We start from the raw sequence: 264,366 nt of genomic DNA, 5'->3' as shown, positions 1-264,366 counted from the left end.
ATAGGATATGAATATGTTTTGGATTGAGGGTGGACCGCCAAAAAACCTGTTTCCACAAAGGTTTCTGCATGGAGGTAGTTTACTGGAATAATAACCAGAGGTTTCATAGGGATTTTCTGTTAAATAAAACCTTTTTATAATGTCCAGAACTGAATAGTTCTGGGTCTATATGAGTCCTGAGAGCGAATAAATTGTTGATTAATGTTTTACCGAAATCTGATTATGATGAACAGCTGGAAAACAGATGTTGTTCATTTAAAAGGGTTTAACCCTCTTAATTGGGAGAAAAGGAAACTCAAGCTTTGTTTAAGAATTCCTTTCAACACTAAATGAGGCTATATACAATAGGCCGTTATCAATACAACATCACAATACACAATACAGAGCGCTCAACATGTCTGCTGTGGGGCAAGGAGACTCCAAGCTCCTCTAAAACCATTGACAACTGCGTGCCATTTTCAAGGGATTGTTAAATAAATGTTAACTATTTGGTTGTAATATCATCAGCATAGACAGAACTACACATTTCTGATTATTCCATGCAAAACAATTGCGCACATTTAGCTCTATCATCAGAGTTATACAGCAAGTAACTGCATGCTTTTCATGATCAGTAAACAACAATTGATCATGTACTTTCAGATAAGTGAGGGTAGCCTCAAGATATCTCTCAATATTGGCCACCATTAATTGTATATTTGAGTGATATAAAATAAAAGTGAACTATACCTGACAAGTATGAGTGGTTTAGGTTAACAGGCTCTGCCTGTTAAGCAGCAGAAGGGTGCATTTGCCGATGTACTGTTAGCTGATTTACTTTGCAAGCTACCGGTAAAAACGTTGTATAGTTGGCTAAACATATAGCGGTAAGTATACCTCATTAAAAAAATATATCCAACCAATGTAGGCCTACCTAGTGAAGTTAGCTAACATTATCCCCTTTTCAACATTGTTTTTGAGAGTGATTAATCACAATTGTCGCTGACAGACATGATAGGCTACATTGATTGATGGACCAGTTCAAATTGGCTTGCTAGCTAACAACAGATCACTTCAATATAGCTAGTTAACAAGCTAACTTTCAGGGGATAATCTAGATGACTATATCCACATATTGTTTGATTTGTTTGCCATCTATAGTGGTGATTACATTAGTCTGACTGACAACTTTACCAGGACGAGGATTTGCCGATGTCAAGCTCTTTCCAAGACCCTAATCTCTGATGAAACAAACTAAATGACACGTGTTGTTTGCTTAGCTAGCTACATGCCAAATGGATAGGCTACCCTCACATATCTGAAATTGCATGATCAATTCATGTTTACTTTTCATGAAAAGCATGCAGTTACTTGCTGTATAACTCTGATGATAGAGCTAAATGTGGAATAATCGGAAATGTGTAGTTCTGACAATGCTCTTCATGAGATGATGATATTAAAACCAAATAGTTCACATTTATTTAACAATCCCTTGAAAACTTCACATAGTTGTCAATGGTTTTAGCGGAGCTGGGGTTCTCCTTGCCCCCCAGAAACCAAATTGAATGCTCTGCACCGTATTGTGACGATTCATTGATAACGACCTACAGTGAGGGAAAAAAGTATTTGATCCCCTGCTGATTTTGTACGTTTGCCCACTGACAAAGAAATGATCAGTCTATAATTTTAATGTTAGGTTTATTTGAACAGTGAGAGACAGCTGGGCTCCCTGCCTGTGCCATTAAACCCCTACAACTCATCCAGAACGCCGCAGCCCGTCTGGTGTTCAACCTCCTCTCACGTAATCCCGCTCCTCCGCACACTCCACTGGCTTCCAGTTGAAGCTCGCATCTGCTACAAGACCATGGTGCTTGCCTACGGAGCTGTGAGGGGAACGGCACCTCCGTACCTTCAGGCTCTGATCAGACCCTACACCCAAACGAGGGCACTACGTTCATCCACCTCTGGCCTGCTGGCCCCCCTACCTCTGCGGAAGCACAGTTCCCGCTCAGCCCAGTCAAAACTGTTCGCTGCTCTGGCACCCCAATGGTGGAACAAGCTCCCTCACGACGCCAGGACAGCGGAGTCACTCACCACCTTCCAGAGACACTTGAAACCCCACCTCTTTAAGGAATACCTGGGATAGGATAAAGTAATCCTTCTACCCCCACCCCCCCCAAAAAATTAAATAATAATAATAATAATATTGTAAAGTGGTTGTCCCACTGGCTATCATAAGATGAATGCACCAATTTGTAAGTCGCTCTGGATAAGAGCGTCTGCTAAATGACGAAAATGTAAATGTAAATGTAGAATAACAACAAAAAAATCCAGAAAAACGCATGTCAAAAATGTTATAAATTGATTTGCATTTTAATGAGGGAAATAAGTATTTGACCCCTCTGCAAAACATGACTTAGTACTTGGTGGCAAAACCCTTGTTGGCAATCACAGAGGTCAGACGTTTCTTGTAGTTGGCCACCAGGTTTGCACACATCTCAGAAGGGATTTTGTCCCACTCCTCTTTGCTGATCTTATCCAAGTCATTAAGTTTTCGAGGCTGACGTTTGGCAACTCGAACCTTCAGCTCCCTCCACATATTTTCTATGGGATTAAGGTCTGGAGACTGGCTAGGCCACTCCAGGACCTTAATGTGCTTCTTCTTGAGCCACTCCTTTGTTGCCTTGGCCGTGTGTTTTGGGTCATTGTCATGCGGGAATACCCATCCACGACCCATTTTCTATGCCCTGGCTGAGGGAAGGAGGTTCTCACCCAAGATTTGATGGTACATAGCCCCATCCATCGTCCCTTTGATGCGGTGAAGTTGTCCTGTCCCCTTAGCAGAAAAACACCCCCAAAGCATAATGTTTCCACCTCCATGTTTGACGGTGGGGATGGTGTTCTTGGGGTCATAGGCAGCATTCCTCCTCCTTCAAACACGGCGAGTTGAGTTGATGCCAAAGAGCTCGATTTTGGTCTCATCTGACCACAACACTTTCACCCAGTTCTCCTCGGAATCATTCAGATGTTCATTGGCAAACTTCAGACGGGCCTGTATATGTGCTTTCTTGAGCAGGGGGACCTTGCGGGCGCTGCAGGATTTCAGTCCTTCACGGCGTAGTGTGTTACCAATTGTTTTCTTGGTGACTATGGTCCAAGCTGCCTTGAGATCATTGACAAGATCCTCCCGTGTAGTTCTGGGCTGATTCCTCACTGTTCTCATGATCATTGCAACTCCACGAGGTGAGATCTTGCATGGAGCCCCAGGCAGAGGGAGATTGACAGTTATTTTGTGTTTCTTCCATTTGTGAATAATCGCACCAACTGTTGTCACCTTCTCACCAAGCTGCTTGGCGATGGTCTTGTAGCCCATTCCAGCCTTGTGTAGGTCTATAATCTTGTCCCTGACATCCTTGGAGAGCTCTTTGGTCTTGGCCATGGTGGAGTGTTTGGAATCTGATTGATTGATTGCTTCTGTGGACAGGTGTCTTTTATACAGGTAACAAACTGAGATTAGGAGCACTCCCTTTAAGATTGTGCTCCTAATCTCAGCTCGTTACCTGTATAAAAGACACGTGGGAGCCAGAAATCTTTCTGATTGCGAGGGGGTCAAATACTTATTTCCCGCATTAAAATGCAAATCAATTATAAAAATTTTGACATGCGTTTTTCTGGATTTTTTGTTTGTTATTCTGTCTCTCACTGTTCAAATAAACCTACCATAAAAAAATAGACTGAAAATTTCTTTGTCAGTGGGCAAACGTACAAAATCAGCAGGGGATCAAATACTTTTTTCCCTCACTGTATACAAACAATATACAGTAACAGCATATCTGGGCTTAAGCACCTTTGAGAGACTTTGATGTAATCACTGATACATTTCACAGACCCCCTCTGTGACCCTCAGGGGCCAACTAACTGATATAGATCAAATGTACTGCAACTGGTCAACCTACCCTTATTCACGTCATGGAGCTCTCACGTGATCATTTATCAGCACAACCAATCTATTTTCATTTCAAAGGAGGTCCTTTTTCATTTTAATTCATGGGGCCCACATAATATGAGCACGATCCTTTTTAATACAACACACGTTATGTGGAACGGTTGTACCCTTGAGCAATGTACTTTACCTGCCGACATTCCTCTGGTGCAGAGCTCAGCTCAGAAAATGGTTTCCAGAATTTGTGAGTCACTTGGGATGAAAGTCAGAGCCAAACCAAATTAATAATAATACTAATATTTTCATAAGGGTCTGGACCCTTCTTCTCTCTCCTCTCCACCTCTTCCCTCTCTCTCCCTGCTTGGTAGAAGGCCCAATTTACAGAAAGGAAAACAGCATTGACTGGGCAGGGGAGCAGTAAGCCATCCCTTTATTTGCTGCTGCTTTTAGCGCTGATGCAAGGAGCTGCGCGGAGCAGTATACACCGGTACCTCAGCCTCAGCAGTGTGAAATGTAATTAAGTCAGTGAAGTAAGTGGGGTGTCTCCGGGTGGAAATACACACAGCCTGGCAGAGCCTTGCCTGGGTGTGACGAGGGCTGGGGAGTTCCTCTGGGTCACTACCCCTAATCACAGCCTGGATCCTACCAAGGATGTAGCCGCCACGTAGAGGAAGAAGCACAGGAAATGAAGATGGGGAGAGAGTGGAGGGAGTTCACTCCAAGTGTTGTTACTAGGCGAAAAGGAATCCGGTCGGGAAGAGGATGAAAAATGCAATCAGGAAATACTGGAAGGAAAGCAGTAGCAAAAACGAGTGGCTGGCTAATAATAGGGCAGTGATAAGAGAGAGAGACAATAACAATGATGGCTGTGACGCCAAAGCAATTTGCAGTCCAACTTTTCAGAGCCAATGCCTGGCAATATGTCAGCGGTTTACAGGGCTTATGTTGGAAATTCAATGAGGACAAGCTATTTTGCAGGCAGTATTGATGGTGAAACAATTCTTTTTTTTTAAGCACCTCTTCTCTCAGTGGCATAGACTACTATAATACATAAAACATAACAGCATTCAAAATGTATCAAATCGTTTTGTCAGAAGCATAAATTTGGCAGTACCAGTGAATTATCAGAATATTAATATGATTATAATAATATGCCATTTAGCAGACTCTTTTATCCAAAGTGACTTACAGTCATGTGTGCATACATTTTTACATATTGGTGGTCCCGGGGATCGAACCCACTACCCTGGCATTACAAGTGCCATGCTCTACCAATTGAGCTACAGAGGAACACATCCTTTATTGAGTTTCCCCAGTTGAGTAGAATACATTTTCAGATTGATTTTTCCATTATAATATGAGAATAGGAAATATAATCTTGGCCCTAAATCTTGAGGTGTTTTCAACATGGAACAACGGATTTGGTCAGAATCCCCATCTTGACTTTGATCCTTTTGACCCTGTAACAATCTGCTCTGAAAGTCCCAATCTGTCCCCCCCCCCCCCCCCCCCCCCCCCCCCCCCTCCTTTTCCACAGGGAGATGTCAAGAGACCAAATGGAAGCCTAAATGATGCGTACACGCCTCCTCTTTGAATCTAAACAACCTTTACCTCATTCTCCAAAACACAATCTGTTTGTCTGCCCTCTTCACCTAAGAAGTCCCAAACAACAGATGCTCATCTTGGGCTCCGACAACAGGGGATCGGTGACTCAGAGGAAAAAACCACCCCTCCAGATGTGTAAAAATTAAACAAGGCCAGTGTTTTCAGTGTCAGGAGGATTTCCTGACAAACCTTCACCTTTTTAAATCTCAACCCAACCTGCTTCCTATTCACCACTTGGCTCGAAGCAGGAAACAACACGACTCAGGAGTGGCGTGTATTTTCTAAACCTCTGAGGTTATGACAGGTATCTTCAAAGAGAATCGAAGGGAGGACAGTTGGAGCCAATAGTAGATTGTTGATCCGGCACAGTTTTTTAAAACAACCATGTGTTTTGCCAATCATGAACTGTTTTTAGTCAAGCGGCAGGAGGTTAGTGAAATGGAAAGGATCCTCTGACCCTTGAGACAGCTGAGGTAAACTTGCCAATCTTTAACTTGGCCTTTCTTTGCCAGTCTCTTGCACACAGAGGGGACCTTTGTGGTTTGCTCCCCCCACGGTTGGCAGCTGTGGGCTTAGCAGCCAGTCATCCATAGAGGGGCACATTTTGCAGTTTTGGGAGAGGTGGAGAAAGCAGCAGTGTTTTTATCTCTTCTCTTTTTCCCATCAAGCACTGTCCGTCTCTGGGTTCTCGCAAATCTGGCGTGTCACCTGTTGACGGTTGTCCATGCTGCCAAGGGGGGGTTGTTGATTGGCCGGAGTGTGTGTTTGCATCACTCTCCTGTCGCCCAAACAGACTGCTCTGTCTTTCCCAGAAGAAAAGCAAATGAATAGGGGCCAAAAGAGAGGAGAGAGGCAACACAGCAGTAAGACAGGAAAAGCAATGGAAGCTATAGCGAACAGTTTTAATATGTGTTTTTGTTTGCTTATAGTTTGTTCTATTTCAATATCGAGACCAACAAAATTACATATTGTTTACTAACCACAAGTATTCATATACCTGCTCCAAAGTACAATCTGTTGCACATGTGAGCAAATATAATAATGATTGTGGATAAGTAAAACAACGTCGCTGTCCGATGAAAACCTTGTAATTAAATGTTTGACAATTTTCATCTTTTTTTTTACATGTATTCAAAGCAGTAACTCCCCTCAATGTACTCTGAACATTGCATGACTCTAGGACCAAGAAAATGTATTCAATATAGCTTCTGATGATTCAAAATTGTATGTTCGTTAATGGTCAAATATAGCCGGGGGTTTTATTCTTTCTGAAAAGTTTCTATTTTGGAGATGAGAGGTTTTCACCCGACAGCGACAGGTATGTTAGTGCTACAAGTGGAGTGAAGTATTATTGAGATTATGAAGCATATGGGTATTAGCTTTCAGGCTCTTCAGATGTCAAATATAAGCAGAGAATATGTGTACGCCATGTTTACATTGACTATATGCATCAGTCCCGCATTAGGCAGGGGGTTAGTATATTGAATCCTTAAGCCTTTCCCAATGTTATAATCAAAATCATCCCCATCTCTGTTGGTAGTAATGTCAGTCCCCTTTGGGGAGTAAATATAAATATTCCCTTTAACGGCTAGTGTTGTTTTGCAGGGCATTTGGAGGGATCAGCACTCACTCTGTGTTCCACAGTCTCCTTCCTGCCTCTCCCTACAGGCTCCAGGCTCTCCCAGCCTTGTGCAAACCTGCTGTGAAGTCCACCTTTTGCAGCTAAGATGGCTTGACAAATAAGTGATGACCGCTCACATTTCTTATTTAGGAGACTGATGAAAAATTAACCGTGGCAACGCAAGACCTTGATTTAAAACAACCCCTCTCTAACTCCACCCCCCCACCCCCCTCCACAACAAATTGTTATTCTGCCTCTCACATAAATATGTGTGCCTTGCAGGGAGAGGGGTTGTTCAGGGAGAGGGGTTGTTCAGGGAGAGGGGTTGTTCCCTAAACTCTGAGAGGCCGGGCGGGCGGCACAGAAGCCGCTCCGACCGGAACCTCTCTCCTCCCCTCGTTCGTTCGGGGTCCACCTCTATTATATTTCTTCATCTTCCCCTGCTCAGCATAATACCTCCTGAAAGGTAGCTAACTATTAATAGAGTTCGCACAGCACTGCAGTCATACAGATTGCCCCGCAGCACTGTGACTAAGTAGAACTGATGTCTCTAGTGACAAGTGCTCGTGTCGCTGTCACCCAGGACGTGTAGACACTCTGCATACATTACAAACTGCTGGCTTCCTCTCCTCTCCGTCCGTCCCGTTCCCCCTCCATTCTGGATGGCGCCACAGCTGCCCCAAAGTGAATTCCAAATGAGGGGAACTGTCAGGGTTTGTTTGCTGCAGGCCAGAGCAGAGAGCTACTAGTGGAAGCCGCCTCTCTCGCCTCAGGTCTGGCATGGTGGTCCTGAAACCCTTTAACACAGATAATGGTATGGCAGGAACAGGAATACAAGACGCTTTCATTTTTTTCTTTAGCTCTACGCCCTGAAAACAGCCTGTGTGTTAGAGGTTCAGAAGCCAAGCCAACCCGACAAAGCTCTCTCTCTCTCTCACTCTCTCTCATATCCCTGTACACATAGCCAGCTGTTCTTCATACATTTTTCTCAAGCGCAGCTGCATATGTAAATAATCCATGATGTCTCCTGGTAGATGGGTGGATCCTCCCGACCAGGGCATCTTGTGTTGTCTGTGTAAGCACTAAGCACTCTCTCCTCTGGTGCCCTCAGCTCAGTGCAGGACCAGGCTACTGTCACGTTCGTTCAATGACGGGTCAGACCAAGGCGCAGCGTGATATGCGTACATGTTTATTGAACTATAAACACACGACAAAACAACAAAGGAAACGAAACGTGAAGTCCTAAGGTAGACACACAACTAACCTTACCAGGAACAAGATCCCACAACACACTAGTGCCAATAGGCTGCCTAAGTATGATCCCCAATCAGAGACAACGAGCGACAGCTGCCTCTGATTGGGAACCACACCGGCCAACATAGATATACACATACTAGAATAACACCACATAGAATATACGCAACAAAGAATATACACACCCTGACTCAACATATACGAGTCCCCTGAGTCAGGGCGTGACAGCTACTTTAAAGTAATGTTGCTGTTCATCTGGGCCATGGGCGACAGTAAGACAGGAAGACTGTCTCCAGCTGATAGGGTCAACCTCTTCTCTGAGTCAGAGTGACCGGCAGGCAGCGCTTCAGCCTCAGCCCAGCTTACCTAACACAAGTATGAAAATGACATCTTATCTCAAAGTGCTAAGATATTTGTTCCAGGTCAAGGAGTGTTTTCTGCTGTTGTTTTTATTCCATCAGAGTCTGTACGTGAGAGTGTCCCAAATAGCACCATCCCTTTTTCCTTCCCTCTGTGGAAAACCATCAACTCTGCTGACCCTGAGAAAGACTGACAGCCGACCGGCCACAGAGGTGTACTGGCACATCAACCAGAACAAAAACAAAACTGGAGTCAGAAGGAGAAATGTGGGGGAAGGAGGGAGGGAAAGGGGGAAAAGGGGGAGAAATGGGAGAGGGGAGCCCCTAATAATGGCTGTGGCTTGACATGCTATGGAAAGTGACAGTGGACAAGTCATCCATTATTTATAGCAACGCAGCAGAGCTGGATTATTTATGTTTTCAGCAGCGTGAGCAGCGAGGGATCATGGCACAAAACAAGCAGCCAGTCACGGCCCATTCCAGTGATTGTCAGCAGGGCAGCAGGGCCCGCCGGTGCAGTGCAGTGTGGTGTGGTGGAGGTACCTAGCTGCATGGTGCTGGATGGGCTGTACACCGTACCGTAGAGACATACGGCTGGGCCAAGCTGTCTCTGAGTATCTCTCTATCTAGTCAGGTGGATGATATGCTCTGTCAGTCTCTATAGGCTCCTCTCAAAACATAGAAGATATTAGTCAAATATAGCATCAATAGCTACAGTATCATATCCTGTAGACAAAGGTGATCTAACAGGTATTCCTGCAGTGTGGAAATATATTTCCAGACACTCCGTTAGCAGTGTATATACGGTATGTCGTTGCTAGAGGGAAGCATGGGTGAAATAAGCACTATAATGATCATAAAGTGGTGATAGAGCCAACAATCAATTGACACATTCATCAAGGAGTGTCAGAATTACTGATCTGAAAGTGAGATACCCAGACAGTAATCTATTCTTATGGATCACCAGGCTGTGTTCAATAGGATCAGTCATTGACTCCCATATTTATCTGAAGTGAGAGAGAGAGAGAGAGAGAGAGAGAGAGAGAGAGAGAGAGAGAGAGAGAGAGAGAGAGAGAGAGAGAGAGAGAGAGAGAGAGAGAGAGAGAGATAGAGAGAGAGAGAGGCAACAACACAGTTAGACCCAACCAAATCATGAGAAAACAAAAAGAGAATTACTTGACACATTGGAAAGAATTAACAAAAATACTGAGCAAACTAGAATGCTATTTGGCCCTAGAGAGTACACAGTGGCTGTCACGTTCGTTGAATGACGGGTCAGACCAAGGCGCAGCGTGATATGCGTACATGTTTATTAACGTAATAAACAACACAACAAAACAACAACGGAAACGAAACGTGAAGTCCAAGGTAGTACAGAACAACAAACCTTACACGGAACAAGATCCCACAACTAGACAGTGCCAATAGGCTGCCTAAGTATGGTCCCCAATCAGAGACAACGAGCGACAGCTGCCTCTGATTGGGAACCACACCGGCCAACATAGTTCCACACATACTAGATCGACAACATAGACAAAGCACAACAAGGAAATATACACACCCTGACTCAACATATAAGCGTCCCCTGAGTCAGGGCGTGACAGTACCCCCCCCCCCCAAAGGTGCGGACTCCGACCGCACAACATAAACATAACAGGGTAGGGGCCGGGTGGGCATTCCGCCTCGGAGGCGGATCCGGCTCGGGGCGTGACGACCTCTCACTCTCCGCCTCCCTGTTGCGCCCCTGGTCTGGTCTAGACCTCGGCGCGTTGCTTCCCGAACCTGGAGAGGGGCTGACGTCATGGTCTGGACTGGAGCCGCTGACCGGAGCTGGACTGGGCACCGGTGGAGCGGACTACTCTGGATCCGGAGTGGAGCCGCTGACCGGAGCTGGATCAGGCACCGGTGGAGCGGACTGCTCTGGCTCCGGAGTGGAGCCGCTGACCGGAGCTGGACTGGACCCCGGTGGAGCGGACTGCTCTGGCTCCGGAGTGGCGCAGCTGACCGGAGCTGGATCAGGCACCGGTGGAGCGGACTGCTCTGGCTCCGGAGTGGAGCAGCTGACCGGAGCTGGATCAGGCACCGGTGGAGCGGACTGCTCTGGCTCCGGAGTGGAGCAGCTGACCGGAGCTGGATCAGGCACCGGTGGAGCGGACTGCTCTGGCTCCGGAGTTGAACAGCTGACCGGAACTGGATCAGGCACCGGTGGAGCGGACTGCTCTGGCTCCGGAGTGGAGCAGCTGACCGGTGTCGGACCAGGCACCGGTGGAACGGGCACGGGCCGTGCCGGACTGGACAAACGCACCACTGGTCTGGTGCGAGGAGCCGGAACAGGCCGGGCCGGACTGGCGACGCGCACCACTGTCTTGGTGCGAGGAGCGGACTGGCGACGCGCACCACTGGCTTGGTGCGAGGAACAGGAACAGGCCGGGCTGGCGACGCGCACCACTGGCTTGGTGCGAGGAGCAGGAACAGGCCGGGCCGGGCTGGCGACGCGCACCACTGGCTTGGTGCGAGGGGCAGGAACAGGCCGGGCCGGGCTGGCGACGCGCACCACTGGCTTGGTGCGAGGAGCAGGAACAGGCCGGGCCGGGCTGGCGACGCGCACCACTGGCTTGGTGCGAGGAGCAGGAACAGGCCGGGCCGGGCTGGCGACGCGCACCACTGGCTTGGTGCGAGGAGCAGGAACAGGCCGGGCCGGGCTGGCGACGCGCACCACTGGCTTGGTGCGAGGAGCAGGAACAGGCCGGGCCGGACTGGCGACGCGCACCACTGGCTTGGTGCGAGGAGCAGGAACAGGCCGGGCCGGACTGGCGACGCGCACCACTGGCTTGGTGCGAGGAGCAGGAACAGGCCGGGCCGGACTGGCGACGCGCAACACTGGCTTGGTGCGAGGAGCAGGAACAGGCCGGGCCGAGCAGGAACAGGCCGGGCCGGACTGGCGACACGCAACACTGGCTTGGTGCGAGGAGCAGGAACAGGCCGGGCCGGACTGGCGACGTGCACCACTGGCTTGGTGCGAGGAGCAGGAACAGGCCGGGCCGGACTGGCGACGCGCACCACAGGCTTGGTGCGAGAGGCAGGAACGGGCCGGGCCGTACTGGGAACACACACCACTGGCTTGGTGCGGGGAGCAGGAACGGGCCGGACCGGACTGGCGACACGCACCACTTGCTTGGTGCGAGGAGCAGGACTGGGTTCCTTTATTAACCCCCGCTCCTTCTGCTGCCTAACCAGCTCCTCTTGCCGTGCCTCTACTCTTTCCTTCTCCATTTTAGCCTCCTGTAGCGCCTCCCTCTGACCGAATAACTCCTGCTCCGTCTGAACCAATAGCCCCCGTAGCATGGTGGCCTCCTCTCCTAACCTGCAGATCCGCCCTTTAACGGCCTCCTGCTGCCTCGTCGTCCACACCGTGTGCCCCCCCAAAAAAATTTCTTGGGGTTGCCTCTCGGGTCTCCGTCGTCGGCACTGATGGCAACGTTTCTCCTCTCCTACCTGGGCATCCTCCTTCATTGCCTTCCGATAACGGACGGCCTCCTCCTCCGTAATTCTCCCCCAACCGAGGAGGACATCTACTAATGTAACCTCCTGTTGAGTCCCAGGCGTTTGCTCCTTTTCGGCACGCTGCTTGGTCCTCATTTGGTGGGATCATCTGTCACGTTCGTTGAATGATGGGTCAGACCAAGGTGCAGTGTGATATGCGTACATGTTTATTAACGTAATAAACAACACAACAAAACAACAACGGAAACGAAACGTGAAGTCCAAGGTAGTACAGAACAACAAACCTTACACGGAACAAGATCCCACAACTAGACAGTGCCAATAGGCTGCCTAAGTATGGTCCCCAATCAGAGACAACGAGCGACAGCTGCCTCTGATTGGGAACCACACCGGCCAACATAGATCCACACATACTAGATCGACAACATAGACAAAGCACAACAAGGAAATATACACACCCTGACTCAACATATAAGCGTCCCCTGAGTCAGGGCGTAACAGTGGCAGAATACCTGACCACCGTGAATGACCCAAACTTAAGGAAAGCTTTGACTATGTACAGACTCAGTGAGCATAGCCTTGCTATTGAGAAAGGCCGCCGTAGGCAGACCTGGCTCTCAAGAGGAGACAGGCTATGTGCACACTGCCCACAAAATGAGGTGGAAACTGAGCTGCACTTCCTAACCTCCTGCCAAATGTATGACCATATTAGAGACAAATATTTCCCTCAGATTACACAGCTCCACAAAGAATTTGAAAACAAACACAATTTTGATCAACTCCCTTATCTATAGGGTGAAATACCATAGTGTGCCATCCCAGCAGCAAGATTTGTGACCTGTTGCCACAAGAAAAGGGCAACCAGTGAAGAACAAACACCATTGTAAATTCAACCTATATTTATGTTTCTTTATTTTCCCATTCGTACTTTAACTATTTGCACATTGTTACAACACTGTATATAATCAAAATATGACATTTGAAATGTCTTTATTCTTTTGGAACTTCTGAGTGTAATGTTTACCAATTTGTATTGTTTATTTCACTTTTGTTTACTATCTACTTCACTTGCTTTGGCAATGTTAACATACGTTCCCATGCCAATAAAGCCCTTAAATTGAAATTGAGAGAGAGAGAGAGAGAGAGAGAGAGAGAGAGAGAGCGCTAGAGAGAGCAAGTGCAAGAGAGAGAAAGGGAGAGAGCAAGAGAGAGAGAGAGAGGAAACAGAGAAACAAATGTGTACCTGGCTGGCCAGAGCGTAGCACTGCAGATTGGACATGGCAGAAAACAGGGGCATGACTTGACACTGTGGAATGCAAGTCACCATTACCAGATGTTGCTAAGGGTGTGGACCACCTGAGTCAAAATACCCTTGCATTAATAATAATTCTGTCAATTTTCTCCAGTGTTCTTATCAAGAGGGACTTACTGTACAGCCAGTGATGTAGCCTACAGTGATCCGACCATCAACTTTGGGGATGTTACTGTAGCTAGATCTCTATGCTCCTCTACATGAAGACCTAATAGTCGCTGTAACAGTATAAGCAAATCAGGATGACCGGATCTAAGAACACATGGAATCAAAGTCTGTAATCATTCTGGATGTCTGTGGACTGAAGCTTTAGTCCATCATGGTCACGTTTCTGTAATACTGTCACGATCGTCGGGAAGAGAGGAGGACCAAGGCGCAGCGTGGAAGGTGAACATACTTATTTATTTAATGATTACACGAACAAAACAACAAATCGATACGTGACGTCCAAAGGTGCAAAACACAAACCTACACAGGAACAAGATCCCACAAACACTGTGGGAAACTGGCTGCCTAAGTATGGTTCCCAATCAGAGACAACAAGCAACAGCTGATACACGTTGCCTCTGATTGAGAACCACACTGGCCAACATAGAAACGAAAGAGCTAGATCCAAAACTAGAATAAACAAAGAAAACTCACACCCTGGCTCAACATACAAGCGTCCCCAGAACCAGGGCGTGACAAATACACATGCTCTCCCAGGTGTGGTTTGAACCAGCAGCCTCAACCTTTCCTTGAACCCTGAAGAACAGAATCCCTGCACCACATCCTCTGAGAGACCAGCATAGCCCTATGTTGATATTAAGACGGAGGACAGAGTTGACATGAAATCCAGAAATAGTCGTAACTCGTAGGCTATAGACTGCCAACTGCGGTGCTCAGGGTTGGGGTTGTCGCTTTAACAGCCTCTGCAATTGCGCTCGTCAATCAAACATAAAAAAATATGCTTAATCGTGGATTTGAGCCCAGACTGACGTCATGTCGTTGGAATTTGAGTGTGGAGGCAGGTTTTCAATTGCATGCATGCCTGGTGGATGGATACCATGGCATTAGCTATGCTGCGCTGCCTGGAAAAGGTATAAGTCGTGATGAGTTATGAGCATGTAGCTGTATTCAGAGTTATGGTTGACACAGATCAGCACTGCGCTCAATATCACAATTACAGTAAGAGCTGTTGTAATGTTGCTCATATGGTTAGGATAGGGACACCTGATGCTGGACCCCTGCGAACCCAAACACAGCTACTCCTAGAGACTGCTACTCCCTGAGATATCAGATGAGTTATCATTGCATATAAAGAATAACACCTGTCCCATTCTTACTTCCATGCTCTGTCGTAGCCGGCCGCGACTGGGAGACCCATGGGGCGGCGCACAATTGGCCCAGCGTCGTCCAGGGTAGGGGAGGGAATGGCTGGCAGGGATGTAGCTCAGTTGGTAGAGCATGGCGTTTGCAACGCCAGGGTTGTGGGTTCGTTTCCCACGGGGGGTATGAAAAATAAAATAAAAAATGTATGCACTCACTAACTGGATAAGAGCGTCTGCTAAATGACTAAAATGTAAAATGTAAAAATGTTGTTATTACATGGATTCCTCTTGGACTCATTTGGGTATTCAGGAGTAGCCTACAATGCGATCTTGACATTACAAGACATTTGTACGTGGTTGTGTCTGAAAATGTGTGAACTTGCTATTTACATGGATTGCTCTTGGACTCATTTGAGTATTCAGGAACACTAATGTGATCTTGACATTACAAAACATATGTAGGTGGTTTTGTCTGAAAATGTGTGACTTTTTGTCTGAAAATATTTGAACTTTGACCTGACAGCTTTTAACGCTTTAAGATGTCCAACAATGTCCCTGTACCTAAGCAAGCAAAGGTAACCTACCTAAATGACTATTGCCCTGTAGCACTCACTTCTTTCATCATGAAGTGCGTTGAGAGGCTGTGGTCAAGGACCACATCAGCTCCACCTTACCTGACACCCTGAACCCACTACAATTTGCATACCGACCCAACAGATCCACAGATGATACAATCGTCATTGATGTTCCTCGACTACAGCTCAGCCTTCAACATCATAGTCCCTTCCAAGTTCGTCACTAAGCTCAAGGCCTTGGGTATGAACACCTCCCTCTGCAAATGGATCCTGGACTTCCTGACAGGCAGGTCCCAAGCGGTGAGGGTAGGCAACAACACCTCTGCCACGCTAACCCTCGACACGGGGGCCCCCCAGGGGTGTGTGCTCAGCCCCCTCCTGTGGCCACCCACGACTCCAACATCATCATTAAGTTTGCCGATGGCATGACGGTGGTGGGCCTGATCGCCGATGGCGACGAGACAGCCTACAGGAGGTTAGAGCCCTGGCAGAGTGGTACCAGGAAAACAGCCTCTCCCTCAACTTCAGCAAAACCAAGGAGCTGATTGTGGACTACAGGAAACAGAGGGCAGGGTGCACGCCCCTATTGACATTGGCGTGGCTGCAATGGAGAGGATCAAAAGCTTCAAGTTCCTCAGCGTGTCTTCAGAGGACCTGTGATGTGTGTCTCTTCAACCTCAGGCGAATGAAGACATTTGGCATGGGCCCTCAGAACCTCAAGAAGTTCTACAGCTGCTCAATTGAGAGCATCTTGACTGGCTGCATCACCGCCTGGCACGGCAACTGCACCGCCCTACACCATGAGGCTCTACCGAGGGTGGTGCAGATTGCCCAATACATCACTGGGGCCGAGCTCCCTGCCCTTCAGGACATCTACACCAGGCGGTATTTGAGGAAGGCCTGGAAGATCGTCAAGGACTCCAGTCACCTGGACCACGGACTGTTCACTCTGTTACCATCTGGCAAGCGGTATCGGAGCATCAGGTCTCAGACCAACATGCGCCGAGACAGCTTCTACCACCAGGCCACCAGACTGCTGAACAGCTAACCCTACATGTATATCCCTACACAGACCTGCACCTTAGAGACTATTTGCACCTCAGAGACTATCTGCCCCTTAGAGATAATTTTTATCTGACTCTCCACACATTCAACCCTTACACATAAACACACACACAAACACTCATAAACACTCACACACAAGTACAAACACACACACTCAAACTCACACACACACACAAGCACATACACACACACACGCTTGTAAATACAGTCTATTATTACTATGCATACAACCTCTTCTATTACTTGTTATTTTTTACTTGACTCTTATTGTTATTATCATTATTGACTGATGTACTGCATAGTTGAGGGAGCTAGCACACAAGCATTTCACTGCACCTTTTATACCTGCTGTAAACTGTGTACGTGACAAATAAAATGTGATTGGATTTCAATCTGATTTTTATATTTTGAGAAGAAACTCAATGAGTCACATTCTTTAAGTGTTTTCTTAGTTAGAGATTTCTTTATATTATTGTAGTAGTCGTGCTTTTCTTTCTTTTGTTGATAATGAAGTCTATTTCATACTGTTTAATTTTCATTCAAACAAAACATACGGTTTGTGCCATTGGTATGAATACATTTCTATTCCACTTGAACGTTGGATCAGCTTTCCAACCAGACAGAAGAGAAAGCACCAATTGCAATTGCAAGGCTCCGCTCCGGCATTCACCGACGTTGACGTTTCTTTGTAATTGACCCCAGGTCAAATAGGGACTGAGATAATATTTTGTTAAATTATTCTAAATTCCCCGGGAATCGCATTTCCATATAACTTCTCTTCATGCTTTATTTATAACCCTTCTTGCAATTACCATGCAAACGACATCTTAACTATCACCATTTCTCTCGCTGAACAGTTTAGTAAATATCAAACCCTATTTTTATATATATATAAATAATTCACACCCTGAAAAGCTTGGGGAGTATGGGTGCCCTCCATTTGATACTACAGAGGACAGCTTAATTAAGAGCATTGCTATGAGTGACACTAAAACATGCTGACTGCATCAGAACTGGCTTCTGTTGGAGAGAAGAGTTGTTGTTGATTCACACGTCTCAATCACAACTTGTCACCAGGTGACAGAAGTTACACAATGGATGTTGATGTTTACTGTGACGCTAGCTGGTGTGTTTTAGGCCTCCCATTTAACTCACCCCCCTTTACACACAAACTCTCTCTCACACACACACACACACACACACACACACACAGTCACACATGTATTACACCCACACAGGTTTGCTCAACACAGCTGCTGCGGCCTTTAGGCAAGCTGTTTCTTACATCAACATGTGTTTGCTGGCAGGGGACCCTGACGTTTGCATTACAGCACGGCAATAAACAGTGACTGAGGCCCCAGGGTTTGTTAGGAAACTATTGTTTGGGGAAAACCCTTTGAGCTTTGAGTGTAATTATTGAGTAGTAGAACAACATTACCGTCCAACTCTGACATACAGTATGTTTAGGAAATTACTTAAAATTAGCAGGAAAGGACACATCTGCAAATTGCCTCCCTCTATTCTGACTCATGTTACATTTTTACATTTTTACATTTTTAGTAATTTAGCAGATGCTCTTATCCAGAGCGACTTACAGTTAGTGAGTGCATACATTTTTCATACTGTTGTGACCATCAATCTCTCATATTGTTTAGTGTCAGACCCTCACCCAATCTTTTCTATTGATCATTTCACAGTAATTATCAGTAACCTGAGAAGTGAGAATGTACAGTGCCTTGCAAAAGTATTCATCCCCCTTGGCGTTTTTCCTATTTTGTTGCTTTATAACCTGTAATTTAAATGGATTTTATTTGGGTTTCATGTAATGGACATACACAAAATAGTCCAAATTGGTGAAGTGAAATGAAAAAAATAACTTCTTTCAAAAAATTCAAATGGAAAAGTGGTGCGTGCATATGTATTCACCCCCTTTGCTATGAAGCCCCTTAATAAGATCTGGTGCAACCAATTACCTTCAGAAGTCACATAATTAGTTAAATACATTCCACCTGTGTGCAATCTAAGTGTCACATGATCTCAGTATATATACACCTGTTCTGAAAGGCAACCAGAGTCTGCAACACCACTAAGCAAGGGGAACCACCAAGCATGCGGCACCATGAAGACCAAGGAGCTCTCCAAACAGGTCGGGGACAAAGTTGTGGAGAAATACAGATCAGGGTTGGGTTATAAAAAAAATATCAGAAACGTTGAACATCCCACGGAGCACCATTAAATCCATTATTAAACAATTTAAAGCATATGGCACCACAACAAACCTGCCAAGAGAGGGCCGCTCACCAAAACTCTCAGACCAGGCAAGGAGGGCATTAATCATAGAGGCAACAAAGAGACCAAAGATAACCCTGAAGGAGCTGCAAAGCTCCACAGCGGAGATTGGAGTATCTGTCAATAGGACCACTTTAAGCCGTACACTCCACAGAGCTGGGCTTTACGGAAGAGTGGCCAGAAAAAAGCCATTGCTTAAAGAAAAAAAGAAGCAAACCCGTTTGGTGTTCACCAAAAGGCATGTGGGAGACTCCCCAAACATATGGAAGAAGGTACTCTGGTCAGATGAGACTAAAATTGAGCTTTTTGGCCATCAAGGAAAACGCTATGTCTGGTGCAAATCCAACACCTCTCATCACCCCGAGAACACAATCCCCACAGTGAAGCATGGTGGTGGCAGCATCATGCTGTGGGGATGTTTTTCATCCACAGGGACTGGGAAACTGGTCAGAATTGAAGGAATGATGGATGGCGCTAAATACAGGGAAATTCTTGGAGGGAAAACTGTTTCAGTCTTCCAGAGATTTGAGACTGGGATGGAGGTTCACCTTCCAGCACGACAATGACCCTAATCATACTGCTAAAGCAACACTTCAGTGGTTTAAGGGGAAACATGTAAATGTCATGGAATGGCCTAGTCAAAGCCCAGACCTCAATCCAATTGAGAATCTGTGGTATGACGTAAAGATTGCTGTACACCAGCGGAACCCATCCAACTTGAAGGAGCTGGAGCAGTTTTGCCTTGAAGAATGGGCAAAAATCCCAGTGGCTAGATGTGCCAAGCTTACGGAGACATACCCCAAGAGGCTTGCAGCTGTAATTGCTGCTAAAGGTGGCTCTACAAAGTATTGACTTTCGGGGGGGTGAATAGTTATTCACGCTCAAGTTTTCTGTTTATTTGTAAAAAATAAATTGATTTTTGGATACAAATCAACCATTAGGACTATGTTTGGTAGTCTTTGGAGAAGGATGCTGCCCAATTTTATGTGGTGTCCAGGCATTGAATTGGAGGTTAAAGCATTATAGGTAGAATGGCAGAGTTCAGCATACGCTATGTAGAGCAAGTTCAAGTCTTCCTATCTGGGGTCTGACAGACATAATCCAATACAATGAAGGTTTTCTTCTTCAATTTCAACAATGATGGGATTAGTATTTTTCTTCCTCATGTTTTAAATCAATATTTAGCCTACAACTGGATGTGTGGGGTATAATATTAACCTACCACTTGATACAACTGTCTAAAACAGATGTCATTGTTCTCATTTTTTCATTGTCCACATAAACTCACATTTTGATGATTGATGCGTAAGGCAAAGAAGATTGTATGGCCTATTTCTAATAGATTACATACAGATATAGGATCTTAATTTGATCACCCTGTTGCAGGAGAACTTAAAAACGTGTAATGTATTTGAGGTTTAATAAGTATTTTGAAGTTTGTTTCCTAAAAATGTAGGGTGCCTTGGGGTTAAACCCATGGTTAAAGGCCAGTGATCCCCTCGTCACTAGTTTGCGTTCTTGTCAATGGGAAAGGGGAGTTCTCATCTCCAGCTCACAACAGCCTCCCCTTTGGGGATTTTGATATGCCTAAATTCAGAGGATCCTAAACAGATGATTGTCAGTGTGGATTATCTCCCCTAGCAGACTGCTACGAGAAATAGAGGATAACGAGATAGTAAGAGTGAGAGAGAGATTGTGTGTGTATGCGCTGCTGAAGATACAGAGAGAGAGAGCAGAGCAAGAGAGAGAGGGAGACTCGAGTGGAGGGTGCGAGAATAGCAACTTCATTGAGCTTCATCACTGTAGGCAGAACTGCGCGAGAGGCAGGACGGAGCGCAGCTCAGCATCAGTACCGACCGGAAAAAGAGAGAATAGCCTTCTGGACACTACTGTGGACAAACGGACGGTGAGATGTACTTCATTCAAAAGCAGTCAGTAGCACCAACTTGAGAGGGAAGAGGAATACATCAATCGGACAGAGGATACATATACGCTGTCTTACTGAAAAAAGTTCCTAACTATTGAAAATATTTCCTAAATGACTGTTTGCAAAGTGTTCGGACAATACCAGTGCTTTGAGAAGCATACGATTTCAGAGACAGGGACGTCGCCCAGTAAGTTTGATTTACCCAAGCAGTGATATTGCTTTGCACGGCGGTGGAGGATAACTAGCAAGCCGCAGCCCTCACACCAGTCGCATTGACGGAACAATAGATTCCCGTCCCACACTTTCGGGGAAAACACAGCCGAACCGGCGACAGAAGACAAGAGAAAATGTTTCCGTTTTACCTTGTCCTTTGCCTAATGGGAACAGGTAAGAAAACCGTTATTGTCACTTTTTTTTGCTGGTTGTTTTTCTGCGTTATTGCTATAAACTCATGAGATGCTCCCTCCGCGTTCCGTTCAGGGCGCGCTGCGTCAAACTGTAGTCTAGTGGATGCGCTGTACTGACGGGGATGAGAGAGAGGAGATAATACTGCTGCTCTGCTTTTGCTCTGCGGGACTGTAGTTTTTCTAGGGATGTTGAGACAAAGTTCCGCTGCTGAAAGAGCTGACCCGGGGTACGGGTTGAATGACACTGCGCCGATCCTTACCAAAGCGCACATTGGCGAGGTGATGCGGTTTTTGTTGTTTTATACATTAGGCTATTTAGCTGGTGTAGGCTATGCGGGGTGGTTTTTCGCTGATCGTTTGTTTGGAAACAGTCCATCATGTTAGTGCATGTGTTCATTTGATAGGCAGACCTAAGGCTATAGACGATGCTGACAGACCAAAACTCGTGCAATACGGGCTTGTTGCCACTGAGGTCTGCGGTGACATCAAAAGTCGCCGTTGAAGCAAGTGGTGTGTGTGTGTGTGAGCGAAAGAGAGAGAGCAAGAGACAGATAGCGAGAGAAAGAGAAATAAAGAGATAAAGCAGAGAGATAAAAGAGAGGACGGAGAGAGAAAGAGTTTATAGCCGCTTCTAGATATTCGCACTAGGCTACCAGGCAAAGGATTGTAGCTTATGAGGCTGGCCGCGAGTGTCGCCGATCATAATTTCAAACGAGATGTGAGGGGGAAATATGGTGCTCCTTTCTGCTGAAACGAGCAACATGCAAAGCCTAGTAGAGATAAACTGGGAACACTCCCCTAATGCAGCCAAGCAGACCTTAAAATGCACCAAGGCTCGACCTCTCCACCCCGACACACTCCCTCCCCCTCTTTCGCCCCATACACCCCCTCTCTCACCCTATTTCATTTATTTTGAATGGGCTTCATATTTTAAGCACAGAGTGGAATTCAAATCAAATCAAATCAAATTTTATTGGTCACATGCGCCGAATACAACAGGTGCAGACATTACAGTGAAATGCTTACTTACAGCCCTTAACCAACAGTGCATTTATTTTAAACAAAAAAAGTAAGAATAAAACAACAACAAAAAAGTGTTGAGAAAAAAAAGAGCAGAAGTAAAAAATAAAGTGACAGTAGGGAGGCTATATATACAATAGAATAAAGTGACAGTAGGGAGGCTATATATACAGGGGGGTACCGTTGCATAGTCAATGTGCGGGGGCACCGGCTAGTTGAGGTAATATGTACATGTGGGTAGAGTTAAAGTGACTATGCATAAATACTTAACAGAGTAGCAGCAGCGTAAAAAGGATGGGGTGGGGGGGCAGTGCAAATAGTCCGGGTAGCCATGATTAGCTGTTCAGGAGTCTTATGGCTTGGGGGTAGAAGCTGTTGAGAAGTCTTTTGGACCTAGACTTGGCACTCCGGTACCGCTTGCCGTGCGGTAGCAGAGAGAACAGTCTATGACTAGGGTGACTGGAGTCTTTGACAATTTTGAGGGCCTTCCTCTGACACCGCCTGGTATAGAGGTCCTGGATGGCAGGGAGCTTTGCCCCAGTGATGTACTGGGCCGTACGCACTACCCTCTGTAGTGCCTTGCGGTCAGAGGCCAAGCAGTTGCCATACCAGGCGGTGATGCAACCAGTCAGGATGCTCTCGATGGTGCAGCTGTAGAATTTTTTGAGGATCTGAGGACCCATGCCAAATCTTTTTAGTCTCCTGAGGGGGAATAGGCTTTGTCGTGCCCTCTTCACGACTGTCTTGGTGTGTTTGGACCATGATAGTTCGTTGGTGATGTGGACACCAAGGAACTTGAATTGCATGGGGATTTAAGCGTGTGAGGAAACCACATTATGTTGTAAGACCACCGCAGCAAGCTCTCAATCTCTTTTTTAGCTTACCTTTTCAGAAGTTTGTATGCACTCACTAACTGTAAGTCGCTCTGGATAAGAGCGTCTGCTAAATTACTAAAAAATGTAAAACAAATGTTTAAAAAAAATAAACACATTTTTTTTAATCAAAGGCCACTGTGGGGGGAGGGGGGCATTAGGCTAATAATAATCTCATTCATATTCAAATGTTTACTAGCCTATTATGTAGTCTGTATTTGTCATTTATTAGACAACACTATTGTGTTATTATTCTATATGGAAAGTAACAATGTAGACTAACCTAGCCTACAAAGTTTAATCACCGACCTCACTCAGCCGAAAGTCTAGACCAAATAGCGTTCGATAGGTTTAAGAGGGGGGACAGCCAGGCTACCTGTCGTTGGAAGTGCATAAACAGCCATGGGGTTGGATTTGAGATGCACTTCTGCAATGACTTTTAAACACAAGTCTACAATTAATAATTTCATAGCCAAACGCAGCCAGGTGGAAAAGGCTGCACCACGACTAGGCTACACAGAAAAGGTAAATAATTAAATGATCTAGAAATAAAGCATATGTCTATTAAAGGCAGCCAACAGACCCCGGGCATTGCGCAATGATTTTTCTTTTATCTGTGCAACCGCGCGTTTGTGTTATTTTATCGTGAGGACTTCAGCCACCGGGGGCAATCGTCTGATGGGAGTCAACACTGGCGTGTCAGTCATTTGTGTAGTGGCCTATGCCAATTATACTTTACTATTACTGTCGCTGTACTTACAAGTCAATGCAATGTCTAATTAGTGTGCCTCTTGGGAAAGGAGGTTTCACATACTACAGTTCAAAACAGTGGGTCTTTCTTTTGATAGGCTACTAATCTTGGCTGTGTGTGTGTGTGTGTGTGTGTGTGTGTGTGTGTGCGTGTGTGTGTGTGTGTGTGTTATTATGTGCCAGAAAAGCAGTTGATGTGGTCTTTGAATGGTTAAGCAATATGCCTGATATAACAGAAGTAAATCCCATATAGAGCAAATAAAACCTTTAGGGTACTTTTTCCATAGAGAAATTGCAATTAACCTCAATATTACAGCACAGTAGGCAATATAGGCTATTGCGTTATTCTATAAAATAAGATAGTCCTTTATTAATCCCCCAGAGGGGAAATTTGATTGCACCATCCCAAAACATACATAATTATGCATGGCAGTAAACAGCAAAGGCCCCTATTGAGGTTCTAAGGGCCCTTTGATTGAGTGAGACCACTGTCATAGAACATTTATATTTTCATACCCAACTCCTCGTTGCTCTATTTTTATGCAAGTGTGTTGTTGTTTCCAGTTTCCACGCCTTTAAACAAACATTTCCTTAGTTTTGGTGTATTATTAACGCCTGCTTTGATTCGGCTCTAGATAAAGGCTTCAAATCCCCCGACCCCTCGGATTCAGAGGATCTTACTTCTTCCAATTAACATTGAGCATCCAGGAGTAAAGTAAAGCGCTTTCGGTCAACGCTTCAGTAAATTAATTAAAAACAAAATGTTTATTGGCAGTTAAGCCGTGTTTTCTTCCCACTGTCTTTGATAAACGAGAGTCGGTTATTGACACATGGGGAGGCCGTAATTAAATTTAAATGTTGAATCAGAATACACAACATCGTCACACTGACACCCACTCTCCTCTGGGAGGAGAAGAGAGAGGAGATGGGGATGGAACGCCTGCTGGAACAGGAACACAAGCACAAACAGATTTTTCCCTCCTAAAGAATTGTCAACGAGGGTTGGGAAATACAATATTCCCCTAACTATTGACTGTGAGGGGCACAAACAAACAACAGCAGAGTTCCAGGGTCCTAGTGGATCCATTCCTGATAAACAAACAACACAAATGGCAAACAAACTGCAATGTCTCATTTGTCATGATAGAGTAGTCATAGATACGCATGTTTTTCTCATCAGATCATCAAAGAGAGGGGAGGGGTAGAGGGGTCGGGGTGTAAGATGACACTAGCAGCAGAACAATTCCTTGACAAACAGACAGCAGCTGGATTGGGAGGGGCAGCAGCCAGCATGGTTCACAGGCTCCAACACACACACACAAACAAAAACACACACACACACACAGTCCCAGAAAACTTGGTTGTTCAATGCTTGTTCACCCATCCATATGTATGTCCTCTCTGTGGCCCTCCTCCTCCGCCACAGCAGCAGCAACGGCAGCATCTATCCATAATTTGCTTTCTCAGAATGTCCCTTGGCTTCCCACTGGAATTGGATTCCACCCTGCATCAGTATTCCGAGTAATCTTCAATGAGCTCTTTTTTGGAACCTTTAGCTTTGGTATGCTGAGTCTCATAGGGCCAAGTTCAAAGGCTGGGAGCTGAGATCATACGTTTCCCTCGCTTTTCCTCAAGTCCTGGCTGTCACCACACGTGTCTATACCCAGTGAGGCACCCTGAAAATGCATCACCATCACCATCCTCCTCTGAACTTGCCCAGTGAGGGTAATGTGTGAATGTGGGGCATCAGTAAGTCTAGCAGAACTCATCTACACACAAACAAACACAGCCTTCCACCATGGACATACTGTAAATACACAATGAGGCCTAGACAGGCGCCATCAGAGGAACAGATAGCTTTGCCTTGACCCCTCTACCCTCCTCCTCCCCCTTCCCCATTAGCAGAGATTTGTCCTGGATCTGAGCTGTGCGGCAGAAATATTTCTGAACGATTCAGTGGCAGTGTGGCTAGGGAGGTTTGTTTTAGGGGGACTGTGCATATTTCATGAACCTCCGCTGCTTTGAATTCTTGTGGAGGAGTCAGGCTTGGGCGGAGTGAGTGGGGGGACAGAGGAGTAGGGTTGTAGGGGGAGGGAGGAGGAGAGAGACGGGACTCAGAAGTGTAACTACCAGTGTGATGATCAAGTTGACACGTGGCGGGAAAACGCTGGGGAATACCATGGAGCATCATTACTTCTCTCCATCTTTCTCTCCTTTCCCCCGTATCTCTCTCCCTCATTTTCTATCTGTTGCTGTGGGCAAAAAAGGGATTGAGGAGAAAGTAAAATGAGAGAGAATGAGTTGGAAGGCAGAGAGGGAGAAGAGAAGCCAAGTTGAGGATGAGTGTCAGACCGGGGGTACACTGTCACAATAGCGCTGACACAGCAGAATCCATCTTGTGCAGAAGTCTGTTGCATTATTTAGGAGACGTACCCATGGCAAAGATATGGATGAGTTTGGCCTACTTTGATTCCCACACTAGGAGTGCTCTCTGCAATGGACCCATGGCTCAAACTGGTGGAGATTTGATTTCCAGACAGTCCTCATAGACTATGGAAAGGAATATGATTCAGGGGAGGGGGCACAAATCAAACTTTAAAGGTCATTTTTGTTTATGGCATAAGAGCTCTTAAGATTTGTTTTGGTTTGAGTGAAATTGTAGACACTTAGTCGTGAGTCACTCTGCAAGAGTTATTCCCCCCAGACCAGTACACTCAGAAAAACAACAATTCATATCCATTCCCCACCACATCTTAACCTTTTGTAGAGAGCCCTCCTTTCCCTGCACTTTCACTTTCCCACCAGTAACTCAGAACTAACTCATCTGAAGGTACTAACAGACAAACCGACTGACAGTCATACAGACAGACAGCCATATAGCCATACAGACAGACAAACAGACAGACAGTGATACAGACAGACAGACAACCATACAGCCATACAGACAGACAAACAGACAGACAGTGATACAGCCATACAGACAGACAACCATACAGTCATACAGCCAGCCATACAGACAGTCATACAGACAGCCATACAGATAGACAAACAGACAGACAGTGATACAGCCATACAGACAGACAACCATACAGACAGACAGTCATACAGATATGCAGACAGTCATACTGACAGACAGCCATACAGACAGACAGACAGACAGTCATACAGATATACAGATATACAGACAGACAGTGATACAGACATACAGACAGACAGACAGTCATACAGTCATACAGGGGTGCAGATGGGAGAAGCTATAACAATGGGTTACTATGTCTTCCAGCCCCAAGACATGGTCACGCTCACTGGCATTGTCTTCTTTCTCGGACCTCGCCTCCTTGACAAACAACACAATGGCCCCTGAGGTCTTCCTCACTCATCTTTGGCCCCCAATCCCCCCAACCCCCATCCCCTCAACAACCTTGCTGTGTACAGAGGCAGAAATTGGAGGGAGAAAAGAAACAATGGGGGTTCATAAAACAAGCTCTGTCTCGCTAATCAGCTTTGCCATGCGGGTAAACAGAGATAAAGAACTTGGTATTGTGTCCAGGGGCCTTGTTATCAGCTGTTAGCTACTTCACTGGACGTGGTTGATGGCACGGCTCAACACAACAGGGAGGGCCTTGTGTTGTGTGGGCAGCCAGGCAAGATATGCTGGAGCTGTACTACTAGCTGGGGCACTTGGCCACTTCCATCCCTGTCTTTGTCTCTCTCTCGCTTCCTCTCTCTTCTCTCTATTTTCTCCCCCTCTTTTCATCCTCTCTCTCCCTCTCTCTCTCTCTCTCTCTGCTCTCTCTCTTTCTCTCCCTCTCTCTCTCTGCTCTCTCTGTTCTCTCTCTTTCTCTAACTCTCTCTCTCTGCTCTCTCTCTCTCTTTCTCTAACTCTCACTCTCTCTTTCTCTAACTCTCACTCTCTCTCTCACTGCTCTCTCCCTCCCTTCCTTCTCTCCTTGTCTCTGTCTTTGCACGTCCTTGCATATGTTTCCCTCCAGGGCAGAGGAAGATCCTGGCAGGAAGTGACTCATAAAGACAGGGACAATGGAGGGGCTGTGTCAGCTTCCTCTTCCCACTAACTGATCCATCCACACACACATGCCGCCCGGCCCCTCAGTCTCTCAGCCCAGGGCCCCTACCAGTCCTACAACAGCCACACTACCATCCACTGCCAGCATATTAGTGGGCTCTATTATCACCTACTGATTAGAATACATTAGGGAGAGAGCAGAGGCTGTTTACTCTCTGTATTCTCCTCCTCCAAACAGTGGTAGAGCGAGAGGGAACCCTGGGTTAATTCTTTGCAAATCATTAAAACAGAGCCCAGAGGGAGAGAGTAGAGCAGTAGCACAGCCACTGTGTTTAAACAGTAGCCAGCCAGCTATTTTAGGGAAAATAACAGGATTGCAAGTGTCACATCTTTCTGGAGAGATGTATCACAATTTGGGAAGACCTCCAACCCAAGAAACCCAGAGAGCATAGAGAGAGCTCCGACATACTAGACCAAACATTCGTCTTTATTTTCCAATCAATTCCTGCCCTCCAAGACAATAATTTCCTATCTCCTGCAGAGACACAGAAACGAACAGCAAATTGAAATGTATCTCCCATGTTGCAGCTATATCTGGGTTATGTTATCTTCACTAGCCGTGTTCCTTAACCTTCTATTAAACATTGTCCTGTTGGGGGTGGATTCTGGCAGCTGGAAAGGGACAAAGGGGGAAAAACCCATTTGGTTATGAATCCTGTGAGAAGCTATTTCATTGTCTATCTATATATTTTCGACTTATTTATCAGTTTCTATTCCCAACTTCGATCCATTCTTGAGATGCGGTCTGATTTTCAGTGGCTCCTCTTGAGCAGAGGGACGTTAATATGATGTGGCCATTGTGTGTTATTTTGGAGGGTTGTTGTGTGTGCACATCCATAAGTGACTCATGAGGAGCTTAACAAAGCAACGCCCTAAACTATGTGTTGCTCATAGTACACACACACATACACACACACACTAAGACACAGGGTCAAGGGCATGCACTGGGGCAGAGGATGATGAGCTGAGATGAGTGTTTCCCATCTTTGGGGCTATGTGCCCTTTATGGAGCGGTTAGTCAAAGCCCGACTGTCTAATTAATGACGCTCTATCTCTCAGGATGTCATGTCCCAACTCAACCCAACCAGGGGGAAAGGAATGCACTCAAGGAAACAAGCGATGGCCTGGCTGGGCTGGGTGGACATTATAGAGACCAGAGGGTTGAGTCGTGCAGGGAGGGACAACTCCCATGCTCCCCTGGGCTTCAGGTCCCCTCCTTCCCCGCTCTCTGTGTCCTTCTTTCTCTGTCTTTCTTTCTCCTCCTCAAACAAAGAGCTCCATCTTCCTGCTTCCTGACAGTTTAAACTTACAGGAATGTGAGGGCAAATATTGTGAAAGTGACTCAACCGTTAACCAAAATACTGGGCTCGGCGGTCGGGAAAGGAAACCGCTTCTGAAACTCACTTTCTCCTCCTTCTCTCAGTGAGAAAGGCAGGTCTCTCTGCCTCTCTGGGTTGTTTTGCGAGGCAGACAGCTGGGTGAAGGGTTGGCAGAAAGTGTAGCAACCTTTTTTCTTCTCTCACTTCTCCAGCCGGGAATTTAGAGCAAGGCTTTGAAACTCTCCGTGGAAGGCCGGGAGGAAAGCCAGCCAATTTGCTATCAACTGAGGGGTGTCAGTCAAAGCTCATCGATCAGGGTTTTAACTGCGGCTCCCTCAATGTCCAAACATGGTAATTGTATCGAGCCGTGTTGGAGATGTGAGGCGCGGTGAGGGGTGGGGCGACAGCCGGGGGCGGCGGAAGGTTTGGGGAATAGGGGTCAGTGTCAGTAGGTGGGTAGGTGTGTTTCCAACTTCAGTGGTGAGGAAAAGCAGGAGCTTCACACAGAGAGAGGCATTGGAGATACTCTGGACAGGGGGTTTGGAGGAGATGTTTGTCTGAGCAGAGAGACAGAGAAAGAGAGAGAGCTGTGCCTCAGCCAGTGGAGGAGGGAGGGGAGAGAGAGAGAGACACAGAGAGGGAGAGAGAGAACGAGGGGGGGGGGGGGGTCGGAAGGATTTACTGCCAGCAGCATAGCATTAAAGGTAATGGATATGCTTGTATTGGTGTAAAGCGAACCCTGTGTTTTTTTTCTCCCAGCACAGGGTAGCTAAAAGAATAACAAAGATGTACCTGAAGTGAGAATCCGGGGAGGAAGAATTGAAAGGGTTTATTTCAATGCCTCTAGGCGAAACATTAGAACCTGAGGTATCCCTTTGCCAGTTAGATGGACTTAAGACACAGAATGTTTTTTGAAGAGGGGGTTTTGTGTGTCTGTGTGTGTGTGTGTGTGTGTGTGTGTGTGTGTGTGTGTGTGTGGGTGGGTGAGGTAAGGGCCGATGAGGTGTTGGAGAGGTGAATCCGATCCCCCTTCCAAAACCATCTCAGTTTATGAGGTAGTGCTAAATAATCAATGGGCCGGGGCCTTTCCTGATCCCAACAACATTCCAGTAGAATTCCTAGCAGGGTTAGGGTCTGGAGCGCTAAGTGCTTCCCAAGCTGACAGGGGCGAACCCTATACCTCTCTACACCCCTGCACCCCCGCCAGGAGACAGCAGCAGTCCCTCCTAGGGTTGCACAATTCCGGGAACTTTCAATAAATTCCCTGGTTTTCCCAAAGTCCTGGTTGGAGGATTCCGGATTTGCTGCTTATTTCCTTCTGATTCTGGGAAAACGCCAACCGGGATTTCAGGAAAACCAGTTAATTTATTGAAAGCAACCCTAGTCCCTCCATTGTTCCAGCACATTGCACCCATCCGACGGAGGCATCCCAGCGCTCATCAGATCCCCGGGGAGGGGGGGGGGGGGGGGGGGGGGCGTGGAGCATGACGGAGAGAGGGGGGGAGAAAGAGGAGGAGGAGTGGGAGGAACTGATTGGGACCTCCTGCTACAGGATGATGGCTGTTTGCTTTTGAAAGTCCCAAGCGTTTGCTTGGCAGCCATGGTGCATGGAATGCTCTAGAGGATAGGGGAGGGGGAGGGGGGGGGGGTAGTCAGTAGAGACAACAGCAGGGATAGAGGGAGTAAGGGAGAAGGAGAGATAGAAAGGGAGGAAAGAGAGAAAGGAAAAGAGAGAAAGAGTGTTACAGACACACACACAATAGGGAGGACATTGCCTAATATGATGTCAGTGTGAATACAGTGTCAGACTATGACAGATGATATAGCCTGCTATTGATAGGATAGTTGGGATGGAGGGAGGGAAGGAGAGAGTATAGATACTGCAGGTTTTCAGGGAGTTTCCAAACAGAGACAGATAGAGCAGGAGAGAATATTGGAGGAGAGAGGAGCGGATGGAGGGAGGGAGAGGGGGATGAGACGTAGAGTTCCAGGCTGCATCCATCATGTGGTTTGGTGCAGGAGCCATTTCTACCCATTGTTCTCAATAATTTGTTATCTCAGGGCTCTGCTAGGGGGGGGGGGGGGGGGGGGGGGCAGCCATTTGTTTATGCGCTAATTACATAAGTGAGACAGCATAATTAAACATATAGATAAACAGACAAAGGCAGAGGAGAGAGATAGATGGGCACAGGGAGATAGATACAGAGGTGCAGATGAAATGAGATGCGTAGATGACGGAAATGTCCCTCTCTGTTTTAACGTTCAAGGCTGCAAAGGAGGAGGAGGAGGAGGGGTGCGGTATCTGGATGGGGGTGAGGGGGGTATCGGTATAAAGTAAAGGAATCAGAGAAAGATGGAACGATAAAGGATGAGAGAGAAAAGGAGAGAAAAGCTGTCTTCACAGCCTGCACTGAGGTGCAGCCCGATGCTGCCTGAAAAGTCACCCCATTTGATGCAGAGAGGTGGGGAGAGAGGGAGAGGAGGAGGGAAGGTGATAGAGAGGTAGAGAGAGAGTGGGGGGAGATGAGGAATGAGAGAGAGAGGGAGAGGGATAGATTCCCACTGAGAAGCAGAAGAGAGAGAGGGGAGAGGGAGAGAGAGAGGGGAGAGGGAGAGGGAGAGGGGAGAGAGAGAGGGGAGAGGGAGAGAGGGGAGAGAGAGAGGGAGAGAGGGGAGAGAGGGAAACAGAGAGTGAGAGATCATCTCACCTCCAGATCAAAGGCAGTGTCTGGTCCCTGGAAGTGCCTGTTTGTTTTCAGTTGTTTGGGAGGGTCTCCAACCTCCATGTGTGAGGCCACAGGGCCCTGCTCCTGTCTCTGTCAGACACAGCCCTGACACACACACAACCCTGACATACACACAAACACACTGTTTTATCGCTGTTTCATACACCTCAAACACAGCTACCTCCCAAACCATCACTAAGAAGACACAGCACACACACCTTGGCACTGCTATACACACACCCCAACACCACTTTACACACACCCTGGTTTGTGAGTGTGTGAGGTTGAGGAGTTGGGGAACATGTGGAGCAGTAAGCTGCAGACAGACAACAGAAGAGCGGCCAGTCCTCACTCTGTTCTTCAGCTTACTCAATGGAGAGATATCTGGAGTGAGATGATTACAGGTTACTGTCTGAAACTACAGCCCAAGACAAATCAGTCTGGGGAAGATAATTTGTGATTTGTGAAATACCTGCAGCCCCTGTTATACTTTCAGGTCCGGATAAGAAATCTAATTGGGAGTTGTTGAGAAAAAAAAAATCTATTGGTTCTACAGACAGATTAGTCTTCTCTTTTCAGCAGTAGGCATTTGCTTTCCAAACTGTACATTTTTCCAGTGAAAAACACAAACCGATAGCTGCAACCAACTATAGAAATATAATCAAAAAATGGCAGTTCCCATTCAAGTCAGGACTGGCATCCATTGCTAGTGTCACGATCGTAAAAAGGAGTAGACCAATGCGCAGCGTGGAATGCGAACATACTTTATTATATTCACCACACGAACAAAAACAACAAAACGATACGTGAAGTCCTTGGTAACAAACACAAACCAACACGGAACAAGATCCCACAATACACTGTGCCAAACAGGCTGCCTAAGTATGGTTCCCAATCAGAGACAACAAGCAACAGCTGATTCTCGTTGCCTCTGATTGAGAACCACCCCGGCCAACATAGATACACATGAACTAGATCCTAACATAGAAACACAAACACATAGAATCTACACACCCTGGCTCAACATATAAGAGTCCCAGAGCCAGGGCGTGACAGTACCCCCCCCCAAAGGCGCGGACTGCGACCGCGCCAAACATAAACCGAACAGGGGAGGGCCGGGTGGGCATTCCTCCTCGGAGGCGGATCCGGCTCCGGGCGTGACCACCACCCTCTAATAACCCCCCCGTAGTGCCCCTGGTCTGGTCTGGCCCCGCTGGCTGGAGCTGGACTGGACATCGGTGGAGCGGATTGCTTAGGCTCCGGTGTGGAGCAGCTGACCGGTACCTGACCAGGCACGGGTGAACCGGGCACGGGCTGTGCCGGACTGACGACACGCACCCCAGGCTTGGTGCGTGAAGCAGGAATGGGCCGGACCGGGCTGACGACGCGCACCCCTGGCTTGGTGCGGGGAGCAGGAACGGGCCGGACCGGGTTGACGATGCGCACCACAGGCTTGGTGCGGGGAGCAGGAATGGGCCGGACCGGGCTGACGACGCGCACCCCTGGCTTGGTGCGGGGAGCAGGAACGGGCCGGACCGGGCTGACGATGCGCAGCACAGGCTTGGTGCGGGGAGCAGGAATGGGCCGGACCGCACTGGGAACACACACCACTGCCCTTATACGGGGATCAGGAACGGGCCGGACTGGCAACACACTTCAGTACCTCTCGCCGTGCCTCTACACTTTCCCTCCCTCTAATCACTAATGGCTCCCGTAACCCGGTGGCCTTCTCTCCTCGTCCACAAACTCGCCCCTTATCTGCCTCCAGCAGCCCCGTCGTCCATGCCATGTGCCCCCCCCTAAAAATGCATTGGGGTTGCCTCTCGCCTGTCCGACGACGACACTGTTGGCGCCGTACCTCCTCTCTCGCCAAGGCTTTAACCTTTGCCCATGGTCCTCTGACCTCGAACATGTCCTCCCAGGACCACCATTGGCCCACCTGGGCCATCGCCAACTTCTCCATCTCCTTACCCGGCGTTAGCTCCGAAACACGCTGCTTGGTCCAGTATTGGTGGGATCTTCTGTCACGATCGTCAAAAGGAGTAGACCAATGCGCAGCGTGGAATGCGAACATACTTTATTATATTCACCACACGAACAAAAACGATACGTGAAGTCCTTGGTAACAAACCAACACGGAACAAGATCCCACAATACACTGTGCCAAACAGGCTGCCTAAGTATGGTTCCCAATCAGAGACAACAAGCAACAGCTGATTCTCGTTGCCTCTGATTGAGAACCACCCCGGCCAACATAGATACACATGAACTAGATCCTAACATAGAAACACAAACACATAGAATCTACACACCCTGGCTCAACATATAAGAGTCCCAGAGCCAGGGCGTGACAGCTAGTGTACCCATGAGTTTAACAGTCAAATGGACAGGGTAAGAGGTTACAACACCATTCAATGGATTATACAGTGGGGGAAAAAAGTATTTAGTCAGCCACCAATTGTGCAAGTTCTCCCACTTAAAAAGATGAGAGAGGCCTGTAATTTTCATCATGGGTACACATCAACTATGACAGACAAAATGAGATTTTCTTTCTCCAGAAAATCACATTGTAGGATTTTTAATGAATTTATTTGCAAATTATGGTGGAAAATAAGTATTTGGTCACCTACAAACAAGCAAGATTTCTGTCTCTCACTCTGTCCTCCACTCGTTACCTGTATTAATGGCACCTGTTTGAACTTGTTATCAGTATAAAAGACACCTGTCCACAACCTCAAACAGTCACACTACAAACTCCACTATGGCCAAGACCAAAGAGCTGTCAAAGTCCACCAGGCTGGGAAGACTGAATCTGCAATAGGTAAGCAGCTTGGTTTGAAGAAATCAACTGTGGGAGCAATTATTAGGAAATGGAAGACATACAAGACCACTGATAATCTCCCTCGATCTGGGGCTCCACGCAAGATCTCACCCCGTGGGGTCAAATGATCACAAGAACGGTGAGCAAAAATCCCAGAACCACACGGGGGGGACCTAGTGAATGACCTGCAGAGTGCAGGGACTCAAATCCTGCAGTGCCAGACGTGTCCCCCTGCTTAAGCCAGTACATGTCCAGGCCCGTCTGAAGTTTGCTAGAGTGCATTTGGATGATCCAGAAGAGGATTGGGAGAATGTCATATGGTCAGATGAAACCAAAATATAACTTTTTTGGTAAAAACTCAACTCGTCGTGTTTGGAGGACAAAGAATGCTGAGTTGCATCCAAAGAACACCATACCTACTGTGAAGCATGGGGGTGGAAACATCATGCTTTGGGGCTGTTTTTCTGCAAAGGGACCAGGACGACTGATCCGTGTAAAGGAAAGAAATGAATGGGGCCATGTATCGTGAGATTTTGAGTGAAAACCTCCTTCCATCAGCAAGGGCATTGAAGATGAAACGTGGCTGGGTCTTTCAGCATGACAATGATCCCAAACACACCGCCCGGGCAACGAAGAGTGGCTTCGTAAGAAGCATTTCATGGTCCTGGAGTGGCCTAGCCAGTCTCCAGATCTCAACCCCATAGAAAATCTTTGGAGGGAGTTGAAAGTCTGTGTTGCCCAGCGACAGCCCCAAAACATCACTGCTCTAGAGGAGATCTGCATGGAGGAATGGGCCAAAATACCAGCAACAGTGTGTGAAAACCTTGTGAAGACTTACAGAAAACGTTTGACCTGTGTCATTGCCAACAAAGGGTATGTAACAAAGTATTGAGAAACGTTTGTTATTGACCAAATACTTCTTTTCCACCATAATTTGCAAATAAATTCATTAAAAATCCTACAATGTGATTTTCTGGATTTTTTTCTCATTTTGTCTGCTATAGTTGACGTGTACCTATGATGAAAATTACAGGCCTCTCTCATCTTTTTAAGTGGGAGAACTTGCACAATCGGTGGCTGACTAAATACTTTTTTTCCCCACTATATGTCTATGGCCACAACGCAACAAGCTGTATATTTGACATGCATGCTGCCCAAACTGCAGCCTTCTCGACTGTAGGCATACCAGTAACTGCCAAAATAAAGGAAACACTTGAGTAAATGAGGGATACAAAGTATATGTTATGGTGTGGGGTGCATTTTCCTGGCATAGAGAGGTCCACATATAGAATCTATGCCAAGGCACATTAAATCTGTTCTGGCAGCTCGTGGTGGCCCAACACCCTTTTAAGACACTTTATGTTGGCGTTTCCTTTATTTTGGCAGATACCTGTATGTGCTTGTGATAAAACTTAATCCACAGTTATGTTTTATAAACTATTGATCCTCTGTAGCTAAATTATGCTCTCTGGTGTATTTTGAACATTGAGAGTGGGCTCCTGTGTTTTTTTTTTGGGGGGTATATATTTCCTTTATTATTATTTGTTATAAATTATTTGTTGCCTCTTGGGCCCCCCCACGGGCCTGGGCCCAGGGGCTTCAGCCCCGGTAAACCCCTGCATTAACCGGCCCTGTGTACTTTAAAAGCATGTATGCTGAGCGACAGATGGAGTTATTGAGAGACTGACAGTATTTCTGGTGTTATTTGAGAACTATTGAGTCATTGCACCAAGCCATCACAGTTGTTTATCTTTTAACACAGTGGTAGTGCTGGCAGTTTGGTGTTGCTCATAGTGCACTAGATAGACGTAAAGTGGTAATATCCTTGGGGTTCTGAAAAGCCTGTGTCCAGTCACGACTCCAGTGTGTGTGTGTATGAGAGATGGTTTCTGCATGGGTGTGTTGTGTGTGTGAGTGAGCGCGTGCGCCCGAGCGCATGCTCCGTTCTCCGTTCTCTGCGTGGGTGTGTCCAGGAGTGTCACCCGCTCTTTCAGAGCTCTGGCGCAGGGGAGAAAGATAAATGGGACATTCATGGAACCACTCAATCACAGGCTACTTTAAAAAAAGCTGACCATAGAATGTGGGGCAATCAGTCCTACTCCGAGGTCCATTCAGTCTGCATTCAGCCTGAGCTGGAGGAGGGAACTCTGGGTCCTTCACACTCTGGATTAGCCATTCACTGCTCCATAGACTATGGCCTAACTGCCTTACACTGCCTAACTGACTGAGCACTCCTTTAGAAAGACCATAGGGGCTGGAGAGAGTGAACTCTCTATTAAAAAAGAGTTCTGATTGTTATTGGAGGTCTTTAAAAGCCAGTTAGAGTTGGGCTCCTTTGTCTTGCACATCCGGGAGTTTGAATGGTGACTATGTTGTGTGAAGGTTTTGTTTGGTGTGTGTTTTTGTGTTTTGTTCGGTTTAGTTAACAGAGGATAGGTTTTTGAAGTGGTGCATGGTTTTCTTAGGTGAGAACAGGAATGAATGGTGGGGGGATCTATGGTTCTTCAGTTGTGCCATAGAAGCTTGACGGTTGTTTTAATGGTGTGAAAATGAACGGTGGCCATGTCAATTCCACCTTTACCTCTGGGGTCGAATCAGAACTGTGGCTTCTGATTCATTTCCCGCAGCTTTGATTAGAAAGGCACGGTGGTCTAGAAAAGCCTTTTCACACTTACGGCCGGGGGTACGGAAGAGGAAGCTGCCATTTTGTGTGAAACATGAACTGTGTTGGCCAACACCACAAAGGTACTAACACAACACTTGGGTCAAAATGTTCCCTCTCTCCTCTCCATATAACCAACCACTCTTCTTTTCTCTAATTTCTTCTCTCTCCCTCCCTTTTGGGTAATGTGTTAACGAGCAACAGCTTCTCCGAATACCCATAACATTAGTGTGTGTATTTGTGTGTGTGTACTTATGAGTGTGTGTGTGTTTTCACACCAATTAATGAATCGCTTTGTGAGGCTGCTGAGGTGACGATGGCTTGTCTCTTGTCGGGGCGCGGGCGGGTGTGTTTCTTCTCCTGTTCTCTCTCCTGTGTCAGACCGTGTGTGTGCCTGTGATGGCAGGGTCCTCTCTGACACTTTACATTAATTAGCCCTCTCTGTAATTAGCGCCGGGGGATGAGGGGGGACGAGTGGGAACGTGAGAGACCTGAACACAAGCCTAATCAGAGGGGCCAATGGGTTTGACTCGCCTCAACGTCAGCGAGAAAGTTCACACATATGTAGAATTCCTGGCTAGACTCGGACAGACTGCTTTTTCACACTCAAATTAGAGGGATGAGGATTGGGAACATTTGACTCTTGAGAGGAAAAAATAAGACCTTTAACTTTCTCCTGACTTGTTTTTGAGTTTGGTGACCATTAATATAAAACCAGACTCTCTCTCTCGCTCTCTCTCCTCTCTCTTATTCCTCTCTCTTTCCTGTCCTCCTCCACACTGGCACTGGTAGCCCTTCCTCCTGGGGCACTGCAGAACAATTATTTTGCTCTCCTCCCTCTCTCCCTCCCTCTCACTCCAGATAATTCAATCTGTCCAATATCAAATAATCTTCCCCAATTTTTCAGCCCATTTTAACCTTATCGCTCAAACAGCCGCCTCTAGGGGATGAGTCTCGTTCCACCTTGTTAAAAGAGAAGGGGAGAGAAAGGGGGATGACAAATAGCTCACTGAGGAGTGCTTTGAGAACCTTCTGTTTGCCATTCTCACAGGCAATATGTGAAAGAGCAGGCAAAGAGATTGAGAGAGAGAGAGATGGGGAGAGAACCAGAGAGGAAAAAGAGAGGATAGAGGGAGGAAGGGATGGAGAGAGGGAGGGAGAAAATATTAGAGGAAGGGTGGGGATGAGTGTATGCTAGGTGATGAAAGTAAAGTTGGCCTGGTGTTACCACTCAAAGTGCCTCTATTCTAACTTGTGTCCCACATCACTTTATAACATGCCCCTCTGCAAGCTCTCCCCCAGCTCATAATTAGAATCCAATAAGGTGGCCTCCTGTTGGTCTTTGTTCCCCCATAGTGTTTACCCTGTCCTCCGGCTCTGCTCGCTGCCTAATCTATCGAAGAGCTGAATGTCAATAGGTCAGGGACAAGAGGAGGGGCAGAGCCAAAGAAGAGGGAGGGAGGGAGGGAGGGAGGGAGGGAGGGAGGGAGGGAGGGAGGGAGGGAGGGAGGGAGGTGGAGTGAAGGGTTAATTTTTCCTTCTCTCAATATTTTTCTCCACCATTCCATTCTTTGGGTTGTTTTCCCTCTCTCCGGTTCTCTCACTCTCCCTTCCTCCTCTTTTCTTCTTACTTCTAATCTGTCTGCTTGATTGTTCTAAGCTGCTTTCAGCCGGCCCCTGGGAGAGCTGGGGGTTTGGAGTCTGTTTTAATTCAGATTTAAAAGAAGCCTTCCTCAAGAAGGGAGATGTAAGCGCAGGCCAGGCTGAGGAGAGTGAAGGAGTGGAGGTGGGACAGATTGCATGGCGGTGGTGGAATAGAATGGGAGGCAGAGAGGCGGCTTCAGCAAACACTAGAAGTCACGGAAATAGAAAAATATATGATATGCCACACAATCTCTCTCTGTCCCAATCTCCTCTCTCTACGCACTCGCAGGCATTGGGGTGGTTTAAGCCAAGCGGCACAATCTATATACGGTAGATTGATCTCAACTTCCTGTGATTCATACCATATCCTGTGGCGACGATATGGCCAGCTGAGAGGGTTATCTCCACGCTCTGTCTAATGATCGATAATCTCCCCGAATGGCTTTAAGAGCCTGCAACGCTCCACTAGTTTATCAGGGCCCCAAACCAGGGGCCATAGACAGATGAGCTGTGAACTGCATAAAAAAATAAAAAATAAGTATTTGCAGAGAGAGGAGAGAGATAGCCGTTTAGCATAACTGCGCTAGCTAAAACTTTTTGGCTGCTGTGTGGAGTGGACAGTCATGGTGTGGGTAGATAGTATATCAATTTTCCTGCTTGATGGGGTTATACTTGGGTGGCATTGTGACCGTTGCGGACACCCTGGACGTCCTTGTTAGACACTTCATTTAAAGGCCTTATTGCACTGAGACACAGTGAGATTCTCCCAATATAAGTCTGGACAATAAAGATACTGGCACCGCCGCCAAGACTCTATCCATTACTGTAGCCAGGCAGATAGGCGAGCTGCAGAGTAACGTGTGTGTGAGTGTGTGTGTGTGTGTGTCTCTCTCTCTATTTCTCTTTGTGTGTGTGTTTTCTCTGTTTGCATCTCTGTGTGTTTGAGTGTATCTCTTCCTTTGTGTCTCTTCCTTTGTGTGTGTGTGTGTGTGTTTGAGTGGTGAAACAGTCACACATCTGTCCTTCAACTAACAAACCCCCCAAATAATAAACCCCACTCCAGAAAAATGGAGTGACACAATGAAGTGGTTAAGTTTATCAAGACACCAGCTTTGCTCAGGCAGGCAAGGTGTTAAGGGCCAGCCAGAGGTCAAGGGCCCAGCCCACAGCATTCTTCAGCTAGGCACATCCCAGCACACCACACAGTCAGGGACCATATGTCCAGGTCCCCCAGTCAATGGGCCAGCCCAGCCAGCAGGACAAATAACTATTCACACCCACTGAGCTCTGAGGAAATCTGCAATTCCACGCTGCCGTTAGGCCAGAAAACAGCACCAGTCAGTCAACACCAGGGATACACCGAGTTAGAGATAATAATAATAATAATAATAATAATATGCCATTTAGCAGACGCTTTTATCCAAAGCGACTTACAGTCATGCGTGCATACATTTTTGTGTATGGGTGGTCCCGGGGATCAAACCCACTACCTTGGCATTACAAGCGCCGTGCTCTACCAGCTGAGCTACGAGAGGGGGGAAAGAGGGAGAGAGGGGGAATGAATGAGAGGGAGGGGGAGAAAGAGAGATAAAGGGTAAGAGAGAGAGAGAGAGATAAAGGGTAAGAGAGAGAGAGAGAGAGAGAGAGAGAGAAGGACCTTTACCAGGCATAACAGGCAGGCAGGCTGAGGATGATGGCCTGTGCTGTGGCCCCATCTCTCTGTTCTTCCACAGCAGCCTTCTCTCCAGAGGGCCCTTAGAGACCCCCCCCCCCCCCCCCCCCCCTGCAGCCCCCACGCTCTCTCTCTCTCTCTCTCTCTCTCTCTCTCTCTCTCTCTCTCTCTCTCTCTCTCTCTCTCTCTCTCTCTCTCTCTCTGTGTCTCTCTTTCTCTCTCTCTCTCTCTCTCTCTCTCTCTCAATTCAATTCAAAGGGCTTTATTGGCATGGGAAACATATGTTTACATTGCCGAAGGAAGTGAAATAGATAACAAACAAAAGTGAAATAAACAATAAAAAATGAACAGTAAACATTACACTCACAAAAGTTGAAAAGGAATAGAGACATTCCAAATGTCATATTATGGCTATATACAGTGTTGTAATGATGTGCAAATAGTTAAATTACAAAAGAGAAAACAAATAAACATAAATATGGGTTATATTTACAATGGTGTTTGTTCTTCACTGGTTGCCATTTTCTTGTGGCAACAGGTCACATATCTTGCTGCTGTGATGGCACACTGTGGTATTTCACCCAATAGATACGTGAGTTTATCAAAATTGCCTTCGTTTTTGAATTCTTTGTGGGTCTGTGTAATCTGAGGGAAATATGTGTCTCTAATATGGTCATACATTTGGCAGGAGGTTTCTCTCTCTCTCTCTCTCTCTCTCTCTCTCTGTCTCTCTCTCTCTCCCTCTCTCTCTCTCTCTCTCGCTCTCTCTCTCTCTCTCTCTCTCTCTCTCTCTCTCTCTCTCTCTCTCTCTCTCTCTCTCTCTCTCTCTGCCTCTGTCACTCACAACTCTGTTAATAAGGCCAGCAATAAATGCCAGGTAGGATACCAAGCCGGGATGAAAGCTACTTCTCTTGTGTTCAAGCTTTGAGGATATGTTTTCCTGGAGTAAGAAGGGAGGAGGTTGGGGTGGGAGTAGGGTGGAGAAGGATAGGCTTTATAGAATTATGTTGCATTTTAATGGCCCACAGTAAACCAATCCCATCATAAAATAATATTTTGTGTGTCATATCCTGTTGTGTGTGGGTGCACTATGGGACATTTGCCAGTCCCCCCATCACTGAGTAAAGTGTAGAGGGGAAGAAGGGGGTGAAGGGGGATCCTGAGGGGGGAATAGATCACACATATTTTCTTTCACTCCAGCGATTAATATGGAAGAAAAAGGTCAAACTTGACTGGAAACGCTACAGTAGATCACAATTACAGTCGAGGCCCACATTTCATACAACAAGTCCCCGCTGCGATGTCTCATCAGCCCCTGGTCACACTGGAGAGGCCCACGCCGCACATTATCAAAGATTGATAGGGTGTCCTACTTAAAGACAGGGGGTGGGGTGCTAGGGGGGAGGGGAAACTTTGGGTTATCTGCGGGAGAGGGAAGGGGGGCGTTGGGTGTTGGTCGTGTGGCCACGTGGCAGCAGTAACCGCCCACCAACATCGCCGTGCAGTGCCCGCTGACCGCGGCATAGTAGTTTGAGGTTATGCCAGGCTACACCATTACACAACCACATGACCACAGCCTTGATGTACTGGAGAAGTTGCAACGCCTGACGTTACAAGATCAGCACTTACAAGACAGTACTAGCTGAGTCAGGACTTTACAGAGAAGAAGACACGAGCTGAACAAATGTGAAAGGGTCGGGTTCACTCTTGTCTTCCGTCTCCCTCTCTCCCTCCCTCCCACCTCGGAAAAACTAAACAAACTGAGTGAACAAACAGGCAGACCCTTCCCTCCAAATCCCCCTCTTTCTAATACCACACACCTCAACCCATCCCTCCATCTCTTTTCTTCTCTGCTGGCTACCATCCTCCCCTTCGTCTTGTTCAGAGTGCTTGCTTAATAATTAATTGATTAATTAGTTCTCTCATTAATCATTTATTCATTTATCACGGCCTGCTTTTTCTAGAGGAAGCGGTGGAATCTGAAAAAAAAGCCTGACTTCACATTTCACTCTAATTGTGCGGCTGCGCTAATCAACGCTTAAGAAATTGAGTTTCAGGAAATGTGTTTTTTCCCTCCTTTCCCTCTCTTATTTCCCCAACACAAAGCAGGATTATTATTATATTGAGGTCGGCAGGTAACGTTTTTCCCCCCCTCTCCTCTCTTTATTGTACTCTGAAAGCCCTTAGTCATCACCAATTTTAAAAGAGTGTCTCAAGACAGAGGTAATCTGATGAACGGAATAAAGTTTGGCGCGTAATTAAAACGTTCCTTTTCCCCCACCTTTCCCGGAGAAAGGGGAATAGAATCGGTGGTGGCCGGTGAAACGGCGGACATTGATTAATAAACGGCGGTTTGAAGGCGGTTTGTAAGAGGAGACAGGCGCTGGGGTTGTGGAGGAGAGGTCTATGTTGTTTCTATGGTCTATGGCTCTCCCGGGACGTCGCTGGGTAATTTGTGTAATCGGCAGGAGTTACGTGGCGGGGTGTTTTAGTGTCATGCACACAGAGGTGTGGGGAAGAGTAGCCTAGACAAAATAAAAAATACTTATGTGATGCAACTGTTTAATTACATTAATGTTTATCCCTGTTGGATATACAGTTCACACACCAGTCATTCTCTCCCTCTTAAGCCCTGGGAAGAGAAAAATTAGAGGGAAGCTTCAACGGAATGGATGCGAATTCGACATTAACCTCTAAGCTTTAAAAAGCACACACATTAAGCAGTACTAATGAGACTCTCATTGAACCAGTCTTTCTTTATTTTCAAACACACAAACATAAAAATTGCTTTGACTTCAATGTGCCGCCACCACTGTTACCGACAGTGGTTGCTTCTGCTTTATAGTTCAACAACACCAGCACACAGCACAGCAGCATCAGCAGACAACAATAGTACTGAAATGCATGCATTTACAACATTACCACCCTCATAAAAAAATTCTCATAATAATGGAAGAAAAAAAACGTATTAATTATGAAACGCACTACTTCCTATCACGAAGAGCCAAGGGGGCCTCCACTGGGCTCAATTAGGAAGTGTAGGCCACAAATCCCTGGACTAAATTAATTGACACCCCAGGGCATTGGACCCAGAGTCCCAGTGGTGGAGTCTAAGTGGAGAATTCCTTTGTTTTCATTTCCTCTGCCTTTGAGAGAAAGTGCAAGAGAGAGAAAGGGGAGGAGGCACTTTTTAACATGATCTTTTCATTGTTTTATGGATTTTTAATCTATTCTTTATTTATTTGTTTTTGTTTACTCTTGGTTTTCTGCAGCTGGGGAGCGAAGCGGGGTGAACGTAAGAAGTAGAGTTTATTTATTTATTTGCGTCCCATCTTTGAGCAGCTAGGCTTCCTGTCACATGTTGAGCACTAGTGGCATTTTATCCACCATGTCAGCTGTTGTGTGCACACTAAACCCAGGCTTTTTCAAACGGCACAACAAGTTAATGATTTAAAAGCACAGTAAATTATACTGAAAGCCCTTCCAAGCAGTACTAGAGAGAAGGAGGGAGAGACAGAGGGAGAGACAGAGGAGAGAGAGATAGAGGGGGCGGACTGGGAGTGAGTGTGACACACAGATTCAGCCAGCAGCTATCTTGTACTGAAAACACCAGGGGGCAAGCGCAAACCAAATAACAAGGCTGGCTCAATCAACATCTTGTCAAGACTGTTGGCTGATGTGTACAGACAATTTTATACCGCCAACCCCCTCCTCTGTCCTCTTTTTTTTCATGGTGTTTCATTTCCAGTCCTCTAGCCAGACAGCCAGCCAGTCAGCCAGCCGCCCCCTGTATAGCTTCAGCTCTTAGGCACTGGAGTGGAGCAGTGGATGGGATGGCAACTGTGGTATAATGACACTCAGAGAACTTCTCCTGCTCACTAGAGACACCAGAGAGAGCACAGGAAGTGTCTGTGCCAGTGTCTCTGAGTGTGTATGAGTGTGTATGTGTGAGTGTGTATGGGTGTGTGCTTGTGTAGCAGCATCAGCCACTGCAGTAGCCGAGCAACTGCTGGTGCCCTAGCCTGCACACACACACACCACACACACACACACACACTCCACACACACAGTATTTTTCACTTCAGCACTCCTCTGTCCCCTCCTCCTTTCCTCTCTACCTCTCTATTACTCCATCCACTGTGTCTGTGGTGGCAGGTGCCCAGGGAGACACAGCCTCTGCTTGCCCATGCGATCAGCCCTTCCGTGGTCCGCCTCTCTCGCAGTCCGCCTCGCCCTGATGGGAGCAGCGTGGAAATCAAGCCATGCAGGGTGACAGCACATGTGACGGACTGATTACAGCATTCCATCAATCCCCTCTTACAGCCCCGGCCCTTTACAATTTAGACCTGACAGGAGACTACTTTTATGGTTATTTTTCTTTACAACCGTACAGTACTTCAGGTTTTCACTCTGGTGTGTCTTTTCTTGTTGTTGCTGCCTCTCAATGTCCTGGTTCTTCTAGCACAGTGAGTTGACAAGCTGACACAAACCCTTGCGATTTTCACCAGAGATGGAGAAACAGAGGGAGAAAAAGGGATAAGGAGAGAGAGAATTAGAGAGTGTGTGAATGTGTGTGTGTGTGTGTGTGTGTGTGTGTGTGTGAGAGAGAGAGAGAGAGAGAGAGAGAGAGAGAGAGAGAGAGAGAGAGAGAGAGAGAGAAGGAGAACAGAGAGAGAGAGAGTGAGAGGGACAGGGAGGCTGGGTGACAATGCTGACAGGGGGAGTGTGGAAAGAAGAAGGCGAGCAGTGTCAGAAAGAGCCATGGAGAAGGCACATCAACAATTAGTATATAACTCTGAAAAGGGGCCTGCATTGATTTCAGGGATCATGGCTGACTGACTGTATAGTATGAGAGATACACAGAGGATGGGAAGATGGGGGAAGCTGGCAGAGAGGGTGACGTGTGGAGGGATGGAGGGATGGTAGAAGAGAACGGTGGGTATGGAGGGTGTTGGGTGGTGAGGGGAGGGGGGGCAGGCGGGTGGATGGATGAGCCGATCTTCTCTGTATAAAAGAGGTCCCGGTCTGAGCCAAGAATCTTCACAATGGAAGAAAGGCTGAAAGGGGAGGCTAGGAGGATTAAACTCCAGCAAAACAGCTCTTAAAAAGCTGTTAGACTGCAATTTAGACACAAAAATGCACAAAGGGGAGAAAAGGGGGGTTATGGGTAGGGAGAGAAGAAAAGTGAGTCTGGAATGCGAGGCGGGGAGGAGATAAGGCATGAGAGACAAGGCCAGATAAAGGGAAAGAGACAAACACAGGCATCGTTCAGCCAGGACCAGGTCTGAAGACCAGAGAAGCAGATGCAGGCGGTCACAGATTCAGCCTGTGTCTGTGTCTGGAGACTATAGACTATAGTGGTGTTTGGGTGGTGGGTGGTATCCTCTGCTCACTTTCCTCCCAAGTCCACACAATTCCTGTAGGAGACACAGTAATGAGATTACAGTGAGCCTGGCCCAATCAGACCTGAGACTGGAGGGAGCAGGGACCCCATTGAAACAAATTTAGCTCAGCTGTCGTTCTACACATGCTCACACACACAGCAGGATATTTACACTTTCACACACACATATACACACACAAACACACACATATGCACATACACACACATACAGCAAGAGACAATGAGAGGAAGACAAAAGAGCCTGAGTCAAAACAAAAGGATAACCATTCAGTACAGAGAAATGGAGCTTGCATTTTGCAGCCCGATTTAGAGGCCTTATCTAGACACAGTACAATAGATGGTATTTGGGGAGAGAGCTTGTTTATTCTGAGCGTGACACTTTTTTGCCGATTGTTTTGTGTTCTTTTTTTCCTGCTTGTGTTTCCTCCCCCTCTTATTCTGTATTTTACTGTGGAATATCCACACAAGCACCACTGAGACATATAACACTGCTACTGCCACTGGGAGAGCAGAGTGTACAGGACACCAGTAGATATTTGGTTATATTTTTTTGTCATTTTAAAATTATTACTGCATGGAGCAATTGCCCAGTCAAGTTGAGAGCACTCATGTTTATAGAGCCTGTTAGATTGGGGCGGTGCACTCTAGAGCCGGCCTTCAGTGGATGGGAAGAGGGGACACTCAAGATGATCCTAAAATAGAAACTGTTCCTGCCTCGACTGAGCTCCGAACCTCTTAGCATGAGTCTCCACACAAACACACGCACACACATACACACACACTTTAAGTGTCATTGTATAACCAAGCGGAGCCTGTGTAGCTAAAGTTGGCTGTTGAGTCTCACTTAAGTGTATAAATATACATAAAGTGTGTGCGTGTGCGGGGGGGTACACATGTTGGCATGAAAGATTATGATTAGAGTGATTTGCTGCTTTCAATAGTTAGCCACAGTGCACCCAAAGGTCACATCCACTACTTAACTTGACTGCACTGAGAATAGAACAGGACACACACACACATTGCCACACACAGACACACTTCCCCATAATTCCATCAAGGCCATGTTAGTCCCCAGTGCAGATACCCAGTAGCGGATCATTGGAGACATCTGTCCATCCTGTCCCCACTACCAGCAGTGTGCCTCCCTCCCCATCCGTTCAGATGGCAGAGAGAGAGGAAGGCTGGTGCCAGGGGACTGCAAAGCTCTTTAATATGTTATGCTCCATGTCAGCCCTGCTGTTCTGGACTTAACTCTGACCGTGTGACGGAGAAAGCAAAGTCACTATGTCAAAGTAACTGCTAAATGTGCCCTACAATTCATTACAAGTTGCATGCCCTATTTATACTGCAACAAACATACACACACACACACACTCAGAGGCACACACACACACACACACACACACACTAACCCCCCCCCCTGTGCATCCACTGCCGTGAAAAGATATTCAGTTCGTATAAATCGGGATTAAAATGTATCGGGCCAAATGTGTTTTGACCTTGTTACTGGAGGGATGGACACACACACACACACAAACATACGCACGCACACACACACACACACACACACACACACACACACACACACACACACACACACACACACACACACACACACACACACACACACACACACACACACACACACACACACACACACACAGGTCAGAGATGTTACCTGTTTTTGAAAAGTATCAGCCCATCATTATCTTTCACAGCAGAACTTTCAGTGTAGTTTCAATGGCAGCCGATTGACAAGGGTCCCTCTGTATGTAGGCTGAGGGTGTGTGTGTGTGTGAGAGAGAGACGGTAGACAGCAACACACAAGGACCACTTCACACCCACGGCCCTTCTCCCCTCCTGTCCTCTCCTCTCCTTTTCTCCTCTCCCCTCCTGTCCTCTCCTCCCCTCCTGTCCTCTCCCCTCCTGTCCTCTCCTCTCCTCCCCTCCTGTCCTCTCCCCTCCTTTCCCCCCTCTCCCCTCCTGTCCTCTCCTCTCCTCCCCTCCTGTCCTCTCCCCTCCTGTCCTCTCCTCTCCTCCCCTCCTGTCCTCTCCCCTCCTTTCCCCCCTCTCCTCCCCTCCTGTCCTCTCCCCTCCTGTCCTCTCCTCCCCTCCTGTCCTCTCCCCTCCTTTCCCCCCCTCTCCCCTCCTGTCCTCTCCTCTCATTTTCTCCCTCTTCCCTGTCAGAAATGTATTCATGTAATTAAGCTGCTAATACACCGTCAAGGAATTGGCTAATTCAGCAAGTAGGAATTAAAGGAATATGCAATGACTCATTAGCCAGCGGAGATGTTTTGTTGAGCATTCTCAATAAGGAATATGGAGTGCAATGAATCACTCCATGGTGTGAAGCAATTTGTCAGTCTATATCACACAGGCTATATATAAACATGTACCCATACGTGTGTGTGTGCGTGTGTGTGAGAGAGCGAGCGAGAGAGACAGAGAGACAGAGAGAGAGAAAGAGAGAGAGATGGAGCGAGAGAGAGAGAGAGAGAGAGACAGACAGACAGACAGACAGACAGACAGACAGACAGACAGACAGACAGACAGACAGACAGACAGACAGACAGACAAGAGCAGAGAGAGAGAGAGAGAGAGAGAGAGAGAGAGAGAGAGAGAGAGAGAGAGAGAAACAATTTAACGGATGTAATCTATTTCGAACAACCCACCAGTGCGATAAATTATGGCCCATTGTAAACATTTAGATACTGTGGGCAAGATACTTAATTGCAATCAATGTTTATATTGCAGCAAGCATAAAGAGGAAAATCCCCAACGCACCATCCAGCGGAGCAGCCTATGAAAATGCTCAATATAGCTCATAAAAGCGGAACATTAGGGACAGACAGCCTATAAAAGCAGCGGTTTTGAAGGCATGACTAGAAAATGCCAGCCTTCACCAAATGCTTAATAGCCTAAACACGAAAACATTTCACTACTCATTGACACTCAAATTGGACTCTTTTGATATGTAGTCTATGACACAGACACATACACACAATAATACACCTGCATGCCAATACACACACACAGTTTGATATGCTTGTTTAAACACATTAGCAATATGAAGAGAATTGGGGTTAGTGGACTTTCCTGGTGATATTCACTGCTATTATACATGATTATCTCCATTCTTCTGTCTTTCTCACCCTTAAACGAGAAGAAAGGAGGAGAGTGCTTGGGCAGACATGTGGGAAAGCAGTTGGTGTTAGGAGAGCTGCAAGCTGCAAGGCTTGAGCCATGGAGAACTCACGTTCCTGATGGGCTAACCATTTGGCGGGTCTAATTATGCGTGTGGGAGGGAGGGAGGGAGGTTAGAGAAGAGGGGGAGGAGGAGAAGAACCGGGTTCAGTCAGTGGTCCTGGTCCAGCCCTAGATGAAGTGGATAATTGAGTAGGGAACAAACATCGCCAACCAACCTCGGAAGCCCCCATTTGAAAAGAAAGAAAAGCTAGAGAGAATGATGGAGTGAGAGAGAGAGGGGAGAGGGAGAGAGAAGAGTGAGGACAGGGGTGAGCGGGTTGAGAAGGAGAGAGAAAATCCTAGCTTCCCTTGGGTGGGGAAAATCTGCTATTGAAAAGCTATTAAACTTGCATTTAGCAGGATTGATTGGAAATGAAGAGGCCTATTAAAAGAGAGGGACAAGGGGACAATAGCGCTTCTCTGGCCGCCGTATGTTGCCTTCCTTTCACCGGCTTTTCTTTACCCAGGAGAGCCCCCCAACCCCCCAGCCTGTCTGTTTAAGCACTCCCACCCAGAGAACCATTGGAGAGGGGCTTAGCACTGACTGAATAGACCCCTCTTTATCTTCCCCCTGGCCCCCCATTCTCCTATTGAAAGACAGAGAGAGAGAGAGAGAGAGAGAGAGAGAGAGAGAAAGAGAGAGAGAGAGAGAGAGAAAGAGAGAGAGAGAGAGAGAGAGAGAGAGAAAATAGAAAAAACTAACGTTCTTTCTTTTAAGGGAAAGATAAACCCCCTCTTTCTCTTCTCTATCTAGCCAACCAACTCTGTTCTCTCTCAGCCCTCTCCTCTCTTCATATCTCCCCCAATGGATTAGCTCTACCTCTGGAGGGGAGCCATCATCTTCCCCTGCCAGTTGGGTTTGTAATACTCAATCTCCAGCATCGTGGCACAAACAGTGGGAAACAAGGAGTCGTATGTTGCGACGCAAGTGTGTGTGTTGCGAGTGTGGGTGTGTATTCCAGTGTGTGTGAGTGAAGATGAGCCAACAGCTTTCAGTGTGTATGTGTGTGTGTGTTCGGTGTGTGTGTGTCCCATCCTTAAACACAGCTATGGAACAGACAGAAGCAGGTGTCTTGGTCGACGTTCAGCAGGCTCAGACGGATGCTTCCCCCGGGACACTTAATGGACTTTTGATTGTTTAACATCCATTTTAACAAAAAGCTCCCCCAAAGAGTGGCAGATTTCTCTCCTCCACAGTGTGCTTGTTTCGTGTCACCGCGCGGTCGCTGCCATATGGTCTGGGGAAAGAGTTAAATAAGTCATGAGGCAGCTGACGCTTCCTGCTCAGCTCAGCCGCCATGTTAAAGGGAAAAGACAGATATTCAGCCTCCTCCATCCACCCCATGTAACGACATGACAACACGTAAACAACAGAATGAACAGGCCAGTCCATTATGGGGCCAGGCTAAATATGGCCATGCATTTGGCTCAAGTAACGCTATTAGACTATATCATTACATGTTACTCATCAAACCTCTTCTCCCTCTTCTTCCAACAGCTACCCAAGCAGCCTACTTTTCCCAGCAGCCCCAAGACCAGGTAGTGGTGTCTGGCCAATCGGTGACTCTGCCCTGTGTCATCGTGGGGTACCGGGGAATGGTGCAGTGGACCAAAGACGGCCTGGCGCTGGGCGGAGAGAGAGATCTGCCAGGTACGCATCTGATCTGACGAACATCTCTCAGTGTGTCTCTCTCTCTCTGTCTCCCCCCTCTCTCTCTTTCTCTTTGTCTTTCTCTCACTCACACTCTCACTCCCCTACTTCTCTCTCTCCCCCCTGATCAATTCCTGGTCTCATTAGGAAGCCTTGGCTCTCTGTCTGTCTGTCTACTCAAATGAATGGAGGTGGAGAGAAACAAATATACTGCAGACAGCCTCTCTACCACAAACAGACACAGAGCGTTTCATTTGTTGTTTAGCATTTTGAGGCTTTTGTACCAAGGTGGATAATCAATTGGCTGGTGTCACGCACTGACATTTAGCTGTGTTCTGGACTAGTGGGAAGGTGGAGAGGCTCGGGGCTGACCATAGACACTACATCTTGATTGTGTCTGTGCTTTAAAGGACAGTCAGTCGCCTCACGCCCCAGCCCTCTGTCTCACGTGTTGCTGCTGCCTTCCCCTAGCCAGTCTCTCACTGCTCAGCCAACTGAATGGCTCAGTGCTTAACAGGGGGTGGTGCAGCACCACTTCCATTTATACCTTAAAGGCCCTTGGCGTTTGTTTGTGGTGTGAGTCTGCTCATTTTGCAGTCTTTTCATTCCGGTTTGGGTTTGTTGTTCTGCTGTTGTTTTCTTGTTTTCTTTCCCATTCTCTGACTCACTGTATTCCCTGTGTTGGCTTAATGCAGGGTGGACACGCTACTCCTTAATGGGCGACCCGCTATCAGGCGAGCACAGCTTGCTGATCGATTCGGCAGAGCTGGCGGATGACGCCGTGTACGAGTGTCAGGCTACGCAGGCCGGGCTGCGCTCCCACCGAGCCAAGCTCACTGTTCTAGGTAAGATACACAGCTGCTGCACACACACACCACACACACCACACACACACACACCACACACACCACACACACACACCCTGATCCGCACAGCAGCCCTCCAGCCAAAACCTGCAGGTTGGCTCTACAGAGGGAGATTGTCAGGCTCCCATCTTCATTATGGTTCAGACAGACTTACACACACACACACTCACACACACACACACACACTCACACACACACACACACACACACACACACACACACACACACACACACACACACACACACACACACACACACACACACACACATGTTTAAAATGCTCAAGGTTTCTATGTATCTTTCTTGGGACTGTTTATGAAATCACCTGCTGTTATCAGCTTTCGCAAATAACACCTGGAAAATGTACTTACTGCCGTATATCAGCCCTGTAAATATTTTTCAAACCCAGCAAAACAGTCGACAGACCCAGCAAAAAAAACTGTTTTTTTCCCCCTTCAGTATCGATAATCAAGACTGTGGAAGTCTAGGATAATGTGATTGCTGCAGTCACAAATGACTTGTGTGGACACTTAAAAGTCAAGTTCTGCACAGTTAGCACATTTTACAGTGAGTCACAATATTTGTCAAGTGTGGGGCAGCTTTTACATTAACGCAATGTGAGTGATCTACATATTCACCAGGCATCTAGAGGTTGGGAGTGGAGGGTGGTGGTGGAGAGAGGGACAGCAGAGGGGGGGATGAGAGAGAGAGAGGCCCCTCATGGGACTCCCAGACAGTGAAACACTGCTGGCACCTGGTGGCGAATGGGGGAACAGTCCGCAGCACATTCATTAGTCTTTACTGAGTGTCTCTCTGATGATCTATCAAATACACCCAACAAAGCAGTTACAGAAGAGACTGGAGCCTCAACTCTACGCACCAACAACAAGGCTAGGCTACTGTACTGTCTCCCCACCGCCCTGCTTGTTTTTGTCATTTTATGAGCTTGTTTAAGCAGCGAGACGAGGGAGAGAATAAAAGGCAGCAAATGAAAGGCTGATCATGTGAATTCAAACGACCCATGATGAGGAAAACTGCTCTAATTGTCTTGACTCAGCGTTGGGCCATGCTCCGCTGACTATCCACTGTCTCCACTTCTTCTCCGTTCCTACGACCACACGCCGCTCAAAGGAGCACAGAGCAGCGCGGTCAATTGAGATCACACCCACATACACCCACTCAAACCTTGCTTCACAACGCCCGCACTGCACAGCACAGAGTGGAGGTGGGCGAGGATGAACTGTTTGATTGGTGAGCGTGAGCGTGAGCGTGAGCGTGAGCGTGAGCGTGAGCCACCACCACGGTCACACTGACCTCAGCCATTGTGGACAGAAAAGGCGGCAGATGTTGTTTCCTAATGCCTTGTAGAATGTCCCCACTAAGAGAGGAGCAAATCAAGCAGGGACGGGGACGGGGACGGGGACGGGGATATGCAGATACACAGAGGCTAGGGTCTTGAAATGTGTGAGTGTGGGGAAATCAATGCAGCCAGATGAGACCAAAGCAATCCGGCGCAGTCAAAGGAGTCAACAGCGGGAGAGCAGCCAAGGGAATCGGCATGGAAATTAAAATCACCTAGCACTCGGATTCCATTAGTGTCCGGGCCGCGGTGGCGGAAGAACCTCTGACAATTCAGATACACACACAGAAATTGGTTCAGCGGAGGGAGTAAGAGAGAGAGATAGACCGGGGCTCAGGCCCGCTGCTGTTTACGCCTGCTGTTATTGGCTGGGGAGATAGACGCCTTCATCAGCGGTGGCTCTGCTTGACAGCAGCGAAACCATGCAAATAAATGAACAAATAAGCTATTCAGATGAAACATCACAATAGTGGGAGTAAAAGAGAGGACTAATGCCAGTCTCAATGTTAAGAAGGAAAATGAAATAGGTTTGAAGCTCTTCTCTTTTTTTCTTCTCATGCCCAAATGTTGTCGGTTTCCATTCCAGTCTACAAAGTACAAACACACCTCGTGAACCAGCACGATGATAAAAGGATATTGTTTTCTCTATGTGCAGTGGATGAATTGATGCAGCGTTAACACATCACATTAATCTCATTAGATGTTCCTCCCATTCAGAAGCCTGGTACTGTAAAAGGGGCTGTTAGTTTTGTGGGTTGTTTCTCTCCTCTAACATGAATCCGTTGTGTTTCCTCCTCCTCTCCCTGTAGTTCCCCCCACAGACCCGGTGGTGGAGGGGGGTCCTATCATACGTGTGAAGGCCCACACGCCCTACAACCTCACCTGCCGCGCCTCGGGGGCCAAGCCTGCTGCCGAGATCACCTGGTACAGAGACGGCGAGGTCATGGACACGGCCATATACTCCAAGGTACAGATAGACTACAGCACAATCAGATAACAGGTGAGGCCAGGGCAGGTTAGAGAGAGCAGGGCCATACCCAACCTCACCAGGATCCACTAACACCCACACAACACCAGCACAGCAGAGTACAGCAGAGCCCAGCGAAGCAGGCTACACCAGCGTACAGCAGCTATTCAAAATGCAGCAACTTTCTCTCAGGGCTGAATACAGAAGCCGACTCTTCCTTTTCCGTTTCTCTGCTTTCTCTGTATTTTCTTCATTCTCTTTTCTATTTCTCTCTCTCTCTTTCTCTCTCAGGACTTGTTCTTTCTCTCCCTACCTCCCTCTCTGCAGTCCCCCTCCCCTTTTCACTCACGCCTGAACCCCTCTCCTCTCTCCCCTACTCCCCCTCCCCTCGCACTCTAAAGCACAGACACTACAGCATAACTGGAGCATGCCAAAGCTCAGACAGGCATGAGCGTTTGATAGAGTAGAATTTCTGCAGAGGAGAAATCACCCACAACAATGCCGAAACACAATGGGGGGATGTGCCAGAGCATGAACCAGCCGCAGTCGGGAAAGTGTCACATTTGTCATGCTCTCTGACCACGCTAAACTACGCTAAACGACACATTTAAGGAGGCTAGGGCCCACAGTGGAGAAAAGGAGGGGGGAAGGAGGGAAGAGAGAGAGATAGGGAGAGAGAAAGCAGGAGTAAAGTAATGGTGGGAGATACTGAGATACAGTTAGCTGAAAGAAAGAAAACAGGTGCTTTTAGAGAGAGGGAAAGCTAGAGTAGGGGAGGGAGAGGTAGAGAGGGGGAGAGGTGGCTTGGGGCAGAGTGAGGGGTGGTGACAGGGAGTGATGCGACTCTATCTAGCGTAAAAATGCTTTTTGTGTGTCTGGCTGAGGAAGTGAACAGCCTGGTCCATTGATTCAGCTGTCTGTTTGTCCGTCCGTCCAGGGAATGGGCTCTGCTCTTCTCTGCCCTTGCTCTTTCCCAGAGCTGCCTGTGAGACAACCCTCCCCCGGTCCCCCTCCTCACCGCTACAGCCCAGAAATACAGACACAGCCACCTCTGCCATTGCTCCACACAGTCTGACAGCCCTGTGTGTGTGTGTGTGTGTGTGTGTGTGTGTGTGTGTGTGTGTGTGTGTGTGTGTGTGTGTGTGTGCGTGCGTGCGTGCGTGCGTGCGTGCGTGCGTGCGTGCGTGCGTGTATGAGTGTTTTTGTGTGTGCTTCAAAAGCGACGGGCGATATCTCCAGAATCTACCCCTTTCCTCACTTAGGCATATTGATTCCTGCGAGCAATAAATAGATCTCAAAGACGATGAAAAAAAAGGAGCGCTGACTGGGAGCACTCTCAGAAATGTGGGAACAGCACAATATCCCCAGGCGCATCATAAAATATATGATTTAACCGCCATGCCAATTGACTGGATGGCAATTTGAATGCCTCACACGTCAGAATGATAGGTCCTGCAGTGTCACACAGACACCCAGAGGGGGAAGACTCAGCAGGGCCTTACATGAAGCTATACCTTTTCTATACCTTACTTCCCTATTTAAACCCCTTTGTCGCTTTAGGGACCAAAGTACATTAATTAATGGATCTAACCCAAGAGGTGAAATAAGGACTCATAACTCCCTCTGCATGTCTCTTGTATGTCTTGACCATTGAGATGTACAGTGTCTTATTTCCATGTCTCTGGTCTGTCTCTCCTAGACGCGGATGGAGGACGGGAAGAGGGAGCTGGCTGTCAGTATGCTTCCTGTGGTGCCGGAGGATAAGGACTCTGGCCGTACCTACACCTGCCGCGTCCTCAACCCTGCCGCCCCCGCCGGACTCCAGACCTCCGTCACCATCAACGTCCAGCGTGAGTGTCCTCCGTGGCACTTAGTGTCCCCTACAGTCACTCTGTAGTGTCCTCTTCTCAGTGATGGGGACACACCCTGGGTACAACACTCTGTAGTGTCCTCGTCCAAGTGATGGGGACACACTCGGCTACAACACTGTAGTGTCCTCGTCCCAGTGATGGGGACACACCTCGGGTACAACACTCTGTCAGAGGATGGAGAATACAGAGTCAGATACATTCAAATACCAACTATCACACTTGCATACTACTTAGTATGTACTGATGTATTGTCCATGGACACTAGTATGCTAGTGTGGATATTGGGACACAGTCCTATAGGTAAACTCAGAGAAGGAAAATTTGTTTATAGTGACAAATATACTGCCAATAACGACTAGGAAGTAGCCTATACACATATATAATATATAATATATGTATTTAAATACTTTAGGCATTAGTTGAAGGCTTTGGTTGAAAAAATACATTTCACCCAGCACCACTTTAGAGTTAATGGAAGAGTGGTTAGTTCTGCATGCCTGCACATGCACTCGCTCACCCTTCAATGATTCATACACTAACCTCTCTGTGACAAACACACACCCCTTCATATAGGTCCTAGCTCAGTGACACTTACCTCCAGTGTTCACAGAGCTTCCTTTAGTACTGCTGTCCTGTTCCTTCTCCCTTCACTGACACATATTTAGCCTTCATATACTGTCATATACTGTAGGATCGTCCATAGTGATATATATATGGCATATATTATGTTCACCTCTCAGTAATGTTGTGTGTTCCCCTCCATCCTGCAGACCCCCCATCAGTGACCCTGTCCGTCCAGCCCCAGACTGTCATGGAGGGAGCCAAGGTTCTGTTCATCTGCTCTGCCTCTGCCAACCCTGAGATCACAGGATACAGGTAAAAAACAGCACCTCAACCTACACTTTATTGGGTTAATTTCTTTCATAGAGTCAGTGTGTACTGTGTTATTATGGCACTATTAGCCTTTTAGTTGGGCCAGTTTTGACTTTATCATTATGGCACATGTAACTCAAAATGATCTTGTGACCCAAAGTGACCTGGTAACCCAATATGATCTGGTAAACCAAAGTGATCTTGTAACTCAATGTGATCTGGTAAATTGACCTTGTAACCCAATGTGATCTGGTAAATTGACCTTCTAACCCCATGTGATCTGGTAAATTGAACTTCTAACCCAATGTGATCTGGTAAATTGACCTTCTAACCCAATGTGATCTGGTAAATTGACCTTCTAACCCTATGTGATCTGGTAAATTGACCTTCTAACCCTATGTGATCTGGTAAATTGACCTTCTAACCCTATGTGATGTGGTGATCTGGTGGTCCAGGTGGTCCAAGGGAGGAGTCCCCATCTCGGAGGCGAACGGGGACAGCCTGGAGGTGACGGTAGACCACTCGTACTTCACAGACCCTGTCTCCTGTGAGGTGTCCAACTCAGTGGGCAGCACCAACGTCAGCACCCTGGTGGATGTACAATGTGAGTGGAGCACATCACTGTATCATAGTACTAGTAGCCTGTAGTGTAATCCCAGTAGTGTGTCTGTGAACACGTTCACCCTCGTCATAAGAGTTATAGTGTCTTTGGAGGATGCTGTGTATTGTGCTTTGACAATGCCTTAGGAGATTGATTAAGTCATATTTAATTGAATGGTGAATACGGGCTGTATTAGTTCTGATGGTGTCCTGGGCTCCTCTACAGTTGGTCCCAGGCTGCTGTCGGACCCCAAGCCCATGAAGGTGGACATTGGGATGGATGCTGCCTTCACCTGCACCTGGACAGGCAACCCTCCCCTCACCCTAGCCTGGACTAAACAGGGCTCCAGCGTGGTAAGACAACTAGCTCAATCAATACTTATACTGTGTGTGTGTGTGTGTGTGTGTGTGTGTGTGTGTGTGTGTGTGTGTGTGTGTGTGTGTGTGTGTAATGCGAGAAAGCCCTCAGAAATCAGAGCTAAACCTTCAGAGGCAGTGTGTGTGATGACTGTCAGGTTCGCATACTGCTGACAGCAGGGGAGGTGACACTCTGTCATAACAACGTGACCACTAAATCAATCACGTCAACAGCTGAGACACACTAGTTATGAACCAGCCGACACATTTCACATCCCACTCCGAGAACAGCTTCTCAAACCGCTCCTCAACCCAGACCAAGACTCAACACGAAGAACATCTAGGGAGGAATATGTGAGGTAGCCTACAAATGGCCCAGTTCCATCTTTAGTTTGCATCATCCTGGTTAAAGGTCTCCCACCCCACCCCAGGCAACACTATCAGCGCTAGCTACATCTCCAGGGAGCTTCTCTCCCGGTGCTTAATCAGATTTCAGAGGCAGCTTTTACCAAAAAACGTCACCACTTAAAGAGAAAAGAGCTGCAGGACAGCAAGCGATGCTGTAAAAGCCATGCTGTCATCTCCATCTCCCAGAGTGAACCAAAGCTCTCAGGAAGAAAATAACACAGGCAGTGCTCTCTAATCCACACACACCACGGCCACCACGCCTCACACAGCTACCAGTAATGGATTAATTGGGTTACTCTATAAGTGTGGTTGAATAAAAAGTGGAGAGTGGGAGTGAAAGGAGGGAGGGAGGGAGGGAGGGAGGGAGAGTAAATGGATTAATCACAGCTTGATGGAATGGCGAGATCAATGCGCTAACGAGTGCGCAAGTGTAGGCAAACTGTAGCAGCCTCTAAAGGCTAAAGCCCACTCACACCATGATAACGTTATGCTCTGCCGGCAACATTTAATTAGGACAATCTCCACAGCAGCATGGTCACTCCAGAGGAGCCTGGCTGTAGCTGGAGTTAAGTTAGAGCAGCAGTGGCTGGAGTGCTTAATGTCTGTGATTAAAGCCACAGTGTTGTCACCACGATGAAATTAAACTGAAACTGAGTGTAGGAGCTGGAGAGACTGTCCGTTCGGCCACATCCGTACTGCTGCAACAACTGCCCCAATGAACTGCTGCTAAAGAGTCACTCACTCTCTCTCTCCCCTCCCTCTCCTCTTATCCCTCCTGTCCACCCCTCTCTCTCTCTTTTCCCCTCTCCCTCCCTCCATCCCCTCCTCTCCCTCCCCAGGTGCTCAGCAATGGCAACACCCTGCAGCTGAAGACTGTCACCCAGGAGGATGCTGGGACGTATACCTGCAAGGCCATCGTCCCCCGCATCGGGGTGGCTGAGAGGGACGTCACGCTCACCGTCAACGGTACGTCAAAGTATAATATGAGTCTCAATTGTCTGAAAATTGGGCTAATTTAATGCTACTTTAAACATTAGGTTTTTGGTTGACTTTTAGATGTAGAATATTAAAGATAAAACATATTAAAGGGAGGCACGTTAGGTATTATCAATGTAGAATGTTTACCCAAGCATAAGATGAGTCAACCATCTGACAATGCATCTGTGTTTAATGTGCCAATGTGCCAATGTCTCAAAATCTCTCTCTCTCTCTCTCTCTCTCTCTCTCTCTCTCTCTCTCTCTCTCTCTCTCTCTCTCTCTCTCTCTCTCTCTCTCTCTCTCTCTCTCTCTCTCTCTCTCTCTCTCTCTCTCTCTCTCTCTCTCTCTCTCTCTATCTTCAGGCCCACCTATCATTACAGCGGACGCCACACAGCACGCTGTCAAGCACTCCAAGGGCAAGCTAGAGTGCCTGGTGGGAAACAGCCCCCCGCCTGACAAGATTGTAAGTGAGCCTCTTGTCTTTTCCTGTCTTTCCTGTTTCAATGTTTTGTGTGTGTGTGTGTGTGTGTGTGTGTGTGTGTGTGCATGTGCTCGCGCACACATGCGTGTGCACATTTAATGCACACTGAATCCCCCACCTACACACACACACACACACTTCATCCCTTCACCACTCATTGGGGATGAGAGAGAGGGAGAAGGAGAGACAGAGGGAGAAGGAGAGAGAATAGATAGGTAACTAGACGGGGGGGCCGGAACCTCCTGCAGGCTGCAGCCAAACAGCCCCGGCTCAATTAGCGCTGCATCCATCAGGCTTCGGTGGGCTGACCCCGTCAGGTGACCCTGGGTGCGTGGTCAGCTCTGACAGAGGATAATTAGGGTCTGAGGGGGAGTGAGAGGCAGGCACCCTGTAGACCTTACCTAGCAGCAGGAGAGAGGCTTCAGCACAGTCAGGAGCATTTTACACAATCTCACAGGTCTAGCAGGGCTTAGAGGCTGACAGGGCTTACCTACAGGGCAAGACGTGGGAGGCAGCTTAGACGTACGGCCTTTAGCAATGTCAGCCAGGTGGATGGAGAGGGAGGAAAACAGAGAGAAGGAATGAGAGAGGGAGGGTGGTTGGTTAAAGGGTACCTGTGATTGATCTAAGCATGGGAAGTAGTGGTTGATCTGAGCTCTGACAGCGCTGCTAGAGGGGATAAGGCTTCTCTATTTCTAAAATCCACCCATCTCTCTCCCTAGGTGTGGACGTTTGGAGACCTGACACTCTCCTCAGGCTCCTCCGGTCGCTTCTCGGTCCAGACGGTGACCAGCGACCACGGGGTCCTGTCCTCCCTGGTCCTGTCTGAGACCCTAGCCCAGGACTTCCAGCTCCGCTACAACTGCACCGCTTGGAACCGCTTCGGCACAGGCACCGCGCTGGTCACCCTCAAGGAGCAAGGTACGGGTAGGAATTGGACAGGTGTCCTTATTATCTATCATCTCACCACATCTCACACAGTCAGCATGACCAATCTCACTAAGACGAGCACTGTGGCTAGAGTGCTGGGAAGAGAGAGAGGGGTTAGATGGGGTCAAAGCAGAACTCCAATTGAGTGCTTATCTTAATTATACTATTTTAATCAATATAATTTAATCAGCAGATGGTGGCCTTAATGAATAAGTTGGGTCCATAACATAGATATCGATCGAGGAATCAAGTTAATTAGATCAGGCCACAGGTGTCCCGGGGCCGAGCCGCCGGCGGTCCCTTAGCTCCCTCTCACTCTCTAAATGTGTGAGAGCCACCCTCTTCAAATTTACTTAAACCACAATTTACACACACACACACACACACACTCCGCACACTCTGCACACTGGAGTTGACGGAGGTAAGGAAGGAAGGCCTTTGTTGCAGTAGACACCAAAAATAAGGTCCTCGCCAGCAATTTACATCAAGGCAGCTCAGCCGGGGTCTCGGGAGAGTTGAGCGTTGCGCTGTATCTCTCTCCTGGAATCTCTAATTAGATTACTGTCTATTGCTTCATTGCATGTCAGGCCTTGTTACCCTTCTTCCAGAGAGATTAGACACAATAGCTGGGGACGCAGGGGGCTCTAAGAGTGTGTGTGTGTGTGTTTCTGAGGGACCATGAGGCTTACTGCAGATGAATTTATATAGGAGCAGGCGTTGGCAGAGATTAGTTGGGGGGGAATGAGTAGAGTGGAGTTAGCAGAGGAGAGGAGAGGAGCAACGCTCTGCAGACTGGATCTGTTCCTGCCTCTTTCACTGTCTCTCTCTGATCAGTAGCAAGATCCTGACACTTATCTATTTCCTCTCCTCCTCTCCCCCTCCCCTCTCTCTCTCTCCTCCTCTCCCCCTCCCCTCTCTCTTTCTCCACCTCTCCTCCTCCTCCTCCTCTCTCTCTCTCCTCACAGAGGCCCTGTCCATGCTGATCATCATTGGGGCGGCGGTGGGCGGAGGGTGTGTCCTGCTCATCTGTGTCGTCACCCTGGTCTCTCTCTGCTGCAGGCACACCGGGAAAGGTGAGGTCGAAGGTCAGATATGGGCCATACCGGGGTTGGGCTACATTCCATGTCAATTCACCCTATTCAAGGAAATTCATTGACATTCAGTAAATGACTGTTCACTCAATATTTTTCAATCAATGTGGACTAATTTAATTTAATTTCACTTCCTGAACTGACTGAATTTGAAATAGAACTGAACCCAACCCTTAGCGATGCATGGTTAGTTTCAACTTCATGAAAGGAGCACAATCAAATCCTTTTCTATAAAGGCAACAGGCATGAAAAACAGTTTTAGAATTGTTTCTAAATTACATGTCTCTTTTGAATCCTCACAGGTAAAAAGTGCACACGCCTCTCAAAGAGTGACATCAGAGTTCAGATTGTGCACAGCGACCACAATGCTACCCGTGGCAATGATGATGAGGAGGATGTCAAGGAGCCCATGGTAAATGCCTCTGTTCAATCACTTTCAGTACGTTTTCAAATAACTATTTCAATTTATAGAACAGATATCTATAATGTACATCACTGTGATGATGTGATAACATACAGTACAGTCATTTTGTCTTGCTCATGTTCGTCTGAGTCTAAGATGTTCCACCTTTGTAATTGTAGGGCCTGTTGTTTCCCCCTCAGGCCCCCAACAGCAGTGAGTCTCCTGGGACGTCCCGGACGGAACACAGTGACCTGCTGGAGGAGGACGAGGACGAGCGGTCCGACATCAAGGTAAAAACCGTAAGGAGAAATACTCACTTATACAATGATTCATGCATGGGAAATATTGCAAGCATTTGTTGCATGGGCTGTTTTGCTGGGTGTTTTGAAAAAGTCTGAAATCTCTATAGACATGCTGTATCTTTAAAAGCGGTTGAACAACTTAAAACCCTGTTGTTATTTCCTCTCCCCTCAGGACCCCACAAACGGTTACTACAACGTGCACGCTCACGAGGACCGGGTTATCCGCAGCGGTTTCTCAGATTACGTGCCCAACCCCCGTCCTGTCTACACGCCATCCCAGCTGCCCTCCCCCAGCCCGCTGTACGGCCAGCACACAGTGGTGGCAGCCACACAGCCCCGCATCTACGACTTCTCCCACCGCTACGCCACCACCACAGGGACCCGCTCCACCTACGAGCAGCAGCAGGCAGCAGCCCAGCAGGCAGCAGCATCCCAGCCCGGAGCCATCTACCCCACCGACCCCGTCTACAGCAGCTCTGCCTACCTGCCCACCGCCGCCACATACGGCCGGGCCTTCACCAGCTACGTCAAGCCCGCCTCCTACGAGAAGGTGGACGCCTACGATCAATCGGACCAGGCCAGCAAGGTGTCTAGCTCCTCCCGTTTCTCCTATGCATCATCACAGGTCTCCTCCCAGCAGTCAGACTTCGGACGGCCATCACAACGCATGCAGACTCACGTCTGATTGGACAGCGGAACAGGGGGTGGAGCGCGGAGGGAGAAGGGGGAAGCATTGGTCATCTCTATAGGAGGTGTGGCCAGACTAACATGAGGAGAGAGGACTGGTTGGTTGGTCCTTCTCCTGGACACATTTTGGAAGGAGATTTAGGTGACAGGGATTGCCTTCCTAATTTGTTATTCAGTTGTCATTTTGGGATTGAATGGTCCCAATGGAGTCCCAATGGAGTTCCAATGGAGTCCCAATGGAGTCAAGATTGTGATGTGTCACTAACATTCCCCATCAATAAACAATCCACTACAGTGTCTGGTACTTGACCATCAGAGCTGAGCCTGCAATTCTGTCATGGCACTGGTTTTGTTTTACCAGTGAGGGGATGGGAGGAAGGCAAACTGGAAATCACCAGACAGGAACATTTCATGACTTTGGGTGGCCTAAACTAACTGGATTCTGGAGCCTAGCTAACATTTCTCAAAAGGAACAGAATGCTCAGACAAATAGAACTTATAACAGACTATGAACGAAAAAGAAAAATACAGACGTCTTCATAAAAAATTTAAAAAGAGTCAACACATTGTGGTCATTTGGTGTTTGTCGGCATGCGAAAGGAATTCTAAGCACATTAGTGTCTCTATCCATTAAAAGAAGCCTGAGCTCCACAATGGCAGTCATAAACCACTCTGCAAAACAATAACTTTGGCTTGTGTGTGGGTTACTGGGGAGTGAAAGCAGAGGGAGGAATGGAGATAATGTGTATCCTAGCCTTCACCTAATGGAGAGACAGCCTATGTGTTATCATTCTACCCTGGTGGACATGAAAAGGAAAAGGAAAAACCCAAAGATGGTGAGCTACAGTACATATCAGTGTATTGAAAGAGCTAGGGATAGAGATGAATTCCTCTGGGTACTGTATTACTTCTGTTTGCCAGATTGCTAAATGGAGACTATTTCCAGAACAATCAGAGAATGTGGTTTGTAAAATGGTGGCAATCTTGAACTTGAATAAGCTTGAGGTACTGTCTCAACTTGAACAGGCTAAGATGGGTTCTACTTGTGAAACTGTCCCTCTTCAGACACCATCCACACTCCAGTCTTTACAACACAATCAAGTAGCTTCAATATGTTTACAAAAACACAGTACTACCCTAAAATACTGACTAGATCAACTGTACAAATTGGTGAAGAAGCCCCATTCTTTCTCTGTTGCATGCAGATGATGTGTCTAGTGAAACTCTTCAGCATTTCTTTTCCATGTCCATTATGCTTGTTTGAGAGATTGCTTACTGCACCTGGCTCAGTTGCATTCTGATTCCGGACACTACTGGAACCCTGTACTGCCATTTTGTGTCGAGAGCCGCGCGACCGGTCAGTCGGCACAATTGGAGAACGTCACTAAGTGAACCAACTGATTTTAAAAAAGATCATCGCTCGTCTTTATTTTTATATTTTATATAAGCCTTAATGTACAGCTTGTAAGCTGCTTTACTGTAAAGTACCTTTATATTATATATACATATAAGTCTATATCTTGATTGATTTTATTTGGGTCCACAATTCTTCTCTTTCTTTCCCGTTGTTCATCAATCACTGAATGCAGAAAGATTAACTATGCTTTTTGGGAACATAACCAATTGCCATTTGTTGGTTTGGTTCATATTGTTTGTTTTTTAATAATGTATTAAGGATTTTATTTGCTAAAAATGAGCTATTGTTGCTTGTAACTTTGTACACATATTTATATTTAAATAAAACCATTTCAGATAAAGACCAGCGTGGTTTGAGTACTGTACTGTAAGTTGGCACGGTGAGGAGATGCAATGAGTGTGCTGTGTGTGTCATGGGGGAACAGGTACAAACAAAGCTGCTTATGTACGGAAGTTGATGAATACATAAATTAGCAGCGCTGTCTATGTTGATTGTCCTATTCCCGTGGTGGAGCGTAGCTTTTAACGAAGACAGATGAGATTGTAGATCCCCCACTGTCTGTGTATCCACCTCCCTACACCCACACGCCAGGCTCCCCTGGTAACAGGATATTGCTGTGACAAAGCTAGGTATAATGTGACAATATCAGCTTGTCTTGTCACCTCGGTCTCTTGTTCCATCTCGTCTCCAGGTAGACATGCTAGTCACGGCAGGGAGGAGATGGGAGCTATGAGAGCTCCACATTCATTACAGGCTGCCATGTAAAGGGACATGGCCCGACAACAGACTCAGATAATACTTACTATACAATAACCATTATAGAGACACGAGTCAGTCAATGACAAATGGAGGTAATTGACATGCAGAAGATTCAGATAAAGTATGTTTATTGTGTAGGATTCATAAATCTTTTAAATAAAAATGAGGCATACAAACAAAAATCGAACAGTAGAAAAGGAATGTCCACAATCCAATATAAGACACAGTAAGAGCTCACATTTATGATTTATAAAGTTGCTTTTGGCACCTCAACCCATGTTCTGAAAAATATACCTTTATACACTCCATATTACCCAGTATTGTGCCAATGTTAGGGACCATTGAAAAAATAGCCCAACATTGATTATCTTCAACCTTTAACAATTAAAATCTCTTCAGCACTTCAACACTTACAAACACAATGGAGATCTTTGGGTTATCAAGTCACAGTAACTGTACAAATACAAACGCAAGCCAAAATAGAGAGTGAAAGAAAACCAATGAAGAATCTGAACAGTTAAAAGCAGGACCAGGATTGTCCAATAAGAAGTCCACTGTTTGAGAGGGGTGAGAGTAACTCATTGTGTTGCTCTGGCAAACTGCTAAACCCAATTGATTTGCTTGAGCTGCCGTGCGTAGGGGAGTGAAGACCCGCATCACCATCAGCTCAACTGGCAAATGGAGACCATTTTAGCTAGCCTGTATATTGAGTTCTCTTAGATAATACTAATGTGAGGAAAATGGCCGCAACATCTATAGGAATTGATAGGAACCTCAGAATTGCATTGTGCCCTTTGACCCCCAGACGCGAAGCGAGAGGTTTTACTCCAGTCAAAATCTGTCCACAAAAATAAGCCCACGAAGTGTCGAATATGGTCAGCAAAAAATGTAATTGCTAATTTGCTACGTGACGCTTATTTGATCAAATATACGTTTTGTAATGGTTAGGTTATTACGAATACACTGATATAAGTGGAAGCATGAGGCCTTTCGGCAACTTACCCAAAATTGACTTTATATCAGAGTTGTACCTGTTGTCACAGAGCCTCATCATAGATATAACCGTTTTAGCATGGGCATTGCCATTGAGGGCTTCCACCATTTTAAAGTAGACAACTGGGTGGGTATTCCTGAGTTGGGAGCAATCAGCCAATGAAGAAGAAAATGGACTACTTTAAAATGGAGATAGCTAAGGTTGAGCGGTATACCATATCCAGAGTATTTCGAAATACCCTCGGTATGATTTTCCAATACAGTAGTTTATTTTTATATATAAATTTGAATATTTGTACTTTTTAAATAAATATCTGCATTAAACTTATGCACAAGGTAATAGATAAAGCAGATCGCATTCATCATTTTGCCTGTTACATAATTTTTCATTATGAAGCTTACATGTACTAGTTTCACAAAACAGCTGTTTGAGCCAGTCAAGTGTTTATTTACAAAGAAGCACAACAAGCAAAACAGGAGCTTTGTGAGGTGAGTCACTCCTGCAGTTTGCTCATCGCTCTGCCATTTCCTGGTTGCTAAAACTAACAGTTTGCCTAATTTCAGTTTATGTGACAAAATAAGCTAGTATAGTGTAGATAATCATTGTACCATCTAAACCTCTGAAATATACAGCATTTTCCATAAACAAAAATATTGTTTTAGCAGTTTGAAGCTGTTATACAAAACCGAAAGTAAAAGACGCAAAAACAAAACTTAAGAATGGGAAGCATAAAAATAGCGCACATAGAACAGCTCTACAGTGGGGAGAACAAGTATTTGATACACTGCTGATTTTGCAGGTTTTCCTACTTACAAAGCATGTAGAGGTCTGTAATTTTTATCATAGGTACACTTCAACTGTGAGAGACGGAATCCAGAAAATCACATTGTATGATTTTTAAGTAATTAATTTGCATTTTATTGCATGACATAAGTATTTGATCACCTACCAACCAGTAAGAATTCCGGCTCTCACAGACCTGTTAGTTTTTCTTTAAGAAGCCCTCCTGTTCTCCACTCATTACCTGTATTAACTGCACCTGTTTGAACTCGTTAACTGTATAAAATACACCTGTCCACACACTCAATCAAACAGACTCCAACCTCTCCACAATGGCCAAGACCAGAGAGCTGTGTAAGGACATCAGGGATAAAATTGTAGACCTGCACAATTATTAGAAAATGGAAGAAGTTCAAGATGACGGTCAATCACCCTCGGTCTGGGGCTCCATGCAAGATCTCACCTCGTGGGGCATCAATGATCATGAGGAAGGTGAGGGATCAGCCCAGAACTACACGGCAGGACCTGGTCAATGACCTGAAGAGAGCTGGGACCACAGTATCAAAGAAAACCATTAGTAACACACAACGCCGTCATGGATTAAAATCCTGCAGCGCACGCAAGGTCCCCCTGCTCAAGCCAGCGCATGTCCAGGCCCGTCTGAAGTTTGCCAATGACCATTTGGATGATCCAGAGGAGGAATGGGAGAAGGTCATGTGGTCTGATGAGACAAAAATAGAGCTTTTTGGTCTAAACTCCACTCGCCGTGTTTGGAGGAAGAAGAAGGATGAGTACAACCCCAAGAACACCATCCCAACCGTGAAGCATGGAGGTGGAAACACAATTCTTTGGGGATGCTTTTCTGCAAAGGGGACAGGACGACTGCACAGTATTGAGGGGAGGATGGATGGGGCCATGTATCGCGAGATCTTGGCCAACAACCTCCTTCCCTCAGTAAGAGCATTGAAGATGGGTCGTGGCTGGGTCTTCCAGCATGACAACGACCTGAAACACACAGCCAGGGCAACTAAGGAGTGGCTCCGTAAGAAGCATCTCAAGGTCCTGGAGTGGCCTAGACAGTTTCCAGACCTGAACCCAATAGAACATCTTTGGAGGGAGCTGAAAGTCTGTATTGCCCAACGACAGCCCCAAAACCTGAAGGATCTGGAGAAGGTCTGTATGGAGGAGTGGGCCAAAATCCCTGCTGCAGTGTGTGCAAACCTGGTCAAGACCTACAGGAAACGTATGATCTCTGTAATTGCAAACAAAGGTTTCTGTACCAAATATTAAGTTCTGCTTTTCTGATGTATCAAATACTTATGTCATGCAATAAAATGCAAATTAATTACTTAAAAATCATACAATGTGATTTTCTGGATTTTTGTTTTAGATTCCGTCTCTCACAGTTGAAGTGTACCTATGATAAAAATTACAGACCTCTACATGCTTTGTAAGTAGGAAAACCTGCAAAATCTGCAGTGTATCAAATAATTGTTCTCCCCACTGTATATCTATAACTCACATTTCTATGTGAATTTGGTCAGGTACCAAAACATTTACATATTCCCACTTTAAGTGAGGTGATCAAGTTACATGAAATTCACTAATGTTTGCCAGCTATATATATATATATATATATATATCTTAACTATTAAGTTAACCTGGAAATAATTTATTTTGGCACATCTTTGTTTTGCTAACTTGATAATGTTAGCTAAGTGGCTAACTTTAGCTTGAAAGATCAAGCTTCTTGGTAACAGCAGCAGAGACAATCCCCTCCTGGATTAAGATCCCTGCTGTCTAAAATGTTTTTTTGTGAGTGCTGCAAACTGCACTTTGAGTTACTTGCATAAATGTATGAGCTGGGTTGTCTGTTTTAGTAGTAAATGTTTGCATGCGGTCACTAGCATTTACCTAGCATTCGCTATGGGGGATTCCTTAGTACTTGTTAGCATTTTGTCAGCATTCTGGTAAGTGCCGTTTGTTGGGGATTTTTCCCGTAAATAAATAAATTGCACCCCTTGTGTGCACTGCTGGTAATACCTTATATCCCAGTTTGGCACAGTATGAAGGTATGGAAATCTGGATACCGCCCAACCCAAGAGATCGCATGGGAAGCGCCATTGTAGCATTCAGACACTATAGTGGCACAGATACAAAGACGAGTCATCCATCTATCTCTATGGCCTGTTGTTCACACACACACGTATCTGCCCTCTCATTGGCTAGAATGGTCCCACCTGATCTCGCCTCCTCCCATCTTTGAGGACATATTTCCATTGTTCGAGCGGTCACTCAAATATCTTCTTAGTGCCTTGAGAAAGTATTCATACCCCTTGACATTTTCCACATTTTGTTGTTACATTCTGAATTTAAAATGGATTAAATTGAGATTGTGTCACTGGCCTATGCACAATATCCCATAATGTCAAAGTTGAATTATGTTTTTAGATGTATAGTCAATAAGTATTCAAACCCTTTGTTATGGCAAACCTAAATAAGTTCAGAAATAAAAACCTGCTAAATAAGTCATATAAATTGCATGGATTCACTTGGTGTGCAATAATAGCGTTTTACATGATTTCTGAATGACTACCTCATCTCTGTACCCCACACATACAGATAATCGCAAGGTCCCTCAGTCGAGCAGTGAATTTCAAACACAAATTCAACCACAAAGACCAGGAAGGTTTTCCAATGCCTCGCAAAGAAGGGCACCTATTGGTAGATGGGTAAAATAATAATAATAATAATAATAATAATAATAATAATAAAAAGCAGACATTGACTATACCTTTTGAGCATGGTGAAGTTATTCATTACACTTTGGATGGTGTATCAATACACCCAGTTACTACAAAGATACAGGCGACCTTCCTAACTCAGTTGCCAGAGAGGAAGGAAACAGCTCAGGAATTTTACCATGAGGCCAATGATGACTTTAAAACAGTTACAGAGTTTAATTGCTGTGATAGGAGAACAATGAGGATGGATCAACAACATTGTAGTTACTCCACAATACTAACCTAAATGACAGCGTGAAAAGAAGAAAGCCTGTACAGAATAAAAATATTGGAAAACATGCATCCAGTTTGCAATAAGGCACTAAAAGTAAAACTACAAAAAATGTGGCAAAGAAATTACATTTTTTCCTGAATACAAAGTGTTATGTTTGGGGCAAATCCAACACAACACTGAGTAACACTTCATATTTTCAAGCATGGTGGTGGCTGCATCATGTTATGGGTATGCTTGTCATTGGCTAGGGCTTGGGAGTTTTCTGGTGGGATAAAAGCAAAACTTGACAGAGCTAAGCACAGGCAAAATCCTAGAGGAAAACCTGGTTCAGTCTGCTTTCCAACAGACACTGATAGGCAAATTCACCTTTCATTAACTTAACACACATGGCCATATATACACTGGAGTTGCTTACCAAGACGACATTGAATGTTCCTGAGTGGCTTAGCTACAGTTTTGAATTAAAATCGGCTTGAAAACCTATGGCAAGACTTGAAAACGGCTGTCTAGCAATGATCAACAACCAACTTGACAGAGCTTGAAGAATTTTGAAAAGAATAATGTGCAAGTATTGTACAATCCAGGTGTGGAAAGCTCATAGGGACTTACCATGAAAAACTCGCAGCAGTAATATCTGCCGAAGGTGATGATAACATGCATTTACTCAGGGGTGTGAATACTTATGTAAATTAGATATGTCTGTACAAACATTTCTAAAAATATGTTTTCAATTTGTCATCATGGGGTAATTGTGTATAGATGGGTGAAAAAAAGTATTTAATCCATTTTGAATTCAGGCTGTAACAAAATGTGGAATAAATCAAGGGGTATGAATAGGTTCTGATTGCACTGCAATAGACAATCTTTGTTAGAACTCAAGATTCTATGCATCTCGGCATTACTAACATCACTAGTATCACACTCACTTATAAAATATTCCATGTTCTTGTCAAGGTACTTTAAGTAAGTGAAAATTGGCAGGTAAAATCTTTCTATAATATATCTATTCTACTTCTGTTCTATTTCTATTTCCCTCAGTTCATTTGGCATGTCTGTCTGCACAACAGAACACGTGATCTCACATCATAGCAATGGGGGAGATTTGGCAAATACCACCAAAAACAAAGTGAGTCTTCAAAATATACATCATCCATTATTTACACTGGGAGAATATTCATCAAACCAGTGGAACATGACATGATTGAGCGAGGTGCAGGAGTCTTGCTGCCTCTTGGAGCCTTTGAGAACCAAGGTTGCATCAGTACAACATAAAAACATTGATAAACCTAATCCCAACCCATTTGAAATCATTCATCTGAGCAGTAGCTAGCCCCATGCAGGCCCTCAGTGGGTGTTGGGGGCTGGTTGAGGCTAGCTAGATGGATGGATAGCTGTGGTCGCCATGGGGGGGACACGTCCTCAATCAGTCTCAATGTTCCATATCCCTTATTTTTTGTCTTCTCCCATCAGACCCCCAAACTGTCTACCCGCTGCCCCCCCTCCCTCATGTCCCCTCATCATCAAACCCCTGTGAGTTTGCGGATCCAGTCTCTCAGCTTGGTGACGCGTGAGTAGACGCCGGGCTTGTTCCGACGAGCGCAGCCCTCGCCCCAGCTCACGATGCCTGCCTGGAACCACGACCCACTTTCCTCAAAGCACACCAGGGGACCCCCCGAGTCTCCCTAGTGATGAGAGAAACAGAGGAGAATAGAAGGAGAGAGACATTACATTGGGCACAAAGGAAACGTGTTTAGGAGTGTTTTAAGATGTAGGTGTAAGCCATATGCTTCTGTTTATAATTGCATGTGTTTGTATTGTGTGTGTGTGTGTGTGTGTGTGTGTGTGTGTGTGTGTGTGTGTGTGTGTAGTTGTATATGTGTAGTGTGTGCATGTAGCCTGCCGTGCGTATCCCTCCCACCTGACAGGCGTCGACCCCTCCAGACAGGAAGCCGGAGCAGAGCATCCTGGATGTGACCTGACCCTCGGTGACTACGTTACACACCGTGTCGTTAATGATCTTCACCTCCGCCTTCTGCAGCAGCCGTGCTACGGAACCTGATCGGCCACGAGAAAAAGAGAAGACGCGTGGTTATAACTACCAGGAGATTACCTTCATGTCCACTAGCTACAGCCTACAGCCCAGGTACTAACGGGTTGGCTTTGTGTTGGCTAATGGAGAGTTAAGAGATCCCTCAAGAGAAAGAGAGAGGGAGGAGGTCTGGTATGAAATATGGATATGGAGGAAGGTGTAATGGAAGAGAGAGGGATGATAAGAGAAAGATGTGGGAGAGATGAAAGGGAATGAGAGGGATGACATGAGGAAAATATTATGACGGAAGATGAGGGAGAAGGAATTGGAACGGGCTGACAGAAGAGAGGGACGTCATGAGAGAGGGAGGTCATGAACGGGAGAGATGAGGGTTGATAATGAATGGGGAGGAGGTAAGGGAAGAGGGATGAAGAGAAGAGAAGGATGCCATGGCGATGAAGAGAAAGACGCCATGATGGGAGACAGATGAGGAAAGAGGGATGACATGAGGAGAGAGGGATGGAGAGAGAGCGAGCGAGCGAGGATTGTCAAGATGAGGGAAGAGAAGCATGCCAGGATGAAAGAGAGACGTAGAAGATGTGTATATCATAGAGGAGCTGTATAACACACCTGACTGAGTCAAATACTATGCCAAATGGTTAGTATGTGAGGTGTGCGGATTCAGCATTTTCTTGGACTATTCCACTGTCTCTTGGCACCATTCCTTTCAAACTAAAATCAAGTGCAGCTCAAGCATATGGAAATACTTGACCTAATGCACAGTATTTGGCCCAAGTCTGCAGTATGAGAACAGTAGCATTAGTCTAAATGACCCTTCATACTAAATCAAGCAAAGCTCAACTATCTGAAAGTATTCAACATGTATGACCTAGGGATGGGCATGAATAATCAAATGGACATCAAAAATCTTTAAAATCAGATTTTATTTTATCTAATGGGCACATCTCTCTCCATGCCAATTCATGCTCAAATCACATTGTTTTCATGGTGTGAATTGTTTGTCAAAGTTCATGAATTCCCTGCTATATATCAAAAGTATCACCAGTAGTAATTGTAGGCTACTATTAATCATTGCCATTTCCCCATTAATCTAGAATATTTGGTTACGGTCATTTCTGTTCATTCAATGTATTAATACGGCATACCATTCTCATTCTTGTAGTGGACACGTTGTTTGGAGAGCTCAAACTATGCGGTGATAATGAAGTTGTGGTTTATTTAATTATATATGTTTTATGTCAACATGTCTGGTTTCTCCGTCTTGTCAGTATTGCTCGATTGCGCACAGATGTAGGCTACCTGGCCCGAACGCCAGGATAGGCGGTTGAGTTTAAAACCTTTCACCTGCGTTTTATGTTGAAAGTCAAATGTTTTTTCCCCCCCTTCAATAGAGTGATCAGGGTTGTGCAACTATAGTTCTCCTTCACAGAAAATACATTTGTGCAACACATTTGTCAGGAAATAGCTTAATTTTCATCAGATGACAACCGAAGAGCAGCGCTATTTGGCTAGCAGCCACACATGTAAATGAGCTTCCAATGAGTAAGGTATTTTTTTGCAAAAACGATGCATGGCCATCATATTTCTAGTGTTTATCATAGAAAGGATGTAGCCAGCTACATTTCTTAATCAAATGTTTTGTTTGAAGTTAATCTTGCATTTTACCAGAGAAAAGGAGGCTACACCAAGAAAAGTACAAGAGAAAAGTAGCTACACATCAGTCAGAGCACTGTCTGCGGATAGAACGCCAGTTCGTGAATTCTCATCAGAGTGAAGAAGCGCAACTGAAGCACATAAGTCTGATGCCGAGCAGAAATTACTATAAGAATCATTTTAGATCTGCGTTTAGAAAACACAGTAAGATAGTTCCTTATGCGTTTTATATTTTGCCACTGCTAGGCGAAGCTGTGAGTGACCCGCCAGAGCCAAGCCGGTTATACAGCTCATTATGGTTTCAATTCATGATTTTCAAATGGCACTTGTTTTTTTATTGACTGAATATACTGTAGGCTATATGGGGCAATTTAGCAATTAGAACGTGTTATCTGTAAAGGTTATGATAAATTAGGCATTTTTGCGCGCTGTTGGCATATAGATAAATGCACACATATTTTTCTCTAGTGCAGGCCTTGTGTTCTAAAAATATATATTTTATTTATTTATTTCAATACTTATTTCAATTTATTTCAATACTACAAAACTCTAACACTCAAGAAATGTCAAATGCCCATCCCTAGATTGACCCAGTTCTGTAGCATAAAAGATAAGTAAATGTATGTTAACTTTAACCCAATGCACTAAATCAATTGCAACATTAGCATTTGAAATTATTCAATATATGTATTGTATATGACCCAGGTCTATAAGAACAATAGCGTAACTATACGACCCCTCACCTCCTTCGCGGAGCGTGCCCCAGCCTGTGACCCAACAGGACATGCCAGCAGGGAAGAGGTGGGAGCGTGCAGGTAGGCAGATGGGGTGGATGGTGTTTGTGAACTCCAGCGGCTGGCTCAGCTCCAGCAGGGCGATGTCGTAGTCATAGGTCATCTGGTTGTAGTCTGGGTGGGTGATAATGGTCTTCAGCAAGCGTCTCTGAACATTATCCTGCTTGTACTGGTCCTGCATGCCACTGTATGTCTGCCAGTTGGAGGCCACGTGGTTTCTAGAGGAGGAGGAGATGAGGGGAGAGAGAGAGAGAGAGAGGGCACGGGAGGGTAACATTATTCAGTTATTCTGCTGCCCTCTCTGCCTTTGAAATCTCACTTGAAAGTGTTTTTTACAAAGTACAGGAGCAGATTGAATTGATTGTGTGTATGTTAACCAGCCAATAGGTCCAGGAGCTGACAGTCTTATCTGAAAGGGGCCAATGTGGGGGCAGGCTTTTGCTCCGGCCAAAGCAGCAACACACCTGACTCCAATAATGAACTAATCAGTCATTAATAAAGACTCAATTGATTGAATCAGCCATGTAAGATTGAGTCTAAGACTGCCTACTGCTGCTATAGGATTGAGCTCATCCTATAGAGCCTCCCCACATAATAAGAGAATGCTGTCTGTATACAGAAAGGAAGCAATTTCTCTTCCAAGCTGACTGTGTGATTGTGAGAGTAACCAATGCTAGCAGCAGAGCTCTGTAAATCTCTGTACTGTTCATGAAACCGCCGCAGTGCACAGCTACATCATCCCCTACAGTGGCTGGCTCGCTAAATGGAAAAGACCACATCCATCCCAACACAGCGGTGCTGGATCATATTATAGTGCATGGCTAGTGCTCCACCTACTGTCAGCCCAGATATTTACACTTTATTATATACACTATAAAGCTGCTTTGATGCAAATGTGGCCCCTGAGGCATCTCTTCTAAACAGTATAATCAGGGACTAATTTCTCAGTCCTTGTACTGTGGATCAAAACACTCCTGTGTTGTGTAAAGCACGGTTTACCCATCATACTCGTGTCTCTCTTAGGGACCTATTCAATCCGCATTGCGGAAATTCAGCTTTACAGTGTGATTGAAATGTAAAGGCAATGTTCCCACTTTAGCAGAGAACGCATTCACGGTAAACGCTGCATATGTTTGCTCAATCGGAAATGACCTTTACATTTCTATTGCGGAATCAGCTTTACAGATTGAAGAGCCCTTAGTATTAAATGAATGAACAGGTTCCCTAAAACTAGGTCCTCTGGAATAATGAACAATAATAAAGAGAATGGGACGCCAACAAACAAAGTTAACTCAGTCAAGTAGATGAAAGACAGCAGAGTGGCCATAAACTACCCCCGGGCGTGGGAAAGGAGGAGTAAAAAGGTGTTTGGAAGCAGAGTAGAGGGAGGTGGGAGATATCAAAGGCTTCAGAAGCAGAGATGGGAGGATCCGTCTATGAATCAGAAACAAGAAGAGGTGTGAGGGGTGCCATGTACACATGCAAGGCTGGAGATCTTGAAAGAAGAAGTCAAGGAGAGAAGCTTCAGTATAGTAGAGAACCCATAAACTCCCCACAGGCATGATGGGATAGACAGACCCAAAAAAGAGGCATAGAGAACAAAAGCAAAGTGAAAGGAGGAAATTTGAAAGGCTCCAGAAACAATAGGAAGGGCAATCTGCTGAGAGGCAGGAGGAGCAGGGAAGAAGCAGGGAGGAAGGGAGAGCAGTGGTGTGTATGTGGAACTAACTCAGGGCTGACGGTCTTGAAGCAGTGGGCGGCAGACAGGAGCCAGCGGTTGGAGATGATTGACGCACCACACACATGCCCACGGGTCTGGAAGTGCAGGCTCACCTGCCAGGGCCACTCCCCCAGCTGCGCGTTCTCCCCGCCCACAATACGGTTAAGCTTGTATGGCCGGATGCCACAGTCTGTTGGGAGGTAAGGCGGAATGGAGGAGAGGAAGAGTGAGATGAGAGTTAATGAACAGAGAGAAGAGAAGGAGAAAATAACTTTAACTTGACACTGTGGCCTTGGCGCTGAACCGCGTGGCTCGTTGGAATTATAATAAGGCACCGACACATTAGCTGATAAAAAAAAACACTGCCAGACCCCGAGGCTTGTAGGAAAGGAAAAACATAAAAATATTCACACAGACGTCAATAGTTCTCAAAAGAAGAATCAAATAAATAAAATTGCTGGATGGAGGCCCTCAGGCTTGTTTGGTGCTCTGTAGACAGGCAGCCAGTCATACGTTATCTCAGCCCCACTACTCTGCTGTCCTGTAGCTCACTGTTAGGAGTGACACTGATGAGCTTACAACTGGTTTCATGTGCTAGTTGAGGTTTTTGCATCAAATAGGAGTTCTAAGACTACATGCTAACTCATGGATGTTTTTCCAAAGACAAGAGAAGAGCGAGAGATGCCCAGAGGATGGGAAGCGAGTGAAGACCTAAAGGAGAGGAGGAGAGGAGGAATGAAAGAGCTTGCTGCTGGGTTGTCTTGTCTTACCGCAGCCCTCCTCGTCTGATTCGTCAGTGCAGTCTTTGACCCGGTCACACTCAGCGTTCACCTTGTTCACACACGCCTCGTTCTTACACTTAAAGCTGAAGTCAGAGCAGATACCAGAAGCTGCACACAGAGAGAGAGAGAGAGAGGAGAAAAAATGAATAAAGTGAAAACCCAACCAGACATCATAAGAAACCACATTTCTGATTTTTTAAAAACAATCCCATTTATCATAAACCTATTTCAGTGCTAGGCCAGGTTGGATGAAAAGACACTCCTATCAGTTAGGCATCAGAATGCAGTGCACCATACACAGTGATAGGGCTGTGGTTTACATTGGCTGTATTGATTGAGATAGTCTAACAAATCCACTTTATCCACAAAACTGAGATTAAAAAGGAGTGACAGGGTTTTCATGTGAGGAGAGTTGTGTGTATGTGTGGTGTGTGTAGTAGCATAAACATTGCTAAAATATGTCAAAAGAGAGGCGTGTCATGTCATGTAATGAGTGAGTCTGGTGTGTGTTCTGTGGGTTGACTTACAGATGGTACAGGAAGCCTCGTCACTCCCGTCCACACAGTCCGTCTTGGTGTCACACACCACATCCTGAGGAAAACAGGTCCCATCACCACACCTAAACTCATTCTTAGCACAGCCTGGAACAGGGGGAGGGGGGAGGAGAGAGAGAGAGAGAGACATTTTTACTAATGTGGCCAGACTGGCCGCTTGTTCTCCCTCTATCCCTCCCCCGCTCTGTGCTTTAAAAGGCTGAATGCATTATACATGATTAAGAGTCTAGATGGAGGCTGAGCAAATTGGGCAAGGCTTCCATCAAGCCACATTACTGCTAAAGTAATGACCACACACAGCCGAGCTAGGAGCCAGTGCCCACCGCATTAGCGCCTTTAATGTTAGCACAATTAGCGGGCCATATAGCCCGCAGACTGGCATTACATAGATAGAGAGGGTCTGGCCGGCTACTCACTGCAGTGCTTCTCATCACTCTCGTCACCGCAGTCGTTGACACGGTCGCACACCCAGTACTTGGGCTTGCACATCCCGTTGTCACAGGCAAACTGGTCCTTTTCACATTCTGAAAATAGCAAGAGGAAACGGCCAGTGTGTCAGAGGCTTCTATCACACAGACATGCACACACACAGGAATGTGAGGGGAGTGGGAAGTAGGTGAAGGGAAGGTAAGGGGGAGAGGTAACGTGAGGTGAAGGGGGAGAGAGGGAGGGGAGTGAGGGAGGGGTGAGGGGGAGTGAGGGAGGGGTGAGGGGGAGTTAGGTAGGGGTGAGGTGAGGTCAAGCAAGGACAGTGTCTACTTACTGCAGTTAATTTCATCACTCATGTCCCCACAGTCGTTCCAGCCGTCACAATGCAGCTCCTTCTTGATACAGAATCCAGAGCCACAGGCAAACTGGTTGGGGCAAGCTGCACACAGTAACAGAATAGAGAGAATGAGGTGGGGGGAGGAGGGGATGAGAGAGAGAAAGATGGAGAGAGAGCGAGTGACAGAAGGAGTGTGAGGGAATGACAGTGTATAGTCGGCCCATCCGTCTTGTTGCCTTCTGCTCGTACCCATTGATCAAAGCAATTAGAAATCCATTATGGCCCCAACTCTGAGAGAGCAGCACTACAGAGGGTGGAGGGAACGAGGGGAGTGGAGGGGACTGAGACGGAAACTAGAAGTGCTCCTGACTGACAGCCAGATAAAACAGACCATAAACAAGCTCCCATGGTGATTAGTGGACCTGTGAAATGTCAGAGCTGCAGTCTGTAAACCTCCATCATTGAACCGTCTCTGTCTGAGTGTCAGTCAGTGTGCCACTGGGTTTGGGGCACTAGTTCAGTTGTTATAGTGACGATTACTCAGTCATATAGCGACTTTCACATTAATAGCACTACCACTCCCATATCAGTTGCCATGGAGAGTAAGAGGGGTTTGAAAACAGTACCATAAAATGGTAGCACATTTTATACAATCCAGAGTCATATATAAACACCAGAGAAACTACTCACGGTTGGAAGGATCGTATGCATTGTACTGAGCCAGGAAGCCTTTGTCTGTGAAGGACTCGTCAGAGTGGAACACCACAACCAGAGAGCTGGTGGTACTGGTCAGGGCCAGAGAAGACATCTCCCCACAGTACCTGACAAAGAAACAGTGGAAATACTGACATCGTATGTCAATGGAATGTGATGGTTTAAAGCAGATGACACATTTCCTTTATCCTGTGATAATCAATAAAGTCCAGTAAGTAGAGGGAAAGTCTTACTTGGTGCCCATGACCTCTATGTAGTCTTTGTGACACACCCTGACGTCCACTCTCGGCTCCTTCATACGGAACATGGTGAACTTGACACGTACCTGCTTCCCTGCAGGGACCTGAGAGACAGAGGACGTGGATAGATCATTAACCAGGGTTGTGTTCATGTGAGTCTTAAGAGTTGGAAAATGCTACCACTCCTCCCCTCTGCCCTGCTCCTTGATCATTCCTCCTCATCAATTCAAAATAAATGGTGAAGAAAATACGGTGGGAACTCCCTCGAGCCTGCTTACACCAATCCAATGATTTCAAATCCACAAGGGGAATGGGACCAAGTGGCAGGTGTAGGGAATTGGAACTCAACCTACAGTAACTGTTGGAGAACACCCAGCCCACCTCCTCCCCCCAGACACACAGCCTTAATGGCTGCTGCTGCAATAGGACAGATGAAGATGGAAGAGGTACTGAACAGCCTGGCTGACATCCTGCAGCCTCAGCATTCCCCTCATACAGAGTATTGGATAGTTCAGGAAAGAGGGGACTAGAGAGAGGTACCAGAGAGAGGGTGTAAATATAGAGGTACCAGAGAGAGGGTGTAAATAGAGAGGTACCAGAGAAAGGGGGTAAATCGAGAGGGACCAGAGAGAGAAGGTGTAAATAGAGAGGGACCAGAGAGAGAGAGGGGGTAAATAGAGAGGGACCAGAGAGAGAGAGGGGGTAAATAGAGAGGGACCAGAGAGAGAGGGTAACAGAAGGGGCTATGGTGCAGCATCACCTACCTCAATGGTCCACTTGCAGTCCAGGGCTGGGGGGTAGAAGCTGGGGTAATGGGCGGAGCTGAAGTTCCCCTGAGCATCACTCAGGACTCCTCCACAACTTTTGGCTGAAATGGCAACAGTTGGGTCATTAGAGAGTGTTCATCATGTTAAAGATGGACAGTTTGAGTGGCATTGTCATTGTACCTGTTGTTACAGATAAGGGGATGACTGTGTCATGTTAGCTTACATGTTGTTAGGGGGATGATTGAGTACTCTGCCCTGAAGCCGGGCCTCTGGACATTGCTGTCGGTGATGAGGTTGATGAGCATGATGTTACTGGACGACACCACCTCCAAGGGATTGGTAGGAGGCCTCTGACCACACTTGCTGTAGGAGGAGATTCATACAGGAAATGGAGACGTCAACCAATGACAGGGCTGGGCAACACTGATCAAGGTGTGGGACTTCAATTCATTCACTGACAGAATGTGGTGCAGGCATGAAAGGCATAAACCATCAGTATACCATCTACACTGTGTTGCTAGAGTGACATTTCACACTTTCAATAAAACACATGAATCAGAAACCCAAAATGTCCATTAAATATATTTGAAATGTCTAAATAACTGATGAGCACCCACACATCAAAAACCATTAAATCAACGATTAAAAGGGGGAAAAAATAGCCTGAGTGGAGATCAATAGATCACTCTTGGGCTCTCGCTTCGCTCTTGCCCGCTCAGACACACACACGGCATTTCAAAGTCAAACAGGTATTTTAGCTAAACGTTCCTACAGTGTGGGCCGGCGGCCGGAGCCACAGAGGTGTGAATGACACTGCAAGAGCAGCACTACATCTACCTGCAGCAGGGTAATGCCATTAGAAACTACTGTATTATGGCTCTCATAAACCTGGTGTCACCTTGGATAAAGCTGATGGGCTGAGCAGCAATATAAAAATCTTACGCATCGCCTGGCTACCCACATTTGTTTGGCGAAGGGTTTGGAACTTGAAATTGCCTGCAGTGTAGCCGCCACGGATTTGCACTCAGGTGGCCACAGTGGGAGAGAGAGAGATCCGGCCGCCCACAGAGTCCACAGACAACCAACCGTAATTACACACAGCAGCATGGTGGCCGGGTGGCACCCCTGGTAGATTGGAAAAGAGAGGTCCTTTTGAGCCAACTCAATCTCACTGAAGGTCCCCAATGTTAACAGTGAAAGACGACGTGCTGGGCTAAATGCACCAGGATACCAACAAGTAACTAAAATCACCAATAATGTGATGGGAATGAAGTCCACAGCATTCACTACACTTCAAAACTACAGTTTTCTCCCATGTTTTTCTATTCCCACCAGGCACCTTAGCCAAATATAAAGTTATGTTCCGGTCCCTCTTGGGAATCCTGGAAAACTACATGACACACTTTTACTTTATTTTCTCATTAAGTAAGCATATGTTGGTACTGGTAGTATGTATGTCTTGGTTGGACAATAATTAATAAAGGTTGTAAACAAGTGGGATACACTGAGCGTACAAAACCGTCTAATATTGAGTTGCACCGCCCACTTTTGCCCTCAGAAGTTGTGTCAAGTTCACCTGGTCAGTCTGTCATGGAAAGAGCACGTGTTCCTAATGTTTTGTATACTCAGTGTATGTTTCTTGGTAGGATGAAGAATCTATAATTTATTGCGCTGAAAGAAAGCAACCTTGAAGTTATGACTTTCTGCTTCCTTTTTCCCACTGTTAACATAGCTTTATCGATTGGAAACAAACCCGCATTCTCGCAGCACAACAACCTATCAATTAAACTTAGCCTAGACACCAGGTAACCACCTTCGATCGAACAAAGCCCATATGTCTCACACAAATCTGCAATCTTACAATTGAATTCACTTGTCTGTGCATCACTGCTGATATTAAGCTGGAGTTTGTCACAGATTTCCTTGGGCTGTGGAGAATAGCTGCATTATGACAAACATTGGCCTGATTCAGCCTCTCTCATCACCATCCCTATACAAGAGTATTTGGGTCCATGAAAAGCACTAATAAAAATCAATGCATTATTAATATTATTTATCATCATCACAGTAGTGGTTGTGAGAGCACTCACTGAGTGATGGCCTGGGACTCGTCCGGGCTGAGGGAGTCGTAGATGGACACAAAGTCTTCGGAGCAGTCGTCCTCTATGTGGAAGTGGGAGAATCGGACTGAGATGGCGTTCTGTTCTGGGGCTCTGATCTGCCACTGGCAGCGGGAATGGGCTGGGTACTGATCTGGAAAGCCTGGAGACTGGAAGCTCTGAACTAAAGTGTCAGCCTCCAACCGGAAGAAACACTCGTCATCTGACGGGCAGGAAAGTAACAGCATAACAGATTACATTAGTAGATGTACAGACATCCAGGTACAGTAGCCCAACAAGGCCGTGGGTTTTCCCTGGTCAGCTCACATGCTAAGGAAAAACTCTGGACTCGCTACTCCCAAAAGTGCAAACGTCAAGGCAGATAACATTGTGGGAAACATTTTTTGATCTGTGTTGTGTTGTATGGCATCAATCAAAATGTCATATCATGATGTGGAGAAATGTACACATCTTATACACTGTTCATCATGCAATTTCATCTGTTGATGCAATGTCAACTATCAACTCTCATCTGAAATTAAATGTAACATGCGTGAAATCGTTTGAGGATTACACGTCAACACAGAGGGTAAAAAAATGAGTGAAATAGGCCAACATCCATTTTTATTCAGTAGTCCACTCATGTACTATATAGCCAGGGCTCTCAATCTCTTCATGACTGGAGCAGCAGTAGCAGTAGCAGTAGCATTATGTATCAAGCTGGGCAGGCATTCGTCACAGACTGGCAGCAGCAGGGTGAACATCTAGCGGGCTGGAAAATTACAGCGGCAATTGATTGAAACGGGAGACAGCGGGTTTACTCACCAGCTCTGGGGTTCCTGGCCATCCTGGGGTCTGTGCCTAGAGAGAAGGGGGCGGTGGAAGGAGACAGAGTGGTGGAGTAAGAGGGGGAGGGAGACGAGAGGAAAGGAGAGATAGAGGAGAGGGAAAGGGGAAATGAGAGATAAGGAGGGAGGGTTAAGAGAGTGTTACCAAACTGAGAGGCTGATAGAGTTTGATGCATGGGTATATTATATTTGGGTTGCCGTACACACTGCTGTTAAAAGACAGCTGCCAATGGACTGTTGTTTAACGCCCCCCCCCTCACCTTGCCCCGCGGAGCCCAGCGATACGTCTCAGTCTAACAGCCACATCAAATCATATAAACAGAAATCATTTTAAAGAGAGCAAAACCAATGCAATGTGATGTAGACAGAAGCTAGAAAAATGACAATGGCAAGCGCCAGGCAGGCAGGCAGCTAGAGGGCAGCCCAGAGGCCAGCTACTGTAATGTCATCAGAGGACCCAAACTACATAAAGTGTCCAATCTCTGATACAATACAAACAGAGAGGCGTCCCTTATACCTCCATGTTATCTTATTAGGGCATGTCAGAGACATCTAGCTGGCATAGAACAGCCATTAATGGCAGAAATCAGATCAGATATGCATTCTTATGAAAGATGACAGAGAGGGGGCTTGCTTCAGACAGTACATTGCTCTTCATTAAAAACAACCCTTTAGTTCAGGGGAGGCCAACCCTCCTTCTGGAGAGATACTGGGTGTGCAGGCTTTTGCTCCAACTCTGTTACCCCTCATTCAGCTAATCAAGCTCCTGGTGAGCAGCTAATTAGTAAAATGAGGGGTGTTGGATTTGGGTTGAAGTGGAAGCTTGCAGGACTCAGGTTAACTCTCCAGGAGGAGGGTTGGTCTCTGCTGCCTTAGTTTAAACCCTATGTCTATCGATAGAACCCCCTGCCCCAGAGACTACACCCACTGGTTTGTTCTTGACTGGGTGGTACTAACTACTAACTCACGTGAGGCAGTGACTTTGCTGATGTGGAGGTTCTGGCCGGAGCTTTTGCCCTGCTCCCTGATGCCATTCCACAGCACCTCCAGGACCCGATCCTCAGAGAACTCTGGCAGCATCTCCAGGTCCGCTGCCGGGATGTCAAACTGGGTCCAGTGGTACGCCAGCACCCCCTCACTGGAGAGAGAAGGACTTGAAGGAAGGTGTAGAAGACCAAACTATGCTGACTGAGGCCTTAATGGATCACTCACAATCATGCACTTCAACGTTTCTATAGTGCAGTTTTTACCAAACCCCTCCTCAAGTACAGCTGGTGTTTTGAGTTACTGCAATGGACTTTCCATTGTGCAAATTACACTTATCCTATAAGCATTTTCAAAGATTCATATTATGTAATAAACAAAGTGATCACATGACTAGCTTTATGGCCATCTGTACATTACCAACATGCAGAAACTCCACATCCCAGAATGCTCTCCTACCTGAAGGCGGTCACCACAGACTTGGTGTAGTACTTGGAGAGGAACTCAACTTGTTTGTAGTTGATCTTAAGCTGGAGAAAAAAGCCAAAACATAAAACTGATCATTCACTAGGTTACCTGACGACCCATTTGTTGTTATCATGGCGAAGAGAGGGAGCCATGACCTCAGAGTTCTGCTGAATCCTCCATACAAGGTTTAATTGATCAAGGTTACCATGGTGTTGGGAGTGCGCCAGGTATTGGCCAGTTAGATACCAAGAAAAGTGATGGTGGTGTGTGTTTGTGTTCTGTTGTCACATTAATGCTCAGTGAACAGTCATCTAGAATTATATTCAGACCACCTCGGTATTCACACACACCTTACATTGTCACTCACGCAGATATACATACTAAAGCGTTGCCTCACTGACCGTGGGTTTAGAAATAGCAATTTACCATTGTCATGTTCCCAAGTGGCGATACACACATCTCCATTACTCTAATGAAAGGAAATGTTTTTGGAGTGAATAACAGAGTTAACTAGATGATTTTCTCTCTTCCAGTCCACCCACACAAATGTGCCTTTGGCAATCTCCTTCCACCAGGAGAAAAACATGCTGTGGCGGATAGCTACAACAAATCTTACGAGAGAGAGAAACTGAATCTCAGTCAGTTCTGAACTCCGACACCTGACTTTATACTGTACCTGGCCTAAAGGGTCCTGTGGGTGGAGGTAAGGGTATTGGGCCAGTCATCCAACAAAAGTTCAACTCATTTCAAGCAAAGAAATGGGAAATGTCTGTCGTCTCGTCACTATTGTCTGTCAACATTTGACCACCATCAAAAACAATAAGCTCAATCTGTTTTTTGAACAGAACATCTTGGCATCTGAGCCTAAACTGGGGTCAAACTCACAATCTCTTCCAGGTTGTCTGCCAGCTTGTTGAACTCTGTGCTGGTGGGGTCCTCCAGATTCTGGTTGTAGGGCACGTTGTCCAGCTTCATGTGCCCGCTATACACCCGCTGAGCTGGGACACGCTTCATACTTATGGTGGCCGCCGACTCCCTGTCTTTGACTGGGGGGAAAGAGAGTGGGAGAAAGAGGAAGTAGTTTAGAAAAGTTCTACATGCAACACCAATGCCTCCTCATAAACTTCCAGAGATGGTTAATAGGGATTCTCTGCTGGAGCGACTACAAAGAGAACAACAGTGATTTAGGAGAATTAGGAGTTTGTTTGTTTTGTTTATCTCGCTGTAAAACCTCTGATCAGGCTGGAGAGTGAGCGTGTGTGTGACTGTCTGTCAGGGTGTTCCGTCTACTCTTGACCACGCCCCTTTACTCCCCTGAATTATTAACAACAACCAAATTAAGGCCTGTCAAACAGGTTAACATCAATGTCAAATTAAAACTTCCAAACGTTATACTTATTTCAGATATTTGTATCAAACGTCTAGGCCTTCAAATAAGCAGTGCTCCACTTTTAGTGGAGCCTGTGAATGTGAAATCTCCTGGGTGTGCCCTGTAGATGGCAGGTTTAGATTGGCCAATGGCAGTTGGCTAGGGCTGCCAACTCAAACCTAAGTCCTTCCGGGTAGATTATAAAAAGCTGTTCGACATTGTTTACATTGATCTATCCATTTTATATTCAGACATTAGAAGAAACAAACCAGAATACTCCAAGCCAAACTGAGAGGGTTGGAAATCATCAACATTACTACAGTTGGAGTTATTGAGCCACTTTGGGCCATCCTTTGCATTTTCACTCAGTCAGACTGAGTGATAGTACCTACAGTCTATGATTTTTTACATGCATTAGTCTCAGACTAAATAGTAAAGTTGTACTCACTAGCAAAGAGCCAGATGAGGATTCCTGCCACGGCTGCCAAGACAAGCAGAGTGATGAGGACCCCCACTATCACGCCAGTCTTCTTCTTCGAGGCCATCTTCTCTTTGTTATCCAGAAAGGTGACCAGCTCATGCCGCCCGGTCCGCCCCTAGGTAGACAGAGGCAGAGAGAGACAGACAGAAAAAGAGGGGGAGAAAATAAGATAAGTTCATTTCTTACATACAGTTATATGATGAGATTACTATTACTCAAGATATAGGAGTACAATAACGTATCCAGTGTACTGTGTGTGAGTAATCAAACTTGCAGGAAATCATCAGGACATGGAGATTGTTAGGAGGAGATCAGAGTTTCAGGAAGAGACTGAACACTAAGTACAAGACAGTAGCTATAGCCACCTCCAGACTCACCATACGAGGTGAAAGTAATGACAGTGGGCTTGTAAAAAGCTACAAAGGAAAAGCCTGTGACTTCAACGAAGGCACTAGAAACAAAGTGCCAATTCTACTGTTCCTGGCATCAGACAGTTCCCATCGTCAACATTCGAACAGTAACAAAAAAACAAAACGAAAGCAACAAAAATCAAGAAGAAACAGCATTATCCCAAAGAGGAACTGATCCAACTCACTGTTGTCATCAGGAAGGGTTATGTATCATTAGTATAACCTATGCCATACCTCTCATTACACATTGGAGGCCAAAACCTTACTAATGGACTCAAAGAGATGAGCGGGAGAGCGAGAGAGACAGGCAGAGAGAGAGATGTCCTTGAGGTGTTGCCATGGAAAGTTCAGTGTGTGTCTGTCTATCAGTGCAGTAGTCAGATGTGTGGTGTGTGTAGGTCTGCAGGGGAAAGACAGACAATTGCGTTGTTTGTTAAACTGACCGCCATCTGGATCATCACCCTGTATTAGATTATTGATGGTGAATTGCGAAGACGTCTAACACTGATTCACACCATAACAACAATGTCAGAAATGTATCTGTTTCACATTACTTTATATATGTTTTTGTTTTAATTTGTACCCCACACAAAATAAATAGAGAGAATCACTGACAAGTTGAAACAGGCTCAGAACGAATCCTGCCGTCAAAACAGGCCCAACCAGTTTAGTGACCTGAGAGCACATGCTCTGCATTGCAGAGAAGACCTCCATGGCACTCTGTACATGCTCCACCTTCTCTAAGGAACAGCCAACTGTGAGCAAGTACTTGGTGACATCATCAACAATACTCCCTAGCCACTGCCTCACCATGTCCCTCAACTTCAACAAAATGAAGGAGCTGAACGTGGACTTCAGGAAACAGCAGAGGGAGCACGCCCCTATCTACATCGACAGGACCACAGTGGAGAAGGTGAAAAGCTTCAAGTTCCTTGGCGTACACATCACTGACAATCTGAAATGGTCCACCCACACAGACAGAGTGGTAAAGAAGGCAAAACTGTGCCTCTTCAACCTCAGGAGGCTGAAGAAATTCGGCTTGGCCCCTAAGACCCTCACAAACCTTTACAGATGCACAATTGAGAGAATCCTGTCGGGCTGTATCACCACCTGGTTTGGCAACTGCACCGCTCGCAACCACAGGGCTCTCCAGAGGGTGGAGCAGTCTGCCCAACGCATCACCGGGGGCACACACACACCGCCTGCCCTCCAGGACACCTACAGCACCCGATGTCACAGGAAAGCTCATCAAGGACATCAACCACCTGTGCCACAGCCTGTTCACCCCGCTACCATCCAGAAGGTGAGGTCAGTACAGGTGCATCAAAGCTGTACTGAAAAACAGCTTCTATCTCAAGGCCATCAGACTTTTAAATAGCCATCACTAGCCGGCTACCACCCGGTTACTCAACCCTGCACCTTCGAGGCTGCTGCCCGATATACATAGAATCACTGGTCACTTTAACAATGTTTACATACTGCTTTACTCATTTCATTTGAATATACTGTATTCTATTCTACTGTATTTTAGTCAATGCCCCTCCGACATTGCTCGTCCTAATATTTACAGTTGAAGTCGGAAGTTTACATACACTTAGGTTATTAAAACTTGTTTTTCAACCACTCCACAAATTTCTTGTTAACAAACTATAGTTTTGGCAAGTCGGTTAGGACATCTACTTTGTGCATGACACAGGTCATCTTTCCAAAAATTGTTTACAGACAGGTTATTTGACTTATAATTCAATGTATCACAATTCCAGTGGGTCAGAAGTTTACACACTAAGTTGACTGTGCCTTTAAACAGCTTGGAAAATTCCAGAAAATGATGTCATGGCTTTAGAAGCTTCTGATAGGCTAATTGACATCATTTGAGTCAATTGGAGGTGTACCTGTGGATGTATTTCAAGGCCTACCTTCAAACTCAGTGCCTCTTTGCTTGACATAATGGGAAAATCAAAAGAAATCAGCCTGGAACTCAGAAAAAAAATGGTAGACCTCCACAAGTCTGGTTCATCCTTGGGAGCAATTTCCAAACGCCTGAAGGTACAAAATTAATCTGTACAAACAATAGTACGCAAGTATAAACACCATGGGACCAAGCAGCCGTCATACCACTCAGGAAGGAGACATGTTCTGTCTTCTAGAGATTAACATACTTTGGTGCGAAAAGTGCAAATCAATCCCAGAACAGCAGCAAAGGACCTTGTGAAGATGCTGGAGGAAACAGGTACAAAAGTGTCTATATCCACAGTAAAACGAGTCCTATATCGACATAACCTGAAAGGCCGCTCAGCAAGGAAGAAGCCACTGCTCCAAACCCGCCATACAAAAGCCAGACTACGGTTTGCAACTGCACATGGGGACAAAGATCGTACTTTTTTGAGAAATGTCCTCTGGTCTGATGAAACAAAAATAGAACTGTTTGGCCATAATGACCATCGTTTTTATTTTGGAGGAAAAAGGGGGTGCTTGCAAGACGAAGAACACCATCCCAACCGTGAAGCACGGGGTGGCGGCATCATGCTGTGGGGTGCTTTGTTGCAGGAGGGATTGGTGCACTTCACAAAATAGATCGCATCATGAGGAAGGAAAATTATGTGGATATATTGAAGCAACATCAAGACATCAGTCAGGAAGTTAAAGCTTGGTCGCAAATGGGTCTTCCAAATGGACAATGACACCAAGCATACTTCCAAATTTGTGACAAAATGGCTTAAGGACAACAAAGTCAAGGTATTGGAGTGGCCATCACAAAGCCCTGACCTCAATCCTATAGAAAATCTGTGGGCAGAACTGAAAAAGCGTGTGTGAGCAAGGAGGCCTACAAACCTGACTCAGTTACACCAGCTCTGTCAGGAGGAATGGGCCAAAATTCACCCAACTTATTGTGGGAAGCTTGTGGAAGGCTACCTGAAACGTTTGACCCAAGTTAAACAATATAAAGGCAATGCTACCAAATACTAATTGAGTGTATGTAAACTTCTGACCCACTGGGAATGTGATGAAATAAATAAAAGCTGAAATAAATAATTCTCTCTACTATTATTCTGACATTTCACATTCTTAAAATAAAGTGGTGATCCTAACTGACCTAAAACAGGGAATTGTTACTAGGATTAAATGTCAGGAATTGTGAAAAACTGAGCTTAAATGTATTTGGCTAAGGTGTATGTAAACTTCAGACTTCAACTGTATATATTTCTTAATGCTATTCTTTTACTTTTAGACGTGTGCATTGTTGTGAATTGTTAGATATTCCTGCACTGTTGGAGCTAGGAACACAAGCATTTCGCTACACCTGCAATAACATCTGCTAAATATGTGTATGTGACCAATAAAATTTGATGTCGTATTGACTTCTAGTGACTCTCCATATCAGCCCTCTCTCTCTCTCTCTCTCCCTACAGTGCTTCAGTATGATGGGTATGTTCAGGGCTACCTGAGGCATAGGCTAAGACCTATGTGCCCTGCCATGGGTCCTGGGTGTGTGTCTGAGTCCTCTTGCGCACACAGACGACAGAGAGCGATTACAGAGCAGTTGGTAATCACCGCACACAATTGCCTCTGCGCCTGTGGCCCAGCGTGGAGAGAAGGACCTGATCCACCATTAGGGACGGGAGAATCGCTTCGGTATTAAATCAATTTGTCAGAAGTGCCGCCCCTTAAGATGGGGGCTCAATTACACTGGTCTAGATGATAACTCATCGCAATTAAAGCCATTCTTACCATGCTCCGGCTCTCACACATGCCTCCTAATTGGGATTTGGAATCATGGCCTGGAATTAAGGGAATCATTAGGGATGGGGTCAGTGAGCGCTCGGGGGTCGCTCTCTCCATCAGTCACCCTGATCACAGCCTAATAAAACCATTAAATGCTTTTCGTCATATCCCCTTTCTCTCAATCTCTCTGCTCTCAAACAAAAATACAACTTCCTCCAGTTAGATCCATTTGTGAACTGTGCTGGATGTCTATCCAACTACAGGACTCAGTGGTGTCCTATGATTACACAGGAAATGGTGTTGAATGCAGTAGACACATGTAACCGGTGTGAAATGGCTAGCTAGTTAGCGGTGCGCGCTAGTAGCGTTTCAGTCGGTGACGTCACTCGCTCTGTGACCTTGAAGTAGTTGTTTCCCTTGCTCTGCAAGGGCCGCGGCTTTTGTGGAGCGACAGGTAACGGTGCTTCGAGGGTGACTGTTGTCGATGTGTGCAGAGGGTCCCTGGTTCAAGCCCAGGTAGGGGCGAGGAGAGGGACGGAAGCAACACTGTTACACACACACACACACACAACTTTCACTGACAGTATTAACAGAACAAGAGAAAACAAATCAAAACACTGCAAAAGCCTGTCACAGTATTATGCCTGTAAAAAACACCACAAAAAGGTCATACCCCTTGACTTATTCCACATTTTGTTGTTACAGCCGGAATTCAAAATTGATTTCATTAATTTTTCTCACCCATCTACACACAATACCCCATAATGACTAAATGTTTTTAGAAATGTTAGCACATTTACATAAGTATTCAAACCCCTGAGTCAATACATATTATAATCACATTTGGCAGCAGTTACAACTGTGAGTCTTTCTGGGTAAGTATAAAAAATAAAAATATCTATGCACTCTAACTGTAAATCGCTCTGGATAAGAGCGTCTGCTAAAATGACTAAAATGTAAATGTAAGTCTCTAAGAGCTTTCCACACCTGGATTGTACAGTATTTGCCCATTATTCTTTTCAAAATTCTTCAAGCTCTGTCAAATTGGTTGTTGATCATTGCTAGACAACCATTTAAGTCTTGCCATAGATTTTCAAGCAGATTTAATCCAAAACTGTAACTCGGCCACTCAGGAACATTTACTGTCTTCTTGGTAAGCAACTCCTGTGTAGATTTGGCCTTATGTTTTAGGTTATTGTTGTACTGAAAGGTGAATTAATCTCCCATTGTCTGTTGGAAAGCAGACTGAACCAGGTTTTCCACTAGGGTTTTGTCTGTGCTTAGCTCCATTCCTTTTCTTTTTATCCTGATTAAACTCCTCAGTCCTTAACGATTACAAGCGTACCCATAACATGATGCAGCCGCCACTATGTTTGAAAATCTGGAGAGTGGTCCTCAGTAATGTGTTGTATTTGCCCCAAACATAACTTTGTATTCAATACAAAAAGTTAATTGCTTTGCCACATTTGTTGCAGTATTACTTTAGTGCTTTGTTGCAAACAGGGTGTATGTTCTGGAATAGTTTTATTCTGTACAGTCTTCCTTATTTTCACTGTCATTTAGGTTAGTATTGTGGAGTAACTACAATGTTGAGCCATCCTCAGTTCTCTCATCACAGACATTAAACTCCATAACTCTTTTAAAGTCACCATTGGCCTCATGGTGAAATCCTTGAGCGGTTTCCTCCCTCTCCGGCAACTGAGTTAGGAAGGAAGCCTGGATCTTTGTAGTGACTGGGTGTTTATACACCATTCAAAGTGTAATTAATAACTTTACCATGGTCAAAGGGATATTCTGCTTTTTTTCACCCATGTACCAATAGGTGCCCTTCTTTGCGAGGCATTGGAAAACCTCCCTGGTCATTGTGGTTGAATTTGTGTATCAAATTCACTGCTCGACTGAGGGACCTTACAATTATCTGTATGTGTGGGGTACAAAGATGAGGTAGTCATTCAAAAAACATGTTAACACTATTGCACACAGAGTGAATCCATGCAATTTGTGTGACTTGTTTAGCAAATGTTTATTCCTGAACGTATTTAGGCTTGCCATAACAAAGGGGTTGAATACTTATTGACTCAAGACACTTCAGCGTTTCATTTTTTATTAATTAGTAAACACTTATAAAAACATAATTCTACTTATTGTGCATAGGCCAGTGACAGAAAATGTAAGTGTAATCCATTTTAAATTCAGGCTGTAACAACAAAATGTGGAAAAAGTCAAAGGGTGTGAATACTTTCTGAAGGCACTGTATGTGACCACTACAAGCACGAGGTGACATCTGGAGAGCTAATGGTATTAACTAAACAGCATAGTAGGACTAGCTAGGCCTACAGTAGGGTCGCAGTATATTAGTCAATCCAGTTAGACTGATGGGTAATGAGGTGTTCTGTACTGAGAGGTGTGGTTCAGAGAAATAGCTAACACTGACAAGCACCTTTTCACACACAACCATTTGATGTTTGTAATGTAAACATACATATATACATCCTCTATGGGTTTTTCATATTGTATTGTACATTATATTATATATATTCCCCCTCAGGAGACTGAAAAGATTTGGCATGGGTCCTCAGATCCTCAAAAAATTATACAGCTGCACCATCGAGAGCATCCTGACTGGTTGCATCACCGCCTGGTATGGCAACTGCTTGGCCTCCGACCGCAAGGCACTACAGAGGGTAGTGCGTACGGCCCAGTACATCACTGAGGCCAAGCTTCCTGCCATCAAGGACCTCTATACCAGGCGGTGTCAGAGGAAGGCCCTCAAAATTGTCAAAGACTCCAGCCACCCTAGTCATAGACTGTTCTCTCTGCTACCGCATGGCAAGCGGTACCGGAGTGCCAAGTCTAGGTCCAAAAGACTTCTCAACAGCTTCTACCCCCAAGCCATAAGACTCCTGAACAGCTAATCATGGCTACCCGGACTATTTGCACTGCCCCACCACCCCATCCTTTTACGCTGCTGCTACTCTGTTAATTATTTATGCATAGTCACTTTAACTCTACCCACATGTACATATTACTTCAACTACCTCAACTAGCTGGTGCCCCCGCACATTGACTCTGCACCAGTACCCCCCTGTATATATAGCCTCCCTACTGTTAAAAATAAATGCACTGTTGGTTAAGGGCTGTAAGTAAGCATTTCACTGTAATAATAATAATAATAATAATAATAATAATAATAATAATAATATGCCATTTAGCAGACACTTTTATCCAAAGTGACTTACAGTCATGCGTGCATACATTTTTGTGTATGGGTGGTCCCGGGGATCGAACCCACTACCTTAGCGTTACAAGCGCCGTGCTGCACCTGTTGTATTCGGCGCATGTGGCCAATAAAATTTGATTTGATTTGATATGATGTGGCTTCAGATAGTGGGAATGAAAGTTAAAGTTGTAGTCTGATTCAGCCTGCACAATATAACTGAGCAAAGCAACTGTGCTTTCAATAGACAGGGATTCCATCCGTTTAAACATTAACCAAGAGTCTCAATGGTTGTTATTTAAATCCTCAATCAGTATCTATGTAGCACCTTCCAATATCAGCTCCACCAGAACTTTAGAAACCTGTTGGTTGAAATATCTCAGCCTCGAACTACATGACAACTGCATTGTGAGAAAGAGGAGCGAGAGAGCGTGTGAGACCGAGACCTGAATGGCTTACAAATCACAAATTAAGTGATCTATTTATAAAAGTGTAATGCATTTGTGAAAGCATATTTAATGTATATTTCACATCAAATGTGACTACACTAACCTTCTCTGGCTAGTAACATTAACTTTAATTGAAAATGTACAGTCTTATAATTAAGTCATGATATAGCTATGCTTCGTTAATGACAATGAGCATTCTAATAGTCCCCGTTATTATGTTATGGAACTTTGACCATATAATAACCCATAACATCACATTAGAGACAAGTGGTAGAAAATGGTCATGACAAGTGTCACTACTATGGACATTGTAGAGGTTATTTTGTTATAGTACAATAACATCACATTGTGCTGAGTTAGTGTTCATTCTTTCTCCCTGGACACCATGTAGGACAGAACTGATGACGTTACTAGGTGACTGAGTTAATTTAATAACCAACCTGCTCATGTGTGAGTGACTGCAGTAGGCAGGGTTAACGGGCCGTTCCACAGGACGGTCAGGAGATAAGACCGCAGACTGTCGGAGAGTCCCTGGCTGAATTCCTACCTGGGTGTCCCCTTACTGCTCACCTCCACTCTGACCCACACCGCTCACTCACTACCAGACACAGAGCGAGGGAAAGAGGAGAGAGGACAGAGGGTGCTCTGATCTGACCGAAACAGCCACATTCCTTCGTAATCACACTCCACTGCTGACATCAATCATGTCTGGGAAAGAACAGGGCACTCTGATCTCACCTGACCCTCAGCTCAACCTTGGGATCTCTGGAATTCTAAATTTGGGGATCCACCTTGTTTAAGGATGTAGTGCATATCCTCCTGTATAAATAGATATTCTGTGAACAATTATGCCAGTCGGTAGGGGAATGTGCATTACTGGCCAAAACAGAGCTGGTAGTGGTTATAATACCGGAATCACTTTCATGTTCTCTTGCTTTGTTTCTAGATTGCCTATTTAAATTGCACTTTAAGAAAGGTTATCTGTGGTTCAAACAATAAAAAAGTGGGTACCCTGACAGTTTTGGTAAAAAGCTGAGGTATGAAGCTGGAGAAATGTAACCACTCAAATTCATAGAAAGTTTTGTAGTTTCAAGTTTTAATATCACATGCACAAGTACAGTGAAATGCCTTTCTTGCAAACTCAAAACCCAACAATGCAATAATCAATAAATTACTAGAAAAAAAGAAAAGAAATAAGAAATACACAAAGTAAGTACCTCTTGCTGTGCGGCAGCAGAGAAAATAGTCTATGGCTTGGGTGGTTCGGGTCTTTCTTTTCCCACCGCCTGATAAAGATGTCCTGGATGGCAGGGAGCTCAGCCTCAGTACTGGGCTCTCTGCACAACCCTCTGTAGCGCCATGCAATCGAGGGCGGTGCTATTGCCATATCAAGCAGTGATGCAGCCAGTCAATATGCTCTCAATGGTACAGCTGTAGAACCTTTTCAGGATTTGAGGGCCCAACCTTTTCAACCTCCTGAGAGGGAAGAGGCAATGTCGCAAGGACTGACCATCCATGATATCAAAATTATAGATTTAACCATGTTGAGAATATACAGTGTTTGTTAACGTTTATATTGTTTACAAACATTAGAACTATAACAAGCTTATATTCTAGGTTCTGATGGGGTACAACAGTTGAACTACGCTCATGAGGCATTTATAAGTTATATTCTTCAAGAATCAATGGGTAAATACTGAGTATACCAAACATTAGGAACACCTTCCCAGTTCACCTGGTCAGTCTATGTCATGGAAAGAGCAGGTGTTCTTAATGTTTTGTATACTCAGTGTATATCACTAATGTATCATTTACTTAAGTCCAAAAATGGATGTAGCAAGTGCAATTTAGCTAGCCGGAAATGTTTTAATCTTTCCACAAACTCTGAGAAGGAATTTTTTCCCTATTATAAAAAACTCACCTCACTTATAAGTCCCCTATGCATACCCCACAAGACATGCCACCAGAGGTCTCTTCACAGTCCCCAAGTCCAGAACAAACTATGGGAGGCGCACAGTACTACATAGAGCCATGACTATATGGAACTCTATTCCACATCAAGTAACTTATGCAAGCAGTAAAATCAGATTTTTTTTAAAAATGGATAAAAATGCACCTTATGGAACAACAGGGACTGTGAAGAAACATACACACGATAACATACGCACTATACACACGTACATTTACTATTTTTTTTAACATTTTCGTCATTTAGCTGATGCTCTTATCCAAAGCAACTTACAAATTGGTGCATTCACCTTATGATAGCCAGTGGGACAACCACTTTACTATATATATATATATATATATATATATATATATATATATATATATATATATATATATATATATATATATATATATATATACATACATACATACATACAGACAGTGGGGGAAAAAAGTATTTAGTCAGCCACCAATTGTGCAAGTTCTCCCACTTAAAAAGATGAGAGAGGCCTGTAATGTTCATCATAGGTACACGTCAACTATGACAGACAAATTGAGGAAAAAAAATCCAGAAAATCACATTGTAGGATTGTTAATGAATTTATTTGCAAATTATGGTGGAAAATAAGTATTTGGTCACCTACAAACAAGCAAGATTTCTGGCTCTCACAGACCTGTAACTTCTTCTTTAAGAGGCTCCTCTGTCCTCCACTCGTTACCTGTATTAATGGCACCTGTTTGAACTTGTTATCAGTATAAAAGACACCTGTCCACAACCTCAAACAGTCACACTCCAAACTCCACTATGGCCAAGACCAAAGAGCTGTCAAAGGACACCAGAAACAAAATTGTAGACCTGCACCAGGCTGGGAAGACTGAATCTGCAATAGGTAAGCAGCTTGGTTTGAAGAAATCAACTGTGGGAGCAATTATTAGGAAATGGAAGACATACAAGATCACTGATAATCTCCCTCGATCTGGGGCTCCACGCAAGATCTCACCCTGTGGGGTCAAAATGATCACAAGAAAGGTGAGCAAAAATCCCAGAACCACACGGGGGGACCTAGTGAATGACCTGCAGAGAGCTGGGACCAAAGTAACAAAGCCTACCATCAGTAACACACTACGCCGCCAGGGACTCAAATCCTGCAGTGCCAGACGTGTCCCCCTGCTTAAGCCAGTACATGTCCAGGCCCATCTGAAGTTTGCTAGAGTGCATTTGGATGATCCAGAAGAGGATTGGGAGAATGTCATATGGTCAGATGAAACCAGAATATAACTTTTTGGTAAAAACTCAACTCGTCATGTTTGGAGGACAAAGAATGCTGAGTTGCATCCAAAGAACACCATACCTACTGTGAAGCATGGGGGTGGAAACATCATGCTTTGGGGCTGTTTTTCTGCAAAGGGACCAGGACGACTGATCCGTGTAAAGGAAAGAATGAATGGGGCCATGTATCGTGAGATTTTGAGTGAAAACCTCCTTCCATCAGCAAGGGCATTGAAGATGAAACGTGGCTGGGTCTTTCAGCATGACAATGATCCCAAACACACCGCCCGGGCAACGAAGGAGTGGCTTCGTAAGAAGCATTTCAAGGTCCTGGAGTGGCCTAACCAGTCTCCAGATCTCAACCCCATAGAAAATCTTTGGAGGGAGTTGAAAGTCCGTGTTGCCCAGCGACAGCCCCAAAACATCACTGCTCTAGAGGAGATCTGCATGGAGGAATGGGCCAAAATACCAGCAACAGTGTGTGAAAACCTTGTGAAGACTTACAGAAAACATTTGACATGTGTCATTGCCAACAAAGGGTATATAACAAAGTATTGAGAAACTTTTGTTATTGACCAAATACTTATTTTCCACCATAATTTGCAAATAAAGTCATTAAAAATCCTACAAATGTGATTTTCTGGAATTTTTTTCCTCATTTTGTCTGTCATAGTTGACGTGTACCTATGATGAAAATTACAGGCCTCTCTTATCTTTTTAAGTGGGAGAACTTGCACAATTGGTGGCTGACTAAATATTTTTTTTCCCCACTGTGTGTGTGTGTGTATATATATATATATATATTTATTTATTTTCTTTGGGGTGGGGTAAGGGGGGGGTAGAAGGATTACTGTTCACATGGATTTTGTGTTGTAGATATGTGGTAGTAGAGTAGTGGCCTGAGGGCACACACTTAATGTGTATCCGTTGTGAAATTTTAAGTAATGTTTTTTTAATTGTATAAAACTGCCTTAATTTTGCTGGACCCCAGGATGAGTAACTTCTGCTGCCTTGGCTGCTGCCATAATAAATACAAATACTCAAGGAGATTCACACAGGAAATCCTAAAATGGTAACTGAGGAAATGACAAACATAAATCAGGACTAAATAAAATAAAAATTTATTGGCCACATGCGCCGAATACAACAGGTGCAGACATTACAGTGAAATGCTTACTTACAGCCCTTAACCAACAGTGCATTTATTTTTAATAAAAAAGTAAAATAAAACAACAACAAAAAAGTGTTGAGAAAAAAAGAGCAGAAGTAAAATAAAATAACAGTAGGGAGGCTATATATACAGGGGGGTACCGGTTCAGAGTCAATGTGCGGGGGCACCAGCTAGTTGAGGTAGTTGAAGTAATATGTACATGTGGGTAGAGTTAAAGTGACTATGCATAAATAATTAACAGAGTAGCAGCAGCGTAAAAAGATGGGGTGGGGGGGGGGGGGGCAGTGCAAATAGTCCGGGTAGCCATGATTAGCTGTTCAGGAGTCTTATGGCTTGTGGGTAGAAGCTGTTGAGAGGTCTTTTGGACCTAGACTTGGCACTCCGGTACCGCTTGCCGTGCGGTAGCAGAGAGAACAGTCTATGACTAGGGTGGTTGGAGTCTTTGACAATTTTGAGGGCCTTCCTCTGACTATGACATCATTCCCCGATACTAAGGTGGATAACATACAGCGCATTCAGAAAGTATTCATTCCCCTTCAAAATGGATAAAATGTATTCAAAATCGATTAAATATCCCCTAATTTTACATTTTAGTCATTTAGCAGACGCTCTTATCCAGAGCGACTTACAGGAGCAATTAGGGTTAAGTGCCTTGCTCAAGGGCACATCGACAGATTTTTCACCTAGTCGGCTCGGGGATTAGAACCAGCGACCTTTCGATTACTGGCACAACGCTCTTAACCACTAAGCTACCTGCCGCCCCCTAATGCCAAACGAAAACATGTTTTTGGACATTTTTGCAAATGTATTGAAAATGAAAACAGAAATATCTAAATGTACATAAGTATTCACAACCCTGAGTTAATACATGTTACAATCACCTTTGGCAGCGATTACAGCTGTGAGTCTTTCTGGGTAAATCTCTGATGCTGCGTTTATATGGTACGAGATAGACGGCAAACCGGATGTCATTGTTTTCAATGAGAGCACAACGGTAAATGCAGTTGAGGCTGGCAGTGAATGCCATCAGCGGCCACGGTAGACGCAACTTGCCACCAGAGATCAAATATTTCAACTTTTGCTCTAGCGTTGTTTTCTACCGGATGTTGATTTGAACTGTTTGTTTACTGAAATCACCATAGCAATGCATACCGTTGTGCTGGCTTGCTTTTGCCGTCACCGTCTTTCTTGCTTTCTTGTCCCACTATGCCAACTTGTATGACGTTTTTTGCGTCCCTCGTCTAAATGCTGTATAAGAGCTTTGCACACCCGGATTGTACAATATTTGCACATTATTATTTAAAAAATTATTCAAGCTCTGTCAAGTTGATTGTTGATCATTGCTAGACAGCCATTTTCAAGTCTTGCCATAGATTTTCAAGCCGATTTAAGTCAAAACTGTAACTGGGCCACTCAGGAACATTCAATGTCATCTTGGTAAGCAACTCCAGTGTATATTTGGCCCTGTGTTTTAGGTTATTGTCCTGCTGAAAAGTGAATTTGTATCCCAGTGTCTGTTGGGAAAGCAGACTGAAACAGGTTTTCCTCTAGGATTTTGCCTGTGCTTAGCTCTATTCCATTTAATTTTATCCTAAAAAGACTCCCTAGTCCTTGCCGATGACAAGTATAAACATAACACGATGCAGCCACCACCATGCTTGAAAATATGAAGAGTGGTACTCTGTGATGTGTTGTATTTGCTACAAACATAATGCTTTCTATTTGCCACATTTTTTGCAGTTTTACTTTAGTGCCTTATTGCAAATAGGATGCATGTTTTGGAATAGTTTTATTCTGTACAGGCTTCCTTTTTTTCACTCATTCAGTCATTTAGGTTAGTATTGTTGAGTAACTACAATGTTGTTGATCCATCCTCAGTTCTCTCCTATCACAGCCATTAAGCTCTGTAACTGTTTTAAAGTCACCATTGGCCTCATGGTGAAATCCCTGAGCGGTTTCCTTCCTCTCTGGCAACTGAGTTAGCAAGGACACCTGTATCTTTGTAGTGACTGGGTGTATTGATACACCATCCAAAGTATAATGAATAACTTCACCATGCTCAAAAGGTATAGTTAATGTCTGCTTTTATTATTATTTTTCTTTTTTTACCCATCTACCAATAGGTGCCCTTCTTTGCGAGGCATTGGAAAACCTCCCTGGTCTTTGTGGTTGAATTTATGTTTGAAATTCACTGATCAACTGAGGGACCTTACGATTATCTGTCTGTGTGGGGTACAGAAATGAGGTAGTCATTCAGAAATCATGTTAAACGCTATTATTGCACACAGAGTGAATCCATGCAATTTGTGACTTGTTTAGCAGGTTATTTTTTCTGAACTTATTTAGTTTTGCCATAACAAAGGGTTTGAATACTTATTGACTAGACATTTCAGCTTTTCATTTCTTAATTAATTTGTAAAATACCTAAAAACATAATTCAACTTTGACATTATGGGATATTGTGCATAGGCCAGTGACACAATCTCAATTTAATAAAAAAATGTTTTACCCATCTACCAATAGGTGCCCTTCTTTGCGAGGCATTGGAAAACCTCCCTGGTCTTTGTGGTTGAATCTGGGTTTGAAATGCACTGCTTGACTGAGGGTCCTTACACATATTGTATGTGTGAGGTACAGAGATGAGGAAGTCATTCAAAAATCATGTTAACCACTATTATTGCACAAAGTGTGAGTCCATGCAAATTATTATGCGACTTGTTAAGTGAATTTCTACTCCTGAACTGATTTAGGTTTGTCATAACAAAGGGGTTGAATACTTATTGGACTCATTCTTTTCATTTAATAAATTTGTAAAAATGTCTAAAAACATAATTTCACTTTGACATTAATGGACATTGTGTGTAGGCCAGTGACAGAAAATCTCAATTTAATTCATTTTAAATTCAGGCTGTAAAACAACAAAATGTGGAAAAGGGGTGTGAATACTTTCTGAAGGCACTGTATGTTTGATTCATGGGTTATCTACGGTTGCCATAAATAACCATTCAACAAAGACAACTTAGAGGCTGAGAAAATAGAATATGATAGTGAGGAAACTTTATACAGCTGACAGTAGCACAACACCATGTGGCCACAGACAGTTTCACTATTGTCAATAATTACATTAGAGCGCAGGTGTCTAAGCTTGCACATGATGAGCAACACAAAGTTAAACACCAGGATATGGCCAGGGCAGGGAGCTAAGGTGAAGTACAGAAAAGTAGGACTAGGAATTGCCAGAGACCTCACGATATGATATTATCATGATACTTAGGTAACGATACGATATGGATTGAGATTCTCACAATTCTATATGTATTGCGATTCGATACTGTGACTATTGCGATTCGATGTTCCAAACATATTGCTGACCTTATGTCTGCTGCAGAAGGACAAGAGAGAGCCATGAGAAAACAAGTTTTGATCAGTCATGGAAATAAAAGCGCTGAAAACAAATTGGCTCCCAATTTAAAATGAAGATGGGGAACAAGCTACGAAGGAAAAATACTGGAGTTTTGGTGCAGGTACAGCCAACTAGCGCAAAAATAATGATGCGATATATCGTCAAAAATAATAACCAAATATGTAACTGTATGGATTTATTCCCCCATCACCACAGAAAAGAGGATCTGCTTTCCAGTAATCCTGACCCATACAAATTAGTTCATTTGTTTGCACAAGCATCCATTTCTACTACAACTTTCCACTAGTGACACTTTTCTTGAAAAAAAATATATTTTAAAAGATGCCAAAACATTAGCAGTGGGTAAAATTCGTTTTGAAGAGCTAGAAATTAAAATCACCACAATAGGCCTGCTTATATACACACCATATCCAACCAGTAATGACAGTTGTAATGACTGTAGTTCTACTCATCAGCACAGAATTCATGGTTGTTAATATCATTGATTTAAAGCAATATACTCTTTATTGCGATCAGGGTTGTGAGAAACAACTAATACCATACATAAAGATATACACAAAAGTATGTGGACACCCCTTCAAATTAGTGGATTCGGCTATTTCAGCCACACCTGTTGCTGACCGGTGTATAAAATCAAGACATGCAATCTCCATAGACAAACATTGGCAGTAGAATGGCCTTACTGAAGAGCTGTGACTTTCAACATGGCACCGTCATAGGATGCCACCTTTCCAACAAGTCAGTTCGTCACATTTCTGCCCTGCTAGAGATGCCCCAGTCAACTGTAAGTGCTGGTATTTTGAAGTGGACATTTCTAGGAGCAACAACAGCTCAGCCATGAAGTGGTAGGCCACACAAGCTCACAGAACACGACCACCGGGTGCTGAAGCGCGTAACGCGTAAAAATCATCTGTCCTCGGTTGCAACACTCACTACTGAGTTCCAAACTGCCTCTGGAAGCAACGTCATCACAAGAACTGTTCGTCGAGAGCTTCATGAATTGGGTTTCCATGGCCGAGCATCTGCACACAAGCCTAATATGACCATGTGCAATGCCAAGCGTCGGCTGGAGTGGTGTAAAGCTCGCCGCCATTGGACTGGAGCAGTGGAAACGCATTCTCTGGAGTGATGAATCACGCTTCACCATCTGGCAGTCCGACGGACGAATCTGGGTTAGGCGGATGCCAGGAGAACGCTACCAATGCATAGTGCCAACTGTAAAGTTTGGTGGAGAAGGAATAATGGTCTGGGGCTGTTTTTCATGGTTCGGGCTAGACCCCTTAGTTCCAGTGAAGGGAAATCTTAACACTACAGCATACAATGACATTCTAGATGATTCTGTGCTTCCAACTTGTGGTCCTCTGTAGCTCAGCTGGTAGAGCACGGCGCTTGTAATGCCAGGGTAGTGGGTTCGATCCCCGGGACCACCCATACACAAAAATGTATGCACGCATGACTAAGTCGCTTTGGATAAAAACGTCTGCTAGGTGGCATATTATTATTATTATTGACTTTGTGGCAACAGTTTGGGGAAGGCCCTTTCCTGCTTCAGCATGACAGTGCCCCGTGCACAAAGCGAGGTCCATACAGAAATGGTTTGTCGAGATCAGTGTGGAAGAACTTGACTGGCCTGCACAGAGCCCTGACCTCAACCCCATCGAACACCTTTGGGATGAATTGGAACACAGACTGCAAGCCAGGCCTAATCGCCCAACATCAGTGCCCGACCTCACTAATGCTCTTGGCTGAATGGAAGCAAGTCCCAGCAGCAATGTTTCAACATCTATTGGAAAGCCTTCCCAGTAGAGTGGAGGCTGTTATAGCAGCAAAGGGGGGGCCAACTCCATATCAATGCCCATGATTTTGGAATAAGATGTTCGACGAGCAGGTGTCCACATACTTTCGTCATGTAGTGTACGTGTTCATGAAACAAATTCCCCTAATGACACTTGTGGAAGGAAAGGAGCATTTTCCCTCAGACACAACTAATGAAAAGCTACTGTATGTATTAACTTACTGTGTAACATGGAAACATATCAATCACAGCCAGGCTATCTGTGCGGACATCTCCATGACCCAATTCTACAGACTATACTTAATCCAGCCCTTCTATGTGTAGCTAATGTTTAACTAAAGACCTCTGGTGACAGAGTTTTTACTATAATTTCTGTATTCGTTACGGGAGACCTAGAGACGGTCCAAGAACTATGACAATGCATACAAACCAGGAAAACTAGGAGTACATTCCTGAGCATGAATGAACTGCACAAGGCAGTCAGGGACACTCAGAGAAAACTGACCATATTATTCAGTATACCAGCAAGTATTCCGAATTATTGTTCCTTTTCCTTACAAATATGATATCCCTCATCTTGTCCCTAAAAAGTGCATGTTTTATCAGAGGACTCCTACTTCCTGTTTGCTTTTCTTTTTTGACTGAGCTCAAAACTATGCAGCATTGCACAACCCCACTTTTTAATCAAATGCAGAAGAGGTATACCATAGAGGAAACTACCCGCCCCCCCTCTCTCTAAACTCCTCTGTGCAGCGAATAACTTTCTTCTCTGTTGTCTTCCTCTGTGGGTAAGCAGCAGCGAGGCTGGGGGGGATCGAGTCAGGACAAGTCTGGGATCCATAGGGTGTCAGAATACCTGGAAGTCGGGACAGGGCAGCATTGTCTGGGCTGGGAGTGGGGACTCAATACTACGTACTGTTACCAGGGGGCCAGGGCCTGCCCATAGAAAGCAAAGGTAACTGAACTAAATGACTATCGCCCAATAGCACTCACCTCTGTCATCATGAAGTGCTTTGAGAGACTAGTCAAGGATCATAGCACCTCAACCTTACCCGTCACCCTAGACCCACTTCAATTTGCTTACTGCCCCAATAGAGCCACAGACGATGCGATCACCATAACACTGCCCTATCCCATTTGGACAAGAGGAATACCTATGTAAGAATGCTGTTCATTGACTATAGCTCAGCATTCAACGCCATAGTACCCTCCAAGCTCATCATTAAGCTTGAGGCCCTGGGTCTGAACCCCGCCCTGTGCAACTGGGTCCTGGACTTACTGACGGGCCGCCCCCAGGTGGTGAAGGTAGGAAACAACATCTCCACTTCGCTGATCCTCAACACTGGGGCCCCACATGGGTGCGTGCTCAGCCCCCTCCTGTTTTTTTTTTTATTTCTTTTTTTTTATTTCACCTTTATTTAACCAGGTAAGCCAGTTGAGAACAGGTTCTAATTTACAACTGCGACCTGGCCAAGATAAAGCAAAGCAGTGCAATAAAAACAACACAGAGTTACATATGGGGTAAAAAAACAGTCAAAAATACAACAGAAAATATATATACAGTGTGTGCAAATGTAGCAAGTTATGGAGGTAAGGCAATAAATAGGCTATAGTGCAAAATAATTACAATAGTATTAACACTGGAATGCTAGATGTGCAAGAGATTATGTGCAAATAGAGATACTGGGGTGGAAAATAGCAAAATAAATAACAATATAGGGATGAGGTAGTTGGGTGGGCTAATTTCAGATGGGCTGTGTACAGGTGCAGTGATCGGTAAGGTGCTCTGACAACTGATGCTTAAAGTTAGTGAGGGAGATAAGAGTATCCAGCTTCAGAGATTTTTGCTGTACTCCCTGTTCACCCATGACTGCGTGGCCAAGCACGCCTCCAACTCAATCATCAAGTTTGCAGACAAAACAGTAGTAGGCTTGATTACCAACAATGACGAGACAGCCTACAGGGAGTGTGGTGCCAGGAAAATAACCTCTCACTCAACGTCAACAAAACAGATGATCGTGGACTTCAGGAAACAGCAGAGGGTGCACCCCCCTATCCACATCGACGGGACCACAGTGGAGTAGGTGGAAAGCTTCAAGTTCCTTGGCGTAAAGTCACTGACAATCTGAAATGGTCCACCCACGCAGACAGGAGGCTGAAGAAATTTGGCTTGGCACCTAAAACCCTCACAAACTTTTACAGATGCACAATTGAGAGCATCCTGTCGGGCTGCATCACCGCCTGGTACGGCAACTGCACCACCCGCAATGCTCTCCAGAGGGTGGTGCGGTCTGCCGAACGCATTACCGGGGGCAAATTACCTGCCCTCCAGGACACCTACAGCACCCAATGTCACAGGAAGGCCAAAAAGATCATCAAGGACATCAACCACACGAGCCACTGCCTGTTCACCCTGCTATCATCCAGAAGGCGAGGTCAGTACAGGTGCCACAAAGCTGGGACAGAGAGAATGAAAAACAGCTTCTGTCTCAAGGCCATCAGACTGTTAAATAGCCATCACTAGCACATTAGAGGCTGCTGCTGCCTATTGAAATCACTGGCCACTTTAAGAAATGGAACACAAGTCACTTTAATAATGTTTATATATCTTGCATTACTCATCTCATATGTATATACTGTATTCTATAATATTCTACTGTATCTTAGTCCATGCCGCTCTGTCATTGCATGTCCATATATGTATATATTCTTAAATTCCATTCCTTACTTAGGTTTGTGTGTATATGTTGCAAAATTGTTTGATATTACTGCACTGTCGGAGCTAGAAGCACAAGCATTTCGCTACACCTGCAATAACATCTGCTAAACACCTGTATGTGACAAATAAAATGTGATTTGATTAGTACAGCAGGGGCACGTAATGAGTTTGTGACCACTGAACACTGCAGGTTTATGAAATCAATATGGCCACCCTGACCAGTGAGGGGGCTAGGGTACACAGAGCTGACACGTTAATTAGAGTGGTGTGACTTATACCATGATTGATTGGTTGATACATGTACGTCATTTGCGTGTCATATCAAAGTATTTGCTGTGTCTTTAAATTAACAAGGAGTGGAGAAATATCCAGAGTCATGATAAGGAGAGGGGTCCCTGCTAACTAGGCTACAGGTGTTTCAGTCATATTATCCAGGGCTCATCTGGAAAACAGATGTAAATCTCGATGTGACTTACCTAGTTAAATAAAGGATATTTTAAAATAACAGAAATCCTATACTGTGTTCCTTCCTCCTACATAATTATTTCTGAAGTAATCAAAAAGACATCTAATTATGCCCATCCATCTTCAAATGATATGATAATGAATAATTACCCTACATGAGTTTACTATACAAGTTAAAAATTAACTGGGATAACCTGAAGGCCAGTGAGAAAGCAACGTACTTCCTTGAAGTGTTTACTTCTGGTATGTTGTCACTGAAAATCAATTGGAGTAGGTTTTCCTATATGGGCAGAGTTCGACAGGTGGGCCTTACATTGTGGTGACTGGAATTAAACGTTATGTATTGGTCTGTAAAATTCAATTTAAAATGAAGTCGCGAATAACAATACAGCTGTGAAAATGCAAACGTGAAGCAGCGGCGCATGCGTGACTTGGTTACATCGTTGTTCCTACATTTCTAATGTTTGGTATACACAACATTTTTCTGAAACAAAACTTGAAAAAGAAAAGGATAGCCGCACACTCTAGGAGCTCAGATGCAATAATTTAATAACCAACGGTTCGACAGACAAGCGGTCTTCATCAGCACCTCGCCTAAAAGAGGTGTGCGTTTGTGTTTCTTTCGCCTCCAGATTAACCTAAAACAAATCTTACCTCGTGTTCAAATCGTGCAGAATTCATTTTCTTCAATTACTTCAGAGTTAAATCCAGTTGGTAGACAGTTCAATCAAACAAAACGATCTAGACACGTTAAATACACGGGACTATATTCCTCCCTCCCTGGGGTCCAAGAAGTTTCAAATCGACGCTTGATTAATTCAATGTTAGTAAATTCCTTCTATGACTCAAATCCTGTGGTTAAAAGTTTTGAAACCTTTGTGGTTGTCGTGGCTGAGGTGTTTATTTCAGTCAACAATTGTACACCTTGAAACTAACCCTTTCCATTCACACCCACAACATTTAGCCATGCCCACACCTGGTGCAGCCTTTGTAATTCGCCAGAACGCCAGGTGAGATTTGGGCCTGATGATCAGGAAGTTGCGATTTTACTGAAGATTTAAATGACAAGTAGTTTGTGTAAACATATGCGGTTCTGTTATATCAGCTCTACGGGTAGGTAGGCTACATATCTATTTTCTTGATATCAACGTTTCATAACAAATAGGTCTACATCTCATCTTCACAACGCAGAGAAAAATATTGTGTCAAATTGAAAAATCGCCAATACAGTATTGAAATGATTGAATACACTGATACCCCTCACGCAGAGAACGAGACCATTCTCTTACCTTGCGTGCCCCCTAGTGACCAAATGCAGAATTTGGATTGGCATAGAAATTGTATCGTGCGTATAATGAATGACTGGGTCCATTGCTATATGCTTTAAGGTTACACATCCTACAAAAAAGGTGTTCTTATAGTGCTGGGAACATGAACAAAATCAGAATACAAGCTTTGGGTGGATAGGCAGTTGCATGGCGAGAGGGATAGGGTTGCTTGGGAGGGGGTTTAGCCCCTCTGTGGTTCTTCCTGCTATCCCACCTTGGTGGTCCTCTGTAGCTCAGCTGGTAGAGCATGGCACTGGGTTCAAGGTAGTGGGTTCGATCCCCGGGACCACCCATACACAAAAATGTATGCACGCATGACTAAGTCGCTTTGGATAAAAACGTCTGCTAAATGGCATATTATTACTATTATTATTATTATTATTATTATTATTATTTCTCCCTCAACCAGTGATAGATCTAGGGTTGCTTGAGAGGGTAAGAGATGTTGAGGAAGGAGTAGATTCAGATCATTTATCTGTTTACACAATGGAGTTGCTGGCCATACTATTGGCTGCAGAGTGGGTGGAAGAGGTGAGGCCAGACAGGGTAGTCATCTGTTCTGACTCCTGTGCAGCACTGATGAGCTTACATTCACGTGTGTCTCAGAGCAGACTGGATGTATTGTATGAGGTTTTGCAGTGTTTGTATAGAGTGAAACAGATGGGGGTATTTGTGATGTTCCTCTGGGTACCAGCTCATGTGGGAGTAGAGGGGAATGAGGAAGTGAATATTATTGCAAAGCAGGCTCTTAAACATCCTAATGTTGAGATGGAATTGTCAATTAGTAAAGCAGAAGCTAAGGGATTAATAAGAACAGTGGTTAAAAACTCACTACAGACCCCCTGGTTCAATTCCAGGCTGTATCACAACCGGCCGTGATTGGGAGTCCCATAGGGCGACGCACAATTGGCCCAGCGTCGTCCGGATTTGTCCGGTGTAGGCCGTCATTGTAAATATTAATTATTTCTTAACTGACTTTCCTATTTAAATAAAGGTTTAAAAAAATAAAAATAAAAAGATCCAGGTAAAGGTGGGGGCAGGGAGGTCCTCAGGCCGAGAGAGAAGGGAGGAAAGTGTAGTCACAAGGCTGAGACTGGGACACACAAGGCACTGAAAGTGGTGCGGAAACATCCGACTGGGAGGTATGATCATTGTCAGGAGGAGATGGAGACAGTGGAACATGTTCTATTTCAGTGCCAGAAATATTTGAGAGAAAGGGAATGATTGTTAATAGATTTGTGGAGTAATGGGGTTGAAGAGCCAGGAGAAAGTGAACTGCTGGGGAAATCTTCAGGAGATGTAGTATTTAATTATGTATTTCGTTTCCTTAGGGAGACGAGATTATTGGGTAGGATTTAGACCTTCACTGTCTCTGGGCCACACTCCAGTCCAGTTGGTGGCGGTAATGCACCTTAAAGTTGGTTGCCAACCGCCATATAAAATCCACAGAAGAAGAATAAGTAGTAGTAGTAGTAGTAATAGTAGTAGTAGTAGTAGTAGTAGTAGTAGTAGTAGTAGTAGTAGTAGTAGAGTGGGTTTGTTCGTAAAATAGATGACCTCTTGCCGCGTTCATATACTATTCGGAACTTGGAGACTCGGACATTTCCGATTTGCTGATACGTTAAACGCGGCACGTGTATAACTACAACCATATAGCAAGTCGGACATTCCAAAGTTGCCTATTTCCTACTAGCACGTGAACGCGGCATCTTTCGGCACTGATGTCACTGAATTCGTGACGCATGTTATGAAAATGCTCAGCCAGTTCCATAGATAGACAAGTTTCCATCCACTGCCTGCACTTCCCATTCATGTCCATTGGGTGTCTCCCTCCACCAAATAAAACCTAAATTAATCTGAAAATGTTTTCGCTTTGAGGAAAGTTCATTGTACAATACAAACTCGTAGATGGGCGTTGAGACAGAAAAAACGTGTTTTTTTTTTCTGGCGAGGCTGCAGCCACATAATAGCCCGTGCTGCGATTGGAGCGAGCAGGCAGAGCAAGTGCGCACGGACGCAGACGCAGGAGATATCGGAGGCAGGCACCGACCAGAACAGAGCTCTTCATAGTAGCTGATGTAACTGTATTTGGGAATCAATTCAGATTATAAAGAGAAAACGTGAGAAACGGAAGAAGAAGGAGTGAAAATGGGACATACTGTGTTACCCATATTGATGGCCGTATTGTCCCATTACGTGTGGGGAAATGTCGAGGTAAGCACCAAGAGGAATATCTTTAATCTCTATGATAAACGTCAAATTGTTGGCGTTGCTGTAACATTTGTTGTATAAGTGGTGTTGTAAATGTTCATATCGATATCACTCATGTCATGAATAACAATTCGTATCCCTTTTGCTGACGCGCACCGTTATCTTGCACAGATTTAATTTGCAAATGAATGCGCACACAGACTGTCAGCTGATAAATTACATGTCAACAAGAAGGAACGCTTAGTAGCTTACCTACGCAGACTAAATGCTCTTGTCTAATTAGTAAATGTGTATTATTGAAATGCATGAAATATCAGCAGACATTTAATCATGCCAACCAAGTATTCAAGCCAACACATTTATTTTGTATTAGGCTATTGTATGTCAGCCTCCCCTTGGTTTGAGCGAGAGAGAGACCATCTGGGACCTACCCTTGATAAACAAAGAGATAAATGTACTGAACGTCTTCATAGCCTGGGGTGGGGTCATTATTTTTTGTCAGAAACTCAGTTTTTCTTCTGGTCTAATTGAAAATAATGAAGAATATAACAACAACGCCACCCAGACATCTCATATTTGTTTTTATCATATCAGTAGGCCATAGACTGGTATATGCTATTATAGGCTTGCAAGCCTATAGAAAGAATGCACTATCAAGTGCAGGTTGAACATCACAGAGCCATGAATGTAATGGTGGCCTTATACCATCAGTATCCCAGGTAGAGAGGATGTAGAGAGCTGTAGAGGAGCCCCACTGCCTGCCTGCCTGCTTTGTCATGATGCCGTGCTAGGAATGCTGAATGAGAGAACACAGTAGTAGGCCTTCCGGCTGCCTACAGTGAAAGAGTAGCATCACACCTGCTATTATAATGAAAATCCACAGTCTTCTCCAGGCTATGTCTTGAATCTGGGACTTGCATAAGATTTATCTGCAATGGAGACCTGTGCTTGAATCTTTATTGCACCACTGTGGATCCAGGGGAAAGAGCGAGAGAAATGGTGTATTGATTGTGAAATGTGGTGCTTTTCATCTTACGTCCTTGTTTCTTTTTTGAATGAGAGCAAATTATCTTCCTGTAAGCCTACACCTTAGCCTCCTGCTTTGATATGGGGTCATCTTTGATCGTGATCTTCTTTGATCCGACTACTCTAAAACCATGTTGTAAAGCAGGATGTAGAATGAACTAAGGCCTGAGCTACTACTCAGCTCCATCTTGTCACTGCATTGAATGATATAAAAAATGCAAATGGCTGTTCTCAGGTCAGCTCAGCAGGCTCTATCTCCATCTCATGCTTCATGTGTTGTAGATAAGAGTCTCTGACAGACAGACTGTTCTGGGGCCAGATCAATGTAATGACCAGGCAGCTATCAGTCAGTCAGCCCTCCCACCACACCGCTATCACTGACAGCAGACTAGCTGTTTAATCAATCAATTTTCAATCAATTTTATTTTATATAGCCCTTCTTACATCAGCTAATATCTCGAAGTGCTGTACAGAAACCCAGCCTAAAACCCCAAACAGCTAGTAATGCAGGTGTAGAAGCACGGTGTAATGCAGGTGTAATGAGCTCTACCACAGCATAGCACTGTACTCTCCAGACTGACTCATTCCAATCCCCCATGGATCACTAGAATAGACCAATTATTTTAGTTTCCCAACTCAAAATCGTGACGTTTGAATTGTTAGTACCTTGCAGTGTTACTTGAATGGGGTAATTGCTTTTTTCTCCTACCGTTATACCTTTATAATGACGGCTGGTGTATCTCAAAGTGCTAACACTTAGACATATCATTTAACCTTGTCCACAGAGGATCAAATCACTCCCTAGGCTAATTGGGAAACCATAGCACATGTGCAGAATTTTCTCACATCTGACTATTTTGTATAGAACACCTGTGAAGGTCTAGACTGATATGTGACATCATGGGCTCTTTCAGCCAGTGCCACCCACCACCGAGCTGTGCCAATGCGTCAGAGGTGACTTCCAGGGACCACCAGACCCAGACACCTCCCTCACCCAGCCCCGGATGCCTTCAGCCCCTCAGCTAATGAGGGAGGCCAGGCTCCCTGTGGGGGCTCTGGAGTGGAGGGGCGGTATAAAAGGGCAGGGGGGGTGCTGTGTGGAAGGCAGGGGAGAGTGGGGCGTGAGCAGGGACTCATGGAGTCTCAGCTGGAGTTACAGTGCAGGTCAAGCTCACTTTCCACCTGGAAATAGAAGTATGAGTTGTTCCCTCTCTTTGTTACTGTTGCATTGTAAGGGTGTATGTAGACTAGAGGAGAAGCTCTATGTTCCTCTGTAAGAACTACCTCACATGCATGATCTGTCACTCTTATCTATTTATCTATCTATCTACACATCTATCTTTCTATCTATTTACTGGATCTATCTATCCATATACTGTCTACCAACTGTACATTATGCCCTTGGAAGATATTAGAAATCCCAATCTCCAGTCAGTAGAAAGTATGTAATCATCATAGTGGGGTGTGCAAGGAATCATCCTGAAGATGTTAAGAGGATTAGCATGTGTATTTATTAACCATCGGCACTGGTTGCTCACAGTGTATTTATTAGACATAAACCTGCTCCTTTCACTGTGGAATTATTCCATAGCTGTAAGAGCATTACTGGGATTACTGCTGTATGCTGAGGAACCATGCTTAGCTTTACACAAGGAGACCTGCAGATATGTGAAGGTTTACAGTCCGGATTACACTTTGAAGAGGTCTGGCTTGCTGGTTTAACACCCTGGTATTAGCTGTGTTAAAGATGGTTCTTGAATGTTGTCGCCATATCCGTGGTAAAGGTTGAAATTGGGCAATTTTGCGTTGCTACGGCCTGATCTTTTTCACTTAATGCATTGTTGTTAGATGGCAATACTCTGTATTTTGATAGTCTAATAATGCCTTTGTAAAGGAGATGGAGGCAAACTGTTGTCTGTATCATGTAATGGCTTTAGGGTGCAGTACAAATGGTGTTTGTTGACAGAGAACGAAATGTAAGAGAACAAAGGCATTAGAGTTTCAAAGCATCTGAAACACAACCATTATGCAATGTGACCTTTGCTCTCTGTTCTTGTTCTCCATTTTGATTGTTATTCACATACTGTGTGTGATGTTCTTACTGTGTATTGTATTAAAAGCAGGGACCAGTGCATTGTACTGTTTACTTCACATCACAGTGTACATGAAGCTAACACAGTAGTGTGACACTCCTAGCATGACACTGACAGTTTATCTATACTGTCCTATTTGTCTTAACCTCAGCCACCTTGGATGCAATGACATGTGTCACTTGCAGTGCTGAGAGTATTTAGTTGATTGACATCCTGGCATTGGTCTTGCCTGACGACTCAAACTGAATTCTTTATTCGTTACATACTTCAGTCTGACACTGCAATCATTGAAGTTGTTTGTGGTGGTGTCAAAATGAGGGGTGTTGTACAAAACAAAGCCATCAGTGATTTGATCATCTCTAACCAATCAGAGTATCAAAGCCAATGACACATTTTCAAAACGTCGCTTTACCCATGTGTGTTTTGGCTCTGGCCTAACCCTGGATTGCTGATGCTATGTATTGGCCATTGAGAGGCTTTGAAGCCACTGGTCGGCCATATTGGCACTCCCCAGTAGGAGCAGTCTTCCATAGGAATGAATGGAATTCTACAGTATTATTATTATTTTTTATTCAAGGACAAAATGACATGTATTTTAGCATTTTCTGTTGTAGTGAGGACAGTAACATTAGTAATAACTTTAAAAACAAGTACGTTTAAGGATTTTTTAAATATTTGTTCATTTTAAATGTTTTATGTTTAGCTCACATAATGTAAAAGTATTCATTAGGGTGTCTGCATTAAGGTATCTCTAGACATTAATACATGCATTTCTATAGCTTCCAAAATATTTGTTAAAACGGTGGGGGAGTGCAATGTTGGAGGCATGGTGGCTTCAACACAGCGCCCCCTATCAGACATATAGTGTATATATAAATCCTTGGGCCCAAACCATCGGTTTCTGGGACCAATCAGACGGTCTAGAACATATTTCCATTCTAGAAATCGTAGGGAAGGTACTGAGATCCAGACTCATTGCAGAGAAGAAACTCATGTCTGTGGGCGTGGTGTAGCGTTTGGCCGGAGCAAGGAGTTTTGGTAGCCAGGCAAGCAGAGGTCACCTTCCCTACAATAACACAGTGTGTGTCATGACTCCGACAGAAAATAACTGCTATTAAAAGATGACATTGATGATCATAAACATTGACATATTCTGTTTACAACAGCACTTCAGCCTCATGTTACTTCCACCAGCCTGAAAATGGAAAGATTTCAATGATAAAGATGAGTGCTTCCTCAAAGACATGTTTTGTTTCAAGCTGACGTGTCAGAGTCAAGTGATGTATTAATGATGAGGAATGAGCAGGTGTTGTTATCTGCCAGTGCATATATTTGCCAAAGAATTGCTTTGAATTGTATTATATTGCCTTGAGAACACAACCATAGAGATATACAATAGACAACATAATGGTGTTCGATTTCGTTCTGTGAGTAGGACTGTGTAGAACTGAGAAAGTCATTACAGACAGACATCCACATTTATCACAGGAGGTGGGAGAGAACACAACACTGCCTTGAATCAAAGAGAGAAGACAATGAGAGAGCATCCATTTTCTTTTCATGAAACACCCTTGCTTCAATCATTCCTGAAAAGAGAGAGCGGGAAAAGAGAGGGGAATAGATGATACTTGTAGAAGGAAAGCAGACTCATCCGCCAGCTATAGTACAGTAAACTGCAAGCTTTGGAGGAAATGCACAGCTCTGTGTATATCAAGATAAATGACTGCAGATAAGGCCACTGGAATCCAGGGAGGCTGTAGAAGCTACCGGCCATTGCTAGATCCATGAAACACAGCTCTCTAGGTCTCATATGCACTCCAATGAATGAGAGAGGAAGGGGGAGGAAGGGTGGGGTGTGTTTAGAAGAGGAGGAAGAAGATTAAACGGGTACAGGGAGTTGCTAAATTGCTGCGCATGTTCCCCCCTCAGCATTTACAGGCCTTGTGTTGAAACACAAACACAGAAGCGCACCCCCTCCCCCTGCCTGTGACTGCAGCACTATGGATATGTAGAAACAGATACAGGATACTAGCAGCTCTTTCTCTGTCTGTATTTCTTTCTCGTTTAATTAATTTTCGAGGCAGGAGATAATAGGGTTTCGTTAATGGTTTCCCTTGTGCTTTACTCTGCCGTGTGCATGTGCCAGAGGACATGAAATGTGCCGTTTTATTGGATCCCATCTTTCCTCCTCTCTTTTATTGTGCTCTTTCCAAGCGTTTGAAGTGAAAAGCACATAACAAGGACCTGATCCAAAATCTTGCACAGTCATTGTGAAATTAAACCTGGGCACAATGAAAGGAAAGGCATGAGATAAAATAATTGCTGTAAATGTGCCTCAGCAATCAAGCCATTACCAGAGGTGACAGCTAAATGAAAATACCTTACGTGGGCCATTTTAACGAGCGGTCTGGGTTATTCGTGCCATGACAGACATTCAAGGAAGTGCATGGTATCATGAAGTACGAAAGGCCATCGGGAGTGTCATGCAAATCCAACAGCTAGGGAGAGTTGAGACAGGGCAGTACAAAGGGGAACTAAGATGCCCTAAAACTGTGTGTGTGCAGAAGTTAGAGGAGAGTGTGGAGATCGAGGGAGTGTGAGGCATACAGTACATCCATAGCCACTAATCACGTCTGGCTCCAGTGCCTGCCTGCATGTCAGAACTTCTGGCAAGCTGGAGATATCACTCCAATCCAAGGTCCCCCATCCCAAACGCTAGGCCTGGTAAGCCTAATTGGCTACATTTCTGCTGTAAAAAGTTGAAAGATTAAGCGAAAGGGAGCTGTGGGTCTGGCTGGTCCCTGCCGACGCCATCGGGAGGTTTCAGAAGAGCCGCCCATGAGACATCTGCAGCGTAGTGATAACATTTGTCCTCCGTCTCTGGGAGGAGAGAGAGAGTCCTCCATTAGTCAGAGAGAGCGGTGGAGGAAGGAGAGAGTAGACAGAGAGAGAGGAGACAGAGTTTCCTGAGAGAGAGCGGCGATATAAGCTTGGTGGGTAGGAGGGGAGTAGGGGGTACATTGGTGGTGCTAAGAGAAACTCTAAACGCACAGGCTCTCTGGCCGTGGTGTCTGGAAAGGCAGAGAGCTTTATCTCTGTCATGTACTGGATATGTATTCACAGCTGGCCCAGGGAGAGTGGAGGAAGGACACTGCCTGCAGGCCATAGCACTGAGCCTAGTCATTACCCATTCACACACACGCAGAGAGCCAGTGAAGAGGGGGGCGAGGCGGGACGGGGCTGGACTGCAACAGGACCTTTCCATAATGGCACCGGGATGCATGGATAGTTTTGTGGAAGCTGGCCTGGCTGACAGGGTGTGGTGGGGAGGATTTCAGAGGGTCCAGTGAGGCTGATCAGCAGTGCATTAACATTCCACACACTGTTGGATGGGTGGAGTGGATTGGCATAGAGGGAGATGTCTGGATCAGTGTCAGTGCCCTGCTCTCTGCCATCTCTAGCAGCAGAGGTATGCAGCATGGCACAGCGGTAGCGAGGGCATACACAGCAGCTGGTGGCAGGGAGTCGTGATGTGGTGTGCAGCGGGCGAGCTACCGGCTCATTTCCTCCCTATGCTCACATGAATACAAAAGGGGTAGTGGGTACACATTTGATGGGTACACAATGCACCTCAATGACACACACGCTGACAGACAAACATCCCAGTCACACGCAGGGTACTCCAACACTCACACACCTACACACACACTCACACACTATCCAGGCACACACTCACACTAACTGCTTTAAAAAGATGGCACGCTGCGGCAGCTGCATCAATTATTGACGGCCTTGGAAAGGTCCGGGCTCTTGCTTGTTGGATTGGGCTCTGGAACTCTTGTCACGCACTCACTCCTCCCTAGAACCCACCCCAGCCCCCTCCCTCCCTCCTTCCTCCACTCCCTGCCTCAGAGTGGATCCTGACTGTACACCAGCTCTTCTCCTGGTTTTTTTTCTACACGTACGCTAGGTTTGCTCTTGACATATTCATCCTCCACGCCCACTCTCCGTTCTCGCTCTCTCTCCTCCTGTCCTCACTCTCACTCTCTACCTCTCTCTCTCTTCCTGTCCTCTCTCACTCTCTACCTCTCTCTCCTCCTGTCCTCTCTCACTCTCTACCTCTCTCTCTCCTTCTGTCCTCTCTACCTCTCTCTCTCCTCCTGTCCTCTCTCACTCTCTACCTCTCTCTCTCCTCCTGTCCTCTCTACCTCTCTACCTCTCCTCCTGTCCTCTCTCACTCCTTCTGTCCTCTCTACCTCTCTCTCTCCTCCTGTCCTCTCTCACTCTCTACCTCTCTCTCTCCTCCTGTCCTCTCTCACTCTCTACCTCTCTCTCTCCTCTTTCTCCCTCTCTATGTTCTCTCTCTCTCAACACACAGACTCTGTCTTCCTTGTCATATCTCACTGCTGCTCGTCTGAGTGTACATTTTTCATACCTGCAACGAGACAATATCCTCCACATACAGTATGTTCTCACAGCAGATATCTCTAACTGCACTCAATTGCCATAGTACATATTTTTACACCGAACAAAAGAGTGTGTTGACAGATATCCTCTTACTGTATTGCCACAAAGTAGTGTGTGTGTATGTACCGAGGATACCGTGGTTGTAAACATGTTGTAGTGACCTTAGTACAACACCTTGCAACCTTGTCAAGAGGTTCAGACCTCTTGGTGTAATGGCTAAGGTGACAGACGTAGGGACCTGTGCTCAATTCTCAGTCAGGCTACCCTCCAAATCCACTGCAATATGGAAGGGAACAACTAATGTGACAATAGGACTCCGACAGAGACCGAGATTGAGACGGCTCAATATTTCATTCATCCCCCAGCTCCCCATGGTCAAGGCCAAGCTCTCTCTGCTGCACACACCAGCCAATATTCATGCTAGCTCCGCTGACTAATTTGATATTTTGCATGAGTCCACTTCTGTCTGCAAAAAAAAAGGTTTATAAAGGACAAGAAGCTCAAATGGAGGTTTACAGGCCTGGACAGAGAGGGTTCATTTTACAGATCGTCTGAATGATTAAACCATTCTTCTCCTCCATCTGACAGTCTATTGGGACATGATGGCCTGAGGAAATGAGATAATACTAATGTTTAATCTACTGAGGGACTGGAGCACAGACAGACCAGCAGACTGCACCCTGCAACACATTATCTCACCAGAGTGGAACAGGTTGAAATAACACACACACACAGACAGGACATGCAGTTACACACACAGACAGGGCAGTACAAGACAGGACATGTCATCCTGGCTTTATAACACTATTCCCGGCCTGTTATCCGCAGTGCCTATTTTTCCATCTCACGTCATGACAACATGCCAGCCCTCAACCCATTTCTTTAAATGTGATTTAAAGAGAGGGAATAGCAGGAAAGCAATAACACAATGTGGTGTTCATATAAAGAGGCCCTGAGCTGTGTCTGGGAGTGACAGGCTCAAGACAGATGACAGATTGAGTGGAGAGATTGTGTCAAGCCTCTCACAGTGATAGTTGTAGCCCTACAGCATGTAACATGGTGATATGTAGCCTTATCTGAATTGCATAGCCTACTGTTTGAGGACTAGAGCATGTAGGGTTGTATGTAGCCTTATCTGAATTGTATAGTGTACTAGATTTTGTATTGTTGACCTTTATGTGAAAAAGTGAAAAGACTGATATTATTGTGCTATTATCATGTGGTGAAGTGATACCTCCACTACATGGTGAGTCACCTGCAGTCAGTTCATACATGGTGATAGGGATGGTAGTGTGGATTCCATGATAATGACTGTGTCAAGGAAATGCAAATGTGTGTGTGTGTGTCAGTCATATCACAGCAGCTGTCAGTAGAACAGATTCAGACTTGAAGATCGAGGGCGAGGATGATAAAAAAAATAAGGAAAGAGAGGCACAGTCTGTTCTGAAGCAAGATGCAGTGTCATTCCACAGTGCCCTGAGGCAGGGGGAACCAAAGGGATGTTGACACATGATTAGGGATTGGGTAATCTAATGGTTCATCAGGAGTGGCTCTGACCAGTGGCTCATGTCTGGGAAGAGCATGGTAATTAGACCGGGGAAGAATAAATATCTGATTTGATTTTAGGCTCAGCAAATCAGAATCTTATGGGTTTGTTTGTGTATCAGTAGTGTTGGTAAAACAGGAGCTCTAAACAGATCTATCTCATTAGTCTGGACCTGAGGCCTGAATCATTGATGTGATGCCTGTTAACATGACTCTCAGCCATGCAGAACTCTGATAGGCTGTTAGGATGGGATGGGATTTTTCTGTTTAGAGATTGGTGATACATTTTAGTTAGTCAATTACATTTAATGTGGATTATTATTATTATTTTTAAGATGTGTCAATTGTTTCTAGGAATTTGTAAAGAAGGCGCTCTTGCGATGGAGGTTTCAGAGAGGAGGCAGACAAGTCGTAGCAGGGCAGTGTCCAGGGGGAGGACATTTTATTTAATGTGCAGGAGAGTGGGTGGCAAACTGTACACTGTGTATATTTGTACAACAAACAGGACGATGACTAAGACAGGTACCATAAACTGGGGATAACAAAGTAAATCAAATAATAAGTTAAACTCAAATAACGCAGCCCTCAATCATGCCTGAACCAGCAGTATGCCAGCCTTACCCCTGTCTGCCAGAGACAGAAATGACAAGGCTTACATAATACCTGGGATATCCTCCCACCTGGAACATACCAATATTGACCAATCAAATATCACCGTCATGAAATAAAGACATGAAATTACCAATAAGCATGTGCAGGCATTTACATGGACATTTTATAAATGCACAATCTCCAATAACAGGTTAGCAAGAAACATGTATAAAGCATACCATCGACAGGGGTAAGCAGTCAGAATATCATGCACGGACTGACACCAGCTCCGTGCCAGAATTCTTGAAAACATTTTGTCCGACGTTGTCTTTCCCTCCACGTTGACGGGCAATTGAATGGATGTATACACTGAACAACAACCAGCAGGCAATGCTAAACACGCCTAACCAACCATTCCTCCAGCCATCAGTGACCTACTGAGCCCATATCACAGAGCAAACATGGAGACACAATTATCAGACACAGACAGAGAGAGAGAGAGCGAGAGACCAAGTGGCGTGTTTGAATTTCTGCAGGGAGCCAGTTGCTACGGTAACAGGGAAGGTAGCCAGCTCCGGTGGGAGGTGTTTCCACGGCAACGGGTCTCAGTGGCCAAGTGATCCTGCTGAGAGGGAGAAAGAGAAGAAGGGCGGGAGGGAGGGAGGGAGGGTGGAAAATGTATGCGTAAGTGTGTGATGTGAGTGAGAGAGTGGTAGATGGAGAGCGAGAGGGATGATAGATGAGAGGAATCTGATGAAAAACGTGTGAGTGTGTCATCGGGGTGTGCCATGATGCGTGTTTCATTAATTAGTCCTTTAGCGGAGCCTCCGCTCCTCGTGGAAATTTCCTACCCTCACTTCACAGAGAGAGAGGGTTAAAATAAAGAGGGTGAGAGGGAGTGTGTGAGAGCTGGGATCCCCTGGGGCCTCATTTATAAACCGTGCATACGTACAAAATATACCCCAAAATGTGCATGCGCAAGTTTTCAAGCAAAAGTTGGTATTTATAAAAAATTTACTTGACATGAGAATGTGCTCATCTCCCCGCAATCTTTAGACCAGGGCTCTCCAACCCTGTTCCTGGAGAGCTACCGTCCTGTAGGTTTTCAGTCCAACCTTAATCTAGCGCACTTGATTCTAATAATTAGCTGGTTGATAAACTGAATCAGGTTAGTTATAACGGGTTGGAGTGAACCTAGAGGAGGGTAGCTCTCCAGGAACAGGGTTGGAGAGTCCTGCATCAGACCATGTGTATGCACATCGGCTAGTGGTTGAAATGTTCTACTGAAAGCTGACAAGTATTTTGTGCTAATGGGGGATATGATGAAAAACATATTCATGAAAAAACTAAAAACAGGAAAACATATTAACAAGAATGCAACCATTTGCCATTAGTGAGAAGAGTGAAAATCCGTTTTTTTTAAAGAATCAGAATTAATTATACATAGGAAACTTATAATTAGACATAGGAATTGTATAATTAGACATAGGAATCGTATAATTAGACATAGGAATATTTTTCACCAATTTTATTTTTGAATAAATATACAGTATTCCTCACCTTTTCTGGCTGTGATGGGTTCATATTCCTGAAGGAGCCATACAACAAATGACCACGCACATCTCTCATTTAATTGGGCCTAGTAAATAGATACGCTATATGTATTTAAAGTTTTGCATTATCGTAGGCAGCGCGGTTTATATTACCGGTATACAGTCGATCCTTTACGTTGAAGTAGGCCCATGTATCAAGGTCCAAATTTTTATGGTCACATGCACAAGTACAGTGAAATGCCTTTTCTTGTCTGCTCATTCCCAACAATGCAGTAATGAATATCAGTAGTACTATAAAAATTAAAGTCAAGTAGAACAAAAACACACGAGAAATAGTACTGTAATTTCAGTTTTTGGAGTAGCCTGCCCTACAATGTTTCAGAATTCGCGAGCAGTCCATCATATTTAGGTTGGTTGAATTCAAACGTTCTGCTGACAGGTCCATGACAATTTACCATATTTTTTTCATTCAGAAACTGACAGTCCTTTTCCAGATACAGCGTAAATTACTGCTAAAAATGAAAACATTCTGCCAACACTGTAAATAGACCGGTAGCTTATGTAAAATCGTTGACAGTAGGGTAGGCTACAGTATTGCTGTGCGATTGGAGCGCGACATCATTGGCTATTTAATCTCAGAGCCTATAGGAAGGCAGGACAAAGAAACCCAATAATCTATTGATAAACTAAATATTGAACAACAATTCGTCTTTTCCATGCCGTGGCCTAATGCCAACGGTTCCAAATTATACAGCAAATAAAGGGTGTTATTGTCACCATAAAAGGTGAATGGAGGCGTTTTCCTGGCGTTTTAATGCTTGTTCATGTGCACACTGTTATAGAAGTATTTTCAGAAATGGCGCACGCAGAAAGTTGGTGTGAAATTCACGCAATGGTTATAAATGAGGCCCCTGGCCACCTCAGTGGAGCACAGCAGAGACCCCAGCCTCCCCACAGCTCTCTCCACAGCTCTCTCCGCAGCTCTCTCCCAGGCAGCCCCAGCTGCTCTGCCTCCTGTTCATTAAAAGCACATTAGCAGCTCCTTTATCATGAACAATGTGCCAAACATGCTGGGGTGGCAGGTACATGAGAGACATGGGGAGGGGGGGACATCGTGTGCACCCACTCAGTAGGTGTTTGGGGCCAGACCTCAGGGCTTGGAGTGGCCACTTCCCCCCCCACTGGGGAGTGTGAATGTAATGTGTGAGCGTTCAAATTATACAACACAAAGTCAGAATGGCCAGGACAATAGGTCAAACCTGTGAGGTGTGTGGGCTTCACAGTGTAATTGCAGGTGTCTAGTTTGTGTATTGGCCTTGTGTGTGTCTGTGAGAGCATGTGCACGTGTGTGAATGTGCGTGTGTGCCTTTGTGGAGTGATCTCAGCTTTTATCTTGTGTTGTCAGCCACAATGGTCGAATAATCTCTCATTTTAACCGCCTCTGCCATCCCTCAGCCCCCACCCCCCCCCCACACACACACACACACACACACTGTCTGAAATAACTCATTTCAAAGCCGTATTTCCATATAATGCATCTGCCATACAGGCACTCCGGCGAACTGCAGGGGCATGAATTTGTGTGAGGGGGTGGGGGAGGGAGAGAGGGAGAGAAGTAATGTGAAGGAGAGGGGGATGAGTTCCACAGGTAAAAATGAGTAGTTGTATTCTTCACCGGAATCTCATATGGGATACAATTAATTGGGTGCATGCACCGCTCATGTTACACATCTCTCTCTCGCTCTCTCTCTCTGACACTCCTCCAATCTTAACTACCTGTGGTGTGGGAGTCAGTCTGTGTGTGCAGGGCTGAGAGATCAAGCAGTGGAATATTCCAAATTCACCGCCATCTATTAAATATGCACACGTACCACAGGCCCACGGAACCCCCCGCGCCAAATAGCCCTGCTTAGGAAAACCTCCTGCATTCAGAGTAGGACGTAGAGAACAACTCAAAGCCATTTCCAGAGAAAGTATGCTGGTAGTGAAGGGGAGAAAATTATGCACAGATCCATTTTAAGAGAGGCAGAGCAGAACAGAACAGAAGACGTCTCCTGGGAGAGGGGGAAATAATTCAATAAAGATGGCAGCAGAGAGAGAGAGAGAGAGAGATGTAGGGAACAAGGCCTAGAGCAGGAGACGAGATGAGAGGAGGGGAGAGCTGACAGATCAGAGATGCTGCCTGACAGGATACACACATGAATGAGTGGATCAAAATGTTGATCCGAATGTTCTAAATCTATTATGACATTGTTTTAATACCTCCTCAAATCTGGCCCCTGTACAGTAGTCTACAATGGCTCTGCCACTCATGTACCTCCTTGTATTTTATTTTAAAGAAAGACCGAATGAAAGGAAAGAAAAAAGCTTAGTATCGTCTTTATCCCCCCCAAAATCCAATCTCACGCATTTTCCCTAATCTCCAATAACCTGGTGGATTAACAATTTCACACTGGTAACAAACCCAGTTCAAAGCACCGGCTGTCTGTCAGCCAGTTAAACGTAGGGTGGCTGATTCACCACGCTCAAATCGAGGAGAAAAGGAGATGCAGTCCTGTCTTCTGTCTTGGCTGTGCTGTCCTCTCCTGTTCTGGCTGTGCTGTCCTGTTCTGGCTGTGCTGTCCTGCCCTCTCCAGCTACAGGCCTGGTTAGCCTGCTTAGCTGAAGCCCACACTGTACTGGTTCACTATGTCACTATCTGGGATTGATATTTTTTATGTTTCATTTGAATAGTGAGAGATAAAAATAACGTTAGATTATCTTGGCCCTGGAATAAAACACACATGCAATAAAATGACAGACAAGCTGCTGGGCACACACTGGTTGAATCAACATTGTTTCCACGTCATTTCAATGAAATTATGTTGAATAGACGCTGAATTGACTTCTGTGCCCAGTGGGAAGCATTTTACATGGTATCATATAACAATGGTTTCATGTTAATCTAGCAATTTAAACCATTAAACAATTGACATTGAGTAAACATATCATCTCTGTTGCACACCAGCTCTTTAGAAGCGATTTTACAAAGGATAATATTGTATTTTTGAGGCAAGATATGTAGTTGACAGACTGTGAAACAGGAATAGGCCTTCAAAGATGTTTTAGAGAAAAGGAAATTAGTTGACAGTGTTTAGGCCATGGTGTTTTTATCCAGCCTGTTTTCTTCTCAATATCTCCTTAAATGTGTTTACACAGATAGGTGTTGAGGCTGCTGTCCATACTGCCAGTCTTTATCTGAGGCAATCAGCCAGTCGCTGAGTGAAGTCTCTAGTGCTCAATCTCTGATTGGGTGGCAGTGGAGTTGACAGTTGGCTGTTGCAATCAGAGGGATCTGCAGTGCAGCTCCAACTAGAGCTAAGCCTTTGATTCCTTAAACCCCTGTGGTACAGATGTAGGATCTTAATTTGACCAGGATTATTACAGTGAGGGAAAAAAGTATTTGATCCCCTGCTGATTTTGTACGTTTGCCCACTGACAAAGAAATGATCAGTCTATAATTTTAATGGTAGGTTTATTTGAACAGTGAGAGACAGAATGACAACAAAATAATCCAGAAAAACGCATGTCAAAAATGTTATAAATTGATTAGCATTTTAATGAGGGAAATAAGTATTTGACCCCCTCTCAATCAGAAAGATTTCTGGCTCCCAGGTGTCTTTTATACAGGTAACGAACTGAGATTAGGAGCACACTCTTAAAGGGAGTGCTCCTAATCTCAGCTTGTTAACTGTATAAAAGACACCTGTCCACAGAAACAATCAATCAATCAGATTCCAAACTCTCCACCATGGCCAAGACCAAAGAGCTCTCCAAGGATGTCAGGGACAAGACTGTAGACCTACACAAGGCTGGAATGGGCTACAAGACCATCGCCAAGCAGCTTGGTGAGAAGGTGACAACAGTTGGTGCGATTATTCGCAAATGGAAGAAACACAAAATAACTGTCAATCTCCCTCGGCCTGGGGCTCCATGCAAGATCTCACCTCGTGGAGTTGCAATGATCATGAGAACGGTGAGGAATCAGCCCAGAACTACACGGGAGGATCTTGCCAATGATCTCAAGGCAGCTGGGACCATAGTCACCAAGAAAACAATTGGTAACACACTACGCTGTGAAGGACTGAAATCCTGCAGCGCCCGCAAGGTCCCCCTGCTCAAGAAAGCACATATACAGGGCCATCTGAAGTTTGCTAATGAACATCTGAATGATTCAGAGGAGAACTGGGTGAAAGTGTTGTGGTCAGATGAGACCAAAATGGATCTCTTTGGCATCAACTCAACTCGCCGTGTTTGGAGGAGGAGGAATGCTGCCTATGACCCCAAGAACACCATCCCCACTGTCAAACATGGAGGTGGAAATATTATGCTTTGGGGGTGTTCTTCTGCTAAGGGGACAGGACAACTTCCCCGCTTCAAAGGGACGATGGACGGGGCCATGTACCGTCAAATCTTGGGTGAGAACCTCCTTCCCTCAGCCAGGCCATTGAAAATGGGTCGTGGATGGGTATTCCAGCATGACAATGACCCAAAACACACGGCCAAGGCAACAAAGGAGTGGCTCAAGAAGATGCACATTAAGGTCCTGGAGTGGCCTAGCCAGTCTTCAGACCTTAATCCCATAGAAAATCTGTGGAGGGAGCTGAAGGTTTGAGTTGCCAAACGTCGGCCTCGAAATCTTAATGACTTGGAGAAGATCTGCAAAGAGGAGTGGGACAAAATCCCTCCTGAGATGTGTGCAAACCTGGTGGCCAACTACAAGAAACGTCTGACCTCTGTGATTGCCAACAAGGGTTTTGCCACCAAGTACTAAGTCATGTTTTGCAGAGGGGTCAAATACTTATTTCCCTCATTAAAATGCAAATCAATTTATAACATTTTTGACATGCGTTTTTCTGGATGTTTTTGTTGTTATTCTGTCTCTCACTGTTCAAATAAACCTACCATAAAAATTATAGACTGATCATTTCTTTTTCAGTGGACAATCGTACAAAATCAGCAGGGGATCAAATACTTTTTTCCCTCACTGTATATATGCAGTATGTTATAAAATTCTCAGCAACAAAAGGGTGTTCAAATTAAGATCCTACATCTGTAACAGTTCAGCTGGGAGGCCTTCATCACATCTGGAAGAGTTACACAACACTTGGCATTAACATGATGACGTTACCAGTGTGATGTTCACTGTCATGGACGACCAGTATGTTACATGGAAATTGCATTTCATGGTTTCTGTCGATGGAACAGGTTATCTAATGTTAATTTCAGTGGACATGTTGTTGAGCTTCTGTTGGGTATTGACTGACTGTTGGGCTTTTGAAGTACAGGAACATTTTACAGCCTACAAACGCAAAGTTAGACAAGTTCAGTTTCTCAAAGTCCAAGATCCTCCTTAGTCCGCCAGTGGAGACGTTGGCACAGCATGACATTCTGGGCAGACCTCTTATGTTGTTTGTGTGTTTTGAAGATCAGAACAGTTACTGTACACACGTAGGTTCCCACTTCTAGTGTGACGAAGGTCCATGACTCAGAGAGAGAACGCATCTGTCAAGACGTTGGCGTCAGAGAGGGGGAGAGAGAAGCGAGGTGGGGTGGCCTCTTTTTAACCAAACACTACATTTTCTAAAGAGAAATCCTCCCTACAATAGAACCGTCACTATAACAAGTCTGGGAATGAGTGCCTCAATAGGAATCATTCCAGAGCAGATTAATAATTTTAGTGTCAATGGGAGTTATTGTGTTGATTGAATTGTAAGGGTTTCATTGACTGTTAGGATGACTCTTGCTGTATCTTCAGTCTCTGTTCAATTGTTTAGTAAATGGAGAGAAAGTATTAGGTAAACAAATGGATAACAACAAAAGCGGTGCACTAGTGCTTGTTGCTGTGTAAGTCCATATTTCAAATGACTAAAGCCTTACCTCTAATGGAAGAAAACAGCTAGATAAAACCCTTGGTGTATGAATGGCATAAACAAACCACTGCTAAAGGAGTGGAGAGACAGACTGTGGACAGAAGATGGATACATTGAATGGAATGATTCAAATGTGCTCCTACGCTATAGCATTGATACAAATACTATGTGCGTGTGCGTGCGTGCGTGTGTGTGCTTGTGGTGAGTCATGGCTGCGAACCCGTGTGTGTGCTTGTGGTGAGTCATGGCTGCGAACCCATCTGTGTGAATGTGGGAGTTGTGTGGAGAAGATGCCTACAAGTCTGTTGGGTGATATGCTCCTGGATCTGGACTGGTCCCATGGTCTGTGGGAGACAGAACTCTGCCAGCCAACCACAGCCTCATGACTTCAAGAGGAGTTTGGGACCTTTGCAGAGGAGAGATGACTACTGTAAGTCACGACTTGCTGTGCTGATTATTCTCCAAGCCATAGCCTGATAGGTCTGGATGATAAGTAGACGCTCAGAGAATGGAGCTGTAGGCTAGTAAGGTTTTTTCTACTAAGTATCTGTGATTCTCTATATGTAGAGACCAGTGCAAATATGGCTCTGAAAAATTATGCATATGTTTACTTCTAAGATGTATAGCTACCATAGAAATGGAATCCAAAAAATATGACGATCACAATCATTAACTGGTTTCTCTAACTACTGACCAATCTCTCCATCTCTGGACCACATCTGAAATGAAATTAGATGTTGCTCTGTAGGTTTTGGCTGGTTTCTGGCCGGTGCTGTGGCCCTAAGTGACCTGTGGGGTGGCCAGGGTGATTATAGACCATCTGCTCCCAGTGGGCCCAGCTGGACGGGGCACTGCTGTAATCTGGTTGGATGAAGTCAGGATCACTGAGGGACAATGATGTCACAGCATCACCATAAATAAGACCCTCTACCAGGGTGATCTAAGCCATGTTTTACTTGATTTGATTGTGTAAGGTATCCACTCGTTTCTGGGTTGAAGGAAAGACAACAATCCTCCATTACAGGGAGAGAATGTGTTTGACTAGATGTCCAGTTAATTTTGTTTTGTTTTATATAGTATCAATCAATCAAATGTATTTATTAAGCCCTTTTTATATCACCAGATGTCACAGTGTTTATACAGAAACCCAGCCTCAAACCCCAAACAGCAAGCAATGCAGATGTAGAAGCACGGTGGCTAGGAAAAACTCCCTAGAAAGGCAGGAAGAAACCTAGAGGAACCAGGCTCTGAGGGGTGGCCAGTCCTCTTCTGGCTGTGCCTGGTGGAGATTATAAGAGTACATGGCCATTAAGGCCATATCGTTCGTCAAGATGTTCAAACGTTCATAGATGACCAGCAGGGTCAAATAATAATCACAGTGGTTATAGAGGGTGCAACCGGTCAGCACCTCAGGAGTAAATGTCAGTTGGCTTTTCATAGCTGAGGGAGGGTTGAAACAGCAGGTCCGGGACAAGGTAGCACATCCGGTGAACAGGTCAGGGTTCCATAGCAGGTCAGGGTTCCATAGCCACAGGCAGAACTGCAGAAACTGGATCAGCAGCATGACCAGGTGGACTGGGGACAGCCAGGAGTCGTCAGGCCAGGTAGTCCTGAGGCATGGTCCTTGGGCTCAGGTTCTCCAGAGGGGAGAGAAAGATGGGCGAATTAGAGGGAGCATACTTAAGATCACATGGGACTAGAGCACTAGAGTTCGACCCGTTCCGAAATAGACCTTTCCCAACTGGACCCGATATGCATACATTAATTTGTTTAATTTAGAGACCGGTTCCGAATGGACCCGAGGACAACTAGACCCGTTCCGTATAGACCTGGTCGGATCCGGACCCGATCTGAATGAGGGAAGCAGCAGAAAAGTCATTTTTTAAGCTACTTTATTAACCACAGCTGATAAAACGCAAGAGGGAAAGAGAGGTGCCACTCTAGCAGGTGGGGGAGGGGCCAAACTGTGAGTGAGTGACATGGGGAGGAGAGACGAGAGACAACAACCAACCAAGCCGACACACGCTATAGTAGACTAAAAGCTGCCATAGCTAGGTTATTTATCATCAATATGATTCTGTAGTACCTGTCTTGACTGCATCAAACTGGGAGAAGCTAGTTAAGCTAACATTAGCTAGCTAGGCTACTTGAGGCTGCAGTGCATGCTCGTTCTCATCCTACAGTTACAAATAACAACAACTCCATTCAGAATATTAAGTAGCAGCCTACCTGTTGGCTCTTGGTTGTTGTAGCCTATCCTTCTCCTTTAACTTTTAATTCTGTCATTTTAATTCCATCTTCCATTGATTAGATATCTCCTAACTTGTGCCACACACAGAGGCTCTATGACTGTAGCCTATTGCCGCTTTGGTGACTTATGATTGGCCAACAACAACCACAACAACAAGCTACACGCGCCACGCTCCACTCTCGTGAAAAGCAAGAGCAGCAGCATAAATGATCAAATGTATCTCTCTCTCTCTACTGCAGCAGTCACGTTCGGATCTGTAAGGGCCCTTCCGACAAGTCAGTTAAAATGACACACACCCGAGACCCGTGACAAACATATCAGATTCGACCCAGATCCATTACATTATTTAGAATTCTGGATCCAAACCCACTCGGGTCCCGGACCGGGTCTCGGGTTTTCGGTCACCGGTGGATCCGTGAAGTCCTCTACACAGGACACTAGATAAGAAAGGATAATTACACCAGATAAGACAGACCCTAGCCCCCCGGCACATAGACTATTGCAGCATAAATACTGGAGACTGAGACGGGGGGTCGGGGGACACTGTGGCTCAGTCCGTCGATACCCACGGATAGGGCCAACCAGGCAGGATATAACCCCACCCACTTTGCCAAAGCACAGCCCCCACACCACCAGAGGGATGTCAACAGACCACAAAAGTACTACCCTGAGACAAGGCTGAGAATAGCCCACGAAGATCATAGTAAACATTGTTCTATTGATTTTAATTAATGACAGCTTTTATTGAACAGTGGCCTCTTAACCATATCCCTGGTATGATGTCTGCTATTGTGCATATCAAATTGCGTATCAAATTGGCCACCCAACAAAGATAGCGTACATTGGGGGTTAAGACCAGCAGGTTAAGGGTCTACCAATCCGCCACCAAACTTTTGTGTTAGGTACCCAACACAAACTGGAAACCACAACAATTAGCAGTGTGGTTTTAATTAGTATGGAGTGATGATGGGGGTCGATGTTGAGAGCTAACCTGCCTCCAATATGGCATCCTATTCCCTATATCGTCCAATTCATTTTATAAATATAGTGTACTATTTGCGATCAGGGCCCCCATTTGGGACTCACACCTTAACTGTCTCCACGCTCCACCAGACCAGACTCTCTGCATCCCTGTGTGTCTGACGCGCCTCTCTCATTATCATGGGCCCAGCCTGCCTGGCAGATGAGGAAGAGACCCTGGCAAAGCCAATGAATAATTAAACACTGTGAATACGATGATGAATGCTCCCAAATCCATTTGACCATTTAGTATGGGCCCAGGGACGGGACGGAACAAAGGCAGAGTGTGGGGCTTTGTGTGGAGGTGGTGAAGGATGGTGAGGGCAGGAAGGGTGGGTAGGGAAGGTATGGTGGGTTGGGGAGGGAAGGTATGATGGGGAGGGAAGGTATGGTGGGGAGATATGGGGAGGGACGGTATGGTGGTGAGGGATGGGGAGGGAAGGTATGGTGGTGAGGGTTGGTGGTGAGGGTGGGGAGGGATGAGGAAGGAAGGTATGGTGGTGAGGGATGTGGAGGGAAGGTATGATGGGGAGGGAAGGTATGGTGGTGAGGGTTGGTGGTGAGGGTAGGGAGGGAAGGTATGGTGGTGAGGGATGGGGAGGGAAGGTATGGTGGTGAGGGATGTGGAGGGAAGGTATGGTGGTGAGGGATGTGGAGGGAAGGTATGGTGGGGAGGGAATGTAAGGTAAGGTGGGGAGGGAAGGTATGGTGGTGAGGGTTGGTGGTGAGGGATGGGGTGGGAGGGTATGGTGGTGAGGGATGGGGAGGGAAGGTATGGTGGTGAGGGTTTGTGGTGAGGGTAGGGAGGGTAGGTATGGTGGTGAGGGATGGGGAGGGTAGGTATGGTGGTGAGGGATGTGGAGGGAAGGTATGGTGTGAGGGATGTGGAGGGAAGGTATGGTGGTGAGGGATGTGGAGGGAAGGTATGGTGGTGAGGGATGGGAGGGATGGTATGGTGGGGAGGGATGGGGAGGGACGGTATGGTGGGGAGGTATGGGGAGGGAAGGTATGGTGGTGAGGGTTGGTGGTGAGGGTGGGGAGGGATGAGGAAGGAAGGTATGGTGGTGAGGGATGTGGAGGGAAGATATGATGGGGAGGGAAGGTATGGTGGTGAGGGTTGGTGGTGAGGGATGGGGAGGGAAGGTATGGTGGTGAGGGATGGGGAGGGAAGGTATGGTGGTGAGGGATGTGGAGGGAAGGTATGGTGGTGAGGGATGTGGAGGGAAGGTATGGTGGGGAGGGAATGTAAGGTAAGGTGGGGAGGGAAGGTATGGTGGTGAGGGATGTGGAGGGAAGGTATGGTGGTGAGGGATGTGGAGGGAAGGTATGGTGGTGAGGGATGTGGAGGGAAGGTATGGTGGGGAGGGAATGTAAGGTAAGGTGGGGAGGGAAGGTATGGTGGTGAGGGATGTGGAGGGAAGGTATGGTGGGGAGGGATGGGGAGGGAAGGTATGGTGGTGAGGGATGGGGAGGGAATGTAAGGTAAGGTGGGGAGGGAAGGTATGGTGGTGAGGGATGGGGAGGGAAGGTATGGTGGTGAGGGTTTGTGGTGAGGGTGGGGAGGGAAGGTATGGTGGTGAGGGATGGGGAGGGTAGATATGGTGGTGAGGGATGTGGAGGGAAGGTATGGTGGTGAGGGATGGGGAGGGAAGGTATGGTGGTGAGGGATGGGGAGGGAAGGTATGGTGGTGAGGGTTTGTGGTGAGGGTAGGAGGGAAGGTATGGTGGTGAGGGATGGGGAGGGTAGATATGGTGGTGAGGGATGTGGAGGGAAGGTATGGTGGTGAGGGATGTGGAGGGAAGGTATGGTGGGGAGGTATGGGGAGGGAAGGTATGGTGGTGAGGGATGGGGAGGGAAGGTATGGTGGTGAGGGTTGGTGGTGAGGGTGGGGAGGGAAGGTATGATGGGGAGGGAAGGTATGGTGGTGAGGGTTGGTGGTGAGGGTGGGGAGGGAAGGTATGGTGGTGAGGGTTTGTGGTGAGGGTGGGGAGGGAAGGTATGGTGGTGAGGGTTTGTGGTGAGGGTGGGGAGGGAAGGTATGGTGGTGAGGGATGTGGAGGGAAGGTATGGTGGTGAGGGATGTGGAGGGAAGGTATGGTGGGGAGGGAAGGTATGGTGGTGAGGGATGGTATGGTGGTGAGGGATGGGGAGGGAAGGTATGGTGGTGAGGGTTTGTGGTGAGGGTGGGGAGGGAAGGTATGGTGGTGAGGGATGGGGAGGGTAGATATGGTGATGAGGGATGTGGAGGGAAGGTATGGTGGTGAGGGATGTGGAGGGAAGGTATGGTGGGGAGGTATGGGGAGGGAAGGTATGGTGGTGAGGGATGGGGAGGGAAGGTATGGTGATGAGGGATGGGGAGGGAAGGTATGGTGATGAGGGATGGAGGGAAGGTATGATGGGGAGGGAAGGTATGGTGGTGAGGGTTGGTGGTGAGGGTGGGGAGGGAAGGTATGGTGGTGAGGGATGGGGAGGGAAGGTATGGTGGTGAGGGATGGGGAGGGAAGGTATGGTGGTGAGGGGTGGTGAGGGATGGGGAGGGAAGGTATGGTGGTGAGGGATGGGGAGGGAAGGTATGATGGGGAGGGAAGGTATGATGGGGAGGGAAGGTATGGTGGTGAGGGATGGGGAGGGAAGTTATGGTGGGGAGGGATGGTATGGTGGTGAGGGATGGGGAGGGAAGGTATGGTGGGGAGGGAAGGTATGGTGGTGAGGGATGGGGAGGGAAGGTATGGTGGTGAGGGATGGGGAGGGATGAGGAAGGAAGGTATGGTGGTGAGGGATGTGGAGGGAAGGTATGATGGTGAGGGATGGGGAGGGAAGGTATGGTGGTGAGGGTTGGTGGTGAGGGTGGGGGGGGGAAGGTATGGTGGTGAGGGGTGGGGAGGGAAGGTATGGTGGTGAGAGATGGGAGGGAAGGTATGGTGGTGAGAGATGGGAGGGAAGGTATGGTGGTGAGAGATGGGAGGGAAGGTATGGTGGTGAGAGATGGGAGGGAAGGTATGGTGGTGAGAGATGGGAGGGAAGGTATGGTGGTGAGAGATGGGGAGGGAAGGTATTGTGGGGAGGGATAGAGAGGGAAGGTATGGTGGGGAGGGAAGGTGTGGTGGTGAGGGATGGGGGGGAAGGTATGGTGGTGAGGGATGTTGAGGGAAGGTATGGTGGTGAGGGATGAGAGGGAAGGGATGGTGGTGAGGGATGAGAGGGAAGGTATGGTGGTGAGGGTGGGGAGGGAAGGGGTCGGTGGGGAGGGAAGGTATGGTGAGGGCAGGAGGAAAGGGAGGTTGGGGTGGGAGAGGCTGGCTGGAGAGAGCCTAGATCAGCAATCAGGGGGAGGTGTGGGAGAGGGAGGGAGGGATAGGAGGGAGGGAGAGGACAGAGAGCAAAGGGAATGTGGGAGGGATGGAGGGATAGTCTAGAAGGGAAGGATAGGACAGAGAGTGGAGGGGTGGATTGAGAGGGAGGGTACAGAGAGCAAAGGTAAGGTGGGGGGGAGGGAAGGAGAGGACAGAGAGCAGAGGGAATGGAGGGAGGTAGGGAGAGGGAGGGAGGGAGGGAGGGGCAGCAGGGCCGGGCAGCGTCCCACTATCTGACCATCTGTGCTGCAGAGGACCACAGAGACAGGCACAGCAAGGCTTCAGGCTGTGTGTGTGTGGACGTGCATGCGTTTCTGTGCATCCGTTCATATGCATTCATGTGTTTGAATCTGTGTGTGTGTGTGAGTACATTTGTGTACAGAATGTATCCCAGTGTATGTGCTTATCTGTGTGTGTGTGCGCCTCGCCCTTGCGGTGGCACCTGGCCAGCCAGCCCACAGGGAGGAGGGTTGTGAATAAGCAGGTGAAATAACCCAGATCCCTGCTGCCAGGGGATTAACCCCTCAGAGGTCCCATGTCTCCGGTTCAACACCCAGCCCCACTGAACATCCATCAACATCAGTACACCAGTCTGAACATAGACTTACCATGGCCACAACATGGTCCTCTCAACACGCAACCCTTAGCTACAGATCTAGGATCAGCTGACCCTCCCCAAGTCCTAACCTTAACCACTAGAAATCCAAACTGACCTTAGATCAGTGCCATTAGGCTAGGACTCCCCTCCCCACACACAGGAAGTGCTGAGCCAAATGAGTCGGTGTCAGGCGTGCAGCTCAGCTAACATTTATGGCAGGGCCATCTGATGGATTAAAGGGGTTGACAGATGATGGAGTGGCTCCTCCACCTCCGCTGCCTGGCCTTGCCTTGCCTTGTAGGGCTGGGAGATTGCATCATTACAGAAGATGAAGTCATCCTGCAACAAAAGGCAGGCAGGGGGGAACAGGTGCTGCATATTTAATTAGACAAGGGGGTGGGCCGTGGTGATGCCAGACATATATGCAAATTTGAATTTGATGGCAGCCCTGGCCTGGCACGAGCTCAGCCCAGCTGACACAGAGATATTTATGGGCAAGATTATGGTTTTAATTTGGTCTCTTTATTTGTCTCCTGTACTCAGTCACACACACACACACACACACACACACACACACACATGCATCTGCTTATCACATCTGCATTGCATCTTAACTACCTCCTATCAAAGGTGCATCTGAGAAATGAGAATGACTCTCTCTCTCTTTCTTCATGCTATGCTAGGATATCCCCAGACCGCTGTGCTTCCCTCTGCCCGTTGTGCTCTTTGTGTCAGAGTACTCAATACCTCCTTGGGATGTTTTCTTCCTTGGAAGCAAGGGAACATAGGGACTAGGGAGTACTGTTCATGAAAGGAGTAGAGAGTCCATCCATCCCCAGTTAGTGGATGATGGTGAAGGAGAGAAAGAGAGGGAAATATCAAGGGACAATGAGGAGCAAGCGAGAGGGAAGGAACCAGGAAAAGGCAAAAAGGCAATCGATGTCTCTGGGCTTGTGTCAACAGGCAATTATTAATGATAAGGTGGACTCTGGCTCTTTGGCTCTGTGCCTCTGCAGTGGTGGAGTCAGGGAGCGCTCCTCTAAGGCGTGATATGTGGGAGAGAGAGAGGGGGAAGGGGGCGAGAGAGGGCCTTGAAGGAGGTGGAGGGAGAAGGGTGGGGATGGGGCACCACACACACACACCCCTCCTCTCTCTCACACACACACACACCTCAGCTCACACTGTACTGTACATCTCTGGGAGACATCCAGGCTTTAACTGTCCAATTAAGGTTGGCCCAGGGGGGAAAGAACAGAACAGAGCAGCTCTCCAGCCTCAGCCTCTCTCCTCTCTCTCCGTGGAGGAGCTGGGTAGTTGTTAACAGATTGGGAGGTGTTATTGTGAAGCAGTGTGGATCAGGACGTCTCAGCCAGCCGGCCAGACCAGTCAGCCGGCCGGCCAGGGGTGTCTGTCTGAGAGGCTCACGCAACTGTGGTCACAGCAGAGAGGTCTTAGTGGTCTTAAGCCTAATTGACTAAGAAATAGAATGAAAAGCCCCCATCCTGGCAGGCAGAGGAACCCAGGCTGGCTTTTCTACTGAGCAGAGAACGAAGAGACAATTAGCGCTATAATTAAGAGGAGTCAAACTGACAAAACATACGTTTTATGTGAGACTAATTCTCAGTTCCATGATGACTAATACTAAAAGTCTACTGAATATATTGAAAAATATTTGACACATTTTGTGGTAAGTAGTACACCTAGAAATGTGTGAGCTACCTCTCTATCCTGGTACCCTTTAGCAAGAGCATATTCTCAATTGACTGCCTTGGTTAGATGGGGGCTACACTTGACTGATTGATTTATTTACCATTTAAACAGGATTAGTGTCTGGCTGGCAGATTCTCCTAGTGTGCCAAGGCAAACGCCAAGACCACACCAGCACCTCTCATTCAGGCTTTTGGTACCTCCTAAAACTTGTTTAGACCAATTAACAGAGGGCATGCTGTCTTGTCTGACCAACCAATTACAGCCAGATAGAATCCATCTCCAGACAGGGACCTATACAGTTAGGATGTTGATGTTCAAAATGTTCCAGATAGAGGTGTATTGTATAGAATATATATATATATATATATATATATATATGACATTATATTATGTGTAATAAAGTGTCATGCCAGGTCTATGCAGTAAATTTCTATCTGCAACCCACCAGATTGAACAGGACCCGGGTGACTGTTGAAAAGGCGTGGTAAACAATTGTCATAAGTAAATGACGGTGACGGCAGCTAGTTCCTGTTCACACGCATGTAACTGTACCGTACCTTACTGTAAACAACAGTGTTAGTCAGCCTGTCTGTTTGACTGAGATACTAGGCTTCTTTAATGAGTCGGTGTGTGGGTGGGAGAGTTTACATCTCTCCTGGGTCTCTCTATTGAAATTGACTGATTTCATGCATTTATGAATGAGAAACAAACTGAGAGATACTGTACCTTTTATGAAGCTAAGCAGCCTTGATGTCAATTCAGAATTTGAATTATGAATTTCAAAATGACTGTAATGCAAATATGCCAGGGCTTATATTTCCATGTCAATGTATTTACTGAACTGAATGAAATGGAGCTCTGATTGGAACATTTAAACTTGGACTATCATGGCCTGCAGTGGTACTTTCATGCCATCAGACATGTGACTTTCTGTTAGTCATTATTCTTAAAATACAAATTAATCTAAAGGATTTCACCCCAAATACAGTATAAATGTGTGAACGGTGTTAAGAGTTCTAATGTAGTGGCAACCCACTAACAGAGGGGGGCGGGACTAAACATTCCAGGGTGAAGGAGACTGCGGAAACTGTTTAAGAAAGCCTCCTAAAGGTGGGCGGAGCAAAGTGCCTTTGTGTGTCAAGGGGTATAAAACAGTATGTATGGGTTTTTGGCGCCAGAGCTCTCCATGAATAAAAATACAGATCATTCTTGCTGGTTGTGGACCTTGAATCATTTATGATTAAAACCAGAGCCTTACAACCCCTGGTAATGATTCAAGCTTAGGTTGAATTAGAGAGAGAAATTCTCGTGACACTTTCCCAGTTAGCGCCATACTGAGACACTGGGTGGCAGTCACACCACGGAGGAGTAGGAGAGAGTGGGAGGGTGTGATGTCTGTCCTTGCGTGATGGTTGTCATGGTGGTGACATGGTGAAATACAGAGCGATTATTCCCAAAGTGGGTCAAAGACCGCATGAGTCCATAACTGCTGGCAGGGCATGGTAACTTTGAAGAGGAGAGAGAGAGAAAGAGAGGAGGAGGAGGAGGAGAAGATAGAACAATGTATAAACAAATCCAGGGCACATTTAGGGAACGCAGGCAGAGTGTTTGTGATTAGTATTTGTTATCACAGCAGGCCCATCTAATCTGGTGGTGAATCAGGGAGAGCAGGGATTGGCTGAGGTGCTGCAGAGCCTCCTCTCCACGCTGGAGGTCAGGCCCTCTGGCTCCAGATGGGTTCCTATTGATCGGAGGGAGCGTGGCGATCCAGTTGCAGGCGTACACCATCGATTTTCTGCTGAAGTGCAGGCCTGGAGAGAGCAGGCTGCAGGGGGTGGGGGGGCTGGATGAAGGCTGGAGCACAGCAGTGCTGTCAGGTCATCTTCTCAAATATCCAGAAGTCTTTTTTGTGGCGTTGACCTTCCCTGAGTAGAAGAGACCTATATATATATATATATATATATATATATATATATATATATATATATATATATATATATATATATATATATATAACCACTTCCTCAGCAGGCACAGTGGCTTGTCAGTGTGGGCTGTGTGTAGCTTAAGCAAGCACTTTTATTCACACACACACACACACACACACACACACACACACACAAACCACTGACACTTTCCTTAACACACATCAATAACATGCTCCCAGAAAGCTGCCAGTTCAGCAGAAATCAACATCTCTAAGCACCACTCTTAATAATATGCATGTTTGGCATCAAACAGTTCTATGTCCACTTACTGTATATGGGGAGTAGAATCTAAAGTCACGTTGAGTACCAGTAGTCATAGGCTTGAATTAAAACAGTCACGTTGAGTACCAGTAGTCATAGAGACTTGAATTAAAACAGTCACGTTGAGTACCAGTAGTCATAGAGACTTGAATTAATAAAGCACAGAGCTAAGGTTATCGCTGAATTCCAAATAAATTGGGTATCTCTACACCATTCTGGCACTCCAAACCCCATCCCTCCAGGCCTCACTCAGCCACGTCCATACAGCTTTAATTATAATCCAATCAACTCATTATCATAGTTTACATTCATATTTAAAGTGGGGCTCTAATGCACAGACTCCTCCGGTCCTATTATATTTATTCATGGGTTTTGTATATATTTATTTTGGATATACATTTTAATTAAAACTTCAAACACTTTAGCAGCAGTCGGCTGAGGCAGAGCTTCCCTTTGATCAGACGTCACTCGCCCTGCTTTCCTCTCTCTCTTTTCTCCTCTCCCCCTTACCCATGGGCATGTTGATGCTAATTGGCTGAGTGTTGCTCTTCTTGCCTGTCAGTCTGTCTGTCCGTCTATGGAGATTAAAGCAGTTGGGCCAGTCATAAAGACGGATTGAATGGATTCTGGGTTGCCAATTGCCAGTTTCAGGATGGATAGTGATATTGTTGGAACTTTCCGTCATATCAGTTTTCATGGCCCCGTGTAGCTCAGTTGGTAGAGCATGGCGTTTGCAACGCCAGGGTTGTGGGTTCGTTTCCCACGGGGGGCCAGTATGAAAAATGTATGCACTCACTAACTGTAAGTCGCTCTGGATAAGAGCGTCTGCTAAATGACTAAAATGTAAAGTCACTAAAGTGACTCTTGGCTGTTCAGCCAGAAGAACGGCAAGACTGAGCTGAATTATTTGTTAGGTAGACGTTCAAGCATGTCTTTGAAATATTCCTCTACTTTTTCTGCACCAAAGAGGAGTCATATCTCTGTGCTATATATACACTGTATGTGTGAACACAACACCTGATAACTCCATCCCTCTATGTCCCTTAAATAATCCTAGTGAAGCATTGACGTCATAATACCCAGCTTGTGTTAGAAAACAAGCATGTTTGGTCTCTACATCTGGGAAGATTATCTCCTGCAGAGTGTACACCCTCCCTCCTCTACTCTACTCTCCTCCTTTCCTCTCCTTTCCTCTCCCTACCCTTCCCCTCCTCCCTCCCTCTCCTGTGTGTTAATGTGCTTGAATTGGCCCGGCGGTCAATGAGCTTGTATTAACACCTGACTGGGAGCAGCGGGGCCGTGGCCGGCTGGTGTTTGTTCCTCCATGGTGCCTCCCCTGGTCCCGACCCCCAGGCTGCAGGCAGAGGGAACGGATCCCATGATCAATAACAACATCCTAGACCTAGCAGGCTGCTGAGAGAGGGTAGGAAAGAGAGGGGAGGGGGGAGGGTGGAGAAAGGGTAGGAAACAGAGGGGGGAGGGATAATATTCCACCCCTTTGTTTGTATTGACTGCTATTCACCTCTCTCTCTCTCTCTCTCTCTCTCTCGCTCTCTCGCTCTCTCTCTCTCTCTCTCTCACTCTCTCAGGACAATCATAACAAAGTATTTCTCTCCCTCCACGTTTCCACCTTCTTCCCTCTCTCCTTCCATCTATTACTCTTTCTATTTCTCAACTTCTCTTTTCTCTTCCTACCACACCTCACCCCCTCTCCTCTCCCTGTCTACCTCCCTCTCTCTAGGCCTTGGCCATGGCGGAGGTGAATGGACCGGGGCCCCTGGTGGCCGAGCCGCAGATTGCCATGTTCTGTGGGCGTCAGCTGCTGCATATGAACCCTGAGACTGGCCAATGGGAGCCTGACCCTCAGGGCCGCCAGGGCTGCTTCACAGAGCCCAACCAGATCCTGTCCTACTGCCAAGAGGTAGGAGGCAACAACACTGCTATGGTTATGAGATCGACCTCATACTGCACTGTTACTGCACTGTAATGCTCAGCTCATCTCCAATGCAGTTCCAATGCTGCTTCAATAGCATACTAGAAAGCAGATACTTTAGATAGGTGGGATGGATTTAAAGATCGAGTGGTAGATACAGTGCCTTCAGAAAGTATTCATACCCCTTGACTTATTCCACATTTTGTTGTGTTACAGCCTGAATTCAAAATTGATAAAAATATTTTTGTTCTTACCCATCTACGGACATTTTTGCAAATTTATTGAAAATGAAATAGAGAAATATCTCATTTACATAAGTATTCACACCCCTGGGTCAATACTTTGTAGAAGCACCTTTGGCAGCGATTACAGCTGTGAGTCTTTCTTGGTAAGTCTCGGTCTAAGGCACTGCATCTCAGTGCTTGAGGCGTCACTACAGACCCCCTGGTTCGATTCCAGGCTGTATCACAACCGGCCGTGATTGGGAGTCCCATAGGGCGGCGCACAATTGGCCCAGTGTCGTCCGGGTTTGGCCGGTGTAGGCCGTCATTGTAAATAAGAATTTGTTCTTAACTGACTTGCCAAGTTAAATAAAGGTTAAAAATAAATAATAATAAAACACCTGGATTGTGCAACATTTGCCCATCATTCTTTTCAAAATTCTTCAAGCTGTTTTAAATTGGTTGTTGATCATCGCTAGACAACCATTTTCAGGTCTTGCCATAGATTTTTAAGTCAAAACTGTAACTTTGCCACAATTGTTTACCCATCTACCAATAGGTGCCCTTCTTTGTGAGCCATTGGAAAACATCCCTGGTCTTTGTGGTTGAATCTGTGTTTGAAATCCACTGCTCAACTGAGGGACGTTACAGATAATTGTATGTGTGGGGTACAGAGATGAGATAGTCATTCAAAAATAATGTTAAACACAATCGCACACGGAGTGAGCCAATGCAACTTATTATATGACTTGATAAGCACATTTTTACTACTGAAATTATTCATGCTTGCCATAACAAAGGGGTTGAATACTTATTGACTCAAGACATTTCAGCTTTACATTTTTTCTTGATTTGTAAACATTTAAAAAACATAATTCCACTTTGACATTATGGGGTATTGTGTGTAGTAGGCCAGTGACCCCCAAAAATCTCAATTTAATCAATTTTAAATCCAGGCTGTAATAACAAAATTCTGAAAACGTCAAGGGGGGTGAATACTTTCTGAAGGCACTGTAAATGGGTGGACAGACTGATAGATAGATAGATCACACAACATTACGTATAGGAGTAGTAGTAACCAACCCTAATCTCCCACTCTGTCTCACTTGGTCTGTCTTGTCTGATCAAATCTATATATTTCCGTATATATAGTGGAGTGATGGTGGTCATGAGAAAATATTTATTGATATTTCCTGAATATTAATACTACCATCCATCGATCTTCCTCCTGTTAGTTGCCACGTTTATCCCCCTAATTCCTGAAAGTCTCCTGCATGCCAAACGTAAGGCATATCAATGGCACAACAGGCCTAGCCACAGCCTTGGTTTGATTAGAGACTTGCTGCTCCCCCTCCCAAACAAGAGCAAGGAGCCTGTTTTTATAAAAAGACATCATGCGCCACCTGGTGGCTAAATGAAGCACAGCGTGTAAAGAAAACAGCAGTCACACAGTTGAAATGACTGTAATGTGATTACCCAGCTCATTATGCGTCTGTGATTGCTTTTCCACAAAAGCGTTCCTTTTTCCTCAACGTCTGTGGATACGGCTCTCAGAGAGCGTGCCAAATACATTTCTCAATCCATTAAACCTCATTATAGGGCAGTGCTTATGCCATTGCCCTACATTATAATTGAAAGTAGTCAGATGTGAAATTGGGATTATTGAAAGAATTGGAAGTGGGATCAACTTGTTTTCAGACTGTAATTTTCCCTACAACTTAAGGAGATCAGTGTACGACGTGCATAGTCAGAAAATAGACCCTTAGGGCCAAAGTGTTTCAGACCGTTGCATGAGTCTCTCCTTTGTTACCTTTCTCTCTTCCTTCTTCCCTCTCTCCCTCTCCTCCTCTCTCCCTCTCCTCCTCTCTCCCTCTGTCTGTACTGTACATCTCCTCTCCCCTCAACCCTCCTTTTTCCCTCTCAATTTGTCTGACCCTGTTGTATCTCTCCTCTCTCTTGTCCTAACTCCTCCCTGATGTCCTGTCTGTCCATATCGTCCGTCCATCTGTCCCTCCGTCTGTCTGTCCCTCTCGCCGTCTGTCTGTCCGTCCATCTGTCCAACCAGATGTATCCAGCCCTGCAGATCTCCCATGTGGAGGAGTCCTCCAGCCCCGTCACCATCCCAGCCTGGTGTAAGAAGGGCTGGGGCCACTGCCAGACACGGCCCTTCATCGTCATGCCCTACCGCTGCCAGGGTAAGAACCACACGTGTGAAATGTCTGCACCCTCAGCCTCATCATCATCATCATCATCATTATAATATTCAGCATATCCCTACACAAACATCACTCAAAACATTGCACAACTTCCCTAAGATCACCCGCCCCATATCTGAGGATAACTTTATTATATTACTAAGTAACATCATGTCATTATGTTTAATACAAAGCACGTAATTTCAATGATATGGTTAAGTAGAGTTCAAATTCAGCCTCGGGGAAGTAATATAAGAAACGGACATGGTATGTTTAATAGTTCATTTGAATGGATTCCATTGTCAAAGCTTTGTAAGGTGCATCAAAATGGTGGAAAGGTCTTTCAGTCTGTGTTGAATATTAACCCATTTGTTCCCACATTTTTCCCCAGATGTGCCACTATGCAAATATTATGCCATTTAGTAACCCTAACATGTAATCCATATTGCTTTAAAAAATAATGATATTTGAAAAGTATGTACAAAAAAAAAGTTTTATTCTCAGTCACAATTGTGACCGATGGGAACATACAGTGCTCTGCCTAAAATAAAATGAACAGACATTTGCCCCAATATCTACTGTATATACCTCCACCCACTTACCCACACAACTAAACCCAATTACCCACACACCCCAGCCCTCTTACCCCCATGCCCTAACCCTAACACCCACATGCCAATACCCTAATATTGATACAATCAAGTACCAATACACCCATATCCTAGCCCTGAATGCCCTATTTGTTACTCATAGACCCCAGTCCCTTTGCCAATACACCTCATCCTTGATACTTGCCTATCTCATCCCTGTTACCCACTTTCCTTAGGCCTGTATTCCCCAAGTCACCAACAGTAACCTGTATCCAGATATTCGTTGCACACCCCAACCCTGTTATTTGCATATCTTATATCTTATTCATGTTGTCTCTGACCTGTATACGCTAATAATTTCATAGATAAACTCACAGTACAGTGGTATGTTGCCAGAAAGGATTTGAATGGGCAATAGACATCCATCCAGACCCATTACCTGTGTGAGCCTTGTGTATCCCTACACTCATAGAAAAAAGGGTTCCGAAATGGTTCTTTGTTCGGCTGTCCCCATAGGGAAACCATTTTTTGTTCGAGGTAGAATCCTTTTGGGTTCCATGTAGAACCCTCTGGAAAAGGTTCTACATGGAATCCAAAATAGTTCTACCTGGAACCAAAAAGGTTATTTCTACCTGGAACCAAAAAGGGTTATTCAAAGGGTTCTGCTATGGGGACAGCCGAAGAAACCTTTTAGGTTCTATTTTGTCTAAGAGTGTACGCCCCTTTCCTCAGATAAACCAGGTAAATCCATGGGCATTCTCATATAAAACAGGTCTTACCCCAGTGCCCAAGCCTCAATATTAATACAAACCAGGTTTACACCTGCACTTCTAACCCAATATTGATTAAAACATGTCAGCCCCAATTGTCATAAAAAAAATTGGTGTACTTCTGCATTTCAGCCCCAATATTCATATAAACCAGATCTACACTTGTACTTCAGCTCCAATTTACATACCTATAAAGTATGCACCTGTGTTTGAACCCAATTAGTCAACTAAGCCAGGTCTAAATGTGCCGAAGCCTGAATACTCATGTCCCAATAAACCAGGTCTACTATTCAGCAAAACTCACATAAACCAGGTCTACCATTGTGCAAGAGACACTAAACAAACCTATTAACATTAAATATGTATTTATTACACTAATTCAGTGTATGGGTCTGAGTGGCGCAGTGGTCTGCATCGCAGTGCTAACTGTGCCACTAGAGATCCTGGTTCGAATCCAGGCTCTGTCGCAGCCGGCAGCGACCGGGAGACTCATGGGCGGCGCACAATTGGCCCAGCGTCGTCCAGGGTAGGGGAGGGAATGGCCGGCAGGGATGTAGCTCAGTTGATAGAGCATGGCGTTTGCAACACCAGGGTTGTGGGTTCGATTCCCACGGGGGGCCAGAATAAAAAATAAAAAAATGTATTCACTAACTGTAAGTCGCTCTGGATAAGAGCGTCTGCTAAATGACTAAAGTGTAAATGTATACATGGCCAATTCCACCTGAAATAACAAAATATGATGTTTTATAGTCAGTCACTTATTTAAACAAATGTAAAGACTAATGAATAATGGTAAAATCATATTTAAGATCATCTTGATCAAGAATATCCATAACTCAACTCAACTTCAATCTACTGAAGAAAATAAATAATCTGCTATGGTTAAATATACATAATACGTAAGAGCCATTGGTCACGTGACTGCTTAAATATTTTCATATACCACGAGCATCATCAATTGTATTGAAAATGAAGGCACATATGTAAACTACACCTTTTAAACATATTTACAAATAAAATATTTGAAAGTTCCAACAATGTATACATTTTTTAAGCTGTTGAATACTTCTGGTGCCAAATTCGTCTGTAAAAGTACACCTTGGAGATTTATGCTTGTGGTCTTTTGACCATTTTGCGAAGTCATATGAAACTTCTCAGAATCATACTAGACACCTTAACAATGCAAAACATATGACTTATTTGTTAATAAATACAACTTTAACTTCTCTAGAGCCTGTAAAGTACAAAAGTTATTTTTTTCACTATTGTGACCGATGGAATCAAATGGCTTAAATGAAAATCTGAAATGAAGCATATTTCACATTGTTCTGTCCTTGACTGACTCACTGACTGCCTGCAGCTATTGAAAGTAGAACTGCAGGCAGCAGCACACCATGGTGTTCTGGATCATTCTCCACTCCCCACCTCGTCCTCAGCTCAGATAATGCCAACTCATTACAGCGCCTCTGCACTATCTTATTATACTGAACCTTTTTGGTTCAAGTCTCTCTCTCTCTCTCTCTCTGTGTGTATGTCTCTTTATCTCTTTTCTCACTCACTCCTTCTCTCTCTCTTGGTTTATGGATGTTTATGAACGTTTTTGATGTTAAAAAAATGTGCCAACCAAGGCAAGTATTAAAATATAAAATATTCTCCCTCTCATTCCATTTCCCTCCCTCCCTCCCCCTCTCTTTCTCTCTCTCTCTCTCTCTGCAGTGGGTGAGTATGTGAGTGAGGCCCTGTTGGTTCCAGACCGATGCCGTTTCCTGCACCAGGAGCAGATGGATGCCTGTGAGAGCTACGTCTACTGGCACAACATAGCCAAGGAGGTGCGGGCTGGCCTACATTATATTAAATGAGATTATATTAGAGTTAATGAAATTATGCCTAAATGATATTACATTTACATTTTTCAATTAATTTCTTAAGTTTTAATTGGGTTTTAACACCGCTAGGACTCTTTATAGAGAGTTAGCATAGACTGCTATGAGACATTAAACTTGGACTTGGACTAATTGAGTCAATAACTAAACTGCAGTGTAGGCTGGAAGCTAACTGTACCCAGCTGGGTGTAGTGTAACATATTGTATCATACTGCATCAGCAGAGAGAGCTGCTAGGGGAGTTTATTATAGGCCAGGGAGGTGAGGTAGTTTATTATATGCCAGGGAGGTGAAGTAGTTTATTATATGCCAGGGAGGTGAGTTGTTTATGTGTAGGCTGGAAGCTAACTGTACCCAGCTGGGTGTAGTGTAACATATTGTATCATACTGCATCAGCAGAGAGAGCTGCTAGGGGAGTTTATTATAGGCCAGGGAGGTGAGGTAGTTTATTATATGCCAGGGAGGTGAAGTAGTTTATTATATGCCAGGGAGGTGAGTTGTTTATTAGAGGCCTGGGAGGTGAGGTAGTTTATTATATGCCAGGGAGGTGAGGTAGTTTATTATATGCCAGGGAGGTGAGGTAGTTTATTAGAGGCCTGGGAGGTGAGGTAGTTTATTATATGCCAGGGAGGTGAGGTAGTTTATTAGAGGCCTGGGAGGTGAGGTAGTTTATTAGAGGCCTAGGAGGTGAGGTAGTTCATTATATGCCAGGGAGGTGAGGTAGTTTATTAGATGCCAGGGAGGTGAGGTAGTTTATTAGAGGCCTGGGAGGTGAGGTAGTTTATTAGAGGCCAGGGAGGTGAGGTAGTTTATTAGAGGCCAGGGAGGTGAGTTAGGTTGTAGTTTTTATATCTCACCTTCATCATGCTGAGGAAGAGGTTACCCCCTGTTGTGTTTCCTTCACCTCCTGCTAGTTAGTTCCCGTTGATCACGCTCACATTTCCTCTCTTTTTCTATACACCTCTGATCTCTCTCTCGGTCACCTTGGTCTTTTCCAATCTTTATCCATGTTTAACAGATTTCTCATCCTCTCTCTTTCTGTTTCAGGCCTGCACAGCAGACAGTCTGGAGCTGCATAGTTATGGGATGCTGTTGCCGTGCGGCGACCGTTTCCGTGGGGTGGAGTATGTGTGCTGCCCGGGGAGGGGCGGGTCCAGTGGCAGGGGGGAGACAGAGGGCGGGGACGCTCTCCCAGCAGGACCCCAGGCCCTCACCCCTCAGGCCAAAGTCAATACAGGGTGAGTCTCATTACCCCTGCTGTCTGTGGTGATGATGGTGATGATGATCATAATGTTTGATCTTGTACCCCATTCCCAGAGTCAAAGTGACAACACCCACCCCAAGCCCCTCTCCTGACACCGATATGGACGAGACAGATATGGAGGAGGAAGATGATGAGATGGTGGAAGAGGATGAGCAGGTGGAGGAAGAGGAAGAGGAGGAGGCAGTAGAGGATGAAGAGGAGGAGGAGGAGGAGGAGGAGGAGGAGGAGCAGCAGCAGCAGGAGGTTGCAGCAGCAGTGAAAGACCCAGAGGAGTATGAGTACTCCATTGACTCTGGCCCCTACCAGGCTTCTGACTACACAGACTCCTTCTACTATGAGAAAGGCCAGGGTCAGGCTGGTCGCAACCCCTCCACATCCCCACCCCAGATCAGGGGAGACAGCCGTGAGTAACCCTCTACCTTCTATCTCACAGTTACATCTTCGCCCTCTCCATAAACAATCCTTAGCCCCTACTTACCACCTCTCCACTAGATCTGAGAGGAAATTCATGGGCATAAACTTTATAGGAATATCACTTTGCCCTAGATGGATTTTTATCCATATTGTTTATATTCTTACCTACAAAAGTGGAGAAGTGGGGTATTGAGTAGTGGCTAGGTTTTGTGTCTGGTCTGGACCTTTCTCTCTAAAGGCCAGTCTCAGTAAGGGAATGGACTGTAGTTGCTTCCCTTAGAGTGGTTAATAGGGCAGTAAAAAGACTGGGTAAATGCTGACATCACTCTCCAATCTCCCACTTACTCTTACTTACTGGGGAATGAACTGTAGTGCCCAGTTAGCATCTCCAATACTTTCTCTCTCTCACTCTATCTCTCTGTAATAGACTAAGGATGATTACGCACGCACGCAAGCACACACACACACACTCACCATGCCTATCTGTCTGGCTGGATATAGGAGTTAGATAGGAGTGGCTGGCTGATGTATTTACAGCACTACTCGTCTCCAACTCAATAATGCTGACCACTCACCCTACTATCTGGATCTCTCTCTCTCTCTCTCTCTCTCTCTCTCTCTCTCTCTCTCTCTCTCTCTCTCTCTCTCTCTCTCTCTCTCTCTCTCTCTCTCCCCCCCCCATTGGATATGGATATCTTTCTGTCTCCCTCATCCTCCCCTCTGTCTTTAATTCTGCTGCACTTACTCATCTCTCTAAGACAGACCAATCTTCCTCCCTCCATCTATCTCTATCCTCTCTCTCTCTCCCTCCATCTATCTCTATCTCTCCTCATCTCTCACTCTCTCATCCTCTACAACACACAACCACAACACACACAACACAACTCACACTCCATCATCATCACTCTCTCCTCTCACTCCACATCACAACACACACACCCTCCCCTCACAATCTCTATCCTCTCTCTCTCTCCCTCCATCTATCTCTATCCTCTCTCTCTCTCTCACCCTCATCTACCTCAACCTCCATCTCACTCAACCTCTCACTCACCACAATCTCAATCACTCTCTCTCTCTCCCTCCATCTATCTCTAACCTCCTCTCTCTCCTCCTCTCCCTCCATCTATCTCTATCCTCTCTCTCTCTCTCTCCCTCATCTATCTCTATCCTCTCTCTCTCTCACTCATCTATCTCTATCCTCTCTCTCTCTCTCCCTCCATCTATCTATATCCTCTCTCTCTCTCCCTCATCTATCTCCATCCTCTCTCTCTCTCCCTCATCTATCTCTATCCTCTCTCTCTCTCTCTCCCTCCATCTATCTCTATCCTCTCTCTCTCTCCCTCATCTATCTCTATCCTCTCTCTCTCTCTCTCCCTCCATCTATCTCTATCCTCTCTCTCCCTCATCTATCTCTATCCTCTCTCTCTCTCCCATCTATCTCTATCCTCTCTCTCCCTCATCTATCTCTATCCTCTCTCTCTCTCCCTCCATCTATCTCTATCCTCTATCTCTCTCCCTCATCTATCTATATCCTCTCTCTCTCTCCCTCATCTATCTCTATCCTCTCTCTCTCTCCCTCATCTATCTCTATCCTCTCTCTCTCTCCTCATCTATCTCTATCCTCTCTCTCTCTCTCCCTCATCTATCTCTATCCTCTCTCTCTCTCCCTCCATCTATCTATCCTCTCTCTCTCTCCCTCATCTATCTCCATCCTCTCTCTCTCTCCCTCCATCTATCTCTATCCTCTCTCTCTCTCCCTCATCTATCTCTATCCTCTCTCTCTCTCTCCCTCCATCTATCTATATCCTCTCTCTCTCCCTCATCTATCTCCATCCTCTCTCTCTCTCTCTCCCTCCATCTATCTCTATCCTCTCTCTCTCTCTCTCTCTCTCTCCCTCCATCTATCTCTATCCTCTCTCTCTCTCCCTCATCTATCTCTATCCTCTCTCTCTCTCCCTCATCTATCTCTATCCTCTCTCTCTCTCTCTCCCTCCATCTATCTATATCCTCTCTCTCTCTCCCTCATCTATCTCCATCCTCTCTCTCTCTCCCTCATCTATCTCTATCCTCTCTCTCTCTCTCCCTCCATCTATCTCTATCCTCTCTCTCTCTCCCTCATCTATCTCTATCCTCTCTCTCTCTCCCTCATCTATCTCTATCCTCTCTCTCTCTCTCTCCCTCCATCTATCTATATCCTCTCTCTCTCACCCTCATCTATCTCCATCCTCTCTCTCTCTCCCTCATCTATCTCTATCCTCTCTCTCTCTCTCTCCCTCCATCTATCTCTATCCTCTCTCTCTCTCCCTCATCTATCTCCATCCTCTCTCTCTCTCCCTCATCTATCTCTATCCTCTCTCTCTCTCTCTCTCCCTCATCTATCTCTATCCTCTCTCTCCCTCATCTATCTCTATCCTCTCTCTCTCTCCCTCATCTATCTCTATCCTCTCTCTCTCTCCCTCATCTATCTCTATCCTCTCTCTCTCTCCCTCATCTATCTCTATCCTCTCTCTCTCTCTCCCTCATCTATCTCTATCCTCTCTCTCTCTCTCCCTCCATCTATCTCTATCCTCTCTCTCCCTCATCTATCTCTATCCTCTCTCTCTCTCTCCCTCCATCTATCTCTATCCTCTCTCTCCGTCATCTATCTCTATCCTCTCTCTCTCTCCCTCCATCTATCTCTATCCTCTCTCTCTCCCTCCATCTATCTCTATCCTCTCTCTCTCTCTCCATCTATCTCTATTCTCTCTCTCTCTCCCTCCATCTCTGTATCCTCTCTCTCTCTCCCTCCATCTATCTCTATCCTCTCTCTCTCTCCCTCCATCTATCTCTATCCTCTCTCTCTCTCCCTCATCTATCTCTATCCTCTCTCTCTCCCTCATCTATCTCTATCCTCTCTCTCTCTCCCTCATCTATCTCTATCCTCTCTCTCTCCCTCATCTATCTCTATCCTCTCTCTCTCTCCCTCCATCTATCTCTATCCTCTCTCTCTCTCCCTCATCTATCTCTATCCTCTCTCTCTCTCCCTCATCTATCTCTATCCTCTCTCTCTCTCTCCCTCCATCTATCTATATCCTCTCTCTCTCTCCCTCATCTATCTCCATCCTCTCTCTCTCTCCCTCATCTATCTCTATCCTCTCTCTCTCTCTCTCCCTCCATCTATCTCTATCCTCTCTCTCTCTCCCTCATCTATCTCCATCCTCTCTCTCTCTCCCTCATCTATCTCTATCCTCTCTCTCTCTCTCTCTCCCTCCATCTATCTCTATCCTCTCTCTCCCTCATCTATCTCTATCCTCTCTCTCTCTCCCATCTATCTCTATCCTCTCTCTCCCTCATCTATCTCTATCCTCTCTCTCTCTCCCTCCATCTATCTCTATCCTCTATCTCTCTCCCTCATCTATCTCTATCCTCTCTCTCTCTCCCTCATCTATCTCTATCCTCTCTCTCTCTCCCTCATCTATCTCTATCCTCTCTCTCTCTCTCCCTCATCTATCTCTATCCTCTCTCTCTCTCTCCCTCCATCTATCTCTATCCTCTCTCTCTCTCCCTCATCTATCTCCATCCTCTCTCTCTCTCCCTCCATCTATCTCTATCCTCTCTCTCCCTCATCTATCTCTATCCTCTCTCTCTCCCTCCATCTATCTCTATCCTCTCTCTCCGTCATCTATCTCTATCCTCTCTCTCTCTCCCTCCATCTATCTCTATCCTCTCTCTCTCCCTCCATCTATCTCTAGCCTCTCTCTCTCTCCCTCCATCTATCTCTATTCTCTCTCTCTCTCCCTCCATCTCTCTATCCTCTCTCTCTCTCCCTCCATCTATCTCTATCCTCTCTCTCTCTCCCTCCATCTATCTCTATCCTCTCTCTCTCTCCCTCATCTATCTCTATCCTCTCTCTCTCCCTCATCTATCTCTATCCTCTCTCTCTCTCCCTCATCTATCTCTATCCTCTCTCTCTCCCTCATCTATCTCTATCCTCTCTCTCTCTCCCTCCATCTATCTCTATCCTCTCTCTCTCTCCCTCCATCTATCTCTATCCTCTCTCTCTCTCCCTCATCTATCTCTATCCTCTCTCTCCCTCATCTATCTCTATCCTCTCTCTCTCTCCCTCCATCTATCTCTATCCTCTCTCTCTCTCCCTCCATCTATCTCTATCCTCTCTCTCTCTCCCTCCATCTATCTCTATCCTCTCTCTCTCTCCCTCCATCTATCTCTATCCTCTCTCTCTCCCTCCATCTATCTCTATCCTCTCTCTCTCCATCTATCTCTATCCTCTCTCTCCCTCCTCTCATTCCCCTCTTCTCTTTATCCCCTTCTCCTCCTTCTCCTCTGCAGTGCCCACCCCTCGCCCCACAGATGGCGTGGATGTTTACTTCGAGATGCCAGGGGACGACAGCGAACACGCCAACTTCCTGCGTGCCAAGATGGACCTGGAGGAGCGGCGAATGAAACGCATCAATGAGGTAAGGGGGGCATCGAGGCAGGTTTGGACAGGCAATGAACCAATAAGATATGAGGCCAGGTCTGCTGTGCTGTTTCCATATCTGTGATCTCCTACAGAACACACTGTTGACAGACGGGGGCAAATTGCTCTGGGACTTGAAGTGAGGTCTTAATGCAATATTAATATATTGGGAGAATCTCAATTGCATACTCCTCGTGTCCTCTCTCCTCAATTCCTTCTCAAAACCCATTGGTGGAGAAGGTCAGAGGGGAGGGACCGCTGGCTTTCTCATCCAGGAGAGAGGATGTGAGGAGTATGCAATTGAGATTGTCCCACTGTTTACCTCAAGTGAACCAAGCCAAGTGGATACCCAAGATCAGACAGACTTTTTTAGTAGCTGCAGATTGAGACGGATATGGAGCATTTTAAACATCAGAATGGTCCTCAGTGGATTCCTGTCTATGAGGAAATCAGTACTTAGCTCTGAGTGTGTGTGAATGACGTTAACTCATCTTGCCTTTTCAGATCATGAAGGAATGGGCTGAGGCTGACAACCAGTCCAAGAACCTGCCCAAGTCTGACCGCCAGGCCCTTAATGAGGTTAGGAGGTAGAATAGGAAGAGGAGGGGATGGAAGAAAGGAGAACGGGATTAAAGAAGGAAGAAAAGATGAGACAGACACTCATATGCCTATTAACGCAACAATTATCCCCTTCTCCTCTCCTCTCCCCCCAGCATTTCCAGTCTGTGTTGCAGACTCTGGAGGAGCAGGTGGCAGGGGAGAGACAGAGGCTGGTGGAGACCCACCTGGCCCGCGTGGTGGCCACCCTCAACAACAACCGCAGACTGGCCTTGGAGAGCTACCTGACCGCCGTGCAGGCCGAGCCCCCACAGGTCAGTAGACAGCAGCGGCAGCAGGGATATCTACATTTTGTTAAGCAGAGCGCATGACTGTACAGAACTGCAACGCTGCTGGGTTTTTCACACTCAACAGTTTCCTGTGTGTATCAAGAATGGTCCACCACCCAAAGGACATCCAGACAACTTGACACAACTGTGGGAAGCATTGGAGTCAACATGGGGCAGCATCCCTGTGGAACGCTTTCAACACCTTGTAGAGGCCATGCCCCAACTAATTGAGTCTGTTCTGAGGGCAAAAGACGGGGTGCAACTTAATATTAGGAAGGTGTGCATCACAGTGCTTAAGGCGTCACTACAGCCCCGGGTTCGATCCCAGGCTGTGTCACAGCCGGCCGTGACCGAGAGACCCATGAGGCGGCACACAATTGGCCCAGCGTCGTCCGGGTTAGGGGAGGGTTTGGCCGGCCGGGATTTCCTTGTCCCATCGTGCTCTAGCGACTCCTTGTGGCGGGCCGGGCGCCTGCAAGCTGACTTCGGTCGTCAGTTGGACGGTGTTTCCTCCGACACATTGGTGCGGCTGGCTTCCGGGTTAAGCGAGCAGTGTGTCAAGAAGCAGTGCGGCTTGGCAGGGTCGTGTTTCGGAGGACGCATAGTTCTCGACCTTCGCCTCTTCCGAGTCCGTAGGGGAGTTGCAGCGATGAGACAAGACTGTAACTACCAATTGGATATCACGAAATTGGGGAGAAAAAAGAGGTACAAGTAAAAAAAATAATATATATATTAGGAAGGTGTTCCTTATGTTTGGTATACTCAGTGTATATTTGTTAGTCAGAGAGTGTGAGTGTACTGTAGTGTATTGTTCATTTCTACCACACTTTCTCCACCCCCTCCATTCTCTGACTATAATTTCCCTCTCCTCTCAACAGCCCGAGCGGGTGCTGCAGGCTCTGAAGCGATACATGGCAGCAGAGCAGAAGGACCGCAGACACACTCTGAGACACTACCAGCACATTGAGGCCGTCGACCCCCAGAAGGCTGAGCAGATGAAGTTCCAGGTGTGAAATGAAAACATACTGGAATATACTAGGATGAAAATATACTGGAATATACTAGGATGAAAAGATACCGGAATATATTATAATGAAAATATACTGTACATCTTCCTTAAGCAGTGATATTGCCTCATGCTCATAAAATAACTCTTAAAGGGGCAATCAGCAGTTGAAACAACAAAAAAGTGTGTCCCTGCCCCTGTTTCGGTAAAAAGCTGAGGGATCGGGCTGGAGAAATGTAACCACTCTCAAATTCATAGACAGAGCTATGGATGCTATGATTGACCATTCATGATATCAAAATTAGTTTTTTAATCATGTTTTTGAGGCTATTGGGGTAAAACAAGCTCATATGTTGGGTTCTAATGGGGTACCACAGTTGAACTAATCTCATGAGGCTTAAGTTATATTCTTCAAGAATCAATGCGAACATATCATTAATTTATAAGTCCAAAAATGCATGTAGCAACTGCAGATTGTCCCTTTAACAAAAGGATCAATAACTGATGTCATAATCATCCTTTACAGCAAAACTAATTTTCATTTATCTTCTAAATGCCAATACATAAAACCAACACATGACTCTTTCAGACTCAGTGGGGTCTTGTAATGAACCTAACCAGCATTGATCTCTTGGTGTTGCAGGTCTACACCCACCTCCATGTGATTGAGGAGAGGATGAACCAGAGCTTGGCTTTACTCTACAAGGTCCCTGCCTTGGCTGAGGAGCTGCACGATGATATCCGTATGCTACACTCCTCTCTACCCTCCTGTTAGCCATGTAGACAAGGATGTGGGGTTACTGCCCCTGTCCTAATATTAATGTTTTAGTTCATTCATAAGACATTTCGAAAGAGATAAGCTAGCTAGTCTTTTGTAAGACATTCAAAGTTCCAAATACACATGATTTAATTGCTAGGCTATTATTCTCTTGACATTTCTCTAGGGAACTCTCATTCAGAAAATTATGGATTGGTGTATATAAGGTGTAAATAACGCAGTGTAACCGTAAAGACATTATACTGTACTGTATATGAAGCTGGGTAGCTTTTAGTTTATTGTATTTCTCTAAACACCTTTCCTGTTTTTAAAACCTGCTTGTTTCTCTCTCCCTCCCGATAGAGGAGCTGGTGAAGGCGGAGCGAGGAGACATCAGTGAGCTCATGACCACTTCCTTCTCTGAGACGCGCACTACCGAGGAGCTGCTTCCTGCCGAGAGTGAGGAGGAGAAGGATGACGAAGAGGAGGAGGAGAGAGCCTTCCAGAACAGGCCCTACCCACCCCGCATCGGTACGGACACACACACACTCATGAATGCGCGCATACACACAAAATGTCTCCTTCAAATTGTTCAGGAATTAATTCATTTCTTTGAATACAAGCAGTAGGTTAACATTTTATTTTTGTATCTTGTTTCTGTCCTGTCTAGACCCACAGCCCAACGCTAAGAAAGGTGAGTTAAAGAGAAGGGACAGGAAGTCTGATATTTGTCTGCCAAAATGTCATTTTCAAATAAATAAATAGTTGATCATGGCTGAATCAGTGTGTTTTCTGCCTCTGCACTCAGCCTCTACAGACGAGTATGACTATGCCACATCTGAGAGAAGCCCCACATATGAATATGAGGAGAAAGTGAGAAAAATCTGTAGTTTTTTTTATTACAAACGTACACATCACTTTACAGACATGGCTTCCTACTTGCGCTTGTGTTTACAACACAGCCAAGAGTTACGCTGACACGTATTATGTCAATCACCTCATCTCTCCTTCTCTCCCTCCATCCCTTCCCACTTTGTATCTCACCCCCTCATGTGTATATGGAAAAATAGCTTGTGTCGCACTGCAGCCTCCACGTGATGAACTGCTACATTTTTACTCCATTACTATAACATCCTCTCACAGCAGGAAGGCAACTCCCATAGATATATATTTAATGGGTTCTATTTAATTCTGGGTACTTCCTCTGTAATGACCTATTAAATACCCCCCCCTCTCTCTCTCTCTTCTCTTTCTCTTCTCTTCCTCTTCCCCTCTCTCTCTCTCTCGCTCTCGCTCTCACTCTCTAGATTAACACCTCTGTGGAGCTCAAGCAGGTGGTCTACAAGTCTCCTGAGATCCAGACAGATGAACTGGTGAGTCTGCTACATAGATAACACTGTGTCTGGATGGGCTGGGCTGGGCGGACCCTTCCTCTCCTGTAAGTCATTCCCATGATGATATCAACCTCTAATTTCTCCATCCTCCCCTCTTTGTGCCCTCTCTTTCCCTTTTCTGTTTCTGTCCTTAGCAACCTGACGCCATGGAGACGTTCAACCGCGGGGCCATGGTGGGGTTGCTGGTGGTCGCCGTGGCCATCGCCATGGTGATGGTGATCAGTCTGTTGCTGGTGCGCAGGAAGCCGTACGGCACCATCAGCCACGGCATCGTGGAGGTAGGAGGCAGGGAATCAGACAGAACAAACACCTGCTCACGTTCAGATGCTCCCAGTAGAGCTCTTTATTGCACATTAGTGTGTGGGTTTAAATATTGTTTTGATTTATCTGATCATCAGACATCAAGGCTTCCTCCGATCTCAATGTCATAAACCTTCTTCCTTGATCATCCATCATGATCATCATCCCTTCCAGTTCCATTACTCTCACAATTTATTGATTTTTTATTTTTTTTGTACTTGTGTACGCAATTCAGCTTTTAGCTGCCATGTGTGCAAAATAAAACTAAACTAAAACTAAACACAATCAATAAATAAATAAAACGTATTTTATAAACCCCTTTTTACATCAGAAGGTGTCACAAAGTGCATTACAGATACCCAGCCTAAAACTCCAGAGAGCAAGCAATACAGATGTAGAAGCACAGAGGCTATGAAAAACTCCCTAAAAAGCAGGAACCTAGGAAGAAACCTAGAGGAATCAGGCTCTGAGGGGTGGCCAGCTCTCTTCTGGCTGTCCCAGGCGGAGATACATGTGGCCATTCAGGCCAGATCGTTTTTCATAGATGACCAGCAGGGTCAAATCATAACCATGGTGGCTATAGAGGGCGCAACAGAGCAACACCTCAGGAGTAAATGTCAGTTGGCTTTTCATAGGCAGGTATTCAAAGTGTCTCTCCCTGCAGCGGCACGTAGGAGAGACACTTTATGCTTATAGCACAGTAGTGTCCCCTCCTTCCTGCTTATAGTACTTCCTTATACAGTAGCAATTACTTGTACTGTATCTGTATCAGTATTATCTTTGACCCTCCATGTCTCACAGCAGGTTGACCCCATGCTGACACCAGAGGAGCGCCAACTCAACAAGATGCAGAACCACGGCTACGAAAATCCCACCTACAAATTCTTTGAACAAATGAACTGAGGCGGTGGATGTGACCTCCCGGTCATGCCCAATCACACAAGGCGCTCCCTTTCTTTGTTCCCCTCCTAGGGGCGGTCCCAGTCACACCCCCTATGATGTATTAAGATGTATCATTACGACCAACATTTTAATGTAACTTGACAAGCAAATAATGGGGAATATGCCCCAAACCTCTGACCAACCATGTCCCCACATCAGTTTTTGGAATGTAAACCAGTAACGGAGACGTATTACCCATCCTCTTACTCTTCTAGAATAAAGGGGTGGACATTAATGCCATAGTGTAACAATCATCCCCTTTAGAGAGATTCACTCCTGTCTACTTGGATTGGAATGGCTTGAGTTGACCCCCTTATTCTTATTAAATGGATTGATATTTGTCAGAAACTGACTCAATGTTGAACAGTTCATTTTGCTTTGTTGTGTATGTCATCTGTTTATTCTTTGTTGGATTGTGTTACAGCTGTGATTCATTATATTCCAGTTCAGATAAATAGTGTAAAATGTGAACAAACAATATAGTATAACTGATCTAAAACTCCACACAAACTGGTTCTCTCTAAAGCTACAATGACTCTGACATGATGACCACCAAGCCAACCCCACCTCCATGAGTCAATGTAGGACAGCTTCTTTCAAAGCCAGGCACAGTTCTAACGGTTAAGCAGAGATGAGGAGGTTGGGTTGGGAATGTGAGGTATTGAAGCTTGATTGACTTAGTTGTTACTTAGTTATTACTTACACCAACATATATTATCAATCCATAGTAAAATGGGTTGGTGGTCTTTTGATATTCAGCCCAACCTCATCTCCTTCAGTCTGTGGCATCTGACACAATCGGCACCCAGAGCCTATTCCATGTGATGTGAACTATTTAATTGAACTAATGTACCAAATGTACCATTAAGTTAAGTGAATGACTGCTACCTAAAAAAAAATAACAAAGTAATCAGAAGTCCATTATTTTTATGAAAGCATGCAGATTTGGTGTATGACGCTACCGTCTTTGTGTTGTTCCTGTTCTTTGCTTTTGATAAGATGGAAATGTGACAGATTAAAATGGACAGTGTAAATATCTTTAGAAAAAACATGACATAAAAATAGACATTTCTAGAATGAATTTGCATCAGTGTAATGGAATAAAAACAAAAAAAGAAGAATACCTTGTGCTGTTCAGAGAGAGAGAACATTTTCCTAACATGGCTGATTGAAAACGGACTGTTGTAAAAACCAGCACAAGACTACACAGTTAACTTCTGACTGAATGTATTTTAGGTAGATGTTGAGACTCCATCCTCTTCGATAATGCATCACTCCCATAGTAGAACCCCAAGGACTAACCTGTAATCAATAGACAAGCTACATGTCCAGTACCTTCCTCATTATCTCACCGTAGTTTAACACTGGATGTCTATTTTCACTATTTGCAGGTCTGAATGAGAACAGTGGGATGTCATTCATTATTGTGGTGCAATGGACTTTAGCATTAGGGAGCATTAGTGATGTTGACAAAAATTGTGATATTGGGTAACAGTTGTGCCTAAGGGAGGGATGCCGAGGCCTTGTCTATTACTCAGATTGGGTGTGACCACAATATTTGCTCTAGCACACCTTAGTGGGAGTTATTTTCAGTTTATTGCTTCAAATTCAAGTTAATCTTTAGGGACATAGCAGGTTTTTAGGCAGGATGAACATACAATACAGAACATATAGATTCTGTATAAACACCAGTTGAATGTTAGTCCACTGTTGATGCTACTTTTTCAGTTCCATTTCTCATCCTAGGGAGATCGGTCGGTTGCATCTCACTGAAGCGTCGGTCACAGTTGTTATGATCAATATCATTCACTGTTTATAGATAAGGAGGGATTGTCCCCTTTTTCAATGACTGATTGTTGACGTCTTGGATGGGTTTTATGTTGAATTTATTTTTCACTACATGACTTTGGTACCAGAGAGAGTTCTCTGTGTTGGATGGTCACATACACAGTAGGAGGTTTCTTCGTAATCTACAGTGTCAACTACAACTACTGTTGGCCTACTGTACTACAGATGATCCTAACCAAAACCAATCTTTCACTACTATCAGAATTCTGAAAATAGCACTTTTTAAAACACCACCAGTCCTGAAACATCCTTAGAGGTTCATAGTTTATTTATAACTCATGGCTAGGTTGTTCTGCTGTTGTGTACTTCATGAAACCACTGGCGACACGAGGGAGTAAATTATTGATCACATCGGAGGAGAGATGTGGCTGACTCACCCTCATCACTTCAAACCGTTCTGTTTCTTTATTCAAACACTGCTTTGAATATGGGGAAGACGAGGTCAAATACTTGAGCTCAGAGATTTGAATTTTCCATGTATTGCTTTTGGATTGTAGGAATCACAGGTTGTGGTTGCTGCTGAGATAGTCCTTGTATAGTTTGTACAGCTCCGTTTAGTTGAACCTTGTATCGATACTACTGAAACTATAGAAGAGAATAAGCTTGCCTATGTTTCCCCAAAGACTCAAGGTTTTCATACCAGCATTTAGCAGACGTAGAATGGTGTATACTGTAGTGACTGAACACACATTTGTATGTCCTCTCTTGATTAAGATACTTCTATGTTGGCCTTCCTCCCCTCCGCATCCAATGAAAATGTAAACAATTATATGGAGAGTTTAATTGCTGCATTATTGCCTTTTACAATGCTGTGTTTTGGATGTAATTATGTATTTTTTATTTATAAGTAATAATCAATTGGATTGAGGGTCATGTTTTCTCGCTGTATGAAAAATGTAGTAGCTTGTATAAGAATACATATTGGCACCCTAAAGAGGTTAAGTGATGTCTAACCTGCAGTTCAGATACAGTAGACCTACGCTGTCTGTAGGTCTATAACTAAATTGTCCATGGAGTGGCGCCAAGCACAACTGTGAACAAATTATTGCTCTATGCCAGACACAGTTACTGATTTGAACTCCCACCATTTTGACTATACTCTGATTGGAATGATACTGATGACATCACTGAGAGAGCTGATCTTCAAATCCATTCAGAACTTGACCAAAGACATGCTCTGCTCTAGAAGAGATCAGACAACTGACTCATTTGACCAATTGTCCTTGAGCTATGTAGAGTGTAATTCATGTGCAAGAAATCTGAGCAATGGAGATCTGATTTAAACTAATTAATACTGTAATAAAATTACAAATGACCCACGAAACACTGTCTCTTGAATCACTGTTCTTCACCTCTGAGCACAGGATGGGATAGTTGTCTTGATTTTATAATATCAGCCAGCGTGGGGTCACCAAGAGAGACGCATGTGTTCTGTCACAGCTATAACCAGAGAGATATTCTCTGGTTATAATAACACATTATAAAACACACCACCCACATGAAAGTGGAGTGTTCTGAAGTATGGCTTATATTGTGTGGCTGGGTGTAGCCTATTTTATGATCTAGATTGGTGAAGGTATCTATACTGTGTAAAACACTATAAACAGTTTGCTGCCATATTTGGGGTTTGAGGCGTTGAGATTAACTGTCCTGTTCTTGCAGAACTACCTTCATATTCATGCAAAACATAACCAACATATTGTAGTGTATTAAGATTATGACTTTGATAAGGTTTTAAGTGGAACTTGAGAGGATGTTTATTATTGTTTTTAGGGTGACGCCCCATACAAGACAGGGGATTGGACAGTAGAGGGAGCCACCCATATTTTGGGGAAGATTATATATACTGGGTTTAAACGAAGAAGAGCAGAGCAGACATTGCAATTTGGGAACCACTGCTCTCCGGGTGATCTGGACACCTGTACACTTATGCTGAAATCTTGTGATATGAATAAAACTTATGATCAAAGTTCAGTATAAGCGGACTCCTTTGTTACAGCAATAATTAGCAACTTTGACTCGACACTACAAAATGGCGTCACGAAAAGGGACGGTCTGCGTCTCTTCAGTGTTATATTCATGAGCAGCGACGTGACTCTCGCTCAAGATGCCGGCATAAGGTGAGATTTCTCACGGTCTTGGGTGTGTGTTTCATTCGTTAGCTTCTGGGTATGTGCGCTGGAGAGATGTACCGTTGGGGACCGATGTGTGCTTTGTGTTGCTTTTGTTGCTGTTGACTATAAGGGGTCTGGCCTAACCATTATAAATTTCTTTGCACTGGTAGACAGCGCAAAAGGGGGAAGAGAGCCTATAGAGTGTCTATAGAGATGTTTTGCTTGAATAACAGTTCAAGAACAATCGATTAAGTGGAATAAGGAATGAGGCCTAGGCAGATGTATGTAACTTAGAGCCGCTGTGGATCATGGACCTCTTTAAGGTGGGCCGAAAATCCTGATAACGCGTTAGATGTGTTTTAGGTGAGTCCTGAGGACTCGAGACCGTGGTATATTGATAATGTATGTTGCCCCTCAGCTAATAGGTGACGAATTATTTGACTGATGCAATCTCTCGTGTCGATTCCACAGTTCTCGTGGTAGCACAAATTTAGCTAACAAATGGAATTTTACGGCACGGCGGAGGGAGAAATGCTAACGTGGCCTGCTAATTATGCTTCATGCTACATGCTAATGCTAATGCTAATTCATGCTACATGCCAATTTTTGATGCGGGGTTATGATTAATATTTGTTCCTTGGTGGTCCATTGGAATGGGACGAGCCACCAGAAATGTGTTTAGTTAGCTTGGGCTTGGTGCCTGGTGTCTTGTGAACTGTTAAGTGTTATTGCTTGTCTATAAGGGGTAAAAGAGAGGAGCTATAGCAGAATGCTAACGTTCTGTTGTCTGGAGCTTCTTCCACGGTGAAATCGTGGTGATGAATGTGCTGCGCATGCGTGTGATTTTACGACACTAGATTACGACACGTGTGATTTTACGATACTAGAGTGACGTAGGGGTAAATAGGTCACTCCTCTGTTACACTGTGCTGCGGGGAGACAGACGAAGGAACAAAGACAGAGACATTTAGAGTCTAATGGTGTATTCTGGTTGTTACATCGGCTGTTGTTTGAAGATGAAACTGTTTTCTTGAGACCTATTGAATTGATAAATGAGAGAGAGATGTTGACGGATTAAAAATAATTAAGTAAATAAATAAAATAAAATGTTAGAGCTATCGATAAATATTCCTGAGTTAAGTGTTTGCTTATTTCTTAGCGCAAGTGTGAACAGAGGAATATTGAATGCTTGAAATAAACTTTAATTATTTTTTTTTGAATATTCCTATTTTTATTGCTTATTTTTTATTATTTAGAAGATTTTTTTATTTATTTTTATTTTTTTGTTTATATTAATAATTAAAGGGAGGACACTATAAGCTATATATTCTAAAATAATAAAAATAATTCACAATAAAGGAATATAAAAGAGTTGTTACAATGGGGAAAAAGGATATCAGGACTATGAAGGTAATTACACCTGTTGATATAGTACAAAATAGTAATCCTCTAGTTAATGGGATTGCAAAGTTATCTGGCAAATGGAACAAACGTTGGCCTGACATTGAACAACCATGGCCAGTGGAAGGGACTCTTAACCCTGACGTAATCAACATAATAAAAGTGCTTCTGTCAATTCATAAAGCAGATCAAAAGAAAGGGAAAAAAGGGGAACAACGTAAAGAAAAGAGACAAAGAGAGCTGGGTGTTCTTAAGCTGTTTGAGAATGAAGGACAAAAACTGATAAAAGATGCCAGCGATAAGATAAACAAAGGTATAGAGAAAATTGTGAAACAGGGAAAGGCGACAGAAAAACTAATGGCAGAAGTCAGTACACCTTTCTCACATACGGATTCAGCAAAAAGACCCCCACCTTATGAGGAAGAAGTAGAGCGTAAGGACGTCTATCCTCAGCTTCCGGTGATCGTTCAGGAGGGTGATTATTGCATCAGAGATGAAGATGAACGAATAATTGAGAGAGGACAAGCAGAAACTACCAGAAAGATGAATCCAAAACTCCAGAAGTAAGAAAAAACCGAGATGTCTGGAAACTAAGAGAAGAATGAGGTTCGGAAAGATGAAGACAAAGATGAAGACTTGGAGATTAAAGGTGCTTCATATTCAAGAGGATTTTATCCAACAATGATTAGCAAAGAAGAAATAGAAAGAGATATAGACCGATGCGTCTCTTGCCTGGATAAAGCGAATAGTTTAGAAGAAGTAACACAACTGGAGGAACAACTCAAGAAGCTGAAGAATTGGAGGAGAAGAATACATTGAGGCCAAGGAAAGAGAGAAAAGTAAGAAGATGATGGAAGATGATATTTCGAGGACAGAGCCTAGAATATAAGCTTTTGAAGAATACTGATATGTCAACAACAAGAAAGAACAGGACCAAGAAACTCTCAGAAAACTCAATCAAATACAATTGGTGGAGAAGAAGAAGGAGAAGAGAAGCTTTGGTTATGAAGAATCAGGGTGAACCAAATCAACAATCACTGCTACAGCTTCAACTGAACAAGGTCAAATGCAATTGTACCAGCCACAACAAGTGGTATAAGTTGTTCCATATCCACAGCCAGTTTCTGGACAGACACAGAATTGGAGAGGAAAAGGACGAGAAGGCTTAGAAGGAGGAGGAAGGTTTCAGCCACACTTCCAGCAACTTTCAGAAGAGTGTTATAATTGTGGACAGGTTGGTTACTTTGCCTGTGAGTGCAATGCGCCAGGAGGAAACAACAGAGGGAATTTCTGAGGAAGATAAAGGAGCAAGTGAAGATCACCTGTTCTCCAGGTGAACCCTTAAAGGAGCAAGGATTCTAGAGTGCCTAGAATATCCAAAGGGGGGTGTCAGCTGGTAGCACCAATTAGGGAAAAAATATCTAACAATTGAAGTGAAAACAAAGGACTAGGAGAAGTGATAGTGGAAAAGCTTTTATCTGTGTTGAGCCTAAAGAGGTTAAACATCTCACTATGTAAAATTAACTAATTAGGATAGGGATTTGAGGGAGTAAAACAGCTGATTACTCTTAAGGAACCAATTGAGCTCTGCTATAAAAAATCAAAGAGAAATTAAAATACACATACTGGTATTAGAACATATACCTATTGCATTGTTGGGAAGAGATGCATTGTGTAAATTGAACTGTACAATAAGATGTACACTAGACGGCTGTCTGGTAGAAGATTTTAAAAGAGTAGGGTTTTTGGGAATCATATTTGCTTGAAAAGATAATATCCTAGGAAGGATGACAATCTATTAGACTGCCTATTAGACAATATGTCTGAAAAATAAAGTTAAAAGGGGTGACTGTTATTCTTGGTTACATTCCTACACCAAGAGGTGCAAGAGATTTCAAACTAGGCTAAAAGATGTTCGATCGTTTGCCAAGTCTGTGTGTAAAGAAGTCAGAAGCAGGTGGGGATTACCCAATCACATATTCTAAAATTTGGTGGTAAAAGGATTTTGTGAATAAATCAGTGGAAAGAGTTTTAAAAAGTTAGGAGAAAATATTAGATTAAAAAAGTTAGGAGAACTAGGATTGAAGGAACTTTAGGACAGTAAGCTAAGTTTCAATGTTAGTAGGGAGAGAGAGTGACACTAGTGGTGATAGATGGAAATACAAGTAAGGAGTTAAGAGTCTTAGGGAGAATGGATGAAGTAACAACAAGGACATCAACACTTCAGTCTATTATAACAACAGTGGGAAGCAATTTAACTCTTTCAACATTGATAGTTATTAAAGCCATAAATATATTGCATTTGATTACAAGGGAGCAGATAGCTCCAGCACCGATTTTAGAGGAATTTCATAGTCTGGGAAGCCTATCATTGGAGGATAAGTCTAAGAGAGAAGTGGGGGTTTTTCCATGGTATGGTGTAAAATTTGGGAAGATAATATTGATAATATTACCTATACTTTGATTCCAGATAGTTCAGATAATATCACTAGTGTTATAGATGCATTGAAGAATATAAGGGATGCATTTGGTAGATCTGAAGGAGCTGGATGGTCAGCGAAGTCTTGGTTGCAAGATCAGTTAGGCCCAGTGGGAGCAGTGATGGTTCAGATTTAATAGCAGCTTTGATGGCACTGTGTGTGATGTTTTGCTTTTGTAATTTGTTACTGACCTTTGAGAAAGCTATGATATTGAGATAGGTTGGAGTAGTGATGCCTGGAGACAACACTCAGATGCCGTTGTTGACTGTTCCTGATCTGGATGAAGAGGGACAAGTGGGACTGGATGGAGTATTGATGGATAAATATATATTTTTTTTAATTATTTGATCATTTTTCAAATGTTTTTCAATATTAGTGTGATTTTAGTATTTTGTTATGAATCAAAGGGGGGAAATAGGATAATGTGATTCATATATCATTTTATATCATTTTTTATATTCTTAGTTGATATTGATGTTTTAATTTGAAAGTGTTGTTTTGCAAAAGATACTGTTTGGTCTTTTCTTTTCTTCCAGAAGCATATGGGGGAATATGTAGAGATTGAAATACTCCAACAAGGACAATATGAAGGGACAATATGAAAGGAGAATATGGACTGGAGGAGATGGAACAAGGAAGGCGTGGAAATGTTCCAATTCCATCATCGAAGATGCATTGGAAGAGGAGACTGCTGGGGATATGAAGTGTAGTGGACTACATTCCAGTGTCTGCAATGAAATATAGACATATTTGCATGTGTAATACATAATTTGTGTCATATTCTTAGGTATTAATTTTTGTAGAATGATATTTGATGTTATTGAATACATGTGGGGATCTTAGATGTTTTTGTTTATTTCGTGGAAGCTTAGGGACATGAAGTCTAGGCAGGGATAGAGAGATCCACCGTAGGGTCCGATGGGTCGACCAGCCTGAGAGTGGACATTTTTGGATAGTATTTTGTTTGCTGGGGCTTACATGTGTATTTAATTGCATCATAGTTTCAAATGCATTGATAAAGATTTATGAATTGATCTGGAGTACTGATAGATTAATTTGTGTATTAAAAATAATGACTAAAGGATTTCACCCCAAATACAGTAGAAATGTGTATGCGATATTCGAATGATCATGTAGTGTCAACCCACTAACAGAGGGGGTACTAAACATTCAAGGGTAAAGGAGAAGGCGGGAACTGTTTAAAAAAGCCACCTAAAGGTGGGAGGAGCATAGTGCCTTTGTTTGTCAAGAGGTATAAAAACAGTATGTATGTGTTTTTAGGGCCAGAGCTCTCTCCATGAATAAAAATACAGATAAGACTTGTGGGTTGTGGACCTTGAATCATTGATGATTAAAACCAGAGCCTTACAACCTCTGGTAATGATTCAAGCTTAGGTTGAATTAGAGATAGAAATTCACATGACAGATTGGTCCTTCTGAGCGGAGCTTAAATACATCTTTATCGTTCTGAAGACACCGAAACCCGTGCACGGGCGGGTGATAGCATCCGTGAAAGAGTCCTGGCCTTCGACGTTAAGGTTATAAACAGGCCGGTGATTACTCTTTATGAACGATAAAGACGTTAACGAGTTTGAAAAAACATTTTAATCCAAACTGCAAGGAAAAGGTCAGTAGTTTTATTCATGGATTTTGGTGAAATGATTTGAAATTGTATAAGAATAGGAATTCTTGTAAAGGGCAGACAGGTTACCAAAATCTCAAAGAAGGTAATAATTATTACGACTGGGGAGGGTCCGAAAATGACCCTAAGTAAATAGCTATTACAAAAATAAACTAGTCCGAAATGACATGGAGTGAATTGCAATCACAAATGTAAACTAGTTAATATTGTCATTGTATGAATTGCAGTGTAACAGTATAAACAGGGAGATAATTATCATTGTGTGAGATGGATGAGTCGGGAGTAGCGTATACGACTGGGGATTTGCTAGAACTTTGCAAACAAGTTTAGCAAATGATTGTATAAGGTCGTATATGTGTGAGACTTAATCCATCGGGAGACGTGATAGTTATTTCAAGGAAGGAGCTAAAAAAAAATAAGTCGCGTGAGAAAAAATGGTTATCTAACTCTTTTCATGAAACCGGAGTTTTAAATAAAAGCTCTGGGTTAGGGGTTAAATAATTTTAAATGGTTAATTACAAAAGCAGATCATACATTGGCTCAAGAGACACGCAAAAATTAATAGCTCCTATAAGAATAATTCTGGGAATTATTACTAAAGGGGGGATTTTTATTTTTCCACCGTGGGAAATAAAACTTCTAAAGAGATCGAAGAAATATGTGTTATGGATCCATTTGGGAGAAGAGGTATGAATTTATTGGGCATCTCGAAGTAAAAAAGTTAGTAGGCAGATGCATATAAAATGAATTTGAAAAAACAGCGAAAGGAGGGGCTAGAGACAGCAAGTGTTTTTTTTAAGCGCGAAAGTGATTTAACGGTAACAAAGGAAAATATTTGAAAAAATGATTCGTGTCAATTAAGAATTGGCTAAAAACACCACAAAGCGATTATTTGAGAGGTACCTATAAAGTCCAACGATGCATATGTATGAACTTTCGCACTCAAACGTAGACGTACGTAATGAGTGAGAAAGTAGAGAATATTTACATTTGCATTTTTGGTCATTTGGCAGACGCTCTGGTCCGGAGCGACTTGAAGAGCCAACTGTTCTGTTGTGTTGGGCATTTGAATGGCATGGGGTGAAGTGTGTGTGTATGAGGGAATTTAACGGCGGGTATGAATGATAACCGGATACTACTTAGTATTTGGTTGGTTAAATGCTGAATAAAAGATTTGAGGCGTGGTTATGGGGTAACTAGGAAGACGCACTTATTCAATGGGGAATGGGTGTAGGGAGAGAGAGTTTTTTTACGTGTATTAAAAGTTGCATTAGATAGGTCTATGAAAATATGTTATAAGTACGAATGACATTATTTCCTAAGAAGGAAGATTGTAGGGAAGTTTCCCGCGCCTCCCCCATAATGTAGGAAGGACCAGGAGAGGGGGGGGGGGGGGGGGGGAGTGAGAGACAGTAAATAAGTTCAGATGGTAGGAATGTCATTAAGTGTATGCTGATAAACGATATCAAGCATTTGTTTTATTGATTGGGGCCGAATCAGAGAGAACTGTTAAAGATATTGAATAGCGAACTGAAATGGGTTAGCGGGAAAATACAAATAGTTGGACAATTTTAAAACGATAATTTATTTTCGTTACAGGGAAGCAAGTGGCATTGGCTGTGGTGCTGGGGAAATAGCGCCAGCCTGTGGTGGGTTCTGGATTTGTTATAAATAAATTTATATTTTAAACTAAAGTGATGGAAGACTACAATTATAACATCAGAAAAAGGACAATATAATTCGTAATAGTTATTATAATTATTATTGATAGTTATTGCAGTTATTATTATCCTGAGTGGCGCAGTGTTCTAAGGCACTGCATCACAGTGCTAACTGTGCCACTAGAGATCCTGGTTCGAATCCAGGCTCTGTCGCAGCCGGCCGCGACCGGGAGACTCATGGGCGGCGCACAATTGGCCCAGCGTCGTCCAGGGTAGGGGGGAAAATGGCCGGCAGGGATGGAGCTCAGTTGATAGAGCATGGTGTTTGCAACGCCAGGGTTGTGGGTTCGATTCCCACGGGGTTGGGGGCCAGTAAAAAAAAATAATAATAAAAAAAAAAAAAATGTATTCACTAACTGTAGGTCGCTCTGGATAAGAGCGTCTGCTGGGTGACTAGAATGTAAATGTATTATCATTGATTCAGTAATGATAGGAGGGTAGAGAGGGAAGAGGCAGGAAAAGCTAGAGAGAGTAAACACAGAGAGTTTAAAAACAGGGAGTTAAAAAGATTAGAAAATTACAATAAGCCATGGAAGAAAGAGTGGTTAGATGATGAGGAAGGGGATGACCAGTACCCTTTGATAGCCTTGCCGAACCCAAGGGCTGGGGAGGAGCATGCACCAGACACACTGGATGTATATAGGGCATGGACACAGCGAGATGTAGTGAGAGCTATAGAGGGTGTAGTGCACCCTAAGACAGGAATAGAGGGGTTCAGGAGGGATTTGGAGAGTCTAGCAGCAAGCTTTAAGCTAAACACAGGGGAAATTGAGAGGGCAGTCAGAACCCTAGTTGGGAAAGATTGGGCAGCTGTTGGGGGGCAGTGGGTTTCAGGGGATGCCAATGGAGCAGTCCTACCATGGGCAAATGATGGGCAATATGTTGGGAAAATAACTGAGTTGTGTAATAATTTAAGGGAACCTTACCATCGACATGCTGACTTCTCCAAAGTACATGAATGTAAACAGGAAGACAGTGAGACCATTAGCCAAGTGAAATACCTGAGCCTCCCCAGGGACAGGGAAATGATACTCCGTACCATCAGCAGCTAAATAGCTGGTAGAGGTAGAACTCCAGAATAGAAGGGGAGAGAGATTTTCTTAAGGGGTGGATCAAATAATTGATAATGGATCATTTGAAATGAGATCACATGTAGCAGATTTAGAGTAATCAATTAAATAATCATTGTATACTCTAGGAATTTTTAGGGATTTTATGGATTAGTTGTAAGGAATTAGATTGATACAAACATTATTCATGGTTTAGGACTGGGGATATCTGTATCATGTTTTGTGTGTACTACCATCTTTAGATTACGGATGGTAATTGAAGGTTAACAAAATGTATAACCAGGAGAAAGAGATTAGCTTACCTCATTGGAATATTGCTCAGGGCAAGGGGGAGCAGTAGTGAAGTTAGGCAATATTTAGGTCATAAGAGGGAGCTACCAAATTAAGTTGAGCCTAACTATCTTTGATTGTTATTTTTCAATTGGGTTTTTCAAATAAATAAAAAACACACCCAGCATGATGTTTATATAGGGTTGTTATGTTGAATTTAGGGGATTTTCAACAGTTCATAGGTGGTGTTTACTAGGCTGTGGGATGGAACGGTTTATTGGGTGATATTTGAAACTAAATTAATGGAATAAGCTGCAGTAATCAGAGGAATATACAATCTAAGGTGAGACAACTATTGCCTAGATCATTGATTTAGCAATAAAGAAGCAAAAGACAATCTCAAAAATGAAAGGCATGGCAATTGGTTGATAAATTACCTAAGGGAATGTTTAGGAAGGTGGTAAAAACTTGACACATAAGCAGAACTATGTGTCAAGAGGGGGGAAGAGGCTAATTGTAGGATTAAATAATATACGAACTTTTTTAAAAAAAACATTTTTTTAGATACAGTCTAAAAAGAGAATGCAGTCAGAAATTGTTACATTAATCTGAACATGTGTGAAGATAGTTTATTAACCACACCCGTATGTCAGAGGTTTTGTGCCCCACAGGTGAACTAAAGGAGAAGGTGACCCACTATCTAACCAGGTGACTGGTGAGCATCCAGTCACTAGAAAGAAAACTGGAAGCAGGCCTGTTGGGAAGGGCCCTATCAGGTTATGTTGGTAACCACCTTGGCCATTAGAATAGCAGAGAGAGGAACCTGGGTCCATGTTACCCACTGCAAGAAGGTAAGACCACATACAAGCACCACTTAGCACACGCAGAGTTGAAGAGCGGAACTGGGCCACAGGGTCCGGGGGTCACCTCTGTCAACGAAGATCTCCTACCCAGACCTATCATCACTGTAGTGTGTTCCTAGGGTGTGAGTATGGGGTGGTACCGAGCAGAAGGACTCAAGACAGGAGAGGGTTGGCGGTTTTTGGGAATATGGGTGACCCTGAGCTGCATCATAGTCTCGACAATAGTCGTGGTATGTCAAGATCCACCACCACCTCGCACCAATTACGCTATGGCCTTACCATTATTAAGAAATAAAAGGGAAGCGACCCGACATACTGACCGTCAAGGGCGAGTGATCTACAAAATAGGAGTCAGAGAGGGGTGGGGAGTAAGATTCAAAATTAGGATTAGGGATCTTATCAGAGCGGATAAGCAAGCAACGTGGGATTATAAAATCCCATTGTATTTATGTTCAGCTCCCTCGGCAGATTGTTCCTGGGCTCAGGTATTTAGACATACTGGGGGACGGAGATATGAGACGGGGGGGGGGCTGGACGTCCAGATGGAGGATAAGAAGGTATAACGACATCCCCACGGAGATGGTAGTAACGATAGTAAAAGTCACTAAAGAGGACATGAAAATAACTTACTGGGCTTTCGCGGACAAATACGGATGGGATACTTGTCTAAGATTACATTTGATGGAGTCAAAAGATATGGAAAGCACAGGTGCTGTCATTAATCCACTAACAGCAATAGACCGATTAAATCAGTCAAGGGATGACGGAGTCAATTCGACTAACCCGTCCACTATGAAAGATTTTCTCCTCCAAGAATGGAACAATGGGGAAGTGGAGGGGGTCCCTGATGAGAATCTCTGGTTAAAGTGGATGAAATACACCGCTAGGGCCTTGGGGGAGACCAATTGTTATGCATGCTCCATTGGGCGATCGACAATGTTGACCGCCCCAATGCCAAAGGCAATGTTTCCCTGTGTATTAGACCTGGGGTCCAATCAAAAAGAGCCAAATTGCACAGGGATTGGGCTGGCAAAATTGACATACTGGGCCAGCCCACCTAGATTCACTTTAACTCCTGGCGAATACCAGTGTTACAGACATAGAAATGGCACCCGTAACTTGGGTGATTTTGATGGCTGTAAGGAGATAATTAATGTGACTGATTTAGATAAGGAAGGGAGGAAAAAAAATTAGGAGCCTAACCATCCCTCTGACTGATGTGTGGTGGGCATGCACTAACAAAGGGAGCATTCGGCAGACATTACCAGAAGGATGGGTGGGTACTTGTGCGCCAGTATTGTTGGTCCAACCTGTAAGAATTAGTCATCAAAGACCAGTGACAGGAAGAATAATTAGGAGAAAAATAAATATAAGTCAGGAAGGAAATAGCCCAATTTGGATAGATGGTATAGGCATCCCCAGGGGTGTTCCAGACGAATACAGAGCAATGAATCAAATATGGGAGAGTTTTACTACAACATTTTTCTGGTGGGTGACAATAAACAAAAATATGGATTGGATAAATTATATCTATTACAACCAACAACGATTTATTGACCAGACTAGAGATGCAGTAAAGGGGATCTCTGAGCGATTATCCGCCATCCCGCTCATAACTTAGTAGAGGTTGGTTCTAGATCAGGCAGAAAGGGCCGGTGTCTATAGAAAGATAAGCCATTGTTGCATATTTATCCCTAACAACACCACACTGGATGGGACGGTCACCAGAGCTCTTGCAGGATTAACTGCGCTAAGTAAAGAATGGGCTGAAAACTCAGGAATTAGTACATCTTGGACAGGATGGTTTGATACCATGTTTGGTAAATGGAAAACCATAGCAGCAACCATTTTAGGGGCAGTCAGTGTTTGTATGGGAATTCTTGTATTATGTGGTTGTTGTCTTGTTCCCTGTGTCCGAGGATTGGTGAGCAAGGCGTTGGTGAATGCAGTATCTCACCAAATGATAAGAGATGGACCGACTCCGGACTCTGACCAGGAGAGCGGGAAATACGATCCTCCAGGCTTGGGGGATAACGACGACTTTGACCCTGAAAGACCGCAATTGGATGAAACGTTTATTGGTTCTGATGTATGAAGGTCATAGGGAAAATCCTAAAAAGAAGACCTATGATTGGAAGTAGATAAATAGAACTGATCTCTGAGATTAAACATGTTTGTAAATACATTTATCCTGAAGATGAAACCATTTAGTCAAAAGGGTGGATTGATAGATTAATTTGTGTATTAAAATGACTAAAGGATTTCACCCCAAATACAGTAGAAATGTGTATGCGATATTCGAATGATCATGTAGTGTCAACCCACTAACAGAGGGGGTACTAAACATTCAAGGGTAAAGGAGAAGGCGAGAACTGTTTAAAAAAGCCACCTAAAGGTGGGAGGAGCATAGTGCCTTTGTTTGTCAAGAGGTATAAAAACAGTATGTATGTGTTTTTAGGGCCAGAGCTCTCTCCATGAATAAAAATACAGATAAGACTTGTGGGTTGTGGACCTTGAATCATTGATGATTAAAACCAGAGCCTTACAACCTCTGGTAATGATTCAAGCTTAGGTTGAATTAGAGATATAAATTCACATGACAAGTACCTAGGTGGTTGCCTGGGGCAGAGGGGCCGTGAGAGAATTTTACTGTCTTGATTGATGGATGGATATTTGGAAAGAAGGCTGCCAGACAGGTTTTTCGCTCTCACACTCCATAAAGATTTGTTCATATTTCATAGTAATGTATTCACACTTCATAAAGATTTGTTCATATTTCATAGTAATGTATTCACACTTCATAAAGATTTGTTCATATTTCATAGAAAGGTATTTACACTCCAGAGAAAAGTGTTTTTGGTTTATTGTTAAAGATACTCAATAAGATAAATTGTTACTTGTCATAATCCTATTCTTTTTGTTTTCGAGACTTTTAGTTAGTCTCGAAGGGGGGAAATATGTAGTGTATTAAGATTATGACTTTGATAAGGTTTTAAGTGGAACTTGAGAGGATGTTTATTTAGAAGAAAGAGAGCCGTTTTTAGGGTGACGCCCCATACAAGACAGGGGATTGGACAGTAGAGGGAGCCACCCATATTTTGGGGAAGATTATATATACTGGGTTTAAACGAAGAAGAGCAGAGCAGACATTGCAATTTGGGAACCACTGCTCTCCGGGTGATCTGGACACCTGTACACTTATGCTGAAATCTTGTGATATGAATAAAACTTATGATCAAAGTTCAGTATAAGCGGACTCCTTTGTTACAGCAATAATTAGCAACTTTGACTCAACACTACAATATCCTCTGAGATTTTAGCTAAAAGCTGATGTATGGGGCTGAAATGTAACCACTCTCATTTATAGACTGAGCTATGAATGGACGGACTGATCAACCATTGGATGGAAATTATAGTTTTAACCATGTTTTGAAGCTGTACAGTGTTTTTTAAAAGTAATTACAGTACATTGTTTACAAACAATGGAGTAAAACAATATCTTATTTTGGGTTCTTATGGTGGAAGACAGTTGAATTTAACAATAATCAATGGCTATATAATTAATTTAAAAGTCCAATAATCGATGCACCAATCAAATCAATTTCATAGTAATTTGCTTCATACAGGTGGCATTTGAACTGGTGCTGGACAAGAGACGCGTAGCCTACAGCAGTAACGTGGCCAATTAATTCTTTAAATAGACTACTTTGCATTTGTTTCGTTTTTTTTGCATTTGGTTTCGCAGGAGGGATCTTTTACACCTCAGATTTACCAGGATCAAAGTAAATAATCAACTAAATGATGCTAAATTGTGTATTAATCAATAGCATAGTAGCCTACAGTAGCTATAGAATGAACAATGTAAGGTTGAAAATAAAATAATAACGACAGAAACATTTTACTTTCGATCCCCATGAAGCCACAAGATTTTATCTGACCGGTTTTGCAAGGTGACACGTGAACTACAAAACTGTGCAGACTGTAGTAGACTAGGCTAACCTATGTGGCATTGGTAGCCTATTTCATTAGCTCATCTATCACTATTGATATCAGTTTATTAGGTACACCACCTCGTTCACTAAAATGAAGCGTGATTCTTCGATCCAGAGAACTCGTTTCCACTGCTCCAGAGTCCAATGGCAGCGAGCTTTACACCACTCCAGCAGATGCTTGGCATTGTGCATGGTGATCTTAGGCTTGTATGTGGCTCCTCGGCCATGGAAACCCATTTCATGAAGCTCCCAACAAACAGTTATTTTGGAACTCTGTAGTGAGTGTTGCAACTGAGGACAGACTTTTTTTACGCGCTACGCACTTCACACGCAGCGGTCCTGTTCTGTGAGCTTGTGTGGCATACCACTTCACAGCTGAGTAGTTGTTGACACATCACAATAACAGCACTTACAGTTGACCGGGGAAGCTGTAGTAGGCCAGAAATGTGAAGAATGCTGTGGTAGACATGGTGGTTAAGTGTGCCATGAATTCTAAATAAATCACAGACAGTGTCACCAGCAAAGAACCCCCACACCATCACATCTCCTCCTCTATGCTTCAGGATGGGCCCACACATCGGAGATCATCCGTTCACATACTCTGCGTCTCACAAAGATACGGCGGTTGGAACCAAAAATCTCAAATTTGGACTCATCAGACCAAAGGACAGATTTCCACTGGTCTAATGTCCATTGCTCGTGTTTCTTGTTCCAAGCAAGTCTGTTCTTATTATTGGTGTCCTTTAGTAGTGGTTTCTTTGCAGCAATTCGACCATGAAGGCCTGATTCACACAGTCTCCTCTGAACAGTTGATGTTGAGATGTGTCTGTTACTTGAAATCTGTGAAGCATTTATTTGGGCTGCAGTTTCTGAGGCTGGCAACTCTAATGAACTTATCCTCTGCAGCAGAGGTAACTCTGGGTCTTTCCTGTGGCGGTCCTCATGAGAGCTAGTTTCATCATAGCGCTTGATGGTTTTTGCAACTGCACTTGAAGAATCTTTCAAAGTTCTTGACATTTTCCGGATTGACTGACCTTCATGTAATGATGGATTGTTGTTTCTCTTTGCTTATTTGTGCTGTTCTTGCCATAATATGGACTTGGTCTTTTACCAAATAGGGCTATCTTCTGTATACCACCCCTATCTTGTCACAACACAACTGATTGGCTCAAATGCATCAAGAAGGAAAGAAATTCCACAAAATAACTTTTAACAAGGCACACCTGTTAATTGAAATGCATTCCAGGTGACTACCTCATGAAGCTGGTTGAGAGAATAACAAGAGTGTGCAAGGCTGTCTTCAAGGCAAAGGGTGGCTACCTATAAGAATCTCAAATATAAAATATATTTGTTTAACACTTTTTTGGTTACTGCATGATTCCATATGTGTTAATTCATAGTTGTGATGTCTTCACTATTATACTACAATGTAGAAAATAGTCAAAATAAAGAAAAACCCTGGAATGAGTAGGTGTGTCCAAACTTTTGACTGGTACTGGACCTTAGCAGAAAGTTTGAAAATGGTTTACAGTAGTTACTACAAATGTTATTATAAAGAGTAATTAATATGACAGCCACAAAATGACATACGATCAAGGGCTTCTCCCTCCTCTATTATTAGTTTCATAATCTGATAATATGTGAAGCATGACTCAGGTGGAAGGTGGGAGGTTTTCTAACATCCACTCACCAATCTACTCCCCATGACTCAATCTTACTGTTCACTGCTGTGGTTCAAACTGGATGCACCTGTTTTAATGTTTGCAACACTACTAACTACACTGGAGAGATGAATCATCAACTGATATGAGCATTTTGACTTTCTCCTAACCCCAATTAATTTTATTTTTTCAAGATAGCAAACAAATAACATTATATTTTGTTAAGACATGATAAGATACTCATTTTAGAAGAGGGCAAAGGACTCTTTATTGTCCATGTCACTGGAATGGTAGATTGACCTTTCTACTGTACGTATAGTGTAGTTACTGTTTTGCCTTACCCTTCCCTATCTACAAATTATTGTTTACTACTGTTAAATACTTATTGTGGTTGTGCACTTACTCATTTGCTTGAGTGCCCTGCTTTTTTAAGGCTAACAAAATAAAATATAAAATAAATTTTCATTATTGAAATGTTTTTTTTTTCTGTAATATTTTTAACTTTGTACGGATTTCATAATTGTGGGTATTTCTTCCACTGTGGTTTTTATATTTACAGTACCTACTGTGTATTTTGTGCTTGCTACATTATACTTATTTGGATGCACTCATTGCTTGATCATCAGCAAAATTATTGAATTGTTCATTGTAATTGTAGATGTTACATTTTAGATGTTTAAGCAACTTTAAATAAGGTGAAGATTCCTTTCTCAATGACCATGAGTGTACCTGACTCATCAAATTGTATTATGGAATGTAAATGGAAAATGTGAAATAAGAATTATATAATTTGTAATAACCAGAAATATGTGAAAACTGTGGAAAAAATAAGCAAGTCTAATATGCATATAATATTATATTGGTGCAGGCACCTGATTTTACCATATACCTAGCAACACCCTTAAACTGTGACTATGTTCATGATGTAACATGACCTCATGTGCCATAATGCTCAGGGAGATTAACAGACACTAAACCAAGTGAATAAGGCTGGGATTCAATCATTGCAGATTTTCTGCTACTTCTCTCAGGTTGTGTATGCTGTATCAGAGGTGCCTGCATATTATGGCTGATATACTTGTCTGCTTCCTATCACAACCCTGTGCACTCAAATAATGACATTTTATTGACATTGTCATTGGATAGTATGCAGCCACTCCCATCCTAACTTTCCTTTGTATTTCCAATATGAATTGTTTGTTATTTTGTGGACTTTGATACGTGATCCACATTGATGGAATTCTGCCTAAATTAGCTCTGTTGATACACTTACAGAAACTCCACCCTTTTGCCACAAGAGGGCAGTGTCTTGCTTTAGCGAGAGAGACAGAGGGAGAGGCTGGGAGGGGGGGGGGGGGGGGGGGTTTCAAGGTAAATATCAGGCATATCAACGTGGATTCTTATGGCAAAATATTATAGTTTTGATTTAAATCAATATCAATGAAGAACAAAGTCACATACTCCATCGTTCTCTATTGGAGGCCTCCTCAATGTTTTGACATAGTGTCTCATCAACTATGTTCTCATTTTGCATGATCAATATCCCACCCTTCATCTCCTTAAGGCCTACTTTTATTGGTTTAAAAAATATATATATATTATTGTATTGTGTTTACTTGATTCGATTGAATGTGCATTCTGTCAAATTTCTTCAGTTCCAATAGTTCTAAATATGCAACTAATTAAGTATCATTAAAATAAATTAGTCATTTAGCAGATGCTCTTATCCAGAGCGACTTACAGGAGCAATTAGGGTTAAGTGCCTTGCTCAAGGGCACATCAACAGATTTTTCACCTAGTCGGCTCGGGGATTAGAACCAGCGACCTTTCGGTTACTGGCACAACGCTCTTAACCACTAAGCTACCTGCCGCCCATTTGCACTAGTCTTTATAATTTAATTAAATGAATTTGACTTCACTGAAAGTTGAATGGTTCTGTGTAATATAGTGTGAAAGGGGAGCTGAGGGAACACCCTGTATGAAGGACCTGATTTGATGTACATACAGTGCATTCGGAAAGTATTCAGACCCCTTGACTTTTTCCACATTTTGTTACGTTACAGCCTTATTCAGAAATATATTAAATTGTTTTTTTCCCCTCATCAATCTACACACAATACCCCATAATGACAAAGGAAAAACAGGTTATAATTTTTGCAAATTTATTTAAAAAAAATCTAACTGAAATATCACATTTACATGAGTATTCAGACCCTTTACTCAGTACTTTGTTGAAGCACCTTTGGCAGCGATTACAGCCTTGTGTCTTCTTGGTTATGATGCTACAAGCTTGGCACACCTGTATTTGGGGAGTTTCTCCCATTCTTCACTGCAGATCCTCTCAAGCTCTGTCAGGTTGGATGGGGAGCGTTGCTGCACATCTATTTTCAGGTCTCCAGAGATATTCGATCGGGTTCAAGTCCGGGCTCTGGCTGGGCCACTCAAGGACATTCAGAGACTTGTCCCGAAGCCACTCCTGTGTTGTCTTGGCTGTGTGCTTAGGGTCGTTGTCCTGTTGGAAGGTGAACCTTTGCCCCAGTCTGAGGTCCTGAGCAGGTTTTCATCAAGGATCTCTCTGTACTTTCCTCTGTTCGTCTTTCCCTCGTTCCTGACTAGTCTCCCAGTTGCTGCCGCTGAAAAACATCCCCACAGCATAATGCTGCCACCACCATGCTTCACCGTAGGGATAGTGCCATGTTTCCTCCAGACGTGACGCTTGGCATTCAGGCCAAAGAGTTCAATCTTGGTTTCTTCAGACCAGAGAATCTTGTTTCTCATGGTCTGAGAGTCTTTAGGGGCCTTTTGGCAAACTCCAAGCGGTCTGTCATGTGCCTTTTACTGAGGAGTGGCTGTCTGGCCACTCTACCATAAAGGCCTGATTGGGGGAGTGCTGCAGAGATGTTTGTCCTTCTGGAAGGTTCTCCCATCTCCACAGAGGAACTCTAGAGCACTGTCAGAGTGACCATCGGGTTCTTGGTCACCTCCCTGACCAAGGCCCTTCTCCCCTGATTGCTCAGTTTGGCCGGGCGGCCAGCTCTAGGAAGAGTCTTGATGGTTCCAAACTTCTTCCATTTAAGAATGATGGAGGCCACTGTGTTCTTGGGGACCTTGAATGCTGCCAAATTTTTTTGGTACTCTTTCCCAATCCTGTCTCGGAGCTCTACAGACAATTTCTTCGACCTCGTGGCTTGGTATTTGCTCTGACATGCACTGTCAACTGTGGGACCTTATATATACAGGTGTGTGCCTTTCCAAATCATGTCCAATCAATTGAATTTACCACAGGTGGACTCCAATCAAGTTGTAGAAACATCTCAAGGATGATAAATGGAAACAGGACACACCTGAGCCCAATTTCGAGTCTCATAGCAAAGGATCTGAATACTTTTATTTTTATATACATTTGCAAAAAATTCTAAAAACCTGTTTTTGCTTTGTCATTATGGTACAGATTGCTGATGATTTTAAAAAAATGTAATCCATTTTAGAACAAGGCTGTAACGTAACAAAATGTGGAAAATGTCAAGGGGTCTGAATACTTTCCGAAGGCACAGTGGGTTCCCCCTCTTTAAAATTGGGGAAGACCCCCCTCCCACACTCTACTCTATACGCTGGTCTCTATCCCTATACAGCACGGTACAGGTTGAATCACACACCCTTTCATATCATATATCTTAAGTTACTACTGTATTGTGCAAGCAGTGAGCTGCTGGCTCACTAGCTAAGGGCTCGATTCAATCTACTCAGGACTATAATGTTTTATATTCCCTTTGTTTTTAACTTTTCTACCATTAATGCGGCTGGTAGCTTAGTGGGTAAGAGCGTTGTGCCAGTAACCGAAAGGTTGCTGGTTCTAATCCCCGAGCTGACTAGGTGAAAAATCTGTCGATGTGCCCTTAAGCAAGGCACTTAACCCTAGTTGCTCCTGTAAGTCGCTCTGGATAAGAGTGTCTGCTAAATTACTAAAATGAATTAGGTCTACTGTATGTACAGCTTATGCAAGTATAAAGATTTATATTAATGTGTAACTTTGTCGTTGTAATAATCGGAACTAAATCAATTTCCTAACAACTTTGGTTGGTACTGCAATAAAGTATTGAATCTTGAATGCTTCCTTGGAAAGTTAATAATGGCAGAGATGTTGCAATAAGAGAGGCTATGTATAGAAGGGGTAAGTAATTGGATCTGTTACTATGCTACCTGTGTAGTGTATAGATTGTCATTGAATGGTTAATGTTGGGTAGGGGGAAGGCCCTCTGACTCAAACCAGTGCACATTCAAGCTGGAAAAATTGTTTTTCTTAGGAAATAGAAACTTACACAAGTTTATACAGAAATATATTCATGTACATGTGCACACAACTAACAAACACACACATTTAAGGTTTCATTCGAATCCAGATTTTTTTGTGTGAATTAGGCTATGTCATATGATCTTCCAGGAGATATATCTTAAAATGGATAGTTCAAGATTTTCGCAATGAAGCCCTTTATCTACAGTGCCCTCTGTAATTATTGGGACAGTGAAGCATTTTTTATTATTTTGGCTCTATACTCCAAAAGTTTGGATTTGAATTCAAACAATTACTATGAGGTTAAAGTATAGATTCTCAGCTTTTATTTGAGGGTATTAGTGTACATATTGGATGGACCATTTAGAAATGTGTATTATACATAGTCCCCCTATTTCACGGCACCAAAAGTATTGGGACAATTGGCTTGACAGGTGTTTCTGGTTTATTAGGTGTGTTCTGTCACATGATTTGTGCAGGTTGTGTAGGTTTTGCGTTTGCCTTTGAAGACTGCTATTGGTGTCTGTCGACATAAGGACCAAAAAGGTGTCAATGAAAGTCAAGGAAGCCATTATGAGGCTGAAACATTTTGGGGGAAAAATTAATCAGAAACATAACTAAAACTTTAGGCTTACCAAAAACAACAGGCCCAGACGTCAGCCCCTCTCCAGGTTCGGGGTCTCCCCCACCAAGGTCCAGACAGGGCTTGGTGCATCGTGGAAGGAAGGAGAGGGGAAGCATCGCGCCGAGGTCCAGACCAGACCAGGGGCGCAACGGGGAGGCAGAGAGGGAGAGGTCGTCAAGCCCGAAGCCGGAGCCGCCTCCGAGGCTGAATGCCCACCCGGACCCTCCCCTAATGAATCAGGTTGGTGCGGCCGGAGTACGCACCTTTGGGGGGGGATACTGTCACGCCCTGACCTAGAGAACTCTGGTTGGTTGGGTCAGGGTGTGAGTTCAGTTTGAGATCTATGTTATTGTATTTATATGTTGGATTCTAGTATTTGTATTTCTATGTTTGGCCGGGTGTGATTCCCAATCAGAGGCAGCTTTCGCTCGTTGTCTCTGATTGGGGATCATACTTAGGTAGCCTGGTTGCCTACCTTAGTTGTGGGATCTTGTTTGGTTTGTTGTGTGTATAGCCCATAGGACTTCATGTTTTTGTTATTTTTTCAAGTGTTTATTCTTATTAATAAACATGTACGCATACCATGCTCTCAACGATCGTGACAGTCACGAAGCAAAAACGTTTGGGAACCCCTGTGCTAAAGTACAAGCAAATGCCTCCAAACTCATTGGACTGCGCTTCTTCATACAGCAAGACAATGACCCCAAACATACTGCCATAGAAACTAATGAGTTTTTCAGGGACAAAAAGTGGAAAGTTCTCGACTGGCCAAGTCAATCTCCAGATTTAAATCCAATTGAACATGCATTTCATTTGCTGAAGATGAGACTTAAGGCAAAAAGACCTCAAGACAAACAACAACTGAAGATGGCTGCAGTACAGACCTGGCACAGCATCACCAGAGAAGATACCCAACGTCTGGTGGGTAAATGGGTTGCAGACTTCAGGCAGTTAATGACAAAAATAACGGGTTAAATGCATTAAAAAAATAATGTTTCCTGATCTTTCTTATATCACTCAGATATAGGACAAACACTTCAGAACAAACTTCCTTTAGATATTTAATTTTTTGGGGGGGGTCTATATGTTGTTCCATGTAGTGAATCTGTTATTCAATGTGTTTGTATGGCGGTAAGGCCCAAAATATATATTTTTAAAAAATCAAATAGCAAAATGATCCTTGGTATGACCTTCTTAAAACAATTCCACATAGCTTAGTAGAATCGGTTACTGGCCCAATGCTCTTAACCACTAGGCTTCCTGCTGTCCCAGCTGAAGTAGAAGTACTGGCTTTATGTGTCTCCTGGACCAAGAGAGGGTCTAGTTTGCAAAAATTGCCGAAGACCCCAGCCTCCCATGTCATAGACTGTTCTCTCTGCTACCGCATGGCAAGCGGTACCAATGCACCGAGTCTGGAACCAACAGGACCCTGAACAGATTCTACATCCAAGCCATAAGACTGCTATATAGTTAGTCAAATGTTTGACTCATCACATAAGCTGCAGCTACTGTTTACCATCTGTCACTTTATTCCTAGTTATACGTACATATCTACATTTTAGTCATTTAGCAGACGCTCTTATCCAGAGCAACTTACAGTTAGTGAATACATATTTTTTTATACTGGCCCCCCGTGGGAATCAAACCCACAACCCTGGCATTGCAAACACCATGCTCTATCAACTGAGCTACATCCCTGCCGGCCATTCCCTCCCCTACCCTGGACCAATTGTGCGCCGCCCATGAGTCTCCCGGTCGCAGCCGGCTGCGACAGAGCCTGGATTCAAACCAAGATCTCTAGTGGCACAGTTAGCACTGCGATGCAGTGCCTTAGACCACTGCGCCACTCAGGAGTACCTCAATGAGCTCATACCCCTGCACATGGACTCGGTACTGGTACCTCTGGTATATAGCCAAGTTATCGTTACTCATTGTGTGTATTTTATCACTATGTGTTTTACTTTTCTATTATTTCTCTATTTTCTTTCTCTCTGCCTTGTTGGGAAGTGCCCATAAGTAAGCACTTCACTGTTAGTCTACACCTGTTGTTTACGAAGCATTTGACAAATAACATTTTATTTTATTTGAAGTTGAACCAGTGCTATTATGGGCAAGAGCTTATTGACCAGGGCTATACAAGGTATGGTCCCTATACAAATGATTTTGTGCAAAAGGGTCAATCAATGACATTGGCACGACACACAACGCTTTATCTGTCTGCACCACCCTTCCCTGCCCAATACAACACTAAAGTTAAAAAATAAAAAAATGTTCATACACCTACATTAATTGCAGTAGTAGCATTAGCATACATTGGACACAAGACCAAATACCTTCAGCAGTCTCTGACACAGTTCCCAGGCTATGACCCACCTGATAGTCAATGTGTACAGGATCTCATTGTCATTTCCATCATCACCCAAAAATTTGAGAGAATTTCACAGACCTGTCTCCTTTATTTCTCACTGCAGCTTAATCTCTACCAAATTACAACGTTTAGACGTCTCTGCTCTACTGACAGTAAGACCCGTGTACACAGATTACTCTGAACCGGGTCTGCGGCCGTACAGTGACGGTTTGCCATTCATGCATTTTGTGTAAGTCACAGTCATCTTGGTAGTGGTTCCTCTGAAGTACTCAGACTCAAGCGTTTACCGTGTTGTACTGTAACAACGCAGCATTGTAGCATCACATTCAGTGGTGGTGACCTTATCACTGCTGTTAACATCTCACCTGCTACTCCTGCTTTTCTTTCATGGACTCTTTGATTCATTCAGAGACAATATACAACTGTTTCTAACAGAAACAAGTATGTGTTTCAAGAGACTCAGATCAAAGAAGGGAGAACTAACAGTGAGTTTGTCTCGTCTGAATGATGAGTGAAATATAAGTGTTGTCATCCAGGTCACCTGGGACTAGGAGAACTGGAATAAATATCTGTAGCAAAGTGACAGATGTGCTGAATGGACGACCATGTCAGCAACCATACAGACATTCCACATACATTGGTTTGGTTGATAAAGGCTAGACACACACACACTCCAGTGACACATACCAGTGAGTCAGCATAGACGCATGGCGAGTGTAGTGAACGTTAAACTGACAGTAGAGGAGTAGCAGGTGTTAGGGGGTGGGATGTGGGGGAGATGTACTCTTGCTATTACTGTATAAGAGACAGTAAAGAGCAGCCTCATATACCATCTCTCGCTGTCTCTGCCCGGTATCTGAAAGGGTGACATTTCTGTGTTTGGTTAGAGGGACCACTCATGCTCACTTACAGCCACATAGAGTAGACCAGACAGTCCGGTGGTTTGAGTTCAACTCATTTCAACACCAAACAGTGAAGCAGTCTCAGAGCATGACACACAAGCTCTAACTCTTGCACTCTTGCGCTCTCTCTCTTGCTCTCTTGCTCTCTTGCTCTCCCTCTCTCTCTCTCTCTCTATTCAAAGGGCTTTATTGGCATGGGAAACATATGCCAAAGCAAGTGAAATGGATAAACAAAAGTGAAATAAACAGTCAATAAACAGTAAATAAACAGTAAATATTACACACACACAAGTTCCAAGAGATTAAAGTAATTTCAAATGTCAAATGTCTATATACAGTGTTGTAACGATGTGCAAATAGTTCATTTACAAAAAGGGAAAATAAATAAACAAATATGGGTTGTATTTACAATGGTGTTTGTTCTTCACTGGTTGCCCTTTTCTTGTGGCAGGTCACAAATCTTGCTGCTGGGATTGCACACTGTGGTATTTCACCCAATAGATATGGGAGATTATCAAAATTGGATTTGTTTTCAAATTCTTTGTGGGTCTGTGTAATCTGAGGGAAATATGTGTCTCTAATTTGGTCATACATTTGGCAGGAGGTTAGAAAGTGCAGCTCAGTTTCCACCTCATTTTGTGGACAGTGTGCACATAGTCTGTCTTCTCTTGAGAGCCAGGTCTGCCTACGCCGGCCTTTCTCAATAGCAAGGCTATGCTCACTGAGTCTGTACATAGTCAAAGCTTTCCTTAGGTTTGGGTCAGTCACAGTGGTCAGGTATTCTGCCACTGTGTACTCTCTGTTTAGGGCCAAATAGCATTCTAGTTTGCTCTGTTTTTTTGTTAAGTCTTTCCAACCATGTGTCAAGTAATTATCATGTAATTATCATATTTTATCATGATTTGGTTGGGTCTAATTGTGTTGCTGTCCTGGGGCTCTGTTTGTGTTTGGAACAGAGCCCCAGGACCAGCATGCTTAGGGGACTCTTCTCCATGTTCATCTCTCTGTAGGTGATGGCTTTGTTATGGAAGGTTTGGGGGTGGTTGGGTGGGTGGGCCTCTCTCTCTCTCTCTCTCTCTCTCTCTCTCTCTCTCTCTCTCTCTCTCTCTCTCTCTCTCTCTCTCTCTCTCTCTCTCTCTCTCTCTCTCTCTCTCTCTCTCTCTCTCTCTCTCTCTCTCTCTCTCTCTCTCTCTCTCTCTCTCTCTCTCTCTCTCTCTCTCCCTCTCTCCCTCCCTCCCTCCATGGGAAACATATGTTTAAATTGCCAAAGCAATGTTAACCCCAACAACAGGAGTGCTTGATGATGACTAACTAAGGGCAAGGTGACCACCAACACCTTTATCATTTCAAATGGAATGCCTACTGAACTTCATCATGGCATTTGTGTTACTTCTGTTTCAAACAGGCAACATGCACATCCAGAGTCAAAGTGTTATGAACGTTATAAGGATGAAAGGCTCTTCAGAATGTTACATTTTGGATCAATGAAAGCACATGATCAGTTATCTTTGCTGAAAAAAAGTTGTCCCGTAAAACCACAATTTCTAAATGCATCTTATCTTTGCATGGACCTATAGAGAAGAGGATTAGGCAGGGAACCCCAAATAAGGGTTTGACACTAAAGTTGACATGGTTTCCCCACGTGTGTGTCATCGTTGCTATGTCTGTCTCGGAAAGCCATTGGGCAGATATGCAAAAACAGGCGTTAGGGGTGAAGGGGTAGGGGTGAAAGGGAAACCACTGGACCATTCAGATGGTTTAGTGTCCCTCTCACCCACCCACTCTCTTAGTAATATTGAAAAAACATCAGGCATAGTACAGAACAAATGATTGGTCAAGACTCTCCATACTACAGTATGTCTTCTCAACACAATGGAGGTTAATTTAAAGGCCCAATGCAGACGTTTTATATCAATATCAAATCATCAAGTAATTTACCACCTGGTGATGTCACCAGGCAAGCCATGCAAAACCTGCTGGTTAGGTCCTGTGTAGATTTTGTATTTTCAACCAGAAACTATCAGGAAATAACAATGATCAAATTTCTTCACACTTTTACAGTGTTAGTTTCATCAGCTGTACAATATGATACAAAATACAGAAAAACTGAATTTGGACTGAACTGGTCCTTTAATCAACATAAATATCTTTGAAAAACAGAGCCTTACATTTCCAAGCTTCACTACTGTATTACGTATTACTACAGATGCTGTATGCATTGTAAAGAGCGCAAGGTCTGACTATTGACCCCACAGAAGTAGCCATTGACCCCACAGATGTCTATATCAGTAATGATCATAGTTTTCACATCAGCCATCTCACACGCACATGAAATGCTGCACCATCAGGCTGATGTGTGTGCTATTTCAGGTACACAGGTTTTAGCTGGGTTCTATGTTGTTACGGCCTCTCCGGCCTCTCTAGCCTCCAACATTTACATTTACATTTTAGTCATTTAGCAGACGCTCTTATCCAGAGCGACTTACAGTTTTAGTGAGTGCATACATTTTTCATACCACATGACCAAAGGTATGTGGACACCTGCTCGTCGAACATCTAATTCCATGCATTAATATGGAGTTGGTGCCCCCTTTGCTGCTATAATTGCCTCCACTCTTCTGGGAAGTCTTTCCACTAGATGTTGGAACATTGCTGCAGGGACTTGATCAATTCAGTCAGCCACAAGAGCATTAGTGAGGTCGGGCACGGATGTTGGGCGATTAGGCCTGGCTCACAGTCGGCGTTCCAATTCATCCCGAAGGTGTTCGATGGGGTTGAGGTCAGGGCTCTGTGCAGGCCAGTCAAGTTCTTCCACACAGATCTCGACAAACCATTTCTGTACGGACCTCGCTTTGTGCATGGGGGCATTGTCATGTTGAAACAGGAAAGGGCCTTCCCCAAACTGTTACCACAAAAATGGAAACAGAATTGTCTAGAATGTCATTGTATGCTGTAGCGTTAGAATTTCCCATTACTGGAACTAAAGGGGCCTAATCCAAACCATGAAAAGCAGCCCCAGACAATTATTCCTCCTCCACCAAACTTTACATTTGGCACTATGCATTGGGGCAGGTAGCGTTCTCCTGGCATCCGCCAAACCCAGATTCGTCCGTCGGACTGCCTGATGGTGAAGCGTGATTCATCACTCCAGAGAACGTGTTTCCACTGCTCCAGTCCAATGGCGGAGAGCTTTACACCACTCCAGCCACGCTTGGCATTGCGCATGGTGATTTTAGGCTTGTGTGCGACTGCTCGGACATGGAAACCCATTTCATGAAGCTCCCAACGAACAGTTATTGTGCTGACATTGCTTCCAGAGGCAGTTTAGAAAATCGGTAGTGAGTGTTGCAACCGAGTACAGGTGATTTTTACGTTCTACGCGCTGCAGCACTCGTCAGTCCCATTCTGTGAGCTTGTGTGGCCTACCACTTCGCGGCTGAGATGTTGTTACTCCTAGACGTTTCCACTTCACAATAACAGCACTTGACCGGGGCAGCTCTAGCAGGGCAGAAATTTGACGAACTGACTTGTTGGAAAGGAGGCATCCTATGACAGTGCCACGTTGAAAGTCACTGAGCTAATCAGTAAGGCCATTGTCCTGCCAATGTTTGTCAATGGAGAATGCATGGCTGTTAACTCAATTTTATACACCTGTCAGCAACGGGTGTGGCTGAAATAGCCGAATCAACTAATTTAAAGGGGTGTCCACATACTTTTAGATAGGTACACAAAACACACAATTAATATGGTTTAAAAGTACAAAACGTTTCCCTGCGTTAGCGCATTCGGAAAGTATTCAGACCCCTAGACCCTTTCCACATTTTGCCACGCTACAGCCCCACTCCAAAACTGATTAAATTGTTGTTTTTTCATCAATCTACACACACACACACACACACACACACACACACACACACACACAAAGTAAAAACATTTAATTTTTTGTAAATATATAAATTAGAAACTGAAATATGTACATTTACATAATCACATTTACATAAGTATTCAGACCATTTACTGAGTACTTTGTTGAAGCACCTTTGGCAGCGATTACAGCCTCCAGTCTTCTTAGGTATGACGCTACAAGCTTGGCACACCTGTATTTGGGAAGTTTCTCCCATTCTTCTCTGCAGATCCTCTCAAGCTCTGTCAGGCTGGATTGGGTGCTTCGCTGCACAACTATTTTCAGGTCTCTCCAGAGATGTTCGATCGGGTTCAATTCCGGACTTTGGCTGGGCCACTCAAGGACATTGAAACTTGTCCCGAAGCCACTCCTGCGTTGTCTTGGCTGTGTGCTTAGGGTCGTTGTCCTGTTGGAAGGTGAACCTTCGCCCCAGTCTGAGCTCCTGAGCGCTCTGGACCAGGTTGTCATCAAGGATCTCTCTGTACTTTGCTCCGTTCCATCTTTCCCTCTATCATGACTAGTCTCCCAGTCCCTGCCTCTGAAAAACATCCCCACAGCATGATGCTGACACCACCATGCTTCACCGTAGGGATGGTGCCAGGTTTCCTCCAGACGTGACACTTGGCATTCAGGCCAAATAATTCAATCTTGGTTTCATCAGACCAGAGAATCTTGTTTCTCATGGTCAGAGTCCTTTAGGTGCCTTTTGGCAAACTCCAAGCAGACTGTCATGTGCCTTTTACTGAAGAGTGGCTTCCGTCTGGCCACTCTACCATAAAGGCCTGATTGGTGGAGTGCTGCAGAGATGGTTGTCCTTCTGGAAGGTTCTCCCATCTCCACAGAGGAACTCTGGAGCTCTGTCAGAGTGACCATCGGGTTCTTGGTCACATCCCTGACCAAAGCCCTTCTCCCCCGATTGCTCAGTTTGGCTGGGTGGCCAGCTCTAAGAACAGTCTTGGTGGTTCCAAACTTCTTCCATTTAAGAATGATGAAGGCCTCAGTGTTCTTGGGAACCTTAAATGTTGCAGAATTGTTTTGGTACCCTTCCCCAGAACTGTGCCTCGACACAATCCTGTCTCGTAGCTCTACGGACAATTCCTTCGTCCTCAGGGCTTGGTTTTTGCTCTGACATGCACTGTCAACTGTGGGACCTCCTATAGACAGGTGTGCCTTTCCAAATCATGTCCAATCAATTGAATTTACCACAGGTGGACTCCAATCAAGTTGTTGAAACATCTCAAGGATGATAAATGGAAACAGGATGCACCTGAGCTCAATTTCGAGTCTCATAGCAAAGGGTCTGAATACTTATGTAAGTAAGGTATTTTATTTTTAATAAATGTGCAAATATTTTAGTTTTCGCTTTGTCATTATGGGGTATTGTGTGTAGATTGATGAGGATTATTTTTTTATTGAATCCATTTTAGAATAAAGCTGTAACGTAACAAAATGTGGAAAAAGGCAAGGGGTCCGAATACTTTCCGAATGAACATCCTGTCAAAGCTAAACAAAGTGCAAATGGTTTTCTCTGAGCACTGTACTTCAGCCCATTAGAACATTTCAGTAACCTGCAACTGTGATATGGGTGGGAAAAAATCAATAAATGTTTGTGCCTTTTAGGATAAGATCATAAATATGATTAAAGAGATTACTCTGGCATAACCTGTGCCTACCTACATTTCAAACTGTCAGTCTCAGCCTAACACATTATTTTGAAATGAAATAATCAACCAAGATCAATAACTTGCCACTTAAAATGTACTTAGTTCCCAAGACAAAATCTTACAGACACTCCAAGTTCAACTCTGTATACTGTACCAACCAATCATATCTCACAAATGCTCCCATGACAGACCAATCAGGGCCAGATGAGGTTAGGAGGAGGGACTGAGAAGAGAGAAGAGGTAACCACCCTTTCCCTTACCTAAACGGAGACCCAGCCAACCCTGTCATTCAACAGCCAGGCCACAATGCGTGTAGGGTCGACACTCTCCACTGTGGGTGGGTTGAGTCACTCGTGAACTGGTGAGTCTCTCCATTGCACTGAACACCTCTGCTTTACTACACTTTCCGTCCCTGCATGGTCTCTAAAGCCGTTCTGCTCAATTTAAAAAATGTCTCTCTCTTTCTCTATCTCCTCTCGGTTGATCCTGTCATCTAGCTGGTGTCTCTGTGGTTTTTAGCTTCAAAAAGTTCCTTGCATGCAACTCCAGCCTTTACATGTGAGTAGAGGAGAGGCCCTCTGGTTTTTCATGTGTTGTCAGAGGATGTTGAAGGTGTGTCAGGTTTTCCCCTTAGCTTTATGGGCTATTGAGGACATGCAGATTTACTTGGGGTAATATTTAGGCCTGCATACTGTAGGCCTAATGTCTGTCTGTAGCCCACTACTGTACGTGTGATATTCAGTAATCATATCACCATCAGTACCTGATTTCTGATGGTACTGTACTGTATGCATATCGCCAGGGAAAGTCTACTCATTCAACTTTGTGGATCGATTAGTTTGTATGGATGGTTGCATTGATGGTGGATCAAGCTGTTGTTAAAGGTGCTACATGTAATATTTCTACCTGCAATAGTCCTAGATGTCAATAATAATAATGCATTTTACTTCTATAGCACATATCAGTAGCAGTAAAGCAACATACAGTCGTGACTCAAATTATTGGCACCCTGATAAAGATGAGCAAAAAAGACTGTATAAAATAAATACAAACTATGCTAATTTTTTTCTAAAATGTTTTATGAGATTGAAGAATACATTGGGATCTTAGACAACTCCTCCATACGGAATCTTTCCAGATCATTGATTTCCTTTGTCTGTGCTTTTGGACTGCCCTCTTCAATTCAAACCACAGGTTTTCAATGGGGTTCAAGTCCGGAGACTGAGATGCCATTGCAAAATGTTGATTTTGTGGTCAATTAACCATTTCTTTGTGGAATTTTATGTGTGCTTGGAGTTATTGTGCTATGGCCAGATGACATGAAAGTAGAACTCTTTGGCCATGCAAGAAGGATGTGATAAACAGAAAAGAACCGCATACCTACTGTAAAATATAGTGGTGGATCTTTGATGTTATGGGGCAATTTTGCTTCCACTGGTCCTGGGGCCCTTGTTAAGGTCAACGGCATCATGAACTTTACCCAGCACCAGGACATTTTAGCCAAAATCCAGGTTGCCTCTGACAGGAAGTTGAAACTTGGCGACAAATGGATCCTCCAGCAAGACAATAACTCCAAGCACACGTCATTGAAAACCTGTAGTTTGAATTGAAAAGGGCACTCACTCCATAAGCGCAGATAAAGGATGTCAATGATCTATAGGAAAGATTCTGTATGCAGAAGTTGTCTAAGATCCATCCAAGTGTGTTCTCCAATATCATAAAACATTTTAGAATAAGGCTCAGTGCGTTATCCTCACAAAGGGAGCGTGCCAGAGTATTGAAAACAGCGGTGCCGATAATTGTGACCCCTATCTTTTTAAGAAAAAAAAGTTTTTATTGTTAAACAAAATCTCTTTCTGTGAGCAAAATTGTATTAGTAGAAAATAATATAATTTCCAGTTTTTTTCAGCATACAATATAGCTCAGTATTTGTATTATGTATTTTATACAGTATTTTCTGCTCATCTTTATCAAGGGTGACAATCATTTCTGTCATGACTTTGAATGCATTAGAGAAAAATGTGAATAGAATAGAATTGAATTGAATAGAATACCTTATGTCTTACTGGTGGAAATAATAGAATATAATATACTTTTTTAAATCACTCATACAGTACTCTAATAAACATTAAATAGTCAAATGAATGAATACGTTGTATAAATTTGCACCCTATAAAGAATTACTGTACCAACAAAGATAGGGATGAAGTGATGCTGGAATAAATAGTACGATAACTGCTAATCTGCAGTTTCACTTACGCATGAACTTCATTGTCATTTTCGAGAAGGGTGGTCAATTTAATTTAATTCAATTAACTTAAAGCAGTTGCTTCTCAACAATAAGAAATTCGAAAATTTGATTGTGGGATCCCTCATGTTGTGTAGAGAAAGTTTAGCAAAAACATTTAAATCAGAATATGTTGATTTCTATGATCTGTTGTGTCCCAACCACCAATAACCAGCATTATTGAGCCTTGAATGATTGGCCTTTGTGTGTGTGTCTTGGCAGAGAAAATGTATTCCACATTTGTGGACAATGTGAATCCATTATGTGGTGCATAAATATGATATAGTTAAGCAATAAGGCCAACATACCACGGCTAAGGGCTGTTCTTAGGCATGACGCAACGCGGAGCCGTGGTATATTGGCCATACACCATAAACTCCTGAGGTGCCTTATTGCTATTATAAACTGGTTACAAACATAATTAGAACAGTAAAAATAAATGTTTTGTCATACCCGTGGTATACGGTCTCATATACCACGGCTTTCAGCCAATCAGCATTCAGAGCTCAAACTATCCAGTTTATAATATGACATAATCTATAATAATACAGAGGCCATTATTATTTCCTAAAGCTACAGATTAGGGGTAGCTGCAGGAAAAGTTCAAGAGATACACAAACAAGAGTACGAGAGCAGGCATCGTATAACAGTTGTCCATGGCCATCAATACATACTATAGTTGAAGAGAAGTTCGTTTTAGTATTTTCACTCTGGGGTCTATAGACCCATTCAGCAAACAAAACACATGTAGTGTGTTTAGCAATATATAAGCAAATAAAGGAATGTATTACTTAAAATAATGAGTTCATACTTTTGGGAGTGGAACTGCCTGACCTTTTCTCCACACTATGTGTGTGTTGGAAAGAGATTAAGCATCAATTACAGTAACGATGACAATAATGTGCTGTCATTTCAGTACCAGTATGTCTACTTCCGATTTTATCGACTGTCGCCGTCGGCAGAAAGAAATGGAGTTACTGTACTGAACAGAGGTTACTATGCCAAAGTGCACCATGGGACATTTCTCTCAGAGAACAGAGGATACACAACCACACAGCACACACATAACTGACCACTTGGATATTTTAATGAAGGGGTTTTAATAAGTAAAAAAATAAAATCTGTTTTAACTTTTATCTTATACCTGTTTTGCAGTGGTGTAAAGTAACTAAGTAAAAATACTTTCAAGTGCTACTTAAGTAGTTTTTTTTATATCTGTACTTTACTTTACTATTTATATTTTTGACTACTTTTACTCCACCACATTCCTTAAGAAAATATGTAAATTTTACTCCCATACATTTCCCTGACACCCAAAAGTACCCGTTACATTTCGAATGCTCAGGCATGACAGCAATATGGGACAATTCACGCATCTATCAATTTAACGCGTTGTCATCCCTACTGCCTCTGATCTGGCTGACTAAACACAAACACTGCATTTGTAAATAATGTCTGAGTGTTGGAGTGTGCCCCTGGCTGTCCGTAAATAAGAAAACCAAGAAAATCTTGCCACTTGGTTTGCTTAATATAAGGAATTTGATGTATAGCATTTACTTTAACTTTTTGCTTTCACTCAAGTATGACAATTTAGTACTTTTCCACCACTGTAATTAAGTACATTTAAAACCAAATACTTTTACTCAAGTAGTATTTTACTGGATTACTTTCACTTTTACTTGAGTAATTTTCTATTAAGGTATCTTTACTTTTACTCAAGTATGACAATTGAGTACTTTTTCCACCACTGCTGTTTAGTAGGATTGTGCACAATATAGTACAGATCTGCGGTTAACCCACTTTTGTAAATTGACGTGACCCGTTTCTTTTCGACACAATCCTGTCATATCAAGACTCACTACTGCATGTTCAAATAGCACAACTTGATTTATACCACATACAGCACACTGTTACAACTGTAGATGCCTATCTAAACCAAATTACAGTACACTATAGGTTGTTGTTGATCAAACAAACTTGTCGTCTGTGAAGCCTGCGTGTACTGGCATTAGTCACAGTGTCATATTCTGAGGAGATTTGTGGCTTCTGAGCGTATACCTGAGAGATGAATTTCAAAGCTGACATGAAACATAAAACATTTCCACACGTCAACCAGACATACAGCCTCCACCACTAATTTTTACTACAGAGTTCAGATATAAGACCTGCTAAAAACAACTGAAATATACTGTACTTCATCAACCACAGAATTGACATAGACCTTTTAAGCCCCAGATTGATAACCAAGTACTTCAGGGGAAATAGACTTAAAGATAATATCATGAATGGATATAATTTCAAACTACATGTTCTTGAGATTCATTTCAGTGCATGCTACAGACTGTGAAATGCCACTTAATATTTATTGATATGTAACATGATTGACATATAAATTGCTCCTGTAATGTTGAACTTTTTAAGTAATTCTTGCATTGAGTCAGTCCCTTTCGGGCTATGAATTTCCAAAACCCTAGTAACCAACAGCACGTTATTAACCTAACCTACGTCAGCAGGTGATATGATCTGCCCTCTGAGTTTCCAACCACCTCTTCTCTCACCCCTGATAGCTTGAAAACATCCTAACCATCTGGCATCTATGGAAAAACACTGAGAACCAGAGGCGTGGGATATAATCTATTTATCACAACCCTAATCTCCTATTTATACAAATTCATTTTCCAACTTGCTATCTGACATCTTTTATTTCTCAGAAACATGACAGAAAATTACCACATTTAGATAATTTCACTGTTCCTTTTTCCTATAGGTTGAATGGCGTTTTCTCAGACAGTTTCTAAACCATCTCCTATCCACCTGCCCATATCCTCTTCCCATCACTCCTCCCTTCCTCCTCCATACCTCTAAGATGATCCGAGTTCACAACACCCAGTACTCCCTCTTCCTGCGCCAGGCAGATGTCCTGCGTCGCTCGGGGACGCTGTGTGATGCTGTCATCTCAGTCGAGAGCCAGGTGTTCAGGGCCCATCGGCTGGTGCTGGCCTGCGCTAGCAAGACCCTGGAGCATCAGCTTACCCTGCAGGCTACACGCTCAGACCAGCCCGATCGCCTCGACCAACCTCACCACTGTAGTCTGAAACTCCTCTCCCCACACACCTTCCAGCAGGTTCTGGACTTTGCCTACACCGAGACCCTGGAGGTCCCTGTGGATGATCTGCCCCAGCTTCTGAGGGCCGCCAAGCTCCTGGAGATGCATCCCCTGGAGGAGCAGTGTCGCAGCCAGCTGAAGAGAAATATGGGGTGCCTGACGAGAGAGAGAAGAGAGATGAGAGAAATAAGAGAAGTGAGAGGAACGAAAGAAACTAGAGAAATTACAGAAACGAGAGAACTTCAGATGACAGAGGAGAGAGATGAGAAAGAATCCCTGAAAGGAAGTCCCATTCCAGAAGAGGGGGATCCCCAGACAATTCCCTCCATTGATCTGGAGCCCCAGAGCAGCCCATTCACTGAGGACCCCACTCTTCCTGACACTAGGGAGAACTCCTCTGGTTCATCACCCCCACAGAGAAAAAGGCCAAAGCCACTCACACCCACACTAGTGACCACCACACCGCCTCCATCCAGAGACAGTGTCATCGCCACCACCGCTTCCACCATCCAACCCCCTCCCCCTCCTCCCCCAGCATCGAGGGTCATGTGGCACCAAGTCAACACCTTGAGGAGGATGGCCTTGAACTATAACGACCTCCTGGCAGCCAGTTCCTCTTCCCTTCACCCCTCACAGCACCTGGTGACATACCCCTTCCACATCTCAACTCCCCACATGTACCCCCTGCTAACGTCCTCCATCCCGCCCCAGGTCCACAGCGCCGTCCTGGGCTACCCGGGCATCCTGCATCCCTACCACCACCACCACCCCCTGCTCTCTGGGTCTCGGGAGCTGGGGGACATCCTGAAGCAAGGTCTGCTGGGAAAAAGAGACCCAATGGATAAAGTGTTGATAGGTGGAGCACCAGGGGAAGGGCAAAGGTAAGACTGCTCTGGAGGGGTTTTATACTACAGACGTTTTGGTCTTCATTCTTCTCTTTCTTTCCCTGTTCTCATTTCTACAATATCGTTCAGAATCTCCCTCATTTGCTTACATTAAGTAGCACATATCGACATAGCTATCTGACTCATTGTTGTTTGGGTGGATCTGAATGAAAGTTCTAGTCTCCTGTTCTTTCCTACAAGCAGAGTTTCCCCTGTCTCCAGTTAACCGTCTCCTGTCTGTCATATTCAGATAATGTATATTATGTAGATGGTCATTCATATTAGCTGTGTCCAAACCACAGAACAGCTACTGAAGTCATGTTATGTGGTCTGTCCCTTGATGGTGGCATTACACTGTAGTTTTACAGTGAAGCTACTTCCTCTTTCTAATACAGAGACATGATGTACAGTATGGTGTAATTGAAAGTCTCTATAAAGCAGTTTTTTGCATGGTATCTAAAGGGGAACCCCCTTAGTTTCTCCCCTCCCTTGCAAATATCAACCCTCAAAGACATTCAGATCCACCTACGGATCGGTTACAAGCTGTTTCAGTCCTGTCCTTAAACAATGTCTGCCTATTTTTTATTAAACTTTTATTTAATCAGGGGAGCCCATTGAGCCCTGAGGACAACCAATTCAACAAACATTCCCAAAAAATAAAAATATACACACACACACACTACTGGTAAAAAGTTTTAGAACACCTACTCATTCAAGGTTTTTATTTTATTTTTACTATTTTCTACATTGTAGAATAATATTGAAGACATAAAAATTATGACATAACACATATGGAATCATGTAGTAACCAAAAAAAAGTGTTAAACAAACCTAAATATATTTTATATTTCAAATAGCCACCCTTTGCCTTGATGACAGCTTTGCACACTCTTGGCATTCTCTAAACCAGTTTCATGAGGTAGTCACCTGGAATGCATTTCAATTAACAGGTGTGCCTTAAAAGTTAATTTATGGAATTTCGTTCCTTCTTAATGTGTTTGAGACAATCAGTTGTGTTGTGACAAGGTAGGGGGGTATACAGAAGATAGGCCTATTTGGTAAAAGACCAAGTCCATATTAAGAGAACAGCTCAAATAAGCAAGGAGAAACGACAGTGTGACGAGTACTGAGGATACGAAGAGGCAGGACACAGACGCAGGAATCAACAAGGTAAAGGTTTACTTAACAATGAGAAAGAGAATAACAAGGAGTGAGTAAACGACACGACGCTAACAATTACACACAACAATGACTGAACAGTCCAGGGCTATATAGTGGTGGTGATGAGATGAGGTGCAGGTGTGCTGGAGGTGATTAAAGTGCGTTGGTTTCCATTCCTGTGTTTACCGAGGTGGTGCGCTCAGACCGGTGGCTCAGTTGACTGAGGCCTATACAAAGTCTATGGACAGGTGTGACCAAGGTCACTGAGGCACTGGTAGAGGAACTAGTTTGCCTGCCAGGGTGTTCCGAGGTGTCGTCGTTGGGGCACATACGGAACAGGAGTTGACATAGTGAGAGATATCAGTAGTCAAGGTGGGCCACCAGTATTTTTGTGATAGAGAATGCAGGGTGAGCGTAATATTGGAGTGCCCTGCCATAAGGGTCACGGACACTGGTGGGTACATACACGCGCCCCGGAGGGGCGTTGGCAGGCGCTGGGTCCTCCTGAGCCGCCAGGCGGATGTCTTCGTCCACATCCCAAACGACAGGTGCAACGATGAGAGACGGGGGCAGCATAGGACCCCCAATATCCTTCCTTTCTCCGGTATGGTGCATCCTGGAGAGTGCGTCGGCTTTCACATTCTGGGATCCTGGGCAGTAGGACAGAATGAACTGAAAGTGAGTAAGAAATTGGGTCCACCTGGCTTGACGAGAGTTCATCCGTTTTGCTGCCCGTATGTGCTCCAAATTCTTGTGGTCAGTAAGAATCCGGAATGGATGGAGTGTGCCCTCCAGCCAGTGTCTTCATTCCTCCAGAGTGAGGACCACCGCCAACAGCTCCCTGTCTCCAACTCCATAGTACCTCTCTGCGGGGGTAAGCTTTTTAGAGAAAAAGGCACAGGGATACATTTTCTCTGGCTTACCTTGCCGCTGGGAGAGGACCGCACCCATGCCCTCCTCAGATGCATCCACCTCCAGGATGAAAGGACAAGATGGATCTGGGTGTTTTGGATGGGCGCTGTGGTGAACCTCTCCTTCAGCCTCTTGAAGGCAGCATCAGCCTCAGGGTTCCAGGCCAGCTTCTGAGACCCACCCTTAAGGAGAGAGGTGAGCGGGGTGGCTATGGAGCTGAAGGACCTGATGAAACGCCGGTAGAAATTGGCAAAGCCCAGGAAGCTCTGCAGGTCCTTGATGGTGGTGGGGACTGGCCATGACCTGACGCCGTCCGTCTACTCTCTTTCCATGAACACCCCCTGAGGAATGATCCTGTATCCCAGGAAGGAGATGGGCTGTTGGTGGAATTCGCATTTCTCCCCCTTCACCAACAGGCTGTGTTCCCAGAGGCGGAGTAGAACAGCTCTGACGTCCCTGATGTGCTCCTCGAATGTAGCCGAGTAGATCAGGATATCGTCGATGTACACCACCACCTGTCTACTCATCATGTCCCGGAACATGTCATTGACAAAGGACTGGAACACAGAAGGTGCGTTGGCGAGGCCGTAGGGCATGACACAGTTTTCATTGTGGCCTGAGGTAGTGCTGAATGCCGTCTTCCACTTGTCTCCTTCCCGGATTCGGATCAGGTTGTAGGCACTCCTCAGGTCCAACTTGGTAAAGTACCGGGCCCCTCGTAGCTGCTCCATGGCCGATGGAACCAGAGGGAGGGGGTACCAGTACTTGGTGGTGACTGCGTTCAGCCCCATGTAGTCAATGCACGGCCTCAGTCCTCCGTCTTTTTTTGCCACGAAGAAGAAGCTGGCGGAGGCAGGAGAGGTAGAGCGTCTGATGAACCCCTGTTTCAGGGTCTCCGCCACATACTTCTCCATGGCCTCAGTCCCCGCCATGGAAAGGGAGTAAATGCGACTCTTCGGGGGTGTTGTCCCTCCAGCAGGTCAATGGCGCAGTCCCAGGGCCTGTGAGGAGGGAGACACAGCCTTTGATGAAGAAAAGACATCGGAGAGATCTGCGTACTCACATGGAATGTTGGGCTGGAGGGCGGAATCCGGACTCTCCACTGACGTGGAACAACAAACCACCAGCAGGCAGGTCTTCCGGCATGAGGTGGACCAGGCTGTGGTGATCCAATTGATGGTGGGGTTGTGTAGTCTGAGCCAGGGCAATCCCAAGACGATCCGGTGAAGGGATGACGTGACGATGTGGAATGACAGCTCCTCATGGTGCTCCGGTAGTGTGGGAATGGTGATGGGGAGAGTGACGTGCGTAATGGTGCCTGATCCAAGTGGTTAATTGTCCAGCGAGGTGACGTGTAGCAGAGAAGGCAGTGGCACGGTGGGCAACCCCCATTCAGAGACCAGCTTCCTATCTATAAGGTTCCCCGCTGAGCCGGAATCTATCATTGCACTGGAAATGGAAGAGAAGGAATAACCAGTCACCATTATGGGAACTAAAAACAATGGTTTTGTGATAGGAGATGACGTAACACTCACGGAGCGGCGACGGGAGTCATACCGCCTAGATTGGGAGCCGCCAGGAGATCTGTGGTCCGTGGTGGTGAAGGGGGTGCTGCCCACCTCCATGGGTGAGGACTCAGAGGCAGGGCAGCTTCCATAGCTCAGATGGGGTGAGAGTTGAGGCTCTGGGAGGTGTTGGGAATGCCGTCGGTCTCTCAACATGTCGTCAAGATGGATGGACGTGGCGATGAGGGTATCAAGGTCCATCTCGTCATCCCGACATGTGAATTCCATCTTGAGATCCTCCCGTAAGCCTCTCCTGAAGGCCGTGCGCAGAGCACGCTCATTCCAGCCGTGCGCAGAGCACGCTCATTCCAGCCGGAAGACGCCGCCACCGTGCGAAAGCTCAGAGCGTAATCAGACGCGGGCCCCTCTCCCTGTTGTAGCTGGAGGAGACGCTCATCCCCGTCCTTTCCCTCTGTGGGTTGATCAAACACCGCCCTGAACCGAGCGAGGAAGGTGGAGTAGGGAAGCGCAGCGGCCTCACCTCCTTCCCAGACTGCCGTGGCCTGATCCAGCGCCTTTCCTTTAAGTAGCGAAATCACCAGCGCTATCCTGGCTTGGTAAGATGGATATGCCCCAGGCTGACACGCCAGATAAAGTGAAACCTGTAGCAGGAAGCCGCTACATTTAGTAGTTTTACCGTCATAGCGCTCTGTTAGGGCAAGGGGTCCCTCAGAAGTTGGTGATAGCACAGGAACAGGTGGACTGGGTGCACTCGCCGCTCCCTGAGGTGGAACCGGAGCGCTGGGCAGATTATGCAGAGTTTGGAGCACTTCCTGCATGGCGGCGTTCAACTGGGCAAGCTGCTGCTGGTGCTGGTCGAGGCGCTGGGAAACTCCAGGAGGATTACCTGCTGAATCCATCTTCGTGATAGGTGTGTAATTCTGTGACGAGTACTGAGGATACGAAGAGGCAGGACGCAGACGCAGGAATCAACAAGGTAAAGGTTTACTTAACAATGAGAAAGAGAATAACAAGGAGCGAGTAAACGACACGACGCTAACAATTACACACAACAATGACTGAACAGTCCAGGGCTATATAGTGGTGGTGATGAGATGATGAGGTGCAGGTGCGCTGGAGGTGATTAGGGTGTGTTGGGTTTCCATTCCTGTGTTGCTGAAGTGGTGCGCTCAGACCGGTGGCTCAGTAGACAGGCGAATCAGAGCACCGGAGGGGCACAACGGGAGGAGATGTGACAGACAGTCCATCATTACTTTAAGACATGAAGGTCAGTCAAAAACGGAACATTTCAAGAACTTTCAAAGTTTCTTCAAGTGCAGTTGCAAAAACCATCAAGCGCTATGATGAAACTGGCTTTCATGAGGACCGCAACAGGAATGGAAGACCCCGAGTTACCTCTGCTGCAGAGGATAAGTTCATTAGAGTTACCAGCCTGAGAAATTGCATCCCAAATAAATGCTTCACATAGTGAATCAGGCCTTCATGTCAAATTGCTGCAAAGAAACCACTACTAAAGGACACCAATAAGAAGAAGAGACTTGCTTGGGCCAAGAAACACAAGCAATGGACATTAGACTGGTGGAAATTTGTCCTTTGGTCTGGAGTCCAAATTGGAGATTTTTGGCTCCAACCGCTGTGTTTTTGTGAGATGCGGTGTGGGTGAATGGATGATCTCTGCATGTGTATTTCCCACCGTAAAGCATGGAGGAGGAGTTGTTATGGTGGGGGTGCTTTGCTGGTGAATTTTTTAGAATTCAAGGCACACTTAACCAGCATGGCTACAACAGCATTCTGCAGCGACACGCCATCCCATCTGGTTTGGGCTTAGTGGGACTATAATTTGTTTTTCAACAGGACAATGACCCAACACACCCCCAGGCTGTGTGAGGGCTATTTTACCAAGAAGGAGAGTGATGGAGTGCTGCATCAGATCACCTGGCCTCCACAATCCCCCGACCTCAACCAAATTGAGATGGTTTGGAATGAGTCTGACCGCAGAGTGAAGGAAAAGCAGCCAACAAGTGCTCAGCATATGTGGGAACTCCTTCAAGACTGCTGGAAAAACATTCCAGGTTAAGCTGGTTGAGAGAATGCCAAGAGTGTGCAAAGCTGTCGTCAAGGCAAAGGGTGGCTATTTGAAGAATCTCAAAAATAACATATATTTTGATTTGTTTAACACTTTTTTGGTTATTACATGACTCCATATGTGTTATTCAGTAGTTTTGATGTCTTCACTATTATTCTACAATGTAGAAAATAGTAAAAATAAAGAAAAACCCTTGAATGAGTAGGTGTTCTAAAACTTTTGACCGGTATTGTATATACACTGCTCAAAAAAATAAAGGGAACACTTAAATAACACATCCTAGATCTGAATGAATGAAATAATCTTATTAAATACTTTTTTCTTTACATAGTTGAATGTGCTGACAACAAAATCACACAAAAATTATCAATGGAAATCAAATTTATCAACCCATGGACGTCTGGATTTGGAGTCACCCTCAAAATTAAAGTGGAAAACCACACTACAGGCTGATCCAACTTTGATGTAATGTCCTTAAAACAAGTCAAAATTAGGCTCAGTAGTGTGTGTGGCCTCCACGTGCCTGTATGTCCTCCCTACAACGCCTAGGCATGCTCCTGATGAGGTGGCGGATGGTCTCCTGAGGGATCTCCTCCCAGACCTGGACTAAAGCATCCGCCAACTCCTGGACAGTCTGTGGTGCAACGTGGCGTTGGTGGATGGAGCGAGACATGATGTCCCAGATGTGCTCAATTTGATTCAGGTCTGGGAAACTGGCGGGCCAGTCCATAGCATCAATGCCTTCCTCTTGCAGGAACTGCTGACACACTCCAGCCACATGAGGTTTAGCATTGTCTTGCATTAGGAGGAACCCAGGGCCAACCGCACCAGCATATGGTATCACAAGGGGTCTGAGGATCTCATCTCGGTACCTAATGGCAGTCAGGCTACCTCTGGCGAGCACATGGAGGGCTGTGCGGCCCCCCAAAGAAATGCCACCCACACCATGACTGACCCACCGCCAAACCGGTCATGCTGGAGGATGTTGCAGGCAGCAGAACGTTCTCCACGGCGTCTCCAGACTCTGTCACGTCTGTCACATGTGCTCAGTGTGAACCTGCTTTAATCTGTGAAGAGCACAGGGCGCCAGTGGCGAATTTGCCAATCTTGGTGTTCTCTGGCAAATGCCAAACGTCCTGCACGGTGTTGGGCTGTAAGCACAACCCCCACCTGTGGACGTCGGGCCCTCATACCACCCTCATGGAGTCTGTTTCTGACCGTTTGAGCAGACACATGCACATTTGTGGCCTGCTGGAGGTCATTTCGCAGGGCTCTGGTAGTGCTCCTCCTTGCACAAAGGCGGAGGTAGCGGTCCTGCTGCTGGGTTGTTGCCCTCCTACGGCCTCCTCCACGTCTCCTGATGTACTGGCCTGTCTCCTGGTAGCGCCTCCATGCTCTGGACACTACGCTGACAGACACAGCAAACCTTCTTGCCACAGCTCACATTGATGAGCCATCCTGGATGAGCTGCACTACCTGAGCCACTTGTGTGGGTTGTAGACTCCGTCTCATGCTACCACTAGAGTGAAAGCACCGCCAGCATTCAAAATTGACCAAAACATCAGCCAGGAAGCATAGGAACTGAGAAGTGGTCTGTGGTCACCACCTGCAGAACCACTTCTTTATTGGGGGTGTCTTGCTAATTGCCTATAATGTCCACCTGTTGTCTATTCCATTTGCACAACAGCATGTGAAATGTATTGTCAATCAGTGTTGCTTCCTAAGTGGACAGTTTGATTTCACAGAAGTGTGATTGACTTGGAGTTACATTGTGTTGATTAAGTGTTCCCTTTATTTTTTTGAGCAGTGTATATATATATATATATATATATATATATATAATAAATACAGGTTACGATTTGGTATAAGGTCCCCGTAATACACATTGCTCACGCACACACACACGCGCATGCATAACATGATACATACTGCACTCCCTCAGATACCACCTTGACCCCTAGGTCAGAACTAACATGTGGCTCAGATCAGAGTACTACAGTATGACTGTAAGTAGTCTTAAAACAGTGTTTATATGATCCTGTTTCAGTGTGGAAACTATCGGTCGTCAACATCTCTCTGACTTCCTCCTCCCTCCTGTTGCTGATCTCTGAAGTTTCTCTGATATCTGTGGCCATTTCATTTAGGTGGCGTATGAAACCATTTAGCACACTTTGTAGCATTTGTAACATTTGTCACTTTTGTTTATTTGGGGGATTTTAGGGCCACATAAAGAGCATTACTACTCTTCCTTTAATCTCTGAAAAATCCTTCACCTATGGTTTTTCAGTCTAGCTAACAAAGTGTGCCAGATGCTGTGGAAAGTCCCTTTTCTATGTGACACTAAACACACAGTACAATTGTAACGCCTGGCCTCTTCCTCAGAACCCCAACCTATGACAGTTGTGTGCTTACATTTGACATCAATAGACAGGTATATATAGCCTTTGGTTGGAAAGGCAGGGGAGAAGGACAGGATGTCTAAAGATGGTGTGCAAATCAATCCGCTTTGGCATGACACTCATTGCAACACATCAACTGGGTTATCTAATAGTGGTGGTTCGGTGACCACCATGCTCGCATGTTTGCCTTGCCTGAGTCCTGAAGAGTTACATTGACTCTTGTCCTTTAAATAAAGTTTTATTTTTAATCTCTGTCTTCTATGGGGCCAGATACTCCCAGGAGCTTCCAGGAAGAACCCAGGACTGTCAGCACTGCAGCAAGGTCCTCCTGGGCAGCTCATGGCTGCAGGCCTCAACCACCAACCCCTCAGGTACTGTAATGTCACAACATTCAGTGCTTTTTTACTAGACCTCTAACTGGGGTAAATTGCAAAAAGCTTAATCTCAAAATGTGAATACTGTATTGAGAGCTGTACAGAACTAAGATGTGACTGTATTCTTAATATTCTAATGGATACATGGCAGTGACATTTCTAACAAAGTGTGACCCTTAACCTCTATCGACATAGGGACAGAGCATATAGGAAACATGAGAGAGAGAGAGAGAGAGAGAGAGAGAGAGAGAGAGAGAGAGAGAGAGAGAGAGAGAGAGAGAGAGAGAGAGAGAGGCATGTCTTAGGGAGAACGAGAGAGAAAGAGAGTAAGAGTGAGAGTGGGGAGAGATAGAGTGGGGAAGAGAGAAAGAGTAAGAGAGAGAGACAAAGAGTGAGAGAGAGAGTGAGAGTGTGAGAGACAAAGAGAGAGACAGAGACAGAGAGAGTGAGTGAGTGAGTGAGTGAGTGAGTGAGTGAGTGAGTGAGTGAGTGAGTGAGTGAGTGAGTGAGTGAGTGAGTGAGTGAGTGAGTGAGTGAGTGAGTGAGTGAGTGAGTGAGTGAGTGAGTGAGTGAGTGAGTGAGTGAGTGAGTGAGTGAGTTGTGGCTTTGTGCTGGCGGTGCTGGCGGTGCAGCAGTGCGGTAAACTGGCAGAACAAACAGTACGTTCTGCAATGTGCTGGTGGTTTTGATACAGTGCCAAAGGGAAAAAAAGCTTACATCTTATTTTCACTCTATGTAGGGTGGTCAAATCAGCCTCACATCTTTACAGTCTGTGTTTGTGTGATGGGTTTAGCACTATCACTCGCTTGTTACAGTACGACTGAGAAACGGTATTCATGTGACGCAAGATTATCACCACTGATTGTCTCCACCAAATTGAATGGCCAGCCAAGAGTAACACATTTAGTTGAATAATGAGTGTTTCACTGACTTCAACTAGTCACTTTTATCAGCCTTGATCATTTTAGTTCCCATAAGTGGGACACTTATCATGCTTAGATATCAGATGTTTGAGTGTTCTAAGTGAGAGGCCAAGGAAGGTTTGGACAGGAAGCTAATTGAGAACAGACTGAATAGAGGAGTGAACACTTTATTGTTGTGGTCTTGGTCCTTGCTCTCCCCCACCTCTCTCTCTTTCTCTCATCATCTCCCCCCCATTCAGCATCCTGTATGTGTTCTACAGAGCCCCATAGTAACTGTGTAAAACAGTATCACTAACTGCCACCAAAGGGCTAAAGAGCTGACAGCTCTACTGCAGAGTCACACCTCGGTCAGATTATAGAGAAATACAAAGGTACACGATGAGAGGAAACCAAGGTTCTTCTTGTCAATTTGAACCTTGTGAAAGGATGTGGTGTATTTATAAAACTATCTCTGGTAAAAGGAGGTCTTAACAAGTTATCATTATCTAGGTGTGTGACTGACACACACGTAGGCTACATTACAGTTGTATAATACCATTTCATACAACACACTGTACTTTTTAAAACATGCAATCTTTGAATTTATCTTCACAAATTAAGACAACAAAAAATGTAGAGTCACGAAGGTTGCTGCTATGACAACAGTGCAAATAGAGACATGAGCCTTTACAGTCATTTGTGTGACCCCTACTCTACAGAGAACCCATCTGCATGCAATGTGGCTCAGCTCACATCACCCTTTAGTGCTATTAGTAGGTCATCACTCGGACCTGACACTATTGTTTAATTGGGTAATGGTCACCAATGCTTGTGCTGATCAATATAGACGTGTGAGAAAACAATTAACCCATACGCTCAATTATACAGGCTGTAGTGGGGAGCACAGGGGGAAAGTCGGGCCGAAACACATTACAAAATAGAAATGGAGCTAAGCTAGGTTTATTAATACTGATATTCAGTGGACGATTCTATCTGTATACACGTAATGTATATTAATGTAAAGTTAACTATAACTAATTAGAAGTTACTCATCATAAGATACTAAATGAAAGAAGGAATTTATATGACATGGAATGATTACACTTCCACCCCCACCCCCTCTTGTTGCTCTCTCCTCCCCAGGCTCAGGTGAGACCTCTCTGGGGTGTAAGTACTGTGATCGTGGCTTCAGGGTGGAGCGGTCACTAGCATCCCACCGGCGAGATCAGGGAGGAGAGAAGCCCTACCAGTGTAAACGCTGCTCCAAGAGGTTCAGCCTCAAACACCAACTGGATACACACCACCGGGTACACACAGGTATTATATCCCCCTCATACTGCTGGTGTGTGTGTGTGTGTGTGTGTGTGTGTGTGTGTGTGTGTGTGTGTGTGTGTGTGTGTGTGTGTGTGTGTTCAATGTGTCAGTCATTGTGTATGTGCTTGCCTGCTCACTCTCAATGTCAACCCCAGGAGAGAAGCCGTTTGAGTGCCGTCTGTGTGGCCAGCGGTCGAGGGACTACTCAGCCATGATCAAGCACCTGCGGACCCACGGCGGGGCCACGCCCTACCAGTGTACTGCCTGCCTGGAGTTCTGTAGCAGCCTGGCTGCCATGCAGAAACACCTGAAGAACCATACGCTGCAGGACTTTCCCCCAGACTGGACCATCAGCAGCACCTACCTGTACACATGCCATACGTGAGCTAGCTCAGGCAAATATAATGTCAATAGAGTAGTTTTACTACCGAACAACTACATCTCAGGGAAACTATCTCAGAAACACTTTTTCACTTCAACTCATAGAATGTAATGTACATACATGGTAACATGTAACATTTATCCATGTACTCCAAAAGTGCATGGAGTACATCAATACATATTTCCACCACTAGAGGGAGACTGGGTCTCAGAAAAGAATGTAAAACATGTCTAGCACCAGCAGCATTATCATTATCAAGCACAGTATTATTCCCATTCCATCATGGCTGCAGCTGAAAAGTCAGTCACTTCCAAGAGACAAGGAAAGGAAACATCGAGACTATTTAGAGGCAGCAAAAAATTTGCCCATGTTTCATATGAATGTTTCCGTCTATGTCTGGCCGTTATCTCTCTCAAGAAGACTTGGAGCAATCTTTTTGTACGCAAAATTTTGATTTTCATTTAACCATATGTGTTTAGTACATTTAGATGTTGTTTGATTCAGATTTACAGTGCCTATAGAGTCTGCACCTCCTGGAAAAGTGAAAAGAAAATTCGACACATTATTACAAATTAATAACAATTAAATAACTAAAATATAGTACCTGCAGAAGTACTCAACTGCTTTGCTTAGGCAAGCCTAAATGAGTTCAGAAGTACAATTTGGCTTAACAAATCACAAACGGACTCACTCTGTGTTAAATAATAGGGGTTGACAAGATTTTTGTATAACTACCCCTTCCTCTGTCCCACATACATACAACATATGTAAGGTCCCACTTGAAGTACATACAACATATGTAAGATCCCACTTGAAGTATTGAATCTCAAGCACAGATTCAACTACAAAGACCAGGGAACTTTTCGAAATCCTCATAAAGAAGGCCAGTGATTGGTAGATGGGTAACAATAACAAATCAGACAATGAATATGTCTTTAAGCATGGTCAAATTATTAATTATGCTGTTGATTATGTATTAAACCACCCAGACACATCAAAGATGCAGTTGTCCTTCTGAACTGAGCTGCAGGACATTACGGAAACTGCTTAGGGATGTTATTATGAGGCCATTGATGAATTTAAAACAGCTACAGAGTTCAATGGCTGTGATGGAGAAAAGGGGATGGATCAACAACATTGTAGTGACTCCACAATAACTACCTAAATGACAGAGTGAAAAGAAGAATACAAATAATCCAAAACATACATAAAGGCACTAAAGTAATACTGCAACAACAACAGAAACACTGCAAAGGAATACACTTTTTGGCCTAAATGCAAAGCCTTATGTTTGGAGCAAATCCAACACAACACATCACTGAGTAACTGCCTCCTTATTTTCGAGCATGGTGGTGCTGCATCATGGTATGGGTATGCTTGACATTATTCAGGATGAAAAGAAACAGATGGAGCTAAGCACAGGCAAAATCCTAGAGGAAAACCTGCTTCAGTCTGCTTTACACCAGACACTGGGAGAGGAATTCACCTTCCAGCAGGACAATAACCTAGAACACAACGTTGTTTACCAAGAAGATAGTGAATGTTGGACAAGTTTTGACTTAAATCTGCCTGGAAATATGTGGCAAGACTTGAACATTGCTGTCTAGCCATGATCCCCAACACATTGACATATCTTGAAGAATTTTGAAAAGAATAATGGGCAAATATTTCACAAAAAAGTTGTGCAAAGCTCTTATGAGACTTACCCAAGTAGACTCACACCTGTAATCGCTGCCAAAGGTGTTTCTAACATGTATTGACTCCACTTTGATATTACATAGTATTTTGTGGAGGCCGTTGACCAAAACAATGACAATTAAATCCATTTTAATCCCACTTTGTAACACAATAAAATTTGAAGAAATCCAAAGGGGGTGTACACTTTCTATAGGCTCTATATATTTACGTTTACATTTTAGTCATTTAGCAGACGCTCTTATCCAGAGCGACTTACAGTTAGTGAATAATTTTTTTTTTTTTTACTGGCCCCCCGTGGGAAACGAACCCACAACCCTGGCGTTGCAAACGCCATGCTCTATCAACTGAGCTACATCCCTGCCGGCCATTCCCTCCCCTACCCTGGACGACGCTAGGCCAATTGTGCGCCGCCCATCAGACTCCCGGTCGCGGCCGGCTGCGACAGAGCCTGGATTCGAACCAGGATCTCTAGTGACACAGTTAGCACTGTGATGCAGTGCCTTAGACCACTGCGCCACTCAGGATTATTTGATTTAGCCTGCTGCTATTTTAATGATAGTATTGATATAATCAATGTACTCATTTGGCAAATGGCCTGTTTTTGTATTGAATGTAGATCCTCACACAGTCACACCCAACAACTAAGAAACAGTAGCCTGTCAAACATTTATGATATGAGACCACTGATTTGCTCTGAACTTGAGTATGAATGCGTTTTGGCATAAATTACACAGCAGCTGGCATTCAGAGTGTATTTGCAATTTTTATCTCCCCAGAGAATAAATGTTTTAAATAAATGCATCTTTATTTTGACAGGTTGTCTGTGTCAGTGTTATACCATTTTACTTAGAGTGCTTTTTACATAAAACCATAATCTCATTATTAAACAATATCTAACATGTCATTCATCTGGTCTAAGCAATCCTCAATCATTTACAAACTATCTGAAAAGCAGCATTCAATAAGGCAGCACTTTAAACAATCAACGCCACGGTCAGTATTAAATGAATAGGATTGAACAATTACACGAATGTTCTACATTTAAAATTACAGTTACTTATTATTTTCATTTAAAATAGCTTAGTTGATTATAATCAGTTCATGTGGAAGCCTGAGAGCACCTGATATCACAGAGCAATGATCTGATCCTAGCTCCCGTCACACTCGTTCACTTCAGACACCGGTTCTTCTTGGATGTTGTCTATGGTTCGACGGCCGCTTCTCCTTCTCCTCCCTCTTCCTCTCCCTCTCCGCCCGTCAACACAGTTCTCCCAGTCTCCGCTGGCCTTGGAGGGTGCGTAGAGCGCACACTCCACCAGGACGTTAAGCTGCTGGGTCTCGCAGGCACTGCAGTGGGGTGGAGTGGAACCGACGCAGGTCCACCCGGAAGGAGCCCTTCTCCAGGGTCATGCATGGCTCAAAACGAGCCCCCCACTCTATCTCTGTCTCTATGTAGGAGGTCTTCGCTTGGCAGGTCATACCTGGGAGAGGAATACAGTCAGTCCAGTCACTGTATCTGGAAATTTTAGCAAATAAACTACTGAATAGTTTCTACTGCATAGCCCTCCAAGGCAATGCCTTGCCACTGAACTTAATAAAGTTATACATCATTTGAACTACATTTTTCCAATGACCATATTCTGCCACAAGAGGTCCCTATGAGCCAAAACCTGCATCTATTACTTAATGTTGCTCATAATAACCAGTCTCTTTGTAACCACTGCTCCTTAAGAGTCTATTGACGCAATCAATCAAAATCAGTCAGTTTAAACTAGAGATATCTGTTTTTTTTGCATGGGCTGCGTCTCCAACAACCACATCTGCCTAAATCGCCTTGGGCATCTGTGATGGGAGGTGGACAAGCTACCGTGGTGTTTGTCAGACCATGAGACATCACGAAAATCGGTCTTCTCACGAAAACGTCTTTAGCGTCCGAATGGTTTGGCCTACAAAACTAATATGACCACTCTATGGAAAGGGGAAATTCTCATGAACACGCTTTGCTCTTTGACCCCACAATTGTCTGAAGGTAACCCATTCAAATGAATGGACGTATGGAGGTAGTTTTGTGCTAACAAAAATAAGGGGTTAAATATGAGTAAAAAATATATATATTTCCTGAGCTTTCTTATATGTCCTAGATATAGGACAGACACTTCAAAACCTTATTCCTTATGATTTATTTTTGGGCTGTCTTTTTTGCCATTTATGAATTTGTTATTCAATGCGTTTCTATGGGCTATAGTAGTAAAGGCCAAATTCAATATTTTATCAAATACAGTTTTTATATATATTGTTTTTATACCTAAAGGGGTTCAAAATTCAAAATCAAAAACATGTCCATATTTTTGCGGCTTAGGCTTTTAGAGGTAAATGCAATGCTTATCTGTCAGTGTCCAGAAAACAACAACACATGATTATAATTAACGTGGTTTAGATAAATGTGATATTGTGCAACAGTAATTACATGGCACAGCCCCTCTACAGTCCTGTGGAACCAAAGTATTCACTCAACATAAAAAACAGCTACTCATCATCCTTCGCTTTTCTAAATATTTATCTGATTCATGGTCAAAAATACAACATGTAACTCTATAAGCTGTACATCCAGCTGTACAGAATCAGATACATGGTCTACACATACTGAGACAGAGGGGAGCTGTTTCGCTTGCTCGGATGCTTTAACTGTCGGCGTGCATGTCAGTCAAATAAATGATCTCAATATTGCAATATTTTATTTGGATGGTACGGTAGGGCGGGCCCGGCTCCCTAAGGCCCGCTCATAACGCCGACCCCGCATTCAGCAACTTTTATTTTACTAGCAAATAGCACTGTAGCCTACCTAGTCTATTCTATACATCTCTTAACGAAATGGGCCACTATTCTAATAATTGCTCTGATGACTTGGATACATTTTGGGATGAATTCATAAATAAATGTGTGCCATGTCATCAACATCCACAACATCCGTTTCAACCAGGTGAGCTCGATATGCTGCAAAGATAATCTTTATTTGAAATCAAGTTTCGATGTTGCTACGTTTTTCCGTGTACAGCGCGCAGTTGTAGTCTACAAACAAATCTTGTTTTCGACCAGGGTACGAATTTAGTCCAAACTGTGGCAGGCAAGATGATGGGGGAAGACCGGAACCACCGTATCGACCGTGTGCCGCACTGACCTTCAATAACGGGAGCTTTGTGAAATGCCAACCCTGTTCTAGCTGCCCTCTAATCCATCAAAAGCTGTCAGAATGCAACGCAACGACAGACACGCAATGCTGTGGAGCGAGTTGAGAGGAGAGCGCAAATTCCGTCTGGGATAGGGTAACTTAATATCTTGATAGGAAAATAAAGGATGCCCGTTTGTTTTCAATCTGGTCTTGAAACTATGGTTGCTTGGTTGTTTGAGTAACATGTTTAACTGTAAACCCTATGTCTAGGGACCAGACGGGCTGTTGGAAAGGAGCCCTGAGTCCAACGGTGAGTTTAATCTATGATGATGAAGCTGATTATGCTATTTAATTATGAGCATTTGTGTGGTAGTCTTTGTGAAGACCACTCTCAAATTTATCATGGCTGTTATTCTTCTGTAGACCCAAACTACATCAACAACAGTGACCCAGGGAAGCTATGTATTCACAAATGTTGTCAATTTTGGTCAATGTCTTCCCAATAGGGCAATGAGCAAACAAAACAAACGTATTAAATTAGGAATTACAGAGTTAATATGTTGACTTCACATCAATTTCAGACTCAACAGGTCCAACGGTCAACAACGTTAAGGGTCCAAGTGTCAACATCAAATCCCACCACAGCCAAACACATTGATCTGAGATTACCTGGTGATTCACATGTCAACCATCAGACTGCATGTAAGTTACAACCCAACCCCCAAATCTGAGCCATTTTAAAAGTCATTTTAGAAGGTACTAAGTTTGATAATACCAGTTCTTCACCGTTCAAAAAGATGACTGAACTGCCTTTGTTAGGATACTGCTGAATATGTCTTTAACTACTCATTGCCACGGTCCTCTGTGTTCTTTCAGGGATAGTGCTTACTGTCATCTTGGTTTTCTCTGTACTTGCATTTCTCTTATTCATCTATATTAAGAAGAGAAGGAGAAGATCAAGAGCCTTTTGCATCAGAGGTGAGCAGAATGATGAGCATTAGGGAGAATTTAAAAAAGTCAGACAGTCATGCTCATGACAGACCATCTGGTTTGACATGTTTGCTTAAAACCGCTTTAACTCTTCCATTAACTTTTTTCCTGTCCTGTTTTTGAATGGTTGTGGTTTGACACAGATAAGGAGAATACGCTGTGCTTCAAGGTCAGCCTTAAAGACTGCCTCCCATCAGACAATATCCTGTATACCAACCAACAGTCACGGAGCAGTAAGAGAGCAGAGGTTTCTCTCCTACAGTCAGAGACCAGGAGCCTAGAGGACCTTTTGAGTGAGTTATCAAGTGCTATTACTAATAGAACTACCAGTCTGCTGTTCATTGGTATTACTAGTACCTCTACATCACTACTGTTCCATAAGTTGCAAAAAGGCTCAAGGTTTTAGCACGCAACTCGAATTTCAGCACAAATTGACATTTGGGTGGTTCCACAAAATGGGTCTCTTTTGTGTCTCGTTTATATTTTAAGTAGAAATTGTGCCCTATTTTTAACTTTAAGCCTGTTATATTAAATGAAGTGCCCTTTAATATAGACCACATGGATAATTCAAGAAATCAGATCTTTCAATTGAATAAAGACTTCAAACTATTCCTTAAAAAAAATGTTTTCAAAAGAAACAATGAACATCTAATAGTCAAATCATTTTTATTTTATTTTTTATTTCACCTTTATTTAACCAGGTAAGCCAGTTGAGAACAAGTTCTCATTTACAACTGCGACCTGGCCAAGATAAAGCAAAGCAGTGCGATAAAAACAACAACACAGAGTTACATATGGGGTAAAAAAACATAAAGTCAAAAAATACAACAGAAAATATATATACAGTGTGTGCAAATGTAGCAAGTTATGGAGGGAAGGCAATAAATAGGCTATAGTGCAAAATAATTACAATTAGTATTAACACTGGAATGCTAGATGTGCAAGAGATTATGTGCAAATAGAGATACTGGGGTGCAAAAGAGCAAAATAAATAACAATATAGGGATGAGGTAGTTGGGTGGGCTAATTTTAGATGGGCTGTGTACAGGTGCAGTGATCGGTAAGGTGCTCTGACAACTGATGCTTAAAGTTAGTGAGGGAGATAAGAGTCTCCAGCTTCAGAGATTTTTGGAATTCGTTCCAGTCATTGGCAGCAGAGAACTGGAAGGAATGGCGGCCAAAGGAGGTGTTGGCTTTGGGAATGACCAGTGAGATATACCTGCTGGAGCGCAGACTACGGGTGGGTGCTGCTATGGTGACCAATGAGCTAAGATAAGGCGGGGATTTGCCTAGCAGTGATTTATAGATGGCCTGGAGCCAGTGGGTTTGATGACGAACATGTAGTGAGGACCAGCCAACAAGAGCGTACAGGTCACAGTGGTGGGTAGTGTATGGGGCTTTGGTGACAAAACGGATGGCACTGTGATAGACTACATCCAATTTGCTGAGTAGAGTGTTGGAGGCTATTTTGTAAATGACATCGCCGAAGTCAAGGATCGGTAGGATAGTCAGTTTTACGAGGGCATGTTTGGCAGCATGAGTGAAGGAGGCTTTGTTGCGAAATAGGAAGCCGATTCTAGATTTAACTTTGGATTGGAGATTCTTAATGTGAGTCTGGAAGGAGAGTTTACAGTCTAACCAGACACCTAGGTATTTGTAGTTGTCCACATACTCTAGGTCAGACCCGTCGAGAGTGGTGATTCTAGTCGGGTGGGCGGGTGCCAGCAGCGTTCGATTGAAGAGCATGCATTTCGTTTTACTAGTGTTTAAGAGCAGTTGGAGGCTACTGAAGGAGTGTTGTATGGCATTGAAGCTCGTTTGGAGGTTTGTTAACACAGTGTCCAATGAAGGGCCAGATGTATACAAAATGGTGTCGTCTGCGTAGAGGTGGATCTGAGAGTCACCAGCAGCAAGAGCGACATCATTGATATACACAGAGAAAAGAGTCGGCCCAAGAATTGAACCCTGTGGCACCCCCATAGAGAATGCCATAGGTCCAGACAACAGGCCCTCCGATTTGACACATTGAACTCTATCTGAGAAGTAGTTGGTGAACCAGGCGAGGCAGTCATTTGAGAAACCAAGGCTATTTAGTCTGCCAATAAGAATGCGGTGGTTGACAGAGTCGAAAGCCTTGGCCAGGTCGATGAAGACGGCTGCACAGTACTGTCTATTATCGATCGCGGTTATAATATCGTTTAGGACCTTGAGCGTGGCTGAAGTGCACCCATGACCAGCTCGGAAACCGGATTGCATAGCGGAGAAGGTACGGTGGGATTCGAAATGGTCGGTGATCTGTTTGTTAACTTGGCTTTCAAATACTTTCGAAAGGCAGGGCAGGATGGATATAGGTCTGTAACAGTTTGGATCTAGAGTGTCACCCCCTTTGAAGAGGGGGATGACCGCAGCAGCTTTCCAATCTCTGGGGATCTCAGATGTTACGAAAGAGAGGTTGAACAGGCTAGTAATAGGGGTTGCGACAATTTCGGCGGCTAGTTTTAGAAAGAAAGGGTCCAGATTGTCTAGCCCAGCTGATTTGTAGGGGTCCAGATTTTGCAGCTCTTTCAGAACATCAGCTGTCTGAATTTGTGTGAAGGAGAAGCGGGGGGGGCATGGGCAAGTTGCAGCGGAGGGTGCAGAGTTGGTGGCCGGGGTAGTGGTAGCCAGGTGGAAAGCATGGCCAGCCGTAGCAAAATGCTTGTTGAAATTATCGATTATTGTAGATTTATCGGTGGTGATAGTGTTTCCTAGCCTCAGTGCAGTGGGCAGCTGGGAGGAAGTGCTCTTATTCTCCATGGACTTTACAGTGTCCCAAAACTTTTTGGAGTTAGTGCTACAGGATGCAAATTTCTGTTTGAAAAAGTTAGCCTTTGCTTTCCTGACTGCTTGTGTATATTGGTTCCTAACTTCCCTGAAAAGTTGCATATCGCGGGGGCTATTTGATGCTAATGCAGTACGCCACAGGATGTTTTTGTGCTGGTCAAGGGCAGTCAAGTCTGAGGAGAACCAGGGGCTATATCTGTTCTTAGTTCTGTATTTTTTGAATGGGGCATGTTTATTTAAGATTGAGAGGAAATTACTTTTAAAGAACAACCAGGCATCCTCTACTGACGGAATGAGATCTATATCCATCCAGGATACCTGGGCCAGGTCAATTAGGAAGGCCTGCTCGCTAAAGTGTTTTAGGGAGCGTTTGACAGTGATGAGGGGTGGTCGTTTGACCGCAGACCCGTTACGGACACAGGCAATAAGGCAGTGATCGCTGAGATCCTGGTTGAAGACAGCGGAGGTGTATTTAGAGGGTAAGTTAGTCAGGATGATATCTATGAGGGTACCCATGTTTACGGATTTAGGGTTGTACCTGGTAGGTTCGTTGATAATTTGTGTGAGATTGAGGGCATCTAGTTTGGATTGTAGGATGGCCGGGGTGTTAAGCATATCCCAATTTAGGTCACCAAGCAGTACGAACTCTGAGGATAAATGGGGGGCAATCAATTCACATATGGTGTCCAGGGCACAGCTGGGGGCTGAGGGGGGTCTGTAGCAAGCGGCAACAGTGAGAGACTTATTTCTGGAAAGGTGGATTTTTAGAAGTAGAAGCTCAAACTGTTTGGGCACAGACCTGGATAGTATGATAAAAGCAAAGTGTAAAAGCAGGTGAGCTGGTTCTACTCTTTTTGGCAATTTTCTGGTGTTATAAGGTGGAAAACTAAGTGGGTCGAGCATAACCAGTGGTGTAAAGTACTTAAGTAAAAAATACTTTGAAGTACTACTTAAGTAGTTTTTGGGGGTATCTGTACTTTACTATTTATGTTTTTGACAACTTTTACTTTACTACATTCCTAAAGAAAATAATGTACTTTTTACTCCATACATTTTCCCTGACACCCAAAAGTACTCGTTACATTTTGAATGCTTAGCAGGACAGAAAATTGTTCAAGTCTAGGTCCAAGAGGCTTCTAAACAGCTTCCAGATGAAATCGTCAAACCTGTTAGTCAACCCTGATACAGTCAACCCGTTACTTTATTTGGCACTTAATATAGTAATTATTTTATTTAACCTCTTGAGATGGGAAAACATGTTTTTTATTAAGTTGACCGTGTGCTCTTCATGACAGAATGTTAAAATTAGGTGAAATCAGGTTTTTCTTCACCAGGTTACACTACCCAAAGGGGACTCATTTCGTGGAACGACCCATTAATACATGATTTACGCATTTGGCTCTGGATTGACACAAGTCAGCATTACAGACGCGTAACTCAACCTTTGTGATATTTCCCCTTGTCTCACCAGGTCCTGACCTCCAGTGGGCACCACTGCAGATGGTTCTGGACAACTTGGATGTTCTAGAGGAGCTTGTGATTCTGCTGGACCCGGAGAGCCCTGGGGTGAAGAACACCAGCCACCTAGCATCTCGCTGCTCCTTCCCCTCCACCTGGATCACCTACACCTACTCCCTGAGGGACAGCAAGAGCCCCCTGAGGGCCGTGCTGGAGGGGGTCACCACCAAGCATCCAGAGTGGACTGTAGGACACCTGGCCAGGCACCTGAGATAGATGGACCGGAACGATGCAGTGGCGGTGCTCACCAAGCTCACATTTCTTAAGGTTGTCTAGTCTGGGTGTGTTCTGTGTTGGGTCCGGAAAAGATAGCTCCATCCAGATACAGCCGCGAGTCTCTACCCCTTGCCAAGGCACTGCTATATAACAGGAGGGCCAGTAGGAGGCATGCTTTCCTAGGGGACCCCAAAGTCTTTTACACTGTGTTAAACTTTAAAATAACCCTACCACATAGAACATACAGCTTTCTGAACCAGTTCTGGGAGAGGTCGTCATGGTAACTTCAGGTTTCCAACTAGTGCTTTCAATGCTTCATCGAACACACAGGCCAGCTCTGCAGGACATTAAAACCAAGTTACTCTTATTATATTATCATCCTCTTTTTTGCATTAGTATTCTTTAACATCGTTCAGAACAACTGAGGTAGAATCCTGGCAAGAGGTTGGGGAGTGGAGTGGGCATAGAGAAACGTACTGCTCTGAGCGATGTTCCCACATCCGGTTTTCAGCAGAAAAGGAAGCTAGGTTAAGGATAGCTGTATCTCTGAAAACCAGATGCATCCTGTTATTGGCAAACTCTGCTAAGGGTGTTAGATGATTGACACATGGGAATACAGGCTCCATCTCACCGATTGGTCGCGCAGGCAGGCGGGCTTAAGATCTTCCTTACTGGGTGTTAAATTCCAAAAGGACAGTGCTCATTTCCTTTAGAATATTATCTCTAGCTTGAAGGGTTCTCTGTAGTACGCAGATGGGAAGAATAGTGTGGACTCGTATGCTTGATATTCTCCTGTTATAAGGCCTGCCGAATACTAAGGCCTGCTGTACTCTCTCCATAAAAATTCTACCAGAACAAATAAATAAAATAAAAAACTATTAAAAAAGACCTGCTTTAGAACATTGTCTTGTGTAAAGGCTGAAATGTAATACACAACTGTCCTCAAACATCAGGGTTCAAATAAAAGACATAAAGAAGAGGAAACTGTGGGTAATTTTTGGTTAACTACTCTATCTCACTTAGGGCCAGACAACATAAAAACCAACTATATGAATTATGCATGTTGTAGAATGAAATGCCTATATGCCTTAAATGCTTATGGATTAGGAACCAATTGAAGGGTTAAAACAGAGCAGAGACATTTCTTTAGTGCAAATGCTGTACTTCTGATATACTATTAGTTATGGGTGGTTTGTGAATAGACTTTACTAATGCCATGTTCTAGTTCGCGGGTAAAAGAGAGTCATACTTGCTAGACTGTATCGGGCTGAAAGGGACATTTTAAGCAGAAGTCTGACTGAATAGTTGAATGGAAAACATTTCTTCGACAAATTTTAATTGTTATTACTTTATTCTATAGTTTGCGTAACACCAGTGACATATGCAACATAGTTAATGAATTCCAAAACGATAATTTGTATTTGTTGCGTGGAACAGTGGATTGCAGGTAGCTTTGACTATTACGCTGATGGGACAGCACCAACTCTTTGTGCTATATTTTAAACTAAATTAATGCAATAGGCTACAATTATAACATTATCAGAAAAAAGCACAAGCTAATGCAAAACAGCTATTACCTACAGTATGTCATTGATCCAATAATGATACTAAGATAATAGTAATAATAGGAATCTAGGTAGAAGATAAAGAAAATAAAATAATATTAAAAGGAAGGAACGTCTGATGTAACAGTGTGTGAGGAAATGGATACCCTAATAAAAAACTGTAAGACAGGAGAGAGAGGAGAGAAAAGAAAAAAGAAGAGAGAGAAGGAGAAAGAACCAAAAGTAGGCTATCATTGTACACTGCAATATTATTCATATCAAAATAATTTGCTAGAACAATTATGGTTAAGGAAGGCATGAGGTTAACCAGCTTCCATGAGATTGCAATATTTTGTAATAGGAAAACAAGGTTCACCAATGGAAGCACAATATGCTCTAGGATCTGATTTCATACAGACCTGGTTCATAAAACATTTAGTGGCCAAGGGATGACAGCCAATGTTGTTGTTTAGTTTTTTGAACGCATGAATCACGATGTGAATCATGTGTCCAAGGGGGGAGTACTGGTTAAAACAGAGTGACTGTAAAAGGCCGCTGTTTACCAGTACTAAAGGTAGACAAACATAAGTGGTGATTGGTTCATGACCTGAGAGCAGTAAATGAAGTAGTTCAGGATAAAGCAGAAGTGCCCAATCCACACACACGGTTAACAAACCTTCCACCAGATGCAAAATGGTTCTCAGTAATAGACTTATGTGGAGCATTTCTTAGTGTAACTTTAGCATAAGAAAGTAGACACTTGTTTGCGTTTACTTACGAAGGACAGCAGTTTATATAAACAAGGAATTCGATTGAAACAAACAATTACTAGTTTGATGGAGTACAGTGGAATTATCTTCATGTTTTGGTTGTAGTTAAAACATTCGGGGGGCTGATTAAGATGTACTATAGTGAATGTTAAAGAAATGTACACTTTCTTTTCCAGGATAATTGGTGTTTCATTATCTCTCTTTGGAATGTTTCCTGAGTCTGAGCTGAGGAGAGCAGTGAGTAAAATTTGGCCGTAAGAGGGAGCTACCAAATTAAATCTTGGTACACAAAATGTTTGAAATGTTGAAAATATCATTAAATAATATCTTAGATAAAGGGGAAGGAAATGGAAAGACACATTCATTTACATGGGGTTGACTGACATCTGGCCTTTGTTCTGACTTTCTGGTGGGGCCTGATCACCCTCCCTAGAAAGCTAGAGACATTGTGTGAGATTGATATGTAGTGTGAAAATACTAATAATTAGGAAGAAGTTTATAATTTAGCAATAGGCCTATGTATAATTCATACCATAACAAGGACAGAGAAAGAGAATTAACTCTGAATGAGGGACATCTGTCGATAATACATTTTATTATTCCTTGAATGACTTTATGAGATACAAGTAAGTTAAGGTGTTATCAAGGGTTATTATTCTAATTTGATTTGGTGTTTTGATTTAACAGACAGTGTTGTTTTGTTCTTTGGGGTCTCAACTCTGACACTAATGAGCTATTGCATGCAAGCTAACAGAATAACGCATCTAACACCGCATGAATTGCTTACGGGTTGACATGCCTGTGCCGGTGCTTAGGGGACCATATGAGGGTCCGCCTCTATAGCAATTGGAAAGGGAATTAGAAGGGTATATCAGGCAACTAACTGTTATACATGAAGTTTTATACCAACAGGAGAGAAGCAGAGTTCTAAAACCAGAGGTGAATCCACCACGACCAGTGGTCTCGGGGGAGAAGGTCTACGTCAAGGTCTTTAGAAGGAAGTGGAATGAACAGAGACGTGAGGAGCCCTACGCCTTCTTCTAGGCTACACCAACTGCCGTAAGGATAGAGGGAAGTTCGACCTGGTTTCATCTAAACCACTGCACCAGAGTACCGCATGGAAACCGACGATCAGAGATGAGGAAGCTGAGGATGCCGAGACCCTAGTGACGAATGAAGGTCCTGAGCGAAAGGGACCAACGCCGGCCCGGAGTAGTGGCCCAGAAGTAGGTGGTCATCGTAGAGGGAGTCCTGAGCGAAAGGGACCAACGCCGGCCCGGAGTAGTGGCCCAGAAGTAGATGGTCATCGTAGAGGGAGTCCTGAGCGAAAGGGACCAACGCCGGCCCGGAGTAGTGGCCCAGAAGTAGATGGTCGTCGTAGAGGGAGTCCTGAGCGAAAGGGACCAACGCCGGCCCGGAGTAGTGGCCCAGAAGCAGATGGTCATTATCAGAAGAGAGCCCTGCTGGGCCCTCACAACAATAAGGACCACTTGATTGCCCTTATGGCAACCCAGAATGTCTGTATGGTGTAGTGGCAGGAGGAGGACAGGCAACAGCTGAAGAAAATTGGACTTGGCGATATCAATCTTTCAGATTGATATCCTGTTCCATATTACTTTAGTAGTGATAAAGATTACAAGCAGTAATTAAGGAAAGTAGGTGAGGCAACATTTAAATTGATTCTGAGGTTGGAATTAGGAGTCCTATATAGGACGCCTAGGGAAAACCTGGAATCCTAAAAAGATAGAATAGGCCTCTCTCATGTTTTCTCTATGTAGTATATGCATGTAACATAGGGTGTCCGGTTACAAGTGTCCATGGACATGTCTCTTAATCCCCTAAACAGGTTCTGCTTAGATTCAGAAAATGGTTATTAGGGAGGTGTCCGAGAGGGAGAGCAAGCATTACTAGCCTTTGTAAAACATAAGGGATGATATTATGAAGAAGAATATTTAGTATTTTATGTATTGCTTATGCAACTGCAAGATAACTGCCTTAAATAGATATTATGGTTAAAACAAAGCTGCACTCATAGGTTAATATTTTAAGTAGCAACACTTATGTTTATTTCAAGTAGAAACATTTATATTGTCACTGTTTGAATAAGTAATGTTTTAAAAATATAACCTTGATGCAAGAATTGGGCCTTATATCTAAACATGTTGATTTTTATGTTAGTCACTGCATATCCATGTATTCATATATTTGTTACTATATACATTTGCAGTGTTTGGGTGTAATGATATGGGCCTTAATTAGGAAGTCCCAAAGGGGGGATATGTGGGTCATTTTTGGTTAACTACTCTATCTCACTTAGGGCCAGACAACATAAAAAACAACTATATGAATTATGCATGTTGTAGAATGAAATGCCTATATGCCTTAAATGCTTATGGATTAGGAACCAATTGAAGGGTTAAAACGGAGCAGAGACATTTCTTTAGTGCAAATGCTGTACTTCTGATGAATGAAATTATCTATCTAATTCCCTGCAGCTGGTCTGGGTATGACAACGACATGTGATGGAGATGAAACTTTAGGAACAGATAAGGATCTGTATAGACCCATGTTGTTTCTCATTGCGGCTGTGTGGAGATAGGAGTAACAATGGAACTAGTGTTGTCACTTGTTTGTGCTTATGACCTGACACACAGTCACAAGGTCCAGGGAGGATGGCCGTTTGGGAAAGGTTTAAATGTATGTGGTTATGGACATGTTTAAACCATGTTTAAATATTAATGGATATGTTTATAATGTGGTATGAAATGAAAAGGGTAAAACAGAATGAACATGGTTGATACTTTATATTCCAGATGCATGCCTGCAAAGTGAATATAGTCAAAACAGAGTGTGATTGTTCTTTAACGTATGTATATAATTATTTTGAGTCACGCCACTAATAAGAGACAGAAGCCCCACTTAGAGAAACGCACGTAGCCCTCGTGATAAACCAACATGACACTGAAATATATATATATATATATATATTTTTTTTTGGGGGGGGTAGATCAGCTTAATATTGCAGATAGATTGTAACTTCCATCAATGTAATTGTCTGCATCACTTCCAATCCCCCATGTTTATATGTATATATATATATATATATATATATATATATATATATATATATATATATATATACACACATATACATACATATATATACACTGCTCAAAAAAATAAAGGGAACACTTAAACAACACATACTAGATCTGAATGAATGAAATAATCTTATTAAATACTTTTTAGTTGAATGTGCTGACAACAAATCACAAAAAATTATCAATGGAAATCAAATGTATCAACCCATGGATCAAATCAAATCAAATCAAATTTTATTGGTCACATGCGCCGAATACAACAGGTGCAGACATTACAGTGAAATGCTTACTTACAGCCCTTAACCAACAGTGCATTTATTTTAAACAAAAAAAGTAAGAATAAAACAACAACAAAAAAAAGTGTTGAGAAAAAAAAGAGCAGAAGTAAAATAAAGTGACAGTAGGGAGGCTATATATACAGGGGGGTACCGTTGCAGAGTCAATGTGCGGGGGCACCGGCTAGTTGAGGTAGTTGAGGTAATATGTACATGTGGGTAGAGTTAAAGTGACTATGCATAAATACTTAACAGAGTAGCAGCAGCGTAAAAAGGATGGGGTGGGGGGGCAGTGCAAATAGTCCGGGTAGCCATGATTAGCTGTTCAGGAGTCTTATGGCTTGGGGGTAGAAGCTGTTGAGAAGTCTTGGAGGTCTGGATTTGGAGGTCCATGGAGGTCTGGATTTGGAGTCACCCTCAAAATTAAAGTGGAAAACCACACTACAGGCTGATCCAACTTTGATGTAACGTCCTTAAAACATGTCAAAATGAGGCTCAGTAGTGTGTGTGGCCTCCACGTGCCTGTATGACCTCCCTACAACGCCTGGGCATGCTCCTGATGAGGTGGCGGATGGTCTCCTGAGGGATCTCCTCCCAGACCTGGACTAAAGCATCCGCCAACTCCTGGACAGTCTGTGGTGCAACGTGGCGTTGGTGGATGGAGCGAGACATGATGTCCCAGATGTGCTCAATTGGATTCAGGTCTGGGGAACGGGCGGGCCAGTCCATAGCATCAATGCCTTCCTCTTGCAGGAACTGCTGACACACTCCAGCCACATGAGGTCTAGCATTGTCTTGCGTTAGGAGGAACCCAGGGCCAACCGTACCAGCATATGGTCTCACAAGGGGTCTGAGGATCTCATCTCGGTACCTAATGGCAGTCAGGCTACCTCTGGCGAGCACATGGAGGGCTGTGCGGCCCCCTAAAGAAATGCCACCCCACACCATGACTGACCCACCGCCAAACCGGTCATGCTGGAGGATGTTGCAGGCAGCAGAACGTTCTCCACGGCGTCTCCAGACTCTGTCACGTCTGTCACATGTGCTCAGTGTGAACCTGCTTTCATCTGTGAAGAGCACAGGGCGCCAGTGGCGAATTTGCCAATCTTGGTGTTCTCTGGCAAATGGCAAACGTCCTGCACGGTGTTGGGCTGTAAGCACAAGCCCCACCTGTGGACGTCGGGCCCTCATACCACCCTCATGGAGTCTGTTTCTGACCGTTTGAGCAGACACATGCACATTTGTGGCCTGCTGGAGGTCATTTTGCAGGGCTCTGGCAGTGCTCCTCCTGCTCCTCCTTGCACAAAGGCGGAGGTAGCGGTCCTGCTGCTGGGTTGTTGCCCTCCTACGGCCTCCTCCACGTCTCCTGATGTACTGGCCTGTCTCCTGGTAGCGCCTCCATGCTCTGGACACTACGCTGACAGACACAGCAAACCTTCTTGCCACAGCTTGCATTGATGTGCCATCCTGGTGAGCTGCACTACCTGAGCCACTTGTGTGGGTTGTAGACTCCGTCTCATGCTACCACTAGAGTGAAAGCACCGCCAGCATTCAAAAGTGACCAAAACATCAGCCAGGAAGCATAGGAACTGAGAAGTGGTCTGTGGTCACCACCTGCAGAACCACTTCTTTATTGGGGGTGTCTTGCTAATTGCCTATAATTTCCACCTGTTGTCTATTCCATTTGCACAACAGCATGTGAAATTTATTGTTAATCAGTGTTGCTTCCTAAGTGGACAGTTTGATTTCACAGAAGTGTGATTGACTTGGAGTTACATTGTGTTGTTTAAGTGTTCCCTTTATTGTTTTGAGCAGTGTATATACATATATATACACATATACATACACATATACATATACACACATACACACACACATACACACCCACATACATACATACATACACATACATATCCTTTAAAAAATATATATATATTCCCCTTTATTACTTTCCAACCCCGCCACCCTTTCCCTACTTGGAGTAAACTAGTGAACAACAATGCTTAGGCCTCTACTTCCAGCTTATACTTACTATCTACATTTTATGGACACAGTCAATTTTACAATAATTACATTTTGTTTGTTCTTTCTCCTGAACTTCTTCTACTCTCAACCTCTCCGATCATTTTCATTAAGCCCATCCGGTTTGCTTCTATATGCCATATCTTTCTAACTGTGCTCCTTCACAAAAGCTCCCAACCTACAACCTATACACTTATTATGGACACAGCGTGCCTACATTATTAGTTATCATGTTATTGTTTGTTGTTAGTTGTTATTAGTCCCATCCTTCAACTCCATTCAACACCTCCCATCTATCTTTTAAAACCATCCATATAGGATTTCTATATGCCATATATATTTCAACTGTACTGTGATGTCTTACAAAAGTTGTGAACCTTTCTATTCTCATTGTTTCTACAGATTGTGAATTGAAAATAAATATTTTTGCTAATAGTATTATTATTTTATTGATCGATTGACTATGACTTTTCAGATCACCCAGTAGTGCTATCTGCAGGGTTAGCTCCAGGTAAATATTGCAATCCTTTAGCCATTCCTGGACCTGTGTCCAAAAACAAGCTACAAATGGACAGTACCAAAACAAATGATCTAATGATTCTGTCTCTTCGCAGCAAAATCTGCAGAGCTGGGAAGATTGTATCCCCCATATAAATAGCATTCTATTGGTAGCAAGAATTTTGTATAATAATTTAAATTGAACGATTCTAAGTTTTGAATCCGGTGTCGTTTTGCATATCAGTTTATAAACACTATGCCATGGGATCAGTACGTCAAAAATCTCTTCCCAACTATTTTGCAATCTATATGGGACGGCTGTCAATCCTTTGGTCCTTAAATGAAACTGATATACTTTTTATTTATCACAGTTTTCCTTAACCAATTATGTTCTTTAATGCAAGGCCGACAGACAAGTTCCTTACTTTCTCCCCCTTCCACTTTCCTCTTCCATTTTTGCGGTAAGGCTGCAATTATTTGGTTGTAATTTTGGGTAGAGCAGACATTTCCATATGTTTTTGTTAGCTGCATGTGCGACATAACTCCACCAGTCCTACCGATGATATCATTTACAAAGATTATACCTTTTTTTCATTTTGTCAAAAAAAAATTTTTGTCAATTAGTATATTTGAGTTTAACCACAATATTTGTTGCATTATTTGTTCTGTCGTTTCTGGAGGATTAAATTGAAATTGCAACCAACTTTCTATGGCTTGTTTTAGAAATAGTGATATCTGGGAGATTATTTCCTTTTCAAATAACTGAAAGTGAGTGGTTGTAATCTGAATAAAGGGAAAAAGGCCATTCTTGAACATTGGGTGAGACAATCTTACTAATTTGCTAGAGAACCAGTTCGGATTTACAGTTTTTTCTGAATGCTTAAGCGCTAATCGTGAATCTTGTAGCACAATTTCTAAAACTATTAATACGTATAGCAAAACCACTCACTGAGTTTGCAAAACTAAAAGCACAAACACTGCTTTGCACTCAGTTTACAATTTTGTAACACACACTTTGCAAAACTGTAGGCACAATTCACTGCACAACACTCTTTTTGCAGAACTTTAAACACAACTCACTGCTTACACTCAATTACCAAATTTCCAACACACTCCTAGCAAAATTATACACATGTATGGCTATCATTAACACTATTTTGCCAACTGTCTGGCACACTTGCACATGTGAAAACTGTTGTAGATAATTAGTTCACTTTGCAATCAGCCTAAGCACTATAAATAAGCCACATGTAAGCTGTCTGTGTGGAGTACAATGGAAGGAGCAGTAAGAGGGAGAAGAGTGAGAATCAGAGGAGGCCGAGGAGGCCGAGGGAGAGGACGTGGAGTTGAAGAAGTTGGAGGAAGAGGACGTGGAGTTGAAGAAGCGAGAGGATTAGAGGAAGTTAGAGGAAGAGGACAAGGAGGAGCAAGAAGAGGACGAGGAGGGGAAAGAGGAAGGGTAAGAAGAGTAAGAAATAGAATAACTGATGACATCAGAGCTACAATAGTGGACCATGTCATCAACCATGGGATGACCCTGAGGGAAGCTGGCCAACGGGTTCAGCCTAATTTGAGCCGCTACACTGTGGCAAGCATCATTAGGACATTTCGAAATGAGAATCGGTAACTACTTTGTAGCACTGCCATACTCTAATGAGAAACACAACAGTACCATACATGCAAAAATACTGAAATTGTTACTTTACAGAATTGCTAGACGTCCAGATGTTGGGGGCAGAGGAAGAATGTTCACTCCAGAGCAAGAGACCCATATAGTGAACATGGTGATTGCCAATAATGCAATAAGACTGCGCGAAATACAGCAGCGCATAATTGATAATGACACCATCTTTCAAAATATACACAGTGTAAGTATTTCTGCACTAAGTCGTGTACTTGCGCGCCACAGAATAAGAATGAAGCAAATTTACAGAGTTCCTTTCGAGAGAAACACAGAACGTGTAAAGCAACTGCGATATGACTATGTGCAGGTAAGCTATAGTGTCATTGGTTCTGAATTTGGAAGTGCATACTGTAGTGCTGTGCATGGGCCTGATGTGTTGCATTTGTTTTGTCTTGTCCAGAGAGTGATGGAACTAGAAGCAGATGCCATGGGACATGAGCTACTTTTTGTAGATGAGGCCGGTTTTAACCTCAGTAAAACCAGGAGACGTGGCAGGAACATTATTGGACACCGTGCCATCATCAATGTCCCAGGACAACGTGGTGGTAACATAACCATGTGTGCAGCTATAAGCCAAAATGGTGTTGTTCACCATCATGCAACCTTAGGCCCATACAACACTGCACACATTATTGCATTCCTGGACACCTTACATGACATGCTCACTGTTCAGAGACCAGAGCATACCCGATATGTCATCATATGGGACAATGTTAGTTTCCATAGGGCTGCTTTGGTCCGCAACTGGTTTACAGACCACCCATTCTTCATGGCACTCAACCTCCCTCCATACTCTCCATTCTTAAATCCCATCGAGGAGTTCTTCTCTGCCTGGCGCTGGAAAGTGTACGACCGCCATCCTCATCAACAGGTAGCCCTTTTACAGGCAATGGAGGAGGCATGTGGAGATATTGACCAGGCATCATGTCAGGCCTGGATACGGCATTCAAGGATATATTTTCCCCGGTGCCTTGGACTGGAGGATATCGCATGCGATGTGGACGAAATTTTGTGGCCGGACCCAGAAAGACGACATGATGTAGGCTGATTGTTTTTCTTTTTTTTGTGAAATTACTATTTTGTGTTCTGACTTTGTCTTGGTTTTGATGAGTGTGAATAAACACCAATACTTGAAGTTTGGATCCTTGTATGTTTACATGACACTATGACAAAAGTATGACCTCAAATTGACATCTGTACACAGAGAAAGCAAAAGCCAGATGTGTTTTGTATTCATACCATCAGTGTGTAGTTGGCACATTGTGTGCTTAGTAGATGATGGCTTGTGTTTACTGTTTGATACGAAAACACCATTTTTAAGAAGGTGTGAAGAGTTAATCTAGCTGTGTTCGCTTTTGCAAGAGAACTACAATGTTTTGATAATTGGGTGAAAGGTTTTCTTATTTGTGTGTAGAGTTTTGCAAAAATAGCCAATAGTTACAAAAAATGTGCTTAACCAATCAGAAAAAACTGTAAGTACAACTTTTGTATGACTGAAGCTTTTAGTGATAGGTCTAATGCTTTAATATTTAATAATTTTGTCCTCCGTTTAATTTTGTCTGGCTTGCCGTTCCAAATAAAATGGAATATTTTTTTCTCATATAATTTAAAAAACTGTTCGCTAGGCGTAGGCAAGACCATAAGCAAATAGGTAAACTGGGATAATACTAAAGAGTTAATCAGGGTGATTTTTCCACAAATAGACAGGGATTTACCTTTCCATGGTAGCAAGATCTTATCTATTTTTGCTAACTTTCTATTATACTTTATTGAAGTGAGATCATTTATTTCCTTTGGGATATGTATTCCGAGTATATCCACATCACCATCAGAACATTTTATTGGTAAACTACATGGTAATGTAAAATTGTATTTTTTTGTGATCCAATACGTAATATAGTACACTGAAAGATGTTATTCATTCACTTAGAGAGGAGTGATCATGTGTGTTGTATAAACTTGACTATGTATTTGTGTCTGTATATAAGGAGAGCTTGGAGTCAGGGCAAGTAGCTACTCCATGGACCAGCTCGGCTTTCGTTACTTCATGTAATAAAAGTCTATCTTGATTATACAAAAACTCTGGGAGAACTTTTGATTTTTAACAAGTATAGTGATATTAATCCACAACATAATAAGGGAAGGAAGATTTCCCACAAGACCACCACCGTTTATACAAAGCACAGCTAGTTTCACCAGTCCAAAATCTGAACAGAAACATGAATAACTACAACTATTCTAGAGCTCAAGCAATCTCTTATTGTAAATATGTGAACAACAGTGTGTAGATTTGATTTCCTAATACGTCTGACTGAACTGACTGACAGCGTTGTCTAAAGTTGCACGACAGCAAACGTTAAGGTGCTGAGTGCATTCTCTCCCTATCTAGGTTTTACACAAAGACATGATTCTCTCTTAAAGTAATCCTACTGAGCAACTTACAGTAAAGTACTGGCCTAACACTATGCTTGAGATCTTCAGCGCACAGGGGTGCTGTCAGTCCACACAGTCGGGTATATATAGAGTTTATAATGCATCTCTCAGTGGTGTAACTTGGACAGTGTTCCACCCTTTGTGGATTGCAGAGAATGTCAAAGTCAGTACTTTGTTAACTCCACTGAATGTTGAGAAATAGGGAGTCTGGATGTTGTTAGTTCACTAAAGATGTGCAACTGTAGCGCAGCAAAAACGTAGGCCTAATATTATTGCAAAAGGAAATCAGCATTTGCCATGATAGTAATAAAATAAATTTTAACATAAAAAAAGACACACTGAGGTTTCCAGCTAAATTCGTCACTCTTGGATTGGGTAGTGTTTGCTACATACAAAAATGGTGAAGGGAAAGTTCTTAAAGATATGATTTAGCTGCAGCAAACTCTCTTTAAGGGTGACACTAACCGTTATCTAACCGTTTAACTGAACATAATGGAGGTCCCTTCCCCAGTCTGTGTGAGAGGGGAGTGGAGAGTGGATAGAAAAATATGTATTATTTGCAGGGTCTCTGACCTTGGAGCCTCCAAACCTATGGCCCATCGTATCTTAATAGCACCATGGTTCTCTGAACAGTCAACGCAAAGCAAATATGTACAACCTGATGCATGATGAGCACTGTGAAATATAATTTCAAATAAATAAAACAATGATTAAAGGATCAAGTAAAGATGGAGATATGGCTAAGGGATCGACTAGAGAGGATGGAACCAACATGATTATGGGTGTCGAAATTAAACCCCCCCCCACACACACACAAAAAAGATAAGGAATCACCCCAAGTCTAGGTTTTCTGGTCCACCCTTATTTCAACAGAAAGGGCTAGACGTTATGCATCAAGGAAAATACCTTCATGTAACATAGAACCAGCATAACCACAACAGATGTCAGCAGCGTTCAGTATCCTGTTCTCAAGAAAAAACCCACGCTCTAACGGTAGCTACTTCCGCCCTTTCCTGTTATGAACTTGCCAAACCTCTGGCAGGTGCATATTGGTTAGGAGTCAATGTGAGCTTATGGATGCATGTCCCTGTGCGGCTCTCCTCTTCCCTCTTGCTTTCCATCTCCTGGTCCTGGTTCTTCTCCCAGTCTCGTCGTAGTGGCTCATCCTCTCATGTATTTTCTCCTCCCCAACTCCCAACCCAGTAAAACCTTAATTTAAGGCTTTTAACCTCTGTTGTTTTTCCCTGTTGCCTCTGGTCTCTCACCCCCCTCCCCTAGTGCCTTGTTCCCCCTGCAGGGACTGTGGCAGTCCCACGTCCTCCTCCTGCCCCTAGTTGAGAAAGCATCTACATTTCCGGGCCCACAGTTGCAGTTGAGCTTGCTTGCTGGGTCTTCGATGGGAAACTTGTAGTCGTAGGTGAGCTCCTCGCCCCGGGAGACTTGCGCAGGGCGAAGATGACGATGTGCTTCTGGCCCTCCACATTGATGACGCGTGAGTAGCAGTTGGGCTCGCATGAGTGGTTGATGAAGCGCGGCATTGCCGTGCATGGTGGCGTCCACAACGTCAAAGTCATCGATACGGAACATGTAGCAGCCGATACCCAGTGGAGGAAGGAGGGAAAAGAGACAGGGGACTTAGTTTTAGTTTAAGGAACATGTATTATGTTGGTATCAATAACATTTATTCATTCAATCCCACAATTAGTGGATTTTAAAAAAGTCCACCAACTAAGGTCTCGTTGGGACGAACCATAGGGTTTATGTTGTCTCCTCAACCACACTCTGAACTGATTGATCTCACCTTGCCATCGTAGTACTTCTCCCGCTTGTCTGTGAGCACTGAGCGAATGACGATGCCAGCATACTCGATGACCATCTCCTGAGCGTCGATGTTCCTCTTGCAGAACAGACCTCGCTCGTGGATAGCAGACCTACACCAGAGATCAGAGCGAAATGTCAGAAGAGGCTCAAGCATGAACAAAGGTTTCCATAGCTAATCTCTTTGGCTATTAAAATGATGCAAAGGATCAGATTTTGAATTGTATTTAAATGATCTGATCCTGAGTCAATGGGAATTCATGTTACTCATTTTGCAGCAGAATAACAGACTTCACTATGACGCTTCTTGAGGGGGACTTAAAAAGGGAGAAACAGGAAATACAAACCATGCCTCTGTCCCTAGTTTGCTGTGACAGCTGTAGAGAACCACAGTGATGGCTTCCTATCCAGACAGGCCGCAACTGACCTATTGTGGGGTCAGTTGGCCCCCCACTGAGAAACACATGAGCTTTGTCCTCAGCCCCTAAGGGGGGACCAGGACTAGTTGTGTGCTGACCTGTCCCAGCTAACAGCCTCCTTAGATGTCCTCTCCAGATGTCTGAAGCGCATGGCCATCGGGACCTCCAAGCTAGTGGCACGTCTAGGAGAAAAGGGATAAGCAGAGAAGATGACGATGTGCTTCTGACCTTTCAGGTTGAACTCTGAGATGAGTCTCTAAAGACTCAAAGCTATAAGAGGGTAGAACACATTTTTAACGTTGCTTGTTAGGGGGAGGTAGTTACAGAAATGACAGAATGGTTAAGTCACAGCTATAAAACGATTGTGGAAACCTGTAGTTGTATAGCTGGCTCCTTTGTTACTCATCAGTCTGAATGAATACATTGATATGTTATGTCTACCAACTTATAAGTGGATCATTTGTTGATGTGAAAGTTGGTTTTTAAAGGAATGTACGACAAGTTCTAAGAATGTTCCGCTGGACAAGATCTTTCATGGACTAGCTCCTGCAATATTTAAGCCAGTTTCCTTTTTTAAGATGTTAGCATTAAGCTAGCTTCCTTTGTGATTACCAGCATACAATAACTCTATAATCTGACCTTGTGGATTTGAGTGGGACTTCATCCTCCTCCTCATCGTAGGGGTTGATGTCAGGGAGCTGGCGGTGCTGGGAAGCCAGGAAGTTGAACATGTCGAAGGTGGACTTCCTGTAAAAGAAGACAGGAACAAGGTGTTACGTAAAATTTTACAGTATGCAGGCTTAACTTTCTTTATCATAGTTTTTTTTTGCCCAGCACTGGTGTAGAATTTGGGATGTGCACATCACCCACACATTCTTCATATGTTAATGAATGGAGCAGCATAGACGTCATACAGGTCTTATTTCTAGCCTACTCCGACTGTGGAGGTGGAGATGATACTCACATAGAAACACAGCCAGACACAGACACATCCATTGTTCCTCTAAACCTAACAGCTGTCTACATTCAAAACATATATTTCACCAATATTCCACACAGAGAGTCTAGCTTCCACTTTGAGGTTGAAAACCACCTACAGAGGGGAAAACCCAGATTCTCTAGAGATTTGCTAGACTTTAGTGGTATGGGTTGACCAACTGCAAGGTAAGGACAAAGTAATACCTGTTCCCACCATTAAACTTGTAGTTATTCACCAATTCTCAGAAATTTCCAAATGAATACGTTTTTATTTATTAAACTTCTTCCAATCTACGACTCATGATACCTAGGAAGTATTGGTGAAATGTTTACAAGATATGTAAGATGAATCTGTAAGACAACTCAAACTCAATTTCCAGATTACATTCCAAAATAATGACTTTCCTTCTATTTCTATATTTAACTTCCAGGGCCCCTGTAGTGGACAGAACACCAGGACACTGACCTGAGGTAGACCTCGGAGCTGGCGCAGCCGGAGGGGTTGACAGGAAGGTCCTCCTCTTGACTGATCTGTTTAAAGAAGCGGAAGGCGTGGCTATGGCAGCGGCCGGCCCCCTGGAGCTGCTCCACCAGGAAGACCACCGTGTCGTGGAGCAGGCCCAGCATACGGGCACCTGTCATCCCAGAGAAGGACAGCTGCCTCAGCCTGGCCCCCGGCCGCGCCGCTTGGACACAGTCTATCGCTGCCCTCCAGGCCACTGATGAGGGAAAGGAGAGGGAAGAGGAATGAAGAGAGAGAAGTGTAAGGTATGAGTAACACAGGATAACACACAAATGTAATACATATGGAAACTAGCCTACATTTACTGCTAGATGGTTTATTACACAAGAGAAGTTCATTCTAGCCAAGTACGAGAACAAGTATATTTCAAAATCGTATGTTGAGTCATATGTAGAAATAGTGGGTATTTGTGCAGAAATCATTGCCTTGAGAATTGGGTAACGCAATTATTTATAAATGAACACTCTACAGATAACAGACACATGAAGTCTATTTATTTGCTCTTCCCTCCCTGAAACCTCACCCTCTATGCTGTCTGCCTTTACACTGAAGCCGTCGTCGCTTTGATCTCAAAGCAGAGGTAGGGCTGGTCTCGGCTGGGGGGGCACTCATCGTCCTCGTCTGAGGGCAGCAGCTCATCATCTGAGCACGATACAGCACCTGACAGGATGGAAATACCTCAGGGTATTTTCAAATCAGGCAGACATGTTTACAGAGTACAGGTATAAGAAGTATCAGTCATCATAATCCAAGTCATCGTCATACAGACATACTGTTCATACGGCACCATTACACATAAGTACCTGAGTATTTGTTCCAGTCAGTCAGGGCACTGCGGCCCACTGTGTCCCAGTTCTGTTGTTTACCCATGTCCCCCCCTAATCGAGGTATAGCCAGGCGGTCCCAAGGCCCTGGCCTGTGAGGAATACAACAAAAGAAAACACTGAAATCGACTGGATACAGGCTGTATATCACTCACTGTATCAGATACACACTTCTGTTAGGACAGAAATGCAGTGATGACAATTGGAGAGCATCCTGCAAACTAGGAGCTGTATTGTAGATTGCCATAACCGCCACCACTCATTTACCAATCTCAGTTATAACTTCAAAAAAGGTTACTATGCATGACCTGCTCTTTATAGTTACTGACCTCTACATAGCCTATTGACAGTTCTATTTCAGGAGTAAAACGCCTTGTTCCATGAGCCATATCATACTATAGGTTATGTGTTATACTAGTAGGGAGTGGTAGAGTTAAGCATAAGGTTAAAAATAGCCAGACGTGATCTTATTGACACTAAGGAGATGAGGCCCACACTGGAAACATGAGTTACGTGCCATTATTCTACCAAGAAGGAGAGTGATGTAGTGCTGCATCAGATGACCTGGCATCCACAATCCCCCGACCTCAACCAAATTGAGATGGTTTGGAATGAGTCGGACCGCAGAGTGAAGGAAAAGCAGCCAACAAGTGGTCATCATATGTGGGAATTCCTTCAAGACTGCTGGAAAATCATTCCAGGTTAAGCTGGTCAAGAGTGTGCAAGGCCAAGAGTGTGCAAAGCTGTCATCAAGGCAAACAGTGGCTTTTTGAAGAATCTCAAATATAAATATATTTTGATTTGTTTAACACTTTTTTGGTTACTAAATGATTCCGTATTTGTTATTTCATAGTTTTGATGTCTTCACTATTATTCTACAATGTAGAAAATAGTAAAAAATTAAGAAAAACCATTTAATTGTAACACTCTGGCTCCGGGACTTTTGTATTTGAGCCAGGGTGTATTGTGTTTTGTTGGGTTTTGGGTGATTTTCTATGTTGGTAGTTCTGTTGTGTGTGTTTCTAGGTTTGGTCATTGACTCCCAATCGGAGGTAACGAGTGTCAGCTGTCGGCTCGTTATCTCTGATTGGGAGCCATATTTATTCTGTATGTTTTCTTGTGGGCATTGTGGGTTATTGTTCCGTGTTTCAGTCGTTGTACTGTGGACTTCACGAGTCGTCTTTTGTTTTGTATTTCGGTGCTTTTTTCAATTAAAGTCATGTTCGTTCAACGCGCTGCGCTTTGGTCTCCTTCACTCCTAGACGATCGTGACAGAATAACCCACCATAAAAGGACCAAGCAGCGCGTCCAGGAGCAAAGGGTCTGGACATGGATGGAACTGTTGGACGGTAAAGGGTCCTGGACTTGGGAGGAGATCCTGGATGGTATGGATCGCCGACCATGGAACGAGACGGTGGAGAGGCGACGGCGAGAGGAGCAACGGCATCGGCAGGGCCATCGTCGGAAGGACGAGAGGCAACCCCAAAAAGTTTTTGGGAAAGGCAGGGAAGGAAGGTGTAGAGGCACGGCGAGAGGTACTGGGGTGTGTAACCAGTCCGGTCCGGCCCGTTCCTAATCCCGAGGTACAGCCAGTAGTGTGTGTCGCCAGTACGGTACGGCCTGTTCCGGCCCCTCGCACTAAGTGTACGGTGCGCGTCGCCAGCCCAGCCCGGCCTGTTCCTGAGCCTCATACGAAGCCTACGGTGCGCGTCGCCAGCCCAGCCCGGCCTGTTCCGGCCACTCGCACCAGGGATACGGTGCGCGTCGCCAGCCCAGCCCGGCCTGTTCCTACTCCACGCACCAGGGATACGGTGCGCTTCGCCAGCCCGGCCCGGCCTGTTCCGGCCACTCGCACCAGGGATACGGTGCGCGTCGCCAGCCCAGCCCGGCCTGTTCCTACTCCACGCACCAGGGATACGGTGCGCTTCGCCAGCCCGGCCCGGCCTGTTCCGGCCTCTCGCACCAGAGATACGGTGCGCGTCGCCAGCCCAGCCCGGCCTGTTCCTGCTCTCCGCACTAGGCCTTATGTGCGTCCCCAGGGTCCAGCATGCCCTGTTGCTGCTCTCCGCACTAGGCCTTATGTGCGTCCCCAGGGCCAAGCATGCCCTGTTGCTTCTCCCCGCACTAGCCCTGAGATGCGTGTCCTCAGCCCGGTACCTCCAGTTCCGGCACCACGCATCAGGCCTACGGTGCGTCCCCAGGGCCAAGCATGCCCTGTTGCTTCTCCCCGCACTAGCCCTGAGATGCGTGTCCTCAGCCCGGTACCTCCAGTTCCGGCACCACGCACCAGGCCTACGGTGCGCCTCAGACGGCCAGAGTCTGCCGTCTGCCCAACGGGGCCTGAACTGTCCGTCTGCCCAACGCCGCCTGAACTGCCCGTCTGCCTAAAGCCTGCAAAGCCGCCCGTCTGCCATGAGCCATCAGAGCCGTCCGCCAGACCAGAGCCGCTAGAGCCTTCCGCCAGACAGGATCAGCCAGAGCCTTCTGCCAGACAGGATCAGCCAGAGCCTTCTGCCAGACAGGATCAGCCAGAGCCTTCTGCCAGACAGGATCAGCCAGAGCCTTCCGCCAGACAGGATCAGCCAGAGCCTTCCGCCAGCCATGAGCAGCCAGATCCGTCGGCCAGCCATGAGCAGCCAGATCCGTCGGCCAGCCATGAGCAGCCAGATCCGTCGGCCAGCCATGAGCAGCCAGATCCGTCAGCCAGCCATGAGCAGCCAGATCCGTCAGCCAGCCATGAGCAGCCAGATCCTTCAGCCTGCCATGAGCCGTCCAGCCAGGATCCGCCAGAGCCAGCCAGCCAGGATCCGCCCCTTAGCCAGGTGCTGTCCCTTAGCCCGGTGCTGCCCCTAAATCCAGGTGGAGTAAGTTGGAGGGTGGTCATGTGGAGGAGGCTAGGGAAGCGGGTGGTGACTAAGGTGGGGTGGGGACCACGACCAGGGCCAGAACCGCCACCGTGGACAGACGCCCACCCAGACCCTCCCCTAGACTGTATGCTGGTGCGCCCGGAGTGCGCACCTTTAGGGGGGGGTACTGTGATACTCTGGCTCCATGGACTTTGATTATTTGAGCCAGGGTTGTTCATTTTCATTGTTTGGGTGTATTTCTATGTTGGGTATTTCTAGTTGTTCATTTCTATGTTTGGTGATTGGTCTTGATTAGTCATATGACTCCCAATCGGAGGTAACGAGTGTCAGCTGTCGGCTCGTTATCTCTGATTGGGAGCCATATTTAAACTGTGTGGTTTCTCCTTGGTTTGTGGGTTTTTGTTCCATGTTTCTGTCAGTGTTACAGAGGACTTCACTATCGTCATTTGTTGTTTTTCGTGGTTGCTTTATTAAATAAAGTCATCATGTTCACTCCACGCGCTGCGTATTGGTCCGCTTCTTCAGACGATCGTGACATGAATGAGTAGGTGTTCTAAAACGTTTGACTGGTAGTGTATGTAAACTCAGCAAAAAAAGAAACGTCCTCTCACTGTCAACTGCGTTTATTTTCAGCAAACTTAACATGTGTAAATATTTGTATGAACATAACAAGATTCAACAACTGAGACATAAACTGAACAAGTTCCACAGACATGTGACTAACAGAAATTGAATAATGTGTCCCTGAACAAAGGGGGGGAGGTCAAAATCAAACGTAACAGTCAGTATCTGGTGTGGCCACCAGCTGCATTAAGTACTGCAGTGCATCTCCTCCTCATGGACTGCACCAGATTTGCCAATTCTTGCTGTGAGATGTTACCCCACTCTTCCAGCAAGGCACCTGCAAGGTCCCGGACATTTCTGGGGGGAATGGCCCTAGCCCTCACCCTCCGATCCAACAGGTCCTAGACGTGCTCAATGGGATTGAGATCCGGGCTCTTCGCTGGCCATGGCAGAACACTGACATTCCTGTCTTGCAGGAAATCACACACAGAACGAGCAGTATGGCTGGTGGCATTGTCATGTCAGGATGAGCCTGCAGGAAGGGTACCACATGAGGGAGGAGGATGTCTTCCCTGTAACGCACAGCGTTGAGGTTGCCTGCAATGACAACAAGCTCAGTCCGATGATGCAGTGACACACAGCGCCAGACCATGACGGACCCTCCACCTCCAAATCGATCCCGCTCCAGAGTACAGGCCTCGGTGTAAAGCTCATTCCATTGACGATAAACGCGAATCCGACCATCACCCCTGGTGAGACAAAACCGTGACTCGTCAGTGAAGAGCACTTTTTGCCAGTCCTGTCTGGTCCAGCGACGGTGGGTTTGTGTCCATAGGCGATGTTGTTGCCGGTGATGTCTGGTGAGGACCTGCCTTACAACAGGCCTACAAGCCCTCAGTCCAGCCTCTCTCAGCCTATTGCGGACAGTCTGAGCACTGATGGAGGGATTGTGCGTTCCTTGTGTAACCCGGGCAGTTGTTGTTGCCATCCTGTACCTGTCCCGCAGGTGTGATGTTCGGATATACTGATCCTGTGCAGGTGTTGTTACACATGGTCTGCCACTGCGAGGACGATCAGCTGTCCGTCTTGTCTCCCTGTAGCGCTGTCTTAGGCATCTCACAGTACGGACATTGCAATTTATTGCCCTGGCCACATCTGCAGTCCTCATGCCTCCTTGCAGCATGTCTAAGGCACGTTCACACAGATGAGCAGGGACCCTGGGCATCTTTCTTTTGGTGTTTTTCAGAGTCAGTAGAAAGGCCTCTTTAGTGTCCTAAGTTTTCATAATTGTGACCTTAATTGCCTACCATCTGTAAGCTGTTAGTGTCTTAACGACCGTTCCACAGGGGCATGTTCATTCATTGTTTATGGTTCATTGAACAAGCATGGGAAACAGTGTTTAAACCGTTTACAATGAACAATGAAGATCTGTGAATTTTTATTAATTATCTTTGAAAGAAAGGGTCCTGCAAAAGGGACGTTTCTTTTTTTGCTGAGTTTATATACAGTTGAAGTCGGAAGTTTACATACACTTAGGTTGGAGTCATTAAAACTTGTTTTTCAACCACTCCACAAATGTCTTGTTAACAAACTATAGTTTTGGCAAGTCGGTTAGGACATCTACTTTGTGCATGACACAAGTCATTTTTCCAACATTTCTTTACAGACAGATTATTTCACTTATAATTCACTGTATCACAATTCCAGTGGGTCAGAAGTTTACAAACACTAAGTTGACTGTGCCTTTAAACAGCTTGGAAAATTCCAGAAAATGATGTCATGGCTTTAGAAGCTTCTGATAGGCTAATTGACATCATTTGAGTCAATTGGAGGTGTACCTTTGGATGTATTTAAAGACCTTCAAACTCAGTGCCTCTTTGCTTGACATCATGGGAAAACCAAAAGAAATCAGTCAAGACTGTAGACCTCCACAAGTCCCAAGTCTGGTTCATCCTTGGGAGCAATTTCCAAACGCCTGAAGGTACCACGTTCATCTGTACGAACAATAGTACGCAAGTATAAACACCATGGGACCACACAGCCATCATACCGCTCAGGAAGGAGAGGCGTTCTGTCTCCTAGAGATGAACGTACTTTGGTGCGAAAAGTGCAAATCAATCCCAGAACAGCAGCAAAGGACCTTGTGAAGATGCTGGAGGAAACAGGTACAAAAGTATCTATATCCACGCACCAGACCTCCAGCGAGGGTCCTCTGCTCCACTCCGGTGTCAGAGCAGTCTGCTCCACCAGTGCTTAGTCCAGCTCCGGTCAGCTGCTTCACTCCAGTGCCAGAGAAGTCCGCTCCACCTGTGCCAAGTCCAGCTCCGGTCAGCTGCTTCACTCCAGTGCCAGAGCAGTCCGCTCCACCGGTGCCTAGTCCAGCTCCGGTCAGCTGCTTCACTCCAGTGCCAGAGCAGTCCGCTCCACCGGTGCCTAGTCCGGGTCCGGTCGTCTACTCTTCCCCCATGCCGGAGCCATCCGTTCCACCGGGGTCCGAGCCGGAACCAGACGTCAACCCCTCTCCAGGATCGGGGCCTCCCACACCAGGGTCCAGACAGGACTTGGTGCATCGCGGGAGGACTGCCGAGCCGGAAGCAGACGTCAACGCCTCTCCAGGGTCGAGGGCTCCCACACCAGGGTCCAGACAGGGCTTGGTGCATCGTGGGAGGACTGAGAGGGGGAGCATCGCGCTGGGGTCCAGACCGGACCGGGCATGTAACGGGGAGGCAGGATGGGAGAAGAGGTTAATACCTACGTTGCGCCCGAGGCCGGAGCCGCCACCGAGGCTGGATGCCCACCCGGACCCTCCCCTAATGAGTCAGGTTGGGGGAGGGGGGGGGGGGGGGGGGGTACTGTCACGCCCTGACCTTGAGAGCCCGGTTTTCTCTAGTTGGTTTGGTCAGGGTGTGAATTCTATGTTATGTATTTCTATGTTGGCCGGGTGTGGTTCCCAATCAGAGGCAGCTGTCGATCGTTGTCTCTGATTGGGGATCATACTTAGGTAGCCATTTTGCCTACCTTTAGTTGTGGGATCTTGTTTCTGTTTGTGTGGCTTGTTTGATGTATAGCCTTTAGAACTTCACGTTCAGTTGCTTTATTATTTTGTCAAGTGTTTATTATTATTATTAAACATGTACGCATACCACGCTGCACCTTGGTCCAATCCTTCTATCAACGAACGTGACAGAAGATCCCACCACCAACGGACCAAGCAGCGTGGCCAGGAGGAGCAGACACCCTGTACACAGGTGGGGAAAACATTTTGGACATGGGAGGAGATATTAGCTGGTAAAGGACCCTGGGCGAAGGAAGAAGCCCAGGCGGGAGAGGATCAACGGCGACACCGAAGGTGCCGACCGCGAAGGAAGCACGAGAGCAAATCTGTGGGCAGAACTGAAAAAGCGTGTGCGAGCAAGGAGACCTACAAACCTGACTCAGTTACACCAGCTCTGTCAGGAGGAATGGGCCAAAATTCACCCAACTTATTGTGGGAAGCTTATGGAAGGCTACCCGAAACGTTTGACCCAAGTTAAACAATTTAAAGGCAATGCTACCAAATACTAATAGAGTGTACGTACATTTCTGACCCACTGGGAATGTGATGAAAAAAAATTAAAGCTGAAATAAATAATTCTCTCTACTATTATTCTGACATTTCACATTCTCAAAATAAAGTGGTGATCCTAACTGACCTAAGACAGGACATATTTACTAGGATTAAATGTCAGCAATTGTGAAAAACTGAGTTTAAATGTATTCGGCTAAGGTGTATGTATAATTTCGACTTCAACTGTATATATATAAAGAAATACAGGTTACAATTTGGTATGAGGTCACCGTAATACACATTGCTCACGCACACACACACGCGCATGCATAACATGATACATACTGCACTCCCTCAGATACCACCTTGACCCCTAGGACAGAACTAACATGTGGCTCAGATCAGAGTACTACAGTATGACTGTATGTAGTCTTAAAACTGTGTTTATATGATCCTGTTTCAGTGTGGAAACTATCGGTCGTCAACAACTCTCTGACTTCCTCCTCCCTCCTGTTGCTGATCTCTGAGGTTTCTCTGATATCTGTGGCCATTTCATTTAGGTGGCGTATGAAACCATTTAGCACACTTTGTAGCATTTGTAACATTTGTCACTTTTGTTTATTTGGGGGATTTTAGGGCCACATAAAGAGCATTACTACTCTTCCTTTAATCTCTGAAAAATCCTTCACCTATGGTTTTTCAGTCTAGCTAACAAAGTGTGTCAGATGCTGTGGAAAGTCCCTTTTCTATGTGACACTAAACATACATTACCATTGTAACGCCTTGGCTCTTCCTCAGAACCCCAACCTTTGACAGTTGGGTGCTTACATTTGACATCAATAGACAGGTATCTATAGCCTTTGGTTGGAAAGGCAGGGGAGAAGGACAGGATGTCTAAATATGGTGTGCAAATCAATCTACTTTGGCTTGACACTCATTGCAACACATCAACTGGGTTATCTAATAGTGGTGGTTCGGTGACCACCGTGCTCGAGTGTTTGCCTTGCCTGAGACCTGAAGAGTTACATTGACTCTTGACCTTTAAATAAAGTTTTATTTTGAACCTCTGTCGTCTATGGGGCCAGATACTCCCAGGAGCTTCCAGGAAGAACCCAGGACTGTCAGCACTGCAGCAAGGTCCTCCTGGGCAGCTCATGGCTGCAGGCCTCAACCACCAACCCCTCAGGTACTGTAATGTCACAACATTCAGTGCTTTTTTACTAGACCTCTAACTGGGGTAAATTGCAAAAAGCTTAATCTCAAAATGTGAATACTGTATTGAGAGCTGTACAGAACTAAGATTGTATTCTTAATATTCTAATGGATACATGGCAGTGACATTTCTAACAATGTGTGACCCTTAACCTCTATCGTCATAGGGACAGAGCATATAGGAAACATGAGAGAGAGAGAAGCGAGCTTGAGGGAGAACGAGAGAGAAAGAGAGTGAGAGAGAGAGAGGGAGAGGGGGAGATAGAGAAGGAGAGAGAGAGAGAGAGAGAGAGAGAGAGAGAGAGAGAGAGAGAGAGAGAGAGAGAGAGAGAGAGGGGGGGGGGGAGATAGAGGAGAGAGAGAGAGAGAGAGAGAGAGAGAGAGAGAGAGAGAGAGAGAGAGAGAGAGTGGGGAGAGAGAAAGAGCAAGAGAGAGATTAAGAGTGAGAGAGAGAGTGAGAATGTGAGAGAGAGAGAGACAGAGACAGAGAGAGTGAGTGAGTGAGTGAGTGAGTGAGTGAGTGAGTGAGTGAGTGAGTGAGTGAGTGAGTGAGTGAGTGAGTGAGTGAGTGAGTGAGTGAGTGAGTGAGTGAGTGAGTGAGTGAGTGAGTGTGGTTGTGGTTTTGCAGCAGTGCGGTAAACAGGCAGAACAAACAGTATGTTCTGCAATGTGCTGGTGGTTTTGATACAGTGCCAAAGAGAAAAAGAGCTTACATCTTATTTTCACTCTATGTAGGGTGGTCAAATCAGCCTCACATCTTTACAGTCTGTGTTTGTGTGATGGGTTTAGCACTGTCACTCGCTCGTTACAGTACGACTGAGAAACGGTATTCATGTGATGCAACATTATCACCATTGATTGTCTCCACCAAATTGAATGACCAGAGTAACACATTTAGTTGAATAATGAGTGTTTCACTGACTTCAACTAGTCACTTTTATCAGCCTTGATCATTTTAGTCCCCATAAGTGGGACACTTATCATGCTTAGATATCAGATGTTTTTTTTGTAGCCTCCTGTAGCTCAGTTGGTAGAGCATGATGCTTGCAACGCCAGGGTTGTGGGTTCGATTCCCATGGGGGGCCAGTATGAAAAATGTATGCACTCACTAACTGTAAGTCGCTCTGGATAAGAGCGTCTGCTAAATGACTAAAAATGTCAAATGTTTGTGTGTTCTAAGCGAGAGGCCAAGGAAGGTTTGGACAGGAAGCTAATTGAGAACAGACTGAATAGAGGAGTGAACACTTTATTGTTGTGGTCTTGGTCCTTGCTCTCCCCCACCTCTCTCTCTTTCTCTCATCATCTCCCCCCCATTCAGCATCCTGTATGTGTTCTACAGAGCCCCATAGTAACTGTGTAAAACAGTATCACTAACTGCCACCAAAGGGCTAAAGAGCTGACAGCTCTACTGCAGAGTCACACCTCGGTCAGATTATAGAGAAATACAAAGGTACACGATGAGAGGAAACCAAGGTTCTTCTTGTCAATTTGAACCTTGTGAAAGGATGTGGTGTATTTATAGAACTATCTCTGGTAAAAGGAGGTCTTAACAAGTTATCATTATCTAGGTGTGTGACTGACACACACGTAGGCTACATTACAGTTGTATAATACCATTTCATACAACACACTGTAATTTTTAAAATATTTCATCTTTGAATTTATCTTCACAAATTAAGACAACAAATAATGTAGAGTCAAGAAGGTTGCTGCTATGACAACAGTGCAAATAGAGACATGAGCCTTTACAGTCATTTGTGTGACCCCTACTCTACAGAGAACCCATCTGCATGCAATGTGGCTCAGCTCACATCACCCTTTAGTGCTATTAGTAGGTCATCACTCGGACCTGACACTATTGTTTAATTGGGTAATGGTCACCAATGCTTGTGCTGATCAATATAGACGTGTGAGAAAACAATTAACCCATACGCTCAATTATACAGGCTGTAGTGGGGAGCACAGGGGGAAAGTCGGGCCGAAACACATTACAAAATAGAAATGGAGCTAAGCTAGGTTTATTAATACTGATATTCAGTGGACGATTCTGTCTGTGTACACATAATGTATATTAATGTAAATGTAACTATAACTAATTATTAATTTACTCGTCACAAGATACTAAATGAAAGAAGGAATTTACATGACATGGAATGATTACACTTCCACCCCCACCCCCTCTTGTTGCTCTCTCCTCCCCAGGCTCAGGTGAGACCTCTCTGGGGTGTAAGTACTGTGATCGTGGCTTCAGGGTGGAGCGGTCACTGCCATCCCACCGGCGAGATCAGGGAGGAGAGAAGCCCTACCAGTGTAAACGCTGCTCCAAGAGGTTCAGCCTCAAACACCAACTGGATACACACCACCGGGTACACACAGCACCGGGTACACACAGGTATTATATCCCCCTCATACTGCTGGTGTGTGTGTGTGTGTGTGTGTGTGTGTGTGTGTGTGTGTGTGTGTGTGTTTCAATGTGTCAGTCATTGTGTATGTGCTTGCCTGCTCACTCTCAATGTCAACCCCAGGAGAGAAGCCGTTTGAGTTACGTCTGTGTGGCCAGCGGTCGAGGGACTACTCAGCCATGATCAAGCACCTGCGGACCCACGTCGGGGCCACGCCCTACCAGTGTACTGCCTGCCTGGAGCTCTGTAGCAGCCTGGCTGCTATGCAGAAACACCTGAAGAACCATACGCTGCAGGACTTCCCCCCAGACTGGACCATCAGCAGCACCTACCTGTACACATACAGTGAGGGAAAAAAGTATTTGATCCCCTGCTGATTTTGTACGTTTGCCCACTGACAAAGAAATGATCAGTCTATAATTGTAATGGTATGTTTATTTGAACAGTGAGAGACAGAATAACAACAACAAAAATCCAGAAAAACGCATGACAAAAATGTTATTAATTGATTTGCACTTTAATGAGGGAAATAAGTATTTGACCCCCTCTCAATCAGAAAGATTTCTGGCTCCCAGGTGTCTTTTATACAGGTAATGAGCTGAGATTAGGAGCACACTCTTAAAGGGAGTGCTCCTAATCTCATCTTGTTACCTGTATAAAAGACACCTGTTCACAGAAGCAATCAATTAATCAGATTCCAAACTCTCCACCATGGCCAAGACCAAAGAGCTCTCCAAGGATGTCAGGGACAAGATTGTAGACCTACACAAGGCTGGATGGGCTACAAGACCATCGCCAAGCAGCTTGGTGAGAAGGTGACAACAGTTGGTGCGATTATTCGCAAATGGAAGAAACACAAAATAACTGTCAATCTCCCTCGGCCTGGGGCTCCATGCAAGATCTCACCTTGTGGAGTTGCAATGATCATGAGAACGGTGAGGAATCAGTCCAGAACTACACGGGAGGATCTTGTCAATGATCTCAAGACAGCTGGGACCATAGTCACCAAGAAAACAATTGGTAACACACTACGCCGTGAAGGACTGAAATCCTGCAGCGCCCGCAAGGTCCCCCTGTTCAAGAAAGCACATATACAGGCCCGTCTGAAGTTTGCCAATGAACATCTGAATTATTCAGAGGAGAACTGGGTGAAAGTGTTGTGGTCAGATGAGACCAAAATCGAGCTCTTTGGCATCAACTCAACTCGCCATGTTTGGATGAGGAGGAATGCTGCATGGAGGTGGAAACATTATGCTTTGGGGGTGTTTTTCTGCTAAGGGGACAGGACAACTTCACCGCATTAAAGGGATGATGGACGGGGCCATGTACCGTCAAATCTTGGGTGAGAACCTCCTTCCCTCAGCCAGGGCTTTGAAAATGGGTCGTGGATGGGTATTCCAGCATGACAATGACCCAAAACACACGGCCAAGGCAACAAAGGAGTGGCTCAAGAAGAAACACATTAAGGTCCTGGAGTGGCCTAGCCAGTCTCCATACCTTAATCCCATAGACAATCTGTGGAGGGAGTTGAAGGTTCGAGTTGCCAAACGTCAGGCTCGAAACCTTAATGACTTGGAGAAGATCTGCAAAGAGGAGTGGGACAAAATCCCTCCTGAGATGTGTGCAAACCTGGTGGCCAACTACAAGAAACGTCTGACCTCTGTGATTGCCAACAAGGGTTTTGCCACCAAGTACTAAGTCATGTTTTGGAGAGGGGTCAAATACTTATTTCCCTCATTAAAATGCTAATCAATTTATAACATTTTTGACATACGTTTTTCTGGATATTTGTGTTGTTATTATGTCTCTCACTGTTCAAATAAACCTACCATTAAAATTATAGACTGATCATGTCTTTGTCAGCGGGCAAACGTACACAATCAGCAGGGGATCAAATACTTTTTTCCCTCACTGTACCATACCTGAGATAGCTTGAAGGCAAATGTAATGTCAATAGAGAATAGTTTTACTACCGAACAACTACATCTCAGGGAAACTATCTCAGAAACACTTTTTCACTTCAACTCATAGAATGTAATGTACATACATGGTAACATGTAACATTTATCCATGTACTCCAAAAGTGCATGGAGTACATCAATACATATTTCCACCACTAGAGGGAGACTGGGTCTCAGAAAAGAATGTAAAACATGTCTAGCACCAGCTGCATTATCATTATCAAGCACAGTATTATTCCCATTCCATCATGGCTGCAGCTGAAAAGTCAGTCATTTCCAAGAGACAAGGAAAGGAAACATCAAGACTATTTAGAGGCAGCAAAAAATGTGCCCATGTTTCATATTGTAGTATATGAAGAATTATGACTTTGCTAATGTTTTCAAGTGGAATTTGAGAGGATGTTTATTCAGTTTCAGAGGGAGCCGTTTTAGAGTGACACCCCATAGAACAGAGGGAGTCTGTTTGTTGTAGACAGGGGATTGGTCAGTATGGGTAACCGCCCATATCCTGGGTAAAGATGATAAGTACTGGGTTGGAACATCAAATCTAAAAACAATGACAAATGGTTTGATGAAGAATGCAAAAACCTAAGAATTCACAAAATGGTACAAATACCAAATTGAGACTGCATGCAGAATTCTGCAAAAACATTCTCTGTGTACAACGTAAAAACACCAAATAATGCATGCAGAGCAGATTAGGCCGATACCCGCTAATGATCAAAATCCAGAAAAGAGCCGTTAAAATCTACAACCACCTAAAAGGAAGCAATTCCCAAACCTTCCATAACAAAGCCTTCACCTACAAAGAGATTAACCTAGTGATATTACGTGTTACATAGGATTTTGAGGATGAGGACATTCCATTTATTTATGTCACTGGTGGGTGCCAGAATGTCTGCGTGCCAGGAAGGCTGGAGGGCCACTTGTGTTAATCTTAGAATGAGTACGTTATGGAATGTCCTGACTGGGTTGCAAGATGATACTTTTGTAGTTGGGAGTGACACCTAATAATGTTTGGCAACTGTGGGCTAGAATTGGATTGCAAAGCAGTATATAAACTGAGAGATTTTCTATGTCTATCATTCAAATAGCAAGAGGCAATTGACTTGTGTCTTGTGTTGAATCCGGTACTGTATTAAATACATTGTATCAACTCTCCATCTAAGCGTTTAACTATTTTCTTGCATCCTGAATTCCTTGATACCAGAGAAACTCATCATAACACCTAGAGAGTCCCCTAAGCAAGCTGGTCCTGGGGCTCTGTTCACAAACACAAACAGACCCCACAGAGCCCCAGGACAACAACAGCAACACAATTAGACCCAACCAAATCATAAGAAAACAAAAAGATAATTACTTGACACATTGGAAAGAATTTACCAAAAAACAGAGCAAACTGGAATGCTATTTGGCCCTAAACAGAGAGTACACAGTGGCAGAATACCTGACCACTGTGACTGATCCAAAATTAAGGAAAGCTTTGACTATGTACACTGGGACTATGTGGTCCTCTGTAGCTCAATTGATAGAGCATGGCGCTTGTAATGCCAGGGTAGTGGGTTCGATCCCTGGGAACACCCATACGTAAAAATGTATGCACACATGACTGTAAGTCGCTTTGGATAAAAACGTCTGCTAAATGGCATATTATATCATATTATACAGACTCAGTGAGCATGTCCTTGCTATTGAAAGAGACCAGGCTCTCAAGAGAAAACAGGCTATGTGCACACTGCCCACAAAATGAAATGGAAACTGAGCTGCACTTCCTAACCTCCTGCCAAATGTATGACCATATTAGAGACACATAAATCCCTCAGATTACACAGACCACAAAGAATTCCAAAAACAAATCAAATTTTGATAATCTCCCATATTTATTGGGTGTAATACCAGTGTGCCATCACAGCAGCAAGATTTGTGACCTGTTGCCACAAGAAAGGGGCAACCAGTGAAGAACAAACACTTTTGTAAATACAACCCATATTTATTTTTCCTTTTGTACTTATTTGCACGTCGTTATAACACTGCACAACGCCATAATACGACATTTGAAATGTGTCTATTCCTTTGAAACTTGTGAGTGTAATGTTTACTGTTCATGTTTGATTGATTATTTCACTTGTTTATTATCTATTTCACTTGCTTTGGCAATGTAAACATATGTTTCCCATGTCAATAAAGCCCTTTGAATTGAATTGAAAGAGAGAGAGAGAGAGAGAGAGAGAGAGAGAGAGAGAGGAGAGAGAGAGGAGAGAGAGAGAGAGAGAGAGAGAGAGAGAGAGAGAGAGAGAGAGAGAGAGAGAGAGAGAGAGAGAGAGAGAGAGAGAGAGAGAGAGAGAGAGAGAGAGAGAGAGAGAGAGAGAGAGAGAGAGAGAGAGAGAGAGAGAGAGAGAGAGAGAGAGAGAGAGAGAGAGAGAGAGAGAGAGAGAGAGAGAGAGAGAGAGAGAGAGAGAGAGAGAGAGAGAGAGAGAGAGAGAGAGAGAGAGAGAGAGAGAGAGAGAGAGAGAGAGAGAGAGAGAGAGAGAGAGAGAGAGAGAGAGAGAGAGAGAGAGAGAGAGAGAAGAGAGAGAGAGAGAGAGAGATGAGAGAGAGAGAGAGAGAGAGAGATGAGAGAGAGAGAGAGAGAGAGAGAGAGAGAGAGGTTTGTCCTGAGAGGAACTATTCTTGGAAGCACAACAAACCACTGATTCATAAACCACTTTCCCAGGATCCTGGCCAAAAATTGTTATTTTCTTGCTCACATTTAGCTTCCCTTTTTGTGCCTCATGCTGCTCTGCTGAACTTACACTTTAAAACGTTCAACACCATCTTCTCAGGGGATGCCTTTTTCATCTGGAAAACTGTAATATAGGCAACATAGAAAATGTAATTAAATAAAAACCCTGTTATCGCTTCAGTTGTCCTTTTTGAGCAAACAAATCTAATCATTGGAATTACTTTTTCAGAAAATATATAAGAAACTATTAACAAATCATGTTATAAGAACATTCATCAATATTTAATAAACATCTGCGTAAACATTTGTTTCCCTCACGTTGATGAGGTGAAGATGATAGTGAACGTTCTCCCCTGGAGCTCTGGTCTAGACCACCATGGTGATGGATGTCTGCCGGCCCCGTGGACCCTCCTGTATGGTCCCTGTGGATCCTGTGGAACCCCTGGCCTCAGCACTAGGGGCCCCTTTGGCCTTTGTCAACTTACTATAGCTGAAGGTGAGTCTTCAGATATGGGAACAAGGTTGATGGCAGGGGAGTTACTCCCAGTCATTCAAGACCTAAAGAAACATAAGAGCATGTCAACAACAACAGAACACAGGACGGATGAGTACTTGGTCTTGAAATAACCAGCAGGTGATGAGATCCCAGGTATCCTTTACATCTCCAGAGCAGCTGGTTATAGCTCACTGGGCACTGCCATCAATTCAACGTCTATTCCACGTTGGTTCAACGTAATTTCATTGAAACAACATTGATTCAACCAGTATTCCCAGAAGGTGATCATTTACCATGGCAGTCTGAGCTCATTAAAAGCTGTTTACAGATTACTGGTTCATCCATGATGACCAGAGAGAGGAGATAAAGTACACTTCCATAACTATTTTGTAACTCAAGCAAACAAACCTTGTTGGCAGAGTCAGGGGAACAGTCATAGGTGTGGTTGACCAGCTCCCATTTCAGAACCACGGACAGCTCAGATTTAACTTAGCGCCCTGAAACTATGCATGCGTGAACTAGCATTAAAACTCGGACTGAAAAACGCCCATCATTCACCTTTTATGGTAACAACGATGCCCTTATTTGCTGTATACTTTGGAAGTATTGGAATTAGGCCAATAGTATCTAAAGGAAATAGCATTGGCGAACTTGATCAAATGTCTTTGCAGGTGTTGGTAGAATATTTCCTTTTGCAGTGACACCTCACTGGAGAGGGAGGGGGGGGGGGGGGGGGGGGGGGGGGGGGGGGGGTATGACTAGTAAAATGATTTATTTAGAGGGGAAGTGAATGAGGTTGTTCTTTCAGAAGAATTAATCATTTAAACCCCTCAGCACAAGGAAACACAAACAACATTTGCAAACTAGTTGAACTATTAGTCATTCAGAAAATGCACTACAAAATTTTAACAAAAAATTAAATGTAGTCTGATGAAAAATACATATTATATATGACTTGCCTCATGAAATGTTGATACTCCGAACTCAAGGTAAAGGTAGCCAGGTCGGCCTACACTCCATCCCAGTCAAGGCGTCGACCATCGGTCAGTGCGTCTGTCTGTCTGTCTGTCCAGGCAGACGTGCTTGCTTATACTATCCATTAGTCTGGTTGGTCACATGATGAGCAGGACATCACACCTGAGATTCATGCGAACCCAATACACACATTTACCTTTATGCAACTTTTAAACAGTGGCTGTCAGTGCCGTTTAAGATGAGAGATGACAATATATATTTTCATGAACATGGCCTTATTTCTATTACAGCATATTGGATGACTGTCATTCATATTCTATTCACCCAGCTCAATGTAACATCGATAGGTTTAGGCTAGTCATCGTTGTCATCATTTTAACACCATAGTCAACATAGTTACTAGAACTAACTTGTTAGTAAACACACTATAATCATGCAGTACAGTGTAGCCAGCAGCAAGTTTAGCAGTTACACCGGTGGGCCCCGGTGGCAATAAATGAATACAACCAAAAGCTTACCTTGACTTGGAAGAGTTCCAGTGTTGGATAGCCATAGCCAGCTAGCTAACATAGCATCCCTCTCTGTTTGAGCCATGTGTTTGAGTAGGCTAAACTAGCTAGCTGTATTTGCAAGCTAAGTGAACGTGAAAGTTTAAAAGAATACAACCAAATATAGCTAGCTCTCTCTCTTGCTTCTCCTTAATTTTGGAAGAAATTAATTTGTTCAAAACTGTTCCATTTTTGTATTTCGCTCTCTTTGAGTCAACTATTCACCACACTTGATGCACTGCAGTGCTAGCTAGCTGTAGCTTATGCTTTCAGTACTAGCTTCTTTCTCCTTTGATTGGGAGGACAACATGTCAGTTCATGCTGCAAGAGCTCTGCTAGGTTGGAGTATGTACTCCGGAAGTTATCATAATTACTGTGTAAATCTATGGAAGGGGGTCAGAACCACAAGCCTCCTAGGTTTTGTATTGAAGTCAATGTATCTAGATACACTTTTCGTGCAGACAGCATCAGATACATGGTCTACACATACTGAGATAGAGGGGCACTGTTTCGCTTGATACGATGCTTTAACTTTCGGCGTGCATGTCGGTGAAATAAATGATCTCAATATTTCAATATTTTATTTGGATGGGCAAGGTACGGTAGGGCGGGCCATGCCCGGCCCCCTAAGGGCGGTTCATAACGCCGACCCTGCATTCAGCAACTTTTATTTTTACTAGCAAATAGCACTGTAGCCTACCTAGTCTATTCTATACATCTGTTAACGAAATGGGCCACTATTCTAATAATTGCTCTCATGACTTGGATACATATTGGGATGAATTCATAAATAAATGTGTGCCATGTCATCAACATCCAAATCATCGGATTCGACCAGGTGAGCTCGACATGCTGCAAAGATTATCTTTATTTGAAATCAAGTTTCGATGTTGCTACGTTTTTCCGTGTACAGCGCGCACTTGTAGTCTACAAACAAATCTTGTTTTCGACCAGGGTACGAATTTAGTCCAAACTGTGGCATGCATGATGATGGGGGAAGATCGGAACCACCGTATCGATCGTGTGCCGCACTGACCTTCAATAACGGGAGCTTCGTGAAATGCCAAACCTGTTCTAGCTGCCCTCCAATCCATCAAAAGCTGTCAGAATGCAACGCAACTACAGACACGCAATGCTGCGGAGCGAGGTGAGAGGAGAGCGCAAATTCTGTCTGGGATAGGGTAACTTAACATTTTGATAGGAAAAGAAAGGATGCCCGTTTGTTTTCAATCTGGTGCTTAAACTATGGGTTCTTGGTTGTCTGAGTAACATGTTTAACTGTAAACCCTATGTCTAGGGACCAGACAGGCTGTTGGAAAGGAGCCCTGAGTACCACGGTGAGTTTCATCTATGATGATGAAGCTGATTATGCTATTTAATTATAAGCATTTGTGTGGTAGTCTTTGTGAAGACCACTCTCAAATTTATCATGGCTGTTATTCTTCTGTAGACCCAAACTACATCAACAACAGTGACCCAGGGAAGCTATGTATTCACAAATGTTGTCAATTTTGGTCAATGTCTTCCCAATAGGGCAATGAGCAAACAAAACAAACGTATTAAATTAGGAATGACAGAGTTAATATGTTGACTTCACATCAATTTCAGACTCAACAGGTCCAACGGTCAACAACGTTAAGGGTCCAAGTGTCAACATCAAATCCCACCACAGCCAAACACAATAATCTGAGATTACATGGTGATTCACATGTCAACCATCAGACTGCATGTAAGTTACAACCCAACCCCCAAATCTGAGCCATTTTAAAAGTCATTTTAGAAGGTACTGAGTTTGATAATACCAGTTCTTCACCGTTCAAAAAGATGACTAAACTGCCTTTGTTAGGATACTGCTGAATATGTCTTTAACTACTCATTGCCACGGTCCTCTGTGTTCTTTCAGGGATAGTGCTTACTGTCATCTTGGTTTTCTCTGTACTTGCATTTCTCTTATTCATCTATATTAAGAAGAGAAGGAGAAGATCAAGAGCCTTTTGCAGCAGAGGTGAGCAGAATGATGAGCATTAGGGAGAATTAAAAAAAGTCAGACAGTCATGCTCATGACAGACCATCTGGTTTGACATGTTTGCTTAAAACCGCTTTAACTCTACCATTTACTTTTTTCCTGTCCTGTTTTTGAATGGTTGTGGTTTGACACAGATAAGGAGAATACGCTGTGCTTCAAGGTCAGCCTTAAAGACTGCCTCCCATCAGACAATATCCTGTATACCAACCAACAGTCACGGAGCAGTAAGAGAGCAGAGGTTTCTCTCCTACAGTCAGAGACCAGGAGCCTAGAGGACCTTTTGAGTGAGTTATCAAGTGCTATTACTAATATAACTACCAGTCTGCTGTTCATTGGTATTACTAGTACCTCTACATCACTACTGTTCCATAAGTTGCAAAAAGGCTCAAGGTTTTAGCACGCAACTCGATTTTCAGCACAAATCTCCCATTGACATTTTTGTGGTTCCACAAAATGGGTCCCTTTTGTGTCTCTTTTATATTTTAAGTAGGAATTGTGCCCCATTTTTAATTTTAAGCCTGTTATATTAAATTCAGTGCCCTTTAATATAGACCACATAGATAATTCAAGAAATCAGTTCTTTCAATTGATAAAGACTTCAAACTATTCCTTTTAAAATAATTGTTTCAAAAGAAACAATGAACATCTAAAAATAAAATCATAGTGTAAAAGCAGGTGAGCTGGTTCTACTCTTTTTGGCAATTTTCTGGTGTTTTGAGGTGGAAAACGGAGTGGGTCGAGCATAACCAGTGGTGTAAAGTACTTAAGAAAAAAATACTTTAAAGTACTACTTAAGTAGTTTTGGGGGGTATTTGTACTTTAATATTTATGTTTTTGACAACTTTTACTTTTACTTCACTACATTCCTAAAGAAAATAATCTACTTTTTACTCCAAAAATTTTCGCTGACACCCAAAAGTCCTCGTTACATTTTGAATGCTTAGCAGGACAGAAAATGGTTGAAGTCTAGGTCCAAGAGGCTTCTAAACAGCTTCTACCCTCCCCTTGTCTCACCAGGTCCTGACCTCGAGTCGGCGCCACTGCAGACGGTTCTGGACAACTTGGATGTTCTAGAGGAGCTTGTGATTCTGCTGGACCCGGAGAGCCCTGGGGTGAAGAACACCAGCCACCTAGCATCTCGCTGCTCCTTCCCCGCCACCTGGATCACCTACACCTACTCCCTGAGGGACAGTAAGAGCCCCCTGAGGGCCGTGCTGGAGGGGGTCACCACCAAGCATCCAGAGTGGACTGTAGGCCACCTGGCCAGGCACCTGAGAGAGATGGACCGGAACGATGCAGTAGCAGTGCTCACCAAGCTCACCTTGCTTAAGGTTGTCTAGTCTGAGTGTGTTCTGTGTTGGGTCTGGAAAATATGTTAACCCCAGTGTCCCGGCCAAGTTCCCAACCTGGCCCTCACACAATCATGGCCACCTAATCATTATCATCTTATATAAAATGTATTATCACCAACCAATGATATTGCTGTATTTATACAGAAATTAATGTAATATCTGCATTTGTTGTTTAATTCACTTTTCAAATGACCAAGTCTGATTTGTTCAAACATCTTCACATCTTTATTAAGCAAATAACATTATAAATAAAAAAAGTGCATAGAAAAATTAAACGGGTTTAGAAATATGTATACAATTATTTACAAACTCAGGGTTTATTTGTACAAGGTAACAAAGACAAGTTCACACATATTTTCTAGTTTTTATGTATTTTACACTTTGTTATACTTTAAAATAACCCTACCATATAGAACATACAGCTTTCTGAACCAGTTCTGGGAGAGGTCGTCATGGTAACTTCAGGTTTCCAACTAGTGCTTTCAATGCTTCATCGAACACACAGGCCAGCTCTGCAGGACATTAAAACCAAGTTACTCTTATTATATTATCATCCTCTTTTTTGCATTAGTATTCTTTAACATCGTTCAGAACAACTGAGGTAGAATCCTGGCAAGAGGTTGGGGAGTGGAGTGGGCATAGAGAAACGTACTGCTCTGATTGATGTTCCCACATCCAGTTTTCAGCAGAAAAGGAAGCTAGGTTAAGGATAGTTGTATCCCTAAAGTCCAGATGCATCCTGTTATTGGCAAACTCTGCTAAGGGTGTTAGATGATTGACACATGGGAATACAGGCTCCATCTCACCGATTGGTCGCGCAGGCAGGCGGGCTTAAGATCTTCCTTACTGGGTATTAAAATTCCAAAAGGACAGTGCTCATTTCCTTTAGAATATTATCTTTAGCTTGAAGGGTTCTCTGTAGTACGCAGATGGGAAGAATAGCGTGGACTCGTATGCTTGATATTCTCCTGTTATAAGGCCTGCCGAATACTAAGGCCTGCTGTACTCTCTCCATGAAAATTCTACCAGAACAAAGAAATACAATTAAAAAAAAACAATTAAAAAAAGACCTGCTTTAGAACAATGTCTTGTGTAAAGGCTGAAATGCAATACACAACTGTCCTCAAACATCAAGGTTAAAATAAAAGAAAGAAGAGGAAACGAGGGGAGGAAGATTTCCCACAAGACCACCACCATTTATACAAAGCACAGCTAGTTTCACCAGTCCAAAATCTGAACAGAAACATGAATAAATACAACTATTCTAGAGCTCAAGCAATCTCTTATTGTAAATATGTGAACAACAGTGTGTAGATTTGATTTCCTAATACGTCTGACTGAACTGACTGACAGCATTGTCTAAAGTTGCACGACAGCAAACGTTAAGGTGCTGAGTGCATTCTCTCCCTATCTAGGTTTTACATAAAGACATGATTCTCTCTTAAAGCCATCCTACTGAGCAACTTACAGTAAAGTACTGGCCTAACACTATGCTTGAGATCTTCAGCGCACAGGGGTGCTGTCAGTCCACACAGTCGGGTATATATAGAGTTTATAATGCATCTCTTAGTGGTGTAACTTGGACAGTGTTCCACCCTTTGTGGATTGCAGAGAATGTCAGAGAATGTCAAAGTCAGTACTTTGTTAACTCCACTGAATGTTGAAAAATAGGGAGTCTGGATGTTGTTAGTTCACTAAAGATGTGCAACTGTAGCGCAGCAAAGATGTAGGCCTAATATTATTGCAAAAGGAAATCAGCATTTGCCATGATAGTAATAAAATAAATTTTAACATAAAAAAAGACACACTGAGGTTTCCAGCTAAACTCGTCACTCTTGGATTGGGTAGTGTTTGCTACATACAAAAATGGTGAAGGGAAAGTTCTTAAAGATATGATTTAGCTGCAGCAAACTCTCTTTAAGGGTGACACTAACCGTTATCTAACCGTTTAACTGAACATAATGGAGGTCCCTTCCCCAGTCTGTGTGAGAGGGGAGTGGAGAGTGGATAGAAAAATATGTATTATTTGCAGGGTCTCTGACCTTGGAGCCTCCAAACCTATGGCCCATCGTATCTTAATAGCACCATGGTTCTCTGAACAGTCAACGCAAAGCAAATATGTACAACCTGATGCATGATGAGCACTGTGAAATATAATTTCAAATAAATAAAACAATGATTAAAGGATCAAGTAAAGATGGAGATATGGCTAAGGGATCGACTAGAGAGGATGGAACCAACATGATTATGGGTGTCGAAATTAAACCCCCCCCACACACACACACACACAAAAAGATAAGGAATCACTCCAAGTCTAGCTTTTCTGGTCCACCCTTATTTCAACAGAAAGGGCTTGCCGTTATGCATCAAGGAAAATACCTTCATGTAACATAGAACCAGCATAACCACAACAGATGTCTGCAGCGTTCAGTATCCTGTTCTCAAGAAAAAACCCACACTCTAACGGTAGCTACTTCCGCCCTCTCCTGTTGTGAACTTGCCAAACCTCTGGCAGATGCATATTGGTTAGGAGTCAATGTGAGCTTATGGATGCATGTCCCTGTGCGGCTCTCCTCTTCCCTCTTGCTTTCCATCTCCTGGTCCTGGTTCTTCTCCCAGTCTCGTCGTAGTGGCTCATCCTCTCATGTATTTTCTCCTCCCCACCTCCCAACCCAGTAAAACCTTAATTTAAGGCTTTTAACCTCTGTTGTTTTTCCCTGTTGCCTCTGGTCTCTCACCCCCCTCCCCTAGTGCCTTGTTCCCCCTGCAGGGACTGTGGCAGTCCCACGTCCTCCTCCTGCCCCTAGTTGAGAAAGCGTCTACATTTCCGGGCCCCGCAGTTGCAGTTGAGCTTGCTTGCTGGGTCTTCGATGGGAAACTTGTAGTCGTAGGTGAGCTCCTCGCCCCGGTAGATCTTGCGCAGGGCGAAGATGACGATGTGCTTCTGGCCCTCCACGTTGATGACGCGTGAGTAGCAGTTGGGCTCGCATGAGTGGTTGATGAAGCGCGCTGCATTGCCGTGCATGGTGGCGTCCACAACGTCAAAGTCATCGATACGGAACATGTAGCAGCCAATACCCTGTGGAGGAAGCAGGGAAAAGAGACAGGGGACTTAGTTTTAGTTTAAGGAACATGTATTATGTTGGTATCAATAATATTTATTCATTCATGCCCAGAATTAGTGGATCTTTAAAAAGTCCACCAACCAAGGTCTCGTTGGGACGAACCATAGGGTTTATGCTGTCTCCTCAACCACACTCTGAACTGATTGATCTCACCTTGCCATCGTAGTACTTCTCCCGCTTGTCTGTGAGCACTGAGCGAATGACGATGCCAGCATACTCGATGACCATCTCCTGAGCGTCGATGTTCCTCTTGCAGAACAGACCTCGCCCGTGGATAGCAGACCTACACCAGAGATCAGAGCGAGATGTCAGAAGAGGCTCAAGCATGAACAAAAGTTTCCATAGCTAATCTCCTTGGCTATTAAAATGATGCAAAGGATCAGATTTTTATCTGATCCTGAGTTAATGGGAATTCATGTTACTCATTTTGCAGCAGAATAACAGACTTCACTATGACGCTTCTTGAGGGGGACTTAAAAAGGGAGAAGCAGGAAATATAAACCATGCCTCTGTCCCTAGTTTGCTGTGACAGCTGTAGAGAACCACAGTGATGGCTTCCTGTCCAGACAGGCCGCAACTGACCTATTGTGGGGTCAGTTGGCCCCCCACTGAGAAACACATTAGCTCTTTAGCCCAGAATCATGATCATAGTCACAGGCTCTGTCCATAGTATTGGCTTTGTCCTCAGCCCCTCAGGGGGGACCAGGACTAGTTGTGTGCTGACCTGTACACGCCAACAGCCTCCTTAGATGTCCTCTCCAGATGTCTGAAGCGCATGGCCATCGGGACCTCCAAGCTAGTGGCACGTCTAGGAGAAAAGGGATAAGCAGAGAAGATGACGATGTGCTTCTGACCTTTCAGGTTGAACTCTGAGATGAGTCTCTAAAGACTCAAAGCTATAAGAGGGTAGAACACATTTTTAACGTTGCTTGTTAGGGGGAGGTAGTTACAGAAATGACAGAATGGTTAAGTCACAGCTATAAAACGATTGTGGAAACCTGTAGTTGTATAGCTGGCTCCTTTGTTACTCATCAGTCTGAATTAATACATTGATATGTTATGTCTACCAACTTATAAGTGGATCATTTGTTGATGTGAAAGTTGGTTTTTAAAGGAATGTACGACAAGTTCTAAGAATGTTCCGCTGGACAAGATCTTTCATGGACTAGCTCCTGCAATATTTAAGCCAGTTTCCTTTTTTAAGATGTTAGCATTAAGCTAGCTTCCTTTGTGATTACCAGCATACAATAACTCTATAATCTGACCTTGTGGATTTGAGTGGGACTTCATCCTCCTCCTCATCGTAGGGGTTGATGTCAGGGAGCTGGCGGTGCTGGGAAGCCAGGAAGTTGAACATGTCGAAGGTGGACTTCCTGTAAAAGAAGACAGGAACAAGGTGTTACGTAAAATTTTACAGTATGCAGGCTTAACTTTCTTTATCATAGTTTTTTTTTGCCCAGCACTGGTGTAGAATTTGGGATGTGCACATCACCCACACATTCTTCATATGTTAATGAATGGAGCAGCATAGACGTCATACAGGTCTTATTTCTAGCCTACTCCGACTGTGGAGGTGGAGATGATACTCACATAGAAACACAGCCAGACACAGACACATCCATTGTTCCTCTAAACCTAACAGCTGTCTACATTCAAAACAGATATTTCACCAATATTCCACACAGAGAGTCTAGCTTCCACTTTGAGGTTGAAAACCACCTACAGAGGGGAAAACCCAGATTCTCTAGAGATTTGCTAGACTTTAGTGGTATGGGTTGACCAACTGCAAGGTAAGGACAAAGTAATACCTGTTCCCACCATTAAACTTGTAGTTATTCACCAATTCTCAGAAATTTCCAAATGAATACGTTTTTATTTATTAAACTTCTTCCAATCTACGACTCATGATACCTAGGAAGTATTGGTGAAATGTTTACAAGATATGTAAGATGAATCTGTAAGACAACTCAAACTCAATTTCCAGATTACATTCCAAAATAATGACTTTCCTTCTATTTCTATATTTAACTTCCAGGGCCCCTGTAGTGGACAGAACACCAGGACACTGACCTGAGGTAGACCTCGGAGCTGGCGCAGCCGGAGGGGTTGACAGGAAGGTCCTCCTCTTGACTGATCTGTTTAAAGAAGCGGAAGGCGTGGCTATGGCAGCGGCCGGCCCCCTGGAGCTGCTCCACCAGGAAGACCACCGTGTCGTGGAGCAGGCCCAGCATACGGGCACCTGTCATCCCAGAGAAGGACAGCTGCCTCAGCCTGGCCCCCGGCCGCGCCGCTTGGACACAGTCTATCGCTGCCCTCCAGGCCACTGATGAGGGAAAGGAGAGGGAAGAGGAATGAAGAGAGAGAAGTGTAAGGTATGAGTAACACAGGATAACACACAAATGTAATACATATGGAAACTAGCCTACATTTACTGCTAGATGGTTTATTACACAAGAGAAGTTCATTCTAGCCAAGTACGAGAACAAGTATATTTCAAAATCGTATGTTGAGTCATATGTAGAAATAGTGGGTATTTGTGCAGAAATCATTGCCTTGAGAATTGGGTAACGCAATTATTTATAAATGAACACTCTACAGATAACAGACACATGAAGTCTATTTATTTGCTCTTCCCTCCCTGAAACCTCACCCTCTATGCTGTCTGCCTTTACACTGAAGCCGTCGTCGCTTTGATTTCAAAGCAGAGGTAGGGCTGGTCTCGGCTGGGGGGGCACTCATCGTCCTCGTCTGAGGGCAGCAGCTCATCATCTGAGCACGATACAGCACCTGACAGGATGGAAATACCTCAGGGTATTTTCAAATCAGGCAGACATGTTTACAGAGTACAGGTATAAGAAGTATCAGTCATCATAATCCAAGTCATCGTCATACAGACATACTGTTCATACGGCACCATTACACATAAGTACCTGAGTATTTGTTCCAGTCAGTCAGGGCACTGCGGCCCACTGTGTCCCAGTTCTGTTGTTTACCCATGTCCCCCCCTAATCGAGGTATAGCCAGGCGGTCCCAAGGCCCTGGCCTGTGAGGAATACAACAAAAGAAAACACTGAAATCGACTGGATACAGGCTGTATATCACTCACTGTATCAGATACACACTTCTGTTAGGACAGAAATGCAGTGATGACAATTGGAGAGCATCCTGCAAACTAGGAGCTGTATTGTAGATTGCCATAACCGCCACCACTCATTTACCAATCTCAGTTATAACTTCAAAAAAGGTTACTATGCATGACCTGCTCTTTATAGTTACTGACCTCTACATAGCCTATTGACAGTTCTATTTCAGGAGTAAAACGCCTTGTTCCATGTGCCATATCATACTATAGGTTATGTGTTATACTAGTAGGGAGTGGTAGAGTTAAGCATAAGGTTAAAAATAGCCAGACGTGATCTTATTGACACTAAGGAGATGAGGCCCACACTGGAAACATGAGTTACGTGCCATTATTCTACCAAGAAGGAGAGTGATGTAGTGCTGCATCAGAAGACCTGGCATCCACAATCCCCCGACCTCAACCAAATTGAGATGGTTTGGAATGAGTCGGACCGCAGAGTGAAGGAAAAGCAGCCAACAAGTGGTCATCATATGTGGGAATTCCTTCAAGACTGCTGGAAAATCATTCCAGGTTAAGCTGGTTGAAAGAAGGCCAAGAGTGTGCAAAGCTGTCATCAAGGCAAACAGTGGCTATTTGAAGAATCTCAAATATAAATATATTTTGGTTTGTTTAACAATTTTTTGGTTACTAAATTATTCCGTATTTGTTATTTCATAGTTTTGATGTCTTCACTATTATTCTACAATGTAGAAAATAGTAAAAAATTAAGAAAAACCATTGAATGAGTAGGTGTTCTAAAACGTTTGACTGGTAGTGTATGTAAACTCAGCAAAAAAAGAAACGTCCTCTCACTGTCAACTGCGTTTATTTTCAGCAAACTTAACATGTGTAAATATTTGTATGAACATAACAAGATTCAACAACTGAGACATAAACTGAACAAGTTCCACAGACATGTGACCAACAGAAATTGAATAATGTGTCCCTGAACAAAGGGGGGGAGGTAAAAATCAAACGTAACAGTCAGTATCTGGTGTGGCCACCAGCTGCATTAAGTACTGCAGTGCATCTCCTCCTCATGGACTGCACCAGATTTGCCAGTTCTTGCTGTGAGATGTTACCCCACTCTTCCAGCAAGGCACCTGCAAGGTCCCGGACATTTCTGGGGGGAATGGCCCTAGCCCTCACCCTCCGATCCAACAGGTCCTAGACGTGCTCAATGGGATTGAGATCCGGGCTCTTCGCTGGCCATGGCAGAACACTGACATTCCTGTCTTGCAGGAAATCACACACAGAACGAGCAGTATGGCTGGTGGCATTGTCATGTCAGGATGAGCCTGCAGGAAGGGTACCACATGAGGGAGGAGGATGTCTTCCCTGTAACGCACAGCGTTGAGGTTGCCTGCAATGACAACAAGCTCAGTCCGATGATGCAGTGACACACAGCGCCAGACCATGACGGACCCTCCACCTCCAAATCGATCCCACTCCAGAGTACAGGCCTCGGTGTAAAGCTCATTCCATTGACGATAAACGCGAATCCGACCATCACCCCTGGTGAGACAAAACCGTGACTCGTCAGTGAAGAGCACTTTTTGCCAGTCCTGTCTGGTCCAGCGACGGTGGGTTTGTGTCCATAGGCGATGTTGTTGCCGGTGATGTCTGGTGAGGACCTGCCTTACAACAGGCCTACAAGCCCTCAGTCCAGCCTCTCTCAGCCTATTGCGGACAGTCTGAGCACTGATGGAGGGATTGTGCGTTCCTTGTGTAACCCGGGCAGTTGTTGTTGCCATCCTGTACCTGTCCCGCAGGTGTGATGTTCGGATATACTGATCCTGTGCAGGTGTTGTTACACATGGTCTGCCACTGCGAGGACGATCAGCTGTCCGTCTTGTCTCCCTGTAGCGCTGTCTTAGGCATCTCACAGTACGGACATTGCAATTTATTGCCCTGGCCACATCTGCAGTCCTCATGCCTCCTTGCAGCATGTCTAAGGCACGTTCACACAGATGAGCAGGGACCCTGGGCATCTTTCTTTTGGTGTTTTTCAGAGTCAGTAGAAAGGCCTC

General features: G+C 44.5%; 6 protein-coding genes, 1 long non-coding RNA gene and 1 pseudogene across 8 annotated transcripts; 5 read left to right on the top strand and 3 right to left on the bottom strand.

Annotated features, from left to right (window-relative positions):
• Nucleotides 1–21,090: 21,090 nt before the first annotated feature.
• On the top strand, nucleotides 21,091–64,912 carry LOC311114868 (kin of IRRE-like protein 1; the record flags this gene model as incomplete). The annotated part of the gene is made up of 15 exons (XM_084157244.1): nucleotides 21,091–21,130; nucleotides 50,869–51,021; nucleotides 51,717–51,866; nucleotides 54,057–54,214; nucleotides 55,914–56,064; nucleotides 56,856–56,961; nucleotides 57,414–57,562; nucleotides 57,785–57,912; nucleotides 59,163–59,289; nucleotides 59,664–59,764; nucleotides 60,505–60,703; nucleotides 61,678–61,785; nucleotides 62,106–62,242; nucleotides 62,386–62,505; nucleotides 62,681–64,912. 15 exons carry the CDS (start codon nucleotides 21,091–21,093, stop codon nucleotides 63,191–63,193), a joined length of 2,340 nt encoding a protein of 779 aa, XP_084013370.1. The 3' UTR covers nucleotides 63,194–64,912.
• A 5,032-nt stretch (nucleotides 64,913–69,944) lies between these two features.
• LOC311115233 (suppressor of tumorigenicity 14 protein homolog) lies at nucleotides 69,945–108,010 on the bottom strand. Its single transcript, XM_084157283.1, has 19 exons — nucleotides 107,699–108,010; nucleotides 86,419–86,566; nucleotides 85,487–85,647; nucleotides 84,593–84,663; nucleotides 84,118–84,287; nucleotides 83,127–83,162; nucleotides 82,293–82,524; nucleotides 80,426–80,565; nucleotides 80,200–80,303; nucleotides 79,430–79,539; nucleotides 79,173–79,303; nucleotides 78,480–78,584; nucleotides 78,133–78,240; nucleotides 77,690–77,803; nucleotides 77,151–77,270; nucleotides 76,390–76,570; nucleotides 74,610–74,878; nucleotides 72,082–72,218; nucleotides 69,945–71,845 (listed from the first exon to the last, which is right to left on the bottom strand). The coding sequence occupies exons 1-19, from the start codon at nucleotides 107,723–107,725 to the stop codon at nucleotides 71,684–71,686; spliced, it is 2,526 nt and encodes an 841-aa protein (XP_084013409.1). The 5' UTR covers nucleotides 107,726–108,010; the 3' UTR covers nucleotides 69,945–71,683.
• Nucleotides 108,011–110,329: 2,319 nt separating this feature from the next.
• On the top strand, nucleotides 110,330–161,134 carry LOC311117773 (amyloid beta precursor like protein 1-like). The gene is made up of 17 exons (XM_084157562.1): nucleotides 110,330–110,586; nucleotides 140,694–140,873; nucleotides 143,172–143,301; nucleotides 146,378–146,490; nucleotides 147,591–147,781; nucleotides 147,861–148,210; nucleotides 152,551–152,678; nucleotides 153,185–153,259; nucleotides 153,394–153,552; nucleotides 154,446–154,574; nucleotides 155,217–155,316; nucleotides 155,694–155,861; nucleotides 156,001–156,024; nucleotides 156,139–156,203; nucleotides 156,638–156,703; nucleotides 156,859–157,002; nucleotides 157,826–161,134. Exons 1-17 carry the CDS (start codon nucleotides 110,521–110,523, stop codon nucleotides 157,925–157,927), a joined length of 2,190 nt encoding a protein of 729 aa, XP_084013688.1. The 5' UTR covers nucleotides 110,330–110,520; the 3' UTR covers nucleotides 157,928–161,134.
• A 29,966-nt stretch (nucleotides 161,135–191,100) lies between these two features.
• LOC311112882 (uncharacterized protein) lies at nucleotides 191,101–208,672 on the top strand. Its single transcript, XM_084156026.1, has 6 exons — nucleotides 191,101–191,143; nucleotides 191,280–191,340; nucleotides 195,837–197,056; nucleotides 205,414–205,514; nucleotides 207,563–207,736; nucleotides 207,889–208,672. Exons 2-6 carry the CDS (start codon nucleotides 191,320–191,322, stop codon nucleotides 208,116–208,118), a joined length of 1,746 nt encoding a protein of 581 aa, XP_084012152.1. The 5' UTR covers nucleotides 191,101–191,143; nucleotides 191,280–191,319; the 3' UTR covers nucleotides 208,119–208,672.
• A 3,984-nt stretch (nucleotides 208,673–212,656) lies between these two features.
• LOC311111047 (IGF-like family receptor 1) lies at nucleotides 212,657–223,691 on the top strand (annotated as a pseudogene). Its single transcript, XR_014615277.1, has 7 exons — nucleotides 212,657–212,793; nucleotides 212,910–213,102; nucleotides 213,253–213,292; nucleotides 213,564–213,684; nucleotides 213,859–213,960; nucleotides 214,116–214,265; nucleotides 218,267–223,691. The product of XR_014615277.1 is annotated as an IGF-like family receptor 1 (transcript).
• Nucleotides 223,692–233,199: 9,508 nt separating this feature from the next.
• LOC311111054 lies at nucleotides 233,200–234,560 on the bottom strand. Its single transcript, XR_014610744.1, has 3 exons — nucleotides 234,538–234,560; nucleotides 233,733–233,840; nucleotides 233,200–233,275 (listed from the first exon to the last, which is right to left on the bottom strand). It is a non-coding gene; the product is annotated as an uncharacterized lncRNA (long non-coding RNA).
• An 18,608-nt stretch (nucleotides 234,561–253,168) lies between these two features.
• On the top strand, nucleotides 253,169–257,435 carry LOC311111027 (IGF-like family receptor 1). Its single transcript, XM_084153724.1, has 7 exons — nucleotides 253,169–253,550; nucleotides 253,667–253,859; nucleotides 254,010–254,049; nucleotides 254,321–254,441; nucleotides 254,616–254,717; nucleotides 254,873–255,022; nucleotides 255,756–257,435. Exons 1-7 carry the CDS (start codon nucleotides 253,442–253,444, stop codon nucleotides 256,076–256,078), a joined length of 1,038 nt encoding a protein of 345 aa, XP_084009850.1. The 5' UTR covers nucleotides 253,169–253,441; the 3' UTR covers nucleotides 256,079–257,435.
• A 394-nt stretch (nucleotides 257,436–257,829) lies between these two features.
• Nucleotides 257,830–261,826, bottom strand: LOC311108058 (histone-lysine N-methyltransferase 2B-like; the record flags this gene model as incomplete). The annotated part of the gene is made up of 6 exons (XM_084150706.1): nucleotides 257,830–259,169; nucleotides 259,369–259,498; nucleotides 259,940–260,023; nucleotides 260,481–260,588; nucleotides 261,286–261,538; nucleotides 261,823–261,826. The coding sequence occupies 6 exons, from the start codon at nucleotides 261,824–261,826 to the stop codon at nucleotides 258,894–258,896; spliced, it is 855 nt and encodes a 284-aa protein (XP_084006832.1). The 3' UTR covers nucleotides 257,830–258,893.
• Nucleotides 261,827–264,366: the final 2,540 nt, after the last annotated feature.

The sequence above is a fragment of the Coregonus lavaretus genome, assembly GCF_964263955.1.
Source record: "Coregonus lavaretus genome assembly, chromosome: 3".
NCBI classification, from domain to species: Eukaryota; Metazoa; Chordata; class Actinopteri; order Salmoniformes; family Salmonidae; genus Coregonus; species Coregonus lavaretus.
The sequence above is the reverse complement of the archived record's forward strand: the minus strand, read 5'-3'. Positions and strand labels throughout refer to the sequence as shown.

Bases quoted from the DNA above. Each gene is read 5' to 3' on its own strand.
- LOC311115233 (XM_084157283.1), bottom strand. From the start codon at position 107,725: ATGAATTCTGCACGATTTGAACACGAG. The intron at 84,664-85,486 runs GTGAGTTTGACC...TTTTTTCTCCAG, and splicing joins CAGACAACCTGGAAGAGATT to CTTAAGATCAACTACAAACA. The intron at 76,571-77,150 runs GTAAGACAAGAC...ACCTCCCAACAG, and splicing joins ATCAGACGAGGAGGGCTGCG to ACTGTGGCATCCGGCCATAC.
- LOC311111027 (XM_084153724.1), top strand. From the start codon at position 253,442: ATGGGCCACTATTCTAATAATTGCTCTCATGACTTGGATACATATTGG. The intron at 253,551-253,666 runs GTGAGCTCGACA...GTTTTCGACCAG, and splicing joins AAATCATCGGATTCGACCAG to GGTACGAATTTAGTCCAAAC. The intron at 255,023-255,755 runs GTGAGTTATCAA...TTGTCTCACCAG, and splicing joins GAGCCTAGAGGACCTTTTGA to GTCCTGACCTCGAGTCGGCG.
- LOC311117773 (XM_084157562.1), top strand. From the start codon at position 110,521: ATGGGACATACTGTGTTACCCATATTGATGGCCGTATTGTCCCATTAC. The intron at 146,491-147,590 runs GTGCGGGCTGGC...TTTCTGTTTCAG, and splicing joins GGCACAACATAGCCAAGGAG to GCCTGCACAGCAGACAGTCT. The intron at 153,260-153,393 runs GTTAGGAGGTAG...CTCTCCCCCCAG, and splicing joins ACCGCCAGGCCCTTAATGAG to CATTTCCAGTCTGTGTTGCA.
- LOC311112882 (XM_084156026.1), top strand. From the start codon at position 191,320: ATGCAACTCCAGCCTTTACAT. The intron at 205,515-207,562 runs GTACTGTAATGT...TCTCCTCCCCAG, and splicing joins CTCAACCACCAACCCCTCAG to GCTCAGGTGAGACCTCTCTG. The intron at 207,737-207,888 runs GTATTATATCCC...TGTCAACCCCAG, and splicing joins ACACCACCGGGTACACACAG to GAGAGAAGCCGTTTGAGTGC.